The sequence below is a fragment of the Athene noctua genome, chromosome 1 (assembly GCF_965140245.1).
Source record: "Athene noctua chromosome 1, bAthNoc1.hap1.1, whole genome shotgun sequence".
In the NCBI taxonomy this organism is placed as follows: domain Eukaryota; kingdom Metazoa; phylum Chordata; class Aves; order Strigiformes; family Strigidae; genus Athene; species Athene noctua.
The window spans coordinates 134,192,258-134,440,592 of record NC_134037.1 but is presented as its reverse complement, the minus strand read 5'-3'; the positions used below and the strand labels follow the sequence as shown (position 1 = coordinate 134,440,592).

The following is a 248,335-nucleotide window of genomic DNA, read 5'->3' as shown; positions in this document are numbered from 1 at the left end:
AAGAAGAGAGGCTGGTTCTCGAGAAATGCTTTCCAGGCCCTGCAGCACAGCCTCCCCTGGCTCCAGGGAGCTCCAACCCGTGGGGCATTTCAGACCAAGGGGCACGAGGTAAAGCTCTGCACGGGCAGATGGTGGTGATGAGAAGGGATAAAGCTAGAGTAAACAAGGCACTAGGATCCAGCTTCATCTGTCACAAAGGGGAGACTATCCTGCCTAAAACTTTGGGAGTGCAACGCTTGGAAGGGTGCTGTGCAGGGAAATCCTAGTTCAGGGAGGATTCTCCCACCCCAATGGGCTCTGTTGGGAGGCGTCCTTGGGAAACGTCATCTCACATTTTTGCTTTTTTTATGGCTATTTGGAACCCCCCAGACCTTCATTTAGCATGCAGAGGAATGCAAACACTTTCCACTGGGGTAACCCAGGACACAGGCACGAGAGGGATCTGCCGAGTTCAGTCTTCCGCGGTCAGCTACCAAAAAGATGCATAAATGCAATTTCTTCCCTGCTTCTAGTAACACAGTGGCAGGATCTGCCCCGCTGCCAGGAAGCTGTTGCATTTCAGGCATTGACGCAACCTGCATGGTCGGATGAGAGTCTGAAGTCAGCCTGCCTGGGTCAGTGGAGTAGAGGTAGAGTTTCAAGAGTGCTCATGTTTCAGGCCGAGCTTGCAGCTGCCCTGCCTGACATGCCTTTCCCATTGGCACCATGCACTTAAAGATACAACTAGTTGCCTCTTGTATTAATAGTAGCTCTGGAGGAACACTGTCTACTGGGTGAGGCTGAGGCAATGCTTTATGGCAACCTGAAAAGATTCATCATGGTCTTGGACCACCTATCTCTACAACAATTAGTCCACATGCAGCGCAGAGCAGTGCGGCTCCTAAGGTAGGGGGAAATGAAGAACTTAATTTCTCTTAACCTTCTCTGCAAAGAGGGAAGGGTGATCTTACAGCCAAAACACTACAATAAGAATCTTAGGAGCCAAGTTCTGGTTTTAATACCATTGCCACAACTTGGCTAGATGATCCAACAACGTGTCTACCTTTAGGCCTCTGCAAAAAAATGAAAAAAAAATTTAAAAAAAAAAATCATTATAAGAGGCCCTTTTTCCAAGATAGGCTGACATTTGATATAATGGGGAGTTGGGATATCAAGACTGGGAATGCTTATCTACTTTATCTGATACTTTATGTCAGATCTGTGAGACAAAACTGAACTGCTATGAACAGCAATGTAGAACTACATTAGAGGAAGCATTCTGAGAAGGAACACTGCAATTTCTCCCACCTTTCCATACTACCCAAAAACTTTTGCAGCAACATCAAAGAAAGTGACAAAAAAAATGTTCTTAATTTCACTCCTTAGTTAGGTAAATTCCTGAGCTGGAAAGTACACTGGAGCACAATGTTAATGACTGATTAGGACAGGGAAGGTGCTTCTGCTGTCTCCTTCCAGAACAGGGAGAGTGGCGTTGCAGTAACCCCAGAGGCACGCGCTGGGGTCACAGAGCTGCCGGGGCCAGCGCCGAGGGCAAGGATGCCCATTGTGACTTCCCTGCGGAAGGCAGACAGGAAGCTTTAAACCCACAGCAGGAACAAAGCTCTCCTTAGAAACTCTACAACTTTTCTGCTGGGACCAAAGGTGACTTTGCAGAGAGAATTAAGCATTTTAAAAAGCAGATCTCTGAGCATACTCAGAGATTAGGTTTTTCGGGCCCAGATTTTTAAAAGGAAGATTTGTAAAGCGGTTGAACCACTGAGGCTCAAATCTTCCTCTCTCCCTTGAGAGTACTGTGGCCATACAGACCGTCTTCCCAGCGCTTTCAGTTTTCCACTCATCAAGAGTTCAAAAAGCTCTTAATTTTCCCAAGAGAAGTTTTATTTTCATGCCTTTCCTTGAATTAGAATACATGCCTTCCATCCAGGGATGCGGGGATTCATCCGAGATGAGTGTTTGAAAGCCAACACTGATTCAAGGGAAAAGCCACACAAGTATTAAAAGGGAGATACCAAGGCCCAAAACAACTTGGAATCAAGAGAGTAAGTGCATAGAAAACACCCGAGCAGCATTAAGACTCCTCCCTGGAAGGTGGCACACAGGCATTACAACAAAAGGAGACTGTGAAGAAGAAAAATAGACATGTCAAGCTTTTCAGCACTCAAACTGGCAGTGTGTAAACAGGTACTCTGCAGATTTTCCCACTTAATACTGAATTCAATCTGTGTAATATTTGTACTTAATATTACTTAATATTTAGCCCCACGTGATGATGTGAGCCAGGGCAGCCTGCACTACGTCTGACAAATAAATCCTCTGTCCTTGAGAGCGGCACCGCACTGAGAGATTATCTGTCCCAAATTTCACTGCAGCTAAACGACTATTTTGCCCATTCTCAGGAAGTCTACAGGTTCACTACTGATCCTGCAAGCTGAAAATCAGCCCAGTCAGCAGTGTTGAGGACACTAAGACCTTGCTGGCTTCAAGGCAGAAAGGGCATAATCAGATATTGCCTTTTCAATTTATTAGACAGTGCACTGGTGGTATCAGTCCGTGAAACAGTTACACAATAATAAACCCTGTAGCTCCAAAATATCCTGCTGGTGTTTCAAGTCACATTCGATTTACAACTGTTGGGAAAGGTCTAAACAAGCTTGTGGTGAGTTACGAAGGGACAAAGACAGTGTGTACTGTACTGAGTTGTACTCCTCTATAGTTCAGTCAGCTTTCCTGCTACCACCACGTGCCATGCCCTCACAGGTACACCCAACACCCTGACCAGGGCACTGGCTGTTACCAGCTCCATCACAGAGTAGGAACACAGTGCCAGCAACTCCCCCACACCTCATCAAACCCTGAATCCACTCCACAGGAATCCTGAAGTAACAAATGCAGCCGCTCAGCAAGAAGTATGATTTGACTACGAGGTTCTCCCAAATTGTCCAGTATTCTTTCTGTACCTGTTGCACACAGGTATTGCAGCATCCCACTCATTATCTTCCTGCCAAAAACCATCTGAAGTATCTGCCATGCTTTTACCTTCACACAGGCCTAGATGTGCCATTCCTTAAGCTTACTGAATTTGTGTCAAATTGCACAGGGACCTGTTTTTATTTTTCTTGACCCAATTTAAACAGCAGTTTGTTCTCACTTGACCACTGCCAACGTCTGCCCTGCTCTCTACTCTGTGGCACCATTTCCACAGTTGGCCCAGACTGGACACACTACCACAAAGCCGGTGCTCGTCCACCTTTTCACGTTCTCTTCAGTTCAAGGTCTGACATACATCAATGCAACAATAACTTACTCGATTTTCTACCTCAAGACAATAAATGCCAAGAGGAGCACCAGGTCCTGCTCGCCAGCCAGGTACAGCACCACAGACAGCTTTGAACACTTTTTGCCAGAGCCACACCTCCGGCCCTGCTCTTACGTTGGAAGCCCCCGCAGGCACAACTCTTACCTCAGCACAGGGGAACGGATGAGCAGTGTAAAGCTGACAGCCTGACTTGTCCCCTGCAAGCATTTGAGTGCATTTTTCTCAGACTCCAGGACCTCCATTCCTGGAAGCAGAGACTAAACTCTCCTCACACGACCTGTGAGTCTTGGCAGGGACAGTACCAAGCGTCACTTACTAAACTCCAACAGCCCATTCGTGGCTAGCTCAGAACGTGCTGGGCCCAGCTGGCAGTGCAGCAATCATGGCTGCACCCACCCCTTCCAACAGCACCAAAGCCAAGAGAAGAATCAAGGCAAAGCACAGATTTTATATCTTAAATTTCTGAGAATAACACTCAGCAGGAGGAGAGGAAGTAATCAGTGATGCCATCTCAATCAAAGTCAACTGACCAAAGGAAGAGCAACTTTAAGAGTTGCATGGCAACATAGTATGAAACCAAGAAAGTCCCACATGTGTAATAGACTAAGTGCACTTTTTTTGCTCGACTGTCATAAGGAAACAAAGGTCACAACCACCTTCCCACTGTCATGTCACATGGGTGAGAAAAAAAGCCAAAACCAAAAAGTCTGTGCACACCTAGCACAAGACCAACACAACAAAAACTGGGCATTAAAAAATAAAAGCTTTTCTTTCAGGCAAGTGACCTCTACATACACCTGCAGTCCTCTGCTCCCTTTCCCTTGAAGAACTACTGGCTCAAGAATTTGAGTTAGGTATGGAAAGTACTTAATTCTTCATTATAAAAAATGAAGCTTGAATTCTAGGGTAAAGCTATTCTAAAAAACATTGGAAGAATTGTAACAAGGGAAAGCTAATCCAGTTTTGACCCTAAGGGAAGTTCATTTTGTAACCCTGTGGTCGTCTTTATAGAAATACAGTCACACCTACATGACTTTGCTGGAAGCAGTAACAGGGCACTGTTAGCAGCATGATTTCTCAGTTTGCATCGGCGGGAAAACCCAGCGAAGGCCCATCTGTTGAACCACAACACCGGAGTACGGGATGTTGTCCTGTCAGTGAGTAAGCAGGCTCTTCGCATCCTCTCCACTTCCATCACGGGCTGTTTTCAATGAGGATGGCACTGTCATTTCTTCATGTAAAAAGAAACAGAAGTCAGGAACACTGGTCATTTTCAGACTTTTATTAAGAGGAAAAAAAATATTTTCTATAGCAGTGGTCAAGAGCTAACAGTGTAAAAGCCACAGACGTGATACACTAGAGATTCTTTATAAATAGATTCTTTGTTTATATTTGTTCTTTGAAGTCACTTGCAGAAATAATTTATTTTGCAGCTTTCCAGAATACAGTCACACCTCAGACATCACCTAGAAGAGAGAGGAAAGACAGCTTCACAAAACATGGATTTCCACTGGATACTGAGGGACAGTTCAACAAGCAACAAAAAAAACCCCCAGCAACAAATCCACAAAAACCGACTCCCACACTACCCTAGCACTAGAAATCTAAGCTGAAATTTCAGATCTGTTGGAAGACAAGAGGCAGAACCGTACCCCACTGCTGAAGAGCTACTCTTTGAGTAGCTGCATCCTGCTGGAAGGCTTGACCACCCTCCCAAGGACAACAGAACTTCCTCTAGTGTCAGTGAGGATTGCTTTGCCCTCCCTCTCATAAGGAAGACACCTTTGCAATCTCAAACAGCACCCTGAACCTTCCAGAGGCAGCAGCAGAGGTGCCAAGGCACTGCAGAGGCAGAGGTCCTGAAGGCTTTACTCACCACAACCACAGTCCTGCTCCTTGCGTTCATATCTTGAAGCCCAGAGCTCTCATACACTCTTTGTGAGCTTCAATTAGGTGCCCACAATTTTCTTCCCCCTTCTCAATGATGCTGCAAAACAAAGATTTCCAAGGTTCAACAACAAAACTATATGTTTGCTGTAAGTCAAAGTCACAGAACTGCCAAGTTGTTGGGGACAATCAAAAATCCCTATTAAGCTCCAGAGATCTTTTTGCATATCCTGTCCAGGGTAGCACTGTTCTGGAAAGTATACTACTGTCTATCTCAAAAAGGTGTTCAGGTCTGGAACTGTGCTCTGATGGTGTAACAGAATTTCCTATTAACAGGCTAGCGTCTATTCTGGGTGAGTCTAGACAAGGATTTGTTATACAACACAAGTCTGTTGCATTACTTCATCAAGCATGCTGATCTCATCAGCAACCAGTTTCAAATCATTCAGTATGGAAGCAACAAAATTCCTCCAGTAACAGACCAATACAGAATAGGTTGACCAGTAAATATTTTAGTCCAGCTTCAGCTGTCATTTAGGGAACCTGAAGCAAAAAAAAACCCTGTCCAGCTACTCTTAAACTTCTTTACCACATATAGTATAGTACTCTTAAACTTCTTTACCACATATAGTAACTTTTGACGTTAGTGTCTACTAGAGCCAACTGTCTACTACATATTCCAGTAGTGGTAAGAGCCTACTAGCATGTGTATACCATGTGTACTTCAGGCTCCCTCTCTGACTGACTGGCAGAGAGTTTCCTGACCCCCCCACTCTGCAGAGAGCAGGTCAGATCAATCCTCATTTGCCATGTTCTTGCTGCCAAAGGAAGAAACTACCAAATGGTGAAGAATTAAAATATTTTGTTAATAATATTAAGTTTTATTACAATACATATGGACAGGTCTGCTGGCCGCCCAAGGCAACTCCATCTGACTTGGGATTTGCATCCCACCACCCTTAGGGGCCCTGGACAAACCTTCACTCTACCCCTAGTGACAACCCCCTAATATTAGCAAAAATACAGCGTCCAGCATTATGTCACCTACTGAACAGCTGTACCACCTGTCAGGGAAAAAAGAAGACAATTTGGTCACCAGATTGAAGTTTTTTAAACTTTAAAGATTTACTGTCATAGACAAGGGGACTCTATTTGGGAGGAGCGTTTAATGCTGTCTGATAGGTCCTACGATTGTGACTAAGGCTATGACTACAAATGCAGCTCTATACACCATTGTCAAATTTTACACCTGTGAGAAATGTCATCCTCCGAGACCTAAAAAACAAAGTGTTTTATTTAAAAGAGAACAGCATTTATCATCCATTAAACAAAAAAAAAAAAAAAAAAAAAGTAACTACCTGCTGGTACTAGTTGCTTTATTCAGTCCACACTAGTGAAGATTTGTAAGCAGCATTAAAAGCTAATTTCTGAAACCCGTTTTAAACTAGCGCTATGACATATTAATCTCATTTCTATTTTTAAAATTTTCTCCTCTGCCTCCACACTCTCCCTCCCACCCTCCTGGATGCTCCAGCACCCTCCGTCCAGAGTGGAGGGGGCTCCTAAAATCGCCTCGGCACGTTGGCGAGGACAGAAACCACTAGAATGCGACGGGGAGAGAACCGCGCCGGGCCGGGCCAGGCCGCACCACAGGCCGGAAGCGGGCGAAGAAGGGCAAAACGCGCCAGCAGCTCGACGATGGGCCGAGCCTGCCAAGGGGAAGGCCCACCCCAGGGAACGCCGGGGCTCAGCTCCCCGGGACGGGAACCGCCGCCGGCGGAGGCCCTCACCAGGCGTCCCGCGCTTTCTTGGTCTCGGGGCAGGCGCAGCAGGGCTTCAGCGGCTTCTTCTCTTCCCGCGCCTCACCCGCGCCCTTGGCGTCGCAGCTGGCGGCGGCGACCGTCGACATGGCGGGCGGCTCCCCGATACCCCCAGCCTGAGGCGGGGAAAAACAGGGCGGGAGGGGCCGGGAGCGGAGAGACAACCGCCGCCAGGAACACCCGCGGCCCTGAGGGCTCCGCTGCTTCCGGGTGAGCTGCCCCGCGGCCCGCCGGGAGATGGAGTTCGGGAGGCGCCTGCCCGGCGCCGGCCGCCGCTTCCCGCGCAGAGTGCGGATGCGCGGCCGCCGCCCGCACTTCCGCCTTCCCGCAGGCGGTGGGAGCCGTGTCTGCCCTTACCTCCGTGCCGGGGCGGAGGGCGGGAGCACGAACGTTCCCCGTTCAGGAACAGCCGATCCATACGTCGGGAGAGATGGTCCCCACGAACCCTCGACACGTAACGAGCGATCGTTAGTTATAGTTACCCTGTGGGGACAATCACAAGGGTTTGAAGGTTGATCGAGTGAGACTTTGAAGCATGGTTAAGATGACCTTGATTAGCGATAAGAAACTCATCAAGGAATACACTTTGATCTCCAAACCCTAGAAAATTAGTAGAACCTCCTGGACCATAAAGAGAATAGTCTGGGATTGCGTTGAGGATGAGTTATTTGACCACCTGACAAAGTGACTAATCAATTAATTAACTTGGCAATGCAACTAACTTTTGAGTGCCTGGAGGTGAACTACCTTCATTATAATACTAAAAAACACACCCACAGGTCAAAAATACCCCAGCTCAGGTTAAGAGCATGCGTAATAGCAGAAGCATTATGTAAACTGTATTCTAATAATAGGTTAATCACTAACCAGTGTCTAATAAGCATGTTTGGAAAAGTAATAACCTCTGATTTTTGTGTCTAAAAGCAAGCACAAAAACGTGCTGTTTGTGTGATTTGTGGAAAAATCCACTGAACACCCAGGCCTGAATAAATACAGTATTTCTCCCGAGTGTGTTAAGATTGGCTTATTGCACACCAGGCACGCACCTGCTTTTTGGGTAACACCAGGAAGAAAAGGGAAGGAGGGAGCAGGCAGGAGGGTGAGAAGCGGTGTCGGCAGCCGAGAGGACCTGTCACCTGCTGCAGTCTGAGAAAGCAGCAACTGGCAGGATTTCAGTTCCACCAGAGCCAGGCTCTGCGATCAAAAAGTTGTAGCCTGCTACCTAAAGCTCTTTTTTTCCCCCCGTACTCAAGCAGTGGGGAAAACGGGGTCTCTGTTCCTTATGTTTCTGTGCACAGAATACTGGAGATCTGTGGGACCAAAGAACAGGTGGCTCTGCAGCTACTGCACGAACGAGCGCAGCCATCATCACCGCCAACATGAAATGTTGTTTCACGGTTGGGGGCCAGCCTGGCTGGTCCCTGGGAAAAGATACAGAGCTGCTTTTTTATAGTCTGCCCCAAACCAGGCATCACCAGCCACTCTTGCCCTCCAGGTCTCTGCCATATACAAAACAGCTTGGCTCTTTTGCCAGTTTTGTCAGCTCCCGAAGGCAACTGCGTGCTAGGCTTGTGCCTGCAGCCAGCCCTGATAACAACAGGGTTATACCTGCCTGTGGATAGACTGGCAGGCATGTGGGAGAGCAAAGGGCCACCCCACACAGGGAATGTGCAAAGGGCTGCACATCAGTGGATGTGACACTGCTCACAGCTTGGAAGGGGAAAAGGAGAATATGCCCACTGGGATGCAGCTGCTGTGCCTTTTAATGACGTCTAGCAAGAGTCAAAGAAGAAATGGCAGTTTATCAGGTACTAAGGGGATCCAAAATTGTAGGAACGCTGACAAGAACATTTGGAAGGACAGAAAACATGTATCTTAGGTATCTAATTGATTTCTAACTTTAAGGGTCAGGTTTTTTACACTTGGGGCAGATTATCACATACTAGTCAATCACAGAGGTATTTACTTTGGTCTGTGATGAAAAGTAAATAGCAGTAAGCTCCTATAAAACAGGTTACATGCTCTCAGTCTCAGCAAAACTTAGGAGCTCAGAGTATCTGCTAGGGATCTGAACACTCCAGTCAGGTAAAAGATTGAAAAGGGTCCTGCCCTATACAAGTCATGAAATATCAAGCAACCCTGTTGTTTTAAGAGCCCTGGGCAAGACAGAATTATTTCATTATTTTCAGCATTTACTCTTCCAATAAGCCAGGCCAGAAGTAAGATCAGTTCAGAGATTTTGTTCTTTTATTTCTCTCGATCACCAAGGTGAATGCTAACACTACTGACTCAAGTTACCTGAGCAAGTAAATGATAGGAGAGGATTCTTTTTTTTCTTTTTTATCCCCTCATTCTTACAAAGAGAGATGAGAAGTAGAACCTAGCTCTCTTCTGGAAGCCCAGAGCTCCACATTGCATCACACAGGTAGATGAGGCTCTCCTGTTTTCACCATCGAGGCAACTTTGTGGCACCCTGGCACTGCAGCTCCTTGAAATGCAGGCTTCTGAGGAGACTGCCAATGCATTGCCGTCCTACCCCTGAAACGGTGTCATGCAACACTCACTCACCTACTTAATTATCCATGAGTCTCTGTGCAGTAGCCTGTCCCCAGCTATCCCATTTGGTTGGGAGGGCTGTTCAGACTGACCTGTGCCCACGCAGCGTCCTGGTTCTGCACCTCCTTGTGAGGCCATGCAGCCTGGTCTGATGAACGGGAAGATGTACAGGTTGCATTTGTTGACCAGAATATGCTTGTCCCAAATCCACGCAAACATGTGGCAAGATGGACCTGAGATTGAAATGCCTATCAAAAGCATGCATCAGCTCTCCAAAAGATTGGTTGTTATTAGTTTTTTCAACATATTAAGCATGTTTTCCTTTAAAATTAACTAGCTTTGCCTTTTCTTCAAGCTTTATCTGCTGGCCACTATCCAAAGGCCTAGATAGAGCTGGTGATGGCAACACAAACTCTAAGGGAAAGCCTGTGATAAAAAACCTCAAAGGGGGTTTCCCGAGTCTGCCAGTGAACAGTATCTTTTATTTAACAACATATTTTATTTTTAAAGAAGAGTTTGAAATTGATTTGGCCTGTACAAACCAAGAAAAGACCAAACATAACACATTTTATACTCTTGCTGGAGTTACAGAATACCAAGGGCAGAGGGAGGTTAAAATTTAGTCATCTAAATGATGACCAAGAATACCAAGGGCAGAGGGAGAAGACTTCAGGGGTGTCTGCACAAAGGTGTGACCTGTGGAGACTACACATTTCTGCAAGCAGCACTCCATTTTAACTCTAGTAGCCTTCCAAATAGATTAAGGAGAAGCACTGCTATTTTGGCTGCTCTGCCTGCATGGTAATAGTTTGTAACCCTGGAAGAAGGAGTCACTTGGTGGGATGAAGGTGCAGGGGCTGGAAGGGAGGAAAAGGAAGGGAATTGCCATTAAAGCACAGTTCACACGTTTTCATACTGACTACACCAATTTGGAGTACAGTGCAGAGGGGAGATCACAGCCTCTTTTCTGACACTACATTGTGCATAAGGATTGTTAACTTGGTGCTTTTGTTTTCCATTTGTCCTCTCCCTGCTGACAGTGGCAGAAGAATTATATTAAAGAGTATGTGCTAGTATGAACAGATGTATCTACCAAAGAGTAATAGCTAAAGGCAGGCTACTGAGCTGAGACTGCTGGGAAACTGTCAGATCCAGTGCCCAGGAAGAGATTCAGTGAAAATCTCAGAGTCTCTGAAAGAGAAAATGAAGAAAAGACTCTCCCCCTGTCTATCATGTCACTTGGCAGCCTGATGCTACATGTGAGAGTACAAGGACTAGAGATAGCACTGGACATTTACAGCTCTGGGTTTAGAGGACTAATGGGTGAAACATAGGGAGACTGCCCAGTCATCATAGGGTTTCAAATTATTTTTCCTGTAGACCTTTTTATCAGAATTAAAGAACATACAGCAGTGACTCATGATGTGTAAACATGGTAGCACTGCAGTGATTGCTGCTGGCTTCTTGTATCTTCACTTTCAGCTCACTAAAACAATGGTTGTCCAAAAAAAGAAGTACTTGTCTGTTAGAGAGACTCAGATGTACAGACTTTTCAAGGAACCTCAAAAATATATTTACATTAATTGTTACTGTTAGGTAGGGTAAGCCCCTACCAATGTCAGTTGAAAGTAGCAGTCTGGGGTAGTCTGGGGTTTTCCAGATTTCTCACACTTCTGATATAGATGATAGAAGGTAAATTTAGCTGTGGAAAATCTGTGTGGTGAAACAGACAAAGATATTTTGATATTTTCCACATAGTGTCTGTTCTGAAAACCACCAACCCTTTACAATCTTGAAAAAAGAAAACTGTTTAACACTGGTCTAGAGAAACATTTTTGTCTTTGACTTAATATAAACACAAGACAGCTACTGCTCCAGCAGCCCAGTCAAACACACACTGTCTTTGATTGTCAAAGCAGCTGTCTGTATTTTTGGTCAATGCTTAGATACACATGGGGAAAAAAAGGACTTCAAACCTCTGAGCAAGATGTCAGGGCCCTGTTACCTATTATATCAACTGCCCAAGCACAGGACAGTTTCTCCTTTTGATCAGAGCTGCAGATCTATCGCTACCAAGTACGTATCAGCTGAGCAGTGTGACCTGAGAATGAATGCTGGGACAGAAAGACCTTTGCTCTGGTCTAGTACAATGGAAGAGACTCCAAGGTGAGGAACTACATCCCCTCTAAGCTTCAAACCCCATCTTTAGGTGAAGGCAAGTGGTTCATTGGGCTAAAATCACCTCAAGAAGTGATGCCTTCCCAAGCCAAAGAGGCAAATCCCCACATTTCAGGACTATGGTGTGAATTCTGTATGGAGGGATGCTGCACCACAGGACTGAACCATCCTCTCCTGGGAGATCACCATGCAAGTCTGTATGGAGAGAGTCTCCTTCCATACTGGCAAGCAAGTCCTTAAAGAAACAAGAGTAGAATTAAGATTACTTTTAAGGCATTTCTGTTTCTTTGAATGCCCTACGAGCTAGTATTGCAACAGATTATCTCTTGCCAGAAATTCGGTCATCAGAGAGCATCAGAGGCTGGAGGTGGAAGGTAGCTTGCAAGACTGCAACCATTTTTCACATTAGAAACAGAACTGCTGTCTCTGACATTGCAGGGCTCAGCCCACAGCATCCCAGAAACTCTACGGTCTCATGCTGGGACCAGGACTCTGTGGCCTAGCCCTCCACAGTAAAGAAGATAGCAACACTCCTACAACAGGCAGAGCAGAAACTCTTGTCCCAGTCAAAATTGGTAGCAAAACTAATTTCAAGAATTGCCACCACTGCTTGCTCTTGCTAAGAAACCGACGTTTTATAGTACAGGAAAAACACTGTTTCTAGCGATGAATGACTTCTCCAGTGAAATCTGGATGTTCATGCGGGAGGAGGTGGAGAAAAACACATCAGTGCTTGCTTTTGGTATAAACTTAAAGGATCTTCACGTCTTTCTCACATTTTTTTTTTCCCGCACATCTCTCCCCAGTTTGTGCTAAGATTATGACTATCATCACTTTCATGCTAGGCCTCTTCTCGCTGCCTGCTGAAAGCATCTCCAAACATATTAGTAAAGATTATGAATTTGCCCTGCAACACTGCAAAAAGCCAGGTCAGCAAAATCAGTATGTGATCTCCCTGGTAACATGGCAAAAGGAAGCTGGCATTTGGTAGCGTGCCACAAAGCAACCTGCCTGTTCCCCATGCACTGGAGGGAAGAACAACTGAGCCTCTGGATGTGGCAGCTTTCCATGTTGCAGATGTGCAGCAGCTGATGTTGGATGAGCAGTTCAAGCCTGGTCAGGCTTACTTCAGGGCTTGCTGGGATGACTAATCAGCTGCTCCCCTTTGTGGAGGGAATACCCATGAAAATCCAAGCATTCTGGAATAGGTCCCATTGCACAGACTGGTGGGAAGGAAAGGCCAGGTGTTTGCACTCAAATGACTGCATGTGCTACCAACACAACCAAAGGGCATGGCTGAAGAAGACAAGTGTGTATCATCTGACAGTCTCTATTCTTCAGTAACATAGAAAATCCTAACCTGTATTTGGAAAATAGCATCACTAATCCTACAAAAGACATGAATCTGCAAAGGTCTGTCCCTCTGCTGCAGTCAGACTCTGTTTTCAGTTAAAAATCAGAAAAAAATAGCCCGGGTTTAAAAGTGTTTAGGCATGAAGATGGTGATACACACTCGTCACCCAGGGGAAAGTTTTGCTCTCCTCAGGTATTTTTTTTTTTAACTCTACTGCAGTTAACCAAGACAGCTGCCTATACAGTTATTTCCAAACAAAACCCCTCTTTCATTCTCGCTTCTCATGACTTGAAAGAGTAGGACTTTCAATCTTCTGCACAACCCCTATATGAATTGTTGGAACTGATCAGAATGTGACCCCAAGCAATCAGGGATCTAAGCCACTGTTAATATGAAGCACCACATGCATGCATGGATGATCTCCGATTAGTCACCCCACAAAATTTTCAAATGCCGCCTAAGGCCTCTGCTTATGCATTACAGGAAATCTTGTTCAGAACCCAGGTCCACTTGCCTGTGTATTGAAGAAAAATGCCTCACTGTAGTTCCATAAAATACTTCATAATACAAACTTCTAAGCCTGGCCAATGCTGCTGCAAAGCAAGCAGTGTTTCTGCCCCTCCGATGAATGGTGTTAAGCTGTCAATCAACAGAGAAGCAGCAATACAGTAGCTCCACTTCTTTTCCACTGCACACATTCCAGTCGTCCTTTTTTTCCCTGTAAGTGTTGCTGCTGATTGATGGCGTGCCATTTTGATGTCTGTGTTGGTAGCAAATCTGACTGGTTTGAATCTGTTTGAGTCTTTCTTGATAACGTTTTACAAAATGTGAAGCTCCACTACATAAAACAGTTTAACATTCGCAACAAACTGCGGGAGCTAACTGGAAGCCTGGAAGGAATCGTTAGTATTTACAAATACATGAGCCATTCCATTTTTGAGATGTCAGTGATTGCAGCTGCATAATTCTATGTACTCACATCCCAGCGTCTCGCTCCTTTTAAATATTGCATAAAGACATAAGCTGTAGAGTGCTGCAAGCTGCTTGTAAAAAACCTGCAACGTTACATATCTTCTGAATCCAGTTAGAATCCCCACAGCTGTTACTTGCAAAATTACAAAATAATGTAGAAAATTCAGTCGTTCTTAAGCCATTTCTTTAATAATGGTGGTCAAGCTAGGTTTCAACTTCAAACACCTTTGAACACTTGTTTTCTTCTGCTTTTCTTCTTGTTGATCCAGAAGAATTTCTAAGTATGTCTAATGAACATTACTGGCATTTCTCAAGGTGAGAATCCTTATTTCCAGAAAAAAAAAAAAAAAGTTGGGCTTGACTATCAAGTGTTTAAGGGTCATATTTTAAGAAGCATTAAGGCATAATAGGCAGGTGGAGGCATTCTCATGAGAGCCTATTTACACTGACACCTTCCTAAATACATTATGTAGCTGGAGTATAATTATTTTTGGAAAAGAGACATGGGAACACAAGTCACCTACATGGCAGAAAATTGCATCTAAACCTTCAGCTCAAGCCCACGTCCTGACTATTTTGCCCTGGTTTCCAATATGCTGTACAGTATGCTGTGCAGTGTTTTCTCCAAGTATTGAGTGTCTTGGGTTGGTACTTTGTGTAACAAACACTAAATTTTACTCTGTGCATCCTGTCTGACTGGCACATCATTAACTTCATCTACTCCAGTCCCTTATTTAAAACGCAGAATGGATTCTTCCAGGTCTTGTTCTCCTAGGGGTCCAATCCAGAGCGGGGATATTTCCAAATCAACATGCTAGATGCTGAGTTCCTGTCACGCCCTCACAGTTGATATGTCAAGACACCAGTGACGTGCTCCAGATCCTGTACTGTGTTCTGTTCAGTCTCCACCATTTGAGACTGGAAAGTGATGTGGAAAGTGCTGTGTGGGTACAGGCAAAAACAGAAGTGAAAAATAGGGGAACTTTTAAGACTGAAGAGAGCACAGGCTTTGGTTTCTTACACAAGGGAAGTGATACTTATGCATCCTTCCCCCATCCTTGAAAGGGCTCTGTTCAGCCCCCATCTGATTCTAGCTTTTTTCTTCCCATGGCCCGAGTGTCCTGCTACTGCTGTCTCACCCTTTTATTTCTGGTAGGCCTCCCCCGGGCCCTTGGATGTGTGCTAGCTCTCAGCTGACCTTTGTCAAGTGGATTGCAATTAAATGATGATAAGTAAGGTTTTGGGGTTTTTTTGGAAAGGTTTATTAGACAGGATTAAGATCGTGTTGCACTAATTGTTTAAGAGGAAATAAGAGTTCAGTGCATGGTGGAGTTATACTGTATTATAATAAAAAGGTGAAATGGGTCTCCATAGCACTTCTGCCCAGTGATTTAATTTCCATGAAGAGAGTGGCTAAAATGGTCACAGAAAATCAATAGTCCCTGGTGCTCCCTTCAGATCAGGCAAGCACAAACACTTACTCCCCAGAAAGTTTTCCAACTAGTTGGAAGCCAGACTTGACCAGGCACTTTGGCAAACAATAGGAGAAAGAACAAGGAGAGCAGAAATACTGCAGAGGTCAGCAAGGTACTCCATTTCATAGTTTTTGACACAACAGATAAATCCACTCTCTGAAACATCTCCCATCCCTCCTCAAGCTCTTGCTAGTTACAGTTGCCTCTTGCTTTCTTTCCTTCCCTCTCTCCCTGCACTTGGACTCTTTTTCCCCGTCAGTGGGTTTTCTCTCTTCTCTCCAGCTCAACAGACAGCTACCAGCAAATACAGTTGTTAATTTATTTACATTTTAAATAGACAAACAGATGATAAGGCTGGAGCCAAACCCTCATGAAAAACAGATATGGAATCCAATCACAACCCAGCTATAAGAACATTTCTCATCCAGGTCTCCAGAAGCAAGAAGTGGTTGGATTGCTTTGAGGAACAAGCTCATCCCAACTTCTAAGCCAGAAATATATGACAAAATCCTGTGAAGTCCACGCAATATTCCCCTTCCATCAAGTTGCTCCTCTGATTGTTCTCTTACCTCTTGTGCTCTGACTAGGATGTAGCATCTCCTCTGTTGATTCAACCACTGATTGTTGTGACAAGGAACAGAGGAAATCTAAGGTTTAATTTTGAAGAGAAATGTCTTAATGCACTGGAATTTGAAAGCTTCAAGCTAACATGTTGGCATTGCCATTTATTCCTCTGAGTATTGCATGGGGGGAGTGAGAACAGTAGGAATTCGCTAGTTGCCTAAGGAATTCCATCCAAGATCCTTTCCCTGCTGAGATGAATCAACATTATTCCTGACTTCAGGCCAGCAAATCATCTAATTGTCATCCCTGTTCATAAGAATCTCATCCAAAGCTCCTACAAGCCAAGTGAACTTAAAGTATATGAATGTCCTTCAAAGGATGCCTGAAGTATTGGTAAATTTGGGGTTTTGTCACAAATGAGACTTCTCTGAACCATGGGCTGAAAATGTCAAAATGTCCTTAATTCCACCTTCCCTTCTTTTTCTTTTAAAGTGCTATTCAAAACCATTACAGAAATCTTTCAAAAGGCTTTGAAGAGAATCCTTTAACTGTGGTCACAAAGTGACTTCATTTTCTTTGAACTTTGACTTTTTAGGCTATCCACATCTGTAGATTGCTTTTAATACAGGAAATGTGCCAACAGTCAAACTAAGAAAAGAAAAGCAAGAGAGGTGTGCTATAAAGTTTCATCTATTTTTTTCCATTTCGGTAGTCATATCTTAAGATGCCTTTCTTAGCAGAGCTCTTAGTAAAAACTGCATAAAGAAACCAAAGACTTCACCTTGGCAAAGCTTCCTTTATCACAATCAGTACTCGAAGGCCATTTTTACAAAAAATGTCACAAGATAAAAGTGAGGTATTCCACAATGGATATAATAATGCTTTACTATAGCCAAAAGCCGGTACAGAGACAAGGCCTTGGGTCACAAAGCATTAGATTTCACAGCATGTGTCTTACATCTTTTTGAGACTTACCTTTGCTTCCTGCTGCGAATAGTGACCACATCTTCCTCCTTCTCCTATTTTTCTCACTCTCCTTCACCATCTCTTCTGACACGCTGGCAGGAAGGCCTTCTTCTGGATTAAAAACCTAGCAACCACATTGACCACAGCCTTGTGCTGCTGCTTTCCTGCTCCTTCTGAATCACACATCTGGAAAGAGGTGTTTATTATATACAGTTAGTAAACCAGGTGGAGATCGGACACGGAATGGAAATTAGGCCTTACTTTGGATGGGTCTAAGGGCCAAATTAATTTTATATCATTTCACATTCAATTGAAGTGCTGAACTGGCGACACCCAGGTTAGACTGTGATGGACCATATATGCAGAAATTGTGACATCCTGTGGCAAGGATGGGAAATGACATGCCACAATTACTAATTTTAAATTACTTTAATTTTGGCATTTCCTGCCATCAAAGCCTCGATAGTGCTTTTAATGCTATAACTTTTTTGCCTGTAACTTAGATGTCTTTAATAAGTAGGAAAAAAGCCACCACGAAGCATCACATATACCCAGCACGGCAATAGTGCTGTCATTTGACAACTGCTGACAGAGAGCAGAAGACAACCATCTCCATAATTAAGCTTAAAGCCAGATGGATGACATCTTGCCAGGGGTTTCACAAATCCTCGTGGACTGCAGGGGAAAATTCACATTCAAGAAACCCAGTTCCCTCTCAGGCTCTGGAGGACAGAAGGAAGACAGAGTAGAGAGACCCATCATATGTTTAGCTCAACTTCTTTGCCTTCTTCCCCCCAGTCCTGCCTTTCCACACTGTTTCAGCTCCTCATCTAGGTCTCCCATTTTCTCGTCCAGACCATTTCAGTTCTGTTCCACTGGCTGCTCTCCCTCCTCCCCCTGCACACCACCTCACTCTCCTACTAATTTTGCTTTGCTCAGTCAGCCTAGTTTCTCCTCTAAAAAACACATTTTCACATCTGATCCATCTTCTCTTTGTCCAGCTACTTGTTCTGCTCTCAACTACCCTCCTTGTCTAAATTTTCTACTTCCCTTTGTCTGATTTTTGCAGTTCAGACATATCAGCAAGTCTTCACAGTGTAATAAGTCCATCAACAGAGTAGCAGTAATTCATCTTGCAGCAAATTACACTACCTTATCTCAAGGTTAATGTGAGGTAAAATGCATTTGGCTCAGCCTCTTTCACGGGTAGCTAAACTCATGCACTTTACCACAATTTTGCAGCATGCTAAGCAGGGGCTCAGAGTTAGTCCACTCAGTCACTGCACAGTAACTCACAAAGGTGCAAACAGTAGACTCATACATCTGAGCATCTGGTGTCCCCTCAGAGCTAAGCGGCTATAAAAAAAATCATCAGATAGACAGCACCCCAGCTCAGCTACACAGTTTTGTTCTGGAAAAGCTGTTACTGAAAAAAAAATCCAAACCCCAACACAAAAAACCCAACCACACCAAAAAAACCCACCAAAAATCATGCTCCGGCCTGCAGCTCTGTAGAAAAAGCCCATCAGTCAAGTTCTTTGAAAACTGTAGCTAAGAAACAGGAGTCTTTTTTTAATTGCTTACAGTTTAGTTGCCTTCAGCTCACTTTCACCAGAAGGCCAGGATGTGTCCTTGACGTGGACAGACAGACCTGCCAGTTAAGCTCTGAATCCCTTTTCCAAAGTGGTGGTCAGAGACAAGGTTGCCAGAGTTTACTCTCTGGGATCAAACATTTACTCAGAGCCTCTCATGTTTTGGGATCTTTTTCTCTGGAAATGGCTGATCTGCATTTCAAAAAAACAAAAACAAAACCCAAAATAATTCAGACCAAACCTCACTGCTTCACCTCTGCAGCACACACCAGCATGCCAGGAGCCCTGGCCAGGTTTCACTCCAGCTGTGGGTCCACAGCAATATGAAGACTTCAGGTAAAGAACAACACTTGTAAGGCTGTTCACTGTCCACATCTGTAATTCACAGACATAGCTCAGAAATGTTAGTTAAAAATAATTCACCGCTCCCCTAATCTAATCTGAGTAGGCTCCATGAACCTGAACCTTGAGCTTTTTAGCTCAGCCACATATACCTGTCACCTCCCATCAGTACTACTCTTCAGGCAGCTATGCAGTGACCTGAAAACTTTTACGTTTTTTTTTCTGACAGGTTAGTTTTCAGCCACATCAGTCTCTTGAGATGGTTCCCCTCATAGCCTTTCAGCTGCCAAGACCAACAGATCAGAGGCAGTGGAGCCAGGCAGCTCATGGTGCATAAAGAAGGTGGCAACATCTTACATTTAGCCCAATTTAATGCAGTTAAAATTAATAGTGGAACTGCACCTTTTTGATCTTCCACAACTCCAGAGAGTACTCATCTGTTAGGCTATGCTCTGGCATTTTGTTGTAGTCTGTCAAGAACTCATATTAACTGTTCTGTTGTTCCTTCTCTACCTGGTTTCCATCTGGTTCTTTTCCTCATCAAAAAAACAGAAGTCCAGGACACCTGTATCCAGTCATCTCTGAAAACCTTGAAGTGGAAAAATGTGAGAGGGTGAAGCCAACAAAGAATCATTTTTTGGCCAAAGTACACACCTCGTTACCTCAAGGCAGATGTCCAGCATGGAAAAATTTCAGCATGGAAATTACGGAGTTCTAATGAAATGAGATACAAAAAGGGAAAACTGAACTTGATCATGAGAAAAGATGGGCAACTCTATTAAAAAGCAACTTTTGCTGTCCATATTTATAACATAATTATAATAATGTATCACATTGTAAAGCTCTTTATTAAAATGAGGGCCCTTACAGCCTGCTGGGTATCTTTAGAGAGTGGATCAATCTCACTGAAGAAAATAGTGTCTTACAGATGTCAGTCAGCAACAAAGCTGTAACAGCATTTCTTAGTTCAGACCCACACCTGAATCTTCAACTGACCCATTTTGATCAGCTAATTTAAGAAAGAAGTTGTTGCTTCAGACAAGTGACAGGCCTTTATGAACGTAAACCAGCAAAGTTGAATCAAATGTCTACGTGTAAAGTAGCAGAGCCAAGGAATTTGGAACCACAGTCCTAACGTTGCTCTCCTGTGACGATGCACTGAGGGGCCAAAATTTTATGTCAGACATGGCAAGTGGTGAATAATTCTTTGGTACAGAGCTTTATACATAAAATAACTAATCTGGGGGAACTGCTTCAAGATTATAGGCAGAGGAAAGGGTCTATTTGTAATTTGGCTGCATTTTACATCCTACTCTGAAAGTCTCAGCAGCGTTGCCTCCAAATCTTAGGCTGACAAGAGCATTCCCATGTAACAGCGTGAAGAAGCTTCTAACTTTGTTCCTCTTCGAAGATGATGGCTGCCTCCTTGCAAAAATGACGTTTTTCAAAGCATAACGTTTATTTGTGACACTTGTGCGGGTCTCTCCAGATGCTTTACAAATGCCAGAATACCTGCAGCCCCTCCGGGCTATAGACACCAAGCCTATTTTCACTGCTTTATGGCAGCGCAAGTCCTAAGCGGTAACAAGCAAAGCCAGGAATAAGAATATCCAGGCTTGAATCCAGTCCCCGGCTGTAATTGCTAAACCAGCTTTCTTAAGCACTAAGTGAGGGCCCAGGGGAACCGGAGAGCATCACATAAAACAACTTGAGGAAGAGCTGTCGAAAAGTAAAACTCCCCGGGCCCTGCCCCCCCCCATCCATCATTCCCTGCCCTCCTCGGACACCCTTGGGAGAGAGCCGCCACCAGCGGGGAAGGGAGCGACGCCAGTCCCGGGGCTGCCCCAGAGCCGGCGGTGGGGAGCGCTGCAAGGCCCGTGAGCCCGGAGGCTCTCCGCCCGCCCGCCCCGCCCGCGGCGGCACAAAATGGAGGCGGGCCGGACTCCCCGCCCCTCAGGGCCCTGCAGGAAGCTGGGCCTGCGGGGAGGGGCCGGCCCTGGCCACGGGGATTTGGAGGGAGCGTGGCGGCAAGGCCCGGCCTGTCCCCGGGGAAAGGCCCGAGAAGCCGCCGCCGCCCCGGGGGAAGGGGATGGGGGTGGCCGACCCCCCCGCGGTAGCGTCCCGCCGTAGGGGGTGTGGCGTTTCCCGCCCCGCCCCCGGTGGTCGCCATGGGAACGGCAGCCGGAGGCGGCGGGAGCCGCACGGTGACCGGCGCGGTGCGGGCCCCGCTGCTCGGGGGAGGCCGCGCGGCTCCTCGGCCGGACCTTCGACTGCCCCCACGGTACCGGGCCCGGCCGGGAGGGCAGCGTTCTCCCCGGCAGCCCCCGGGGCGGGGGGACCGGTGCGGCCAGGCCCGACACGCTCCGCGGCGGGGGGAGGCCGCGTCCTGCGGGGTCGGCAGGGCCCGGGGCGGGTGGGGGGGAGGAGCCGGGGGGGTGCGGGTTGTGAAGCGGTTGGGCTGCCCGAGCAGGCCTCCCGCCTCTCCCCGGGCCTCCGGTGCGGGCCGGCTGCCGTGCAGGGTCGGAGGTGGCCGAGGGGCACCAAGCGACCGGCAGCTGGCTAGGCAGGGGAAGCAGGTTTGGAGCCGGGAAGATGGGTGTCCCGAGCAGGGCAGAGCCACAGAGTGGTAAAGTGTTCGGGTTGGCACCACTAGCGAAGTTATCAGGAGGGAGGAGAGGCCGGCGACTACGAAGCATTTGCGAGCTGGGGGAAAGCCAGTACTAGCTCTATATCCCAGAGAGAAGCATCATGTACACTATGATATTTCCACTGATTACCATTGCACCATGCTTGCTTTTTCTGTTTCATGTCTTCATTTTCAGTTTAAGTTGGCAGTGTTTCCAAAAAAGTAGATTTTTCTTCAGTCGTGTGCATGTCCCACAGAAAGATAGTATTTCAGCTCGGAGGCTCGTTTCTGTGATGGTGGAATTTCTTTGATATGGAGACATGTATCTCAGTTTTCTTCTTTTCTAATTTGTTTTATACTCTCTTACAAACAGACTTTTAAGGAGGGAAGTGGAGCCTGATGATTCGTGCCGATTCCTCAAATACGTAACTTATCTTTCAGACCCTCTGTACACACTTATCAAGCGAGGAGGACCATTCAACGTCAAATGTCCACGTTCAACTTATTGGTGATAAAGTGGTAGGTGCTGGCCAAAGATAGCTCACATGTGCACCTTGTATTTCTGTGTGTATGCATACACAGAGGTAGAAACTCAGTTCTGAGCTGCTCCCTTAAAACAGCAAAATACAAAGTAAGGAAGTGGTTTTATCTAAAACAAGACTTAAGACAGGGAGTAACCATGATTGCTGGCCTAGGGTGACTGTAGCAGCAGCCTAGAAATGCCCAGTTTCATGTCCAAAGTAATTTCCTAAATTGTGTGTCAGTATTTTTAATAGAATATCTCCAAATGATGTTAACAATAGCTTGTATATGTTACTAAGATCTAATCAAAGATCTGGACAGCTGTTAGGCTGTTGTTCAAGCAGAGCTGTCAAAATGTGTTATTCCACGGCGCCTCCTCGCTTACCTTGGGATATACTTATGGTACAGCTTAAGGTAGCATACTTGGGCAGTTTAAAATGAACAAGGTAGCAACAGCTAAGCAGCCTGTAAAGACTGCAAAACCCATCCTGATTCTTCATACTAACTAGGTTAGCACAGTTTAACTTCCTAGCTAAGCCCATAGGTAGTTAGCCCATGCGTGACTTTATACTGCATTTGCTCCCCTGCTAACTGTATTCACCCTAGCTAGTTTAAAACCAGCTAGGGCACGTCTGTGGGAGTTGCAGTCACAGCAGTGATTGATGGCTAGACAGGCTGCGTATAGGTAGAATGCCAAAGGAAAGCAGACTTGGTACAACTGCACAATGAATTGGATTTTAAACAAAGAGTCCTCCTGAAGCCATGCACTTGACTGAGCCTGCGAGGCAGATATTCTGAAACTCCACTGCGGTACAGCAAGGAGAAAATCCCTGAGCAGCTTTCCAGCAATGGAATCAAGAAATATTTTTTTAATGTTTCTGGATGTCCCCTACTCCATCATTTCAGACTCTTTCTTCTATCTACATGAAATAAAAAAAAAAAAGTGTGTTTGTCTGCCTCTCTGTAGAGAGACGTGGAGCTGGAAGCATTGCCTGTCATCACCGAGATCCCTGCGACAATATGGCTGTGTTAACAGTTCAGGCCAGACAACGTAAGCAGGCGTGCTGTCACTAATGTCACATCACAGGTGTAATGGCACGGATGGGGATGGTGACAGACTCTGACTTGCATAAAACATGTTTTAAGCATATGAATCAGCAGGTGTGCAATTCATAACAATACAACTTTGAATTCTCAATCTGTAGCATCACAAAATGGGGTGGACAGGGGTTGTGATACTACTTTATAGGGTTTTCCAAACTCTCCAAAGTTTGATTCTCTTTGAAGAGAAATGAAACAAAAATGCAGTCTCATGCACAGCGAACAGCTACTCATAATAGGGTGCCTAGATCTTCATCATCTGACACTCTCTTACACTCTGGTGAGTTAGTGTACTTGAAATGTCACCACTACCCTATATGCATCTGAGTTAGCACCCGCTGAAATGAAAGGGGCCATTCACAACTCAAATCTGATTTCAGGCTTTACAGCAGCTCAAGCCAATATAGCTACATCACTTATACTTGAGTCACAATTGCAAAGATTTATTGGCAGCCATAAATTTAGAGATTTAAAGCATATCTACCCAGGGAAATTAGTGCTTAGAAGCAAGGGTGTGGATTTTTAATGTGATCATTTTTGTGTGCCAACTCCTGTGGAGATATTTTTAACACCTGCTAAAACTGTTACAGTATAAAATAATGTAACTTTACTCTGTAAGTGGAATATGTTACTTCATTTCTAGAGCACATGAAATAGGAGGGAGTTACATGGGGTAATGTGCTAGAAGTTCACATTACTGCACATTCACAGTTACTGCACACTAACCCCTTTATGTAACGAACTGTTAGACCCTTCAATTTTAAGTATAAGTTTAGACACTGGAAAACAGCCAGAAGACATATCTGTGCATCTGCTGCTAGTCTGGTATGCTCCACATCTTGAGAAGTACCATCTAACCAGCTGACATCATTAGCATACGTATGCTGCCTTCTTTCCCCATCTCAAATATGCAGTCCTGTACATCGCAGCAAGCAGAAATTCTGAACTCTTCAGTGCTGTTTGAAATCGCTAAATTTCTCATATAAATTTCTCCTCCTCTAAATTTCACCTCTTTTCCTTGTGTCCACACAAACATTAGGTAAAGGCACCAACGTTCTGAAGTATGTTTAGTAGCTTGATCCATTTCCCTGGCTACAGTCTCTGCTTGGAAGGCAAAGATCCAGTGCCTCCATTTATTGACCAGAGATGGAGAGGGAGGGCTCAGCAGCGCCTGGAGGCTCTTCAGCAGCTTGCTTCGTAAGTGTTCTATGGTTGCATAATTTAAAACAAACATACAAACAAAACCAACAGAAATCCATGCACACTAGAAGGGGAGATGACTGCAATTTGCTCCTACTTATATTTCCCTTGAAATTAAGAGATTGCAGCTGTTGTGGAGTATGGTTGCCCATCTGTTTCTGACAGGGTGGATGTTGCACATTCCTTCATCTTTGTGCTATCTGCTTTGCAGCGGTTGCTGGGAAAGAGATGAGAGTTTTTTCAGTCTCTTATAGATCAGATAAGTGATGAAGACTTCAGTGACTTGTGTGTTACTTCTGCAGGAGCTGTTTCCCTTTAGTCCCGTGCAGTTGCAGCTGGTTAGATTGCTTTTCCTGCTCATTCAGGGGCGTATGGGGCCTGAACTAGGGCACTGCATTTTTAACCCAGGGGTTTCTTCGTTGAATTTTCTCCTGGCATTAAAATTGGGGCTTCTGATTCAGCAAATATTTAAAAAACCGTTTCTGTGTTTTGCCACACCATGCATTATTTGGAGTCCTCTTGTAGCTGTATTCAAGACTGCAGGCATCAGCCTAGGTAGTTTTCAGAGGTTTTTGCTGCATTAACAAGCTAACTTTAGACCATGGGCTTTTCAGGTGATGCTTGCTCTGGGGTTGCTGGTAACAGTTGTACCACATGTCAAACAACAATCAAAGATGTTTAAGGGTGATACAGCTGGTTTTGTTCAGATTCAAAAGCATATTCTCCTCATTTCCATAATAAAGTAAGAATTTTGGAGCCTTTCTTTTTTCTTACTGTTATTTTTAGCAATTCAACTGTCCCCAGCACATGAAGTGGCTTCTTCTATTTTGCCTGTTATTTTGTAACAAGAACTTAGTTGACACCTGCACTGCTTTAAAATTGATTTACATTTCAACAACATGTATTTGCAAAATGTCTTGCAATTAACAAAAAATGAGAAATACATCCCCTCTGTTTCAACCTGCACTGATTGACAGTGTTGCTGATACCAAAGATATATCATTTCCCAGCTGTATTCTCAGTAGTTGCATTGCCTCTGCAAGGTTACCAGGAATAAATGCTCATTTATTTCAGCAAAGTCAGCAAATAGAAGTCAAGGACATGCAAAAGGCAGGATCTGTGGAATAAAAGGGGCTATTTTACTGGGTTCCCATTGTGCCTATAACTATACCATAATAGGATGAACAGCTTATGCTAATAAAGTTAGATCATAAGAATAAGTGCCCACCTGTGCTGAATGAAACACAAATCCATCTGGATGGAGCAACAGTCTGATATGTAAAGAGTCAGCTAGTGGAACTAGCCATCAGCTCAGTTAACTCATTTGAATTACAAACACAACTTCACAATAATAGGTTCATTAGTGCTGAGCAAGTATCTCAGGTTACCGCACTGCATCTCAAAACATTCCCCTCTCTTTTGTTATGTGATACGACTGAAAGCACTGGGAAGAGATGACTTTAAACTTACCTTGGCAGTAAATTGTATGTCACAGGAGGTTAATGAAGCATCTCTGTATAGGCCTTGCTGTAGTGGGTAGCCATAGCGTGGTTCCCCGAGTTCCACAGCGCAGCTCGCAGGGCTTAGATGAGGTCTTTGAAGACAACTGATCTCAGCATGCAATCCTCTCTTTTGATCCTAGCTGTCGAGCAATGTTATGTATTGTTAATTGTATGTCTGTATTTAAAATTGGGCAGCAGCAACCAACTCCAGCACCCACAAAGTCCCATACATCTGAGGTCAAGATTCTTACAAGTTGCCAAAAACAGTCTTATGAAAAATATGACCTTCAGGACTTGCCATATATGTAGCTCAAGGAAACCTTAATGGCATGAGATGGGCTTTTTTTTTTTTTTTTAAAGAAAAAGAACTTCTGTTTCTTGTCTTTAACCACCTTGCAGGTTGAAAAGGCTGGAGTATAAAGTGACTGTGAAATGAAATAGCAATCCTGATGCGTAGCTTTCAAAGGACTCAATTCTGTCTGTTCTCTCACTGATTGCCTTAATGAGGTCTACCTCATGGTCTTCCAAAGCTTTAAAATAAAGAAAACCCTCCAAGATGTTATAGTGAAAAAAAATTAACCAGTCTGCCTACTTTAAATTCAACAGGGGGAAAAAAATTAAGAAAGATTGTTCTTGCAAAAGATATGCTTGTTCCAGCATAGTATTTGAAACATTCACATGGTCACCCTGATTTTTCTCCTTTATTAGAGAATTCAAACTGAAATTGCTGATTCTAACATTTTTCACATTTGCTCAAAGTCTCTTCAGCTATTTCTGAAGTGGTAGTCTTCCCCTTTGTTCATTTCTACTCCTTTACACATATTTTCTGTTACAGAAATTTTTTCACTCTTAAGGAAGTAAGCTTGCTCCCCCCACTCCCAATAAAAGAAGCTCAGTTTATAAGATCAAGCATTTACAAGTGGCCAATCCTTTTCACGACAAGCACATAAGGAAGTTTTATTAAAGGCAGCAAATGACCATTTCTTGCTCACACATAGTGGGAAATATACATGAAGTGTCAAACTGTTTTGCTATATATATATGAAGCATGAAAAAACAAGATATAATTGCTTGTATAAGTATGGGGATTTTGTGGAATTTATATTGTGCATGTTTGATTATGCAACCAGAGAAGTAGAGAGAGAGAGATTAAAAAAAAAAGGGACATAAGGCAGAACTGTTCTGAATGTACTTCTTAAATGATATCCTGTATTTTGGTTTTAGAACTCAATCTTCTCTTCAGATACCTCAAATTGTGTATGAAGATCCTGAAGTTAGTGGAAGGAATCGCTACAAATATTTTGCACGGTAAGGAATGAACTGATTTGAAACAGAGTTCAGAAGCTTGCTTTTGTGCAGTTTAAAGAGCACCTAAATAAATGCCAGAGCCTTATGTTTTCTGTCTTTTCTGTCAGTTCATTGATCACTGCTATGGAGAAACTAAATAGTAACCAAATCTTAAATCACAGGGTCTTTTTAAATTCACGCTATGCCAGAATGTTCAGGTAATGAGTTGCCATGTAAGCATATGTACCAGGCATTCTGTAATTAATAATTATTTGTAAAAAGCATTGAACTGTAGGTCCTCCTACACAAAGGAGAAGGATGCTCACAAAGCCATTGTGGATCTCCAGACTCCTGGAAAGGTGCCTTCTTAAGAAGGAACCTTTTAACTCCCAGTTTCTGCCAGGAGCAGAAAGGGAGCAAAGGGAATTCTTGATTAACTTCTCATCAATGTCCTCTACTGCAGGACTGCTCTGCTCCTTCCAGAATGACACTGCAGGTCAGCAGCAATGGACTCAAGATCTCAACTTGAGGCCACAACAACCCCCAGCAGCACTACAGGCTTGGGGAGGAGTGGCTGGAGAGCTGCCAGTCAGAGAGGGACCTGGGGGAGGGGTGATTGACAGCCGGCTGAACATGAGCCAGCAGTATGCCCAGGTGGCCAAGAAGGCCAATGGCATCCTGGCTTGTGTCAGCAATAGTGTGGCCAGCAGGGACAGGGAAGGGATCTTGCCCCTGTACTCGGCACTGGTGAGGCCTCCCCTCGAATACTGTGTTCATTTTTGGGCCCCTCACCCCAAAAAGGCCATTGAATGACTCGAGCGTGTCCAGAGAAGGGCAACGGAGCTGGTGCAGGGTCTGGAGCACAGGTCTGATGGGGAGCGGCTGAGGGAACTGGGGGGGTTTAGTCTGGAGAAGAGGAGGCTGAGGGGAGACCTCATGGCCCTCTACAGCTCCCTGAAAGGAGGGTGCAGAGAGGGGGCGATAAGTCTCTTGAACCTAGTAGTAAGCGACAGTACAAGAGGGAATGGCCTCAAGCTGCTTCAGGCCAAGGTTTAGACTAGATGTCAGGAATTATTTCTTTGCAGAAGGGGTTGTTGGGCATTGGAATGGGCTGCCCAGGGCAGTGGTGGAGTCCCCATCCCTGGAGGTGTTTAAGAGTAGGATTGACTTGGCGCTTAAGGATCTGGTGTAGTTGGGAACTGTCAGTGCTAGGTTAACAGTTGGACTAGATGATCTTCAAGGTCCTTTCCAACCTAGTTGATTCTGTGATTCAACCAACAGCTAGTGTACAAATGTTCTCAACTTAGTCACGTATACTTTGAATTACATTCACTATTATAGTCAGCAGCTGTTGGCCCATATTTCCACTTTAAATATTTAAAAAATGCCAAGTTTAATAAATTGAAGTTCTTTATGGCTCCTTTAGCAACAAAAAAAGAACAAAGACGATATCTTCCGCAATTTGAAATTAAGCTTTGAAGTCTCTCAAACACGAAGGGAAATTGATAGTGAACTGAAATACACAAACCATAAGAATGCCTAAGGAGGAATTGAGCCCATGTCACTTTCAAGATACTTCATAAAATACTGCAAAAAAGGAAACAATCAAATTAGGTAGGTCCAAAGCACCTTACCTTACCAGCTGATTGTAGGAATTCATTTCAGGATTTCAAAAAGTTATTAAAAAAAACCTCTCAAAAGCTCAAAGTGAAAAAAGTAAACTACTGAAACGTACACCAAATGTTGTGAGCACATTCAAAATTTACTTCTTTTAATTGTTGTCTTGTTTTGCAATTCCGCGTTCTGCTTTGACAGAAGAATAACAGTCCTACTGGTGAAACTTCCTCTGTTACTCCTTAGCTATGAAAGAATTAGTTAATATTCAGGCACAATTCTTAAATGTTCAACTACAGAACCTGAGTTGTGGGAAATCAGTGTAACTCCACCAAAATTAGTTTTTGTAAACCATAACTATCTTTTACACTCATGGTTGTTGTCTTACATCTGCATTCTCTCTTTTCAGACCTCTCATCCCTTCTAATAAGCTGCTTCCGCTAAATACTGCTTACACAATGGAAAAGTAAGTAGTGAGTTCTGGAACGTTACTGTTGTAATTGGTCACATCTCAGAAAAAAATGGGAAACGGTTTAGCTGGTTGTCAATATTTTTCATAATGCACCAACAGGAAAAACTTCTTGGGTAAGGTAAGGGTTTGTTCACCACCGAGAATTCCTGAGAAAACAGGTGACTGACTGTTTCTGACTTTGCTTGCAGTGTATTAATAGTGCTTTGTGGGTAAAGGACATGTGCCTCAAGTGTGTTATGATAATGAGACCTGAAACAGAAAGCCAAGTATCTCTGAATCCTAGAAGAGTTACTGATGCAAAGAAGATTCTCCAATACAGCAGTATTTTTGGAAGATCTTCTGATATTTTAGTTCAGTCTCTGTCATAGTTGCAATACTGTTCAGTAGTTTAAGGCATCCTTGAAGTAGTCTACTGTGGTTTTCAGTGGGGATCAAATTTCAAGGGGACATAAGATTTATTTCCTAGTAGAGTCAATGGAAGTTGCACATGCTTACATCAGAATTTAATTTTTCTTCTGCAGTTGCTGGAAAGACAAACCTGTAAGCTAAATTGAAGCAGTCCTCCATTTTACTCTAAACCATTAGCTACTTTTTGTGCCCATTGACAGCAATGCTTTAGAATGGATACATAGGGAAGATTTGCATGTAATAACTTGAGAGCTGAAACCAGAAGTTTTCTGGATTGTCTACCTAAAGAGGCAGGTTTCAGAGGACTCAGTGTAGCCTCAGTCTGCTTTTATTAAAGATAACAAAGTTAATATCAGTGGGAGCAATGTTAAGATAAACCACATTTGGATAGCCTACCTTTGACTTAGTGGTGTGTTTCTGGTTTTTGGTTATTTTTAATAAATGTGACAAATGTTCTTCCATCTTGCATCTCTTTTCAGGACAGAGGCCTGTGTCCATTCAGCTGCGAGAGACAGCAATGTCTTTGGTCCCAAGTTACGAAATTTGGGCACACAGACAGATTACAGGGATGGAGAAGCCCAGACAGATCCCTATTCCCCTGAATATGTAGTTCCCAGTGGCTCAGTCCCTGAACTTCTGACACTTGCTACACTCACTTGGGGTGAGTTGTGAAATCAAGATAAATGATAATAATTGTCGCCTCTTTAGCAGGAGGTTCTTTCTTTTTTTCAATGTCAGGTCTCAAGTCTGTTGCCAGCTTTGACAGCCCTTGGTTGTCTTCCTTTGGGGCACATTATTTTATCTATTTCTAAAATAGGTAAGATACTTTCCTCCTTAATGGTCCTGTTCTGGGGGATTTCATGAAGTGTTTTGAGATCATTCAATATAAAAAGGTCATATGTTTTACAAATACAAACTAGGAGCAGTTGTTCTATTTACTTACTGTTCTTCAGCTGTTCTGAGTTAGACATCAGTAAAAAACCTGTATGAACACTGCTGCCCCAGGATGTACCTGTGATCCTCATCTCCCATTGTTGCACCTGCAATAGTGATAGACACTGGACGTGCCAAAGAAAGTGCACATTCTCAGAAAGTGTCTTCTTGGAAAAGTTTTTCCTCCTTTTGCAGCCTGCAGAAGAAGTACTGGTCTCAACTTTATCTCAACTAATCTATAGCAACTGCAGGTCCTACCATTCCTCAAACTGCAGAATTTCACTGGTCCTAGAAGTATTTACTTCTGGCTATTGACAACTCTGCTTGTGTTTAACACATGGGCTTGTGGCCATCCAGCCCTCTAATACTTTATTGGTGATGGTTAATTGCTGAATTCTCCATTCTCCTAAAGAACTACTTCTTCTTGTCCCTGGAAGGTCGGGGGTTACCAGCGGGACTAGTCGAGGTGGAGATGATTGAATGCGCCCGGGAAAAACGTGCATGGGAAGCAACTCTTCCAGCAATGGACAATGCCTCACAAATCACAAAGAGGAGAAAAATGATGGAAGATATGGAGAGGAAGGAGTGGGCCTTTAGAGAACAGGAAATAGAAAAGTAGGAGTTCAATTACACTCTTTATTTATTTTAATGATTGGCTGAATAGAGAAGGAACAGAAGGGGTACAAGCCTTTTATTGCCGTGAAAATCCCCTGAGTTTGGGAAGGGATATTTTTGCTAAATTTAATATAAGAGACTGCTACCACAATACTTTTCACCAGTGGTAAACTCACTTTTTAAAATGAAAGTTTAAATATGAGACATGCAGTATGAACTATGTGTAAAGTAGACAGTTGGTGTGTAGGATTTGATGATGACAGCATTGCACAGAAAACTGCAGAGTACAGTAGGACATACCTGGGCTTTTCTTTCCTTTCAGGTTGCAGGAGGTTCGATTGGAAGTCTTAAAGAAACTGCTGCGAAGGCGAGAGGAGAATCAGAATGAGCTGGATGCCAAGCGCTTAGATGACCACTGGCGAAATCATCAGAAGGTTAAAGAAGAGAAAATTAAAAAGATTAAGCATGACTGTGCACTAAGTAAGTTTGAAAACCAGGGAGAGAGTAGTATGAGACTTAGTTTTCATACAATCCATTTCTGTTTTCACAAGGTTGAAAGTTTTATTCAAGATGAAACAGATTGTATCCACAATATAGATATGTATGGCCAGCATTTGTTCTGATCAAACAGGTCATGTTTTATATTAACCAGCAAGCTTTCCTAAATTTCCAAAGATGGAGCTTTTGTTAGAACTATTTGTATGAAGAACCTTCTTGCATTTGTATTTCCTTTTCAGTGCTCAGGAAACTGATAGCTAAGGGGAATAATGTGATGGGGAAGCTGGAGAGACGAGATATCATCAAAGAGTATATGGACTTTGCATCACAAACATATGCTCCTTTGTCTAGAATTGGTTATTTTCCAGACAACCGTTCTGAACGCTATGTGGTAAAAAACTTGTGTCTTAACACCTTTGCAGGTAAGGCATTTTGGGAGACTTAGTTTGTAGGAGATACTTAAAATATTAACAAAACTCAGATTTGTCTCCGCACCACTCCATTATTTAATCACTGTTCGTATTTCTTAGGACTGTGTGAACTGGAAGCATCTCTCCCAGATTCTGTCACCCAGGTCAAGATTGAAGCTCCAAAACCTAAGTACACTACCACTAAGACTGGATTTATTAAAAGGTCAGCAAAGCTAGAGGTGGAGCTGGCACAAGTTCACCAGGTATGGAGCAGCATCCAGCAGCATGTCAGTTCCTCTTAGATTTGAACTGCTCAGAAATGCAACTGGGAAGATGCGTGTGTAAGCTTTCTCTCAGTTTCTTGTGATAAACTTGTATTTTTTGCAAGACAACTTCAAGGACAGAATGGATCAAACATTCAGACTGTTGTAGGCATGTCCAGTGGTGCTCTGGAACTCAGTCTGTCAGTACTCTCTCTCCCTAATATCTGTGCTTCTGCTCCAACCGTATAGAAAACAAGCACAGCTGCTTCTGTCTTCCTACAGATCAGGTATTTGGATTGGAACATATTAAGTCAGTTAGAAATTCCCTCCTGCCATTTGCTCATTCTCATTTTTCTCTTGCTTTTATAATGCACAAGAGGCAAGCGTACTGGTTACACTGTCAAACTACTAATAATTAATCTGGATTCATATTATAAAAATGCTGTACGTTTTAAAAAAATGTACGTTTTAAGTACATATTGTAAAAACACTTGCAGCAAAGCATGATTAGAATGACCTCGCTCATAAAATTGGATCAGAACAGTGGATGCACATCACTGTTGCTCCCTAACAACAGCATCTGATTTGCAAATGTGCTAATAGTGTTTTGCATATCTTAATTTATCACAACTGTTCATGCAGATGAGGTGTCCATATATGCAATTAACCACTGAGGAAAGAAGTGCCTCATTTGCATCTACAATCACAATATTTGTAAATTACATGTACTTTTCATGCTTCTTGTAATGCTGTTGAGGGTTACCTCTTTTTAAAATCAGGCGTATTCTTGGCTGGCTGTTGTATCACTGAAAAATACTGAATTCATTTGTAAAGCTTGGCAACGTTCACCTATGCTTTATTTAGTGAAGAAATATTTCATAACTGACAATTTGTATATAGCCTTCTTGTCTTAGTGTAATTTAATAATACTCTCAAAGACAGTAACTTTCTACTAATGAATTTTAAATTGAAATCTTGTTCTGAAAAGTCAGTCATATTATCTCAAATTTAAATTCCACTGGATTTTGTAAAAGATGAAACGTTGCATCTGTTTATTATCCAGAAGGAAAATTTTCAAAGAAAATTCAAAGAACATTTGTTAGTGCTACAGGAAGCGTTCATGAACTAAGGACATTCCAAACAGGAAAATTATGATGTTGTTGCTATTACAGAAACATGGTGGGATGTCTCCCATGACGAGTGTGCTAAGGATGGGTACAAGCTCTTTAGGAGGGAAAGACAGGGAAGGAGAGGTGGTGGGATGGCTCTGTATGTTAAGGACTGTTATGATTGCTTCGAGCACAGGTGTAGTGAAGACAGGGTTGAGTTTCTTTGCATTAGAATCAGGGGGAAGGCCAACAGGGCAGATGTTATAGTAGGAGTCTACTATAGGCCACCCAACCAGGACAGAGATGGATGAGATATTTTATAGGCACTTAGGTGAAATCTCACAATCGCTTGCCCTTGTTCTTGTGGGCGACTTTAACTTCGCAGACATCTGCTGGAAATACAACATGGCAGAACGAGACCAGTCCCAGATATTCCTAGAATGTGTGGGAGACAACTTCCTGACGCAGCTGGTGAGAGAACTGACCAGAGAAGGTGCCCTGCTGGATCTCCTCTTCGTGAACAGAGAAGGGCTGGTGGACAACGTGGAGGTTGGAGGCCGACTAGGGCACAGCGATCATGAAATAATAGAGTTCTCTATTCTTAGAGAGGTCAGGAGAGAGCTAAGCAGGACTGACATCCTGGACTTCAGAAGGGCTGACTTTGTCTTGTTTAGGCACCTGCTTGAAAGGATCCCCTGGGAGACTGTCCTGAAGGGTACAGGGGCCCAGGAAGGCTGGGCACTCTTTAAGAAGGAAGTGTTAATGGCTCAGGAGCAGGCGGTCCTCAGGTGCTCTAAGAGAAGCCGACGCCAGAGAAGACCACCCTGGCTGAACAGGGAGCTTTGGCTGCAACTCAGGGAGAAAAGGAGAGTTTACAGCCTTTGGAAGAAGGGGCTAGCCACACACAGTGATTACAGAGAGGCTGTGAGGCTATGCAGGGTGGAAATCAGAAGGGCTAAAGCCCAGCTAGAAATTAATTTGGCCTCTGCAATCAAGGATAACAAGAAAAGTTTCTATAAGTATGTCAGTAGCAAAAGAAAGTCCAAGGAGAGACTCTATCCCCTGCTAGATGCAGGAGGAAACATGGTAACAAGTGATAAGGAGAAGGCAGAGGTGCTTAATGCCTTCTTTGCCTCAGTCTTTAATAGCAAGGTTAGTTGTATTGATGAAATCCAGCCTCCACAGCCAGAATACAGAGACTGGGAGAACGACCCCCCTGCAATCCAGGAGACAGTCAGTGACCTGCTGCATCACATAGACATACACAAGTCTATGGGACCAGATGGGATACACCCGAGAGTGCTGAAGGAGCTGGCTGGGTGCTCGCCAGGCCATTTTCTATCATTTACCAGGAGTCCTGGCTGACCGGGGAGGTCCCGACTGATTGGAAATTGGCCAGTGTGATGCCCATCTATAAGAAGGGTCAGAAGGATGATCCGGGAAATTACAGACCTGTCAGCTTGACTTCGGTGCCTGGGAAGCTGATGGAGCAGCTCATCCTAAACACCATCATGCAACACATGAGGGACAACCAGATGCTCAGGCCCAGTCAGCACGGGTTTATGAAAGGCAGGTCCTGCTTGACAAACCTGATCTCCTCCTATGACAGAGCGACCTGCTTATTGGATGAGGGAAAGGCTGTGGATGTAATTTACCTTGACTTTAGCCAGGCTTTTGACACCGTTTCCCACAGCATTCTCCTGGCAAAAATGACTGCTCAAGGTTTGGACAATCGCACACTTCGCTGGGTTAAAAACTGGCTGGACAACCGGGCCCAGAGAGTTGTGGTAAATGGAGTTAAATCCAGCTGGTGGCCGGTCATGAGTGGTGTCCCCCAGAGCTCGGTTTTGGGGCCACTCCTGTTTAACATCTTTACTGATGATCTAGACGAGGGGATTGAGTGCACCCTCAGTAAGTTTGCAGACGACACCAAGTTGGGTGGGAGTGTTGATCTGCTCGAGGGTAGGGAGGCTCTGCAGAGAGACCTGGACAGGCTGGAGCCATGGGCTGAGGCCAGCTGGGGGAGTTTCACTAAGGGCAAATGCTGGGGGCTGCCCTTGGGCCACAACAACCCCCAGCAGCGCTACAGGCTTGGGGAGGAGTGGCTGGAGAGCTGCCAGTCAGAGAGGGACCTGGGGGTATTGATTGAGAGCCGGCTGAACAGGAGCCATCAGTGTGCCCAGGTGGCCAAGAAGGCCAACGGCATCCTGGCTTGTATCAGGATTAGTGTGGCCAGCAGGGACAGGGAAGGGATCTTGCCCCTGTACTTGGTGCTGGTGAGGCCGCACCTTGATTACTGTGTTCAGTTTTGGGCCCCTCGCTACAAAAAGGACACAGAGTTACTCGAACATGTCCAGAGAAGGGCTACAAAGCTGGTCAAGGGTCTGGAACGCATGTCCTATGAGGAGCGGCGGAGGGAACTGGGATTGTTTAGTCTGGAGAAGAGGAGGCTGAGGGGAGACCTCATGGCCCTCTACAACTACGTGAAAGGAAGCTGCAGAGAGCTGGGTTTGAGCCTCTTTAGCCTAGTAGAAAGCGACAGGACAAGAGGGAATGGCTTCAAGCTGTACCAGGGAAGGTTTAGACTAGATATTAGGAAGCATTTCTTTGCAGAAGGGGTTGTTGGGCGTTGGAATGGGCTGCCCAGGGAGGTGGTGGAGTCCCCATCCCTGGAGGTGTTCAAGAGCAGGGTCGATTTAGAGCTTAAGGATATGCTGTAGGTGGGAACTGTGCCAGGCGAATGGTTGAACTAGATGATCTCCAGGTTCCTTTCCAACCTAGATGATTCTGTGATTCTGTGACATTGATCCACTACAGTTTTAGAGAAGAAGACACAGTATTATTGAAGGGGTTTGAGTTTGGGTGCTTTTTGCATAAAATTGAAGTAGTGACTATGTATAATCCAGATCATAACACAGTTCTCATAGGGACCAGAATGTTAGCCCAAGCTTTCAGAGCTGAATTCCAATTACAACAATTGTATTCCGCTTGTTCAAAATACTTCTCATGGTTTGAAAGACTACAGTGGCATGTCTAAAGTGTAGTCATGGAGAAGTATGCCCCAGTGCTGGTTAGTGACACAATAATGTCTCTCCAAAGAAAAACTGGTGGCTGAAAGGAGATGGAAAGCAGACAATTGTTCATATTTTCTTTCTTAAATCAATATAGATCACTTGGTCTAAGTTTATACCAACCGAAGGGCTAACATAACTAATACTAATTTCCCCATCACAAGAAGGCAAAATGTATTTTCTTTTAAAATTACAAAGCGTTTCATTTGCAGGCAAAGATGATAAATCCACTGTGCAAAATTTAACTGCTGTTTTTAGATATACAGAAGTAGACACCAACCTGGTTGGTCCAGACAAGCAGAAGGTACTGACACTGTGAAGCACCCAGACTGCCTCAACCACCATTTGATTTAAACAAACTTCCTGTTCAGAGCAAGAAGAAATTACTGCCCTAATTAGCACTTGAGCTCTGTGGTGCTGTTAGTGGTCACTTCTCCTATCAGAGGCTTTTGCTTCTTAAGTTTGGTGGCTATAGCATGTTCTGGCATAGCAGGGTCTCTCCAGCAGGTCCACCTCAGAAGCTACTGAAGCTGTCAAGATGAGTAAAGGGTGTAGAGTACTTAACAGTATTTAGCACTTGAGAGGACAGCTCTCTGACCACTTGGCATAAGCAATCTTGGTCCTGCCAACAACCTCTATCACCAACAGTATGAAAGAGGTTTAAAGCAGGCAATTAGAGATCATCTCAGAAGGGCAGTGCATTGCTTTGTGTTATTTCCATAACTGAGCAGCTAGAGCAGTTTTCTCTTCAAAAGTCTCTTCTTAGTGCTGTCCTAGCACAATCAATCCGAGAAATAAAGCAGAACTCTAGAAAATTCAGAGTACTCACAGTGATCTAGCTCTAGAATGATTTTCTTTCATGTTTCCTGGATAATCTTTGACAGGAGGTGGCAAATAGAAGAGGAATGCCAGATTCTAGCCTCAGAAGTAATTAATTTTGATAAAGGAAGTTTCCAAGGCTTGCTTCTCTAGCCAAACAAGTGGCAAGATGGACTAGTCCTTCTTATTATGTTCCTCTTGGTTTGCCATATTGAGGGTTTTCCTAAGCTTAAAGCTTGTAAGAAGGGAGAAGCAACTATCCAAGGAACTACAAAAAGGATCTTCTTGAGAAAAAGAACAGCTTCTCCCATACTTGAAACTAAGCCAAAAAGAAGTGATTTTAGAAGCAGACTTTTTGAGGAACATCCTGAAACCTTTTGCAGGAGTATTATGTACACTCAGCATCCTTTGAATAATTCTCTAAAACAAGAGAACATGGCAGAAACAGGAGTCATCCAAGTCTTACAGTAAAAACAGTGATCTGTATCTTACACGAGACCTGTAAAAGGACAAGGAAAGCTAATTCCCAGCCAGTGCAGATGACAGTGCTTTAAGAAATGTAAATGAGCCATTATATAGACAGTCTTCTGTGAAAATCCAAGGCATTAAAGAGATAGCATACCGATACATCTAATTACTGTAGGAAAGAAATGCAACTAGGTAACCAAATACACCAAGGAACAGAGGAGCTGCTAGAAGAAATCCCAGTGCAGAACAATGCATGACTTTAGGCTGCCACCCTATGCTCTGGTGACTCAAGAGGGGTGAAGTGTCAGGTAGTTTCAAAGTGTTGAATCAAGATGATGTCGGAATAAAGAACCTCTCACCTCAGCATTAAGTGCAACTCTCATCATGTCTGTTTTCCTTTATCCAATTGCTGGAAGGAGGTGGAGAAGCAGAGGGGCAGCAATGTCTCTGGAAAAAATCTTTGCCAAGTTCGAAGCATAGGAAAACCTGTTCCAGCAGTTATTTCATCAAGAACAGATCTCCAACAGTGTGAATTGGCTCATGCTCAGACAAGCTCTAAGAGCTATTATGTTGGTCTTAATCAGCCAAGATGCAGCGGCCATGCTGCATTACAAAGTAGATAGTCAGCCCATCCTTGATGACCAAACCTTCCTCATTTGTGGGCTAAAAGGGAGAGAAACATGACTATATACTCTCTGCTGTGTATGAAAATAAAATATACCTAGTGTCTTGTGAAAAGGAGAGAATCACAGAGGAGATAAGGAACCTGAAGAATTATTTATTTGAACAAAGAGTTGTTTCTCAAGCCACTGTCCTGTCAAGAGTTCTGCTTCTATCAGAAGCCCGCAGAGAAGCTAAGGTGTATGGCCAAAAGCATGGCTACAATTTGCTGCATTTGCCAGGAAAATGAAAAGGAGGTGAATTGGGTGGTACTTCACCGCCAAATCCAAGCAGATTATACCATGACTCTGAATCTCCTACCTGTAAAAAGTAATGTAGTCTACCTCAGAAAAATTAGAGTGTGATATGTAGGCACTAACATTTGAAGCATATTGTTCGGAAATTTAGCACTTTTTAAAGAAAGTATTTTTTACAGTGATTCTTGGGGCCTGGTCTCTCTATTTCAAAAAATGGTAACTTGTTAAGTTAGCCAGAACCAGTTAATGCAAACACCAATATTTTCTTTTTCTTGTCTTACATTGAAGTCTTAAAATAACTTAAAACCTTGGATTAGAGAAAGCAAATGGTAAACATTTTTGACTTAGTAAAGATAGCAAAGCTGGCACTAGACTATGCTGACATGAAAACATAAAACCACTTCTGAGAACTGCAGTATTTCTCAAATCTACATTAATAAGAATTCCCTCTTGTCAGAAGTGCTCATAGACTTTTCTGTCTTTAGAAGTTATTATTCTGGTTGTATTTTGTTATTCCGGTTAGCAAGAAATATTCTTGGAGGCTATGGTTTTGTCAGAAAAAAATCTTATGAATGCAACATTGTACTAATCAACATTGGAGACATTGTTTTAAAAAGTATCACAATTACAGCAGCTTTTTTCTTTCACTTTCTCCCCCTGTCATGCAAAACACCTTATAAATCATAGCAAGCACTGTTATAATCTTCATGCCAGAGAGCTCTAAGGTCATCAAATACATGAAACAGTTCAGAAAATCTCTCAATATTTTGGAGCTATAACCATTTCACATGGCTTATAAGCAGTTTATAGGCTCTGAGTCTTGTGTTAACATGGTCCATTTCAGAAGTTTTCAGTAATAAAGCATTTTATGCCCTCCACCTAGAAAACTCTCTCCTTTTCTGGAGCAATTAATCATCCTGTCCTGAAAGGTCAGATCCAATGTGCAAGAAAAGTTTTGTACAATGATGACATGAGTTTCAAAACTTTACAATTAAATTCTGTGCAAGTGCCATCAATTTCCTGTTACTGGAGAGAGAAATTCAACATGGCATTCTTTTCTTAAGTTTTAATCTGTTTTCCCCTCCCTAATGAAATACTGTACATGAACATTTGAAAGACAGAGAGTGAGGGAAAAAAAAAAAAAAAAAAAAAGGCACACTTTTCCTTGCTGGAATATGTCCGTTCTTTCAGTAATAAAGATTACAGATCCAACCCATACAGTAGTAGGGCTATAATTTTGAAGGAGCTTGAATGCACATACTCTCTTCCCTTTCCTTTTTTGAGCCAAAGTGTGATGTCCTACAGCAGGCAAGCATTGCTGTGCAGTTGGAAGTGATTATCTGAATATCTTGTTCTAAGTAGCTGTGATGGGAAGTTGGCAGGGCTCTGGCTCTCTTAAACAGTTTGAAAGTGTCTTGAAAAAGTTGAGGCCGTGGTGGCATTTCCACTCCTAGCCTGCTTTGGCTGACAAGGTTTGACATCTGCCAGCTGCAAGCAAGTTAAACCCGCTCTTAATGGGCTTGTGGATTTTCTTGGTAGAAGGACATTCTCAGGCAAGTTAGTTTCCTTTTGGCCCTTAGTCCACTTGTACAGTTGCTACAGGTGCCACTGGGCAGTTGCAGATGGGCAGAGAAGAGTTTCAAAACATATTTTGCAAGGAAGGGGTCCTGGGTCATTTGGTTCGACCCTGCGCAGTAACAGTGCAGCATACAAAGATGTTTCAGTGAGGAAGAGCCACAGAACAGTGACAATAGTTTGTCAAGTGACCCCTTCATAAAATCTCCTGACCACATAACATTTCTAACCCGCAGTAAAAGCATTATACCTATAGTTAGGCAAAGAATTATAACCATTCTGTATTGATATGTAAACTTTAAATCAATTGTGATATTCCTACCCAGTTTTCATGTTTTGAAAGAATCCTACCTCTGCCTTACAGGAAAATACTGTTTCTGTCATTGCATAAGGAAAGTAGTACACACAACTGCCTCTGCTTGCATATGGGTTTGACTGGTTCAATGAGATTCCTATTTTAAAGTGAAAAAATAAATCTGAAATATGCTTTTATTTAAGAATGTATTATATTAGAGATTAAGTTCATACCCATTTTAGATTCATTTTAGGTGACTCACCCTATGCAATTGCTGATGACTTACTTGTAAATATAGTAAAAATAACTCTCACTTCCTTCTTACATATGATTTTGAAGTTCACATCAGTATCTTCTGACCAAACAATCACCTCATCTACTGACCATATTCAGTTTTTTAGTTGATGTGCAGCAAGAAATAGAAGCCATAAGCCTGCAAAGTGCAAAACACTTTCAGCTCCGAGTAATCAGTGTGATCAGCAATAGTCATCATCTAGAGGACTGGCCTTGTTGCGTTGTTCTATCTAGCCCAGTTCTGATTAAATTGTGTGTCTGTTCCAGGCAGTACTGGAGAAGAAGAATAAAGTCAAGGAACCAAAGAAGCCCCTCCATTTCCTTGAAAAAGTAGAAAAGCCCATTCCTCGGCCACCCACTCCAATCCTGGAAAAGCCATCAATTGTAAGTGGGCTGGTTTTAGCATATTTTTTCTGTGGATCCCTGATTGTTTCCTACACGGCTGTGAAAGGGATGGCCAGAGAAGGAAAGAAACTTTATCTTTTTGTTGTGTACTCATGTTAGAAATAGCCATCACTATTTCTTAAGACTCTCTTAGTCTCTCTTTATTCTATAAAGATACTAGCAGCTGAAGAATTGAAAATGTTTTACAATATTTGTTGGCCAAATCCTTCACTAAACTTTATTTAATAAATAAATCAGTAGATTCCCTTGTTCTTGGGGAACAAAAAGTCAGATGATGATGATGATGATGATTATTATTATTATTATTATTGTTGTTGTTGTTGTTGTTGTTATTATTATTCAGTGTCTTCCAACCTTCTGATCTGACAACACTATTGTAATCCAGTGGAGCAATTAAGTTGAGTCCTATTGAAGTCAGTGAGACTTTGAGTGTTTAGCACTGAGCATCCACTTCATTAATTTGCTGGAGTGAAGCTCTTGTCATCATGCAGGATGCAGCCTTTGATGAGCATGCCCCAGTTCACAGATGATTCTTCTGCAGAGATTGAAATAGCAGTAATGATGTGTCATAGGGGATGTGATAAGCTGTAGGAAAAAAACTTTTTAGAGGAGCTGCAACTTCTTTTCCTTTCTTAAAGTAACATACTTAAGAGGTCGTTGCCCCAGTGGATTGGATTGCTTTGTCTGCTTATTAACACCATTTTCATGATGTAGTAAGAATCAGTCACAATTGCCATTTAAACTTGTGAATTTAAGAGAATCACACAACCGTGAAAGTGAGAGAGAGAAAGCCTTATTAGATCATCCATGCTGTCTTCTTTTGTGCAGTATGATGTGCTATGTATGTTTTATACAGTCTATTTTAAGACGACTAAACAAGAATGTCTCCTTGGGAAGAGCTTTCCACAGCTTTACTAATTCCTAGGTATTAGATACCGTATTGCAGTGGTAGATTTACCAGTTTAGCAGATTTTTAAGTACTCCCAGGTAACATGGAAAGAAATCAGAAAGATTGATGACCCAGTTGTTGTCATTCTTGACAGCAGTGTTTACAGATTCTGGGGTTTGTTTTTTTTTTTTAAGAGTTCCCATACAATATAATTCCACCTAAATGAATTCTGTCAACATTTGGTTTATTTTCAGGTATCTTTATGTGCGAACACATAAAAGAGTAGAGCTCTCTAGTGAAGCTCCATCTGTAAAATCAGGCCACTTCAGGCACTGAAGAGCAGCACTAACATCTCCTGCCTTGCAGAATCCAAGTGAGGTTTCTCCTACCAGCTGGCTGTGAGGAGCACTGAAAGCAAGGCTCTCCTCTGTTGTTAATGCTTCTCTTCCTGCCATACACACATACGAGTACCAACTGCTAAATGCACCAGCTTCTTCCTACTGGAGTTGAGGATCTCAAAAGGAAAGTGTGCCAGAGTGACAGGCAGGTGACATGGACCACAAGAGATATAAAAGAAAGTGGAGAGAATGGAGGCACTACTGCAGGCCTCCCCCAGTCATTTCTTATGCACTTACTAGCCACAACAAGCTCATAGAGCGCCTCTGAATTCCTTCACTGGTTTATCACTTTCTTCCAACCCCCTCTAGTTTTCAGCCTGCTCCTAGATCCTTCCATATCCTTTATTCCATTTTTTTTCTTTTCCTGCAGGGCACACTAGGCTTTCCATCTCCTCTCATTCTTTCCTGCTGATCTGTAGCAGGCAGATGGAGAAGCTAATGATTACCCTTGCTAAGGCATCATTTGCAGCACTGAACAACAGAAGTACAGAAAAATGCATCTCACAAAAATTTAAACCAAATCTTAGTTTAAATCAAACTAAGCAGTTTGGCTTACCTGTCCAGTATAAGTGCCATCTCCATTTCCAAAATTCTGGCCTGAAGGGCTTTCACACTATAGCCAGGTGATGTAGTACAGTTTAGCTCTCTAACTGGGCTGGAAATTCATCCCTTCTTTCCAGAAAAAAAGAACATTCCCAATTATAAGGCAGTCCTTTGGCTTGTTCTGCTTTGCTCCTCCTGGGTGGTGGTGTGGAAAGGCAAAAATGCTTCCTTTTGCATTTGGAAAACTCAATCTTCAACACCTAAGAAAAAACAGATACTAAGATTTAAGCCCACACCACTTCTCTCATCCCACACTCTTCCCTGTTTTTCCGGCACTTCTAAAATACCACATTTCAACGCAGACCTCATAGGCTCTTTATTGAAAAAAATTCCTTGCAATTTTTAGACTTCTTTTTATTTTTCCCAGGCACCCAATGGGATTTTTCCTTCTGCTACTGTCAAATCCCGGCTAGAATACCCCACAGCAAGAAAAAATGCTGCCAGCTGTGCTTCCTCTATTTAAAATAAGCCCTTTTTTTTTTTCCCTCCTATGGTCATATTCCCTTTTCCCACTATGCTCCATCATTCTTCCAGATTGGTATCAGTCACACAATGCTAGGCCAGTAAAGTTCTCAAAGAGACAAATCATAATGTAATGTAATTAATTTGACTTCCAAACTATCACCTTCTGAGTCTTAAATTTACTGAGTTACTCTGATAAAGGTCACCACTGGGATAAATATCAAAAGAAAAATTGTATGTGTTCCCTTTTAATTTAATCCTTTTATTTCTGGTTAACAGCTCTCTTACACCTCCTTCAATAATAATTCCATCCCCTTAGTGCCTTGACCTGTTAAATTAATGTAGCTGATGCTCATTTTGCAAACTCAAATTCAGTCAAGCTACAAATAGTACTTCTAATGCATACAGTAATTTTCTCCATCAACATCTCCTTATCATTAGGTACTCATCTCTAAAGACCCTCTAAAATCTCAAATAGAATCTAATTATACAGCCTTTCTCCCCCATCTCTTGTAAAACATGGAAATACGTCTTATTATGACTCACCTTTCCCTAGAAATTAGAAGAAGGGTATTCAGAAATAACTGAGAAAAAGCTGGATATGAGTTAGACTTTCTGATAATTAGGTGGATAATCTATAGAAATCTCAGCCTCCAAGGAAATAATTAATTATTGTGGGGATATTTGTTGTGTTTCGGCAGGAGGAAGAGGAAACAGAACTGGCAGTGATCTGTCTGCAGAAGTTACTCCGAGGCAGGGCTATTCAGAACACGGTGTGTCTCTTCGTTTACATCTCTCCTCAGAATGATGGTGGGAATGATTGAAAGTGTGTTTGCAATCTTTCTTCCACAGCAGTAATCAAGGGTAATGAGGCTTCTATAGCATATCCTCTTGTATGTTATCTGGAGTCCTTCAAGGCTTTGCTCTCCAGTCCAGATTTCATACAGGAAATTCTAGGTTCCCACACGTCTGTGAGTGTCTCCCTGTTCCTGCCATTCCCTACACTCAGCTGTTTAATTAGATGCTTCATAGCGGAACTACTCAAATGGCAAATTCTAGGCTAGATCTGGACCATGAGTACATTTTACCTTGATTATGCCAAGATCCCAGGCACAAGAAACCTCCCACATCCCAGCAGGGCAGCCTGTATTTCATACCATCTTTCCAGTTTCCTTTGATGGTGAGCTGAACCTGAGATGAGAAGCAACTGAAGCATACCACCATGATTTCCAGCAAGTGCAGGACCCATCATTCTGCTTTCAGTGGAGCAGAAGCAGGTCTAGGTAAAAATTGAGTAGCCATGCCTCATGGGCTTTATATTGAGCAAGTCTATTACTTTTGATCAGAGCAGTCCAGAAGGTTTGTTTTCATGCTGGCTGAGAGTATAACTGATATTCTCTCTTGCACTATTTATTTAACATTTGTGAAGTGTTCCCACGTGGGGATATGACCTGAGCTTTGGCAAACAATGCAATACTGTGGAAGTGGCTTGAGGGGGAATATAGACTTCCCAAGTCTTCTCCCATTCTGTGGTGACCTGCGAGAAGGATGTTTGATGCCTTTGCAGGAATGTTGACTTCCACATCCTGAAATGTCCCATCATTTTAGGAAGCTCCTTCCAGCTACTACTGGATCAGAAATACATGACTCAGTTGGAGAATGATGTGATCTTTTCTTGCTGTTAGAAGTCCTGCTGGAAGAGAGGGGGAATGAAAATAAGACAGTGTCAGGAAAGAGCTGGGCCACATAACCCCATAACAGGGACAGCAGCAGTTTCAACAACTTCCCCATTAATTTATTGCTTTGAGCTGTTGCTGGACCCCCTCAAAACAAAGGTCAGAGAACCGTAGATGTTGAAACAGGAGACATCTAACCCTGGACTGAGGGAAAGGAGCAATGCTCACACTGGGAAGCTTTGACATTGAGGCTGATATAACAGGATATGCAGAAGGCTACTGCCCTTTTCACTTGACATTGGTGTTGCTGTTCTGCATTCCAGTAGTTAGAGTTCTGGGCAAAGCCAAGCAGAATAAAAAACAAAAATTATTTTATAATAAAGTAGCAAGGGATTATCTATACTCCACAGCAGAAGTCTCAACTTTCATCTTCTATGCAGGAGGGTTTAGACAAGATTTACCTGACAGCTGTGGTGTTTGCCTAAATGCGGGCACAAATTCCTTACAGAGAACTAGGTCTTGGAAACAGCTGACCTTGCAACTCAGAGAAAAAGGCTGTGCTCTGCTGGCAAAACATGTTGATCTATATTCTCCATTTAACATGCTTGGTTGTTTAACTTTATTTTAAAGATGTTTGAAGGGAAGGAGAAGCGGCTGGAACTGATCCAGGAGCTGCGCACCACTCATGCACTCCAAGAGGATGGACAGCTGCTTTTGAAAGCGAAGGAGCAAATGACACAGGCTCTACAGCAACAGCATGACTTGCAAATGCACAAGGTTTGCCCGTATAGATGGGAATGCTGATTCATGACACTGTCCTCACCGGGTGCTCTGTGCTTGCAGTGCCACCAACACACTCGTATTTAATTTATGTTTTCTGTTATCCACAGCACAGAAGGCACCCCAAGTAACAAAAATGGTCTCCTAGCACAGGCCAAGCATTGAATGCTTGAGGGGCTAAAATTGCACTCTCACTGCTGTGGGGGCTCTAGGGAATCTCAGAAGCAGACTGAGGCGCCCTGACCACAGCTGCTACCCAGGCTGCACTTGCTTTGTTTGCAGACAAAGTGCTTACTTATATACAGGGCTTTGAACAAACTGCACTGTCAGATGAACCTCAGTTTTCCCACATTTCAATCCATTTGACTGGTGCTGTGACCTGGCATTACAATACGTGATTGTCACTTGCATCTGTCAGATGTTTTATTGAATGTTTCCCTGTTCCTTTTCTAGCTTGGCACCCTCTCAGGCTCCTCCTGAGGCATAAAACATCACAAAAGAAGCCAAAGCTGACTTACTTTATAAGCCTTGCTGGGCTCAAGACTCCCAGGACCTTAGCAATGGTGTCACATGGTAGTACTTGCCACTGTTACGCAGAGCAGAGCAATTTTGGGCCCCATCCTCTGCCAAGGATCTAGTGAGAGCTGAGGATGCAAATTCCCATCCTGTTTCCTTGCAGGGCCACAACCTTCCAGAGCAAAGTGAATCAAACGGTAGATGCTGGTCTGAAATGGATCATAAAGAAATTTTGTCCAGACTTCACTGCATCTCAGCTATACAGTATCTCCTACATTCCTGCAGGTTTTCCTATAGTTTTTACTACCCTCCTGTTTTTTCAATGACCAGCTGTGAGACAATTATGCAAGTTCCAGATTATGATGACAGCATCCACTGGCCAGCTGGCCTGGTGGAGATGAAATCAGACCACTGCTTCCTGCTGGGTGGGCGGCCACAAAATTTACCCTCAGATCTCAGTAAAAATTGAACTGAGTGGCTGTGTTACTTTTATCATTTCCAGATGCTCCCTCACACACAGGGAGCCCAGGTGTGGAATGCAGGAATATGGAATTTTTCTACTGAGGAATTAAGAGAAAAATAAAAGTCTTAGGCATTACAAACTTGAAATGCTCTTTCTCCTCTGGAAGCCCAGGTGATAATGAAGGAGAGAGAAGCTCAGACACCATAATGGAATTCGTAGAGAAGGAAAGAGAACAAATGGTAAAGATGCTGACCTCTGAACTCAGCATTTCCTTTTGGGAGAGCCACTATCCCCCTCTGCTGGTATCTACCTCCTCTACTCTTGCATTTTTTTTTACTGTGTCTCTGAAAGCACACAGTCCAAGGCTCAGGTCTTCAAGCATTTTGAACTTTTAAAACTCTCTGGAATGCGTGTGCAGGAGTTTTCTATGTGCGTGGCTATTTTAGAAAGTCACTGATGACTTCACAATTCTATAGTTTTTGGTGGTCAGAGGTTTTTTCAGGTTTCTGACCTTTCCAGTATAAGAGGTAGCAATTTTCAAGAAATACTTCGTGCAGAAAGAGGACAGAAACTTCAGATAAAATGGTCAGAGATGAGGGGTTGAAAATTTCCAACCTCATATCTAACAAAAGTCTAAGACAAGAGTGTTCCTGGGTTGTTTTCCTCCATTTCACATCAGTTTTAGACACAGCACCTGAAGCACTAAGGAGGAAGCAGCACGGTAGTTGAATGTTATCCCCCCCTGTGGGGTTACTGCATTGCCATCCTCCATCGTAAACACGCATGGGTGAAGCACTGTCACTTCCAGATGTGTGCAGCACTTTCTTTGAAACACTGAATGAGCAAATGGCACAGCAATATAAGAAGGCTGATATATTACTACTTGTCTGGGGTATTTCAGCTCCAGTTTGAGTTTTACGTTTGGGTCTACTCTGTTATTGCCTGTTTATTCCAACAGAAACACCACATCCCAGCCAGTTCCAGACATTCCCTCCTGCCAAGGACTGGGACTTTGTAGTACATACTGGAGATAATGAACTTACCATAGATCTTGTCCCTTTCCGAAGTGCAGTCCCACGTACCCAACCCATAAAAGATGATATGTTTGGAACGAGGAGTGAATGGCACAGGAACGCTGAACGCCTGGAATCTAGTGTCAGCTCTGTCACAGACTTTCTGATTTTCCATTACCCAGAACTTTGAGGTCTTGTCTGCACTTCTACAAACTCAATAGAATTCCTATTGATTTGAATTTGTTAGCAGTTAGTAACTTGTACAGGTTTAGGTAGCAACTCAATACCTAAAACTTTAGGGACTCATGGTTGCTGCATTATCTCAGCATGTTGAATCACTTCGGTCACATCATGAATATCCAGCCAAAGAAGGACATACCATTTCACTGAGGTGGCTTGGAACTGTAACAAACATTTTGTATCTTTAGAAGAGGATAGAAATGTGGATGTACTCACAGTTAGAGTTTCCTAAAGCTTCCTGCTTGTAAAGATTGAGGGTTTAATTTCCAAATGCTAGAAAGAAGCTTTATTTGCAACTTTTGATCCTGTTTCTCTGTTCTGGTCTAGCTAAGCTTAGCAGAGAAAGATGGAGGGTGTGCAGCTGAAGTCATTTCACTGTCACTTTTATACCTCCCCTTTTATGGTCTGGGCAGCAGAGAGTTCCCCAGTAACAAGCAGATGGCCTCAGCAACTATTCTGATCAGAGTCACAGCCACAAAAGCAGTTCATAATAACCTGGAACGCAGTGTCTAGTGCTTTATCTCGTCCCACCCACTCAAGCACAGGGGCTGCTTGTCCTAGTGTGACAGCATTAGGACTATTCCCACCCTAACTACTTTTGGCATCTTTGAGTCTCTTTATGCCATCAGAGCCTATATACAGGAACGTTACATTATGCAGAATCCAGGCCAGCACATGTAAAACAAGAAGAATGCAAAATTCCTACAGGGTTGTCCCATGGCTGGTCTGAGTGGATGCTACAGAGCTGTTTCACATATGGTAGTCCTGGGACTTTGAAAAACATTCCTGGGGTTTGTAACACAATTTTTTGCTTTTTTTTTTTTTTTTAAGTTGTCATCAATGGAAAGCCACTTGGCTCGGGAAGAAGGAAGGGCACTGGCAAACATATTTGATTTCCTGTCCAAAGAGCTGGTGAGGCTACAAGAAGAACGGAAGATCCACGCTTTTGTCATGCTGGCTGAGAGGCAGAGGCGGATGCGGGAAGCGGAGGAGAGCGGACGTCGTCAGGTGGAAGAGAGGCGGCGGCAGGAGGAAGATGAGATTTTCAGACAGGCAAGAGAGGGAGGCTGGTGGGACTGTGGATGGTTTGTAGGAACCACTTCCTTGTGGGAAAGTCCAGATGGAAGGGAGGTGCTTCAGCTCTGATTTCAGTGATGGCAAGTTTTAAAATTGAGGCTTAGCAAAGAGAGGGTGATTCCTTCCTAAAGGAGTCACGTCCATTAAATTAAGGATGATCTGAATACCCCTACAGACAGTCCTGTCAGGCACATCATGGATGAATGTAGGTTTCTAAATTTCCACAACAAACACCTATGGAGAACAGATGTACCTAGATCATCTTTAGGAATATTATTTTGACAGCACTTCGTCTCGCAGAACTATTAGGTGTTCTCCCAGGAAGGATGCCTTTAAGCAAGGTTTTTGAATTATTTTGCCCCCAAAAGTGGACTGCTAATAATGAGAGGTACAAAAATTATTTTGAAGTAACGATAACGGATAACATAACCTTGAAATCTAGAAACAAAAGTCCTGAACTACCACAGTCCACAACTATTCTATAGTCCTATTCCCTAGCTCCTGACTGCATGAAGCATATTTCTCCCAGTTGAAAGGAATGAGTGGGAGCCTAATTGACTAAACCAATAATTTTCAAACTTTGGGGGAGGAGGTGAATACCAAGAGTCTGGCATCATGTTTATTTTTGTTTTAATTTTAGCTTCTCCTCCTTTCTGCATCTCTGAGTGGGAAGCAGGGAGGGTCAAAGTGCCACAAGCTTATGCCCTTCAGACTAGCAGAAGGAAAAAACCCGTTTCTAGAATCTCTGCTCTACAACCATTATAGGGAAACCAATAATTTTATCTTGGTTTTATTCATATTACTTTGACTGGCTTGTTGGAACCTTTTCCTTCAGGATTTGCTTGAATGCTGATTAATCTACTGAAGTCAATACTGATGTTCATTATTTGCAGTTGTCACTCAGGGGACCATGAGAACTGACAAAGCAACTGCCACTGCATTCACAGAACTAACCTGCTGCAATAGAACTGGATCTGCGAATAAGTTTTTCTTCTACCACTGGTTCTTTCCTGCACTGGTTTCTGTTCAATTAGTTCTCAGAAAGAATGATTAGAAAATAAATTTTTACACAAGTTATTCTTCCCAGAAAGCACCTCTCAAATCAAATCTCAGGCTGGCCTGCCTGAAATTAAAGAGTCTGGTGAAAATCTGTTGGTTTTGCTGCTTTAGAGCTCTGTTTGCACCACACTCCTGGCCCAGCAATAGGCAGAGGAACAATATCTTGGTGTTTTGTTCCAGGTGGTGAAAGTGCACCAGAGCACTATTGACTCCTACTTGGAAGACATTATCCTGAGTAGCATGGAGAACACAGCCGAAGAACAAGCCAGGGAAGAGGTTCAGAGAATGGCTGTAGAAATCAACAACATTGCTTACGAAATGGAAAGTCGGTACGTTATTAAACAGCACATTAGAGGCTGTTTACAGCAGTTTAGGACCTGCCTGCCTATCTGCATCTGTGCTTACGTGTATAATCTAAGACATAGGAAGGGCAGAGCAGTACTGTTCACGATCACTTCATTAGCGTGACTGCTGTATGGGAACCACACTGTTACTATACACATATAAATCCATCAGAGCTTTATTTCTATACAGCATGTGCCAGATTCCCTTTGCAAATCACTCGTGGGATCTGTGAATCACCCTTTTTAGACTTCTCCATGCCAATGCGATGCTGTGACTGAGATTTAAGTGAATCTGGGAACTGCCTAAAGCAATACCCATTCACACTGGTCTTTTCATTTATTTACACTACTACAGAAAATCCGTTTGAAAGAGATGCTAAAAGATACAGCTATACAGCAGGCTTTCATTCTGGGTTGGCTGTTCTTTAAGAAACTGCCAATTTCCATGGGGGTCAGTCATATTGATGGCTGCCTGACAAGGCACTTTGAGTAGAGTAAGTTGTTGAGAACACCACAGTCTTGTGTTTGGCTGGGGCATCAGCAGAGAATACTTTTTAGGACCTGCCAAACCTCCAGTTCAGTTTCTATGCTCTTTTTCTGGAATTGAGCCATAAAAATCCCAATGACACAGTGACTCTCCTATGGTACAGCAGCTGTGTATTTTGTAACTAGATGAATACAACCAGAATGTTGAAATCCTTGGGGAGAATGAAGCATAAATAATGCATGCAGCCTCTGGGCCAATTGGGAACCCACCAAACACTGGCATGGAAAAGAGCACGGGGACCAGCCAAATGCAGAGTCACAAAAGGGAAGAATTTAGCAAACTCAGCAATGGGCCAAAGACTAAACTGACAAAGACTCAAATCCTCAGAGGTATCTGCGTGTCTAACTCAGTTTGTCATCAGTGAGAACTGGGCTTCTAAATACCTTCGAGGCTAAGGAGTCTAGGGTGATCTTCTCTCTGGAAGTACTGCTTTCCAATGCAGTATTGAACACATTGGCAGTGCAGTGCAAGGGGAATAGTCACACTGTCACCTATTTGTAGGACAAAGAGAGACCCACTATCCCCAATAGTAAGGATATTTATAAAGGAGTCATGTTTGCAGAGGTGATCTGGAAAGAAAATTAAAATACTAATACCACTCTGCATCTGTTCAATAGTCGAACTCACCTACAGTCAGAAGAGATTATAGCAGAGCTGGTTTATGATTTCCTGATTCCGGAAGCTGAGAAAATGTCTATCAGAGAAAAAGGTAAGGAGTCCAGTGACTTTATTCTGTTCGTGAACTGGTTCACCCATCCTCACTCTGACTGACTGAAAGATGCAGTGCCAAGAGTTGTCTCAGTTCTCTGAGATTCTTCTTTTGCCCTCTGCAGGTGGAAAGTTAAGCCCTCTGATCCTTTTTCACCAATTTCTCATGAAATTTAAAACAGTGATCTGAATTCAGACTTGATGTACGTTTGGTGTGTCTGCAACAATAGAACTACATGAAAAAAGCAGCCAATAGCACCTTCAGAAACAAACTGGGAGAAGTCTTTAAGTAGCATGGCTGTGAATTGTCTGTTATATGGCAATTTCTAAAAACTGTAGAAGTCTTTAACTTCAACCTTATGTGGAGGGAAGATTATATGCTTTCCTCTTCATTCCCCCTCCCCCCAATTGATTGAGAGCTAGAAGCAAATATAAGGTTTTAGGGTTGGCTGTAGTGGCATCATGTTTTAAGTAGATAATCTTGCAGTTGTAAAGGATGCTTCTGTTTAGCCAAACCGGAATAGTATCTGTCAAAATACAGACAGGAAGGCCCTGAAAACTTCTCTGTTACATTAAGTATCACGACCAAATGGCTGTTCTTAACTGGGATGTTTCCACTGACCAGCACACTCAGAAGACCGTGACTAAACCTGTCACCCACAGAAAAGCAATTGTGTCACAATAGAGTCTGAAGTGGTCCTTGCCGCAGTGTACTTCTCTGACTTGAGAACAAAAGCACTTACTTCACTTGCTTCTTTTGTTGCTTGTGAATGAAAACACAAACCCTGCAAACAGAGTTTGTGGTCTCTGAATTGTCCAAACTTTCTTCCTCCTAGTTTGTGTATTTGTTACAACAGTACCTCTTCAGCAGCTGGCAATTCTGCCTAAGCTGAAATCAGCTCCCCTCTTCTTAGCCCTGTTTCTGCAAGCCTGCCAAAGCAGGTGATGTAATTTTAGTCAATGAAGCCTGCAGCTCAGGCACTAACACACACAGGTTAGTCTGTCTCAGAAATGAGAACAGAAAGAAAAGACCTGGAGATGGCCTAGGATTCTGAAGACGTAGAGGTATCATCAAGGAAGAAAATAGGTGTAACAGCAGCACAATAAATGCAACAGCAGGTAACAAACAAAGCACCTGAGAAGCACTCTCAAGCAACAGAAGAAAAAAAAAATAAAATCTTAAAATCTGTGATAGCTACAGTGGGTTTGCCTGGAAAGCAGAGCTAGACCCAGACAAAAATTAAAATGGATGCTGGTGGAAGGGCTGGAGCAATAGGTGATAAGGGACAAGAGCTCCTTCAAACGTGAGCAAGTGAAATTTGCCGTGATATATTCTTATGACAGCAGACATCAAATGTCAGGAAGAAACCTGGCTCATACTCTCTTCTGTTATTACTGCATGGGGTGGAGGGGACTCCGTACACTTCAGAAAGAGCTGGATTCTACCAGACGCACGCTCCGATGAACACACCCTGCCCTAAACCTCCTGCACAGGGATACCTTCAGGGAAGCAGAATCAGTAAATATTCCATGTAAATCCAAGGGAAATAGTATCAAAGAATGGCAGTAGCTCTCATGAGCACATCAGTGCATTGTGTTCCTGTGGCAGCTTTTAAAGCTTTCCCTATAGCGAGCCAGATGATTCATGATGAAGCTGTGTTTTAGCAACCTGGCACATGCTTGAGCATACACCTGCCTTGAAACTAGCAGGGAGTGATCTGAGAGCACGGTTGTCTGGCCTGCCAGAGGAACAAATCCATCTGTAGAACAAAGATTTGAGGGCCTGCACTTTGCCTATGCTTTACCTTCCTCTTAAACACCTCTATTTTGCCATTACCTAGTCTTCTCTTATTTTTTTTTCTCTTCTTTTTGTCACATTGCTATGCATAAAAGCAACGATTATTCAATACTGGCTCAGGCTGAAACTCCTCTGCACCTCACTTCTGAACCCTCCCTCATTGGAAGTAGAAGTCAATGTGCTGATATGAAAAAACTTGCTTTTAAAAGGACAATCACTCAACAGTTTGAGCCTGCTTTTTTTTTTTTAGATGGAATTCCCTGTGGTTGGAGGAAGGGACTGCAGCAATACCAGGAGAGTACTCCTAGTATAGCTGATACAGTTCATGCACACATGATTGAAGCCAAAATGCCTTGAGTAGAGAAAGCTCTCCTGGGAATTGAGAGCTGGCTGGTGAAGGTCAACTTTTCAAATGCAAGAGAGATCCAGTTGCATTCACTGCTGACAAAACAGACCTGGGAGATGGATTAAACAAAAGCAGGACGGGTTATTAACGTTGAGCGACCGAGTCAGTGACGGGACGCAGAACTGTGTGACACCATGCAAGACAACACTGGGTCAGATTCACAGTGAAAGTGCAGCTTAGCCTTACAACGGCAACAGCCCAAAGCAACAAGGAAGTCTTGGGCTTTTCCAGAGAAGTGACACAATGAGAGCTACAGCTCGTTCCTGCAACATTCCCCACACCCTCCTTACAAGCCCCCATGAATGTTTACCAGCATCTTAAGTCTAGCGAGAGAACAAGGGAACAAAGAAGAGTGAAGAGCAGCAAGAGGATTGTAGGGTGAATGCTTTGCCTTGGGTAATTATTTCCCAAGAGGTAGGCTGGAAAGATGTACGAGTGAGATTGGATGAAAACAGTAAAACAGAGTAAAGAACAAGCCTGCAGTAGCAGAAGGGAGACGATAAGGTCCGTGATTTACTGTGTCTATGATATCTCCCTTGCTTTGAACTCAGCAAGTTTCTCAGTGCAGGCAAAATCATAACACGGGAGAGGGCAGATTTCAGCTCCAGTCTTCCAGAGGCCTGCTGCAATGAACAGACACTGAAGGAGAAGTTATTTTAAAGCCTGATAACCTATCCTGGGCAGTTATGCCCTAAGCTGGAAAGGAAACCAATTTGGCTGTGCTTCCCACTGTGGGGGTTAGTCTGCAAAGTGAAATGCAAAGTTGGTTGCTGCTATTAGGTGGCAGTAGAACGCTTTCAGCCAAAGTTAGAAGGGCGTGATTTTTTTTTTTTTTTTTTCTCCTTGAGATAGGCTTTTCCACAGCTGCAGGAAGGCTAAAAGCTATCCCTCCCTTCTCCTCTACTGAGAATGCTTTGCTGTACATTTCCAAGTTAAAGTCTTCCCTCTTTTTTTTTACATGCAGTGAGGCAGTCCCAAAGAAAACACATCTATGCTGCTCATCAGATCATCCACGGGGGCACAGAGAGGGTAGTGGCTGATCTGGCACTACAGTGGGAGACATCTGCCAGCGAGACAAAGGGGGATCCTCCCACTGGGACAGTGAGTGCTGCTCAGAGCGGGACAGCTGCTGGGCCAAGAACAGCTGACAGCAATTGCTCTGCCCCAGTTGTACGTAAACCAGCTGAACTTCTGTGTGAAGAAAGCCCAGGAGAGAGGGCAGTGAACCCTTCTGATGGATAAGACAAGGCTCCCACAGCCTCCTAGGGACAGAAGATGAACCAGGTGAGTTCCCCTTCCCCTCTGTCATTTGAGCTTGGAGCATGGTGGAGAGAGAAGCACGTCATATTTACTTTTTTCAGGGCAATCAGAATGGAAAATCCTCTCTCTTCCTGGGGCTCTCCCTCTTGCTGCCTGCCAGCAATGTTGTCCTGGAACCACTCTGTATACATTCTGGTGTGGTAGTCCTAGTCCAGCCCCCTCCACCTCCTCCCCAATGAACCTCATTACCTAATTTTTCTCTTCTAATTGTTAAAAGAAGCTTGAGTGAGAAAGGAGTGTTAGCATTCCTTGTTTGTTTTCCTGACACAGACCAATAAAGATCTGCACCTGGACTTTTGGTGGTATTTCCTTGCATTAATAACATTAAATGAAAAAATATTCCAGCAATGGGAAATTTTGAGTTGGGACCATAAACAGAATCTTTTCTCAAGCATGTCCCACTGATTTCCTCAGTGGAGTAAAGCACAGTGGCCTCCTGCATTAGCACTGCTATTAATAAAGCATCGAACAAAAACGGTCAGATCCTGCATCATCTTTTCACATAATTAGTCCTTGCATAAAGAAAAGGCGCCCTTGACCTCGGCAGAGTGGTTCCTGCCAACCAGGCAGTGTCTGGCACTAATCACTATGCAAGGTGATCGCAGAATGTCACGGAGGGGGCTGATGGAGGTCGTGCAAAGAACCCATTAGTCCCTGCTTATGGCTTTTTCCAGAAATGTTACTCTTTGAACTGACCTCTTCTTGCTTTTCACCATCCCAAAGGAGAACAATTCTGGAAAGAATCTTATTTTTCTTGGAACAGCGTTAGTCACTCTCCAGCTCCAGGGGACTAGGCAGAAAGGCTGCTGGCTTTGCCTTGTTTGCAAGCACGGGGGTGCTCCAGCTCAGGATGTCAGGAGCCGGCAGGCTGCAGACAGCACAGTGCCTCTGATCAGAGAGCTGTCAGGCACTTGCTCAGCTCCCCAGCACCCACCTGTCAAAATTCCCGAGGTCTGTGGGTTGAGCATCTGAAAGGCACGTTTACACCGATAGCAACATCAAACGAGGCAGCTTTTGGAGGAGCAGGCACAGCCACAACACCGCACCCAAACTGCTTACTCACTGATGGCTGCAACTTCTGCAACAAATCGGAGTATTGGCTCTCAGCCCTAACGTGATAATGGGCTGATCTCTGTGTGGGTCCCTCATTTCTCTGTCACTGATGGCAGCCCGTTCTTTGAGCTGGGTCTGTAACGCCTCAGGTGTGCTCCAGCGAACTAATCCTGCTCCTTCAAAACACAAACCAGCAGCTGGTCAAAAATTCAGGCTCATTAGTGCATTCCTGGAAAAAAAAATTTGTGTCAGATTTCTGTTTTGTGGATTGGGCTGGGAGGGGAGGGGGAGCGGCGGGGAGTTGAGAGCGTGAGAGGAGGAAAAAAGTCTGAATACCCCCGTATTCCACTGAGCTGTGAATAAGAACTGGAGAGAAGAAACTGAGCTGCACCAAGAAGCCACTGCTGATCTCCAGGTCGCTGAACCAGGGGCCTGGTGACTGGAGAGGTCAGGCAGCCTCCAAGGACTGCAAAATCAGGCAGGAGTCAGAGGCGAGTGATGAGTTTTGGTCAGGACTCTGAGGATGATCCCACGAGGGTCTGGGGATTTGGGAAAATTCTCATGGCATACATAGCTGGTCAGTAAAAGGGAAGGTAGCAAATGCAAAAACATGGAAAGAAACACTCTCCACAGTGTGGGAGGAGAAGCTGTGCAGGGTTCAGCTCTTTTGCCTCAGGGCCACCTTGGACAAATTTAGCCTGGCTGAAAGAGGGGGGTTAACGTGAATCACAAGATCCAATGTAATAAGAGAGACATGGAAAACCTGATACAGCAGAACAGTAGAACAGGAAGACCAATCCACTGAGGCATTTACTGTATTTCAGAGATGGTGTGTTGAAATAAACGTTGTCCCCGTGGCTCGTTGTACAATTTGAGGTTTTAAAGAGATAAGTATTCCAACAGGTGTGGGAATGGATGTAGGTTGCAGCACTCTGCTCTTCGGCAGGGACACAGCCCTCGGCACGAGAACGAGGGGGCAGGGGACTCCAGATTCTATGCGCAGGCTGAGCTATAAATGTCTTGGCGTCTATTATGATTTAAGGGACACCGTCAGGGTAAAGCCATCTTTTCCACATGACACCGCCGAGCCTGTAAACTGAAGGCCAGGGCAGGATTCCTGCAGGAAACTCTGCTCTAGAAACTGCTTTCGGCTGTCACGTGCGGCAGGTTTTTTTTTCAAGCTTCGCAGAATGTGCTTTGAGAAAGAAAACGAACCCAGTGAGAGGGGATTGGCATCATAAATCAACAGCACAAGAATGCACCATTCCTGCTGTCCTAGCAGGAGCCAGACAACCCCGGGGAGGAGCCCGTACCCGAAACAAACACAGCAGATTGCCTCCGGGGCTGTGCCAATACAGTGGGAACACTGGGGAAATTCTGCTTGTCCCGCTTTTCTTTCAGCAGCTGCCCACTGGGGGGGAGCCCGGCTGTGCCGCTCTGCCGGCTCCTGCATCCCGGCAGGTGGGGGAGACGGGCTGAACCAAACGAGCCTCTGGGGTCACTGCGCCGCAAGAATGGTGAAAAATTGGTCTCTTTGCAGCAAATGAATGAATGCAAATTGTCTTGGGTCTTCCCTGCCAATAGGGCTCTTGCAGTGCGGAAGGAGGAAATCCTATCGCAGTAACTACAGCTCAGGCCAGCAAAAAAGACTTTTGGTAGGTCAGCTGGAAGCCAATGCACCTTGTTTTCTTTTTGGACACTTACTATATCTTCGTTTTTGTCAACATAAAACCACAGTAAACCCGTAGTCTCCCATCTCTCCTGCCTCCCTTAAAAGCTAACATGACCATCACAAAAGTTGCGGCTGTAGAGCTGGCTGTGGAGCAGCTAAAAGAGAAAAGAGTTCCTGCCGCTTTCTGAGCGCTGCTGTTTTCTCTGCTCCTGGTCTCGCAAGCGCACGGGATCTGCCCGCTAATTCGTTGGGTTCAATTCAGTCCTCGCACAATTCTGGAGAGGGAGAACCCTACAAGTATGGTCCTCATATGCTTCTAACAGGGTCCAATTGCACTAATTTCTCCTCCACCCCGTCCTGTCTCCCTGCAGCCACTGAATCCTGTTCAAGCAGCTTTTTCCAGCTGGTGAGTCTGTATCTTCTCAGCATCCAGCAGCCTCCTCACCTCAGTGCCCTCCAGAGTCAGGCCTGGGCTTGGAGGAGGAGCTCTTGTTTCCTATACCAGCCCTCCACACCACCGGAGAGCTGGGAATTGTTTTGAGCATCTGCCCGAACTGCCAAGTCCCCCAGACATAACGTGTACACCTGGACTAGTAAATTCAATTTGCCTGGAACCACTCTGGAGCAAGGCCCCCACCTCACCGCCACCACTGGGAGCAGAGCTGGCAGGGGAAGCATCTCAACGGGCACCGTTTGCATGAGAGACACAATCCTGGCAGGCCAGTGGGAAGGGTGTACGTTGAAACCCCATGGGGAGAGGCAGCTCTGGCTCCCTGCTCTGATTGTATCGCTCATTCCTTCTCATTCTTTTCTCCCACACGCTGGTCAACCCCACACACCTCTTACTCCACCTTCCCAGGCTCCACTTGGCCTGTTCCCACGTGCCAAAGCCCAATCCTTCACGATATCCTGCTCCATTTCCCTTCCTGGCCTGCTCACCTGTATCACTTGTTACTGGGGGGCCCGCCCGGCTCAGCACACCGTCCCCAACAGACCTGAGAGCTGTGGCCACCCCTGCAAACACCCACCACGGCTGTTGACCACTCGGCTACAGGGTGTTGGACCTGTTGCACAGTCCGGCCCGTGCCCAGCTGCTTGAGATTCTCTACCTCTAGTTCCCCCAGCGGGGAGCTTTCACAGTAACCTGTGCTCCTTGCCCATCCTGGAGCTCCTGGGTCAGTGCCAGGCGTGGGGATGTTCATCCTCTTCCCTGGGGCAGCGGCTGGAAGCAGGCGGCGCTACCTGCAATGCAAATTGCAGTGAGCTAATTGCAGCTGCGCAGCGAGGACCCGATGCTGTTGCTCTTGGTGACAACGTCAGCGCTGAGCGTGAACAACACCAGTGCTCTGAATACAGATGCAGCAAGAAACCTGAAATATGTAACCAGGGTTATTACGTAGCCCCTAAACTGAGAGCGCACTAAATCTTCTCCTAAATACCCTTCTCGGCCAGCATCTTCTCACCGTTTTATGTTGCTAACATTTGGAAAGCAGCTGCTCCCACCGGCGTTATGGAGACTGGAAAGCTGCATTCACTCCTCTCTCCTTAACTGCTGCAGGATTGAGGCTAAGAATGAATCTCCCTTTTCTTTATTCCTGAGCCAGTACTATCCAGCCCTTCCCTTTGAAGCCCCTTGCAGCCACCATGTTGGTTCCTTACCTATTGAAGCTTTTCTCCACCTGCCCACATAATTTTTTTCACCTCCAGACAAAAGCAAACCATTTTTCATTGCTGTGCAGGCCCCAAATCTGTTGTCTCTAGCAGAAACAGCTTCCATTAATCAACCCATTCCTCAGCCTGGTGCCATTAAAGAAAAATCTTGAAGGAGGAATGAGATGTAACTGAGATGGTCCAAAGACACCCCAGCTGGGTAGTCCCCTTCATTTCCCAAGACTGCTAACAAATGTCAGCATCCCAAACATCCTTGATCTCCCTGAGCAAAACCACCTCAGACAACCTGGGTTTTGCCAGCAATTACCATCTGCCTCCCGAGTGCTCTTGCCTGGCAAAGGGTTTGGTTACAGGAACAAGCTGCAGAAGGGAGGAGAAGGGCACACCATTTCTTATGCCGTAACACAGAATCATTTAGGCTGGAAAAAACCTTTAAGATCATTGAGTCCAACTGTGAACCTAACACTGCCAAGTCCACCACTAAACCATGTCCCTAAGTGCCATGTCTACACGTCTACACCCCCTTCCCGGGGCAACCTCTTCCAGTGCTGGATAACCCTTTCAGTGGAGAAATTTTCCCTAACACCCAATCTAAACCTCCCCTGGCACAACCTGAGGCCATTTCCTCTTGTCCTACTGCTTTTTACTTGGGAAAACAGACCGACCCTCACCTGGCTACAACCTCCTGTCAGGTCTCTGTGGAGAGTGTAGTGGGGTAGGTGAGAGGAGGATTCCTCTCAAGCTCACTTGCTTCCTCTCAAGCTCATGTGCCATCCCCCACCACGTGCCTGCCCCTGCCTTGCTCCCTGCAGCCCCTGCCGCCTCCCTCTGACAAGACCTGCCTCACGTTCCTGTGTCAGAGGCTGCATCCGGACCCCACGGGTGCTCCGCACATGGAGATGTAAAGCACGGGCCGTTCAAGCAGCGAGTTAAGGTGAACAGTCCTGTTCTAACTCCCGGATTCCAACAGTTTTTAAAAACTTTGCCTAGGAAAAAAACCCCAACAAACTCAAACAAAAAACCACCCCAACCCCCTCCATTTCTCTACTTCACAATCCACTAGATCCCCAGGCCCCACGGCTCTGCCACTGTACACACAGGGCCCGTGCCTCCTCTGCTGGGAAGGGGCTGTGCTTTGCCAGGCAGTTCTGCCTGGAGAAGAGGCTTCATTTGTCTGCAGCAACATTTTCTCACTCTATGGCAAGCGAGGGGGCTCTGCAGCCTGCCCTGGGCTTGGGCAGGCAGCCCTGCTGCGCCTCTCCCAGCAGAGCACCCCACTCACAAATGCTCTGCTGCCGCCACTCACAAGCTGCCTCACGGGAAGAGGCTGTTCATTCCCCGCTTACCTTGTCCTGGAGAGTGCGAGCGGAGATGGGTGATGCAGAGAGCGGGGAATCCCTGAAAGAGAAGTCTTTAACGCTGCTGGCTGCACGGGAGACCCACCTGACTGCATGCTGACTCTCAGGGGGCAATAGGATATACCAAGAAGAAAACATCTGTGCCAGGACATCAGGAGTAAGCTGGGCGTGCAACAAGGTCCAGGACTGCTTTCCTGCACTGACCAAAGGCAGGTGTTTGCTGTCAGATTCCATCTCTCCCTTACAGCCCTGACTGCTGTCACCTGCGCCGTCTCCTATGACAAGCACCATAAAGAGTTTGTCTGGGGGACTGATGTCTGCTCCAAAGCCTCGGCAGTTTGATGACCTTCACACCAAGCTGTGAGCCTGGGTTTCTGCTGCACCCCGTGTGGTGTGGCTACCTCCATGCCTTCCTCTCCCTCCACAGCTCAGATTTGGCAGCAGGTCGTGTCTGCCCCTGCAGCCTTTGGGCATGACTGGTTTAGCAAAACCAGCAGAGATGGAGCAGCCCTGCCCTCGCCAAGGTTTGTGCGGGGAGAGAGGGCGATGATCCAGCCAAGCCCTTCCCGGAGCCCAGAGAGGGGAGCAAGGTTGAAGACTGGCTAGCGAGGCTGTGTACCATCTGCCAGGCTCACCGTCTCCCAGCAACTGGACTCGGTGCTTCAGGCACAAATGGTGGTGCTCCCGCTCTCCCCTCCACGTTTCGCAGCTCGCTTCCCTCCTTTGGGCTCTTGTTCTCCTCCCACAGAAAGCAACTCAGACCTTACCACCAGCGGCCTGAAAGCTGTCACCTTCCAGATAACAAACAGTGTCAGTGGCCTTGACGCTGCCTTGAAGTTCCATCAATAAAGACAAAGCACGTCAGCAGCGCAGACTGTTGTACCGCGTTCAGCTCAGTACTGCTTTGCCTTTGGATTAGCATTTTAAATCATTCAAAGGTGCCGGTGACTGACAACTGAGTGGATTTGAATTTGGTTTACAGACAGGTCTCAAAAGGTATTTTCATGTGGGGAATGGTGACAGCACGGCTGTTCCCTAGAAGGTTGTGCGGGGACTGGCTCTTAGTGTTAAGGTGTTTCATTTTATCTTTTAGAAAGGTGATTGGGATGGAACTATAAAAGTCCCACTGATAACGTCTGCAGGAACGGGAGTGAGTGATGGCTAAACTGGACAATTGCAGCCTCCACACAGAAGGGCAAACACAATCCTCAGGTAAGGAGACACAGGCACCAGCTGCGAGATGCTCTCCAGTGCCTTTATTTGACACGAAGGAGACTCTTGTAGGAAACCTCTGGCTAGTTTTGGCACCCACTGCTTAAGGAGGGTGTTAAAGAGTTGTAGAGGAGATACAATTGGAGAAGAGCGGAAGATCCCCTTCCAGTCAGCTTAGCCAGAAGTTATGAGGTGACTGGGTCCCAGTCACAGGGCTCTGACATTCAGAAAAAAAGACCTGAGACTGGAGCAGAGAGTTCCTGTGCAAAAACATCGCAAAAGGAGAGCCCACATCTTGCATTCCTGGTGAGGGAAGACACAGGAAGCCCCAGGGCGTGTGTGTCTAGAAAAGCGCTCAAGGATAATTAACCACCACCCCAGATTACTGAGGATTGTGATGTGAAACTTTAAATGAATAAACTCACCTAGCGAGGTGCTGTAGTTCAGGCAGTGATGCCTCTGCAGATGTAACTGGTCGCTCTCAATGCCAGGGGCCAGCGCGGTTGAGCAGAGCAGCCCTGGTCTCAGCACCCGAGTTAGATGCAGCCTGAACCCCAGTGATGTTGTGGGACCGATGTTAAGCAAAGGGACAGAATCACAGAATCACCAAGGTTTTAAAAGACCTTGAAGCTCCTCCAGCCCAAGCGTGAACCTCACGCTGACTGTTCCTAACTCCACCAGATCCCTCAGCACTGGGTCAACCCGACTCTTCAGCCCCCCCAGGGATGGGGACTCCCCCCCTGCCCTGGGCAGCCCATTCCAACGCCCAACAACCCCTTCTGCAAGGAAATACTTCTTAAGAGCCAGTCTGACCCTGCCCTGGTGCAGCTTGAGGCCAGTCCCTCTTGTATTGTCGCTTACTACTAGGTTCAAGAGACTCATCCCCCGTCTCTGCACTCTCCTTTCAGGGAGCTGTAGAGGGCCATGAGGTCTCCCCTCAGCCTCCTCTTCTCCAGACTAAACCCCCCCAGTTCCCTCAGCCGCTCCCCATCAGACCTGTGCTCCAGAGCCTCTGCTCCCCTCCAGCTGAATTTAGGCACGGGCGGCCTTTCTGAACTCAGGCCTCCAGAGGCAGCTGTCCCTGTGCCCCAGCACGCACTCGCTCCCAGGCATGACCAGGACCCCCTTCCCGCCCCACTCCCACCTCTCCTGGAGCAGGTCCAGAGCAGAGGGTCCATCCCAGATCCCAGCAGAGGTTTCATGACGATGACCGCGGCTCACAGCACACGAACAAACCACAGAGGAGCCTCTTTGCAATATAAATTTGTTTTTATTGAAGCAGCAGTCACATGACCTCGCATCTAGCCTTTAGGATAGCGACAGAATGGATTTGGCCAGGTCAGCCAGCCCAAAAAAAGGATTTTTTTTTTCTTTTTTCTTTTGCGCTAATAGACATGTCATGTTTAATACATACATTATCCAGTACCAGAAACCCAACTCAGAGATAGCTATGTGCTGATTTGCTGGAGGAACGGTCCACTGGACGTGGTCTCGACAAACTTTACAGATCACCACCAAATAACATTACTAATGGGATCAAACGATAAAAAAAAAAAAACCACAAAAAAACAACCCCAAACAACCATGAGTGCAGGATTCAAAGCCAGCAGTTTACACAAGTTCTTAAGTTCATATCTATAGGTGGACGGTAAAGGAAGATTGGTTGGTTTTAATTTGAAATATTTATGTCCCAGGGTTCCTCTCTCCATCAAATCAAACTGTATCATAGACAAGCTGGCATCTCTTGAAAAATAGCATGGAATAACACAGCTCATTTAAGAAAACATGCTTATTTCTTGTGTTTTTTTCTTTTCATTATTATTACAAAGATTCACGTCCACCTATTCTTGCAGAGTGGAAAGGCATGAGGGCAAGGAACAGGGGGTGGAGAAGGGAGAGAGGAGGAGGAGGAGGAGGAAAGAAAGGGGCAAGTTTTTGAAATAAAGACCACACACTTGGTATTTTTTTAAATTTCATTTCCAGGCTAACCTACTTTTTATTTAATGCAAATTACAGTACCAGTTAACTATTTCCGAACCGAGTCACACAGAACAAAACGTATTTACAAGGGGAATGGGGCGGGGGAAATAATAAAACATTAAGCATACTTTCCACAAAAAAAGTTTATATTTAAAATGAAAAAAAAAAAAATCAGTCACAGAGGCATTCAAGTAGTAATAATGTTATACAGGTTTTGCTTTTCCTTTAAATCAAGACAGATTTGCACAAGTGTATGCAAGTTTGTATACAACCCACAGTCCTTAATATATATATATATTTTTAGATTTCTGTTTTTAAGATGGAAGTGGTCACGCTAATTGGTGTGTACAGGCCCAAGTGATCCATCAGCAACACATTAATGAACGCAAATTTTACAGGCAAGCAAATTATATATATATAAATATATTTTATATATATATATATTAAAAATAAATTGAGAAAGACCAACACAAGGAAGCTACTTTTCTCGAGCTAACCCCTTAGGTACTGCTTTCCTTTCCTGTCGTTTTGCCGTTATTGCAGTGTTGCAAAACGAAGCCAACTACGACCAGAACCGGCTGAGAGCCCCGTGGAAATCAGCTGCCACCCCAGGGGTACCCGCTGGCAGTCTCCAAAAGGCAGAGCCCGGACCGAATACCCTACTGTGCTTTTTTCCTCATCGGCTTTTCCTTTTTCTCCGCGGTGGCTGAGGTTCCTAGTACAGGAGTACGAGTCTGACAGGCTGCTTGACTTCTATTTTTCCAAGTACTGAAAACCAGGGGGAAATTTTTAAGTTGCAAGTTGCAGGCACCTGCCATTATTTTAGGTAAAGCTTGGCTTCGAGACAAGGGGACAAAGTGGTCGGGGATCTTCTACCAGCCAATTTTCTTTTGCAGGTCTTTTTTTTTTTTTAAATTTTTTTTTTTTATTTCCCTCACAAGGTAGGTAAGTTTAACATTAAAGAACACCAGCGGCCTGATAGGATGTCCATCAGGGGAGACAGACTACAATCGAGTCCGGCTCAGAGACCCATGCCAAGGCAGGGCTGACATAAAGGACAGATCAAGACCAGACTGGGTTAATAAATGAGCCTGAAAGAGTAAAAGAAGAGAGGGACAGCTCTGAGCAGACTGTTGCCAACAGCTTGGCATCACTGACCTTCGTGTCACCAGAAAGAAAGTGCAGCCTCTGCTTCACTGGAATGAACACGAGATGCTTCGAAATAAAACAGCAACCTTTGGTTTGGTAAAGTTAAGTGTTTTCCCATTCAAGACAATCTTATGTGGAGTACTAACAAGGTAGTAAAACACAAGCAAACTAGTTTTAGAAACAAGGCCTTCGTGCTGGGCACAAGAAATCAAGAGTCATGTTAAACTTATCTCAAGAAAACAAAAGTGATTTTGGGGAGGGGTTTGGGGGGGGAAAAATTAGGGAGAAAAAAGGGAACAGAAAATCCCCCCGGCAGAAAAAAAACCTCACCGCAGTCTCCTACAGTGATGCCCCTGCTCCTACTGCAGCCCAATGGCTCTGAGCGAGGGCAGCATCCCTGCGGGGCGCAGGGGGTTTCCCTCCCTCCCTCCCTCCCTCCCTCCCGGGGGTCCTTTCTGCTCACTGGGCCAGCTGCTGCCCCTGGCACAGCTGCAGGGAGGGGGGAAAGGCCGAGCCTCCTGGAAGCTGCTGCCACCCAGAAGTTGGGTGTAGGACTTGTTGGGGGAGGGGGGGGGTGGCGGGTGGGTGTCGGGAAGAGACGAGCAAAGTCTAAGTGAGCTGCTAGGGCAAGTGTCCGAATGAAACCGGTCGCTGCTAGTGGGAGGAGGAGAGGGTAGGGTGGGCAACTTGGAGACATCCAGAACAAAGCCACACGGCTCCAATGAAATGGATGATGATGGTAGAGACGGTTTCCTTTTGTTCTGCTACTGAGGGTTATCACCGAAACCTTACAGCACTCAGAGTTAGAAAGCGGGCGGGGGGGGATGGAGAGGGGGGGTGAGGGAGCAAAGATGCGGTTTGGCAGGGGGTCAGGGGAAACATCGTTAATAAAGAAAGGGGAAAAAAAAAAGAAAAGGGAAATAAAATTCAAAAAATCATGGAAGCGAAGGCACTCCAAACTATATAGATACACTATACATCGCTAGAGTTATTGTTACAATAATACAGGCCGGTACCTACTGTACAGAGTTAAAACTATATGGCTTTAAAAAGCTCGTCTACATTTTGTCTGATTATTAAACAGAATCACTGCCCTGAACGGTAACTTTTTGCTCATTAATAACAGTTCCTGGGTCCACATATTTACATACAAAACAATAAAACTCAAAATTCAAAAACAACCAAAAATAATAATGTACAAGCTTGAATTTGGTGAGGAGCTTTGTGGTTTTTGTTGGATTTTTTTGTGTTTTTTTTTTTTTTTTCTTTTTTTCTTATTATTTACAAAAAAGGTTATTCAAAGACCTGGATCTAACTTGTATAAAAGAGTGTGTGATCCTGCCATGATCCTTGAAAAAAGAAATAAAACCAGAGGGGCAATCCCGACCCTCCCCCCAGCCTAACACACACACAAGACACACACAGACGCTGGCACAGTCACAAAACCAGAGAGATAAGCTCTTAACTCCCCTCCAGCAGTCTTAAACTAAAAGATAAAGCAAAAAAGAAGAAAAGCCATATTTCCTGGCACAAGCAGCAATTTTTCATCATTACTTTTATTACTTTTTTTTTTTTGTTTTGTTAAAGACTCAGTAATTCACTGCCTCCAAATAACAGCGTCTGTAGACAATGCTTCAGCAGTCTCACCTATACAGCAGCTCCATACCCTGCCACTGCCCTATTTTTTGAGTCCCCTGCATTTATTTGGATCACTGGGTCAGCCAAGCCCCTTCACTTACCTTTCGGGACACTGACTAGCCGAGCTCTGGCATCAAGACGCTCTTCAGCCCTTTCTACGAAGTTGCATGTACACGGATTTGGAAAGCCTTCAGTTTATAAATGTGGGTGTGCTTTCCTTTGCAGCCAACCAGACTTTAATGACAGCTAAAAGCTTTAAAACCTGTTTTGTTTTGTTGTGTGCCAACAGCAAATCGCTGAGGGGTATAACAAGGGTTATCGGTTTCATGGTAGGTGGTCGCTCACCTCTCAAAGCAGCTCCTTGCCTCCCCAAAACCCCCCGTGTGTCAGGAAGGAGGAAGAGGGCAGGGCTTTTAATCAGCTCCAGGGCTGCTAAGAGAGACTTTCCAAAAAAATCCCACGTCAACAGGATAAAAGGTACAAGAAACGCACCGAGCTCGCAAGCACAACCCGCTACTGCCGGCCACCCCCAGGGCCACACCAAGGTCCGCGCATTCCCGAAAAGCAACCGCTTGCCTTAGAGATCCACAGGTCGAGTAACAGCTCGATAAGCACCAAAGGCGACTACAGTTTCGCTGAAGGAGGGTAAGGCCGGAGTGGGCACCAAACTGCAAGCCTACAACAAGATCAGGTCTCCAAAAGTCTCGTTCCTACGCCGCGGCTGCGTCCGGCCGCTCACCTGACCCTTTCCCGAGGAGTATTGCTTTGACTTCAGGAAGAGAGACGTGGATGCTCAACACCACGTGCTGTCGCAGGGAGGAAACCCGGACCCTGAACAGATGGACTAGAACAAGCATTCACCTCACGCTTCAGTCAGACTGTTTCAAGATCGTAGACAAAATAAAAAAGCAGTATTGTATCTATGTATACATGTATATATTTATATAATATATATACACACACACACTCATATATAGCCAGCTTTCCTACAAGTCAGCAGGTACAAATTACTGTCGAGAGCACTCGGATGTGTATTTTATTAATATTCTACCAATGTAAAAACATAATGGCAACGTGGCAACACGCATCAATAAATAGAGATCAAAAAAAGCAAGAGGTTAAAAAAGATGAAATTAAATACAGATTCTGGCTGTGGTTTTAAAATCAAGACTATCGGAGAATGTGGCATCCTGCAAGTTAAAACTGCAGTTTTGAAAAAAAAAAAAAAAATTACAAAATAAACCAGTAGACTGTTACAGTTCACATTATAAACCCTGGTGTCCTTTTTTCTGTATGCACCTTGGGAAAGGGAAGCCTGTTCCAATCAAGAGGCAGGGAGGGGTGTAGGAGTGGGGAGAGAAGAAAAATACAACCAAATAAACCCAAGTTTCCATAGTGGCCACTTTTCAAAAAGAAGTCCTTTAACATCTCTGGCTGGGCCCCCACCCCCTCGGAGGATTTTGTTCGTCCGCTCTTCTCTGCTGAAGATGGGAGCTGAACCGCGGGGCAAAGGAGCTGCTTCTGTAAAGCCAACTGCTTCTGTTCGTGCATGTGTGTGTGTATTATATTATATATCACCCGCTCGGGTAAGACTTTTCCCATAATGAAGCTGCAGGTTTTTTCACCGCTAGCACTGATTTTTAAAAATAAAAAGGCTTCCACTAGCGGTTCAAAGCTTTAGACACACGGCAAACCCTCTCTCCCGCTTCACGGCAAGCTATTTTCCTACCACGTTGCCTGCTCCCCGGACCGAGCCGGGGCAGTTCTTCAGACAACCTGGGGTATGGATTTGCTGACAAGAAACGCTGAGCTGTTGAATGACCCCTGCTAAGCTCCCGACCAAATTCAAGCTGTGCACTACATCAAAGTCCGAAACTTCACTTAAAAAGAAAATAAAAAAAGAGGTTAAAAAAAAAGAACTTCAGCAGAGAATGAGGTTTGGGGGTTTGTTTTGTTTTTTGTTTTTTGTTTTTTTTTTTCTTCTTTCTCTCGTGGGAGGGGGCATGAGGCAAGAGTCCTGGTTCTGAAGTACACAACAGCAAACTTCCAACATGAAGAGATTGTCGAGGGGAGAGACATTGGTGTGTTGTATTGCTCCGCTTTCCCTCCTCCCCCCACCTAGTCCCCTGCCCCGGACACCCTGCAGAGTGAGAATACAATGAAACTGGTTTGTATTTATAGATATTTTACAAGGTTAAATAAGAACAACAATAATAATAATAAAAAATTGAACACTAAAATGAACAGGTTGGTTGGTTTGTTGTGTTGGTTTTTTTTTTTGTTGTGTTTTTTTTTTTTTTTTTCCCTCTTTTTAATTTTCTTTCCAAATGTGACCAGTGTTGCTGAGCAAGACTCAAATTACTGGTGATTTTTCCTGTGCAGCTGGCTGCTTGGTACCGGTTCAGGTGGAGTTGGAGGCTGATGCTGTAGCTACACTATTGGTCTGAACTCGTTCTCCTGCATTAACATCTGCAAACGACAGGCGAGAGGAAGGGAAGAGAGAAAAAACAACCAGTATTACCTCCAAAATACAGACACATTTGGAACTACAGCTATGACATTCTTCACACAGGGGAACCCACAACTCCCACCAAGATGCTGTTTGGACAGGATGCTCTCCTGACTTGAGGGGGTGCAGATGGAACACTTTAGTTTGGGGACAGGGTGGCAAGATGGTCTTTAAGCAGAACAAAGGCAACCTTAAGGGCAGAAGGGTTGCAGGCCAGCATGGGAACACCCAGCTGGGCTCTAGCATATTTTGCGGGATGTAACATTGCCAACGTTGCGGTTAAGTTGCCCACATTACATTCCGGTTAAGTCCAACTGCAAGACAAGGCACCAAAGCTAATGCATCAAGTATCCATGGCCACTATGAGGTTTCACGCTGGTGCTCAAGTTTCATATTTTTAGGCCTTCTTGTAACAAAGCTGCCTGTTAATTGTGTGAATGAACGCAGACGATGAACGTGACAAGCCCACTTCCTTGGCACAAACAGCTTGTGTGTTAATGTGTAATTCATGCACTTGTTGCCTCAGAAAATGTCTTTCAAGTCTACTACTTTATTGTGTGTTGCTCAACAAAAGGTGGATTTGCCACCCTCTGAACTGCTGAAGCAGATTAGTATCAATGCCTGAAGCTAGTAACAAGGTTTATGCAAGCAGACACACTGTTAGAGGATCGGGTGTCCAACAACTTCTCTTCTCCAGTAGGGACAGTGCTCCACAGAGAGACAAGTCACAGGACTGTGGGCATGTGTTAAAGAGCATTCCAAGAAAACACAGGGTTTGCAAATAAATACCAAAAGGAAATCCACTGTAACTGTGTTTTCACAGGCCACATGCATCAGGCATTTTCTCTAAAGAAACTGTTCTTAGTATTAGAAGAGTTAGGAGGGGAAAAAAAATGCACTGACTTCATCTGGAACCATCCTAGGTAGGGTCTTATTAGCATGGTCACAAGATGACAAGTGGATGAATGGTTAAACACATAAAATACTCAACACAATAAATACAGGATGAGAAAAAGTTATTAAGCGAGATTTTCTACAAGAGACTGGCATTTCTCCCACTTAAATAAGGTTAACTGCAAAGCTATCAATACTGCAACAGAAAAAAACCCAAACCAGACTTATTATCTCAGTACAGAAGAGGGCAGCCTGGGCAAACAGTGCATTCGAGAAGACACGGGGAAAACAGCTCATAAAAAAAGGTTTACTGACCTCAGACTGAAGGACAGTATGACTAGCATAAATAATAGACACCACAAAATACAAGTGGTGGGCGGTGGGGGTGCAGTAATACTTCTCCAGCACCAAAGAGCTTGCAAGGCAATGCAGCCGGGCAATGCTCTTACAGTCACCTCTTAAGAAAACCCCTCTCCTCTCCCACCCCACTGCCCTGACCATTGTTGGAAGTGCAGCCATGAGCAAAGGCAATGAAGTGAATGAGAGTTCAGAGATGGGCAACACTTGCTGAGCAACACATGAAGTAACATACAAAGACAATGGCAACAAAAATAGGAAATCAGACAAACAGCAGCATCCAGGAATACAAGGGACAAGTGGGAAGAGAAGATGATGCCTATCTGAAAAGGAAATGCTGTGAGGAGTGTGTGGGAAGAAAGGGAAATCCTCCTGTGGGCACAGGATGCCAGATGACTGCTCTGGGAGCTTCCCATTCCTTTTCCTCTCATCCCGAATCAACTGCAAACCCTCCATCATGAAGAAATGACCACCATGAATAAAAAAAAAGCTTATGCAGTTAAAGGCCCAAGGCAACATGACAACAGTACCGATGCTATTTTGGAAAGATAGCCCTGCATACAAGAGATGCCCTCCTATGTGGAGAATTCCCCTGAAGGAGCAATTCCAAATCCCATGTGCACGCAGACCAACGATGACCACGGAAATCAAAAGTGACCCAGCTGGACAGCTAATAGTTTCCATGTTTTTAAACTCTCACTGTGCCTGTTCTAGATTAATTTTCAGGTATGGATAAACTCCAGTTAATGCAACATCTGCCATGCCTGATGTGAACAGTCCAGCTGGAGTCTGTACTGCTGGCAGAGGATTTCTCTGTATGTGTACAAAAAAGTGCTTGTATTTCATTTGTTGAAGTGAAATGTGCCTTTTGTTCTCCTATTCCTGAAGACAGCAAAGGCTGAAATCGTTATCATTACATTGCTACTGAACAGAGATAAAGAAGAAAGAGAAAGGGATGGAGCTACTTCATGTAACATATGCTCCTTTTCTATCATCACTCTAATGGGGCAGTTCCTGAGAAATATATATGCCACATGTTAAAAAGGAAATAAAACAGTGACACAGCCCATGTAAATGATGGAGCTTTTCACAACAAGTAGTCCACCCAGGCTGGGACAGACTTCTCAAGGCTGTACGGGCTCCAAACCTTTAAGAAAATGAAGTATCTTGAATTCCAGCTTGTTCTTTTGACTCTGTATCGGCAGGACATTTGGGGAACAAAGAGGGGCTTGTTCTAGCATCTCTTTGCTGAAGTGTCAGAAAAAGAGCACAAGTGCAGTATGAGGGTCTCTGGACATTCACTTACTCCTCACCACGAGAAAATCAGTTTTTGGGCATATGAGAAGAAAATCTAGGCCTCCAGCAATGCTACTTAAAACATCTGCTTTGCAAAGCCATGGCCTGTGCCACCATGGAAGCCCCGCTGGGGAGCCAAGCTAGGAGCTGACATGCAGCTTTCTGGTATGGGACAGATGACTGACTACACAGCAGACTGTGGCTTGAGGTCAGGGCAGCCTCTTTGTCCTAAACTACCCGTCTGACAGCTCTGCCTCTGTGGGCAAAGAAACCACATTAGGGCTTAAGCGTCAGCCGCTGCCAGAAGTTCTTCCAAACAGAGGACAAAAGTATCTCTTATCAAGTGTAGAGCACCTCTTCCAATTCAGCTTTTCCCTCAGCTTTCTTGGAGGGTGTGTGACACTCCTTAGAAACCTCCAGAAAAGGAAAGATGGGGCTACATTTCAGAGAAGGAGACACCAACTCAGTCTGAGAAAGCCCATTAGCACTAATGACAGCATTAGCTGGTTGGATTTGTAATGCTGACAGACTGTGCTGCTCATCTGCAAAGATACAGAAACAAAACTACCACCAGCCTGGGAGTCCTCACAGGACAGCTGAGGAGACAAGTGGAAGGAGGAGAAAAAAACCTCTGGTTTTCCTATCGGTCCTCCCTATGGATGTAGAAATCCAGGGCTTAGAGCAAAACTCGTGAGCTTGAAACATGCAACTTTACTCCTCTAACTATCATGGACTCACCCCTGTGCTGAGCACACAGAAGCCCAAGCAAATGCTTGCCCCTCTCCTCCTAGTTAAGGAATTGAAGTTTTCCAAAACTCCCGCAATGGGAATACCATAAATGCACTAGATCATCTTTTATGGAGCACTGTGGTCTTTTTCAACTGCCACACGCTGGCAGGTAAGACCAGCTCTAATCTGTTTTGTTGCTGAAAGTTCAGGCACGCCATCACGTTTGGGATTACATGGGATCAACACAGCAGGATGCCTCAGACGATGACCCCAGCATCCCTCCTGGCACAATTCCCCTACAGATGGCAATTACGCTCTTCCCATCCTAACGCTGACTAACAGAGAGGTAACTACGGCTGCTGGCTGATTTGGGAAGAAAAACAGGCAGTCACACAAGCTGGCATTTGGCCTGGTGTGCATGCTCCCCGCTCTCAGATGCTGTGGCTGCACAGCTGTGAAACCATCCTCTCCCTCCTCCTCCAGCTAGATCAAGGCAGCATCCACGTGAATAAAGGTGCATGGGCATTTTTAATCAATGGCCAGGATAATTTACAGAAAGCCAGCACACCATTTCAAGCAGGGGCCAATAACTCCCATATTCGTTCTTCTCCACTTTGCTTTAGACAGGCCACTAACATCACATAATTTCTCATACACATTTAGGTGAATTTGCTAACACTGACGCACCAAGGATTCATACTCCCACTGCAAAGGCAGGTTCGATTAGTACAGTGAATCCAGCTTTATGCCTCAAGAGAAGAGGAAATTTACAACAAATACATTTTTTTAATACTCAAAATTTACCTACAATATTTCCCCTGCGTTTAAGATCATGATCCCAAGAGTACTGTTGTATCGGGCTGTTGAAATCACTACTGTGAATCTGTCAGTTAACAAAAATTACTCATTCTGGGTAACTTTTAAAAATTCAGATGTGTGTCATAGCAGTTAGCACAAGGGTGCTGGCTTGAAACCTGCACTGTTAGCGGGGTTAAATTGAAAAGTAAATCTTTCCACTTAACACCACACCACTGCTAAGTCTCCTGGGAAAAACTACTTTGCTAGACTTTGGACAAATAGATCTCACTTTTCTAGTTATTCTCTAACTATGACCTTGCCTTGGTGCATGATAAAAAGCAGTGCTTTTACACCTTACCAAAAAAGCTGAGATTCTGACACGGCTGCACACTAACATGACAGCTATGAAAATGGAGTGATCATCTGCAGGCAGGTAACCACCACCCACCTGGATTATCTCCAGTGATGAAATAGTATACTGTACTTCAATGTACCTGTGCCACAGGCTTTTGGAATAGGCAACAATGCTGGACATAACAGTGGATACTTGAACCTCAATATCAGTTCTGCTTTGCTAGAGGGAGGCCCAAGTTACATGCTAATGATGTCAATTACCGTTAGATGTAACTTGCTTTGCCCTTTGAATTGCCTTGAGAGCTACATTTTGTTGCACCATCACCCCTCAAAAAAGTAGTTTCTGAATTTTTACCGCTTAGTCACACAAGCAAATGTTTTGCAGAAAATTGTCCTGCTTATCAGGATGCCCAGGGTTAGGTGGGATAGTTGCTCCCATGCTGCTTTAGCCATTACTGAACAACTAGAAATTTACTGCTCTGGGATGTGCAGGGGGTGTAGGGAAAGAACAGACCCCTTCTACCAAAATCTCTGGCTAAGTGTAGCAGCAGTGTGCAAAGCACAACAGATTAACATAACCTCATACAGAACCTAATCCTAAAATTCACAACTCTGATGAAATTCCTATCACCTGCTGCAAGAACCTCACGTAAGAAACCACCAACCAGCTGTGCTGCAGAGACCCAAAGCTGCAAGTTGCCCAATACTGAACTTAATTTCATAATTTCTTTCCAAGCTGCAAGGATATTTTTTTTGGTTTTGAACTCTGAGTAAGAGGTCCTATCCCAATTCAGTGAGGTGCTTGCAAACAGAAGGTTTAAAAATATTGATATCAATAAGGTGGGGTTGTTTTTTTTTATTTTCATCTTTTTTTCTTTTTTTTTTTTTTTTTTTTCCTGTATACTTTACATTTAGGACTGGGCCTAATGAATTTTTCTCCCACACGAACTCTTGGAAATTGCTGGGTGAAAACAGATTTCTTTAGCCCCATCAATTCCTCAAGACCCGTATCTTGGCAAAGAGAACTCCTTAAAAGACATGAAAGGGACATATTAAGTGAAACAGTATTTTTCAGAAGGGCTTAAAATAAATTTTCATGTTTGTATTTTGCAGTTTTCCAATCATTTTTACTACTTTATCTGTTGGGTTTTTCTTCTCACTCGTTATTGAGCAACAGAAGCACATAAAAGGAAAACAGAGAACGTGACTATTTGCAAAATACTGCCAAGTGTATGAAACAAACACACTAAATTTGCAAATAGCAATTTTGCTTTCTTCCAAATTCAGAGCACATAAATTGTACGGGCATATCTACTGCATTTTCAGAGAAGCCTCATCTTTCAAACCTGGGTGTATCTGTATGTCCTGGAGTATGAAAATGTTTTCTATACAGCACTGGCTGGGCCAAGTGCATCTGGTATCAGGTAACTGTCCGGCACATCAACCTGCAAATGCTTTCCTGCACGTTTTGAGAGTACCTTTTTTAATTAAGGCTTCTCCTTATCAGCTATCTTACACTGAGTAAGCGTCCGGCACCTCAAAAGGGGGTCACAGCCCTTGTCAAATGGGACTGACACGCATGCAGGATGCATATTGAAGCACACCCATTTTGCAGCCTGCCTTTGGCTGCCCCAGCCCTGAGACAGCCGGCTGGCGAGTGCTGACTCAGGCCTGACTCAGAGCAAGAGTGCCACGTACCAAATCACCTCTGCCACATCCTGCAGCACCTGGGATTTTCTTCGGGAGTCTCCCAACTGATATTACCCAGCTTTTAAGCTTTCACTGGAAACAGCATACAATATGGAGTGGCTACAGGCCAACAGTGAGCTTTTAAAAGGTTTCTGACAGAAACTTGAGAGCGAGCGGGAGAGGCAAAAAAAGAAATTCACTTAGTGCTGGCCAAAACCCAATAGCATCTGCCTCGTGCCCAAGGATGACACAAGCAAACTCATTAAGAAGCAACTGCAACTACTTAGATGAGGCAGCGAGCATGCTGACTGAACTCCTTAACAAGACTTCTAAGTGCTAATGCCTTTGGGGAAAAAATCCTATCCATCCACGCTCCATGGAGGCCACGTGTATGGAGCTAGCTGTTTCTTCTCTTCCTAGGCATCACAAACTCATGCTCCAAGTCAGTATTAAATTTAGACTGGCTAAGAGCTCAGAAATTAGGAGCAAACCAATCTATGAGGATTGCTAAAAACCAGGTGAGATAATGATTTTGACTTAGTGGAAGTCTGAGGGAGGACCAACAAACTAAACAGTCAAACACAGAGTTTAAGTGTCCTGGGTTAGGATTTGGGTTGGTGACCACGGCTAGCACCCAAATGACCACCTACCAAGACTGAGTTTTGGTGATGCTGGAACAAACCCTTCCTCCTCCCCGTTCACCCCGAGGGTCGAGGTGACTTGCGGGCCCCAGCAGAGGGAAGATGGCTGGGCAGGTGGAGTGAGGGTGGAGAGGCAGGCAGTTGCACATTCTCACCTGAGGCCGCTGTAGCATTTGTAGGGGTTGAAGCAGCTGCTTGGTTCCGGGCATGAGCAGGGATGAGGATCGAAGCCAGAGATGGGTTACTTGACAGTTCTGGAGGGGAGGTGGAACAGAGAGAGTTAGCTCATCATTCGCAAAGAGCCCCGCATGCAGGCTCAGCTCCTTGGGTTTCCCCCTGTAACAGCAACCTCCGGCCACACGCATGCCCTTACAGCCAAAGGTCACGTTACATTTTCTTTGCTGACCAGTGAGAGGAAACCACAGTGATATTCGGCAAGGTGGTCTCCAGAGCAAGACTGTCAAAACTACAAGTAGTGGTGCAAGGGAATTATTTCCTAGAGAAAGACAGCAGCTTGGGAGTTAGCAATGAACCAGCCAAGCCTGTTCCTTACCAATGGCCTGATAATGCTGTTTCATTCTGAGCACTGGAAAGATTCCCTTCATGAACCCACTTGGAATCAGTCTCAAGGAGAAGGCTGATAACAGTGGTGCTGCTTTAGGCACTGGTTCAGCAAGCAAGCAGCTGCAACAGTTCCTCCAAGAGCTTCAGAGATTTAGTTCTTTGGCTCACTCAAGCATCACTTTCTCAAGAACTCAGGAACCCAAGACCAATCTCACACAGCAGTCTCCTAGAGCAAGGCCAAGGAGAAACGACATCTTTAAAAGCACAGGGAAAGGCAAAGGGAATTGGTCTGCTGCACAATTTAAATGGGCAACAGAATGATGCAACCATTCTTTCTGAAGACATTAACCAAGGGAAAAAATAGTCATGTCTTTTAGGCTCCAAACCTAATATAGCTTCAATGTGTATCGGAATGAGAAATAGGCATCTTAAAGCCACAACTGTGGGAGGATTAAGGGCAACATATTGCCAACAAATGACAATCTTCTGGCACCCTTTCAAGAGAAGCTAGTGCCTCACAGAAGGTGGGACTGAGCTGAGACAAGACAGGTCTTGTTTGTTTCAGAAACAGGAGTGACTGGCTGTCTCTTGAGAAAGCAACATCCGGTGAAAAGGATGTGAACAGTCACCTCCCAGAAGGAGACTGATGACTTTTGGAGCTCCAGGAGGTCATCTGGAGGAGAAATGAGAATAGACAGCTTTTTACATAAGACCTCCAGAAGCAAGGGCTGTACAGAAACCCATCCAAATCACACCATGGGTTCAGTAAGGGGGTTTTGTACACAGTCTTATATTATTTTGGCTCATTTTTAAGAGCCTATTGCTTTTCTTTAATACAAGCTTTAAACTTAGGGCCTAAAGGGATCAGTAGTCTACTTGGCAATTTTTTTTCCTCCGTTAAGTTGCATTAAGTTTCTTTACAGTCTTAAATTATTTGGGTTCACTTTTAAGAGCCTATTGCTTTTCTTTAACGCAAGCTTTAAACTTGGGGCCTAAAGGGATCAGTAGTCTACTTGGCAATTTTTTTTTTTTTCTCCATTAAGTTACATTAAGTTTCTTTACTGCTGGGAGGGAAAGATGCAGAAGACTCTCACCTGCTTACAACATTACTTATTACTACATATTTTGAGACAGTGTTTCAGCACTTAAGAACACAAGCTCCAGTCTGGAACCAAACAGAAGTGGCTACATTAACTGCAACCCTTCCAACCTATCATGTAATACTCCACTCAGGTCTAATCAGACCTAGCTAGTCCTTTTGGAAAACCTCGATACTTACAGCATTTGTACAAATACTAATCCTCAAAATCATGTGGAAATAATTCAGAATTCATAAACCTCCATTTAAATGGAAAAATAAACAGAAGGAACATGAATCCTCAAGTGTCAAATCTGAACACCAGTGATAAACCTACACTTTAGTGCTATCTTGGGTATTAGCTGCTCCATGCTAGAAAATGTATTTTTTAGTATTTTTTCACAAAGCTATTTCTCAAATCTGTTATTACTGGGAATCTGCTGCTCACCCCGCTCTTTTGAAAGATTCTATCATTCCTTCATTGTCTTCTGCTCACCACTGGCAGAAATATGAGGCTGTGACCCAAACAAAAGCAGAGCTAAAACGTCAAGGAAATTTTCTGCCTTCTGGTGCTAAGCATTGTCTCAAGGATGCAGCTATAGACTGACTGCATTATGGAAGCCAAGGAGCCAGCTGATCCAACAGAACACCACCCTTGTCGGAATGAAAGTCCCTTCTCATTCCTCCCATATGTTCATCTAATGCCATCCGAACACCTCGTTTCACAGCACCCATTATGACAAATACACCAGGCTTTGTTGTTTTCAAAGCAAGTACAACCATTTCTCTGTAGCTACCGTAAAGAACCTGCGTAGATACTAGAACACTGATCCTATTCCCTTCCTCTCAAACCCCATGTTATCTGTCTTGGTATGAAGTTTTTAAAATTCAGCATGCTCTGAATGTCTTGACCCTTCACTTAGAGGAGCAGGTCATTTCAGAGAAGAAATAACCAAAAGAAATGGAACTCTTTTGGCTGTACTTTAATAGCAGCTTTGCTTGAGAACTTGCTTGAAATTTTCGTTCTACTGTATTTTTGCAGCTATCCTGTCTGTCAGGATGAGACATGTCAATACTGAGGAAAAAGCTTGACCTGGGTATCTGCAGTTTACACAGTACTGAGAACCTCTGTTCTCAGTGATTTCCAACGCAGTATTTGTACAAGTTGTTGAACTGCAGTTGTTGCCCGCTTACCTAAATTAGACTTGCAATTCAAGGTTGCGTTAATTACAGCCAATACTGTTCCAAGAAGGTATTGTGATCAAGGCAAGCCAAAGTTTTCAATACCATGATGTGAACAGACTAGCTATCCCAATTCATGAGATCTCACTCCCATTCACATCAGCTGGGAAAACATCTTTGGCTTTCTCCTGATCAAATCATGCCATTTTCAGCCAGTTGCAGCAGTCCAATGAAGTGCAGAAATGAAAATGTCCAGTTTTACTAGAACACTGGATCACCTTCATTCCCTAAACACAAGAAAATGCTTGGTGTTGGGAAACAACACAGTGTTCTTTTTCAGTGTTGTTACATTTGATACATGAACATTCCCAGAATCCCCTGGAAAAATCAGTCTTGTATCATGTTTGCTTTGTCACAGTAACAAACTTTCCATGTATTATAACTCAGGTTATTCCAGCAGTTTCTCCTCAACCTAGAAGAGTGCTGGGAGGCACACAAGTTTCATTGTTCTCCTTTCCTCCACCCTCCACGTGCCCTGAGCAGAAATACTCTGTCTAAAAAAAACCCTAGATGGCACTCAAATGGTCACACTAAGGATTTCAGTGTGACCAGAAACACTTTGTTTAGAAATGAAGGGGCTTATTTCTATATATCACTATATAAAATAAATAAATATGGAAGAAATGTTTTTTTGAAGGTCACAAGCCAGGCTCATTAAAAAAAAAATTAAACAAAACCAACCACAACACCCCCGCACTTTAGCAAAAAAAATAATTTGCCATTGAGAAGCATGATAACCATTTGTAAGTGCTGAATCACAGAAAAATTTTACAGTCTTTAATGGCCAACATGGAGTGACAGTAACATTTGCGACCCAGCACAATCACCAACTTATTACAGAAGTTTTGGAAATGATAGTCATTTCACAGATTGTTTGAAAAATCAGCTAAGAGAAAAATTGTTTTCTGTCTCGCAGGTCTAACAGCCATTGAACTGCAGCTCTGTGGCTGGTGGAGAAACCTCCTTGGCCAAAATATTTTTTTTAAAACCCCAATTAGCATATAACATTTGTTTAAATATTAAGAGAAACTTACAGACAAGACATTAAGAATGACCAGAAAAAGCTCTCTTTCACAGATCTCATCTCTACAATAAAGTAAGCACCTACATGCCCCCCAACTACTGCTGGTGGCCAAAGACCATGATCTTTATCTTCCATACACTCTCACTGCTTTTCTTCTAGGCTATCTGAGAAACATCAGTGCACAGATCAACAGATCTGGTATGACGCTTAGGTTATTTCTGAAAATCAATCCAATGCATTAATGGTCAGATTTATGTTCTTATTTCCAACAGTCTTGCCTTCAAGCCTTTTGCAGTCACCTCCTACTTACTTCATGGGTTTCAGGCAACTGTATACAGCCAAATAAAACTTAATATTGTCTGTTGAAAACAAATGCTGCTTAAAACAAAAGGATGTCTTTCATTACTTTTTAAATTACCACAGATGACTCAGCATGAGTCATCATCTGATTTCCAATGACCTGATCTATTTCCCAGTTGAGATTTCTGCTCTGGACTAGCCAATTTAACGGGACCTTGCACAGCCTGGCTAAAAAGCCAGGACTGCACAGTGGTCACTGGAGGAGCAAAAGCTTCTTGTGTATCTTGAGGCCGTAATCAGGATTGCTTCTACATGAGACTCACTGCTGCATATTTATTAATTACAAAGCTCTTGAAAACCCTGTGCTAAGCAATGTATTTATTTTAAAAAAACAGTCCTGGTTGGGTTTTTTTTGAGTTTGGCTAGTCACCTACAACAGAGCTTCTTAGGGAAGGTGTTAATGACGACCCCATCCTGCCTTCCCTTCTCAGATGGTAAAACTGACACCTGCCAATGACAGAAGCCTGCTTTTTTGAATCTTAAGGAAACTGCTCCACTGGAACCAATTTCTCTTGCCATTCCCATGAGTCACTGTGCAGGGGCAGAGCACATCAGCTCCTTAAGACAGCAAAAGAGGTAGGCTTAAATTTGCTTGAGCATTAGGGTAGCTTACCCAGCACTTTCTACACTGCCTGGGGGAAACCAGGGACACATTCCCAATACACACATTTATTTTTCCCCTTAGGATTTTTAAGAAGACTCACTATAGAGCTTTCCAACTCCTTTTAAAATCCTTGTTTTCATGTAGCGAATAGGCCCAATCTTAACATCATTAAGAAACACTAAGAAATACTTCCAAAAAAGAACAGGGGTGAAGATGTATTAAGATACTGGAATTGAAACTATCTTATGATTACAAAATATGGCCTTAAGAGTGAGAAGAAAAGGCAATTCATGAGTACTGTAACAAGGAAGGACCTGAACATAACTACTAAATTCCTAACAACAGATGCAGAAATCACCACAGACGACAGTGACCTGGAAACACAAGCTATTTTCTTCAGCGTTTTAAGGTCTTCATACTTTGGAAAAGTTTTAGTATATTCAATATATTTACCTTCTGCAAGTTAAAAGTTTATTTCCAGTCAGCTTAAAATACCACATACAGACACAAAGCTTTCTGGCCCTCTCTCCCTGTGTCGTCCTCGTCCCCCCCGTCCCCCCCCCCCTTTTTTTTTTTTTTTAAATAAAAAGCCTCCACATGTTGAAGGAGAGGGTTCTGGTTTCACATTTTGGCAGATGGGCACTGCATGCAGTAAAGAGTTTGAAAAATTACACCAACGATAACTGAGCCAAAAGGTGTTTTAGACTTTCAACAGAAAATGCACTCAGATCTATTCTTGCTCAAAGGGTGAGAATTGGCAGCTAATCACTTTTAAAAAGCGCGCTCCAAAATTAATTACTAGCATATTTGTATGCCATACTTCTCACATTTTCTGTCTTGGCAGGCAAAACTGTTCTAGGGGGGATATCAGTTTTACATTTCTGACTTCTGTGGAAAAAAATACATGAATGGTTTTAAATTTGATACCAGTCTGGCTTCAAATAAAAAAGTTACCTGTCCGTCATTTTTACAGTTTCTAAATGACTGAGTCAATGTAATGCCAGACAAACTGTACAGCACATAAAATCTGGACACTACAGCCTCTGTATTTATCTCACATCCAGAACCAAATAGGCAGCAATGCTACAAACCTCTCTGCCAAACCTAATATGCATTACTCCTTGCTATAGCCTTTCAGGTATGAAGGAGCAGGATCATCTCCAAAATGATAATCTAATCTCCACGTCCACTGACTGTGGTATTTCACACAAAACCATCAGCTAGGTTGCAGACACTGAACTGCAAATATAAGCCTTCGTGATGCAATAGAACAGTAACAACCCTCGGTACCCTGCATGAAATTTGAATTGAAAGCACCAGGCACCTGAAAATTCCAGAAGCCATTTCTCCAAGTCTCTTTCCTCTCTTTTTGAAATGGACAGCCAGTTATGCAACTGCTTAACAACCTCAGTCCTGCCCAAGATTTTTAATTTTGAGGGAGTGGTATCTGCATTAAAACAAACATTTATCCCAGTGCTTCTTCCTTAAGAAGGGATCTTTCAACGCTCACAGGCTACCTTGAGTGGTGAAATTGAAGAGTGCAGGTTTCTCTCGCCCATTTGGTAACTTGACATTTGGGTCCCGTAGTTCATCGAAGAAAGAGTGCGCACAGGCCTCCAGGGGAGTCAGGCGGGCAGTGGGGGTGTACTCCAACAGACGGCTACATAGCGCAATTGCTTCTGGTGGAGTGCGGGGCCGGAAGACCTGAAAAAAAACCAACCAACAAGCAAGGAGAACAGGTTGTCTGGGTATGTTTCTTTTCTTTGCTGACCAGAAGCAAGTCAGAGCAATTAAACCTCTCATTGCCCAACAAGCTGGAACAAACTTGTGGTTTGTGCTAATCAAAGTCCTCCAGTAAGTATGGGAAAATCCAGTTCCTGGGGTTGAGAAAGGGTTAATTGCAACATCTTGCACTAGAGTGAAGGTGCAATGCCAGCAAGAGACTTCATGAGAGCGCACTCAGAAAAACAACTTTAAGAATGAAGAGGAAACTCATTCAAAAATCATGATAAACACACACAGGTGCTGCCAGCCATGCATATGGGGTGGAGTGAAGGTGGGGAGGAGGGTTCAAATGAGCAGGATTCACTGAACATAAAAATTGAATAAGGCCCCCACTATGGTTTTGGGTTGGGTTTTTTTCTTGGCTAGTGAATGAAGTCTTAACTAACATGGACTTTTGCAAGCAGGCAGGTCAGATTGTTGCTATGGAGGCTGCTGTTCAACTTTGGAGAACAACAAGGAAAGCTTGGGTGGGGTGCAGGAAACGTCTAGTTCTAATTTGCAAGTTACTCCTTCTGTGACCTTATTCTGGCAAGTCATACCCTTAAGTTTACTGGGATAATTCCTGCACATTTGGTGTTTGTAAGGACAGCTGAAAATTGCATCAAGAGAACCAAATATTTTACTCTAACAGATTTTTACCTTGAGTGATTACAAAAAGGGAGGTCTTCACTGCAGCTTTGTTTTAAACCTTTAAGAACGGTTCTACCCACCGCTAATCACACTCCCATCCTCCTTTCTCATTATGTCAAAACCAAAATATGAGTTAATCATGTACATGACCTGGATGGCCTCCTCGAGCACCTGTCTCTTGCTATGTTGCAGGCAGTATGCAGACTGGGGAAAAGGGAGTGGGGTTGGTGCAAGTGTTAAGTTCTGATGCCAGCATTTTTGGTAACAACTGAGCTAATCCAAAATGCTTTTGCACCAGTGCAGGTGAACCCAAGCCACACAGCACCAAGGAGCAAAAAAATTCAGTGCACGACATGCTGATTAATTGCAGATGAGGAACTTGCACAGGCATTCCTTAAGTTTTAAACCAAAGACACATAAGCTCTCTTGAATGAGAATCAAACACAAAGGCTAAGTTCTCCAGGGACTGATATTTTATCCCCTTGGCGCCCAGCTGGCTCAGGAGCACCAGGTTTGCTGCAATGTGTGCTGTACTAACTTATGTGGCAGGGAACCCTGACTAGGGGAGTCAAAGAGCCAGGTACTGAAAGAGCAGAATTTATTTCTACTACTAGGTTATTGCAAAACAAACAAAAAAATTTTTCCCACGAGGCCTATAATGACAAAAAGAAAGGCTTTAGCTTAACACTGCTGGCAGAGAACTTCTGCTGACCACTGTGCTGTGACCGTATGGTCTCACAGAGGGGCAGCAGAAGCTGCTTTGCAACCACTGCCGGCAGAGCTCAGACTGCTGATCACAGTGCACACTGGATGCAAGTATCACTCCCAAGTCACAGCATGACCAGAACAAAACCTAAGCCTGTCTCCAATTAAAAAAACCAACCAATCAACCAAACAAACAAAAAAAAGAAACAAAAAAAACCCGCTTGTTTGTTTTTTTTTTTACTCCATGGGAAGTAACACAAATGAGTATGTCTTGAGGTAAATCTACAGAAGTGAAGTCACTTGGTATTTAACATGAGGTAAAACTACTGAGGTCTCCCTCATGCACCTTCACACTGATGTCGTAACAAGCTTGATTTACCACAGGCTTGAAACTGAAGTACTTCACTCTTAGCTGTGTTTTTTCCTCAGGACAGCTCACCTATCAGCTACTACACAGATTTTAAAAAGAAAAAAAAAAATCTTTTTTTTTCCTTAAGACAAAGACAACAAGCCTTTATCTTGACCAAATCAGGAGGCAGACAGTCACAAATCTGCCCTCTGTAAAAGGAGTACTCGTGTCCAACTCAAACTCCTCATTTTTAAGTCAGTGAAACCCTAACATCTGTCTCTTACACCCTGTTGAGAACGGCTCAGCCTGTCTTTGGATCTGTAATTGGACACTCAGGGTAGGCAGTTCCCCAAGTCTGCCCTAACTGCTTCAAACCAGGGAGGAGGGGGGTGTGGGGGGGTGGAATTAAATAAATAAATTAGAAGGCCTCACATGGCCCCCCCCTGCAACAAGTGCTGACTAACACATGAAGTCAGTTACAGGTCTGTGCCCGTATCATCTCTATCACCTTGTGTTACATTTGCCTGGCTGCTGCCTCAAGGACATGGTTTGAACTCAAACATTCCACTTCTAGCATTTATCTTTTTTTTCTTTTTTCCCCCAAGGCTAGGCCTAGTAATTTGAAAAAATGTTTTAAGTACATACCCGTACTCCTGAGGTGAAATGTCCTGTTCCTGACGAGTCCTAAAGATGATAATGCAGTGAAATAATCCAAACAGGGGGAGTCAATCCAAAAGAGAATAGTCCAGCAAGGAAAAATATAGCCAATATTATAAGAAATCCATGGTGTGGGGGACATAGAAAATGTTTATACAATTAGAAACTTTAAACATCAGTCTCCATAGCAGCAAGTCCAACTTCACCACAGTGTATGCCAAAAAAATTCGATTGTGCAATGGTGAGGCATAGTATAGAACCATTTCTATATTAAATTTATGTTCCAATGCCAGTGCATTTACTAAAAAAATAAAAAAAATTGAAATCAAAACTCTAACTTGAACTAAAAGGGTAATTGAAATTCCCATCATAAAGAATTTTCAGTCCTTGGTCCTGGATATAAACGTCCACAGACAATGGGGCCAAATTAGTTTGTCCCCAAAGGCGCATCCCACTTGTAAATCTGTCCCAAAGACACAATGTAAAGGTGGTTTTGGTTTTTTCCCCCAAAACCAACCCCCTAGCAATTTATAATTTGTGCTGAAGAGAAAGTAAAAATCCGAGATCTGTACTTTGAATTTGGATGCTTTTAATTTGTGTGAACTATGAGTGCCTCAGGCCGCCGCGGATTATTCTCCATTTTGGATTGACTTCCCCCTCCACTGGATTTTGTTTGCTGGCGTTATCTCTTTAGGATTCTTCAGGAACTGGACGTACCACCTCAGGAGTGCGGGTATGGACTGAATTTCTCTCTATTACGGGTTTATTCCCCCTCATACCCGTCACACCCATTACTTAAGAAATTTTTTTCCCCTCAATTTGTCCCCTCCCACCTCCCTTTTGAATAACGCCCTAAGAAATAAAAGCAAAACCCCCTGCAGTCTTTTAGCTCTTCCCATTCAACACAGTTTCACCGGGAAAGCTGCCCAATTCGCCCACCGAGAACTACATGAGCGGCTGCCACCCACGGCGGCAACGGGTACGCCAGCACTTCCGTGCCACGGGGCGCCAAGGCAATGCCAGGCCGGAGCTCCATGGCGGGAAGGGCTGGGAGGATGGACAGACGGTGGGACCTGTGAGCCGTGAAGCCCCTCGCGTGTACAGCTCAGCAGGAGTTTAAGGTCTCTGTAGTTCTCAGTGAGGGAATCAATCTAGTAAATAATCCGCGGATTATTTTTAGTCTGCGGACTAAAATTTAGTGCACGGACTAAAATCCGGCCCATCGGAGCAAAGTCTGTCTCGGTCTAAAATACATTTGGGTGAAAGCAAAAGGAAAAAAAAAAAAAAAAAGAAAGAAAAAAGGAGAAAAGAAAAAAAAGGAAAAAAGCTAAGTGCACAAAGTAAAGTGTTTGGGCGGACTAACATTTAGTATGCAGACTAAATATGGCCGGGCAAAAGGCACAGCAAGTCCACAAACGAAAAACAAAAATAAAACACTGACAGGAACTTTTAAAGCAATCAAATACTACCCCACCGGCGCAGCAATTCATTTTTCTAAAATGAAACAAGACCTTGTGTAAGGCTATTTGTCCACAGGAGGGACCGAAGGCTCAAGTTTTCATTTTAAAAAATGAACCTGTTTTGGAGATAAACAAATGCAAAAAAAGGCTTTACATACAATATTCTTCAAGGAAAATTTGCACTTGCATAACTCAAAACCTCTTGTTTCTGCAAAGCAAATGAATTTCAGGCTGAGACCCAGGTTGCTGTTTTTTTGGTTGTTGGGTTTTGTTGGTTTTTTTTTTTGGATGAGTTACAAAAATCTCTGAATGATCATGTCAAATGGAAATGCCGACTCATCCAAAGCCACAGCTTTTGGTGCCTTTGTTTCCCCCTGCCCTCCCAGATACCAATAAATTTATACCTCACCAAAAAGCTGAGGGACCAGCGCAAGTTCTTTCTTTGTTCAGGCATGCTGGTGATGCTCAAATACTGGCAGAGCGTAAGAGCTAGACAGCAAGGCCAGACACACTCCTCTCTCCTGTCTAAGTCACACTGCTGTCAATGTGAATTTTTTTATGTTACTCCCCCTTCATTTTTTTGGAACTATCACCTTCCCCAACATTTAAAAAACGACTGCTAGGCTTAAATGCCCCTCGTGCACTATGAGGCTCTTGTCCCCAGGTGACTTCAAGTTAGATGAAGTCTTTATACACTAGCAGAGCCATCACATTTTATCTTACTAATTTGAAATAGTTCCTACCAGTGTAGCAGAGCTCACGCCCCTTCTGAATTTTATTTTTTTGCATGTATGGAAAGACAGAAGAAAAAAGGATAGAAAGCATAGGATTCTCCTATTTCACTTCACTTGCATCAGCATTCAGCTCTCAAATACAACCACATGGGGCAAGAGCTAAGTATTGTTTTAACAGAATGGTTGCTCTGACTTTCAGTTCATCGACATTCTTCAAAACAGATTTTCCATGCACAACACGGAGCTCCGTCGTCTTGGTCTAATTAAGCCCCAAAGCCAAAGCTTCACAATGTTACACCAAGGTGCTCTTCTAGCCAGTGTGTATTAAAAGACATGACTTCATGCCATCAACCACTGTGCGTTTTGCATGCAGATTGTGAATACCGCTTGCATGCTGTGCTCCCAAAGAGAGCAGAGGCTTATGAAGATGACATCTGTTGCTAACGCATCAAGTTTGTGACACCACGGTTAAAAATTTCCTCACCAGTTTCAGAGACTCATGTGCTTTGCCAAGAGCCACCCACACCACCAATTCAGGCTGACAGTCTGTGCACATCTCCTTTTGGTTTGTAAGCACATTTTTGATGGCACATTAGGTAAGACAGAAAGCTCCTCCCTTCAACCAAAAGCCTGTACACTTGTTTACAGGCAAAGTCATAGTACACAACCCTCAAATCAACTTTTTAAAAACGCAATCACACAATATGATTACCACAACTTTATGACATGAAGCGGTATTTCAGTCATGCAAGTTTAACATAGTAAGGCTTATGATAAACATGACATGTTAATAAACACAAAAGGAGAGGGAAGAGACACATGCAAGACAGCAATAGATGCACTGAGCTCTACCTGACAGAAATAAACCCAAAGCTGCAGCTGAAGCTCTGCCCTTGGGACTAGTCTTGTTCCAAGGGCCTAAGAGTTTGAGAACGGGATTTCTGAAATGCGCCATTTGGCTATTCTGAAGTGCATAAAACTCACGTGATATAAATGAAGGTTTAAAAAAGCCCATGAAAGAGCCACTGGTGTTGGGAGTTGTTTCAAAATGTATATAAGCCCCTCAACTTCCTTCTCTGATTAAATTCCCCTATGTTTTTTCTAAAAAACAACTCAGAAATAGTGAATGCCTTATTAGTCAAGAATCCCTGTCAGATGGCACTTACACAGATAGGGAAAATGAAATAAAGGCAGGAGGGTTAAGTGGCTTACAAATGAGCCAACACAGAACTGGGAACAGGACCAGGAACCTGTCTCCAAAGCTACTTCTTGTTGAGACCACACACTTGTTACTGGGCTCCTTCCATTGAGGACCCAGCGGAGACAGAACAAGCTAGCGTTTATTACCCAGTGCATGTGCTCTGCTTCTATCAAGCTCTAAAGGAAAGCAACAAAGCTAAGCAGAACAAAACAGCTCCCCTTCTTCTCAGAGAGGACCCCCAAAAATATACCTCTGTAAGCACTCTCAGCCTCGATGGGACAGCCGCTATGAACAGCCTAGATAGATTTGTTGCAACGGGATGGCTAAACAGATGGTACGTTGCAGAAGACATGTTAAACTTAACATTTGATTTCCATAGTTGCACTAATGCAAATCATCTCAATGTTACATTAGTGCTTGCTCACTTATTGTTAAGCAGCATTTTCTTTACTGCATACAAATCGGGCAGAAGCAGGGTAATTTACCACCCAACACACCTGGCTTCTTTTCTCATGCTTTAGATGGAGAGAAGAGATTTACACTGTCAAAAAAACATTGTTCCTACAGAAGGAGCAAGAAAAACTTGGTTGTTTTTTTCTTTTTCTTTTAAGATAGTCTCCAGCAGAGCTGTTTTCACTCATTGCTTGGAAAGTCATTACACACCAAGTGAAAAACAGAACTGTACTCTTCAAAAAGAGGTCAGGGCACAGTTTCACAACAGGCACAAATTGCCTCCAGTTCACACTGAGAAAGACAGTTCTGTCCTCCTCCTGGCCACGCAGGTCTGCCCTGTTCCCTTGTCCCAACACTTGCAGTCGGGGCTGAATGGTCAGCCAGGTAAGAAAGGTAATCCAAATCCTGAACTTTCGTCTTATTCAAGAGGATTTTGTTACTATACAAACAATAATGCAGAAGGGAGGCATCAGGAACATGCAGGTGGGAGGTAGAGAACTGACCCCGCTCCATGATGAATTTATGCCAATTATGAAACTGCACTCAAAGCACCATCTCATCTCCACTGCAACTTTGTGGCTCTACAAAAGACCAGACCCCAATCTCAGAAAGAAAAGTTTGCATTTTCAGCTTTAATTCAAATGCAAGTCCACTTACAAGATTTCTGACAAAAGAATTTTCACTTTCTTTTGTCATCAGTTATAATTAGAAGTGACAAAACAAGCTGTCTATCCATTTTACTGTTTGGTATTCTTCCTCTAATCTACAGTATGAGCAGTCATTTTGGAAACATTACAAGCAAAACAATCTGCTTAAAAAACAGACAAGAACCAGGAAAGCAGGAGTAGGACAGGATGAAGACATGAAACCAATTCAGGAGGGTGGAAAAATATACTCATGAGAGAGACCGGACTCTCTACGTCCCAGTCTCGGAGTGGGGAAGATGACATGACTGTCTGCTACAAGCACAGAAAAATTCAACATTCAAGGTAAAGTGATTAGTATGGTAAAACATATACAAAGAATATACACAGACAGAGGGGATACTCAGACGAAAGTATTTCCCAAGTATTTTATAATATTAGGAGAAATTATTACATAAAATAGAAATATGGATGCTAAAGTCAATATCCAAAGCTACTCTGTAATACAACCACTGTGGTTCTGCACAGCTTCAGCTGCAGCCACGAGTGGCCAATTGCTTTGGAGAAGTGCCAGAAGGGTTGAGCTACAGCCTGAAGTTTCATCTTAGTCACTGTTTTCCTCTGCTATAATAATCTGGCTGAAAGACACAGACAGAAGAGAACTCTGAACAGTATAAATAACGAAAAAAGAAAAAAAAAAGGACACGCTTATGAAGTTGGGAGGGACTTTGCTGCAATTTTATTGTGATGGCAAAGTGCTGCAGAGACATGTCCTCGTGTAGTCACCCACAAGAGTGCACTGCAGAAGGGCAGAGATACTCAAAACCAATCTAGACACGACAGTTTTTCTCTCTCTCTCACTGATAGACAAATGACTCCTGTCTTTTTCCATCTCAACACTGACTTGGAAATGATGATTCAGACACCAGCTAGCTACAAATGTGGGGATGGTGAACAAAGCCATTCTTTTGAGTACACTCAAACTTATCAACTGCATACTGAGAAAGTGCTTGCACATGTAAACAATCTTGCACATATCTTCAGAACAGGAGAGACAAAGGCCACTAAACCACAGATCACTGAAGAGACACACTGTCTATTTTAAAAAGCTGCCTGCAGTGGAAACTGCTCCAACATCTATACAATGGAGACAAGGCAGAGGTTATGATTTGACTAAAGAAAACAGCCTTTGCTGCTATAAGCTGTTGTGTGTTATGCCATCATGAACCATGGGCACACTTGTAGCTCAACAGATAAGTCAGTTCATTATACTGCCATTACCAGCAAACACGGGGAAGGTCTCCTTGAGTGGGGAAAAAAATCCAAATAAGTCATCTCCCCCATGCAGAAGAGGCCTAAAGTACATAATTATATTAAATTTACCACAGTTTCACTCAAATGAGATCCTTTACTAGCTGGATGCAAGGGGAAAGGCACGTCATCACAGACAGACATTTTTCATATTTCTGGAAATAATCACAGCACTGTCTTTGTTTTTCATAACCCCAAGGATTTAAGATCTGAAGGTAGCATCTGAGTAATGCTAGGATAAAGGCCAGCTGTAATGGAGCCACGGTAAGCAACGCCTAACGCAAGCTTATGAAGCACGTGTTTAGACCTTTCCTCAGTTACCGCACTGTCCCTGCCCCCGTCCCAAAGGGTTGAAAGCTTCAGAGAAAGCCAATTGCCAAAGCTGAACTTCAACAGCTCTGTGATGTACAGCCTTGCACTTGATCTCTCATTTTCTTCTTGGCTTTCTAGTCACACAGCTATACAGTATAGATGAAACTTAGTTAGAAGAAAACAAGTATAAAGATTAGACTGCACTTCCAAGAAGAAAGAAGGCTCAAGGAATTGAGGTGGTTGAAAGACACAGAAGGGAAGTTTTGACCTAGGGAAAACAACAGCAACAAAGCCTCCAGAAAGGGTAATAACTTTTATTCGATGAGCTGATACAGTTGGAAAAAATCTAGAGGTTTTCAGACCTAAGATAAACCTGGAGACATGACTGTCTGTCTAAAAGCCTACCCATTTTTTTCCAACTGTATCAGTCAGTAAAAAGATATTCCCACCCCTGCAAAACCTTCCTTCTCTTGTAACTTAATACTACTCACTCACAGACCAAGGCAGACAAAGCAGTAGGATGCACCTCCATGAATACAGTATATTCTATGCTAAGCGAAAACAAAGGGAGGTCTGGATGAAAAGAACAGCTGCCTTACTAAATTAAACACTCCAGTATTACGAAGACGACCCCCTTGCAAAAGAACCAAAATGTCCCAGATTCCTCATTTTGGGGCTGGGGTTGTGGGAGTGGGGTACCAGAGAAGAAATGATAAGTCCTGTTTTGGAAGAACTGTTTGAAAGATTCCTGGAAAATTCAGATTCTCTTTTCTTTTGCTGGCCAGGGACACACTGAACTCCCATCATCATCTGCATCATGCACCTAACTGGTATAAAAACACGCACGTGCTTGGGCAACACAGAACTATATTGGAGAGAAGAAAGAGACGCCTCCGTACGTTTTATAATGTGAGACTCCAGCTCTTAAATTACAAAAGTAATTCAATCTCAAACAGATTGAAAAACCAGTCACAGTTTGCACTATAAACTTGCATTATTGCTGCAGCACAGAAAAGTATTTTTTAGAGTGTTAACTCTCCTAATCTATGAAGAAATACCCTTGTTAAATAGAGTTCTTTCTTCATATCACTACATCACATTGAGTATCAGTACTGTACTCGGATAACACCAATCCATTTCTACTGAAAAGTCTAACATACACCTATGAAGGTTGACTTCAAAATGCCGTAAGACTTCTACTCAAAATTCCAATCTAAGCCTGAAACTGCATGAATCTGAAAAATAATATCCCTTCATGGACTCATCCTTATTCAGTCTCAAACAGTTTCTCCAGTTCTTTAAAAAAACCCAGAACCTATTCCATTCTGCTACAGCACCAGCCACTATTCTCCACCTAGTAAGTAACAGCAAATGTAGATTACACCATCACAGTGATACTGAGCAGGAAAATAACATATCTATGACTGCCAGAAATACCCAGAGAGCAGAGCAGAAACGAGGACAATCTGACAGAAGTCCACACCACTGAATTTCAGTTGCAACCTCTCAGTACTACAGTTTCCAAAGAGAACTCTTAACTGCCATCTACAAAGACCTGCAGATCAAGTACCTTGAAAACAAAAGCGAACCATGGACCTTAGATTTGTACAGATTATTAGTCTGGATGCAGCCAGTTCCAGACTACATAGAAGAGGTTAAACATCTAGACAGTAACTAAACGTGCACCTTCACTGGGCATCTCCACTCCATGAAATTAACTCCAAGTAGGACCTTAAAAACCCTCAACTTTGAAAAATATCCATGTTGTATTAAACACCACAAAGCAATAAGGAGAACGCCCTTGTGTCAAAGAGCTTATAGCAGGCAGTGACTATATTCTCAGTAAATGTCTCTCAAATACGCTGAAAACTAGCTGTCCTTCCACACAAAACCCCCTTAACTTCTGTCTGCTTGCCACAACTAGTCTACAAAAATAACAACGGTCTAACTATTGTAATCTTCAGTAATCTTTAGCTTAGATGGCAAAGGTTTGTGCTTTTGAGGCTAAAACTTGAAGTTCAAGTCCTTCTGGCAACTACCTGTAGCACTCTAGTTACATACATAGTCATTACAAAAACACATTTGCACTTTCATATCTTCAGTCATTCCTTTTCTGCTCGTTAGACAGACAGAGTTTAGAAGGGTTTTTTTTCCCCACACTTTTCAATTCCATTATACGGATGCTCCAAGAGGATGCACATGCCCCCTGCCGTGCCATCAGATGTGTGCGACCAGATGTTACACCAATTCTACATAATACTACCATTTAAACCTTTCATGGCTCAACATCCTCAAAATGTTGGGAGAAAAGGATCTTTAGAAGTAATACATTGAGAGGATGAACATTATTACCAACACCATGCTGGATAATCCATTTTGGTAATTCAGCATTTGTATAAGAAGAAGAGTACAGATCTCATGAATGAAGTACCATGTAACCCAATTTTAATAAACCGGTTTACATGCTATTCTACACCCAGCCAATATCAGGAAGAGTTGTGTGCAGAATGATTTGAGAATGCGAAGCTATGTTGCAAACACAGCTCTCCAAAAACTAATTGTGCCCTAATGGAGAATGCAGATTGGATCTTCTGACAAGTTCCCCTCAGTTCTTTGTATGACTTAGTTTCACTTGTGATCCTTTCGAAAGACCAAAAACACATTCATACAAATAGAAGGAAGTCTCAGTTTTTTCTTGAAGCTTCCATTTGCCAAAAGATCTTTGTTGTGGTCTAACAGACTATCAAGTGCATACAGATGATTCCCAGGCAGAAGATGAGTTGCATTGCTAGCTTAGATGCTTCACTGTGTCCTACAGTACATCTCTGCACTCCTACTTCACTGCATATTAATTTAACCCCCCCTAATCCAAACACCTTCACTGCAGGAATTCAGATATAGCCCTAATATTGAATGCTATAAGGCTTTTGGACTTACTCTTGTGACTTTTACCATGATGCAATGCAAAATTGAAGAGACCACTCCCAGGGATTTCATTTACCCTATTTTTTTCCCCTCTTAACATAAGGTATTAAAAAGCCTTGCTGTATTTACTGACCTTTCATACTATTAAACATCACTTAACTAACACAGAGAAAGAAACTCTGATATGAAAATGCAAACCAGGGATTAGTGGGGAAAAGGAGAATTAAAGTGGTGTATAACTCATTGGAGAATCTATCATGAAAATAGTGACTCACAGTGTCTGGCCTAGCATGTACCTATCAGGTACATGGCCTGCTATCAATTAGCTCTAATTAGTTTATCCAGAGTTTCTACCACCACAGAACATTTGGTCCAAAAAAGTCAGACCTGGACATGTGCTCAGCTAGGAATGCAACCCTTCCACACAAACTACTTTCTTAGCAGAAGGAAGCCTAAACCATTAAGATATGATGAGAATATGCTGCAACTGCAGCAGACATTTCTCAAGCAGCAAAAAGTGTTAAACACCTAGGCTTCAATTGCTTAAGACTCAATATTTAACTTATTTCACACCCAAGAGGCTAATTAACTGATTGATACCCTGTCCCAAATCAAATATTCATCATTCCTTGTTATGTGGAAAACAGCTTAACTGTGTGGCAATGTATTTGTTTCAATGCTAGCAGCTTCCTCTTTGAAGTTACAGTATTGTCTGCATGTAAAAGCTAGGTAACAGTAAGTCTTAAGAAGTAACTCCAAGAAAAAACAACCCCCCTCAACAGCACATCTATAGGAGTACAAACATAATAGCCTCTATGAGAGAGCCAGTTAAGAAAGTGACTGTCAGCCCTCATCACATTATGTAACAGCATTACAAAAGTGTCATATGTATCACTGGAACACTTTCTCATTTGTAGGTAACTTTTATGCATATCAATTTATAGCATGACAGGATTTACATATATTGCAGTCTTCTAAACACACACACACCATTGTTAAAAAAAAAACAAGCCCAGCTGTAGACAGCCTCAAAAAACCCCAGACCAATAGATACTGCAGTGTATATTACAGTATACCTTCTTCTCCTTATCTACATCAAAAGTTACCAGGTCCCAGCTCAGTTAAAGGCACCCAGTTTAGACTGAAAGACACCAAGGCACTGAACAAACTGAACTCCTTGAATTTTTACTTTCAGCTCACATGTCTTTATTATTCAGTTCATATAGACTCACCTTAGTCCATGGATGTGCCTTAATCTGAGGGAATTTGAATTCAGTATAGTTTGGATTCATTTCTCTAATTTGCTCCCTTGTAGGCGTCCCCAGAACCTAGAAATGAGGTAAAAAAAAAAAAAAAAAAAAGACAAATTGCTTAGATATGCTTTGTATTCATATGGTTTCACAATCATATCACATATTGATACAACTCAAGTCAATCTGTGTAACTAGCAAGTTAATACAGTGTTGAGAACAAATCTACAAAACTTTTGCAGAACCATTTCAGTTGAAAGGGACCTCCCTTTCCTGGGAGCTTCTGATCCAACCTCCCTGCTCAAGGAGGGTCAGCTGGAGGCAGGTTGCCCAATACTAGATTTTTAGCATTTCCACAGAAGGAGACTTTACAACCTCTCTGGGCAACCTGCTCCAGCTTTTATGCACCCTCACAGTAAAAAGAGCATTTTCTTGCATTCAAATGAAGTATCATGTGTTTTACTTTATACCGCTGCCTTCTTACCCAGTCAGCAGGCACCACCGAGAAGAGCCTGGCTGCTGCTCCCTCATTCCCTCCCACTGAGTATTTATGCTCATTGATGAGACCCCCCTGAGCCTTCTCTGCCTCAGGCTGAACAAGACCCAGCTCTTGCAGCCACCCCTCATGTGACAGATGCTCCAGTCCCTCCATCATCTTTGATGCCCTTGCTCCAACCTCAGTAGTCTCTTGCTGGCAATTCAGTTCATGCTTCAAGCCCAGTGTCCAAAATTTAATTATCTTCTATAGTTTTTCACAAAATACAAGCATCTTTCTCAAAGTTAGCGTTATTTCAAAGGGAAAGAGAGTCAAGACTGTTATAAACTAGTACTGCTGAACACATCTGGGGATTGCAGCTCACTGCATATGGCTGATCAAGGATCAAACCAGTAGCACAGACTGTGTTTTACAAGTCATTAACAGCATCCCCCTGAGGAGCTTAAAACATCAGCCAGTAACTGCTGAGGGGAGCCAGACAGGCTCCGCACCTCCACGTCAAAATGTGTGGGTTTTGGTGGTGGTTCCTCACCCCAGTATTTCCACATGGAAGATAAACTTAATTTAAACCTAACCTGGAAGCACCTAAAATACATACCACCCCTGTCTGGTTCACTTTTACAAATTTATATTCCTCATTCCCAGAATCTGCACAATGTTATTTATACATGCAAATAAGTAGTTGTACAGGAAGTAACACACAATCGCACATCTTTTTGTAGGGGTGGAGAGATTTTGAAAGGATTCTGGAAATCCTTTCAGGGAATAAGACAGACAATATGATATTAGTGCTCTGTGTTCAGTTAGCACCAAGCATAAGGGAGCCATTGCCTTCTACCTATATATAAAAACCGCAAAGCGTGTTCAAGGAATCCTGTTGTTTTCTCGGTGTGCTTTTGTTCTGCAGAGAGAAGAGGGCAGAGGAGTTGCTCCTCTATGCTGAGCTCAGGTTCACCTTCCTATAGGAACTCTGTAGCCACACTATTCTTGCCCTGTGACAAATCTCTTGTCATGCAGATTAGCATGTTATCACCTCATCTCAGACTGTACTGTCACCATCACGAAACAAATAATCTACAACATGACGTTGGCAATCTACCTTACTGCTTGGTAAAGAAGTATTTGGTTACATATTCTGCTATCTGTGAACATTTTCATTCTGTTAGAAGAGTGGAAATTACACAAATGCACACTACAGAGTCAGGTAAAGGGGTAAAAGAGCAAGTTAACTGCTGTTTAATTATTTGTGCAACAGAGAAACTATTATTGGGTACTATGAAAGGAACTTGGTATCTCTTTATTATTTAAAATATGAGCTGTGTGCAACACAAACTAAAATAGCTACCCACAAAGCAACCTTTTAAATAAACAGCAGCAGCAGAGGAAATAAACTCTGCAACTTGTTCAGACAGTTGCTTCTTAGGTAACAGATTTAACTGACAAGTTGTACAAAATGAATGATCACATAACTCCTACCTTCCCATCGCTAACCAGGATTTAAATCCCACCTACTCTAAAAGCCAAGGGTTACCTTCAGAGCTGGCAGAAGATTTTCCTGTGCGTGTCTGAAAACGCTGGTTTTGCTCAGGTGATAGAAAACCGGGTGTTTGCAGGATTTCATACATTTTGCTCAACTTTCAAAGGAAAAAAAAAATTGACAGGAAAACGTGACCTTTCCCTGTGGGTTTTCTGTCTGGTTTCTCCCAGAAACCCAGCTGTCTGCCCCACCAGGATGGTGCAGCTCTCAAAGCTTTCCAGTTCTGAAAGATGAGGGGATTTCATACCTGCAAATACTATTTTCATCCCAATTCAGGATAAAAGCCATTTTCAAAACCTTGGAAGTTTTGTTGATTAGTTTAACTTCCTGAAAATTTATGTATAACATGTATTGCTCTCCCACCATTTCTAAAGGCTAAGTTTTCAGGCCTCCCTAGTATAAACAGGTCTTTTTTAAAAGCATGTTTACATTCTTTACCCTCCTCCTCCTCAAAAATTCCTTTAATAGCCTTACTAAGAAGAGGCAAAGAGGAGATTTTTTTTTAAATATATATAGCCAAAATTCAGCAAATTGGCTCAGTTGCCAAGGCTGCTCAGAACAGGAGCCTACACAGTGCAAGTATCTTTATTTAAAGACTGCCTATAGCATCAGAGAGAATTCAGATTAGATAAGCAAGGACAATCTCACAGAAGGGCCCACGGACAATGTCTATTCATACATTTCACTAAAAACACAGCTGTAACTCCAGATGATAGGGGGGGAGCAACTCAAGCAACAGGCATCTAAGCAACAGCGCTTAAGGTCTCATGAATGCTTGGAAAATAAGGTACTGAAGAGGGATCATGCTAGCTGAAAGAAAGGATTGCCTGACCTTTCAGTTACATAGCAGCCTTTGACACACAAAATAACTGTACAAAAGGAAAAGTGACTTATATTAGCCAGTCATGTATTTACTTTGTTCTCTCTAGATTGTAAAGTCAGATTGTGCTTTCAATTTGTAGTGAAGCCAGATCAAAGCAAAAAACCAAAACAAACCAAATTCAACAAAAAACAAAGAGGAAAGGAAAGTAGACAGGAATAAGAATGGAAGTTTTAAAGACTGTATATCAAATTCAAATCACAATCCAGAGTGTGGAATGAATAAAGGGATAAACTGTAAAATTGTACCAGTACCTGACATATCTGGAAGAGGTCCTGTAGTGGACCTCTCCCCACCCCCCAATGCAGTTTGCTATGTGATTTTGAAATTGTACTTCACTGATTCACACGGAGTTTTCAGTATATTAGGAATACACTCAAGTAACCTTGGTGAGTAACAGCAATCATTTAAGCTATTGCAAAACTTGGGCAAACCTCTTCTTTTAAAGAAAGTCATGTATGTGACTGCTCTTTCCGGTTGAAATGCAAAGGAGAAGCATAAATTACTTCGCACATGTTTGGCAGAATTACTCCATGAAACAGCTGCTCTTGCTATACCAACTGAAAGTACTATGGAGCAGATGTTCCTTGGGGAGAGATTTCACAGAATGGTTGAGGTTGGGAGGGACCTCTGGAGGTCATCTGGTCCAACCCCACTGCACAAGCAGTGCCAGCAAGAGGCAGTTGCCCAAGACCATGTCCAGATGGCTTCCCTGTATCTCCAAGGATGGACACTCCACAACCTCTCTGGGCAACAGGTTCCAGTGTTTGACCATCATCACAGTAAAAGCCATTTACTTGTCTTCAGATTGAATTTCACATCTTTTAGTTTGTGCCCATTGCCTCTTGTTCTGTTATGGGATGCCAGAGTCTGGCTCCTCTTTTCTGCACATTCCCCTCAGAATTTCTGTACACTTATAAGACCTCCCCTGATCTTGCAAAGGTCAGAGACTTTTAAAGAAATACAAGGTCCAATTCTAAATTATCCAGGTCCATGCACAGTAGCACATACTATTCTACTTCTTGGGAACACTCTTATGAAAAGTGAGATTGTCAAGGAAAAAGTTGGGTGTTTTTTAAACAAAAACAAAGGAAAAAAAAGAGAACCAGATCAGAGTAAGTGCTAGAATAATAAAAATATAGTTGTCTGATGGAATCAACTCTGTCTAGAATGAAGACTAAACTTTTGAATGAAAGGGGTCTACATGTGACTACAAGGGATCTTCTTGATAGTGAAGACAACAGGTCAACTAGTCTTGCTCTTCATTCTCAACTGTCATCACCACTTAAAAATAAAGAAACATTATCTACTAAGATTAACTAAAGAATGAGAAGATAGACATTGCTCCTATTCTCTTAAGACAAAAATTGAACACAACAGGTTTCACAAGTATTTTCTGGAAAGTTTTTCCTTGACATTTATCTGTAATAGATGAAGCTCCCAAAAAAATTTTTATTTGAGCAATAGGGTTCATGAAGGCAGGGTAATGGTATGTATCTCAAGCAATTAAAAGAAGAGCTACAGGCTCCCAATAATGTTAACCTCACCAAACAAGAAGGGGAGATTTATGAACCTGAAATAAACCCTGAATTTACTTACAAACAGCACAAAGATCTTTTTATGTTTTTGCAATGAAGTTTTCATAGAAGAAAAAGATGAATGATACTCAGCTCCAAAAGACACCTTAGTTATACCCCAGTACAGTAGACAGCTGCCGCCCACACCTGGCTTCACCATGCAAAACTGCACTGATTTGTTTATGACCAAACCTGCAATGTGGCAACACCAGAGGAAGAGGAAACTGCAAAGGTCTCAACAAACCCCAGTGGAATAAAGGCCCTTTCGGACAACCATTGTTACTGCTAAACCTTCACCAAAATACAAAAATCAGGTAAAAGCATAGGGACACTGAGGGTTCAGAAGCTCCGACTGGTAATGACTGAACCAGAGAGGGGAGAAGGTGGTTATTTAAATGAGAAACCTCTAGAAAGCTGTGGTTACAGCAGTATAGTGATCCTCCTTAGGAAAACGCACACAAGTGTACATGGAAATATGCTCTAGAAAGTCTGGTGTGTACGGCTTACCAGATATCATAATTAATACTTCTGCAAACATGTCTACACCTCTTCAGAAAGTTGAGAGGTGTGCCAAATAGTTATTTAAAAAATTCACAGTGCAGGCATCTCAAGCAGTAAACACAGGTCAGCTTTGAAATAATATTTCAAGAGGTCTGTGGTAGAAAATAAAGTAACTTACCCATTTCATACACATTTTCTTTCAAAAACACTCTTTTGTCAAACAAAAGCCAACTAAATATAGAGATTTCTTCTATTCGCAAACACAAGAACAGCTATACGTCAGGAATAGGAAGAAACCCATTGTCACCACTGACATGAATATAATTGTTCATCAACTTTTTTTTTTTTTTTTTTTTTTTTTTTCCACTGTTTGCCTGCAAGCACTGGAAGTGCCGAATTACGTGAGGCACGGGAACAGCCAAGTTACAATGCAGGGGGACACGGGGTGAGGAGAGAGGACCCATGTGAAAGCCTGGGTCAGATGCAGGCAGGTCCTCAGCACAAGACCACATCCAATAAAATACAACTCGCTCTCCTACTGCTTATTCTCCTGGAAGGGATGGCTCCTCTCTCCCCATTAACTACTGCAACTGAATTTATTTCAAAAACTGAGCCCAAAATAGTATCTTGACATTTGAGCATGAGACATATATTATAATTGCAGTCTATACTTAGCATTTGGCTCAGTAAAACTGTCAGAGACCGAAAAGTTACACATGGATAGGATTCCTGATACTATTGAGCTCATCTTTTAATGCATTTTCTTGTCCTCTTGCCCCCTCTAACCTGGAAAACTACAGGAAGACAATTTTATTATTTCTCCTAAATGACCATAAAATGACAATTTTGGTGCAAAAAATAATCACGCAGTCCAGTAGGAACCAAAACACCCAAAACAAACAGGAAAAAAAACCCACAACCCTTTTTTGCAGTTTTCACAAGTTAGTTGATGCATCTCATACTCTAGATCATAGCATATGGAAAAAGTATTTCTGGTAAAGACAACACAAGGCAGATTGGCAGATGCTGTCTTCCCTGTGTCCCAGGGCTGCTCAGATAATTATTGCTGCTTCATTCTTCTGACAGAGATGATTATTTTTTTCCAATTTTGAGGAAATAGAGGGAAGGTACTAAAGAGAACCTTTCAGAAGATATAATTATCTTAGAAACAAAATCATTACACTTCTGAGATTCCTTTTTGCAAGGGGAATAAAGAGTATCTACTGTCTGCAGGAACTGTGGTTGAAGATGTTTTAGTTTGGGGAGGGATGCCCAGCCAATTCTCCCTTAATGGTTTTGGGGTGCTGTAGAGCTGGGAAAGCAGGAATGTTCCCAACCTCCCAAACTTTCTCAGAGGGCACAGCAGTCCTGCAGACACCACTGCTGCACTGCAAACTGCGTGCACAGGGCCGGAGACTTAACGGAGTCTGCCCTGACCACATCTCAAAAAAAAAATAATAAAAAAAAAATAAAAATAATAAAAAAAAAAATGGGTCTTGTGGTCTAAGAGCTCCTTTTGAGCTGCAGTCAGCGGTCTCCCACTTGCATGGTGCATTTTAAATAGAGAAATGGCAACTGCAACCCTTCTGGGCTGCTGAAAGGAGGAGTTTTCACCCTGCCATTAGGGACAGGACTATATGACTGCTCCGAGGTGTAGCGTTTACTCATACGTAATTTCTTTACGCAATCACTGATGAAATCCACACTGCCACCATTCCTGCTTCAGAAACTAAGCACATTTCTGAAGGAGATGTCACTCGAAAGCCAGTAGGGGCATGAATTTTAATGAACATATCAGGTTACCAACTTGAGATATTCCCAGCGATGCGATAACCTAACATTTGGAATAGCTAGCAAGAGCTAAAAATAAGGAGGAAGAGTCACCAAACTTTGGAAAAAGCACAGCACATGATTTCTCTCCTGTAATAGTGTAAGTATTCAAGAACGTACTTGGGTTAAATAATTTCTTCAGCTGAAGCTCCAAGACAGTATTTCCCCATATCAAATATCATTTTGTCAGGGGTAAGTGGTCAAAGATGTCTCATTCCCCGCCAGCTTGAGAACATCTGGAAAGACTGTCTTTAAAGAAACAGGAACAAGCGAAAAAGAACCTAAAAAGAAGGGGACTGTGTTTTAATTCTCACAAACGTGATGCTGTGGTTCTAGAGGAGCACAGTTTTTTGAAGCAGTTTGCTATAGGCCTGGAGAAACTCGAGGTGCAACTGTATGAAGAAGATCTTCCAAGACTGCTTTAAATGAAACTATGTGAAGGCTGCTGAAAGTGAATCAAAATGTGCCAAAAGCCAAAAATGCTTCAGATGCAGCAAGGGACTGAGGATGTTGGGCACAGAGCATGTAGGAAGGACAAGCCGTGCCAAATGACATGTCACAGAAGTTCTATCTTATGAACACAGCTACTGAGGGGATGTCATTAAGAACTGCACGAGAAGGGAGACCTAGTTTAATGTGATGCCATTTTTAAGTCATTCTCCAGCCTAATGCAAAATCTTCATACCCAGATGTAGCATCCAATTGCTGTGTTGCAAAAGGAACTCTGAATAATCAAAACTGAGTAAGCAACTAAAGAGACAACTGAAAAATTTATTTCAGTTAAAATGCTACAAGAGTGACTGTGACTCGGCCATCCTGAATTGATGTGAACCAGCTGAAAAGTTTCCAAACTGCCTTCTCTTGCAGTGAAGCCAAGTAAATGTAAAGAATGAAAATCATATGCATTTCCAAATGTGTGGATAAATTTCTTTTACCATAGCCCTTTTTGGGAGTTTAAAATACTCCATTTTCTCTGCCCGTAAGTTTCAGACATGCAGTTCCAAAGAAGCTATTTGAAAAGCATGACTCTGAGCTAATCAAACAGCAGCTCACAGGTCCCAACCCTCAGCCTTCTACAAAGTTCAATGCTGTTCTGAAACCAGCAGATCCCACAGCTCTGCTTCTCATTGGAGCTAGCATTAAAGTAAGTCTGTTATGATGAAAGCTTTAAACAGCAGTATTATATGGCAACAAATGGAAGAGGTGGACACCATCTATAAAAGTATTTTCAAAAATGAATCCTATTCTAAATGAAATCTTGTATAATCTAATGTTTTACATGTTGTGCCCAAGACTTTTAAACATTTCTGCCAATTTGTTTGCTGCAGAACTGCTTATATATCTTCAACTGCATTGAAGCTGCAGAAGCCAACTCGCTCAATAAACACAGGTTGCAGTTTTTATGCTAAACTTTCAAATTTAAGTTGAATTTAAGCATCATGCTGGGAGTGGAGAAGAGCTGACTGTTTCATGACTTCTTTGCAGAACTGAAAATCAGATCTAATCAATTTGACTGTTGGTCACTTTTAAGGGATGTGTAGTAGATGGGACAGATCCCTGCCAACAGCAGGCAGAATGGAAAATTGAGGACTTCCCACTTTTTCCTCGTTCTCAAAAGGTGAGGAAAAATTACTTGGAATCTGAGGTAAACATGCTGTTCATCCTCTACTCCCACTATGAGAAATACTTGTCAGGGAGCATGGCATTACAAGGGAAGCGCCTTATTGCCCAGTTCATGCACCTTCCTAGACAATTTCTCACTGCTGTTGATTCTGAATGCAATTTTCTCAATTATAACTCTGTATTCTCAACCTTAGACTTTTGTCAAGGCTTTTCTTAGTAGTTTATATAAAACTTCACAACATGAGATTTGGTAGACAAGGGCTTCAAAAAACAGTTCTCTTCTGCAGTTTGCACTCACTCTCTCTTCCAGTGTGCCTTGAGAATATATGCTGCCTCAGTAACAAATATAGAGGCAGAAAAATATTCATGGCACCCACCCATTCGGGCTCACATTTTCCATCATACTCCCTTAACGATTCAATGAACATCCTTTTTTGTGATTACTACTGCAAGATTTACAGCGTTTATTCTCTCAGACTTTCCCAAAACATACTGTTTCAGCACTGTAACTTTTTAATTAAAGAGACCAGGCTTACTATAAAATGGAATTATCTCTATATTTGTTTCACTTAATTTCTATACATAGGGGGCTACACATCTAACAGAAAATGAGAAAAGCCCAACACAACACAGGTGGTGTTGATCATTCAATATTCCCCCTTTCCACATTTAAAGAAATGACTTAAATTTGTTTCTGCAGAGGTGAAAATAATTATCTCAGGATATAATTTACTGAATTTCAAGCCTTTATACTGGATACTCCTTTGGCTGTCATGAGAAGTAACATTAATTTGCTAGTACTATGTATTAAGCTATGAACTGGTCAATAAAAGTTACTGTACCACTCATGGTAGTGCCATTTAAAGAAACCACAGATGGTACATAGGCTATCAGCAATTTTATTAAATTAATCCTCTGCTTCAATACAACTTAAGTGTAAATAAAGCAGAATCATCACAATCGAAGCACATAAGTGCTATAAAATTATCAGTTCACAGTTACTTCCATCATGTCTAACTGATAACAGCTTCTAGCAAACTTTGAACCAGACCACAATCTTGGCAAGCATGTCAATAATGAGAGGACATCTATTTCCTGATTATTTTATTTCCACACTGTGCAAATCAAAGCAATGGTAGAGCAGAGCACTATGGTTTTGCTGATAAGGCCTCTCTACTCTCAAATTTCTAACTGAGCCACGGAAGGACTGTCATTGTGACATAAACAGCCGTATTTATGAAAAACTTGTTTGATATAGTTTCTCAGGATTGTAGACACTGATCAAGAAACAAACAGGACTTTTTGAAAGCACCTGAAGGCAAATGCCACAGGTTACTGCACAAACTCCTCAGGAACTCTGGCCATCTGAAGCGTTCACAGGGACCGCTTCACATCTCACAAAAGCAGTGTAGCAGAAAGCAGCACACCGCTCCAAGACACTTCTCAAAAGGAAAAAGCTGTCACTTGTGCCACCATAAGATCTATTTCTGACAGCAACTCTAATTTTCCACTAGTGCTTCCTATGTAAACTGACCCAATTTGGATATGCTGAGCTTGAAATACACTGGGCAGAAAGGCAATCAATATAAGAAAGTCACAGGAGAAGTAGGTGTGAGACACGAAGCCTCCAGAGGAAAGTTGCTGACTGGAGGATTTCCAGCAGGACAGACAGAAACCCACTGTAACAGCAGCTAGGTTTACATGGTCAAAGGCTGGAGGAGTCGTGGCGAGAGCCTAGAAAGGCCAGAGCACACTCCATCGAGACCACAGAGAAGGCCACGGAAACAATGAGCCTCACCAGCCCACCACACATGAGGATAACCACTTGGTTGGTGTCACATACTGCGTTAGGACGGGGACAAAGACACCACCAGCTCTTCCAGCAAAGAGCACAGATGCAAGTAGGAAGTTCTACTCTTCCACGCCCACGTAGTTGGGTTTGAGGGGGTTTTCACATGCACGCCACAAAAATATACATGCATCAAGGCAGCAGTTAAGTGGCAAAACCAAGGAGGAGATTCTCTTAATGAAGTCCTCTTGGGGTGATGAAATCAGCAAAGCCAAACGGTGTGTGCACGCACTGAGCCCCTGTAATACTCCCATCTTAAGTGCATAGTATAGATTCAGAGGAGGAATATACTGCTTTCTCCAGAAATCTCGTTTCCTTCATTGCAGAAGTTGGAGGAGGCGGGGGAGACTAGGGTGCTGGGAAGTCAGACACCAATCCTTTAATCTATGAATTATTCTATCATGCCTCTAATTTGAGAATCACAGAGCATTCACAGCTTACCAAATGAAATCAATCAAGATGTGTTTGGACATAAGTGATATAAAAATGTTATGTATTCTGCAACATTAGGTCTTTTTCACCTGAAAAACAAGACTCTTCAGGTGGAAGATACCTTTGCCCTACATTTCCTGATTCTCCATCTGCAAAAAGGAGTGCCCTTTCTCACTTTTCACCTCAAAGAGGTGGAAGGAAGCAAGAAGAGAAGGTGGCTACATATGCAAAGAATCTGGCAAAAGGAAATTTAATAGCACTGTTTTCAAAGCCAAGTACTAATTGCATGCAACAAAGGAAAAAGAGCCAGATTCTTAAAGAATGAAAATCACACATTAATAAATACTGGCTCAGTATGTAAGTGCTATTTCCAAGCACACTGAAACTGCAATTCTTTAAGAGAGAAAAGACCTATACAATTGAAAGATGGTATCTCATTATGCATGACTGCAAGAGGGGCAAATAAAGATTATCAAGTTCTCCAAAAAACATGAGAAGTGTTTTCAAACACAGTTTACATGCAACACCCTGTACAATGGTGACAGAATATGTACATTGACAAGTTTCTAACAATTATGTTTTCACACTGATTCCCAAGGAATAAAGCAGTCAAAACAACACTTAAATTCCATACCTTGATTATTTCCACCAACTGATCCACGCCACTGTCACCTGGAAAGATTGGTTGTCCTAGTAACAGTTCAGCCAATACACAGCCTGCTGACCACACATCTAAAAAGGGGAAAGTAAAAGGTATGAGTAAAAGGTACGTATTAGACCATTTATATAAAACCCAGCAATTTTAAGCTACTTTATTCTTTGTCATGTTTAATTGTGTATGTATCACAGCTAAAAATAAAACCCCCCACATTCCTCTCCTAAACATTAATCTAGAAAACACAGATACCTGACATAAAGCAATGGTGGACAGTCTTAGAAGACAAACCATGAGACAACAGGAACTGGAAAATAATGTTAAACGCCATAATATATTGACATTAGAACTTACATATGTAGGGAAGAGACCTGAGAACATTTGCCATCTGAAAATTAAGGATTTCCCAAAACCCTGTGTGGTTTTTAAACATCAATCATGAACTATGCATAAGTACCACAATGCCTGATGTTTTTACTGTGTCTGAATGTTCGACAGACTCAATTTTTTATCCATATATTGAAAGCATATATACACTAGCAGATAAACCAGCACTGCAAGTATTACTTGTATCCTGCAGCACATGATGATTAAGGGATCTGGGAGACAGCTTCTCTTAACTCAGTCACATCAAGACCAAATCTTTATTCCAATTTCATTTGCAAACATGGCTGGATAACAGAACTGCAAATCATAGATCAGGTCAGATCTATCATCCACAGAAGCAGTCATCAACTAGTTTTCATACATATACCAAATGCTACAAGTAGTCACTAGCAGCTGCTACTCTACATGAAGAAAATTTTCATCATCTATTACAGGTGTATCTCTTACATATAAGACAATTAAATACTACAACAGCAACCTAAGAATGTATCTAAGCGTACTACAGAACATAGCATTTTCTTCATGAAGCACAGTTAATTCAAACGAAAAATCAAATGAAGCAAAGGCAGAGGTTTGTGGGAATCTGCCATAACTGCATACCAAATACAGAAGTTTAAGCTGCTCACCGCGGAAGTATTGCGCCTAGATGCAGAGATAACTGCTTCTTCAAAAAACCTATATTGACTATAAGGTTTTCTAGAAAGTCATCATTTGTTCAATGTGTATCTGAAACCCTACAATAGAATCTAACTTAAAATAAGCAATAATGGAAGACTTATAAAACTTACAATACTGTAATGTCCCAAAAGGGAAAAGAACAAACCCAATCCCCCTCCACCCATCTTTCTTTGAACTCTCGCCTACCTCTACAAGGTAACCTTCCCCTCCCTCTGCCCCAAACAGCCCCCACCCGCCCTCCACAGTAGCATCACCACAACTCAAAACCCAGAGAATTTACCTCCCCAGGCCTGTTCCAACCTAAGATGACCCATGCTATGACAGAGATCCTTATTCCCCAAGTGTATCTGAACGATGCTATTGGGAAGCAGGACATACACAACACTGTCAGTTATGGCTAAAGGTCTGTATGAGGAAAACATCTCTGACAGTTCTCTAAACAGTCCATTATCGCTTTGTCACAATCGCTAGAGACTGATGCAAAAAATAATTAAAAAAACTTTCAGGAATTCAAGACTGATAACAAAATAATCTGCGAGTTAGAACAGACTTTTCCTTTCCCCATTTCTAAGTGAAAGAGAGAGGGGCTATGCAAAAATACTTCCTCTTCTCAAGAAAGGCATAGTTCAATTGGAACATATGGTAGATAAAAAGCACTGCTCATTTACTGTAGCTTTCAAAATCATTCACCTCTAAGTCAAATGGATGCATTTTTACGTCATGCCTTAGTACAACATCACCATCAAGGTTTATCCTAAAAAGTAACTACTTACAATACAAACAGCAACCAGAAATAAAAGGAAGTTTGAGCCTTGAATTTCAACAAAGCAAACATACCAGATTATGCTTTTTGATTTTTTTAGTTGTATCTAATAAAATTCGATATGGCCACCAAGGTGCCAAGATATCTTTTGGACAACAAATGAAGGAGGCATCATGTAAAGAACATTTAATTACATCCGGCTGCTAAATGTCTGACTCTGACAGCTCCTGCTGTTGGACCAACACATCCCACAAAAAGATGATGAAAAGAATCACTTTTTATGTCATCCCATGCAATCTGGGTTTATAGGAAATTACACAACAGTACAAGAGATAGCATAGATTTCTTCAGAAGTACTGAAGAAACAGATTAAATGTACTAAGCAGTGTACTGTAACTTAGAAATCTATTTAAAGACACCTTAGAAGATTTTGAAAAAGCTGTCCTTTACACTGAGTATACAGTACAAGTGGTACCCCAAAACTATATTATTTAGCACTTCAATCCTTATTTGGCACTAAAAAAGAAATTATATATGGAAGGAAAAGTATTTGACAGAATATACACAAACCCAAAGCTGACATGACAGTAAGACAGCATTTACAATTCACTTCCTTTTAAAGTTCTGAAACTACACTACCATGATTTTTTTCAAATTAGACTAACTTTTTAAAACTGTTTTAAATAATCTTCTGGTCTGGCTGCTCCATGAAGTTGGCTTTCTGCAGTTTTATCCTTTCCCAGTTTCTCTTAATGCCTTCGCTCTCTACCAGCCAATTTCAGACAAGGCTGAAAGGCACAAGTCTCAAATCCATTACAGAAGTTTTGTAGAAACAGTGGGGAAAGCAAGACTGCTGAGGAGAGGAGGGCTGAGTTCCTGTGGGACATGCTGGGCTTGTCCCCACCCTGCCAAACTGCAGCTGCAAACAAGCTGAAGGATGTGCAGGTCCTTCCACAACTAAGAAGGCCGAGCAGAAGCAGCAGAGGGTATATGAGAAAGTTGAGGGCATTGCAGGGGGAGAGAGAAGAAAAAGAAAGATTGTAGGTCATGAGGAAATAGCTGGAGAAGTCTGAGAAATACCAGCTGTATTCGTGATGGGTTTAATCCATCAAACATAAAACAAATCCATCAGAAACAGTAAAATCTTCCAAATCGGGTGATTTAATGCCTTGTTAAAAGTCTATTTAATTTTCCTTGATTTTTATTGCTAACACTTTAAATGCACACAGAAATAAGCTATAGGCATTCCAAAATCACCAACTTTTTTTCCCAGGAGTGTAATTTCACCAAGTTTCAAATTAGGACTTGGGCAATGTTCCCTGGGCAAGGAAGTGAACAAACCCTTGAAGCATCCTCGATGAAAGCCAGAGAGCAGAGGCTTAATTTCACCAGCTCCAAGCAGAGATGGCAACAAAACACCATTTACATAGATGTTTATACAAGTCTGGTGAGCAACTTACAATAAGGCAGAAACTGGGAAATTTCAGCTCTGCTGAAACTTAAGGTTGATGGCATAAATTTCATCAACAGGACTAAACTCTGGCTCTGGGACCACTGGCCTTATTTTTTCCCCCTTTGAATCTGTAATTTTAAAATTTACCTTCGAAATTTGGATGGTAACATTTCTCAAGTCTGAAGTAAACAATGTACTAGGATCCTATATTTAAAGACATGTTACTTGAGAAGCGACAAGGTAGTTAATACTAGTTTTTGATTGCTCCTTCCCAGACCCTTTTCTGCCTTAGCATAGTCACAGCTAACTATTACAGGTTAATAATCTTTCAGAGCAAGCTTGCGGTATAACCACCCACGCCCATGAGAGGAGAAGCATTTTCTGAACTATTTCTTTTTAATATGTGCAATTTAATTAAGCTAAAATATCACTATCATTCACATGCTTTAAACTAGTTAATAAACAAATAAGAGAACCTTAACAGAAAACAGGTCAACAAATCATCTTCATGCCAAACTAGTTGGGACAATGTGAAATGTTAAGAGAAAATACTGAAAGCTATTAATTTTAAGTAGAGGAAAGTAGGCAAGCCTACTTTCTTCACAGCTTTGCTGAAATATAGTCTAAACAACATGGACAGTAAATGCAACTGCCAGCCAAAAGCAACCTTCAAATAATCTTATTTCAGACAGCTTTCACACATTATAATAACAGCTAATGCCATAACTTTTGTAGACTGAGGAACACTTAGACAAATACAAATATCACATGAACTACCTGCACTAATTTAAGCACACAAATTCATATAACCTTTTATACTACAAAACTTTTCTTAAATTTTTTATTACTTTTTTCATCTTCACAGCTGTTAAGTGGATATTAACTTGTCTAATATAATCTGTATAATTCCTTTGCTTTTGAATGCTATTCCAGCATTAGAGAAGGTTAAGAAAGGGAAAATTTCTCTTTTGTTCAGGAAGAGGCATCCAGCAGGACAACCCCCAAAATATACTCCTTTGCTTTAATTTGACAAGTGAGCAATGGCCATTTCCAATTGTCTGTGACAGAATACCCTGTCCACAAATTTCATTTTTGTGATCTCAAGCTCTGCCTTTGAAAGCTGAAAAGCTCACCCTCTTCTTCATGACATGAGCACTGTTCATTGTATTATGCTCTAGCTCTTCTAAACTCGTTATTTAAAGGACATGAAGGGGGGAGGAAAAGACCAGAAGTTGAACCTGCTCTCATCCATTTAGTACAAATGAAGAACTTTCCTTTACTTGACACTTTACGGGATACATTTACCCTTCTAGGTGTGTGTCGTCCCCCCTCCCCCATCTATTAATCTCTGCCTCACTATCCCTTGATCTTGATGGACTTCCTCCATCTTGGAGGTGACTCAAAGTTGTTGCTCTGGAAACTGTAGAAATAACAAGCAGGGAAGAAATCAGGAGTCAGAAAAGCAGCCCTAGGAAGCCATAAAATCAGCAGCTTGTAGTTTGCCAAATGCCAGGCCCCAAAGTGCTTTTCATTATTGCTTGTTTTTCAACAATTCTGGGGATGTCAGAACAAGAGCAAAGTTTTAGCATCTGTGTTACGTTGGTGCAAGTTTTGCAAATCAAGCCACCACAGATCCACAGATTATGGAGACAGAATAAGGTTGAAACCTAAAAACACTTGGAAAGCCATGCTTGTTCCAGTATTTGGAACAAAAGCTATAAACAGGTATCTATACTTCTGCAATCAAGAGATGAAACTACAATGACTGGTGATAGAATAGTTCAGTAAATTAATGCCCATGCTTATTTTCAGCATTGGAAGTTGTCACCTGAGACACAGAGGCAAATACTTTTCATCACTTGGCAACAGGTTTGGGACACACCTTGTGATGGTTCTTTCGCAAGAAACTCTGAGACAGCCCAACTACACACACCTCCAGAGGAGCTTCTGCTCCAGACTGCTGAGGTGAAATACTCTCTCCCTTCATCTTAGCACTCACTAGGCAAGCGAATGAATAACTTGATGATACTTATTTTTGGACACCCCAAGAGAAGCCAGCAATACAGACACACAGATCAATCTTTCCTTGCCAGTGGCTATAAATGTTCCCTATGGAATGCTCTCAACTCCAACCAGTGCAGTGACAGAGAAAATGTGCTAAGACCAGCAGAACCTTGTTATCCAGAATAACAACCACATTCTGGTGAGCCCTCCATTTGCTCATCACCTAACCTAGTAGAAAAAAAATGTAAGTTATGGAGATAAAGCTTAACTGCACAGCTTCTATTTATGAAAGAAGATCACGTGGCAACAGAAACATCTGCACCCATCCCTGTTCCAGTGCCTGTGTTCGTCCCCCCACCTGTGTAGGGGAACATGGGCCACCACAGCAGCACCCCCATGACCAGCACAGCAAGCAGCAGGCCAGCAACACACTCTGGGATGGTGTAACACACACAGACCTGCAAGGAAGAAGCTTCAGCCAAAACACCATCAAGGCATAGCTGAAGGGCTTGGCTTGCAAAAAAATACTCTGGAAAATCAGCTGTAGGAACAAAACCACATGCCATCCTAGCAAGCCTCAGGGATGTGCACACACTTGCAGAATTCATGGTCAAAGGTGCACAAAGGCCTAGACATGCTATGAAGGCACCCAAGTGACTTGAATGCTGGTACTTGACCACTGAAAAACACCTTAGAAGTTGTAAGGAGCAGAGCTATTATGGGCCTGGATTTATAGCTATTTGGCAACAAGGACTATTTAAAAACCTGAATTTCCCAGGTCGTTATTTTAACAATAGTCCCAGGTCTGCTGAATGACACACAGAGGCATTAACTGCAGTAAATGTGTTTTGATGTTACTCTTACTATCATATATATTTAAATACAGAACTAATGCAGTACTTCACAAAAGTGTAACAAACACTAGTCCTGGCTATGATTTACTTTTAAAGGGATCTTTTGGGTTAGAATTTAAGTCATGTACTTTGATGAAATAATCAAGGTCCTAGAAGTTAAAAGCCAGTTTACAGTTCTGTTGTGACATCCAGGATGAAGACACATCCTGGAACCAACTTAAGTTTTTGCTGCACTGAAGAGCAAGTAACATTGCAAGAACAAATTCATGTGTTAAAAGACAACGTAAATGAAGCCACACAGCCTAACGTGACTCCCAGTTAGTGTTAAAGAAGATGACTAACTATTGAAACCGTCATGATGCAGGCTGGCTGTACTGTCAGCCTTGGGCCACCAGTGTCATTGCCTCGGCTTAAAAAAGCATGTCTTGCTCAGAAATACTTCCAATATTTACTATATTGCAGCATATTACAATCGTAGGCCCTGCAGTAATGCTGGCAAATCACAAAAACCTTAGGAAAACAACTGGATGTCTCACAGATAATGTACAAAAAAGTTCTACTTAAAACACTTTCCAGCTTCATATACTTCACTGATTTTATTTTTAATGTAGTTTTAAGATAGTATATTTAAACAAAAGAGTAAAGGTCCCTACTTCACATGTAAGCTCAGTTTTTCTTACCACATGCACAAGTGGATTCTTATATAGAGAAAAAGACTTTACAGCAAGTAAAGGCTGTTGTGCTAACAATTCAGAAGAAATTCAAGAACTAAAGAAAAAAACAAAAAACACAAGCATAGCCACTTTTTTTTTTTTTAAATGTTTACAATATTGAAGCATTTCACAGTTCCCTGTACTTAGAGCTATGGATAAAACACTCTTAATTAAATGTTTCTTCCTCATTCTTTCTCAGGAAACCTATCTGTCCTTGTTTGGTTGGTGTACAAATAATGCTGGTTGAGTTTGGATGAGCAACACTATGTGAAATGGGGAAGAGTTCTCATTAAGTGCTGTTGCTGCCGATTTATCAAAAACTAAGAAATATCCTGGCATTTACCACCACTAGAAACAGCAGCATCACAAAACTAATTCCCTAGAATTTCTAATATATTGCAGAACACTGGGAAAGTGAAAAATATGTTTGGGAAAGCATTTTATTACTTTTCAGCTCCCAAATGCAAAGATTCTGTGAGAAGGAAGTGTAGGGAGGGAAGCATAGGAATGAAGAAGTATTTGTTGAACTTCATTTTCAAGCTATTACATGCAAGTTTCAGAGAAGGAGCTTGGAGGGGGGGGGGGGGGCATGAGAAAATCTAAACAATGACTGAAATTCATGATGGGTTTGGCAAGTGGAAAAATGGACTTGTCACTTTAGAATGCTATTTTCATTAGAACTATTTGAGAGACCAGCAGGTAAGAAAACAAAAATAGAAAGAGCAACTTCAAAAAGGGTCTGTAAAGAAGTGAAAGAGCAGTTATACAGTCGGAGCAAGAGACATTTCACAGGGTTATCTATAAAGCAGCCTCTGGTGACACCTAAAATACTTGTTTTATGCAGTTATCCTCTAAAACAAGTTGTCCCAGTGCACTCTGATAACACAGCTGAGCGAATCTATTAGCTCTCAGCTGGCAAAAAGATGTCAGCCGGGATCAGCCTCCTCCTCACCAGCTCCCGCCACTTTGCTTTTACCTGGGCTCTGCTGATTATTAGACTACACTGCAGTGATGATTCAACTCACTAATGTAGCAGGGAGTTTACCTAACCAAAAGTCTCTTGTCAGTTGAAGCTGAATGGGCGTATTAAACAGTAAACTGTGAAAGCTAACGTATGCAGGGGCAGGAAAAAGTAGGGCTGAGGCAGCCACTTTTGGCAGCAGCCAACCATTAAATAAGATCTGCCCTTTTTCTTATGGTCCTGCCTCTTTTTTTTTTTTTTTTTTTTCCTCCTGGGGAGATACCCAAGTGTTGCTACAGTACATACTGAAGAATAACTAATGGAAAAAAAAATTAGCAAGATCATGTAAGTCTTCAGGAACGTTTCTTTTTCAGGGAACTGCAGAGCTGGAACAAGTCAGCCAGCCATTGAGTTTAACACCAGTTAGAACATACTAACTGTAAACATACTTTAACTGGTTATAAACATATTTTGCCAAGACATGATCATGATCTCCAAATCCTTTTGAACACATTAAACCTTGCTTAAGAGACTCAAGTCCATAAGCAAGGTAAAAGCTTAGACACAATACTGGGGAACCCGAGAGCCAAATTTAATCTCTTTAGCCCTAACACTCAGAAGAAGCCCAGAGAATATCTTGACTAAAAAACTGAAGAAATTATCCACCACCAGCCGACACACTGCTGTTCATTTTTATGATTTTTCATTTTGCTGTTCATTGTTAGGACTCCACTGTAAGAAAACGCGGCTGTTCCCTGTCTTCTGACAAACCCTCCAGCTTTCCTAACTTTTCCATGACACAGCTATGTGCCAGGTATTAGAAAGAAGTCATCTTCGTGTTCAAAATTAATGACTAAAGGACAGCAAAACTTAACAGAATAAGCTGAATCAGAAAGACTGCTGTACACAATATATTAGAACTGTCAAGAGCTTAAAGCCAATCATTAGACCATTTTCCCTCCCACTAAAAAATCTTTACTAAAGCCAAGTAAACAAGTTAAGGAATTATTTGTGCCTAAATCACAGCACATCAGAAGCAGTAGTTGGTATTTGTACAATCAACCTTTACAGGTTCATCAAAATGCTTTTCTGACTTGAGATCTCACACCTACTTTTAAACTAAATGGCAAAATTACCTGTTTTTTTTTTTTTCTTGAAATCAGATCTCTCTCCATACATTAAAGAAGCCCCTTTCCTAATATAATTTACACTGAAATATCAAAAGCTGCTGTCGAAATCACAGCAGCTGTCTACAAAATGTGTGTATTTTGTTAAGAATTGGTACCTGACCATTTACAATAAAATTCTGCCTTTGGGCATTATATCTGAGATCTCTGGAAACCTTTACACTTAATTACAGAATAAACATTCATGCAGTTGGTATAGATTTTTAACAAATACACATACATACCTATACTGGAGGTATAATCGGTGGCTCCAAAGATCAACTCTGGTGCCCTGTAGTACCGAGAGCAGATGTATGAGACATTAGGTTCTCCACGAACCAGCTGTTTTGCACTGAAAAGGAAACAAAACAATAATCTTTCTAATACTTTTACAATATTGCAGTGCAGACCCACCATCAAGCTTTGGCACTCTTCACCCACCCCCAATTTCTAAATGCTAAAGTACCATGTTCTTCTAAGCTGATGCAAGCCACAGACTCAGTGATTTACTATGAGATCAGTCCAATCCATCAAGCAGCTACCTTATACTGGACCTACCAAAGGAAATTCTGACTACAATCTAGGTGATAAATAGGCTCAGATTTTTGGATGGCAGTTATCTTTTACCAGGTACAAAGGTTTGTTTACAAAGAAAAAGAGAACAGAATACAGTTAAGTCAAACACAGTTACCTTTTAAGGTTCAAAAGCTCTGGATACTCACCAGAACTGAGAGTATTTATTTTTTTTAATTGCCATCTGAATATTCTGGCTCTTTGCTGTTTAAGGGAGTGTGGTATGAGGCAAAAGAGGTATGAAGAGACAAACAAAAAAACCCTTTGACATTGTAGTCAAATGTTAATGGTTCATGATTAACATGAAGGCTTTATTCATACTACCACAAGAGATCAGCCACAAAGGATGTAACCTACAGCATTACCCCAACCACCACTTTTGGAAGAATTTAAGAAAACAAAAGTCTCAAGTTTTTTGTTTTCTATATAGAAGTTACAATTAACAAATTCCCACTGTTAACGCAGAGGAACTACCACCTTTTAATGCATTGTTACTTTGGAGTTTCAATGTGATTCCTATTTTGCTCCAACACCGGTGAGGTAGAGCTGAGGAGATTTCGAGCCACCAGGCATGACCATGCACTGCTTGAATAACCACCATCTGACATTCCCAATCGCTACGGGCAAGCAAATTTAGCAACAGCAGCTTCCATGACCTCTCACACATATGCCTTAACTATTTTAGTCTGCAAAGTTATAGCACAATCTAAAGACTGAATTTTCCCAGGGAGAAATCTCTCTCCTGTCTCAGTGTGGATTCCCAAAATTGCTGTATCAGTTCTAAGATGGGGGATGGACTCTAAGGGTGATTCACTTAAATGGATACTGGAAATAAATGTGCTATCAGAAACTAGGATACAACTGTCCACTATTTAAGAGCTTCAATTAGAACTGCTGCTTCTGATTCTTGAGCCTCTAATGGTATTTAAAATATTAAGTGAATTAGTGTATATACAAGTAGACTAATAAAGTGTAACGTTAGCCTTTTTAAGTTACTATGCCACTGTGCCCGTTTTCTCTTCCCCAAACACATCTCATCCTAATATCTGGTTGCGTTTTTCCATGGCACAGTGTTTTCCCTATGTGACAGTGCATTTATTTTATTTTTCTGATATCTGCATAAATAACAGGCAGATTCCCTCCCTCTTGATATCCTTTCCCAGCTCTTTTTCCCCTCCTCTCTCACATGAACTCATTTTAAGATGAAAATAGAATATCAGTAATTTCTCTTTCAAAACTACAAATTAAGCCCTTCTGAGGAACACAAAGGATTTCTTTGCAAAGTTGCACCCACGTTCACTTTGAAGGAAGCTCTTTTCACCAGGTTTGAGGCCACAGATGCGCTTACCTTCCGAAGTCGCAGAGTTTTAGAACAGCTGTATCAGGGTCCAGCAAGAGGTTCTGTGGTTTTATATCCCGGTGGCAGATCCCAAAGGAATGGATATAGGCTAAACTCCGGAACAGCTGATACATGTACAACTGGAACACAGAAACACTGCATAAGGCATGCTTTCCCAGTCAAAACAGGGTAAAGAATTAATTTAGCACAAATTCTTATTAGAAGAAAACCAAAATAATTCAAAGACTCTGCTGAATGTATATTAGTGCTATGAAGATGGGCAAGGTATATGCATACCTCCCCTCACCCACCTTTGCCACATACCCACACATGCAGTTCAAATTTGTTCATTTTTCCTTTCAAAAATGAGCACAATTCAAAAAAAAAAATTGTGCCAGCTTTTCAACATTTATAAATAACAGTAGTCATAAAAAACATAAACAAAATAAAGGTGTTTCAGTTTGCTTTTTTAATCAGCCTCTACACAGAAATTAAGTATTCCAGGTTATTAAAAAAAAAAAAATGCCCCCCAAAACCCCAAAGAAAATCCTTTAGCAGATGAAGTTATTAACAACATATTACACATTGCCCAAGGACTATGGTAGTGTCTCAGCCTGTCACTTGAGTGAATCTCCCAGTTTCTCTTGGTGAAGGGACAGACTCATTTTAATTTAAAATCTCTGGGCAAAAAGAGAAGGCAGACAAAAACAACTGTTCAGAATAATTTTATGCAAGGCACAGCAAACAAGTATGCTGAGAGAGAGTTTTCTCTGCCCCCTTTCCAAGGCTGGCTAACCCCTTAGCAAGGATGAATACATCAAGGGGAGATTTTACAAAGCCAAGGGCTTCACAAGGCAAGATTGTAGGGCATGGGGAGGATGTCCAGCTGCTGGAGTTACATACTTTTGGCTATGAAGAATAAAGAGGTGCTGGATACAATCAGGGTTGTATAGCATATACACTTACAAAGGCATAAGCAGCCCTGTTTCAAGGTTGACAACAGGCTGTCAGGTTATTTGCTATCTTTCTTGTGTCCCCTACAAGTTTCTATTTAAAATCAAGCTACAGGCAGAACACTGTACCGGAGGTGCACCTCCACGCTTTCATTTTCTTAAGCACGTTGTCTACAGTTCACCTTTAACAGTCTGTAAAACCGAGTGCAATTGCTAGATATTGATATCAGGTCATGTTTACATCACTTTCACCACTATCTTTGTCTTTACACTTTCTCTCTCCCTTTTTTGTTGTTTGTTTGGCAGGGAAGATAGGAGCAGGGGGAGAATCACTTGAAATTTGGCTCTAGGTCTTCAGCTTTCATATTTGTTTCTGAAAACCACAACTCTGCACAAAGAAAAGCAAACAAACATGTTTTCTGAATTGCCTGTCCTAGCCACATTAACTATGTATTGTGCAAGTGTATTGCAAAATAATGCAAAAGACTGCTCTTACTTGAGGAGTCAAGTCAACGCATGCAGGATTTAGAAGGTATGCCTTTCATCTCCACACAGCAAACCCAAAACTTCCAATAATTTCTTACAGCATGTTAGAAGTTACAAATAAAAATTAACAAAAACATTACTAGAAAAGCTTCCCTGCAGTTCTTTAACAGCCTCTTTGTTACCCTGGGAAGAGTAGCTCTCTGTCTGCCTATGTATCAATAAGAAGTGAACATATCTGGACTTTGCGTAGCCAAGATGTCTGGAAAAATTGCAAAAGCTTTAATGACATCAAGGTAACACGATCTTTTTAAATACAGGATTATGAGAAAGACTTGCCTTGCCAGAAAAATAACAGCCTTGCAGGCTACCTGGAACGGAAAGTCCCAAGCATCCAGCAAGATCAAAGTGTTGAAACAGAATTTTCTCTCAAAGTGTAACTAAGGACAATATTTCCCAAGTTCCCATAATGAAGAGCAATTAGGACAAGAGTACTGACAAAAGATATATAAACAATTTATCAAAAGCTAAGCTAACATATTTTGAGGAACATCTAACCTGAAGACATGCTGTTCCACCCAACAGACGAAACAAAGTGACCGTGCAGTACAAATTGTTACTGCCAGATGATAAAATTCTGTGATTTCTTGAAAACAGGTATCAGTGCTGGCTATTGCAGAGACATGCCATTTACAACTTATGCATATACAGTTATGCCACAACATTTCATTATTGGGATAATTACTATTTGTAGCTTTCACCTCCATAACTTTCATCTTCTTTCAATTAAATGGAAGTTTTTATAAGACCACCCTCATGTTAAGCATTACAGTTTTAAAGAGGAACCTGGAGAAATCAATACAAATCAGAATTTTTGCTGCTAGTTTCCATTGACTGTTACCTGGATGCCATGTTAACAAGTTCATGCCATGGGAAAACGCGATCATTCACTATTGTGTGGACTGTGGTCACCACACTGTGTGAAATGGAACTATGAGACCCTGATGGGTCCCATGTTTGACAAAAAAAAAAAAAAAAATTATTCATTTTAACCACTTTGTAAAAGATGCAGACAACTTAAAGTGAGGTTTTGAGGCTACAATGTGCACACAAGCATCTTACCTTATGTGGCTTTTCAAGACAAGAGACAATGCGTTCTAAGTGAGGACAAAAACACGCCCACAACAGAAGCACGTGAACTCATATGCCACAAAAAGGCGAAGATAACATAAGAGAACATTATTCTTCCTGACAACCTCTTTCAGTTCCTGACCTTTGTACTATTGTGTCTCCATCATCTCAGGAAACCAAAGCTACTAATGTGGCTGGTGACAGTCTCTATCTAAGCTGCTTCAAAGCCAAAACACTCCCCCCACAGTCTCCCCCACCCATTCCAAGATTTTTATAAAGTGAGAAATAGGGAATGCTTGCTTTAAACCTCCAGCATTCTATCATCATTTTTTTCCCCCTCTTGCCTCAAGATGTATGTGCTCCTAAAAATTTCAGAAAACTAATTATGTCAGAAAAGAGGCATTCACGGAGTCTATTCTTATAATAACCTTGTTCATCTAACCACATCGATCATACCTACCTTGACATAAATCATAGGGAGTGTCTGTTTAGCCCGACTATAATGTCTGGCAACTCTGTATACTGTTTCAGGAACATAGTCCAGCACCAAGTTGAGGTACACCTCATCTTTCTGAAAGAGAACAGAGAAGAAGGAAAAAAAAAAAAAATATCAGCAACAGATTTGAAGCATAAAGTACAATTAAAGTATTCAGAGAAGTCAACAGGATGAGAAAGCTTGTGGACATTTTAAGCACACATCTTTAGTGGGAGTGTGAACTGCCACCGAGCTGCTTTTCCTTTAGGCTTTGCATTAAGTATTAGTACACAAGTCAAACTTACGTTTAAAGTCACGTTAATTAATATGGTCTCCAACATGAGGCATTTTCTGGTTATAAATGAGGACAAGGATATAATCGTTTTGCCCAGTTAATATTTTCATTAGGAGATATTTCAAGGTGACATCTGCATCATTATTTAAAGCAGTCTATTAACTCATTAGTCCCTTACCCCGCCAAAACCGAGAAAAAGCAAATTTAAAAGTCCCAAACTCACCCCTCAACAACTACACATCAAAAAAAATTTTAAGATCCTGCATCTTTTAGAAATGTTACTTTGATTTTACTGAATTCCTAACCCTTCAGGGATTAATAATACATAATAACCATTCATAGATAGTAAGCCAGTGTTAACATTTGTAACCATTCTGTTTATATGTATTTTAATGTTCCAGTTATCTCCAACTTAAAACATATGAACTTACTCATGGCAAAACAGAAGCAGCCAAAAACAAAGACTCGAGTATCGCTTTTAATATCTAGGATCAGGTTAGAGGTCCGTATGAATGTAACAAGAGAAAAAACAAAAGCAGCTTTATAATAAGGTACTTTGTTACAGAATATATTACCAAAGGAAAGAAAGAACAAAGAGGAATTAAATGACAAAGTACTATAATCACATAGTGCCTAATTGTGGAACTGAGAATTTTCAGCCGTAAAACAGGTCTTAAAAAAAGACTTCTGATATTTTAATGCAGTCTTCTGTGCGAATCCTATCAGGACTGTGAACACATTTAATGGTGGGGGGCGGGTTATAATTAACTATATCAACCTGAAAAATTATTTTTGAAAGCTAGGTGAATTAACCAGAAGCAACCTCTCCTGCACTTGCTGTATAGCAGCTAGATCTTTCTACAGAGAAAGACAATACATAGAACACTCTGAGGTCTTCAACTGGAGTCCCCTGTCAGCAGGTCCACTGGCTATGTATCTTAATACCCAAATCCAAATCTCATCCCTGTATCAATATTCCTGTGACTTAACAAGTCACTTCAAGCACTGAGTGTGGTGTGTTTCTCTCACAGTGCTCTGTTTTCCTTACCTGTCTCTGTCCTGCCTCAAAGAGTAGCAGTCTCCAATGAGTAAAGAAATGGTATGTGGTAACACACACAGAAATACACATCTTGACTAGAAAATATGCAAAGAACTGCTGGTTTTGTGTGCTGTTGAAGCCTCGGAATTCAAGAGCTCTGCTCACCATTTTTTGAAAATAAATGCTTGTATTTTCAGGACATTTTAATAGCTCTCACCAGTATCTCCTAATATGCCAAGTCACCTTTCAAGGCCCTGCCTACATCACTCTTCCCTACAAAAAGGTGCTCTTTTAAAAATCATTGCTTAAGTGACAGTAGCAATAGTATCAGCACTAAGCAAACGGCAACGGCCCACTAACTTGTATCTGCTCTTATGGTACTTCTGCAACACAGACAGGGAGCAGCGGCCTCCAGAACGCTGCCTATGCTGGTGTCTTTCACAGTGCCATCCCAGAAATGAGGTAACAACATGAAGGAATCCAGAGACCAGGCTGGAGAACAAACTTTTTGACATGGATAAGGAGGGACAACTACCAGCAACGCAGAGGAAATACCAGACAGCTCCTTCCCTTTCGCAACAAGGGAAGTTGTTCTTTCCCTGACTTGCACTTCAAGCCAATAAAAATCCACCACCATCTCTTCCTAGGTCATAGCTTTCAAGGTATTAATTATAAAATACAGAAAATAAATGTCTTGAAAAATCAAAGTTAATGTATGCCTGGTAAAGCAACCTGTACATCAAGAAAGAAAACAGTCTCATGAATATGAATTCTATTTGAGTCAGTGTAGTTACAACCTGATGAATATATAATGCTTGCCTCTCAGAGGATGGGAAAGTTTTACTGGTAACAAGTCACTGCAGAGAGTACTCTGTTACTGAGGTTGGTTACTGTCATTCAAGGATTCATGTTCCGTGTATCAAAATGATTTACACAAGTGATTAGAGACACAGAAAAAAAATGAGTAGAAATGGGAGTACAGTGATTTCATTATCCTTTCATAGTACAAAAGGAGACATGTAAAGCAGTAATATATATGGTAATTAAACGCTGTCTATACTACTTCACAACTGTGTGTTTCAAGAACTACAGAACTCTAGTTTGTACCACCTTTGCTTTCTTCTCCTCCATTTTTATTTTTATTTTGTGTTCTGTTGGAAATGGGACTAAATCAATGGCATGACATGACACAAGCACAAAATATCCCCTCATGTCACCTGAATAGAAAAGATTGAGGTTTTGCGCTGACCATCAATGCTTGTAAGTTCTGATGCTATCCACAGTACTTGAACAAACAACATGGGTTTTGCATGGTATTGCTGCTGTATAAATGCGTATCACACATTATCAGCTAAAACATGAAGGCACATGAACACCTCTCCCCCAGCCAACAAACAAGTTTTGATGTACCCAGAACTTTAATACGCGACTATAAAGGCAAGGCTTATGGTGTTGGCTATGTAAGTAGCTGCACATTCCACTCTTACCACAGGCAACTGACACTTCAGAAGTGCTCTAAATGACTACTTTCATGAATTAAAGATGATTCAAGTGTTCTGACCTACCTCCTCTTGATGTCACCTGGCGCAAATCTGACAAACACTCAAAATTTTCAAGAGCCCTCATCCTTCTCTGTGAGCATGATCAGGATGAAAATAACATCCAAGTTACCTGGATTCCCCTGAACAAGATTCAGGACAAGCTAGAAAGCAGTCATGGCCTGACAAGCTCCGAGGATGATGTAACCTGGTTTGCCTACCTCATGCATTCCTCCTAAACACATATTTTTCCAGTGACCCAGATGTACTGCAATAGGAAACAGGGTTAGCTCAAAGAGCTTGCCAAATGAGGACAACTGCTTGAGGATCAAGCAGGAAGATCGAGGCTTATCTTTCCATTACAGGAAACCTTTTTCAAACCTGACCACATATTCCACACATGACTTGTTTCCACACTGCTGTTTCAAAATTGCTAGGCTGGGAACAAACCAAGGTAACCTAACCATCAGGAGCACCTCTGAAATCCCTCTACAGAGAACAGAAAAGTCCAGAGGAGATTGCTTTATATAAACGATGGAAAGCGAACAAAAGATGTCATTAAAGAACTCGCTTCTCCTTGCAGATCTTGGGATTGAATAGATTATTAGCTCAGCAGGTCAAATGTTTATGTGCATCCATGTTCTTATGTGCTTGCTGCTAAGGTTATGACCATGTAGTCTTTAAATTAAAAAAAAGGGAAGGGCAGGAAGCCAGATCCTGAAATACAGGATCAATGTATTTCATTAGGATTTTGATTTTAGCAATGCGGCTCAGGTACCTGCAATTGCCTCAAGTGTAGAAGCTGCTTTTTGTCACTTGGCAGACAAATCTTCAGCTGACAAACACTGCTCCAAAACAAGCCACAGAAAAATAACCACTGCCTTGCCACTGAACCACTCTGACTCTGCACCTCCCAACAACCAACAATTCAGGCACTACTTCACTTTGGCTGGAAACACTTCATGTAAGTAAATACTAATACAGACTAAGCTGTAATAAAAAGCACGAGCAAGACTGGGACACAAGAGCCAAAACATTCTAGCAACTTATTTTTTATTTTGTATCAGAAATTGGAGATAAAAGAGGCTGCAAGTACAACTACTTTAGCACATGAGCATTACATATTATGTGGCTGATGACTGAACGAAACTGAAAACATTGCCCTACTGACACAAGAAAGGCTTCATGAAGGTCTCAAACTCCACTTTTAAAACTCTTCTCTCCTTCAACCCACACAAGTAAACTGTTTTAAGCACCATTCAGTTGAACTTAACTGTAGCCAATAAAAAGTAACCGCTACTGAATTCAAAGATTCGCTCTTCCAGATTGCTTCTTGTAGGGAAAGTAAATATTCCTTCTCTGTGATCCTTCCCCACTTCAACAAACTACCAGCTTTTGCTATTTTTTTTTCATATATCACACACACTACATTTACAAGGTGCATTTACAAAACTGCAATCAACATTCGTCAGTCACAATCCAACTACCTCTCCTATTTACCACCAACACAGTGTTAGAAGCCCGCGGGGTCACAGCTGTTAAAAACCAGACTGAAGGCAAAACAAAAAAACAATCACAAGGCGTACTCTGAAGTATATGTCATATTGAAGAGTACCTGGAATCTGGAATAACGGAAAATACCTGGGATCTAAAGGAGAATTTCTCTGAGTGTCAAGTAATAGGATAAAAAGGTTAAGAAACTATCGCGGACACTCCTCCCTGTGTGTGACTAAATTTACTGAACAGCATTTGGAAAAAGTGATGAACATGCTCATTTCTGTTCTCATCTCCTGGCAGATCAGTAACAGTGTGGTGGTGATGGTTCTGGTGTGGTTTGTGAATAGGTTCTCGCTCCTATACCTTTTTTTTTTTAAATCCCAGATCATTTAAATTAAGCTATTTTTCAGATCAAGTCCATGTGATCATGTGTATGAGTGCAACAAGATGAACAACATGGTAGTTTCTTAAACTAACTTTGCATTTGGAGAAATAAATGTGTAACTGAACGCTGAAGAAACTTATTTTACCTGCCTATTCAAGCTAAAAGCACACAGATAAACGATAAACCTAAAATTAAGGAATATGCAGAATGCACTTCTTATTTAAATTATCCCAAGGCATCAGTGTTGGGGCTATATGAGATAAATAAGCCAGTCAGTTTACTCAAGGTGGTCATATTTTCTTTGCCATATGACAGCACCCTGCTGATGATGTTTCAGAGGTACGTGCTACACAAGGAACTGCTACCATCAGGATGGCAGCTACTCAAGGGTTCTGTCAAAAAGCGCTGAAGGATTTAACTTGGAGCTGGAAAGCAAGACGACAGATTTTAGCATGACACGTGGATTATGCCTTCTTTCAGAGTGCATTATTTAAACACCAGAGTGTCAGCATGAGGTAAAATGTGCCCTTCACCCTGACTTAGCCACCCAGATTTAGACAACATACAAGGTTCAAAGTCACACAGTTTTTGCCCTAGATTCAAAAAAGGTGATTTTACTTTTTCTTAAAGCTACAACCAGCACACACTTCACACATCCTTATCAAGCACCCTGAAAGAACCACCTTCCTTGTCTTACCTTGAAGGCTGACATAGTACATGAAAGATACAAAGACTCTGGGCAGGCTTGCAAAGATGAAGTGAGAATTTACAGCCTTCTTAATCTAACTACTGAGTAGTCACGATACACTAGAAAATTTTGAAAATGCAAAAAAATCTTGTAGTTGACCTTATTTGTATGAAGGAATGGTGACATCCAGTGGCCACATGTGCCTGTTTTTACTTGCAGTTTACAACCACAGGTATTTCAAAACAGAGTTGTGGCTGCCACCAAAGTAAAGGAACCACAAGCCCAGAGGTATAGCTGCAGTTCCACACAGATTAACTCCAAGGGGGTAAGAGCAGTTGAAGACTCAACTTCAGCATTTAGAAAGATATCAGTTACTTCCTATTAGTACTGCAAGTGTTGGGCAAAACATCTCCTTTCCTCACTGTTCATAACTGAGTTTGGGAACTGAGATCTGTCCCAAGACCTGCGTTCCTATACGTACTTGTCAAAACCTACCAAACTGTTCTGTAATGCTCATTACTCTTCAACATAACACAGTCTGACGTAGGTAGGAACTGCCAGCTGGGTCAGCTGTGATGGTAGCATAAGGGCAGAAGTCAAGCATCTCAATAGAATTCAGATTTAAGAACTTTCCTGGGTCTTGTTCTAAGGCAGTTGGTTTGCATTGTCTACGTTTGATTACTGAAAGAATCTGCATTCTTAGGTGATGCACTAAGCCTTCCCCCTTCATTAAAAAAAAAAAAAAAAAAATAGATGGCATTTTCTGTCCCCTTTAAAGAGACTGTAGTAAAGAGAAAAGTCACTCATGGAGAGAACTGGGGAATCCCTGCCGATTCTTATTTTATGCCCTGTAAAGTCTTTAAGCTTTTAGCTGTACTTCCAAAGACAAGTATTTTTATGAAGTTAGAAAAAACTACCCAACATCTAAAAGGTGGGATTGATTTGTGATCTTTGACACAGGTGATGTGTGGATATTTGAACCTCAGCTCCCAAGCAGGGACCCTGCCATAAACTGGCAATAATTCTGTTGGGAGGTGAAAATTAACTGATAACGTTGGGATCACTGGCCTGTCCTGCATACCCTACCATGAAAACAAAACCCAGTCTTTGGGGATCCACTGTTTTCTTGACTGTACACTACGGTTCAGACTGCATAGAAATTTCTGAATTGGCATATATCCATGACAGCAAACTAGGCAAAATAATACACTATGATGGTTCAAACTATATGCCTGCCCCAGGACAAGCAATACAAACTACTTTCCTAATAGCCATCCAACACAGGAAGATGAGAGTAGTGGCTAGAGCTGGTAGAAAAATAACTTGAGAACAGAAGAGTGACTAACCAGATGCACTGGATGGTTCACTGGTTTAGAGAGAAATCACGGGAGCTTCTCATTTCCAATGCATGCATCTACCACCTTGAGGATCTAGCCAGTGCTGCCTACTCTGCTCTTTCAAAGCCCTACAGCAGACAGACAAAACTGCTATTTCTATTAACACAACCTACTCAAAACCAGAGACTGCTCATAACTACAACTAAGGAAATTCCCAGCATGTTGCGAGCCCTAACAGCAGTAACTGATAATGATTATCTGATGACTGGTGCCCTTTTTGAAATGAGCTTGGCAGGCCTCAGGCAAGGACTACAGAGATACCAACATCACAAAACTCCTCATAATTGGCATTAATTGCTCCTTTGTTGACAGCACAGCAGATCTGCCAAGGATTAAATGGATTGTAGTGACTAAATTCATCTCTAGTGATGGCCCTTCAGCACATTACTAGGCTGGTGCAAAACATTCACACAGGCTCTGTGAATTTGAAATTGGGCTTAAGGCTCTGTTAACTGAACTTTTTGCGCAAGAACTTTTTTTTTTTTAAAAAAAAGAAGTTAATTTAAGTTCGACTACAAGTACTCCATTTTAACAGGGAACAGAATGCATGGTCATTATGCAAGGACTCATCTGAACACTCTCACAAGAAAGGATGGTGATGTTTGTGTCTCTTTTAAGGTGGAGGATCTCTCTCTTCCTAACAGGGATATGAACCCGGAGAAACACCAACTGTTCAGCAAAACCCAAACCTGCAATTCAGCCAGTTGCTCCCTTCTCCCAAATTTCTTCATTGCAGTTTAATCCACTGCTGCCAAAGCGCATGTGAGATAGTGCACAGCAGCTTATAGATGCAGCTCAACATGTATCTCCTGTATGGTTATTCTAAACCTCGGTCTAAGTCTATGAGAGTAAATTTCCATCCTGAGTCTGCACAGACTTTTGGCTGCACGCCCTTAAAACTAAGGCTATGTAAGACTAGAAATCAATTAGAGCATGCAGAAGGGCCAGCTCAGCCTCCAAAAAAGAGCCAACATATTGCCTCTCTGTGATCTCTGTGCTTCCATATGTGCTTTGACTCCTCTGAACACCAAGCCACCTTAAAGACAGGGGGGGAAAAAAAAGTTACATAACCAGAAATGCAATTAATCAACAAAAACTGCATTTACTTTACTTTCATATGATTTGATGCAGGAACAAATCTCTCCACTGACTTCTCTTCCTCTCTTGGGCACAGATATGAATCGATCAGACTATTAAACACTCAAAAACATCCACACAAGAAAACCTGAAATATCACAAAGAAAGATCTAAACCAGAAATAGAGGTGGGGGGGGGGGGGGAAAAAAAAGGGAAGGGGGGGGGCATTAGGAAGTAATTTCAGGTTTTACACAGCTGAATAATTTTCCTCAGCAGCTGCTGATTTAAGAAGTTAGGTCATGTTCTAAAACGTTGGGGAATACTCTCAGCAAAGGAGCCAGGGGGACTATTTGGTATGTCCATGTCCGCCCTCTCTTGGAGCACAGCTCAAAAGGTTTTCAGCAGATTTAGGCTAAAAAGGACAGGCAGCAAGACCATCTCACTCAGCTCCAGTAAATCAACACTTACATTAATATATCATGCTAAATGCAAGGCAGTCCCTGAAATTCAGGAAAAGTAGCAAATATCAAACCAGAAATGTATGCCTTCCTACTGTGGTCTGATCTCCCAGTGGCAAGCTGACAGGCAAAGCAGGCACCCTGTTCAAGACCTTCTCCTAAGGTAGAATACCAAATTATTCAACATAGTAGAGTTGACCAGCCCTATAATACCACACATTTTATCGGTAGTCCAAGGATTACCTAGAAAACCACAAATCACAGAAATACAGCATGGAGAAGACACGACTACTTCCACCAAAAGAGTCTTCCATATACAACTCAGGTCATTATTTGTTCTTCCTTCCACTATAATTCATTCCACTAGTTATAATTACATGTTTTGGAGTACTGAAAAGCACATTACAACTATGAAGGTCAGTGCCCTGATATCAAATATCTCATACAGTCTCAGAAGAAAAAAACCCAACCAGAATCTACTCTGGCAAATTCTTTAACAAAGAGTCTTTCTAAAGAACTGGGTTATCCAACAGGTCTGACAAACGTCTATAAACTTAAAAAAAGAAAGAACCGAGGAGAAATAGTTTATAGAAGCAACCTGAATGCCAAGCCTGCCAACTGTTATATTAACATATATTACATGCTCTCTCTGAGCTCACAAACTAGAAATCATTAGTCAAACATGATTAATATGTAGTCAGTACTCAGAACAACTTTTATATATGTACACACACACAGAGGTATAAATATACGTGTGCACATGCACATACACATATATACACACGCCCCCAATACAGGATATACCTATATAAAGACAATACAAATTCAAACATGCTCAGTCAAGAGGGAGTCACCCAATCACAGAAAACAAGGGAGAAGAAACCAGTCAAAGCCATGTTTGATACAAATTTTCCATGCTGCTAAGGCTGGATTGCTGTTGGCAAAAGCACAAAGGAAGTTTAAGTAAATGGGAGACATAAAAGGAGAGTTCATCACAAGGAGAAAGAAAAGCTAGGGAGCTCAAACACTTCAACCAGTTCCACGGGTAGCCCCTAGAAAAAGCTACCAGATTGCTCCAAATCTCTACAAACTAGCTACAACTTCGATGCAGCTAAGGAATAGTCTTACTAGTGTTATTTAGAATTGGTTTTCTATTTGACACACTTTTCTGTTGTTTCCAGCTTTCTAATCAAGAATTAACTCTCATTTTGCTAGAATAAAGCCAGTTTTAAGGTTTCCCAGTGCCTTAAAATGCCTAATGATTAAAATGAACTAAAGTGGGTATTAGGCACATTGCTTTCAAAGAGTGCCAGTCTGACTGGATTTGGAGAAATCCTTTGAGGTACCTCTAAACTGAGACAGACTTAAGCTTCTCAGATACTGGCCAAAAAAAAAAAACCAAAAACAAAACCAAAAACCAACAACAAAGAAAGAAGAGTCTCTGGGCTTAGAGACACTGGTGTCAAGCACCAGGGAAGAAGGGAGAAGTCCAAGGAACAGTCCAGCTGGAAGAAACAGGTGGAGTGATCACAGTGGCATGAAAACCTTTATGCAAGATATTGCTTGATATATAGGTATAAAAATTAAGTTCATTAGTGAACTATTTCATTAAAGGGATCAGCAGTATCACTGTTACCTCTGAAGTTTTCCCATCACTGTTAGACTTGAATTAACTAGCATAAACACAGATTAATGGCAATGGACTGCTAAATTCTTCATGAAGACAGACAACAACTGCAAGCCCCACCTGTCACTGTGCTACTGCATTTTCTGCTATATGTTCCTTAGATTTTTATATTACTCTTCTCATTGGGCTTGGCTTCAAGAATCACTTTATATAAGGCTCTGGGTACCTAACATCTAAATCTGCAATTGCTCCTACACATCCTTCCTGGTTACCTCATGGGACCTTACACTTTTCTCCCTTTTTCTCCAATCCCTGAAGAATGAGCTTGATTATGAGGGTAATATGAAGGAAAAGATGTTATTGCTTCCCAAAATGACAAAAACATGACAAGAAACATTATTCTTCCTTCCCAGATGAGCTTCAGAACACCAACTTGCTGCTTTCTAGAGCTTTTCCCAAACAGCAGCCAACAAACTCATACACAGTTATCTTCACATGCTGCCACCAACATGGAAATCTTTGCAAGCCAATTATGTATCATTCCATATTGAACTGCAAAGAGACCTTGAAACCTGACCTGCAATATTATGCTGCTTATGTTCTGCTCAGTGCATCTTTGCTCTAGGGACTGGTTCCCATCTGCCCCCATTTTGCAACAGGGTAGCAGTGGCAACCCCAAAGACACAGAGCAGAGGCATGAAGAGAAGAGTAAAAAAGTAATGTGAAAGAAATCTTAATGCTTCAGTGAGAAGTTTCGCTGGACATGGATAGAGACCGCATTTTTAAAAACGAAACTAGCATTGCCAAGAATCAGTCACGTCGGAGTTGAAACAGCAAAGTGGAAAATCCAGTCTCAAGCTCAACATCAAGTTAAAGATTTCCAGAGAAGTTTTACTCAAGTTACTGTTACACAAAGGCTCTTGGAACAGTGTTCTGAGAAGTTTTAACACTTCCACTATTTGCAGGAGGTTTCTGAAAGCCATTACATAAGGTGTCTTCTGTTTGTCTCATTAAATTCTACTTCACTCTAGCAGTTACAAGCTGGTTAAAAAAGCAAACAAAAAACCCCCAAACCAAGCCCTTCTTCACAGCATTTCCCTTCTTGTACTCATGCTGCTCAAGGAATATTTCATTATATGCTAAGTGAGCACAATATAGTTAAAAAACCTACACTGTACTACCAACAAAACAGCAACAGCCACGTAACACTGGAAATGCTTGCTATCGTCTGGCAAGGGGAAAGAAGTGCTGATCAAAAAAAAAAAAATTTTTTTTAAAAAATCACATTTCTCCTTGTTTCCTGCAAAGCGGTTTTGCAAAATTTCCAATGGTACAGGTGAGGCACAGAAGCACAGGACCAGGTACCCCCTGTGCACCTCTCAGAGAGGTAACAACAGAACTCCTCCAATTATCCATATGTGTATTGCACAAGGCTGCAGTGAGCTGCCAACAACAACTTATCCTGGAGATGTCAGCTCCCTCTCTAGCTCCAAAGACCATGAAGTGGGTGGCTTGCCTCTCCCATTCTGCTGGCCCACTTCTTGGCAACAATAGTTAATAGCTTTCCGGCAGCTATCAGCTCTCAGTCCTTTACAGCACTGTGGACGTGTGTACCAGCATCTGAAGACAACTAAGGATGTAATCTGCTTTAAAAAATGAAAAAAAATTTTAAGCAGTATCCTGCCTTTAAAAATTAGGAAAAAAGGTATTATAAATTGTATTTATATGTAATTTATATAAATATTTATAACTAGATATAAAAAGATCAGAGGAAGTTCATAATGTCATCTAGCCCATTTCCCCACCTCACAGCTTACATTAACTCATTAACTCCCACATGGTCCAGAAAGACTGAAAGACTTTTTTTTGGTTTTGTTTTTGAACTTCATGGAATACCCTGCTTTAAGCACGACGTTGGACCAGCTGCCATCTTGGGGTGCATTTCATCGGAATTCTCCCGTGCTTCACAAAATTCTGATACATACATAGACAAGAAAGTTGTTAAGACTTCACATTAAAACAAAACCTTATAGCTGTTTTTTAAAAAAATCCAAGGAACCTTTATACCTGGACAGAAAGAAAACATAAATGATAGTGTCTGCTTCTTGAGATTTATTAAATCCAGCTATTTGCTTCATCTTCTGGACCATAAGCATTCTCACAAATGCTACAATCACGCAATCATACGTTATTCTTTCCTCTGGGCTTTGAAACAGCCTGCATACGGAACAGACGTGCAAGGAATGGTGACAGAAGCATACAGAGACAAGGTCTGAGAAAAGTCACCTAAGTGCTTTAAATCTAAAGTGCTTAATGCTCAATCCTAGAAAACATATTTGAACATATGGAAAGGTAGCACCAGAACATGCAAATGGAGCCCAGCTGTGCTCCATTAAATTAAAAACCAGAGACAGTGCGTATCCAAATCGGTGACGCTATTTTGCTATACTAATAACACTACCCCTCATGGACCACGCTCCTCCATACCAAAAAAGATCTGCTCCAACATGATCTGCTAGGCACCACTACGGCATTTCCTCAACATTATCAGGTCTACTACCTTCACACTCCTGCCTCTAGAAATTCAAACAGTTCAGTTATACCCCACATGGTTACCAGGAGGCATTGCCTTGTTCTTCATTCTTACCTTCTCTCCACTAGAGTAGAAGAAATAACGCAATCGGACAATGTTACAATGATCCAACTTTCTCATAATCTGGAGCTCTCGGTTCTGAAACAAGAGAAAAGCAAACAATTAGAAAAATTCTCACAGAGAGTACTGCAATGAACACCTTAATATACAGATACAGCTGACAAAACTAAGAAACCAAAGAACAACTAAAGTTGGAACGAGGCAACAGCCTCCACATGTTTATTAGTCTTTCTTCCAATTACTTCATCACCAAGAACATCGACATCTTTGAGTACATTTTCCCTCTAAAATAAAGGTCCACAGACTCACCACAAAATCCAAGAATTACCTACTTTACTAAAGTTTCAGTGGCAAAAAGCAAGATGACATTAACTTTCCATTTGTATTTTTTGATCCTACAATAATACAATATATCAGGCAAAAATGGTTGGATAGGCAAAAAGCCTATCCCCCTTGAATACTGTAAAAATAATGTAAACTATGTAAAAGCAAACATAACATTTCCACCTACAGACCTGCCCTTCTCCACACTGCAAAATAGGTTTGCGATGGAAGGTAATTTCCTGTACCATTTACTTTGCAGTACCAACAAAAAGCACCTGAAATTGAGTAGGAAACTCAGTTCCCACTTTTGTTCAACCAAAGTTTAATCAGATTTAGGCAGACAGAATAATTGTAATTTTCCCATTTTATATCAACCTGAAAAAGCTGTTTAAATACAATCTGTTCATTACTTATATGATAAAAATGGGGACTTTACTGCAATATCCATTGTAAATGAGTCCTAAACAAAAGATGGATTTCATCCCTAACAGAAAAAATGAGTAAAAATTTAAATTCCAGGTATGAATAAAAACAAGCAAGAGAAATTAGTACAGCTATATTTATTATACTTCATTCTACAGCTGCTGCTACAATACTCCTTTCTCCTGTGGTCACATTTACACATCACTGTTTCTCCTTCCTCAATTACTTTACAATCTGCAGCTTCAAAAATAGAAGGAATTCCAGTTTTTATTTGGATCACAGTGTTGCTAATCATGCATCCTAACCAGCTAGGACTGATGCACCAGACTAATACACTGGTCCTATGAGCATCATGAACTCTGGCCAACTTCAGGAATATTTGCAAAGAAAATTCTTTAGCCAGCACACATCCTCACATTTAAATCACAAAGCTAACACCTACTTTGTGTGGTGCTGCTGTCGAAATAAGGATTTCACATTCTGTGTATCAGAGTCTATCACTATGATTAAAGCTTAAGGAACTCTGCAAGAACCACTTGGAGCTTCTAATGTGAACATGGCTACAAACTCTGCTTTTAATTCCTCTAAGCCATGTAGCCTTAAAAAAAAAAAAAGAAGTGTTAGATAGGATGTAGTATCATTAATCCCACCATCCCTGCCACCCGCTGACTGAAAACATACTTCAGTATTAGCCAGCTCTTTACAAACACGAGTGACATCTCACACAATTATCAGTTGGCAATTATCCAGCTAGTAGTTAAGGAGAAAGCAAGTCCTTCCCTGAGCCTGCCCAGCTTCTGAACAGATTAAAGTCTAAATCAGTTTGGTGCACACTAAAACAGGCCTAGTCTATCCTGAATGATGAAGAGAGAAAATAGGAGAAAGCAGGGAGGAGACCTTTGAGGCTTTCATGCATCTCCTGGAATCCCATGGAGTGAATTTGTGGAAGAGGAATACAGTCTTCATCACATAACCTTGTCAATATGCCTCGCATTTCAGAGAAGAACGTTCTCCTGGTAGGAACAGGAGCTCAAATGTTCTCCACTTATTAATTCTTTATTAAATGCTACCAAAAAAAGTCAATCTTTGAGAGTCATGGCTAGGGTTCCTGTGACTTACGGCACAGTTCAGACTCCAGACCAACAGAAAGATCTTATCATCTCCTCTCGTCCAAACAGCATGGCGTTGCTGGCTCTGTGATGTCTCCCTGGACCTTACAACCTGGGGCAGATTTCAACTAGCAAGCCAAAGTAGGGATGGCTTTAGGTCACATCGGTCACTGAAACACCAATTATGACAAGAAATTAATTTCTCCAGTTGGCTTTTACAGCGCTTAACAGTGTTACTACAGGACTAAACCTAACACTGCAAGTTCCAGCACCTCAACCAAATTCTATCTGCAATTCATAGCATGATGCAAGGCAAGTAATTTTTTCCTCCCCTTCTCCCAGTGGTTGGGAAATGGGAATAATCCCTATATTATGGGAATAGTATCTCATGGAATTACTGGAAGAAACATGAATAAGCATTAATGTGCACATATTATTTTGGCAATATCTCTACTAGCTCCTTAAAATAACCTTATATACACTAAGTCAGCTTATTGCTTCATGTGCTTTAGATAGTATGTATATGCTGATTGGATACACTGGGAAAAAAAATTCAGCAGAAGTTATTCAACACTAGGCTGAAGTTATATTTATACTCCGGTATCTCATCCTAGCACAAGCACAGTCTGTGCTCACTTTGAAGCCTTCCATTCTGATCCATCTCCTTGGGCTCTCATCCTGACCATCTGCTGCAGCTGCACAAACAGTGCTTCAAGAGGTGCTAATATCAGGGATAACTCACAAACCAGTTACACAGTAACCTACATCTCACATTCCCTGACTAGACAGAAGGAAACAAATTTCAACAGTCATCTTCGGCAAATAGTCACCTCGGCCATCTTAAAAACCAAGCTGACTTCTAATCACTGCTCCCTGGCAAAGTTAAAACTGGAAATACTCAAACAGTTACAAAGCTCAAATTGGATGTAGGGGGGGAACAGCTACTGAAGTTCCTGTAACAGACTGACTGATGCTTTAAAGAATTCATTTTTTCTCAGATGAACAGTTCAAGTAGTCTCGCTTTACCATGTATTCCCCTGTATACATCTTCAATAAATAACAGACTTTTCATGTTATAATGTGGACTATTAATTACCAGTGTAGAAATGCACTGGGTGGGGGTGGGGGGGAATCATCAGATTATAAGCAGGGAACCTTTAGTGCATAGAACAGTGACAGACATCCTACACTGAGTACAAGAGAAAATGCATGTCTAAATATAATGCAAACTAAAACCATTTCAAAAGATGCTGATGAGAAAGGCTGACAGTGCATGATCAAAATACAGGGTGGATGAAAATGTAAAGCTCGTGCTTCTCCTTAACTCTTTTTTGTCTTCCAAGAAACATGGATGTAAAGTCAAAGACTCAAAGAGAAACTTACTCTTCTTTCCTGTTCTCCCACCCTTTTACATGAAGAGGAGGGTTTACTTTTCTTACCGAATGAGAGAACCAGGCCTAGTAAGCACCAAAGAAAGCAACACCTTTCAGCAGCAGCCTCACCACAAGCAAGGACCCAGCAGACCTCTGTTCACACCAAAACACAGAGCTCCTGCAGCACACATTCCTTAGAGAAGCCACAAACCAAGGGGACTATGAGCAGATTACTCAGCAAGTTTCTGCTGCAGTTTGATTTCTTTCCTAAAATAGACTTTATCCAGAAGACAAGAGGCTGCTGACACACAACTCCAGAAGACTGCTTTTATGATGAGTGCATTTGAGGCCTTAACTACCTACTGAAGCAAAACCAATGTGACAAAACCCTGTTAATCACTTCTGAAGACAACTCTCCTAGCCCAGACTGCCTGTATCTGTTCATTATATTGAAGAAATCTGGTCACTCATCAAGGTTAAAGATTTGGTTCAGGATTGCCAAGACAATATCAGGTTTATAACTTCAAAGCATAGCCAATAAAGCTCATGCATGAAGACTCCTGTCTTCCCTCCAACCTTACAACCCCAATTCCTCATAACTGTGCTAATGCTGCAGTTGATACAAAACCACCAAAGCAAGATCATTTCTGCCTCACTACTGTAATCTGCTCTAACAGACTAGAATAACCATCACCCCCATGCATACACTTCCCTCCCCATACAGAGATTTCTAGAGCTATGCCAGTTTACATTCATCAACCCTTTGCCTTTTTTTCCTCCCCCCTTTTTTCCAATAGGGGATAAAATGACTGGATCATCAGAGATGATGCCTTATAGACTTGCAACTTCCTGAACTGGACCAGAGCAAACGAAGGTAGGTTTTGTACAGCTCATGTTGGCACAAAATTATCAATATACACCCAGTGAAGTGTAGAAATATCACCTGGATCCAGTTCAGAAGAGAATTCCTCCGTTTCCCTATCTAAAGGGCACATTGGGTTTTGCTTTTTTTTTTTTTCCTTCCAGAATGCCTGTTTAAAGTCTCAACAAAGTTCTCTGAGGATTACACTCAAAGCAGATGAAATGGGAGAAATTAGAAATTTGTTGTTTTCCCTTGTGTCACACCAAGGACACGACCTGGTTCTTATGAACAGATAATATTGTGTATGCCTTGTCCTTTTAAGAGAGGGTATCTTTTTGATGGAAAGGTAGGATAAGCTACCAATCTATTTCAACAAGCAGCTTCAGCATCAATATTCTTGTTTAAATCAAGCAAGGCCAGCAACTTAAGTTTATTCTCATTTCTGAATTAATTTTTATTCTTCTTGTGGCAATATCTTCAAATGCTGAAGGTCAGTATCTTGTGTTCTTCTATCAGGTTGGAAAAACAGAAAATGAAGGGTAACCATCACATGGACTCTGGCATTATAGATGGGTGGAAGCAGCACAAGTAGATCCAAATTTCTCAGTATACACAATCCTCCTGCTCTTGTACATGTCACGTTTACAATTTCCTCCTTTCTCCTGTTTACATCATAATTTCTCCATTCTACCACATTTCTTACTCTTCAGCAAAGGTTCTCCCACCGTGAAGAGCCGGAGCAGAGAGCCACAGGCAAAACTGGGGAAGAAACTAGTTTCCAGCAGGAGGCATGAAGGCAGTGATGAAGCAGCAGTGTTTAGTTTTTTTTTTCCCTCCGATTCCTTCCACTTGAACAGCCTGAATGACTAGTCACCTCCACTCACCTTCACCTACTGCACTACTGAGCCTTCCCAGAGAGCAGACTCAGGCTGAGACCTTGAGAGATATAAAGCATTTTCACAGAGCAGGAAGAAGCCTCTATACCCTGACCATCTCCCACTACAAGAAAAAGTCTGGACTCCAAGCACAGGGCAGCAGGCTCATGCTGACAAAGATCTTTCAATGTGATCCTAGACAGCTATGCTCGATGCCTTGCAGAGACAGTGCTTGCACATTTGAGCCAGACTTCCTAAACTCAGCTCTGTAAAACATACAGAGACAAAACACTCAAGAGCCCAGAGGAAGCCATCATACTCACCCACCATAAACTGGCTGTGGTACAGAAAGAGCACCTGACAGGTTACCAAGGGGTAGTGGGATCACCAAGATCAGCATACTTTCACTAATATTGTTACTAAAGCTCCAGTCATAGTATCTCTGGTTTATCCTAAGCTTAGTAGGACAGACCACAAATTAAAAGCTCTACCACATCTTCTCTAAAAATTCCTGAAGCTGCCTGACCCATTCCTCCCAAAGGTGGATTTCAAACACCATCAATCACAAGGCTACTTTCAACACAACACTGTCTTGCTGTCAGCAAAAGTAAATATTACAGAAATTATTCTATGGCTCACAGAACTAACAGCCTTTCACAGATATATCACTCAGGCGTTTTACAGAATAAAAGCTAATTCCTACATCCTTCTGTATTTGCCCCAAGCTATCACTGAAATCAGTGCTTGGAGGAAAAAGTGCAAAATGGGCTTTACTACAGAGGCCTGGGCTGGGAATCTGCTCATACCAGCCATCAATAGCTAGCCACCCATGACAAGTCAGTTTTGTAGGCAAGCAATTTCAAGCAGAGCTAAATGTCAACAGGGATCACAGTTTTCCTCATTTACATTTGAAACACGTATTAAGACAAAGCCCCAGTCTCCCTCTCCTGCCAGTCGTGGCATATTTCCAACACCAGCAGATCTAAGTTGGGACAGTCTCCGGTTTTAGCACACCTGTTAGTCTCAAACTCATACAACCTTTTTTTTTTTTTCCCCATCTAGGTTGGAAAAGACCTTGAAGATCATCCAGTCCAACCATTAACCTCATACTGACTGTTCCCAACTCCACCAGATCCCTCAGCACTGGGTCAACCCGACTCTTCAACCACTCCAGGGATGGGGACTCCCCCCCTGCCCTGGGCAGCCCATTCCAACGCCCAACAACCCCTTCTGCAAAGAAATACTTCCTCAGAGCCAGTCTGACCCTGCCCTGGCGCAGCTTGAGGCCAGTCCCTCTTGTCCTATCGCTTGTTCCTTGGCTCAAGAGACTCATCCCCCCTCTCTGCACCCTCCTTTCAGGGAGCTGTAGAGGGCCATGAGGTCTCCCCTCAGCCTCCTCTTCCCCAGACTAAACCCCCCCAGTTCCCTCAGCTGCTCCCCATCAGACCTGTGCTCCAGACCCTGCACCAGCTCCGTTGCCCTTCTGTGGACAGGCCTGAGTCACTCAATGGCCTTTTTGGGGTGAGGGGCCCAAAACTGAACACAGGAATCGAGGTGTGGCCTCACCAGTGCAGAGTAATGGGGTAAGATCCCTTCCCTGTCCCTGTTGGCCAAGCTATTGCTGAATAATGACCTTTAATCAAGAAATACAGAACAATTCCAACAAACAAACGCTATTTATTAAAATAAATATTTATCTATGACACACCAAAAGCTGTAATGCCAAAAGCACCACCACCCAAGTTAGTGCTGGTCCATTGTCGATTGTTAAATACTTGCAGCCCAGCAGGCCTAATGCATGGGTCAGAAAGTCCAGATATCATGTCCTGCTCCAACATCTACCAATGTGTAACGGATGCATGTGCACAGAAGCAGCTTTGAGGGTTAGCATTTGTAAAAGCACTTTGACTTCCATCATTCAAAAAGTCCTAGTGACATAAATACTAATGAACATATTGTTAATGCTCAGGGAGCTTCTCTAAGGGAAATAAAAATTAAAAAAATAAATCTGTGATAGCCATCAGCAGTTTACACTACAAATATAAAATTGCTGCTTTAAATACTCGCATCCCCCCACCCCTTCCTTGCACCTTTTCTGCCTGCCATTCATAGGAATCCCAACCCTCATACAAGGGAAAACCCAAATGCTAAGTGCCTATACAACATGAGAATAATGAGTTCATGTGCACTGTGCCATACAAGCAGGATGAGCAGAGGAAGCTGACAGGGGGTCCAAGATACAGAATGCTTGTGCATGCATTTCTGTGCAAGCTGGGGAATTGCAGTTACATCATGCTCTGTTTTACTGCACAACTAAAAGCGATCCAAAGGTTCCAAACGCAGCTTCATTTCACTACCAAGTTCGGTAACGCTGCCAAACTTTCCACTATTTGCCCACATGTAAAAATCTGATAATTAAGATCCTGAAGCAACACAGCAGGGCTGCACCACAAAGTGTTTCGGAAACACTGGCCTGTGAACATCCAAAAAGAGTCAGAGGCGCAAAACCTGTGCGTCAGCTGTATTCTAGCCAAAATTTATTACTGAGCACAGCGACCTTCAGCCCTGGCATAGGTACAGATCAGGGCAAAAAGTGTCTGCTCTGAATGCAGCAGCTGGCAGGGCCTGCCTGAAGAGGCCAGTGGGCAGAGTGTTCTGGGCTGGAGCTGGGGCCAGGCCAGGGCAAGCCAAAGGTGCAGGGTTCAGGCAAGCGTGGATGGGGCTGCCAGCACACTCCCAACCTGCAAACCCATGATTTATTACAGCTCGTCTGAAATTAAAGAGCAGACAGGGGCAGCAAGAGGCAAAAACATGCTTGAAGCTAAAGCTCTAGAATAACGAGTGAAGCACAAAGTCACAGCCACCACAAATGTGGGCTAGACTTCAATAACCCCTTAAGAACTAGACAGCTTTGAACCCCAACCATGCAGTAATGAGTGAGCTGACAGAAAGGCGTACTGGATGAAAATCACAGTTGGAAGTGACCTTCAAGATCATCCAGTTCCATCCCCCTGCCATGGGCAGGGACACCTTCCACTAGACCAGGTTGCTCAAAGCCCCGTCCAACCTGGCTTTGGAGGGGACAGCCACAGCATCTCTGGGCAACCCATGCCAGGGCCTCACCACCCTCACAGGAAAGAATTTCTTCCTTAGATCTAATCTAAATCTACCCTCTTTCAGTTTAAAACCGTTACTCCTCATCCTATCCCTACACTCCCTGACAGAGTCCCTCCCCACCTTTCCTGTAGCCCCTTTAAGGACTGGGAGGCCACTAGAAGGTCTCCCTGGAGCTTTCGCCAGGCAGAACACCCCCAACTCTCTCAGCCTGTCCTCACAGGAGAGGTGCTCCCAGCCCCCGATCATCTTCGTGGCCTCCTCTGGACCCATTCAAGCAGGTCTGTGTCCTTCTTATGCTGGAGGCCCCAGAGCTGGACACAGTACCCTAGAGAGTGGAGTAGAGGGGGAGAATCCCCTCCCTTGCCCTGCTGACCACACTTCTCTTGAAGCAGCCCAGGACACGGTTGGCTTTCTGGGCTGCAAATGCACATTGTTGGCTCACAGTCAATTTTCCATCCACTAATACCCCCAAGTCCTTCTCCACAGGGCTGCTCTCAATCTGCTCATCACCCAGCATGTATTTGTGCTTGGGATTGGCCTGACCCATGTGCAGGAGCCTGCACTTGGCCTTATTCCACACCACAAGGTTTGCACAGTCCTGCCTGTCCGGGTCCCTCTGGATGGCACATCTCTTCCCTCCAGTGTGTCAACTGCACCACACATCTTGGTGTCATCAGCAAACTCGCTGACGGTGCCTCGATCCCACTGTCCATGTCTCCAACAAACATGTTAGACAGCACCATCCCAATACTGACCCAAGGAATGCCACTGATCACTGCTCTCCACTTGGACATCGAGCCGTTGATCACAACTCTGAGTGTGACCATTGAGCCAATTCCTTATCCATTAAGTGGTCCATCCGTCAAATCCATGTGTCTCCAGTTTAGAGACAAGGATGTCATGCAGAACAGTGTCAAATGCTTTGCACAAGTCCAGGCAGATGACATCTCTTATCCACCAGCTATGTGAGATACTATCACTCACCCTGTTCCCATCCTGTTCATTCTTTTTATTGTATTACTTCCCCCAATAAAGTCAGGTATTACATCCCTTCTCACAAAGGGACCACGTGCTTTGGACTTCCTAACTCTTCCCCTAGGCAGTCAGCAATGGCAAGTGCCATATTATGTCATCTCCAGCCTGCTCTTGCCAATACAGGATACACTCCCAAAGCAGAGAACTTGAGCATCACACAGCTATTACACATAGTTTCCTATAACTGGAAACAGCAATGGTTTGTGTTCTTAGGATAACATACAACAAGCCTCAATCTCTTGGAAGATCAGAAGAAAAATTCTGATTCTTCTTTAATTTCCTCCTTGCATCTCAGCAGTTAATTGAAAGGTGGTAGCCAAATTCTTCATTAGCTTGTCCCTGCCTCTTTGAATGGAACTGGAGCTTGAGAACCTCTCAGAGACTTAATACCATCTCTAAATTCCTGCCAGCTCAGGAAGCTCAGGACTAAACTTGGAACACAAATTGATTTCCAGCATGTCACTTCTAGACCACAACCTGAAATTCACTTAATCATTTTCAAATGGTTGTTTCAAATACTGTGACCTGATGAACAGCCCAGTTCTACATTTCAGTTCTACCGCATCTACTGCACATCTACAGTGAGTCCAGATGCAGCAGGAATTACAGTGCACCCAAGATAAATGTCAGAAAAATAGAACTAGGTCTGAAACCTGAGAGATAGTTCAAGTCCATTATAACACTGAAATAAAGTGCAGGAAGGAGAATAATTGAAAGGAAAAGTATTTTCTAAAAGGCAGCCCTATGCTTTCAGAGATAATAGCCATTCTTTTTCAGTGGTAGCACAGAGGATCTCTGTTGAAAAACTCTTACAGGAAAAGTCTTTTTCCTTTCACAGAAACAGCAGACAGATTTTTCCTCATGTTTTGATTTTTAACTCTTCAACTGGGAATAAAGTGTAAGAATGCCTATAACATCACTCCTCAGGGAGTGTGCAACATCCATGGAAACTTATACCTGCAATCACAACCGGAACAGGTTGCAATTAATCTATTAATCAAGTAAGTTCCAATCTCCCACGGGCATAAGACATTTGCTGGGTTGCTAATCACTATGTTATTAAACATTAATGAAGTGCTTTATTACTCTTGGCCTTCTCTTCTTACATACGATGCAGCAGATGTTTCACGCAGACAGATTCCAAAGGATTTGCAAAACAAAAATAATTTCTCCTCACCCTCCAAAAAATTTATCTATAGAACTGGTAAATTCTGCCTTCAATGTTTATTTTTCATTTGTCTCAGGACTATTGCTACATGACTCGAAAATGTCTAATGCTAGAAGCCATTAGGGGCTTTAATTCCAATCCAAATGAAAAATTCCTGACTCCCTAAGACCTTAGAGGGAACATCCAAATTAGAAGGACATAAGCAAGGGAAATGCCAGGTGAAGATGGTACAGGAAGCAAAGGGGGAGTGGAACTCGCAAGTGTTACTAACAGCCTGCAGATGATTATTTGCCAAGCAGAATGAAATCTTCCAGAAGTATGAGTCTTAATAATGAGCTCCCAGATGACCAAGTTTTTAAAAGGTTAAGCATTCCCCACTGAATTCAGAGGGAGACCGGGCAGCTCCACCTTGGGGGGGTGGGGGGGGTGGGTGCGGAATGGGTGAGAAAATTGGCTCAACTCCAGCAGTGAAGGTAGAAAAGGCACTTAAGACTCCTTACCTTATGCACATACACAATAAGTCCTTCCCCCCTGATTCCTGGAGGGTTCCCTACCTGCTGGTTTGGTAAGTCTGTCCTGAGCAAATATCAGCATTTATTAGTTATGGCTATAATTTAAAACCACCACATGCAAGTATAAGATCTAAGATAAGCCTAAAATAGTAAATATCCTACCAAATTTCAGATGAGTTACACATGTATAAGAACGTTTCAACACTCATTCTTCACAGTTTTAGGTATAAAAACAATTTAAGCTTCCCCAAAATACATTTCTTCATATTAAAAGGCAGCAGCACATTCTTCCAGTAACTGCAAAATAAGTTTCCCAGTTGACCTTTGCTAGATACAAGAAATCCATCATACGCTTGAAAGGGAAAGCCAGCTATGTCAAAGTACAAATCCACTATAAGCTACTAGAAGAGTTAGTGTTTGAGTTTGATAAAACAGGTTATCAGACCTCTTGCTCAAGGTTTTTTTTCCTCGGTGCTAGCGCTTTTCAAACACTGTCCCATTTTTCAAGAAATCATTTCCTTAGGCTAAAGGGTGTCACAGCACTGAAAAGATTAGGAAATCTTCACATTCACTTCTAGACTAATTTGACCCCAAAAGAAAGAGTACCGAGAAAAAGCATAAGTTTTATTAACTATCTGCATAGCAAAGCATGTTTTTTTATGACAAATTATAAAAGTAGAGAGATAGCACTACGGTTAGATTCACCACTTAGTCACACTAAAAAGGGGTTCTTCAAAAGAGGGATCTCCAAAAGAAAGAAAGGAGCAGAGAGAAATAATTTCCTGTGTCAGATGAGCACCAGGAATTTAAAGTGGCACACATTAAATACATTTCAAAAGGCTACACTACCACCTCAAAGGCTTCCAATCTCAGAATTTCCCCAAGAACAGGTCCAGCTGGACCAAGACAGGGCAGGGATGACCTAACTCCCATGAAGCCAAATCCTTCTTCCCCCAGTATCTGCAAAAATCTAGGAACATTATCAATGCAGTTGCTCCCTTTTCTGACTGGGATAAGACAGCTCTGAATTTAAGCCTACCCCAGGGCAAGTGTCACAACCAACGTCTTAGGAGTGTGTTGCAATGAGAGTCAGCCTCCAGGCTTTGATTCATAAACAGCAGCTTAACTTTGCAGGACAGAGGCAGCCCCCCAAGCCCAGCAGCTCACCCGAACCTTTTCCTCCCAGGTGCTACTGTCCCTACAGCTAGGACACCTAGGTGACTCCACACATCACCTGGGTGGCTCCAGATGCCACCTGATTCACCAGTTTGTCACCCAAAGCACAGAGCTCACCAGGAACTGAGTTCAACACATACCTTCAGTTGCAAACTGTGTTGGTTAAAGAGCTGATCCACAGCTGCTTTGAAGTTTTTGCTGCAGGGGCAGCAAGTATAATAGTCATCCCATCTGCCACCGCCTGCAAGTCCTCTCTCTTTGACTCTATGAGCATCTACTCACTGGCCTCACTGGCAGATATCTGGGCACAACTACTAGACAAGTAAGTTTTCATGAAAGGAGAAAGAAAAAGTTGAATTATGGCTGGGAATTTGGGCAGTAGTGACACTGCCACTGTGTAAAGGAGGGGTAGCTTTGGGAGCATCTGGCTTCTACTTTGCTTCCAGAATAAAAAGAGAACTTGCACATAACCCTGTAGCAAGTAAACAGAAGAACTGGTGAAACAAAGGGACCGAGGGAACAAAGACAACCCGGTCAGATCAATCATCTTGGCACTACATCACCCAACAGTTCACCAGCAGCTTCCAAGGAAGGCTTAGTTCCTAGTCATCTGTGACCCTAAACCCGAAAGACATGGGCATTTAAACTCTCTTACTGAACTTGGAAACAATTTTCAAAATTGCATTTATAAAATGTAAGAGAGTCAATGACTTTGTGACACTGCATGCAAGTCAGTCACATAAATTACATCGAAAAGTATTTCCTACGTCACTTACCATCTTTTCAATAAACTACATATTATTTTGTGTTTACCATACAGTACTAGAGAAGGTTCTCATAAGGTAACTTCATAAAAAATCCACTGTTACTAGTAGTGCAAGTTTCAAAACCTTTCACTGAAGTTGCCACATACTTTCCACTACAAGATCTTATTTTCCATAGTTTAGGGAGGTCTCCCACTGCATATATCATGCAGAACAGACATGCTGTGGGGATGACCTGCAGTTGGGTAATGAAAAGAGATCTGGTTTGGGGACCCTTGACTCATTTGTTAAAAAAGGGAAAAGCTCTGCAGTGGATAAAATGAGGAACTGCAAAACCAGCAGGAACAGTCTTCTCTCACTCATAGCATTTTGTAATGTTGTACTGTGAAAAACATGACTTGAATCTACCACTAGTACATAGAATAATCCACATTAACAGGTTTATCCAGGAAGCCGCTACATCTGTTTCACTCTGCCCAGCTCAGTTTTCTGAAACATTGAGTGATCAAATATACATGAGATCAAAAGAACCACTGATGTTCACACCTGTCAAAGGGAAAATTGACCTCTTCTGTCCTATATCCACTACATAAAAAAATGGAACAAATTCCCAATGTCTGCACTTTAAAAGTCACATCAGGAGACAGAATGTGAGATAACCAAGACAGACAGGGCACCTGGCCTGGCCTAAGGTATCTCGCAAACATCACCAGCAGCGAGATGAGACTGGCTTGTCCAGGCAAGCCAAGAGTCCCCAGCATGCTAGCCTATTTCTCACCAGTTGCCCTGCTTGTCCTCTCTGATGAAATTTTATTTGCACCAAATACAAACTATGCACAATCAGGTAGAAAATGTGAAGTTCTGACTAGATGGAAGAAGTATTTCCACTCTGTGTTCAAAACCTAGATCTATTCAGAGGTACAAGAAACATGAAAATTGGTGACATCCAGCTGCCAAACAAGCTAGGCCCATTGTTACCCCCAGATTAAGTTTCTGAAGGACCCTGACTAAGCCCATGAAAAAATTATCAAGTCTCTCGAACACTTGGTAGCTTCCAGTGAAATCACAAGCATTTAAGGTCTATTATACCACCTCCAAGATCACAAGGGAGGAACAGGGATTCACTCCACAGGGAAGCCCTCACTGTCATAGCAATGTTCAAGTATATCTTTTGACAAAATTTATTCACAAAAAGGAGGATTTGAAAGACTAAACACAAAGGTTTTAAACCACTGCTACCTAATGCAATCAAGATAATCACAAATAACAGTTACCAGACACAAATACAATAGCATATCTCTATGCTAAAGCTTTTTTCCTCAAGACTTTAATTCTCTCCTTGATATGTTCTCTTTCCTGCCCTGAAGAGTTACTCCTGAAGAGTATGAAAACCAGCAAATCCTATCTCTTCCCACCATTTGCTTGGTTTTTGAGAAACATACATCAGAACAACCAAGGCATTAACATTTAGGACAGTAACAGTAAAGTTTAGTTTATGACCTCTTGTATCAAACAAGACCTAACTCTCACTTTTATCAAACATAGCACCCTTCACTGGATTGGAAGTTAGGGCGTACCTTGTTCTGCAGCACCTCTTAAAACTAGGGATTGAGTGTTATTTAATACTTTCATGAGAAATCACAGCAAAGGCACTGAATTCTATTTGAACCAGCACCTTCCATGAGTTATCCATCTATGGCAAGTCTTTGCTGGATATAGAAAACACTGTGCAGCTTTCCTAAGCAGTACAGCACCAAAGAGAATGCTTCCAAGCTTCAACGTTTTCCTAAAAAAACTCTGCCTTTAAAAGCAGCCTAAAACACCTATCCAGGTGAAGTGATGGAACCTGTACAAGACCATCTCTCATTATATCCTCCTCTTCCTCAGGTCAGGAATATTACAGCTTTATTCCACAGCCAAAGATAACCGAGTAGGGCTGCTGCACAGGAAAACAAACCCAGAGGGTCAAAGTACATGTGAATCAAGATGGGTTCTAGGCTGTTTCTGAGAAGCTGAAACTTCTCCTGTGCTAAAAAAAAAAAAAAAAAAGAAAAGGTTTAAAGACAATGAAATATTCGACCCATATCTGTACAGAATGCTTGCTATTGCCAGTTTTTGGGAGCTTGAAAAACTCAACTTTCTCCATAATGGTTTATGTGTATTCCTCCCAAACATTTTAAAACACAATTCTGAACTTTTTCTCTTTGCATTGAAAAAAATTACACTTTGACTCCCTCAAAAATGGCTACAAGCCAATGGAAATATAACTGGCTTCAATATCCCTTCAAGGTTTTGTTTTATTATATTTCATGGACTATTTATAATTGTGTATTTTAGAAGTGGGGAAGCAAGATATAAAATCTGTTATCCCAATAAGCAATAATTTAATCCAGTTTTAAGCAACTGAAGGTATCTCGTACTTCACAGTACCTTATGTCATAGGAACTGCAGTTTCTCTTTAAAGTTGGTGCTCAGGAGAGAACAGGCTAAAAATGTCTCTGGTATAAAAAGTGAAGTGATCAAGGATCGAATGCCAGCAGCTTCATCACTCCAACTACCCAGTTAGTCTCTGCAGATCAAGATCAACAGTCAAAGGAGCAAGGTTTGCAACATTGCTCTTTGTAGTCGAAGAGGACGTAGTTTTTAGCAGGAAAGTTCTCAAGATAGCCCCTACTGACAGGAGCACTAAGCAGCAACATACTTACTGAAAATACAAATAAATACTATCAGCTGCCTAATATTTCCACAGGATTGTGACTTCTGAGTTAAATTAATCTCCTTGCCCCGCCCCTGACCAGTGAACAATGCTTTTCCACATTTTGTTGAAATCAAATTTAACGCAAAGGGTGCTGAGACCCTTTTGCATTCAAAATCCCAACAGCATGAAATAATGAAGACTTACTTCCCATATACCTCCCTACACATTCTAGCGTTTACTGCACACAAGCTTAGGTTAAGACAGAGCCACTGTATCTTCAGTTATATTTACATTCAGGAAAAAATAATTCAAATAAATTTTAAAGGAACTTCCAGCAGTGTTTAGCTGGATGGCTGAATTCAGAAGGGTCTCAGCCAAATTCAACTCCCTTTGAAAACCCATTATCTACTCCAGAAGTTACCTACAGACTCGTTAACCACAAGTAGATCAATGCAGACAAGCCAGTAGGACAGGATGCCACAAGCTCAGTGCTCCACCAGGAAGGGACTTTCTACTACCACCTGCACATTTGCGCTGGGTACAGCCTGTTCCCACTAGCAAGGCGGACTCTTTCCAAGAGATACTCATCAGGTTAGCTCCAAACAAGAGTCCTCGTGCTGTTTATCCATCCCGCTAATTGATGGCCTTCGTGCTGCCACAAGAATTGCTCAATGAGTACACCGCCTCTCTTATGTCTCCAACACTCCAGGCAACCCGCAACATGCTCTAGTTTTCCTACGTCTTATACTACTTTCTTGTCCTACTAGATCTGTTAGCCCTATGTGAAAGTAGATAATATAATAGATTTCAGGCATAAAGGTTATTTGCAAACCATGTTCTTTTTTGCCCTTTCCCCAGTTATGTTGACTTTTCAGGGAAGGAAAAAAAAAAGTACGCATTGTACCAAGTTCTTGACTATTTGCTCTGGCTCTTCAAATGCTGACTTCAATCACCTACTGTGGTTTGCAGCACACTGGGGAAAGAGCATTTTTATTTCATGTGCTCTCATGCTGCTGCTTTTGCACATATCTAAATGACAAGTGAATAGTGTTAATAACCCCAGTGTAATAAAGGAAGTCCCAGGTCTCACAGACAATTCTAGTACAGGTTACTGTGATGCTGCACTAACAGAAGAATCTAACCTAGAAGGAATATATCACTACTTTTTTGAAAACTACAGAGCTTCCAATATCATTGCCTCAACTAAAAATTATCAGCTCTTACCATCTTCTAATTTTATAACTCAGAATTGCTCACTATTTATAAAGTGGTGTTCAGCAGAGCACCACAAAGAAAAAAAAGTATTTATCCTTATTTTTAGGAATTCTTCAGAAATCTGTTCTCACCTCAGATCTCCTGCTCTACATCCTGTTACTCCCTGTCAGACTTCATCTGAAATGTGCTCACACAGTTGCTCAACATCAGAAAGCAAAGCAAGTGCATCCGTGTAAGACACTGAACTGAATCTTCCTCATGTTCCCCAGTTCATGCACTACATTTTGGAGCAGTCAATTCCAATATGCTCACTTCCACACTTACTACTAATTCCCACGTTCATCAGCAACACATCTTTTTAAAGTTTCCTCCACTATTTACAAATAAACTCTAACTTTTCCACTAAGGTCCCTTATTAGGTTCACACAGGCAACGTGAACATCCACTATGAACTTTCGCTTTAAAAAAAAAAAAAAAAAAAGGAAAGAAAAAACCCATCTTGTATACACTTGCAGCAAGAGCAGTGCTATGGGTGGATATCACTGCTGGGAGCTTAGGCAGAAGTACGTGTGTCCCACCACAACACCCAAATAAGTTATGCTGTCCCATTTCAGGTACTAAGTAGCCTGCAACAAATTATTTCATCTATAATCAATCAACATGCTTGCACTGTTACACTCATCTGGTATAAATGACATGCCTGGTTTCAAGCCCCCAAAACTTGGTACAACCTTTATGACTCATGTGTCAGTTGACATTAAACCAAAATGGACAAGGGCCTGCAAACTCAGTCTGATAAGCTGATCCTTGGGCAAATCTTCAAATGAAGAAACAGAAGCAGATGAATCTTTAAAAGACATTAAGTCAGATATTTTGCCTTCATCCTCATTTGGTAAGATTTAGGGGGGAAAACAAGGAGGGAAATAAACTCTGAGCTCTCCTTGACAGAGTGACTTTTGAATTTAAAAAAATGAACCAAAATTAGATCCAGCTGTTCTTTTACATATGCATTGTTATGCTTCAGTGATTCAGACTGGATGTTTGTATTTTGACTAGTTAGTTCAGGACTAAGCAGTCTAATCATCATGGCTGGGCTTTCAAAGGAACATTACAGATGAAGAGGTGAAATAAGCACCTTTGTTGAGCCTGCAACAATTAGACCTGGCATCAAATTTTAGAAGAACTACAGAATATATAGTCTGGGTATTTGCATCATGACACATACAGGAGCCTCAATTACTCATCCCAGTTCACAGTAACAGGCACTACATAAAAAAAACCCACCCTGAAGAAAGCAGACTCCATTCTACTTGGGTAAACGTCTGCAACATATATTTAAAAATACTATAAACACCACACCTCACATTTCACCCTAAAGAAGAGTGGGTCCCTTCCTTGCTCCCATCCAAAAAATACTCAATGACCTCTTTATTGACATTACTCCTTATATTTTAAAGCAAGTATCAACACAGTACCAAAGCATCAAGCACCGTAATTAGAATTTTCCTTAATGGAATAAGTTTCTCATTGCTTTTCCACAAATATTTCTTATTTTGGGTTATTACACGATGCAACTCTTACAAAGCCACTCAAAAAAAAACCAGATGCAGTTTTAATTCTTGCAGTAGATTATACAGGAGTCTAGGTCACCCAACAAAACCACACTGTCTCCATCATCCTTTACATTTAATCTTGGGCACCATATGCCAAATTTCACTGCAGAACACAGACAGAAATGTGAGGAAAAAACCCCCAAAGTGGGACATAAAGCCAAAATAAGCTTTTCTCCAAAAAGTGCACCGTAAAATAGCAGAAAAGTAATTCCTTGTATTGTGTAGGCTAAAAATAATTGCATTGGTCACTCACATCTCACCTTGCTAGTTGTCCCAGGGACCAGGAAGTACCCAAGCCACAGGAAAAAACGGCAGTGTTGCTATTTCTAGCATAAGCCTGCCTGTCTGAAGTGCCTCTGCACTGTAGATGCTTGACAAAACATTTTAAATAGCTTCCTTTTATTATTTTTCCATGTCTTCATACTACTTTTCAAAGCAGCAATGGGCAATGCATATTGCCTTTAGCAGCAAAGAAAACAATCATCAATTTTATGGTTCTCAAAACTTTGAAAACTTCCCAGAAGGAACATGCCAGTTTGTTCTAAAATGTCATGTCTACTCAAGAAAACAAAAAGTGGCAATCAAAAATTACTCCCGTTCCCACATTTCCTTAAACCTTCTGCATTTTGTTTGCTCAATTTGGAGGTACACCTCTTCAGGGAGGAATACAGAAAGCAGCTCATTTACAAAGTTTTAAACAAAGCTGAAAGGGCTGAACTACAAGACAGTGCCAGAGGGCACAGCACAGCTGTCTGGGTGACACATGAACGAAAAGATCTGCCTCCTCTTTGCTTCACGAAGCCTCTACTGAGCAGCAGGTGGATCCTTTCTGTCCTCCCTATGTCTCAGGTTTCATCAGTTATGGCTTCTTTCCCCTCAAGTGTATAGTTACCACAGCAGAATATTTAAATAAATAACAAATAATGAGTTCAAAAAGGTTACAGTTTGCCACCGTCTGATTTAGCAGCCAAGTATGTTAAAGAAAAATCTGTGTTCACGGGCAAAAACTGAAGCCAAATTATTTCACAATATATTCCAGTCATGCTCTAAGAAGGATGCGTTGCACGAAAGATAATGTAACTAAGTAATAATAAAGTAAGCAAGTGAGATCCACAGGTATGTAGTATTGCTAGATGTAGAAAGTGTTTATGCTAAATCTTCCATAGTCAGGCAATCTCATGCTGTGGGAGTTCTAAGAGAGAATACACAATGGTACAACAAAAAGCCTTAAAGCAACTGCACGCACCAAACATTCTAGTAGTCTCAAAAGCATCATTTTTATCTCAACAAGCATCAGCTAATCTTCTATTTATACTCTACACAATACTCTTCTCTCTCCCTAACTGGGAGACAGGTGTAGAAGGTTCCCACTAGGACATCATTTCCACCCAACATCCGCTTTAATACCCAAGCTCTATACAGCAGCAGCCTTACCTAGCTCTCAGGAGCATTAGACATGCCTAATCTCCGCCTGTTCATCTTAGCTAGAACTGCAAGATGAAAAGAACTAAATCTAGCTTAGAATTTGTGTACAACCTCACGCAGCAGTGTATCACTAAATCCTTGAGCTTCAGAAAGACTTAAGGAATTATACTGTGACTTTCTTCTGCCTTCACAAAACAAAAAGCAGCCCTCCACTTCCAACTGGTTGCACACTTAGAAAGGCTACTCCATTGCCACTTTATTTGTAAATGAGAATGAGAAAAGCAAAATCTGCTCCATCAGCTTGTAATCCACAGAGATGCATAACCAATGTGAGGACATATTCTCAGGCAAGCAAAGACATACAGTCTCCTTGGCAATGCTACTGAAAGGCTGCCACAGATCTTTCCATAAAACACCATGTCCACACTTTTCACAGCTGCTTTCAAACACCAGCATGGCACCCCAAAAATGAAGAATGTTCAAGTCAGCTTTCACCTCAGTTACACAGACCTATAAATATGTGCCATATGAAGTCATGCAAAGACTCCCTCTAAGCAGAAGGTGTGACCAAAAAGTAAAACTTTGATTTATAAATGTGAACAGTAAAGATGTTATCCCTATTGCATACAGAATTACTGCTTCTCTGTGCCAGTCCTTTTCAACTTTGCTAAGTGCCTGGGAAGTCAAAGGAAAGTGTCCTTTTAAAGTAGAACTTAATTTGACCAGGATCAGGAATTCTTCAACTATATTCAACTATACTCACACAGCTCCATTATGCTGTCGGTATGTGGCAGAGCTACAGCTATTTATGTGCTTTAAACTACACATTTCCATACCTTAATGGGTTTGGAATTCTTTTAAACTGTAATCTTCACTTTGGTTGTCAACATTTTAGAACAGCATCCCTACGATGTTATTCTTTTTTAACCTCTGTGTCTCAAAGCAGTCTCCAGTTTAATTTAGGAATATATATGAAAAAGATATATATTTTATGGAACATATATACGTATTTCATGAACATCAGACATATGAACTGACTTCCTTTAGTAGATGTGAGACACAACAGGAAATAAACCAAAGCATTATTACAGCAGCTATATTAATTATCTGGACCAGTGGGGCACTTTTTATCAAATTCTAAATATATCTTAAGGTTCTTTTTGTCGTTCAGTAGATTCACATAGGACAGAAAGGTTTCATTTTAGTCTCAAGTTATGCACCAGAAGTGGACAAGATGAGAGAAAATTGACTACAAGGAGCTACCTTGTTTAAAATTCCTTGGTCCTAGTTGAGGGAGTACCACAGAAAAACTTGTGGAAATGGAAAAACTCAAAATCCAAAGTACATTCACCACTTCAACTGCAGCACGTACCTACACAAATGCCTCATCCACCAGGTAGGGGACAAAAAAGCCCTCTCGGGCTCTTATGATTCCTCCCTTTTCAAAGAACACATTCTTATGGCAGGTATTTCCCTACTAACATGTAGGTTTCCACATGACAACACGTGGAAATGCATTTCTACACGCACACAGAGTCACATCTGCAGATGAAGAGCACTTCTTCCTCTTCCCTAGGCCAACTGTAGCTGGATGCTGCTGCATTCCCTAGGCAGCAATTTTCAGTCCAACTCCCCAGAAAAAAAGAAAATGAAAATCAATACCCTTAATACAAACTCCAATTCATCTCCATATGCCAAATTGAAGACCTATTTTGCATTAACACCTACTATGCATCCAATTCATTTGTTAGATTAGAAAATATCTGTAGAAACAGTCAACACAACTACAAATAATTTTATCATATAGACTTTAACATAATACAAAGTGAAGAAGATGCTTCTTAGCCCTTTTAGAGCTCTTCTAGGCCACAGAAGTATGTCCAGGGAGGTTTCAGCTGATACAATGAACTGTACTCTGCTTACTTCAGACTGCCAAAAGCAAAGGTACAAACAGATTTTTGGTTTGCTAGCAAAACGCAGTGTTTGTGAAAATTGGAAAATGGAATGAAATACAAAGTTGTGAGTGAGAGTTCAGGTATCTGTAGCCAGCCTCTTCAGTGTGCGGTGAACAGACAGGCACTGCAACTTCAGTTACAGTCAAATAACAGAACTGGCTCTGATAAGCTACCTGTCAGGAGACAGACAGATCAAGTACTGCTGTAAGGAATGCTATTATCTTTGTAAACATCTCTGACAACCTGGCTAAATTAAGCTGGACCAGAGTTACAAACGTGGCCTCCGTACAAGAGTTAAAGAAACTCTCTGGAACCGAACACAGCCCTCCAGCTCTTTAGAAGATGGAAAAATACCCTGAACACACGCCCAGGCATTTCCCATTCTGCAAATCGTATCTGATAGCCCCAGTCCTTAAGAGGGACTGCACCTCCTCAGATGAGGATAGGTAGGACTAGAGGAATAGTTTTGAAAAGGCTCTGAGTTAGGCTCAGTTGTCTTCCTTCTGCTAGTTTTACAAAGTTCATAATATTTTCTAGTGTCACTGGAAAATATTTTCAGCGTTCCTTCCCCACTTGTGAACACAAGTCATCACATTAAAGTACTCAGAAGAAATCTGTTGTTCTGGGTGCTCTTTCTAGCTATTCAACAACAAAATTAAGGCATCCTTTTAAGAGTGCCACCTCCATAATGGTCTTATGAACAGTGATTCACTGTTCCTCAGATCTTCAAAGTATCTAAGATGTGCAAGTCCTCAAAGACTTAAAAGAAAGGTGCTTAAATGTTATTATTTCTCACCATCATGTCTTTCCTTTGTGACTTTTTATCCCATGAGTGCTTCCAACTCAACTGAGATAGGGTAAATAAATAAGACATTCTTCTGAGAGAAGGCCTTACAGATTAATGTTGGAATATTCAACAATCCTTAGATGGAGATATGAAAGCGCTCAACTAGCTCACACACAGAAATTAAATTAACAAAGAAAGTGCAGCGCTTAGTGCAGTGGAAACCTGTGCCAATGACAAAAGGTCACAGAGAAAGATGATCATGAATACACCAGAGCAGGTCAAACCTCTACATTGTATACAAGTCTTAGAGCTGACTTAAGATGAAGACAGTGTTCATTCTAAACCTCTGTGATAACTTCCAAGTCCTTCTCCAGAAAGGGGTAAAGTACCCCACTTGGACACTGTGTGCTTGAAACAGTCTACAGCTCAGGCACACGCAGATAAAGGAAGTCAGAGTTCTATGCGGTATCTCAATTTGCAGTGGTAACGACGGCTTCTCTTCAACTATACACTTAACATTCTCATGGCAAAGCTACAACACATAAGAATAGGAGGCTGGAAGATGGATTTGCTAAAACATGAAAACATGAAAAGACAAGATGCTTCTTACATCCTGTCTGAATCTGGTTAAGGGAGATGAAAGCTGTACTGAAAACAGCAATACCTTATCCCTTAAAGCCTTCAAACTGGGTTCCCCAACATGTATCAAGAGGTCGGGTATCAAACTCCTGTTTGTCACTCTATAGACATGACTACCTATAGGCCAATCTTACAGACTGCAAAAGAGACTTGTTTTAACTCTTATTTTTACCAGGTTACTAAGTACATCCCTCTTCAAAACAGATCAGCTATACTAACAGTAACCTTAGTAGACTGCAGCCTTTTTTCAATATAAAGCTACTATCTGCTGTATCTTAAACGGCCAAGGATAACAGAGAGCCAAGAAATAAGCCAGGGAGGGTCAGCCAAGAGTGGAATTAATTAAACTCGATTTGAAGCTGGACTCTCACAGTGGTCTGTTAACCACTGAAATTCTGAGAGCAAAAGATATATATCTCATTAGTCACAGATCACGCTTTTTCTACATTCGTGTTTACAGAATGACACCTTCAACCACAAGCAGAGATGCACAACCTATTAAGAAAACTGGGTCAAAATTAGATTGTGAATGCTTTAAACAGAGAAATTCTCTTGAAAAGTTAACAGAACTTAAGAACCTAAACACCTAGTCATTTTTCAATGGGAATTCTTCCTTGGGGCTTTACACTTTTCATGTGAACTGCTACGATCAAAGTTGTTGTAATTAAGTTAACACAAACAGCAGATATGGGCTACTTTGAAAAAGGATCTTTTTATACTTAGCAGCTTGACGTATTTAAGGCATTAAGGCTGCTCTTTCAGAAGCATTTCAAACAGCTCACAAAAGTACACATACCCAACAGAGAGAGAGAAATCAGAACCTCAATGTAGACTTATTTTTCCATCCTGCTGCTTTATTGGGTTTTAAGGCTCAGATTAACACTGAGATTTTACATATTAAAAAAAAAAAAAAAGATTGTAGAAATAGTCACAATATATATTCTTCCCATAGCTAAAAATAGAAAAGAATTCTGCCTACTATTCAGTGGCCTCAGCTTCATCAATGCAGGGCTTCACATTTATGGACCGTCAGGGCCCTAGTCTGACATCATCTCACACTCCAGAAGATCTGCCTATTTAAATAATTCAGGCAACTAAACCATGGTCACACACAATTGGATTGCTAAGCCTAGCCAGTCCCTGAATGATCTGAGAGACTGGATGGCATGAATGGTTCTCGTTACAGAATTTGGCTTTCTCTTCTACACACTTCAGGTCTCTGTGAGGCCATTACCAAGAAATGTCTAAATTCTCTGAAAAGGTGCAGGATTATTAAGAACTCTCTTCATCATTTAAATGGTGACAGCCTAGCGTTAAAGCAGAAACATTAAGTACTGCAATTCAGATATGAAGCATTTAAGTATTCTCAGTCAGTTGAGAAATATTTCTAGCAATCCATGCATTCATTCCAACAGGATTTCTTAAGAATGGGCATGGAATGACAGAAATAACAAAAACTAGACTAAGAATTTCCTATTTGTGCTAATGTACCTGCTTGCTTATGTTATTGTTTTTTTCTCAGAATCAGACAGCAACGTGACTGCCTCTTCATCTGAAAAATATTCCAATGAACATGCCAACAAAAGCAGTGCAAGAAAATGGATACTACCAGTATTTTCTTTTCAAGCATCACAATTAGGCTGTGTCAGTTAAGGGCCTGCACTGACACATGGATGAAAATAATTGAAAATTTTATTAAATAATTTAACTGCACCTATTTTTATCAGTGCTTTGGATGAGGATCTACTCTTATGCATCTGTGGGATAGAAGCAGCAACACAGTACAGATCTGTGAAAGCTGAGGCATAGCCTTTAGAAAATTCTGCCATTGAAATGGATTTTGGCCCCAAAAAACTTGTGACTAGCTGTCTTACACCGTTTTTTGAAGAGAAACGTCTCTCCTACCCTTGTTAAACTTTTAACTGAAAAAACCCCAAAGAAAATATCACCCTCCATACTGACTAGAGACAAATTCAGTGCTCCCATCGATGAACAATATGTAGTTTGTGAACTACTTACCTAAGTCTCATGTAATTGTCCAAAACTACATTACTTAAATTCCTTACTTTATACGGACATCTAGCTTAATGAAGGCAGAAGAACTGCAAACCAAAATTAAGCATAAATCTCTGTATTTTTTATTTATTCCCCTCAGCCATTTGTCTCTATCCCTAGCGTACCAATGCTATTGCTCTAGGTTATGCTGAACTCTAGAGTAACTCATTTTAAAACCCACAGCACTTCAGGAACTGCACTGCCAAGCTGAAGAAACTGCGACAAGGGAATAAAAAGAAGTAGGAGAATTGCAAACTATCTTTACCATCACAGAAACTGTAATATTCAACTCTTTAGCAAAGATTTTATACTCGCTTAGTTCTGGCATAGACCAATGCGGCTTCCACTTCAGTGGTGGCTGACGAGGAACTTGTCATAGCAATGGAAAAGGAAAAAAGAAAAAAGACAACCCCCCTCTGGTAATTCCAGCTTTCAAGATAGCTTTAAACCTGGATAAAAGTATCTCAACTTCCTAACAGACATCTAAAAATTGGCAACTGTGGTGCATTTTCCAGATCTTCACAATAAACCCTCTCCACATTCACAAAATGCAGAAGGAGGCTAGAAGTTACACTCTCTCGGGACTTCCTGAAGTTTCTGAATCATGCCCTTTAAGTTTCAAGACTTCCTGCTGTTTTTTCTAAAAGCGTTTTTTTTAGAAGAGCTAAATCACAGCATAAGAAATTATACTGCATGTACTGAGATAAATCTGTCAGGATACAGAGATAAGCAGGCACCAGCTTGAAGCGCACAACTTAAAATTTCATTGATGATCTAGACTTCAGGAAGCATCTTTCATGTATTACTCTCCTCTTGTTCCTTCAGCACTCCTGGGATCAGTGCAGACAGGTATGTCTTAAGTGCTCCCTCTCTTCCCTTAGCAGTTGATAAAGTTGATTTAAATCAAACAAGCTACTGCCACCTTTGGCTACCTACAATAGGGTTTTCCTCATTGTTGCCAAAGCAGGGGTGTACTTTAATGAGAGGGAAGAAGTGGCAGATTTCTTAAGGCACTCCATTCACCAGGGCTTGGATCTGGACTTGGGCAGCAGTGTGAGGGTGGCAGCAGCCCAGCTGAGCTGCACACCACAGCTCAGCACTCTCAACAGAAGAGCTGGTCCTCTCCTACGCTGCTATCAAACTGTACAGCCAACAGACATTCAAAGTTCCCTGTTTAACTGGTAAAGTATCTGATCCAGCATTTACAACCTACATTAGATATTCCCAAAGAGTAGCATACCCTGAAGTAATTGTGTGCTATTCTTGATATAAGATACAAGTCTCTAGCTTCCAAATCTGTCCAGGCAGAGGCTTTCATCCAGCCTGGAGGAATTTACACCTCCTGCCAACAGAACATACACTTCCAGATCAGAATGTGAAAAGAAAGTGAGGAATAAACTGAGGAATGACAGTAAAAACTAGGGAGCTGAGAGCAAAGGTAGATGATGCTGTGCAACTGGGATACAAGTTTGGGATAAGAACATGAAAAAATGCATAACTTGGGTACTACTGCAGATGCAGATTATGAAGTTTAAAAAAGTATTTTTAAATTAATGATATCTATCTGTAAATCTACACATGCACTTAACATTAATTCCACCTAGTTTAGGGGTATTAAAGCCTCCAGGTACTGGATGTTCTCAGCTTATGTCATCATAGATAGGCAATTAGTTCAGAGTCCAAACTGAAAACACCCTACTAAGCCTTTTAGTTTAGCTTTTTTTGTTAAACAAGAGGGCTAATATTCAAATGATGTCACTCCAAATAAATATATAGTCAGATAAAAAAATTCCACTGATTCAACTCCTGAAACAAAAACAATCAAAGAACTACATTTTATTCTAGATGCCCTATACAGATTTATTAGAAAAAAATAAAGACATCACTTAAGCTATTAGTATTTGATGGGCAGGAAATAAAATGCTCAGCCAAGTTTTTGACACTCTACACAACCTCAAAGTCATAAGACTAAAGAAATCAAAGGTTTTGGTCCAAAGCACTAGCTGATATCCACCAAGCATGACATGGTAAGGGGAACATCTCAGCCTTCCACCTAAAACTGGCAATAGGAAGAGATCAAAAAGCTCTTCTAAGCATGACTAGGTTTAGAGTTTCTGTTATTCTACCTCTTCCATTCTTCTAAAATAATCCACTCTTACATCCTATTGCATGTTTCCCCAGTGCTAGCTGACTTCAACACATAATACAGTCCAGAAATAACTCAGATGTAAGAATAATGTAGGAAATTTACACTCCTTTCTCAATTAGAAGTTAAACAATGCTGCATGATTACATTAATTTAAACATATCTTTCCTTTTCCACTCTTCAGCTAATGCATCTGTGATATCCCGATGCCTGCGGTGATGACAGCATCAATTTCAAGACTCAAGGAAGAGGCACACACCAGTTCCTTCAAAACACTTCAGAAGAATGATTTTGCTACCAAAACAGGACGCAAATTACAAACATTACCAGTGAAGCTAGCTGTGCATGAAGTTTTACTGAAAAAAAATGAGAAAACTGAGATAAAAACATCATCCAATAGCCTTTAAAATATTTCTAAAACCAACTGTAAATATCAAGTTGTAAAAATGAAGTTTCAGATCGCTGATTTTTCTTAAATATATATGCTTCAACTTTCTATTTTTAAGCTCAGATGTTTTTGTATCTAGACCATGTAATAAGATTATCCATGGCATGTTATATATTGTCCTTATGCTTCTATAGTCATGAAAGCTGTGGCCTTCAAATGCTAAAACCCACACCACTGACTTCAGATGCTAAAACCAGTACCTTTGCTATCATCTTGCATAAGTTTAGCTGCAGGCTGTAAAGGAAAGTCACAGTCAAGCACACCAAGCACCAAGCAGAGGACTAACAGCTCTGATTAAGTTGCTGATGGTCCTTAACTTTTATTTGGTTTAAATATCACCAGATAAAAATACAGCTTTTTGGAAAGCTACTTGTTTAGAATAAAGAACCACTGGTCTATTAAAACCACCAGAACAGATCACATTTATAAATTGGATAATGAAGGGAAATAACTCGCCTTCAGTTCAAACTGCCCTGGGCTCAGTATTTATCTTTTTGCTCGACATGGGGACTTTCCAATTTACTCAAATACAGCCTTCCATTTTGTCGGCGCAACAACCAAGAACAAAGCCCAAAGGCTTCTATTCCTTCTGGCAGATTAATTACTAATGACTGGAGAAGAGTCTATGCTAGAAAAAAGTAAGCATAAGAAGCTTTCCCTTGTTTTCACAGCTCATTGTATGAAAAATCTAGCCTGCAACCTGGAAACACCACCACAATATCAAATCGGCATTTTTAGCTTCCTGTTTTGCACTAATCCAAATATTTGTAACAACAGTGACTCACTGATTTTCAAGTTAAACTACATCCCTTTATCATTAACCATCTGTTTAATCTTTAGTCCTGGAAATTTTTACGTGCATTTCTGTGCTCCAATGAAAATAAATTTAAAAAAAATAAATCAAAAGCATTTCCATCAAAGACATGGAAAATGAGATAACATTCATGAAAATATATAGGCATAGGCTCACCTTAAATCTTTTATCCTGCAGGACTTTCTTAATGGCCACAAGCTCTCCTGAATCACAGAGTTTGGCTTGATACACAACACCAAAAGATCCATTTCCAATCACCTTGGTGTCTGTGTAGCTAACTTCTTGTGGTCGGTCCGGACCTTGTCCAGGAGTTGCCACTACTGTAGTCACTTTGCTGCCATCTTTGTCTCCTGGGAAGCAAGAGATACATAAATAATCAAAATACATGCGTAAACAAGATGACCAACAAGACCAAAACAGAAGAGGATAAGGCAAAGATTTAAATCAGCATGTGTATTTCAGTATTATAGAGCAAATTAAAAAACCCTGCCAAAATACAAAGAAAACACCAAGCATATTTTTTACCGACATTTTTTGACTGAAGTGGTTATAAATTTTCATCTAAATTATTGCTAACAAAAATATTTCCTTTCCAGAAGCAGATAGCTCAGCTACAAAATGTGATGCATGATGAAGGCAAGTACTTATTTCTACACCTGATTAACATAAATGGTATTAAACAGTGTTGTTTATATTACCAAAATGAAGCATTTCCCCATATTTTCCTGTAGCTGAAGAAACCAAGCTATCAGTATAGCCTGCAGAGCAGCACTCTGTCCTTTATAGGCATGTATCCAGCAATAAAAAAACAGAAGCACTGACAAAGTTTGTTATAAACCCACCTACATGTGAAACTTGCACACACTAGGAAGCAAAACCTCTGTCAAAGCTGACTGTGTGCACCTGAAGCAAAACCTAGGAAACCTTTTCCAGCCATATTACCACCAAAAGACAGAGCTGCTATTACCTATTCTTAGCACCACTGTTGTCACTAGCAGTGCTTCCCCTTGTTCAAAGTCTGATTTTGTTTGCAATAGGACCAAAGTTTTAGGTATTTTGCAAGCACACGCTAGGCATTTATTGCCCTTCGGTTACAATGGCTCAGGTTACAGAATCGAATAAGGCTGCAAGAAAAAACAGAATCTGCTGATCCACCGCAGTCACTCTGCAAGTCTACAGAAACTGCTTATCATATCTGCTTATTAAGAAACCTTCCTTCCACAGCTTCCCCAGAGAGTCTCTTCCCATCCTTCCCTACTCATGCACTTAGAAAGATTTTTCTAACATGTAGCTAAGATCACCTTTAGTACACTTTAGGCAAATCATTCCTTGTTCCACCCCCAGAAGGCATAGGAAAATGGCACAGCTCCCCCCTGCCCTCTTTCTCCCTCACTACCCTTTTCAAACATCTGAGGGGTTCTTGCAAAAGAAGTTACCACGATGGAGAAATTATTTCTCTTTCAGGGAGCTCCCCCCTCACTGCTAAAAATCTTGCAGGTACAGTACCCAAAACCAGACCCTGCAGAGGAAGCTCCACCCAGCGTGCTGGTGACTTCTCATGCCTGACTTACACCACACTTGTTTGTACAGCCCAGCACAATGTTTGCAGCTTGTGCAATGCTGCAACCTGGTTGACTCATGATCAGTTTGTGTACCAAACTCTCCTCTGCAGAGGTGCCGCCTGTCCAATCCTTGTTCACTTTCCACTTACACACCTGATTACTCTTATCAAAGCCTAATAAGTCTGCATTATGCCCTGACTGAACTACATCCAAGGTTACCTAAGGCTCTTTTGCCTGCCTGACACATCCTTCAAGCACAGAATCACCACCAGAAGGAAATCCCTTTCATGATGCTACATGAAGTTTATCTAACAAATTGGTGAAAACCAGTGATCCTGTGAGATTGCTTAAAAACTCTGCCAACACCCATTAAATATGTCATCCTAATTTTACCCTGAACCTTTTGTTATGCTCAAGCAAAATAACCAAACCATTTTGGAGCATTTCCAGCAGTCCATTGTTTTCCTAGGCTTCTTATAAGAAAATTCATTTGAAAACTTCAGTCAAGATACACTCATCTACTACTACTTCTTTTGTACCTGCAAGATCCAGAAGAAAAGTAGGTTGGCTTGGCATGATTTGCTCCTGAAAAATCCACATTAACTGTTAGTCATCTCTTATGTTGCCTTTTAGGTTCTTACAAATTGTTTGCTTTTATGCATCCAACTGCTCCATGAAACAAATGAACCAATTAAAAATAAATAAAGCACATTAGTGCTAAGAGTGCCAATTACTTGCCAAACAATACACAGTAGGTATAGCCCTTCCACAAAATATTTACAAGAAGGTGAGGTGCAGATTTACACATTTGAAGAGAAAATGGGGGAGGGGGAGAGGAAAAATTAAAAGAGAGGAATATCTACTCAGAGGTAGAGAGAGATAAGTATAAATGGAAGACAACTAAAGATGCATGGAAAATTCACCCTCCTCTAATAACTGTAAGAAATAAATGGAAAGAAGCCAGAAAAAAGAAAGAAACCTTTTTTAAGTAAATAAGTTGAAAGTGTATTTCTGATAGCAGCTCTGCATTTTATTTGCCTGATTATTCTATGATTGGCATTCTAACTCAACACACAAACAGATGACATCTGCTTTACTGCAACAAGCCTCATTTAAAAAGTAATGCCCTACTTCCTCAATTTTCTGGGGTTTTTCTGTTCTTTTTTTGTTTGTTTGTTTGTTTTTTGTTTTTTTTTTTTCCCCCCCTTGGTCACAAGGCCATTGTATTAAGATTACTGTTAATGAAGTTTATTCCCCGCTTTCCCAAAAATCAAGACTACTGAAGTCTTCAGTTGGGGGGGGGGGTCTGGGGGGGAAGTCCCTGGCAATACTGGTTCAGATTTGAAGTACTTGGTGCAGAGATCCGCTGTAAGGACACTCTTCAGAGCTTCAATTCGCTTAAAGGTCTCCTCAACCGCAAAAGCAAACCTTGAATTTCAGGCCATGTCAGGTGGTTCTTCCCAACGTGGCACTGCAATGACCTGGCCAACTTCTCCAGAGTTCTGATGAGAAGCCAGTCAGCTTTACATGCTTTCCTTTAAGTCCATGGAGAAACAGTTCCTAATTGAACTTATTTATGAAAATACTCAGTACCAAAAAATGTAAGCACTGACACTTTAATTAGCTACACCAAGAAGTACTTTCTTTACCAGAACCTTAAAGAACATTAAGCTTCCTAGATATTTCTCCATTTCCTTCTTCCAATAAATAACAGCTTTCACAAAACCACCCACAAGACACTGTAAGGACTCCGACCTTTTTTTTTAAAAAAAAAAAAAAAAAGCAAGCCTGTTAAGAGTTTCAGTTATATTCAATTACTGAATAGTTGAACCTGAGAGACTGCAGGGGTAAAATTCACCCTGCACCTTTGACAGCTTTGATCTCAAAGAGCAAAACATCTCACTGCTTTTCAAAGTATACAAATGTGTATTGTATCACAGCAGCATCCAGGGGCCACAAGCCTGTTTTGCCCTTCACTGCACTACACAGATATTCAAAATACCATACACAGTTCAGAACAGTTATCCCAGTTTTTATTGTCTGGACAGCAAGAGTTGTCTTGCCAGCCAAACAGCATGTAAAGGAGTTCACTGAACAGCTCTGGGAAATACTGGTTTTAGCCGCCTCAGCATGACGAAAGATAGCGGAGAGGAAACACCCTTTTCCAGCAATCTTCAGTACCTCCAAACTGAAACTCCCAACAGTGAACACCAAGAAGCACTATACCACAGCAAGTCTTAATGAGAAGCCTAGACATTTTTCATCTCATCCCTTTCACCTCTTATTTTGTTTCAGACTGTCAGACTTAGTGGCCCCAGTGGATAAGCAGGCATTGTCAAACACATAATACCCTGGCACCTTTGATTGTAGGTCTACAATAGAACTAGAACATTAAACTGAAAAACTAAGGAAGGAAGGACGGATCAAACACCAAAACACTGTGCTCTTACAGCACAGCTCTCATCAGGAGAGTCACTAGTCTTTGTCCAGATGAGGCAGCTTTCTGGGACCGACAGCAACATGACCTACCTTTACTGTAACAAAAAGGAAGATTCATGTGACGGTACAACCATCACCCACATTTTAAGCCACCTTTATAACAACCAGGACAGAAGCACAAGAAAAAAATTAATAGCTATAGTCTGTAATACACTTTTATTTGCACTTGGTATGTTCCCTGCAAACCCTTAAAGCATTTCCTCATACTATTTTGATGTTTAACATTCATGACATGGTATTTAAGGGTGTTTGAGGGAAAGATTATTCCAGAAGTCTGATGTGCAACTGAAGACAAAATCCAGACATTTTAATTCCCAAATGCTCTGATCTTTCTAGCTCACTTTCCACCTTTAGCACATGATGACCGTAAGGGACAAATCTCAAGCATTAGGTAAAGTCAGTGGTTTGAAAGCAGAGCATACTCAACAATCCGGTAAGAAAAGAACATACTCCATTTGTAAGAGTTTATTACAGCATCAGTGAAAGCACTATTTTCTAGTATTTTGGTGTAATTTTAGGATGGCTCATGTAATAATTCTACCTAATGCAAATGACCACTTACCCTTTCAAGCTAAGTATTAATTCAATTTTGTACACAAAAAGAAGTTGACTATATTCAATTCCATCTTCTGTTTATACAACTCATCTATTAAACCAAAATTAACATGGATCAGTATTATTTTAATGAAATACATATATGGTTTGGGAATAAAAGGCATGCATCTCAAAAAAAAAAAGTGGCAGATGTTTACCCAGGTGAGACAAGGGATTCTGCTACTGGACAAGAATTTCATCACATAACTCACCAGCTACAGATTCCTACCACTAGCTCAAAGCTGACTATCCTACAAGTGTACCGCACACATACTTTTTGCCAGTGCCTAAACACAGCTGTCAGTCAATAAAACTCACTGCAGCCCTCAGAGACCATGAAATACGTCCTTCGCTATTGATCAGAACTCCCCCTATGCCTTCTATTGACTGGGCCTGGAGAAAGTCCAAAATTTTGTCTGCCCTACATCCCTTCAGCTGTTTAGCTTCCCACTGAGCACTACAAACACACGTTAATGCACACAGTCTGAGATCTGTGATTCTTTCTTCTTTCAACTACATATACACCCTCTTCCTCCTCTGTTTTAAAGTTGAAGGGAAGAAACAAGGAATTAGTAGGATGTTTACAGCTGCTTTCTTCCTACTTCAAATGCAATCTCAATCCTTGGTGCTGTCTACAAAGTCTTCCCCTTTTCCTCTTTCTTTTGACTTTGTCTATCACCTCTTGCTTCCCTCCTCCAATTGCTACACTACTCCTCACTGGCATGCACACAGGTCCTCCCTTTAGGTGTTACTTATGTTACTTTTAAGTCCTTAAAAAAAACCCCAACAACTCACAGACCCACAAACACTCTCTACAAAATCTGGTCATGCAGCTGTCTGTCTCCACATAATACAAGTATCTTCACTCATCTGATTTAATTCTCAGTGTCACCGCCTATGGACTACTCCCCTTCCCAAGTGTAAGGCTTCTGCACCCTCTTTCATCTTAATTTGCTCAATGTTCAATAAGTCAACAAGTCACTTCCGCAGAAACCCTATACTGCTGGGTGTAGCCCTTGCCAATTTCAATAGGTTACAAGCAGCAGCTGACATGACTATCTATAGAGAAACGAGTGATCAGGAGGGGATGGAAATCAATCAGAACTGCATTGGCTTTTTTCAGTCATTGCAAAGGTCAAAAGATTGGAATACTTTGTGAAACAAATGTCTTAATAGAAAGCACAAGAAAAGTTATCTGCTAGGATCTGATGCCAACCATCAAATCAGGCTATGAAATAAAACACCTGGCTTCTTAGATATCTGTTAATGGCATGTGAAGGAAGGAGGTCGTCAGCTGCTCTGAGAGTCTTCAGTGTGAGCAACATATGCTTGAGGCAATATGCTGTCAGCAGTAGAAATCAGTGCTAGATGACATTTTTCTAATTATTTTCCCTACTACACTTTTAAAAGGTTTATTTCACAAAATGCTAATAATTATGAGCCAGTACAGGGGAGAAAGCATAAAAACGGTATTGATGAACTGTTTTACTGCACAGCTTCCTTTCTTCATCAGTGAACTGCATGAGTATTACCTAGTGGGAGACAGTAGAAGATCGAAGTGAACGTTCTAGGAGCAAATCAGAAAAAAAATCAGGGAATCGAAGAAGGAAGTCTAACAAAACACAATGCATTCTGTTTGTTAAATTTACCCCAAACAAAAAGATTCCTTGAAATTTCAAAAATAGCTCAGGTCAAGCACTGAACAAAAGCCTTTAAGTGTGCCAATCATCACCCAGAGAAGGCAGAAACATTCACTAAATATATACATATACACACACTTGTTTTAGAACAGGAAATGTCATCTGACTTCTTGACTGTAACTGAATACTGCAATAAAAGAGTGGCCATCAGACATTACTTAAGATGAAAAGAATCTCATGATTTGTATCCAAAGATTTTGGACGTGCTAGCTAAGAAGTCTGAGAAGTGATGTGGGGTTTTGAAAGGAATCAGAACGCTCCAAGAATTTAAAAGGTGGATGGGATGATCCATATGATCCTGTAATTTTAACAACAATGTCAGATTAAGTACCATAGCAGCTACTGTGATAACGTATAAAGAAGCAATAAAGTGGTTTAATAACTGGACTGTTAGACTCCATATTGTTAAAGAGATTATAGGTTCATTTGGAAAAAGAGAGGGAAAATAAACATTGATGCAGCAAAAACACTGACTTATGTAGGGTTTCTCACTTGTTACCACATAGTAAATTAATGAAGAAACACATATACAGAAAGAAATGTGATTATTAATCAAATTATAATACAGTAGCCCAGAAGCTTCAATGTAACTATGATCTAATAAAATATAGTAGAAGGCCCCACCAGCATTAATTTTGGCCTCACACTTACTACTTTTATCAACAACCTGAAAGAAAAGCTATGAAGTTCTCAGTCACAAGATTTAGAGAGTTATGTGCAGGGTAGAGATCAGTGAAAAAGCAGCTGGCCTCTCTTCGTAACCCAGGCACAAACTGGGTGGAGGGATCCAGGAGCCAAGGCGATAGGCCATACAGCCAAACCAAGTTAAGCCATCCAAAAAGTGGAGTCATCAACTCTGACTTGCAAAGCATCCTGGCAGACGCAGAAGTGCCTAAGCACAACATTGCTACTGAGACCTAAAGCACTCCTGAGATGGGAAACATCAGCCAGGAAACAAAAAACCAAACCCACACCAACTTTCCTATTTGGCATCCATGCAACAGCTACTGGAAGAGTGTACCCACTCCTGATAGCTAAAATTCAGGAGTGATGACTCAAAACACTAGAGATTCAGAAAGAAACCACAGACATTGTAAGGTTAGAAAAAAAATACATTGAGAGACTTTAAGAGCTCAAACAATTTAAGTGAAAGAGAAAAAGCTGAAGGATTGAATCTAAAAGCTACCCGTTTAAGGAACAGACATTTCAGAGAGGGCTCTGATCCGCAGGTGGCTAAGATACTGCACATAATGACTAGAAATAGAAATTGCAGAAGTTTGGGACAGAACTGTGGGTGGACAAAATTAGTAAGGAAATTATTTTTTCTAAAAAACTCAAGGTTATTTTTGCAACACAGATTTTTATTTTTGATTGGAATATTTTCTAAAGCATACAGTATAGTTGAACTGCAACTACTAGACTTGAAATAAGAAAGCCTGCACAGGATGAATGTAATGACTGGCTGGATCTTATGAAGGTCAGGAAAGTTCCACTATCTACATAAACCATTTTTTTCTACTCAGCACTAATACAAAGGTGTCCTAGCTCAACACCAAGTATGTTGCATTCAGTTGAAACAACAACATAGTAAAGTGATAAATGATGCAAAGGTGAAGCAGCCATTTTTTGTCTTTATTGTTAATGATCAAATAATAGTCACAGTTAACTACATGTCAATTCACTTGTTAGGTTCAATGCAGAAACAAATAATCAGGCCAAATTTAAGCAACAACTGCCAAGCCAAAGACCACTAAGGTAAAAGGCTTTTAAAAACACTCCACCTTAAAATCAAAGTTACCATTGCCTCTAGGTGGACACAAAGGAAGAAAAAAAAAAAAAATATTCATTCCATTTGCACCAACTTTAGATATCAATCAATTTCAAAATCTTCCAGGAGGCAAAACCTGTAACCCAAGAAAACTGCTGGTACCTCTGCATTTTGCTCAACAGCTTTTAAAATGGCAATACAAATTCAAAGCACTAAGTGCTATGCAGGAAACAAGTAGAAAAAGGAGTAAAAAGTAATCACAATTGCAGTGACTGACTTGTCTGGTAAAAAAACCCCTATACCATTACTAGGAAATAAGAGTAACAGTTCAGAAAGGCAATATAATTTTATTATAAAAATGAAATAGTGTGTAACTCAACTGACCTCTGTCTTCATGACTTTTTGAGGTCAGTATGTCACAAAGAAAAAAGAAACTAAATATATTTCCAGGAAAGTGTGACAAGTAATGACATGACTCATATGTCTATATTTGATATAATAAACACAGATTACATCAAGATGCAGAGACTTTATTTTTTCCTATTGTTTATCTGTTAGAAAAAAAAAATCCTAAAATTCGACTGAAGAAACAGCATCTGGATTTATTGCATCTCAGTTCATTCATTCCAATGCCACCAGAGCTTTAAGTCTCCCTCCTTTAGAGGTAATCATAGTTTTTTGGAGGGGGCATTCAGTTCTCTCTTTTTGAAAGCTTAATGCTGAAGACTGTAAGTAAGCCTTTAAAAAATGAACAGGGTACCTAGCAGGTCCCAAAACCTCAACATGTTTGTTAAAATGTCCACTACAAGGTCACATGAAGCTCTAAGGCACTGACTTTCTACAGGCTTTTAGATCTTAACTAAGGAAGCCAAAGCAAGCACAGCACATTGACCACACAGTTGTGCTAGGTGACCCCAGCTTAAGCTTGACTCTGAACAATTTAAAACACAAAACAAAAACACATGAGGAAAAAGGATGGGAAGAGCCCTGTTGATCTAGCCCAGATGCCTATCACACTGTCCATCAGATGACCTCCTGGAGCCAACTATGGCAGATGGGATTCCAACAGCCAGCTACTTAAACAGCCACCACAAAATCCCAGCAGGTTACCATCCCACTGATTTATAAACTAAGCAGCTGAACCCAAAAGGGATGTTTACTTGCAGTATCTGAAGAAAGGATCCATCTTACTAACACCTTGACTGCATAAGGTGGTGCCCACACCTTTCTGAGGCACATCTAAGGCTTGTATTAACCATCTCTCTCAGCTTGCTTTGAGTACTCTTTCTGCCATGGCAAACAGAGAGCAACACAGTGAACTTCTAAGCAAGAAAGCTTTTTCAAGCTGCAGTTAACACTAAGGTGGGGGAAAAAAAATCCTGCCCTATTACCCTAGGGAGCACCATTAAAAGAAATCTTTTTCTGGGACTAAACAAAATATTCACCAGAACACTTAAACCTGAATTTCTGCTTTGGAAAAAAAAAAAAAACACAAAAAACACCAAACAAACATACAATTAAGGTAATTTAAACACTGGCTGCCGGTGGGGTTTCATAAGCAGTCTCATGCTTATTAACAAGTTATTTTTAGTAGGCACTCTTTCTGTTCTCCTCTCTCCCCACCCACATGCAGACAAACCCACCCCACAAAGGTTATTTAGCTATATAAATCAACTTTAAATTTAGATAAGGCAATTCCACAGATTAGGAAGCAAGTACTGAAACAATCATAACAGCATTTGTTTTTATAATCTCAGGTCAGGTCATTCTTGCCTCAAAGACCTTACAGATTAAACGCAGCACAACAGACAAGGACAGAGACAGGGAATGAGCAGAAACAGCATGACAACATCATTTTAGCACGAGGCTGTGGCTTCAACAGTATCTCCTTTTCTATATAGCTCCAAGTTAATTGCTAGCTGAGAAATTCAGCCTATACAGTACTATGATTTCTTATTTGAAGTTTCCTTTAGTTGTCCTTCCCTCTTACATCATCAGGGAACATGATTTAGCAAACATGTGCCAAAGACAACTATAGCAGTTCAGCTGACAGGTAATAACTTATAAAACCCCTGCAACTGAGCCCTGACAGGGCACTGGAGAACCCCAAGTTACAAACAGATCGTATTTACCCACTTGTTTGTGCCATTCAACAGTTGACCCTCAACGAGTCTATCAGCATCTTCTTGCAAGGCTGATATAAATCCATCACTGGGCACCTACGGACGCGAATACTTTAAAAGCACTGTTGGACACTCCAAGCCTTCCTCCCCTTTAAGACTAACAAATGATAAGCAGCACATTTGGGGAATTCCTAGAAAGCCTACAATCTTCTCATCAAAATACCTGGTATGATCTATAAATCCTTCACTAAAGTAGTTTCTCATAAACCACTTCAGTAGGCTGTCTACTTGCTGGAGACCTCCCTGCCTCAGTTTTAACTGCATTTGTTAGTTTTTGAATCCAGTTACATGTACACAATGTCACCTGGCCAAAAGTACATCTCTGAGAACAGGGATCATCGCTGGTTTTTTTTCCCTTTTCATTCTCTCTCAGTATCCACTAAAAGGTTTCTAATGCACAAGACTGTACCATTAAGCAAAACCCACAGAACAGCCACCTGCAGTAGCTGCAAGTTGCCAAGACCTCTCCACCACGCACAAATTAAGAACATCTTTAGACATCTTAGAGGGAGTCTCCATTCTTCTACTCTAGTTTAAATAAGAAATCTTTCAATTGTGTTTATTACAGCAGTGCTTAAGCATCAAGTGTGAATAGGGACCCACTGCGCTAGGCACAGCATTGGGAATAAGAGCCAGCTCCTGCCCCGGCACGCCTGCAGCCCAGCCTAAAGAGCAGACAGACAGACCTAGGCTGAGACAGTACAGCCCACAGAGGAAACAGTATAATGGCCAGTTGTTTCAGGAAAGTGCCACAGTTATTTGAGGAGAAAGGAAGAAATGAAGAAAGAAAAGACCTAAAAGTAAATAGACAAAGAAAAAAAGTGAAGGAAAGGAACAACAAAGAGATGGAAGGGGGGGAATAAAAATACCCCAGCGCCAAAAAACCCCTAGAATATCATAACCATACTAAAAAGAGAAAAAGCAGAAGCAAGAACAGATTCAAACAGAGAAGATAATCTGGAGCAGTACTACTATCAGATTAACACTGGACAGAGAGAGCCCCCAAACGAGCTTTCCAAACGCATGAAGCACTTGTCACCATCACCTCAAGCAGCCCAGGCTGGCAGAGCCTCTGGGTAGTTCTCTGTGGCCTCTGCAACCCCAACCAGGCCATAGAGCTAGGGAGGAAGGAGCAGGGCAGAAGTGTGTAGTACCACATCTGCTGAAGTCTCCTTGGCAGGGTCCCTTCTCTTGCACTGCTGCAATTACCCGTCACAGCATCTCATCCTTGTCACGATGCTGCACTCTCAAACCTCAACATTTTTGTCTAAAAGAGAGCAATTTCTGCATTTATCAGTAACATAGGTGGCCTTGAAAACCCAGGTGCAATGAACAGTAACAGCCACTTGAACCTGTAGAGTTTTCCTGGGAGGGCATAGGACCAAGTTCTCCCCCCAGGCAGAGTCCTGGGTTCTGATACATTTTTCTATTCTCCAGGACACAGGAGGACTCTCCATTTTGCTTTGCAATTTCTCCCTTCTGCCAAGTACCCCACAAACAGTTTCTGCCCTACTAGGACTTGGTATGTTTTCTCACTCTCCAACTTCAAAGAACACAGGACAGAAATATAGTGTGTAACTGTCATGCTACTCCCTGTAAGACCAAGAAACAGCATCACAGACCTACAGTCCAACCTAGAGTGAATTAGACTGAGAGCTAAATCACAGTGAGAAAGAGATTGTCTGGATTCTGATACAGCAGCCAAAATCCAACAAGACAGACAGATGAAGCTAGTTATAAACGGACATTTATTTGATGCCTATCTTTTAACGTTGGAGGAGTAAGAAAATTGCCAGCTGTTCTGAACCAACATCCCCCTCGGGTGGAAAATACAGTGGGGGGGAAAAAAAAAAAAGTCAGAAAGTGAGTAGTAGCTCTGAATCCCTATGATAAACCATGACCTGTGATTGAACACCATTCTGAGAGTGAAAGGGGCATTGCAGCCATTTCTACATAGAGCAAAATCAAGTTGTGTTACACTGTTCAATTCATAATGCAGAACACAGACCAGCTCTAAGAGACTACACAGCCTCCATGTCTGTCCCAAGTTACTGCTTTAGATTACACCACAGAATTGCACAGAAATAGAACAAGACAGTTTAGGTTAAAGATGGTTTTGAATTCAAGGAGAGCATTATTTCAGTTAACATTAAGAAATGGCAGGCATGCCATCAGTGCCACGCAGCTATTCTCCACGGCAGGAATAGCTATCTTGGTGAAGGAGCTCTTATTACAGATGAGACAGCATTTTAGAAGCTAGGTGTGTAAGCTTTTCATCGTTGGCAAGTGTTGCTTTTTATTTATTTATTTTTAAAGTAATAATAGTAGTAGGGCAAGAAGAGCAAGACAACTGAGCGTTGGACATGTCTAAAGCTATTTAAGGTAACCAGAGAAACTACAGCTCATTTTCACATTATATATAATCTGATCAGGGTGGGGGCTACTGCCAAAAAGGATGGTCTTCCCACCTTCATGCTCCTGCTGTGGCAGATCTGGCAATCCTGTAGCCTGTGGATGAGTCAGTTTAGCTTACTGATCTGACAAACTAATCCATCTCCGAAATAAAACAAGCCTCACATCAGCAAGCTGAACCAACTCATCTTGAAGACAGGCAGTTGTTAGGTCTGACAAGGGGAAGAACAGCGAACGAGACTGTTCCTTACTGCCCATGCTCCCAGGTAAACCATGCTTTGTGTAACCTAAAGCCACACCCTTTGACTCAAGGCCATGGCAGAGCTGCAGCCCTGCCAAGGAGGCTGCCTTCAGAAGGGCGGTGCTGATCCTCCCATCCCTCCTTGTGCCCTGACACAGCTTTGCACTGGTACCAGGTATCAAACAGCTGCTATCAGAGGCTGAGTGGGATCAGAACTGCATCTGGAGGAACAGAACTCCCTGCCCTGATTCACTCCACTGCAATGCAAGCGCTCAGGCTGGCAGAGGAAGGAGATGGAAGCAGGCAGTTAAAGCCAGAGCCTTAAAATGCATACTTTAGCTAATAAAATATTATTTTCTCCTAAGACTTCTTAAACCCATTAATAAATTTATTTTTCCTCTCTCAGAAACAATACACCTACTTCAATAAGACTTTTTTTTCCCCAGTGAAAAGGACAATAATGTAATTCAAAGTACAGAATATGTTTCCAAATATTTTATTGCAATATACAGATTTTACTGAAACAAAATCCTACACAATGGGAATTGGTTTTCTCCACAAAGAAAAACATGAACAAAAGGAATATTTCTCCTCGTAAGAATGAGCCCAGACATCTGGGGATTCAATTCCTTTCTGCCAGCACATGGGCAGGCCAAGGCTTTCGGGGACAATCTCTACACATGTAGCTGAAATTCTCAAAACTGTTCCTGTAACGGTTTAAGGAAGACTGCTGGAGCTTGAAATCCTAAGAGAGACACAGGTATCTGGAAACAGGGAGAGGAAAGCAGCACTGTTTTAGCACAGCCTCCTCTCAATTATGCAGGAAAAATAAACAAACCCAAACAAAAAAACCTGTCAAAAACAGACTTCTCCAAATTCTGCCAGTTTCCATGCCACACAAAGAGTATCATTTTTGAAGATATGATTAAGAAGAAACTAAGTGATACTAAGTAGAAAATAAGCCTAAAAACATTAGAGCAAATCTTGAGAAATTAAACATTTATCTATGCCTACAAAAGTTGCATACCTATCCAGAAGTGGAGGTTTTTTCAAGGGCTGCTGTTCCAAATCTATGCAGGTTTTGAAAGCACCCAAGACTTTCTCGCCAGCAGTGCAGCAAGTTTTCTTAATTAGAAGCCTGACTGTCTTTGAGGGAAAACAGACTGAGGTCTGAACACTGCTAGCTCTTCCTTCTCTTCTTACATATACCCTCATCCTAGGAATCTCAAGCAAGATAAACCAGGCATTATGAAGCCAAGACTGTGGGTACATGCAAAAGATTCTCATTTCTAGAAGGTGGTAATAGAGCCTATTATTTCTCTACTGCTGATAATACTGGAAAATAATGGCAACACTTTATATTGGTCCAGGTAAGGAGGCTACTTTCAATGCAAAAATACAGACATCCATCTCAGAAGAAAGTAAAGACAGAGCAGCAGTCTAATGTTCTTCTGCAGACAAGGGTTTATTTACCTGGCTCAGAAGACAGTAACTAACAAAGCACTTTGAGGAATACAATTCCTTTATTAGAAAGGCTCAGATAGACAAAAGATACTCAAATATGGTATCTATGAAGATAAAGGAAGCACATAAGAGAGAAGGCACAGGTTCATCTATCCCATTTTCCCATCTCTTAGAGCAGCAATTCAAGGAAGAATATAAAACAGGACAAGCTTGCAGGGACAGCTATCCCAGCACACTCTCCCACCCCCCAGCTACAGGTGGCTTGGGAACTTCCCAAGCCAGAGGCAGTATCTCTGGATTTTTCTTTCTGACTTTGCAAACCCAGCCCAAGATTTGAAGATACTACACGCAGTAAGCCAACCAACCATTCCCGAAGAGGCATAAGTAGTGACATCTCTAAAGCATATCAGTATCAAGGCAATCTAGTAGAAAGCTGAAATTTTATCTCAACATCAACAGTAGCAAGTAGCAACAATTCTGTTCCAAGTCCAGGATGGTTAAGGTATCTGCATACTAGGCAGCATGCAGGCACCACACAGGCTTAGTCTTCACTTTGTTCAGAAATTCATCTTTCATCTTGGGACTGGACAGAAACAGTATTACTTAAAATTGACATCTTTAAACAGACTAAATAAAAAAAGATCAGAAACACTTAGCATGAGCTTTGGAACAGCAGTAGATCACAGTGACATAAGATAAAAATCAAGTAGTGTTGATTTAGAGTTGAGAATAAAGTAATTCTTGGGAAGAATTCAAGCATATAGGAAATGCTTGAATGCTTGCATTTTGGTGGAGACAGGAAGTAAAGTCTTGAATAGAAGATATTTTCCACAGTAGCAGCCATTCACCCAAAAATCCACAATGAAATTATATTAAGAAATTACAGCCTGGCACTGTAGCAGAGATAATGAATGCATAAATCAAACTTATCACAGAAGGATTTTGGCAAAGGCAAGATGGGGCTCATCATCTTAAAAAGCTATGGCAAAAATCAACAAAAAAAATCAGAAAAATTTGCTTATGTTTCAGTTTAAATAGTTATTACAAAATACTCTTCTTTCTTCCTTTAGTAAAAACAGTCTTCTGAATAAACATGTTTTTCTAAGGACCAAAACAGTAATTGCCCTTTATCTGCCAAGAAATGAACCTGGGATCCTGTTTTCCTTTACACTTGCATATAAGAAAATATTAACATTTCACTTTAGATCCTTGATAAATCAAACAGCACCAAAATTCAGTGTGTAATTAAGGAGAAAACAATTCCTTTCCCAGTATTTTCTTTGAAAAAAATGACATGTAATTAGCTGGCACACAATTTTGGAATTAGTGATAATTTTTTCAAAATACTTATTTCCTCTGTAAGATGACCTGAAAAATACAATCTACTTTTCAAACCAATTATTGTTCCTTTTAGTTTGTCACATCTGAAGAGTATGACAGCTGATATGGCAGATATGAACTACTGAAAGTTATGCGTGCTGCTTGCATCACAAATGAAGAAACAAAGAAAAGCCTTTAGGCATTTTTTTTTTTTTATACTGCACATCATCAGAAGGGGAGTTAATGTGTGGGTTCATCAAAATTAGATGGTTGGGAAATATTCAGAATCAGACTCATCCCCTTCCCAACACCAAAGATTATGGCAATACTCACATTACTCAAAGACAGATCTCCTAGTTTAATGATTGACTGCCATCTATCCCAATAATGGGTCTTCATCTACACCTTTACTCTTGGCTCATTTGCCAAGGCAGTAGAAGTATTCTGCAGAAAGTTAGAATTAGTTAAGAAATAGATGGGAGGCATCACACTTGTACAGGATGAATTCAGATTGGTTTCCTCCACAATTCCAAGTACTTCAAAAGGTCTCTTCATCGCTGAAGAACCTAGACACAAAATTATGCCTCAAGAGTGGGAAGCCAAGGCATTTTATTACAGTAGTAGAAATAGTATCCCGAGGAGATAAACGCTGTTGGTCCTTACAGGGACCAGTGGCCTTTAAGGCTTGGAAGCCAGAAGTTGCTTATGCAACAAGAGAGCACTGTCAAATTACCTATCCTGTCATTTCTTAAAATCGAGAATTATTTCCTCAATATATTAAAAAGATCTACAGTCAAAGTAAGAACATGTGCCCCTCATATAGGCTCTGCAAACTGACTGAACAAAAACATTTAGCATCTTAGGTTTTTGCACTAATCTAAGAAACACCACTAGGTAAAACATCAGTCACCAGAACAAAGAGGATTAGCATTCATAGCTTTTCACACAATTAAAAACAGACATCCTGAGAATACCACTTCAGTGGTTTTAAACGCAAGAAATAAATTATGTATGCACTGGTTTTTAATAGTTTTAAGTTACTCCTTCCAATTTCAAAATCCATCTGCCTCCATTTGCCCCATCAGATATAGAAGTCCCCCACAAAGAGACACAGGACAGACTAATGCAAGTCTGAATCTAAACACTTACTGTTTGCAGTCATCATGTGCAAAACACTCTCAGGTTAAGAGGAAAACCTGTAGCCGTGTTCAACACAAAGATTAACTCAGACAATCCATCTTTTAAAAAAAACATCTTAATCCAGTCCGATTAGGAGAAACAAACATTTAACAGGATTTTTCATTTATGACAAGAACTGTTTAATATAGGGATGCTTGTAAGCTTCCAATAGCCAAGGTGAGCTCTAGGGTTTTACAGCCATCATTCCCATCTCCAACATGATGGCTCTGCTTCAGCACTTGAACATCCCTTGCAAGTATGTAGTCACACTGGTTCGAAGTACTTCAGTTTTACAAATACACGTTCTTTTAGTTTCTATTACTTCAGTTTTAGCATCAAGAGGAACAATCCAAATATAACATAAAGGTTATTTCAAGCAGAAAAGGATTTTGGCATCTTCCATATTTCCTATCAGGATTCAATAATAACTTATTGTCCCCAACACAAGTCTTCCTAGATAAAAGCAATGCTACAGGAGATCTATACTATACCCTATGGACACAAGCCAGCGTTTACAGGGTATTACATAGCTGCACTTAAACAATGACACTGTACCAAAAAAAAAAAAAAAAAAAAAAAAATCGCAATAAGCTTCATGCAAGTAACCCGCCAGTTATCACAGCAGCCACCACTGCTAAGTATTTTTGTATGGAAAAGACTCTTAACTTACTGGTTTTCCGTACAGTTGACACTGTAGTTGCATGTTGCTTTTGTCTGGTAGCTAAGTCAGATTAAGAAGACTCCCACACACCACGGCAGCTTATTCCTCTCCCTACTACCATAATTCATCACACACTAAATCATGCTGATGAAACTGTGTGGCTATGCCATAAACATCAATGAAGTAATCTGGGAAGAAAACCAAGCTGTGTTTTTTATTAAAAAAACATACACTTGCAAGTCTGGATCATCTCACTGATTGGGTTCACAGTACAGCTGTGGAAACGAGTATGGGGCACTGAACAGGCCAGGGTCAAGCAGGAAAATTAAACCAGCCTTCTCACTAGGAAAACTTACGTAAACCGGTACTCAAAAAAGCAGCAGCAAGGGATAAGAGGTTTGTCAACCTTAACACAGGTAACTGCCACTATCAGAACAGACCTACCTTTAACCCAAGTGCTAGGAGCAGACCAGCATTGGCTTTTTTTTTAAAAAAAAAAAAAAATAAAAAAATAAATGCAGTATTAGCTTAACAGAACTGCAAGTCATATACCATATACATATTTACATGAAGTCATGTTCCTTACTTAGGTCTAATATGCCATGTAAGGTAGTACAGTTAAAAGTCTGCAGGACTGCTCTAGTTATAATTGAGTTTTCACTTCGCACTATCTAACTAAATCTTGTGGCTTTTGGGCATACTGGATCAGGAGAGGGAACTTCTCATTATTTGTAGGTTTCCTTCAAGTCCTTGAATAAATGGCCTGGTGGGCTCTCCAAACAACGACTTCAGTTGGAAACTTAAAAGCTACATCCATGGCAAGATTGCACATATAATGGCATAGGAAACAACCTGCTGGGTTAAGTTGAATATGGCTTTGACAAAGAGAAACTCTGCTGGCACTCCAAGCAAACAGGTAAAAGAGATCCAAGGAAAATACATACTTGGACTTTCAAAAAGCCCAGACTGCTTCCTTAGCAGTCTATGGCAAGAAGTCAAGTTGCCTGGTTATAGAGGAAAGGTCCATTTATGGGCAGAAAGTTGGCTAAAATCTAGGAAGCAGAGGTAAGACTTAAGAGTCAGCTTTCCGCTATGGAGAAGAGTAAACAGTGGAGCTGTCCTGGCAGCACTGCTAGGACTCATTCCACTCAACATCTTCAGTGACCTGGATAGAAGCACACAGTGAAATTCTCCAAGTCTGCAGATAAAGCTAAGCTTTTTCAGGTCAGCCAGCTGCAATGACTATGAACTCTGGAAGGACTTCACTAAACTGAATAAGCAATCTGTGGTAGATGAGCTTCAGTGCACACAGATCTAAAAGAATACATATGAGGGGGGAAAAATAATCTAAGTTGTGCTTTCATGCTGAATTTATAGCTGGAGTTTACAATTTAAAAAAGTGATTTTGGGAGTCATCATTGGCAGTCCTCTGAAATTACTGGCTCAGTGTGCAACATTCACTCAAAACGTCATCTAGATATTGGACATCAACAGGAAGGAACTGAACAAGGCAGAAAGTAATTTTGCTGTTATGTAAAAACTTACTGCACTTCAATCTTAAGAACCAAGATGTGAAGACAAGAACAGTATACAAGAAGGGCAGAGAAGAATTCCAAAAGAAATAGAAAAGGACAATTAAAGGATTGAAGAGACAGAGCAGCTGCCTTGAGAAAAGCCTGAAGAGGCTGAGGCTCTTCAGGTTGGATGTAAGCTGAGGAGGGGTGAGAGGGTATAACATATTCAAAAGCTTACAAAAACCTGATGACAGTAGAGAAGATCAACATTTCTGGCAATGAACTTTGGGAATCTGTTACCTCAGGATTGTGAGCAGGTACTGAAGGGAATGGACAAGTATGTAACCTCTAATGTTGCCAGTCTGATGCTAGAACAGTAGGAGGACAGTGAGTCACAGTGTGGCCATGCTCACATGTTCTCCTTAAACAGCAATGTGACCGCCACTGTTGAAGATCACATACTTGGCTACAGGAACTACTAACCTGATCCAGTATGCTATGCCCTACCTTCTAAATCAAGACTGAGAAGGAAAACATTAACGTGAAATATTTCAAACCGCCTTAATATGAGGAATACTTCTTAAGATACAATTTAACAATCTAATTTCCATTATATTCTTACAAGGAGACCCATTTCGGAGAAGAAAAGTACAGATGTAAGTTAGATGTGAGGAGGAGCTTGGCTTTAGGGATTGAGGAGAAAGAACAGGAAGAAGGTAAGCTTAGCTATCTCCATTATACATTACTCCGGGTACTGAGACTCAAGAAGAGCTTGCTTCAGCAGCTACACCCCTCTGTGCCACAGGCTCCATCTCTCAAAGCTTTGATGCCAGCAAAGGCAGCCCAGGTTAGAAGTGGGCTGCCTGCACCCAGCTATGTGACCAGTCGCAGTTATGATTCCCTGATGTCATCAAGGGAATTCCACCTGGAGTAAAACACACCTTTAAAAGGCAACATTATTTCTCCACGAAGGCTCATGCTTGCCGTGCAAATCTTAAAATTAGGAGGGACAGAAAAACAAGCTTAAAACAACTGAGTCACTACCCAGTATCTCAGCCACAGAAGTTTCTTTAATAGAGACAAGACCACATTAAGTATTTGTACATGGCTGGTTTAAAATACTAGCAAATACAGCAGTCGCACTGGTATGGGAATCTCTGGTATCTCTCTGCCTTGGAAAAACCATGAAAGCAGGGAAGTACTCAGGAGCTCATCCTAACTTCTGCTCCTGAACAGCTCTACAGCCTGCTCTCCTGACCCAGACCTCTTAAGTATTGGGCTGTTCAGAAATTAATTGCCGATTTCAACCTGTATGTTTGAAGTGGCATATCTCAGCTCAGAATAAAATTTATTAATCGGAATAAAAACCATTAGAATCAACACATTTTCGCCAATGAGAAACAAGCATATTTATTCAGGTTGCATAAAATTCTGGACTTCTGGAGGTGATGAAGTCATCGAAGGCAGTTTCGGCCTCCCGTTAGCTTCTGAAGTGTCTCCCGCTCAGGAAGCTGTTGAGATGCTTGAAGCAGTGATAGTCGGTGGGCAAGAGGTCTGGTGAGTACGGTGGATGAGGCAGAGTTTCGAGCCCAGCTCTTTCAACTGTTGCGGCGTCAAAAGTGCAATGTGTGGCCACGTGTTATCGTGGAGAAGGACTGGACCCTTTCTGTTGACCAGTGCTGGGCGCAGCCATTGAAGTTTCTGGTGCATTTCATTGATTTGCTGGACGTACTTCGCCACCGTGATCATTTCACCTGGATTCAGGAAGCTGTGATGGATTAAACCAGCAGCAGACCACCAGACAGTCAGCATGACCTTCTTTTGGTGCAGATTCGGCTTTGGGAAGTGCTGCGGAGCTTCACTGCAGTCCAACCGCTGAGCCGATCATCGCTGGTTATCGTAGAGCATCCATTTCTCATTGCACATCACAATACGGTCCAGAAACAGGTCGTTCTGGTTGCAAAAAATAAGCGCTGATGACACTTCAAAACGGCGGTTTCTGTGATTCTCATTCAATTCGTGCGGCACCCATCTGTCAAACTTCTTCGACTTTCCAATCTTCTTCAGATGCTCAGAAACAGTTTATATGCTTACCCTGAGTTCTTTTGCAAGTTCTCGAACAGCTGTGCGTATCTGCTTCCACCAAAGCCTTCAATTCATCGTTGACAATAGCAGAAGGATGTCCGTGACCTTCTTGATCTTCAAGGTCGAAATCGTCACGTCAACATTTTTGGAACCAAAGTTGCACTGTCCGTTCGTTAACGCTTCCCTGGCCATATACCTCATCAATGTTTCGAGCAGCTTGCGCTGCATTACGTCCAAGTTTGAACTCATAGAAGTAGATCCATCGAAATTGCTGTTTTGATATCTGAACTTCAAACCTCAAAAATTTGTCAAACACGCAGTTTATATTATAATTTAATTATACAGCGTGAAAGTTCATAACATGAGCTTTTCAAAAATATATAACAGTACACCAATCGAGAAGGTACTACTCCTGAAACATATACAATGAAAATCACATTACAAAACGGAAATTAATTTCCCAACAGCCTAATACTTAAAACACAGGTAGCTTATTTCTTTCCCATGTTTTCCTCAAGGCATTCACCTGCTCTGCTTCACTGCCTCCTGCTCCTACCACAGGGAATGGCAGAAGAGAAGCAGGCAGAGACAGGCTCTGAAAGCACTGGGACTGACACAATCCCTGGAGAAGTATTTCAAAGTGATGAGAGATGTGCTGTATTACTGGGTCCTCCACAGCTGCACAGAGCTGTCTCTTCCTTGGGCTGAGCTTTGGGGCAGTGGGGACGCGTGTGTCTGTACTGGGCTGGTACTCCTGGGAAATACACCTTAATATTGCTTTGGTCTCTTGTACTTTACAAGATAGTCTGGAAACAGCTTTCAATACCGAGATTGTGATGGGCAACTTGTAAGACAGGCTTACAGCACACAATCTCTTCTTACCTTGAGACAGGAGCTGGACGGAATAAAACTCTTATATCCAGTGCTCACAATCTGAGAATCACAGCTGAGGCAAAACAGTTCCCAAGCGCTGGACTGAGCTGAGACCTGGCCACACAGACCCTGAACTTCAGGCTACTCCCATTTGCCACACTAGACGTGAAAACAGTGGCACACATAGAACCAAGGGATCCAGTGCAATTTTTGCCTTGGGTCGGCACCCCAAGCCTTGCTGCAGATGAGGCTCAGTGACACCTTTCAAGGTCCTGAGAGACTGTGGGGAGACCAAACCAGCCACCAGCACAACCTGCTGCAAGACCATGCCCCTCTCTCCCTCCATTTGCAGGCTGTGATGAACCAGCATCCATGGTAACAATAGAGGAACTGTAAAAATTATTTGGGGCTTTTCCATGTCTTCAGATGCTGGTGAAAGAAAATAACCTACTAAAGTGGCAACAAAGAGAAGAACCCAGCCTGAAGCACTATAACCACAAAGAACCACCTGAAGCATACTTATACACAAGACACTTGATCAACCATGTATACAGCAGCATGAATACCCTAAGCACTACAAAAGCACTACAAAGACCAATGGTTTCATTGCCAGTTAAACATTCCAGTTATCATTTTAAGCCGTTAAGAACACATCCACACAGCTTGCAACAAGCAGGTATAAAAGCAGTAAGTTTTGCTTTACTAACAAATGAAGAGAGTATTTTTTAAAATTAGTCAGATTCTGCCCATGTATTTAAACTAAGGTATCTTAAAAGTCAACACTCCTCAAATATTACACATCATATAACTAAACCAAATACACTTTTAAATGTCTTTTCTCACCTTGTACTTGGGTTGGACAAAACTAAAACCAAACATCAAACCAAAAATAAGAAAAAGTCAAGCTGACCCTATAGAAGAATATCATGACACTCTACTAAAATTAAGATACACTAAGCGGTATCACTTTCATTTTTTAATCTCCCAACACTCAGCTGCAAAAATTGAATTTTTAACTTTTTGGAAGAGTATTTCAAATTCAAGCATAAAAAGAATTTCAGCCATGTTAAGAGTTTTGCAGAGCAGGACACAGCCTCCCCAAGGATACGGATGGAATCACCATGTTGCAGAAGACAACAAGTTGTCGTTAAATGCATACAATTTAAATCTGTATCACCAATCACAATAAAAGCATCATTAAAAAATTACACATTTTTGTTTGCTCAGCAAGTTACACAGTTCTTCAGATTCACAGGATGTTAAAACCTCAGTGTGTTGCTGGATGAGTGTTGAGGACAGTGTGAAGACCATGGTTTTTGCAGTATATCCTTGTCATTTTAAGTATATAACTCAGGATTACATTAGCACAGAATTTTCCATATACTAACACTAAATGCTGACTTGTTAATGCTTTGCTACACCTGCTGCACATTTTTGTTCTTAAAATATAAGCGGTTTCCTGAAAATAGTGTTTATCACAATACTAAAGTCACTGAACCATTTCCCAGAGGCCACCTATATCTTACACTTGCATGACTTCAGCTCTTACTTTGTCTTACTTATGCCTGATCACATACCGTTTAACAGCACAACTCTTCTGATTATATCCACCACTTAAATGAATCATTTTTTCTAATAAATCAAGATGAGAGTATCAAAAATATTACAACTCCAAATGAAACATGAGGCACCTCCTGTGACATGAGGCACCAACAGTCTTCTTCCAGCAAACATAAAGCTGTAAGATCATCTATTTCTGACATATTTTTATCTTCACATATTCAACCAGAGGAACTCGAAAGGAATGGTTTCCATGGTGGTTTTAGTTTATGGCAGTCTATCAACAGAGTCCTTATTTTAGTGAAGTTTACCATATTGTTCGGAGAACTTTGGGAACTGGCGATTTGGGGGCTTTTCCGAACAGGAATCAAAGCAACAAGAACAGAAAGGAAAACACTAAGAATTATTTATCATTGTATTGGGCAGACAACAGAACAGCAGAGAAGCCCAGGAAGTAACACAGACACTGAGCTTCTGTCAATTAACACGGCTAAGATAAAAAAAGTGATAAAATTCCTCACAGTTAAAAATGCTACAAGCCATATGTTTATTACTACTACCTTGAATAGTCTTTTTATAGTCTAGAGTCACTTGATCATACAATAAACTCAGATCTCCTTAAAAGCAACCCACATTTCTTATCTTCTGGTTAAGGAGGAACGCTGGGGAATACAAATAGGCATAACCCTAAAGACAAAAACTTCTTTCTCCCATCTCATGCTGGGCAGCACTGTTTGTGAACAGTTGACAATTACAAAATTAGGTACAACAGGCAGTTTTTGTTTGTTTTAATGCAAAACATAGCCAACTAGAGCTCAGCACATTTTGGTTTACTTAGAGGGCAAGCTTAAGTTCAAATTCCTATAAAACTGCACTACATTTGCTTCATAAATGTGGTGGTTACGGACCTTAAAGTAAAATTAAGTTTTCAAAACATCCGTGCACAATGTTCCAGACCAGTTACTTCTATCTGCTAGAACCTTATTCTACGTAGTTTCATTATATCTCTTCCCTAATTTGTATTCCCATATTCTCTGTTTATTCCAATTGCCTCTTCAGATCTATTTTGCTCCTTTCAGCTCTTCTTCTGTCCTGTTTCTTTCTTGTCCGTGACTCAATTATGGCAGCAACCTCTAGTTTGCCCCCTTCAGTTCCCTCAAATAGAAGGGGTATCTCCACATATCCAACCATCTATTTTAACCTTGCTCAAGAGGCGAGGGATGAAGTCACTGGCATTACTGCAGCCTTCCTTGAAGCTATACAGCCTCCCTGTCATTAAAAGCAAAGCTGAATTTGTGTACAAATCACTGTCCAGACATATGCACAACCAAATGATGGTCTACATAGTGTTTATCCAGTGGCCTGGAAATCACCCATCATAACTCATACTCCTGTAATTCCGCATGCAGGTGTGCAAACAGCACGATCCTTTTCTTGGAAGAGTTACCGAACATCTACCCCTGCTTTACTGAAAAGTCATCAAGCAATAACACATAGCCTGTGGGACACCAATTATACTCATTTTAGGCTTTAAGTTCCCCCAGAATTTAAATTAATCCCACCTAAAGGCTGGGGTGTGGAAAAACAGTTCCTAAACTGCGGAGCACTAGAGGAAAAATGAAAGGGTGGCTGAAGAGGCTCCAAGCACTGTCAATCTCAGGTGGCTGAACAACCAGATAAGAAGTGCCTCACACCCCATCCTGACAACAGCTCAGCGTTGAACACGTGTGCACACACACACACAAACACCAAAAGGTGTGTGCCCTCTCACCTGGTGTGGCACTCAAACACAGGAGACAGCCACAAGAGACCATACCCACAGTAACCAGTCTGATGCTAGGACTGGATAGAGGGCCACCATCTAGCAAGCTGAAACTGGTTTCACAGAGCTCATTATTAGCCTGCCATTACATCTGAGTCCGAGGCAACTCACTTAAAAGAGCTGGACTCAATTTTAGCCTCTGGCTCCCTTTTAAAAGGTGTTTCCAAGCCCCGAAGGCAGACAACCTGACAGCCAACAACCCATTCTTACTGGTGAGATTGGTGTCCTCTCCAAATGGTGGTATCTTCAGGTACAACACCCACTTTGCCACTTTAGTATCTGTACTGTTTACTGCTCAAGAGACCTACCCCCCCCCCTTTTTTTTTTTTTTCCAATGTATTCTTCTTCCAGAGGTTGAGCAAGTGCTTGTAAAGTTTCCAGAACCCACAGGGCACTTAAAAGCTCCTAATCCAAGTTTATGGAAGCAATTATAGCAGCTTTCAAATGTCATTTTGATTGCTTTCAGCATATATGCTTTTTGAAAGGAAGAACTAGAAAGCACTGAGTAAACCATATTTCTCTAGATAAGAAGCAGACTGAAAGCAACTCAAATTTTTTTTTTCTTGTATAGCAAGATGTTATCCTCTCTCAAAAGGGATACTAAATTCTAGAGCCATTTACCTAAAGTACCTCTGTACTCATTCATACACACTTTTCACTTTGTCCTGTAATTCACATGCCTGTTTAAAATGTCTTTATAATACAGATGAGTTTTTAGAAAAAGGCTCAAACACCACGCTGTCATATCACAACTGCAGATCTCCTTTCTGCTCATCACAGCATTCAACTTTATATAAAATATAGAAATGTGCATTTTACACACCTAAGAATAACAGGATAAAATATTTAAATGGCTTTTTTAAACTGTTTGTGTGGAAGTAGAAACTAGCACGGTGCGAGGGGAGAGCTCAGACCTGTGCCCAAGCAGTGCAGAGACCTCAGTCAAATCAACTGATTTCATGCTAGAAGTTTTATGTAGGCAGCATCAAGAAAATGTTAAAAAACAGTATTACCCTGCATTGACAAACTCTGCAATCTAGCTACTCACTCAGAACAAATGCTACTACTTACAGAAAAACACTTAACTTTCATGCTTGCCTCTGAACTAAGACAGCTTCGCACTTTTAATTGGATTCCCACATCTCCAAATGCCAATTTGGAACAGAGAAGCTGTTTACTTTGATGATGGCAAACAGCAGAACTGATTATGCATAATTTCTGGAACTGCTTGTTTAATTTCAGAAATTAGCTTCTTTCAACTTATTTTTCCAAGCTGAGTTACATAGTTATAAGAAACACCAGAACGCTACTAGCACAAGCTGAAGAATATGAGCTTTAAGAAAGGTAGGCTTTCCAATTCCTCCTTTGAAGTACAAGTTTCAGCAGATGAGGTGAACCCCTCATGTGCAGGCAATTACTCTAAATATTAACTTAAAACTGATCTCCACTAGGCTACATGTCCACTTTGCAAAGGAAAACACTTAAAATCTGAAATGCCTTTAAACACCAAGTCCACTTACTCCATAAAAAAAAAAAAAAAAAAAAAATCACTCCCAAGAACTATTTGCATTGTTATAAAAAGAATTAATATTGCTGTGCCAAAAGTCTATCAGACTTTAAAATGCTGTTAATATCACCTTTAAACTAGCCATGAGTATACACAAAATATGAACCACATTTTTCTCATGTCATATATACAGACAGCAGTATCTGACTAGACATCATGTCTGTATTTAAGACAATCCCTAAATACAAAACTTGAGAAGCTTCTATACTCAGCAAATCAACTGGTATACCAGAATAGTTGCTCTTCCAAGAAAACTCCAGGTAAAAGTAACCAGCTGCCAAGAACAGCTCCCTACATACCAGGGCTTGTCTGAAGCTTGTTTACCTGTTCCATTATCTTAAAAAACAATAGTGAGGCCAACAAAGATCTGTAGGTACTGCCAGTATTTCTTTACCAAGTACATCCATCCCCCAGTGCCATCCTTTCCTTATAATTGACACAATTTGGAATCCAAGTGCAGGCTTCATAGGTACCCGAGACAAGCACCTCATCCTTTACAGATTTTTGTTTGTTGGTAGAAGACAGAGGGAAGGTAAGAGAATATTAAAAAAAAAAAAAGGTGGTGTTAACTGAATGAAGCTGAAACCTTGCTGTTTTCAAGTCATAACTTTACTTTCACTTGCAAAAAACCCCAGTCTTGGCTGTCTTCAGGTTTTTTCAATTACTTATCAGTAGGAATAGTGAAAACCTGTTTCAGTAGTGTTTCCAGCCACTGTTACAATAAACCTTAGTACAGAGAAGTTCAACCTACTCTCTCCACCTCATGAGGCAAGTCATCTGCATACAGACCTGCATCTGAAAATCTGACTGTAGGTTTCCATCTAAGGAAGGAAACTGCTACTCAGGGAAGGATGTCTGCCAGCCATCCAGGACAAACATGCAAGTGCCTTTAGACTTTTAACTATGTTGTTACGGGTGTGGTTAGACAAGGCTGCTAAGGTGACCTAATACTTAATATTTTGCTGTCATCAAAAAGGACACTCCTTTCTGCCCTGCCTCTCCCCCCAGCCATACAGTCCGTCCCATCCCTTGTCATCATAACTACAAAAATAAGCCAATTCAACTTGCTACCCTGTCAGAAAACTGTTTACTCTCATGTTAACTTTCTGATGAATAAGCAACCAGCTCTCTCTGTGGTCATGGAAGCTCCAATGAGACCACATATAGGAAGTAGGAGGAATATGGCCAGTAGTGGAACACCATTTTGACAGCCACAGGAAAATTCTGCTTAACACCTAAATGCACTCCAAAGTTATGTTAAAAGAAATTATATGAAAGAGAAGCATCAAATTAGATTACAACCTGGGACTTTCAAGCAAAGACCAAGGCCTTGCCAAATACATTTATATGTATGTATGCACAGACACTATACAAGGGTGCAAATACAAATACGTCATATACATAAATATATATAATCTACTTTGAGGGGTTCAAAAACATGTAAGGGCAATTCTTGACCTCACATACAAGTTACTGCTAGGATTTGTTGATCGTGAAAAACCATTAAACAGAAACAGAGAAGGTGATTCAATAGCTGTTAGAAAATTTCATTGATTTAGAAGACTTAATTTTAGGGGCAAACTCAAATAAGCCCTCACCTGAGTACTTCCGTTAGAAAAGTAATTTCTAGCCTAAAATACAGTGGAGGTGTGAACTCCGTGAGTAGAAAAACATTAAGGCAATAGTCTTCTAATTCAAATGCCCTTTTGAGGGCATCCACTTACTTGGTCAACACTTCTCAAAACCAATAAAGGCTGAGAACAACCACCTGCTGGCTCTCTCCTGTCTTCTAAGCAAGGTGCTGTCAGAGAAAAGTAGCTAATTATTTTGTTGTTGTAACTTATTTCGTTACAATTCACTGATTCCTGGGGAATCTGGCTCATCAAAACTGACTTAATCAGAAGTTTCACATCAGGTGTTTTGTTACAGATATTATGATCAAAAGTCATTAGTTCAAGTGATGAAAAACTGTCTTTATGTTAGGTGTCAGTATGACTCATCCTCAAATCAGGATAGCCACCATTTCTCATAATCTTTACTTGCAGTGGTAAACAAGTAGCAACAAAAACAGAAATTACAGCCAACCTATCACATAACAGACTGCCCTGAAAGAATGGCATCCCACACACTTTACAAATAGAAACAAGATACAAACTTCGTTAGTATCAACATAACCCTATGTGCAAGATGACAAGCCAACAAGGGAAAGCTAAGTAGCCACAGAAGCAGATTATACCTGAAGAGTGATACTGAATAAAGGGAAGTTATCCGCCCAGAGAGGGAAAGAAGAACGTGCTTGGTGAAAGGCAGGCAGAGAACAATGAAGGAAAAGAGGAACTGTGCCAAAAAGGAAAATCAAAGGATGCTTACAAAAGGCAAAAGAGAAAAACAGAATGCCAGATCTTTGCTAGAGTTTTAGAAGTACATCAATGAAATTCCTTCCAAACTGGTAAGGAAGGGTCATTTAGACAAGGAAGTGGGGGTCTCATGAAAATAGGTTCTAAACTCTCATCTTCTGGGGAGCATTTTGTTGATGGTTTCTGCATGCTTCAGTCCACAGCAATAACAATCCCCAAAACCACCTCCTGCCTCAAAAAAAAAAAAAAAAAATCACCACATTTGACAAGACTGAAAAACACAGAACAGATGAAAGGGACTAAGCAGTTGGACTTTGAGTTCAGAAGCTTTCTATTGGCAAATCTGAGTAGGCAGGACCTCTCACTTGAAAGGAAATCACCCCAACTTCTCAGAAGTACACTCAAAAGATTTATTCTCTTCCATAAATGGATTAAAACTAACAAATGTGGGAGAGAGGAGGGGAGGAGACCACAGACACAGAATATGAAGTAATTGTACTCAGCAGGGATTCAGAAGGAGGGGGAGGAAGAGGATGTTTAGTCAGTACCTTCCAGAAGTACTAAGATGAAGCTGCCCTACCTCTTCCTACCTAAATTACTTCAAGCTTGTAAAAAACAATGCATATGGGATTACAGTGCCTCAGTACTTAATTAAAAAGAGCAAAGCAAAAAATTTTGTTACCACATTCATATTATTTATAAACTATTTGCCAACTACACAGTGACCTTTACAAAAAGTAGATGTGTACATATTTGAAGCAACCCTTGGTGGCCTCCCCTTGGCTGTACAGAGAAGTCCTATACAGCTATGCACGCTGCAAACAATACATCTGCACTCAAGGGGAATCAGAGCACAGCCCCAGAAAGGGGTATAGCTTGGGAGAATCCTCCTGTCTAGGTAAAAGAGACCCCTTCTTCCCCCACCATGTGTTACCACTGAAAAGAGGTCCTTTTGTATAAAACACTTTTAATGTACTGCTATGCTTCCCCTTCCCAAAGCCTTACAAAGGAACAATCTCAGGTGGACTGTGATTCTCTCTCTCAGAAGAGAGACAAGCAAACAAGTGAGCCACTGCGTGGAAAATACTATGATTGAACTTACAATGGCATAATTAGTGTGTTACAGCTTTCCATCTGCACAGTCACCCTGAGGTAGTTTCACTGTAGTCTGTTTTCCTCGTATAGGCTCTGAGTGAACACACACACAGCTATCAGAAAGTGGAGTTTCACTCAGGTGACCTGCAATGATTGTCCAGTACATACCCTTGGGTCTATTACTGTAATACACAAACGGCTTCACAATCTGTAACTGCCCTCAGAATATCTGATAACATAGGAAAAGGCCATTAATCACATTTTGAGCTGAGGCAGTATTTGCCTACATCAGACAGCAGTATTGACTGATCAGTAAAAACCCTACCACGGACACAATCACAAGATTTTAAAGGCATTTTTACATTGGTATAGCCATTTCCATACAGAATAAAAATTGCATGCGATGATAGGAAGTTTCTCTGTACTAGCACAACCCAACCACACCAGAGCTTTCAACAGCATAAGCACTACTTCTTGAAAATTCGGAGCTAGCAGGATGACAGCCAGGCAATACACAGCTTGCTCAGGGTCTCGGGACAGCAGAAGCAGGAGGTGGCAACTCAATCCAGAGCTCCCAGCTCCCACATTTCCTTCACCTCTAAGATAGTGCTGATGCTCTCGATCCTCTTCCCCCCTAGTACTGACAGAATCAAAGCTTGCAGGAGCCCTTCAATCAAACGCTTGTTTAGAGTTTGTTTCACATGAGGCATTGTAATACAGGAATACTAAGACAAGCCAACTCTTGGGTCTTCACCATTAATGAAAAACTCTTCTGTGCCCAAAGAAGTACACCAAGACTAAAAACTGGGATAGATCTGGGGACTGAACTGAAAGCCTCACATAGTGGGCAAGCCTTTCCGGCTGACAGTTTCTTTAAGAGGTAATGCTCCATGACAGCTGCATTAGGCAGCCCTTGCAAGACACTCATGTAATGATAGGGATTAGAATATGACTTGCAAATTGGTATGTTGGGTAAAAAAATTAAACTTTTGCCTGAAGGGACAAATTATAAGCAAAGTTCTCTACATTGTTTTGTATTCTACACTTGTTTCCTCTGTACATTCTCTATCTTGGCTACCACTGCTTTTAGGCTTGTTCCCTGAGCTAATTAAGCTTACGTTGTCACTATTTTGCCCACCTGTTTTTCCTCCCCACCACCAAAAGACCTGGACCTGATTGGCCATTATCAGCCTATTCTGAAAGAGCAGAAATCCGAGAGACATTTTGGACTCCCTGTCAAACCAGCAAACCAGGTAAGGCTCCCCCAGCTCTTTTAAACTGATTGGCAGCAGGATACACATCCTGCATATACATACCAGGCACCAAGAGAAAAAAACACAAAACCCACACATGGTCTGCTTAAGACAAATCAAAATCCATTCCATCTCTGCCTGTGAGAGGAAGAAGTCAAGGTCACTGGGTTACATCATATAAATAAAATTGGACATATCCGCATGGAAGAAGGCATCAGTAGTTCCACCGCTCAGACGTCTATGCTGTACACATCCATAAACTTCTCTACCTTTGCTTTAAAGCATTGAGAGCTCTGCTTCCACCTACATTTTACTTCCTTTCTTTACTCACCCTGTCTCACCCAATCTGCTTTAAAATCTTGACAACACACCCTTAGGAAACTTTTAATAGCAAGAGCTACACCTTTCAGAGTATGGTCACTCTGTGTATACGTCTATCTATTTGTGTTTGAGGTATATACTTTATTTGTACTATAGGTATGCAGACTGCAAACTGAAATAAAACCACAACCCACATGTGCTTTTGTTACACCAGTGGGCATCTCTGCCATCAATTATTACTTACACAGAATCTATGCGTGACAAGCCATAACAGTAGTGATAGATAAAAATACTACAAAACCTTTAAAGCTGTAAATAAGACCCAGAAATCTTATTAACAGGCAGAATATTGGCCCTGGAGGCCAAAGGTGCAAGGTAACCATAATTCTAACATGAGTATTTATTTCCAAACCATAAGACTGTAACATGGCATAGAAATCTTTGCTTTTGAAAAAAATTTTGCCAACAACCTAACAGGTTAAAGCAGACCCATCTACCTCAATTCTATACCCTACGAAGAATTCAAAACTCAGCTGCTGAGGGCTGACTACTTTCATTTTCTTAATGCTACTGCCATCTAACAAGCTTCAACAGCAAAGCCACTAACCCACCAATGCTCATGCTTTTCTGGGAGAAGTACTTCAGAGATAGGCAGGGACCAACCCACACACAGCCTGGGAAATTAGCATTCATATACCACACAGCTGAACACCACTAGATGGGAAATAACTCTACATAAGAGAAGGAAATCTTTAGCAACAAATATTAAAAAAAAAGAAGTTGATTTCTCCTAATCAAGAGGACAGCAAGCAGAACAAGTAATTTCCTAACCTTTACATTTAGAACAGACTGCTGCTTTAAACACACAAAAGCTAAGCCAACATGTTTTAAAGTGTTCAGGATCTACAGAACTGACAATTTGGGTTTCTATTTCTGTCTGCTTACCCTGCTGCTCCTGCCTGTAAACATTTTGTAGGAGGATGTGAAATTCAACAGAGAGGACTCTGAACTATGAATGACTCCACAGTGGTGCATTCTTAGAAGTGCGTGGTGGTGCCTATGAGCTCAGTCACACATGCTAACGTCACCAGTCAGGGTCAGTTCAAGGCAACTACAGCTCTACTTGGTTACAGCTGAATGTCAGTTCATTAATGTGAAAGTGCCTTTCCCCACCTTCAGTGGTAATTTGAAGACAGAAGGAAGAAACAAACAAAAAAAAATTGTCAGTGTTTTAGGGAAATCAGGTTAATAGGACACCTGGTAATACCTTCAATTCTTTGCTGGTCTTTAGCTTCTAGTAAAATCATGCACTGAACACTGACTTCTTATCTCATTAGGCCTCATCATTTCATTTACCGCATTCATTTGGTCCAACTTGATGCCTTGAAAACCTCCTTATATGTTGCATAATTTACTCTGAGTACTTTCATTCTGGAGTCCTCAACCTGCGAGGCTCCTATGCGGTAGGTATGACAGACTGTCCCATTTACTCCCTGGTCTGTATTAACACCACAACCAGTTACCTGAGCTAGTAAAACATAATACAAAAATCATCCTAAGGTCTTATCTACACAGGGCTGAGGAAAGAGTAAATTACAGAAGATTAAAGTGAGACACGTTACACAGAAGTATTCTTACTACAAATTAGGTATGCACAACTCACCTTTAATATACCTTGACCTAATCAACCAAGGTTAATGCTACTACTTTATGTTCACAACAAGGAAAAGGTAGACTTTACAATCATAGTTAAGAGACAGAACTTATCTTAATAGTTTGCCTAAACAGATCAGAACTACTTATTTCATAAACACATTGTCAAAGAACTTCCTCATTTCTTCTTCAAATCAATGTCTTAGATATGATTTAGCTGAATGACCAAATCTACCCAGATTTCTATCAGAACCACCTTCTACTTATGGCATACCATATCATCAAATGCCTCAGAAAAAGGATAAATGTAGGTTTCTCCACCACCATCGTTTTCCATCAGCTGAAGACAACATACACAGTTGCCTGTCGCAGAACGCAAACTATACTAACAAGGGACGTGGAACCTCAACTTCCAAAAGGTGGTAAAATTGCATTTTCTGTTTTATAGAAGCACATGTGAACAGATGGAGAAAAAAAAAAATATTCTAAAACAAAAAAGGAGCCAACACCTGCTTTTAAATAAAGATGCAGTTTTACCCAACATGTTGCAGGTTTAAGTCAATTAAAGCAGGAAAGAAAGACCATCACCTAATCTTTTAAATTCTAAATATGACCACTGTAACAACTTCAGTATGCCTGGAGATTGGGATAAAATACACATCCCACATCTTTGTTACACCATTTATATAAAACCAATAGAAAAATGTACACCACCTGGCAGGAAAAGACAAAACGCAGTACAAACCAGCATCTCAGAAAACCTTGCTGTCTTTCAACTCAGCAGAAACGTACATGCTCAGGCAGAGAAGCTGAAAACTCGAGTGTTCCCCATCTATAAAAATGAAACCAGGCTACAATACACAAGAAACTGTCACATCACCACAAGGTGATTTTACCACAAACCTGAACAAAACACTGGATAGTGGTTCCCACCATCACCACAATGCAAAAAATTATTAGCCATGAAGAGGTTTACTGAAGCTGAAACCTTCCCAGTGTACAGTGCTCTGCCAACCAGAGATCAATCCATCTAGCAACACAAATTCAGGAACAACTAGTTTAGAGTAAACATCTCTAAGTCCAACCACTTCTCCCTTGCCTTTAGCAGGTCTCGACCAAAATGAAATAGCATTGTCACTGCTGAAGTAAAGCATATAAGTGTATGAAAAAAAAATTCAGGAGACCAGAGCCTCTTCAAAAGAGAGTACTTTCCACTACTTATAAGGTGTTTGCCGTCTACACAGCTTCCAACTCTTACAAACTCTTTCAGTCTCAAAATACATACTACCACAGTGCAGTAACACTAACTTCTGCCAAAAGAGAGCGCATTCCCACCAGCTCCATGTCAGTGAGCAACACATTCGACTCAAGTGTCATCCAAAGGCTTGCAGCTACTGCACAGCAACCCTAGAGTTGAAAATTAAGGTTTGCAATAAAAACTCATCATGCTACAGGACAACTCTTTGAATAAAAGTTTGTGGTTTACCTTCTTTTGACCTCAGTCTTCCACATACAGAGAACTAAATCATGTGATGGCAAGTCAACAAGGCAGAAACTTGCATGGAGCTCAAGATTTTATCAACCATTAAATCTGGTAGGTAGGCTGCAGTACAAAGAAAATTGTGCAATACTCTGACAACTCCAGGGGCAACATCTTCAGAGCTGTTACCACAATGCAAGAAACAACTCTTAAAAAAGCAATACATACTTTCACAACTCTTTCCATAGTAGAAAATTAAGTGCGTCATTATTCCAATATGAAACTCAACATGTTTATTGCTGGAATAAAGCTTCCTGAGGATAAGTTAAGATATTTTTAAAGTTTAGAGAAACAACATTTGTTATTTCACACGTTTAAGTTAAGTATATAGCCAAATTTTTACCATTAAAGCAAGGATTGAACCACTCTGCTGTGTAAATAAACTAGCATTGCCTCAACAAATTAACAGTGTCTTTCTCTAAGCACACTGCGTGTTTTGAGAATTTGTAAGTGGATATATTATACATATGAAAGCAAGGCAGTCCTCTGCAAGCCCTCAAAAAGCCTAATACCCCACATCAGCCAGAGATCCCAACTATCTTGGCTTTTATGACAGCTTATAGAGTTCAATTATACTTGTGTTCTTTGCCAATTACACTGAAAGACCTGAAACCCTTCACACCCTCAGAGTAGTAATTATGGCCATCATTTTAGACATCAACATTTCAAACAAGAATTTCTTTATAGGGGACTCCATAGACCATTCTTGACTTCCAAAATTACTCTCTTTCCCAGTAAAATCTACAATGAAGAACGTCAAGGACCAACACGTAGCATCTGATGGCAATCCTACTGTAGTTTCTCTGGGAGGAGAGGAAAACAACACATTTTGAAAGCAGGCATTTTTATTTAAGTACAGTATCAGCTTCACATTCAGAACAATGGATGGCAGCTGCATTATATTTCAAGGAATTCTGTTTAGAAAAACATTATTTTTCTGTGAAACAATAAATTCTGAGCCCTGGATCCCTACCAAAAATAACAACTGTAATTTGGGTGTGTACTGGAGGAAGTATGGAGGCAAAACAGAAAAGTCTGAACACACACGGAGATATGAAAGCTAAGATATGGAGGTAGAGGGACATACAGTCCATGTGCTCAATATGGTTTCCAAGCAAGATAAAGCACCTAGCTCTTACTGCAAATCAAAAAATAAAATGCTTATGGAAGATTTTATATTTTCAAATATCAACCGATTATTATTATTAAGAGTATTTCTTTAACTATGTGGGTTTTTTTACATAAAAGTCAGATCGAGCCCAGTTTGTCAGCAAATAAAGAGCAAAGCATATTTACAAAAATTAGGCCGAAATAACTATTTCCATTCCTAGAGTGCAGATGAGCATTTAATTTGAATTCACAGGTTCAAGACAGATACAGGTAAAGCGACCTCAATTCTTCTTTCTGGACCCACCAGCAGGAAACATGTTAGCGGTTAGAGAAAACCAAGGAGAGCCATGGCTGGCCGCACACAAAATTCACATGCAACGTTTTACACCTTTGTTATAACTGTGGTTATTTTATGGCCTCATTACAAGGTGGAACATTACCGTTGGACATACCTAGCAACTTACATGTCTCAGCACCTCAGATTCCACCTGCCAGTCTGGTGAAATAACTCATACTCAGGTTCAAAACCAAATGGTTTTACATCAAAAAGACTAAATATTTTGGTTTCACCAAAAAAAAAAAAAAAAAAAAAAAAAAAGAAACCACAACAAACAAGTAAATCTTTAAAACAGGGTTTAGAAGTTCAAGCCTGTTTACATCAGGTTATAAACTATAGGTATGTGACAGCGCTGGAAGAGGCTGACACCTCATAGCCAGAAAACATGACTTGTCAGACTTTCAAGAAGTTGTTGCAGGGTTGTGTCAAGACTTGAGCACGCTTCTTCTAAACCCTGAAGTGATCAAGTTACCAAGGAGTGAGGAAGCTACTCCAAATGACCAAGTGGTTACTTTGTAAATAGAATTTTAATTTCACTGCCTGCTCTATTAAAGCTGCACAATAACCAAGAGCAGCAGAAACACCCTCAAAGAGCATATTAAACTGGTACTTCATTTTTATGTATTGCAGTTTCTTTTTATCTACTACAAACAAAGTGCACCCTCACTGTGGACTACTTGATAGGAACAAGAAAGCACGTTATTTTCACAGAACAGACACAAATCTTCAGCAAGAGTTCAGTGTGCTGATGGTAGGTCTTCCCAGTGCTGTTTATCCTGTAGCACCCTGTAGGATCAGAGGCATGCCTCTGTTTCAGAAACAAGCACCACTGTCACCAGACCGGTTAACCCATGAAGCTCAACTGTCCAAGAACAATATTCTCCATGTTAGTGATGGAACATAACAGCAACTAGAAGAAAACTGCCTGTAATCATTCCTTTAAAGTTCTGCTTATCCATTTAAGAAATGTCACTTGGAAAAAAACAAACAAACAAACACAAAAACAACATGACAAAAAACCCATAAACCACCCACCAGAAACCCAGAGGAGTTTAGCCAAAATGTTCAATGCAGAACCACTGTGGCAGAGTCAACATGGAGAATCAACAGGGAGAAGAAAACTTTTTAAATAACTGGCACACCTCAATAGTACATCAAAAATAAACCAACCATGATAAACAGACACTTGAATGTACTTTATCAAAGTCCAACAGAACTTGAAACAAAAACTTTAGAAAGTCACGATCCAAATGAAAGCTCATCACAGCTACCTATGCTTGGAAACATAGCACAAACTGTACTGATGTTTTACTACTTGATTGAATTTAACTCTCTCCCCAAAATAAAGGTTTTTTGATTTTCTTCGGGCATATATGATGCTGACCCTCCTGACTTGCAGAAAAATTAGAAAATAAATTCTCACAATCAAACTACATTCAACACTAACAATCTTAACTTGTCCAAGACTTTTGCCTACTATCTTGAAATAAAAAGCTCTTAAGGAAAAAAGCTTTGCTCTTAGTAGGTCAGAGACTTGAGAACAGTAAGTGGAAATAGGTGTGGCATTCTGACCAGTAACAGTTTTGTTTTCAATTTTTTTCTTCATAAAATCCTTTGAGAAAAGAGGTCAAGAAGATCAGAGAAAGAACTCTTCTATCCACACCTAAAATACAGCGGTTTTGCTAAAAGCAAGAAAAGGCACTTCAAAAATCTATTATTAAAACAAAACAAACTAATGGAAAACTGGATGGAGAGGTAAAATTGCACTTAAAACTCAGATGAGTTTATCAAGCTGCCCTCATTATAAGGCCTACAATTCTGTTAAGGACCTTCTGCACAAAAGCTGAAATGTACTTTCTCCCTATAAAAAAAAAAAACCTCCAAAACCTAAACATGACTTTTAAGTAGTTCTCCCACATTTTTCTCCAATATATTGAATTTATACATAAATACCATAAACAGTGAATTTAAATATTCAAGTTCTCATGCTGATGGCTTACAGAAGCCTGTGCTAACAGTATAACCCCGTTCCTCTTAAGAACTCCACAGAAATTTAGCTGTACTTTAAGCATTTTCAGATCAACTTGGTTTGCACTACATTTTAACACGCAGTGCTTGCTAAGACATTCTCTCATGTCAGATACTACATGTAACTTCCCCCCTAAATGTCAAATAATCCAACTTCAAACCAGGCTGCACAAATAGTGACAGCTAAAAGCAATTTAAACTTCAAGTGAGACATAGTTCATTGCATAACACTCATTCAGTCCCTGAATGTGGATTACAACCAGAACGTTGGTAGTTATGGACTTGAAAATGAGAAGGAGATTCCCCTAAATAGTCTGTAAGCATTCCTAATATGCCTCAGCAAGGCAACAACAAAAAATATTAATGCCTTTTAAAGAATGGTAGAAAACTTAGACAAACTGGACAAAATCAATACAGGCTGGTTTCTTTCACTTCTTTTCTCCTCATAGAAAATATTAGGTAAGAAGTTGGTATTATCATACAGACAAAATGCTTTTTTGTACCAGTATCAAATCTTAAACAGGAGAGAAAGTGGAAAACAAGTCTGCTGGTATAGGAATCTCCTAAACCCAATGCAAGTCAAGACAACTCAGTATCTGATAGCGCCTGTTCTCATTACAACTAGCCACAAAGAAACACAAATGTTCCATACAGGTTCATGAAAAACTAGATTAGTGTGTTTCTATATATTAATTTTAGCTTTATTCCAGGCACTTTTGTGGTCTGGATAAAGACACACAACTGCTCTTTAACAAGAGCAGCCAAAGCTTTCTCTTCAAGCCACAACAAAGGACATCTCCATGTATGTCAGAACATCCCCTCAGCATGGCTGAAGTTGGTTTTTTGGGTTCTTTTGGTAGTGTTTTAAAATCATGAAAGCTTCTTAGCTTTAAATTCTCATATATATCTTATTATAAGCAGAAAAATTAAAAGTATCTCTTAGGTTCCCAAGTCCAACTTCTTCCTACTGAAGGAAACTCTACTGTATAGCCCTGAGTGTGTACTCAATCAAGGCAAGTCTTTAAGGTGCTTATCTTTGCTTGAGGAAAGATATTCTAGAAATCTCTTTTTCTTTGGGTGGGGAGAACAGAAATTAGATTAAGACAGAAAATAGATCCTTTTTTAACTTCTGTGTCCTTGTTTTTACACAAGCATTGTAATTGAAGGAAGTAAAAGCAATAATTAAACTAATGTTTGCTCGCTCTGCCCTCAAAATATTTACAGATGAAAAAAAAAAAAAAAACAATCAACATCCTGTATGACTATTTTGCTGAAGTTAAAACAAGTATCATCAGTTTCACTTCCTGGTTCACCTTTCCTCTAATAATCCCGGCTTATGCTTCAGAATGAATTCCCGTTTTGTGAAGCCCAAGTGATGAGATGGTCACCCTGTACTCCACATATAGCAACATCAACTATGTCTTCATGTATTTCCCTGTCTCCACTGGTGTACACTACCCAGAATCACTTACCATGTTTAGAGCTCTATTGTTCAGATGTCCCAGTCATACCACCATGCTTGTGCAAAACCCTGTCTGTGCATGTTTCCAAATGACAGACTCCACATACAAGCTCTCCATGTTACAGCATGCTATTTCTAAGGCACCTGTATTCACAGTCACTGAAGCATTCCTCTACATTACTGTACTCTCACATTAGTGAAAGAAATTGTTCTACATTAAAGTGTTTAAGAATAGAAAAGACAAGATGCACTGAAATAAGAAGAGTAAAAATTTTACTGCTGTCACTCAGATTTTCTTGAATGACTTTAGACTTCATATTCTGTTCCTACTGGCAAGAGTTTGGAGGGTGGTACAGTGACATATTTAGTCTTCACCCCCAGCCAAGGCAACTGTTCTTCTCCACTATAACCAAGCAGTGCTTTTAGACACACCGCATGACTTAATTAGCATATTTTTATTAAAAACTTCCCAGCTGGACCCATAGATCTACACATCAATTTTGGTCCAAATCTAGAAACTTAGTCCATTTGTATATGCTTCTACCACCACCTCTAAAAGAACTCCAAAAGCCAGTATCATAAAAGTTCTGAAACATTTAAAAAACCCTATTTAAAACATTAGTAGGATCTGAAACTTCAAAGTATCATTACTTTCTTTTTTAATCCAAAGGTGGATCACTGCGTTCTAAACCAGACCCATTTTCAAGTTTGACATTCCACTTACTCTTTTCCCTCAAAAAAATTTTTGTATTTGTAAAACTTATTTGCATAAAACCAAAAACCACAAAAATAAACCCTGTGACCGTAACATCAGCTAAGCTCCAGCATTACAAACAATAAACACAACATTTCTCAGGGATAACTCAAGTGCTGTGGTTCCATGCACTTTCAAGCACAAGTAACGACTACAACAGAGGTAAAGGAGTGAGAACACAAGACCAGAACTTTAACTTTAAACCAGAAGAGTCTATATACGGGAAGAGAAGTTACTAATATTTTGATAAATACGAAAGAGAAGGAACAAGTGCTTCTTTCCAATTTTTCTTCTCCATGAGAATATAACTTCAATAATAAGAACTGTAATAGCTTACAATTTCAGAGTACCAGCTCTGTCAGAGTACCAACTCTAGAGTACCATACTCATCTAATGCATCCTGAAATCAAAAACAAGCTCAGGGAAGAGTGGATTTTTGTTTTGTATTTTTTTTTAAATTATTTTAAAGCATTATCCATTTTCAGAAAAGTCACTCTGAATTATTCCAATATGTCAAAAAGACCACTCGGTTACACGCTACCTTACTTCTTTCCTAGCAGCCATTTCTGATGCTGGGTTATTCTGTTGACTTCTTGTCACTGTCACAGCGTTGAAGCTGAAGAATGTCAACAGAAGCACCCCGGTCTCTCACAGCTATCAACAGGGAAGAGGAACAAGTTTTCAACAATATCCAAGTTGCAAACTCTTCCATCATTCAGATGATGACAGCTGCAGACAAAAAAAGAACTGTACGCCCTGACAGTCTAAGCCATCCAAGAGATGGACTATTTTGCGCATGTCAAAGAGCAAACACGGAGCACAGCCTTGAGCAAAGCGCTGCCTCGAAAGTAAGTATGACAGTCTCCAGCACGAGCCTCTCTCACAGCTAACAGTCTAATCCTTTCATCACCCAAAGATTAAAAAGGGAAAAAATAAAAAGCATTCTGGACTATTAGTATACCTTAGGAGAATTTTGGCATAAATCTTCAGGGTTATAATTTCTTCTCTCATTTGAGCAGATTAGAAGGAAAACAATTTAATTTGACATCTATTTTTGCATATTCCAAACAACTTGGAATATGGAAGCAAGGCATCACCAGAATTTTACAAACCCAAATTATTCATTTTAAAAGCTACATTAACAGTAGTTCAGGACTCCAGCCTTCCACAGTAACCTCACATGTACACTAAGACCGTAGTTTTGAGAGGCACAGAAAAAGCAGTATTTAATTCTAGTCAAAGTTTCCACACCAAATGGGAAACCACATACCAGTAACAGATGATCATTTTTGCTCTGAAGTATCTTTATAGTTTCTCATGTGAGAACTCTAGACTTAACAGTTTCACACATCCCTCTTACTTGTATGTCAAAAAACTAGGTATATGTCAATTAAAATCTCTTAAAAAATTAGAGAATAAAGAAGTGACAAAAGGCAATGCTTTGATTTTCAAGGTTCACACCAAATCTTTTGACCTTTGAACCAGAGCACTAATGAAACTGAATGTATCTATATACACTCCATGGATGTACAAGACCAAGAATTTATTTTCTTGTCTCGTAGTCTATGCAACACCTGGTTTCTATACACACTCTTCAGACGCTTGCTTATTTATGAAATAAAAACTAAAGTGACTACTGTGAATAGACACTTATGTATTAATAAATTAATATTCTCTGTGCACTGGCACTATACACGAAAAAAATGTACTTACGCTGTAAGTTCTTTTGGGCAGACCCCCTATGACAAGCTTGTTACTTACACAGCTACTGCAATATGGTCCTAGTCTATGCTTGAAGTTCTGAGCAGTTCTACACTTACGCTAAATTCTTTTGTGTTGAAATAAGAACCACATCATCAGAAATTGAAGAAAAGCATTGTTCTCAGGACCCACATTAAGCAAACTCTAGAGATCCCCCCCCAGAAAGTCTGTGGTTCTCAACTGCAGTACAGGACCACCAAACTAGAGCAAGCTTTCATTTGAATAGCATAGGTCAAAAGACAGAATTCAGAACCAAATTAACCTCTAACTAAAAATACAGACTCCCCAACCATATCAAGCTTTTTTCAATACAGTACATGTACCTAAACTCCAAGGCTAAAGAAGTTCTTTCAGACTAGATATAAGGAAGAAATTTTTTATGACGAGGGTGGTGAAACACTGGAACAGGTTGCCCTGAGAGGTGGTAGATGCTCCAACTCTGGAAACATTCAAGCTCAGATTGGATGGGGCTCTAAGGAACCTGATCTAGTTGGTGCTCATTGCAGGGGGTTGGGTTAGATGACCTTTCAACATCTCTTCCAACCCAAACCATTCTATGATTCTTTCAAAATTAGACCTACGTGCCAAGGCTAGGACAAGCCATTACATATGATAAATTCCCAGACTGAAGCTAACCTAAAATAGCCTATCTAACCTTTAAGTGTTAAAGCTGTAGCTGGTTTCACAAATCTCCATCTTCACATCCAGTAACTGCCAGCAGCACGAGGCTACTTCATCCCAAGGGAAGAAGGAACAGGATCAGTGCACTGTAACTGAAATTCATCCCAAGACCATGCAGAAATAACCAGAATGACAGAATACCTTAAGGGACCACAGGCTGTCTTAATTAAAACCTCTCCAAACTTCTATATATAAACTACCTGGCAAACCTCTTCATTTTTAAAACAGCCACTACTGACAGCCTTCCTAACCTATTACAGTTCTTAAATGCTGACTCAACTAAGTTAAAGCATGTTTGCTGCAGTTTAAGGCCACAAATTGTTCACCTCCAGTGAGGACAACAGTTTAGTCTGTTCTTTCCAAATGACTTTAATGTGTTCATAGAAACATTATCAGAAATCTCCCTTCAGCCTCCTCTAAAAGAAATCATCCAAAATGCTTGCAGCTTTCCCTTACAGCACATTTTCTAGATCTCTAACCATTCCCCTTTGCCTTCAATTATTCTTCTCCCAATAGAATAGAAAAACCAGGTGGTGCACTTTAACTTAGACTTACTAGCATGCCAAGAAGGCTAACTTCATATATTTTACAGGACATTCTTGGTAATACGTCCAGTATTTGCTAGTTCTGCAACATCAGCTGATTCACGGTCACTATGCAAACATCTAATCCAGATTATTCTCTACAGACCTGCCTTGCCAGTGATCACCCATTCTGTTATCTGCACAGCCAAGTCTCACTGAAGATTAATAGACTACATCAGCCCCTGCTAAATTTCATCCTACTTAGCTACCACTGCTCTGTCAAGATCATTTTGACCACATGCTCTTTAGTCCTTGGAGCACCTCTGAAGGGAATGCAATCCACAAGTCTAGAAAGTGTACTCAGATCAGCTGCAAAAAACCCTTGCTACTATACTTAAGAAAAGTCTGCAGAGGACCCTTGACCCATCCCTCTAGTCCCACCATGAGTCCTGACTAACTTCAAAGGAACATTTACTTTGTAAGGACTGCAGACCCTTCTCAGACAAACAAAAGCCTGGGTTTCTGCCAGGATATATAAAATAGTTAACAGTGTGAAAGTGAGCACAGACAGTATAAAGACATTTCATTTTAAGAACAGACATACTGGGTCAGATCAAGGCGTTGCCTAATGCACTTTCCTGTCTTCGAGAGCAGCCATAAGCAAACACCCAAAGAATAACACCACAGCAATTAACAGGAGGTATGCATACAGATACACACCTTAAATTATATACACACATGTCATATTTTAAGCACATTCCATAGCTTTACCTAATAATAAATTACATCGTTCTCCAGCACTGCATCTTGTTGCCCATGTCAAACATCACTTTATGGGAACAAAGAGCTCTCAGCTGTATAAAGCCAAAAAATGAAAAACGATGCTGTGACAATTACTGGAGGAAAAAATTAACAGTATTCCATAAAAGTACACATTTGAAATTTTTCGTGGATGATGTTTTTAAAGAAGTGCTGTCGTGCCACACAGTTGACTCCATTTACCATCATGTTCCATGGCTGATCTCCTTTTGAGGTTTCAGTTAATGTGGTCTACATATCTTTTTCTTCAAAGAATAACCATGGGGTGGGTCACTTTGTAAGAATCTGAAGAGTACTGTATTTTTAAAAAAGGGCAGTTTTGAATAACTTCTAGAGGATTTCAGCCATGTCTTTTAGCAGTACAAAGGATTATTTTTTTCTTAATACTATGCCAAGATGAAGCAGAAGTGATTCATAACTGCACCAGCCTACCTTCCTGCATTCTACAGAAGAAAATACACTCTTGAACTTTCAGTAGCAGCACGGAATCTCAAGTCAGATCATCCAATTTACAATATGTCACTATAGCTCAGTTTCATTTTTCACAGCATTTGAAGAGTTACACATTACATAGTTTATCTCAGGACATCCAAAGAAATACATTTTACAAAGGAGAACATTTCATATATAATTTACAAATCTGATAGAACATTAATATTACTGCTATAGCTCTTTGTGTTTTTATTTAAAACCGGGGGAAGGGTACTATGAGGCAGTTGTGTATTTAATGTTTAATGACTGACTTTCTATGTAAGCACAAAAATTAGTAATAAATATGGCAGAAATGATTGCACACACAGAATAATTCCATACAGCAGGGTTGAAAAATATGGTAAGAAACAATAATGGTCAAATAATCACTACCTGACTCACTGCATGGTTTTTAAGTATGAGTGGGTTTCACATCAATACAGAAAGAATGAGAAATCAAAGTAAAACAGCATAAGAGATGCCCAGAGCAATTAAAGATTTCAACAAACAAACTTCCAGGAGTTCAGCAACACCAGCTCTCTTGGGTGTCAGATGAAAGCTCATTATTCCTCTTCATCTGCAGACAAATTCTCCACCCCTTTATTAACTATTTTTCCTGACAAAATCCTGGACATTACCTGAATATTTAGAACTAGTTACCTTTGTTCTCTAATATACTTAGAAATAACAGGTCATTCAAATATACTACAGTCATAAAAAACCTGCATCTGTAGTCTCAAAGCAAAACTGTAATACCCTATGTACAGCAGTCTAGTCCTCAGCACAGACACTTTGTTCTTCTTACTGCATAAACACCCTGCATCAGTTCTACTATTTAATGAACTACTAATATATTTTTCATATGCTTCTTTCTTGTATTTCCCAGAAAAATATTTGGTATACTAGCACACCAGAGACGCCACTCCTATCAGCCTTTTTTGTTTACCCCTGCCAGAATTGCTTACTCCATTCACACAGACTCGAGGCACACCTGCAAACTATTAGGTGAGGGCTGATCACCTCTGCAAATGAATCCACACACCAAAGACCAGTGCACCACAACTTTGGGACTTCACTGGAAGCACAGCAGTACACAAGAACGCTGGGAGAGGTGAAAGCGCCACAGTAGAGAAGACATCGGGCTGCACAGTAAGTTTGAACAGCCAAAATAAGCAAGTTAAAGCCTACACGTTACCAGTCTTCCCAGATACTCAAACAAGAATACCATGAGCAGTTTTAAAATATAAGCTTTTGTACTCATACGTTAAGGTTTAAAATCAACCTAACTAAAATTCAGAACAAGAAAAGGCCACAGGTTTGCAGCATTTCTGTGACAGTATAGGCTACATTAGCAGCAACCTAGCTTGAAATATCAACAGCATTGTCAAATTCCCATGCTTTTTCCATATATTAGTCACAGCACAGTAAGAATCGTTCAATGTAATGCTCGAATCACCTAGTCAGCGACACAGACACTATCATTTCTGTTAAAGAGGATAGATGTACACTTACTATAGGTGTAGGGTTATAACTGGTTTAGGGGTTTTGGTGTTTGACTTTGCTTTTGCAATAATATCTTGAAGAATCCCAGCAATCCGTACAGATTGTTACAGGTTCACTAAACAGTGCTGCAAATACTTGCAAAACTTTTCAGTGTGTCTCAAGCCTCCCACTACACCAAAAATTTTTAAACACACCAAATGAAAATAAAGTCTTTGTCTTATTTTAAAGTCACAAAGCAACTATGTCCTTACCTGAAAACTAACCTCTTAAGAGTTTTTAAAATACTCTATTTTTATAGCCACATACATGCAAAAATCTTGACAATTTATTAAAGTCAGAAATCCCCTTTCTTACCTTACCAATATGTTCTTTAGTGGTTGGCTCACTGACAACCTAAACACTAAAGCTGCAACCAGGAGAGAAGTCTCCCATAGTCACAACTCTCAAAGGGATAAATGCATTTAGTGATAGAAGATGGCACATTAGGTTGCAACACAGCTTCTTTCAAAGCTCCCCTAGCAGCATCAAAATTAAATGTTAATGCTAGTGGGATAGAACATTACCAAGTCACAGAACATATCATGTGAAGTCAAATGAGAAACAGGTTCCGTATTTCTGACAAAAAATTATTGTTGAAGTATTAAAACATTACTCCCAAGTTGGGTCTGCAGAAATGTAATTAGTCAACCCAGATTAGGTGGATCATTTTGAAGCAGTCTGTAAAGGCTTTAAAGCAGAAGCTCTAAAGCAAAGCCTTCACACATGGTCTAGGTTTAAATTCAGATCTCAGAAACCTAGATCATCTCCTCCCCTCTTTATCATACTTTTGACAATGCACCTGTGTGTGTCTCTCTCTATACTCTCAAATACATGGAAAAAGTAATAGAGTAAAAACCACTGCTAGAGGTCAATTTATCATGATTTGTTATCTGGAATCTACTGATTTTGACCCAGCCTGCCAGGAATCCCTTCCTGATTCCAGTTGCTCTTTTAAAAAAAAAACACCAAAAAACCACCACACCAAACCACCACCACCAAAAAAAACAGAACACCCAAAAGACATAATAATCAAAAAACAAACCCACACAAAGTAATGCCCCCATAATGTCTGAATAAACTACAAGGCATGTGTAGCCACTACATGTTCTAAAATAAATCTAGAAGAAATGTACATTTTGTAATTATGCTACCAGATAAGAATGAAAATTGGTCTTTCACCACATATTTTAAAATGTAGGCAGTGTCACTGTCTCAATACAAATATTTCTGCAGTATCATAATTATGAAAAGTTATGGTCACAGCATAAACATGTCTGTACTACTCCCTTTTAGAGTTGGACCACTATAAAAAAATTTAGATTCAATCATGATCTGCTCAAACGTTACCAGTGAAAAAATTAATCTAGTGCATTATAAAAAAAAAAAAAACCAAACAACCACAGGCTACTGCAGAAAGTCAAAGCACTGACAGCACAGAGAAAATGTTTGTTGCCTCATGAATATCTATACCTGTCTGCAAAATCCCATAGGCTTTTCAAACGTGCCACCTGGGAAAACAACTGCCATTCTCTTGCTGTCACCGATTCTAGCAATGCCCTTGTCAGCTTCCACAGACACTGAAAGACAGTAAATAACTCCAGCTGAAGAGAAGCTTCAGTCCATTGAAGTTGAGTCTATCATGAAATGGAAGAGACTCACCAATTTGGTAGTATTTATTACCCTACAAAGATCTTCTATTAAGCCAACTACATTTTTAAAAGACACTCAAATAACATTGAGAGAATTTGCTGCTGAACTTTATTACTCAGACATGTGGAGTCCCACAAACAAACTCAACGTCATGTCACTTGCATAATAAAAATCTATATACAACCCCAAACTAACTCATGCCTACTGCACTGATCAAGGAAAAGCAAGCTCAAAGATGAGCTCAACCTAAAAACACCAGTAACTTCCCTTCTAGGAGCTGCCATCAAAGCTCTTCCTGCCCTCCCTCTGATGCATATCATCTGAAGTTCAGGCCCAAAATCTCTGGAATAGTAAAGTTCTCCCACTCTGCACAAACCTCATGCTTCTGTCTCTAGTACAGTCACTAGTTGATCCACTAGAAAACAAAACCAAACAGAAAAAAACCACCTGGCTTTCCATGGGCCTTTAAAGCATTTCCCCAAGACTCAAATCAACTCAGCAGTCCGTTCTGGTTACTAAAACATGTAATCCAAAAATTAACTATTTTTGTAAACCTGTTTCAAAGTATCTAAAACTGAAATTTGATTAGTAAGTTTTCTCTATTCTCTGAGGAACACAGAAAAAAATGTTACCTTGCAACTACTACGCTGCATTACACTATACATACCCATGGCTCCCAAGCCAGTACATACAACCACGAGTAAAATCGCAAGATTAGAAGTGAAATGATCAACAGATACAATCTTTCCAAGGACATTATTTTCCACTTCTTTAGGTTTCAGTTGGGCAACTGTATATATAAAGAAAAACCTTACATCTAACTCACCTGCAAAAAGTACCCCTCGCCAGGAAGCTTTTATTCTCTCAGCAAGGCACAAAACATTCTTTCTGATGCTGATACTCCAACCTCCCACAAATGTGGGGAAACTCATTTCAGACTATGGACTTCATTCACAGGAATACAGATATGTGCCAAATGATTCATATTTCCTTGGCCAACAACCAAATATTCCGTTTATTTAGGCTGATGAATTTGTGTCCCCTTCCTCCCAAGGAAACCCACTCATACAGGTCAATTTTTTTTGTGTCCCTTTTTTTTTTTTTTAATAGATACTTAAAACAAATGAAGCACATGAGAGATGGGATACAAATAATAATCTAAGTTCTATGTAACTGCAGCAGGGTATGAATCAAGAAAATCAAGCAGACTGGTGCTATCAACTGCAACTAAACAGTTTTTTCCTCTTTCTACACTGCAAGAAAAGTCAAATTCTTCTTTACAGCAACAGTCACATTTTAGTTTATCTTTCTGCAAAACATTCTTGGCTTGTCTGAAAATTAAACAACTGCCTGCATTCCTGGCAAAAGATGCTTCTTTGAACTACAAGGCTTGTAGTTGACAAAAATTATACTCCTACTAAAAAAGTCAAAACAGACAACGTTCTACAGTTGTGGCTGTAAGAAGTCTGCCTTGGTTGGAAAAATTCAGCTGCTGCTTCCCTTCTGGTCATAACTTCAGAGCCAACACCCAACGTCTCTCCTTCTAAGTGCTCTGATCCAAAAGCCTGTGGCAACTTTTGCCACTACACTCAAACCACTTACCTTCATGCACGCATGCACAGCAGCACAGTATTCCCAAGTACCATACACCTCCTACAACATTACTTATGCAGTGGTATCAATCAGGAACACCTTCCCTTTCTCTTCTGATCAGCAGGTTTCTTACTATGACCATCTACTGTCAGGCACTTAGACTACTAACAGGTTTCTTCAAATCCACCCAACTGCCTGAAGAGACACGTTGAACAATGTAACTGTATCATTATACCTTCCTGTGATACATTATGATTAAGAGACACCTTCCAAACTAAAAAATATAATCAACAGAAGCTATCTACACAAAGGAAAAACACTCGCAGCTACCTCCAAACTAATTCAACTCAACCATATCGTAATACCAGTGTAAAAGTCATTCACTACTTTCAACATAACTACAATGGTCATTACAATCTACAAAGCAAGAGACGCTCAGCCCTATTCAGACCTATTACAAAGTTAAGAAACTGTGTTTTTTCTTAGCTCTAAGCTCTTACAAGCAAGCTAAAATTAATTTCCTATGGCAGGCACCAAGGCCCTCTGTAACCTCACAGCGTTAGTCCTTCAGCTAAATTGACTCCACGTTACTGATGCAGAAACCTTGCAAATCGACAAGAAATTAACCACGTGGAAGATACTTGGCAACTCAGTTTAGCCCAGTTAATATTAACTTACTAGTGAAATGCATATGCAGGAAGCACTGGTACTGATACTAAGTTAACAGCCTCGCAGCTGATGAGAGATAAGTCAGAAAATTCTGGGTCTGCTGCTAAGGAGAAGTGGCAATACTCTTGGTGAGGACTGGTACCATCCCTTCAGAAGGAGCCGTTGCTGTACAGCTTTAGTTTAAAAGACAGCCCCTGGTTCTTCCCATTGACAAGCTATCTTACCACTTTTCCTTTCTTCCATTATAAGACAGACTAGGTGAGAACACGAATTGCCTTAAATGATTAAACCTACTTCCTGTCTGCAAGAGATAAAAGTACAGAATGAACTGCTTTGCTTTATTTTCTTTCCTGAACAACAGACAAGTCATCTGTGGCAAGAGCACCTAATAAAAAGATTCTTTGATAGCACCGATCATACAAGAAAAATCACTGTCCACTTCTTATGACTTCTGGGCATGCACATTTCTGACAGTCTCAGAGGGTGATATCAAAATGCTTTCAGTAAGGTCTCCAACATGGATTTCTGTTGAAATCAGCTCATCTCCTACTGCGCAGACGGAACATCACACAGCAGCACTGCTAGAGGATATAAGATCGAGTCGCACATATGCTGTCTCATGGACTACACAGAGATAACTGAGCCTCTCTCTATAGCACGGTAAACCAGTACCAACGGGAGCAGGAAGGATTCTCAAGATTTGATGAAGGCAGTTCTTCTACCGATAGCGGTTATCCAAATCTAGTTCGCAAAAGCTTCAGGTAGAGCTTCATGTTAGACTTCTGTTTAATGAGACAGAGCAGCGCTCATCACACTCATCTGAGCATGAGTATGATGTTGTAGCCATTTCTCAGAAAGGTGTGCCTTGCTACCACATCTCACACCCTTCCCACCTTAAGACCAGATTGCTGCAACGCACTCAATAGGTGGCTACACTCGAAATCAATTCAACAATATAAAGTGGCATAGGCCATCATGACTCCAAACTTACATCTTGCCCACTGGCAGTATGAAGCACTTCAGCAACAAACTCCCATCACAGGAGAAGTGCCAAGGGGGTTCCTGGTTTTGCACCTAAAGAGAGGGGGTTTGACCTGTACAGCACTCTGAGTTTGAGCCTTTATGTGTGAGGGAGTATCTTTTCCTGTCACATTGTAAAAGCTGTAATTAGCATTTATTTTCAACATACATAAATAGAAGAGCATCTATCTGCGTGGCTTACTGAAGGAAGTGCTGACAAGACAAAACTTGGGATTTTTATATGAACATGGGTCAAAGAAAAATGTTTTGCAAGGTATTTAAACTTTCAATAAGTTCCTTTTCATAGCTGCCTGACTTTAAAAGTTTTGTTCATCTTTCAAGGCTGCACTGGGCTGATGCTCATTAAATTCAGAAAGCAGCCAAGTAACGCCACCAGCCATAGAGCTTCTGCAGGAGACAGCCACTTTAGCACTTCCCACACTAGCTATGGGTGACTAAAAGTCCTCAGAGTAAAGTTAATTTTTTTTTAACAAAAACAAAAGGGAGAGAACTCCAGAAAGATGTTCAAGACTTAAGTCTATGGAAATTTCTGGAAACCTCAAAGGTAACAGATCTACCAATTTAAAATGGGACTTAGCAAGTCATTCAAGACAAGAATACTCCAACAGCTTGAACAAAGAGGCTGCAAGTGTTCTGCAGCCACCTTGCATATTATTAGCTAATGTGTTCAAATAACTAATGGGTTTAACATTAATTCATTTCAGAAAATGATAGAACGGGTCATAACACCAAGCTTTAACTGCAAGCTTTTTGCAGACACAGATACCCTACAGGCTTTCAGAATATTCTTCACATCCCTCATCCATCCAGCATGGGGTGAGGGAACAGCAATAGCCAATATCCCGCAAATTTGTATCATTATGAAGATCTGTGATGAGTGAACTGGACATCAGTACTGGAAAAACCCTTTTTGTTCTACCTAAAATAGCACTTAAAGATGTAATACATCAAAATTAAAGAACTCTTGGGGTAGTAGAGGGAAACCCTTCAACCTGTGGGGTGGTCTTCAGTCATATAAGCCACAAAACTACTTTATTGGGAAATAAGAAGATAAAAGATCAGAAAACATATGCCACAACTGCCTTGTGATACCTACAAGGCCCTATGAAGTTAATGGATGAAGTAGTACAACTTCCAGAGCCAGGATGCATACAGGCAAGGAACATACTCCATAAGCCATATGGGTTTCCACTTTTGTGTAAGTAGGGGAACAAGAAGGTTAAAATATTGCTAAGAAATACAAAAGGAGAATCAAGTGATAATACAATAGGGCATCACCTCCAGGAAGCGGCATAGGGAAGAAGAAACGTGCAGAACAGTGATGGAATGAGAAATAAAGGTTCAGGATAAACTCCCAACACATCTTGCAACACAAAAAACAACCAAATCACCCACCCACGGAAATAAGACGTGGAGGACACAGAAGAATAATTAGTCAAATTATCATTTGACAGGTTCCACTGGCAGGCCTCACTTTTTTATTAGTTCTTTTTCTGCTCAACTACCTCTAATGACATGAATAAAGAGCAAATAGTTTGGCAGCATTAGAATTAAGTACAGCAGACAGCTGTTTTATTCCTTTTCAGACTGCAAGGCATGACTTCAGGGCACTACAGCATGAGACACCTTTCAATGAAGCGTATACGGTCATTAGCTGACCCCGTTAGTGCAATTTTTTTTAAGTTTAGGCACGAGGAAAGCTGTTCACCTAGCAGCAGTCAGAAAGCTGGACAGGGCTAGATCAGCGAGGGCCAGACACATAACACTCAGCAGGCTTCTGGAAGGGAGTGATCTTCCTCTCTCCAGCAAGGAGAGCAGGATGGGCGGCTTCCAGTTTCAGGAACCAATTAGGCAGAAACTGCTATCAAAGCAATAGAGAGGGCCCTACCCTAACTGGGTTGAGAAACAGAAGATGGCATTATCTCAATCGTTTTCCCAGTTTCAACAGCCCCGCTCATTCCTTCTTGCTGTAGGTGACCAGGGTGCTCTTTTCCAAGGCATTTCCTACACATCTACCTGGACATCTCAAAATATTAAGTTAAACTGTCACCTAGAAGCCACGTGCTCCCTGAAAAGCAGTCTCTTATGTCCTGCCTTGTGAAGTGGCTACTAAAAGAGCAACAAACTCCCAGATTTTATTCCTTCATGAATCACTTTTTAAAGAGGCATCATGCTCAAACACCAGCAGTAGTACCATGTGTGAAGAGTACACACCAATACAGGTTTACCAAGCTACTGTGCTTTCAGATTATGCAGCACAAAAGCAACAGTGAACCTAAAAGAAAAACTTCAACAAAACCCAAGTTTGCCATCACTGTAACATTCTTCCAGAGTATCCAAAATAAATTATTACAAGATTGTCCTTTAGATTTTGCAACTAAGAGTATGCATACGACATCAGAATCAGCTAAAGCAAATAGAATTGCCTTCCTCACCCTCCACATCAACAAACTCTGCTTAACCAATTACAGAGCCATGACAGTCAAACACAGAGAAAAAAAAATTCATGGGAAGCATTAGCCATGACATTACTTACTAAAGAACAACAAGATAATTGGCTACAGTTACAGTAAGTACCTCTGTCTATAAGGACTTGGTGTTACTCGAAACACTTATTTTCCAGAAGCTCAGGGAAGAGGAGGGGGGAGGAAAAAAAAAAAAAAAAAAAAATCAATTCCACAGTCATTAGATGAAAATTCTCAAACTGCAAACTTTGAGACTTCTATTTTTATACAGATATTTTTGGTCATGTGTTGCATGACTACCCTTTATATTTCAGAATTATTTTTGTCCCATTTGGGAAACAATCTACATCTGGAAGCAATGCAAGAACAACTAGGTGAAGAACAAAAGAAAGCTGCAAGCTCATGCCTCTTATGCTATAACCAGCAGGTTGATAGTATCAGCAAGTGGAAAACTGGAAGCTCAGCTCCCTCCTGTTGAGGGACAGGCTTAACACAAGGAGAGCACACGCACTTTTTTTTTTTTTTTTGGTGCAGGGAAAGCCTACAAACCCAGCAGTACAGACCTGCACAAAGAATGACCTACTTTACAATTACTTCAATGTAGAAATACGTATGGTGGGGTTGAAAGAATGGTGGAGTGATTTCTAAAACACCAAAATATAAATAGAGAAAAAAAACGAGTCAGATTTCAGAAGGTAATCTTGATGCTGGTATGGCTTGACAGAGATGCAAGAAGGCCACTGGGTTCCTACTCTGCAGAGATGTTAAAACCCTTGTAATGGCTATTACAGAGCAATGAGGGCAGCATGCAAGTCATCTTTCCCAACAGCCAGAGGAGAAGCAGCTGGTGGTGATCTCCCATCCTTTCATTCAAGGCTCAGGCTTTCTTACCAACTTCTGAAATCAAACTCTCATAAATTAAGTCTAATAACTTATGCAGAGAAGAGAAGAAAAATCCTTGCTCACTCTTTCTCCCCCATATATCTTGGGGAGAAGAGTAGTCACTGTACAGTTCTAGTACAGCTCTTCCCAGGTAGCACAAGGATTAGCGAGCCCTCCTCCACTACTTTACCAACCCCTTCCTCATCACTTGGATCCGTCCTTCCTCGATAACTGTTGCAGTCTCAGCTAGGAGCAGCAATAGCTGCAGAGACACCAGAGCAAGAGTGACTTCATCATTTAATTGCACCGCTACTCCAGATTTACAAATAAAAGCAAAAAGGTTGACAGCAAACAAGTCAGGTTTTGCGCCATCGTAACTCGGAAAAGATCCGCACCAAGACAGAAGTCCCAGAGACTCAGTAGACATCAATCAATCAATTTTCACCCACTTCACAAGGACTCTTTTGTCCCAGATTTCACTCAAAAGGGCTCAGAACATAACTAATTATCAATCTGTAAATATACAGCAAAAAGCAAACTCTTTACCACACAAGTGATTCCCCCCCCCCCCCAATCATTCAACACTGGTAACAGATAACTTGCTACAATCATGCCATAAGATGCTACCAAAACTAATGAGAACGAAAAAAATATAACCCTTTTTGACACCCAGAAATTTTTTTTTTACAAATCAAAAAAAAAAGTTAACTCTCTGAACTGTCTCACATGGATGAGTGAACTGAAAAATATAAACTGTATTTCCCACAGAGTCCTTGTATGTGGTTCTCTTGCTTTGTTCTGACATTTTTTTTCCAGACAGCAGAAGGACCAGGAGCACATGACTAGAGCGACTGTGGGGGTTACCACAAGTGCGTGTGCTTTATGCTACGGCCTTTGTTTCTCCGTCAGTGTTACACACTTGGGATTGAATCATATTTGCAAACTTGTTAGTCTGCATCAGTTAGCACCCTCTTCACAGGCAAGCATCTGTCTAGTCTTTGACCTCAAATAAACAGGAAAGCAGCATCAATGACCTTTCAAGAATCAAGCTGTAGAGTTGGAATAAGAAATTTTGTTGCTGAGCATGACAGGTCTAGGTCTCACTTGGTTTAGACAGCCACCTGCAGAAATACTGATCAACAAGACCTGCTTCCTAGTCCATAAAGTAAATCAATAAATTAAAATGGAGTCACCCACAGTTTTTCTCCAGACAAACCAAGAATCCTTAGTAAATGCTAATGCTGGACCTGATCAAACATATGCTCTTACACTGCTAATATGGGTTAACTGCACCCATGTTTTCCACAGTGCTGCAGGCACGCTGATCATGCAGATACAAGGTAAAACTACAGACCGCGAGCCAAATGCTCTTTTCAAGGCTTCAACCGCAGTGGAAGACATTTCGGTGCAGAAAAACGTCAGAATTTCTGATCTGTCAAAAAGCTCACAATTTTAAGAGCGCTTCGGCATGAAATGCATAAAACGATGCGATATATATGCACGCATGGCGCGATGTCAGGTGTGGCTGGATGCAAGTATCAAATAGATCAATTGAATGGTAATGCATATCAAGCATTCCCGGTCCCATAAAAGATGCCACCCGCATTTCCATCAGAAAAAGGAATAAATATCGCTGAAAACTATGCTATTAATATGCATCTGGAAGATCAATTTAGTTGCTAATATGAACACATTCAAATCAGGAGTTAAGAAATTCCCTATTATAAACATAGAGCCAATCTTTAGCGACTCGGCACAGGGCCTTTTTCCATTCGCGTTGTACATTTGTTCAGACTTAAGACATATTTTTAATTCACGTAAACCAGCTAATCCCACAAGCTAGAATACGAAGAATGGAAGACAATTTCCGACGTGCCTCTGCAGAATAAAGCACAGGCCTCATTCTTAAGAATATTCTTCTGAACAGAAAACTGGAAAAGGCATGCCAAGCTTGAAATAACTACTCCACAGGCTCACATGCCAAAATAACCATTTTCTTATCCCCTCTACTGAGCATTTTACCAGAGCCTGGAGGATATTAGAGAGACACCTTTTGTAAGCTCCCCTCCCCCTCTTTTTTTTTTTTTTTATTTTAATGGGCTGGACTAGAAGGTGTTCACACCCGATCTACGGGTGCACGCAAAAATCTTCCAAGCTCTCCCCCTCAGAGCCAGGAGTGCTTAAAAACACATAATGAACGTGAATGTCACGGCCATACCTGCGTGCCCGCAATTCGCTTGCACCTTTCGAGGGAGGAATTAAAAAGGACATGAAAAGGGAAATACAGGCAGCGGAGCTCCCAATCCGTTTCACAAAGGGGGGGAAAAAAAAAAAAAAAAAAAAAAAAAAGGCTTTTTAATTAGCCAGAGGCCGCTTCCAGCGCTGGCAGCGACCAGAGGCTAAGGAAGAGGACAAACCAACCGGCGTTTTTTTGTCCGACAGGCCCCAACCGAAGCGGCGGCGTGCGCCTATTCAAGGTTAATGAGGGGGGAAGGGGAGAGAAAGGAAAGGAGCTGCCTCAGCCGGGGCTGGGGCCGCTCGGCCCCCGGCCGGGCTCCCGCCCGCCGCCGCAGCGCCCGGCCGAAGGGCGGGGGAACAGCCCCGGCAAGGGCCGAACAGGCACCCCCCCACCCCCCCGCGCAGGGCGGCAGGATACTCACGGCTAACTTTCATGCTGCCGAAGGCCGAGGGCTGCTGCACCGGCTTGCAGCTCTCCGCGAAGGAGGTGGTCCTGGGCCGCCCGGACATGGTCTCCCGCTCCCGCTCTGCCCCCGATCACCTCGCTCTCTTCCTGCCTTCCCCCTCCGCCTCGCCCCGGCGGCTCGGCGGGCCCGCCTGCCGCTCCCTCGCTCGCTCAGCCGGAGGAGACGGGCGGGACGCGCCACATGAAACGCCGGGCCCCCCCCTTCCCCCCCCCCCCACGGGGAAGCCCCCTCCCCTCTCGGTCTCTGTCGGCGCTCTTCGCCCGCCGGCTGCTGCTGCTGCTGCTTCGTCTTCCTCCTTCTCCTCCTCACGCCGCCCGTTTCTCACAAAACCATCCTTCCCGGCCGCGCCGGTGGGTCCGCGAGCCGCCTCCGCCCAGTCCGCAGCCCCCCCGGCGCCGCTCCCGATCCCGGCCGCGAGCGAGGGGGGTTTGCTAGGCCTCGCTGCCCCCACCCCGGGCGCCAGTCACATGGGGCGGAGGCTCACGGCCCGGCTCCTCTGATCCCGTCGCTGCCTTTCTCCTTTTTTTTCCTCTTCCCCCCCTCTTTTTTTTTTTCCTCTTCTTTTTCTTCCTCCTCTTTCTTTCCCCTCCCCTCTCCTCCCCTTCCCCCTCGCCTCTGAGGGAGGCGGCAGGGAGCGGGACTATTTTTTCCCCGGCGGAGGGATCTCGGGGCTCCCGGATCCGCCGACAAGAGGTGAGGCGGTCGTTCGCAAGGGGATCCGGCAGGGGCGGTGGGATCCGCGGCGGGCGGAGTAGGGGTGAGGCGGCCCGGGCGGCCTCGCTCGCTCGCTCGCTGAGGCTTCTCAGTGCAGCGCTGAGGCGGCGGCTCCGGCGCGGCCCCTCATTGCGCCCGCAGGGGCAGCTGGCGGCGGTTCAGGCTGGGAACGCTGCACTGCGGACGGCGGCTGGTGGCGACGGCGTAGGCCATGACGGCGGCGGCAGCTCCTCCTCAGCCGGCTTCAGAGCGCTGGCGGCGGTGGTTGTTGCTGTGGATGGCGCTTCCCCGGGCGCCCAAGGCACATGGGACTCGCCCGCCCGGCTGAAGCCTCCTGCCGCTCCCTCCCGGCGCCGGCTGCTTCCCGCCGGGCCCCCCTCCCCGTTTCTGCCGATCAGTCCCTTTGTCCCCGCTGCTGCCTCCGCTGCGTGCCGGGCTCCCGCTGCTGCGCTGTGCGTGTGCGCCAAAGCCGCGCAACCGCCTATACCCGCCGCCGCCCTACGTTGCGGAACGGCCCTAAGCAGCTTCTGTGAATACCCAGCCGAAGAGCCCAACGCACTCGCTAACCCCCAGCCCGAGGCCGTTACGGAAACATCCGAGCGTGCTCGGAACCAATCCCGAGGCCGTTACGGAAATGCCCGTAACGTCTCGTGGCCAATCACGGGGCCACCTCGGGCGCAGCCGAGTGTCCCCTAAGCGAGACGGAGAGCCAATGGGAGAGCGCTGCCGCCGCCCTAGCAGCGCCGTCGGGGAGCCAATAGGAAGGAGGCTTCTCTTCCGGCTATCGCCGAGCCAACCCGAAGAGAGCCGAAGCGGGAGAAGCCAATCATGGGCCGCGCTGCCTCAGTCACACAGTCCTGGGGCCGCTTTCAAGCCGCAGCCCCAGGCGGAGATTGGCTTCCCCCGGCGAAGCGCTCCGATTGGCTGGCGGAGATGAGGCGGCCCGAAGACGCCATCCAGCTCTTCGCCAGCGGACCAATCGCTGAGCGCGGGGCCGGCGGGGCCCGGCCGCTCACCTTTATGACCTCACCGGGCGCGCGTGGGGGAGGGGAGCGCGCATGCTCAGTGCGGCGCGAAGGGCGGGCCCGAGGGCACAGGGCGGCGGCCGCCCTGTGCCCTCGGGCTCGCCCTTCGCGCCTGAGGGGAGGCGGTCACCGTCCCTCCGGCCCTGCCTGCTCTCCGGAGGCGGCTGCGAGGCCTATGTCACCGGGATCGCGCTGCCTGCCCCTTGCCCGTGAGGCAAGGCCGCTTAGGCGGCACAGAGCTGAGGGAGTGGTGCCAAAGAAAGCCCAAAATAACGGGCTTTGTGGTGGAAACCGTCGGGGACTGAGATCATCTGAGCCTGCCCTCGATTAGACAGGCTCTTAGGAAGTATTTCTTTGCAGAAGGGGTTGTTGGGCGTTGGAATGGGCTGCCCAGGGCAGGGGGGGAGTCCCCATCCCTGGAGGGGTTGAAGAGTCGGGTTGACCCAGCGCTGGGGGATCTGGTGGGGTTGGGAACGGTCAGTGTGAGGTTAATGGTTGGGCTGGATGATCTTCAAGGTCTCTTCCAACCTTGATGATTGCATGATTCTGTGATCCCTCATCCAGCCATCAAAGACAGTGACATTGAACCAACACTTGCTATCACATGCAGTGTTGTCACCTGTAGGCCTCTGATGTGGCTGGTGGGAAAACTCGGCAGCTGTGGGAAAGAAGTAACAGTGTGGTGAGCTGACTTGTTAAAAAGTAGTATGCTGGAAGTCACAAAACTGGCACGTGAAGTGACGGTAAACTTAGTTTGCAGAAGCCGGGCTGAGCTGTGGGGGAAGAAGATCCAGACTTCCAGAAAAAGTTTTCCTGATTCAGCTGTTACGAGCAAGACCTGCTTATAGGAAACACAGTTTGTATTAGAGGCACTAAACTGGCTCTTATAGCCAGGTCTTGGTGCCACCATGAGTGGATTGAGCTTGGTCCTGGCCAGAGTCCCAAGCACTGTTCTGGAAGAGCCTGTACTTCTTCAGGGCTCTGAAGTATCCCCAGAGGCATTGGTTCCCAGCCCTGGCAAAGCAGGCGCTGGAGTGCTGCTCCCTGCTGTGACCTCAGTAAAATTACTCGGCAGACCTCAGCAAAAATTGAGCACTTCTTGCTTATGCCATAAAAAAAAGTGTTCTTGCCAGAATAGTTTATACCACAAACAAAGTAACTTGGACTAGGAGAAGCACTTTTTGTCAGTGTTAAGAGTCTAAGAGCCACTGTTTTCAAGGCATCAAAATATTGCCAGATTTACTTTTTTCTAATTTTTTTTTCCAGTCCTGTTATGAACAACATTGCTATGTGAGCAAACAAAGACCTGGCCAAAGGCAGCTAAAATTTATCCTTTACAAGAGCTGTTTTCCAAAGCAGAAAGCAAACCCAGTCTCTCAAAATGGTCCTGTTCAGCAGTTTGCTCGCCCTGGGGTGCTCAGTTTGCTGGAAATCTTTTTTCTATCTGATACATGATGAATGGTTTCACCTGCTACAAAGGACCTGGGATTGTTCAAGGTTTGATTCTTCATGAGCTACCTGTGCAGCTCTGAACAGCTGGAGACTTGACAGTTGTTAGTGGTGTGCCCTAACAAGGACCAGAAGAGACAGTCTGAAATCAGTATTGGAGTGGTACTGCAGCCACCCCAAACCGTATACATAATTCCAGCCCCCCTCTGAGACACCACTGCATCGGATGTTGCTGAGACACAGTCTCAATAAACTGCCAACCATGAAAATAACATTTTCCCTCCTGTTTCGGTAGAGCTGTTGACCCCAGCCACAACTATTTGTCACAAACTAGGTCTACAGATTGGATTAGGTCTCTAAAGAGTGACCTTACATAAAAAGACAAAGTAAATATGCAACTAGGCAGTGTCCAGCTCTCCTCTACCTGTAATGCACCACCAGACATTCCAGTCATGAGCCTGAAATTATTTTTTTTGGCCTTGAGCACCAAAATGCCAACGCAAATTACATTTTCTTATTTTCTGACTGTTCTTTCGAAAGACTACACAAACAGGAGAGACAGCTGAGCTTTGTTACTTGAAAAAGTTGGCAGTCTGAAAAACAGGAGGTGGGGGAGGGTGAGCTCTTTGCTTTAGCATTTGTTGTTACTCATAATAGTAGTAAATAAAAATCAGACAATGCATAATTCATACTGACGGTGTCCATTTGAAAAATGTCTCTTAAAGCTTTGCAACAAGTCTACAGCCTGATAACAAAAATGGGAAATCAACTTCATTCACTTACAGAGAACAAGGCTACCTCAGGAAAACAACTTCATGCTTGTCCTCCTGTACATGGTATAGCCCTTCCCTAAAATCACCCAATTTCCTCTTCAGTACCTCAACAATCTGTATCGAGCCCAAACCTCTTGGTTACTGCTGATCTTGCTTTTCTGAATACCGAGCCCATCCATCCACTTGGGGAATGCATGTTACAAAAAATCTCAGCTGTGTTATTTCCTATTAGGCAATCCTGCCATTTCCAAGTAATAATTAACCAACCAACTCTCTAAAGCCTGTCCATTCAAGTCGTAGCGTCTTCTCACCTACCAGGAAACCACACAAGTGTGCTTAAAGGAGGATTATCATGTATTTGAAGGGATGGGAAACTGTAAAGCACTTCCAATTTCTGTTAGTCTTTTCATGGATTCTTTCCTTAGCTAAGACTACTCTCAGAAAAACCCAAAACACACAATAAGGGCATCTATTAAGCTTTCATCCTAAATTTCAAAAATGGACTGCCAATTAAAATAATTCCAGAGAGTCATGTGTGAGCTAGTTGCTTTTTTACACTGAAAGATTCTCTTTTGACAGCATTGCTAAGTTCACATTTATTTTTGTTCCCTTGGCTGATGAAATCACCTCCCTTTAGAATCTGCAAATATAAATAGAATTGGCACTTCGATGATCAGTTTTCACAAGCAAGTATAATCCAGCGTCTGAAGCATTAATATTGTTCCAAATCTGGATGCAGGGGGCAGTTTTAGAGCTGCTGTGTTTCAGTAACATCCACGTTCCCAGGAAGGCTGCCTGAAAATATGAAGCATCTGATAGAAATTACTGAAGTGTTATCTCTCTGAAATGCCATAAGGTGGCAGTGAATTGGAAAATTGTACTATTTCTGGGTAGAACAAAGCTTTAAGGAGCTCAGTAGAAGAGGAGAGGAGGCTTTTTTGTTTGTTTACGGGTTTTCATTTGTCTGTTTACATTCCATATATCACCATAAACTTCAATCATCTTAATCAGACGCTGAACAGGTCTGCTCCAACATGCACCAGTAGACAAGTTCCTGCACAGGGAACTCCTGCTTTTTCTTTCTCCGTTGCTTCTTTTTCGGGTGATCAGCAGGAATCCGTTTGCTTACCTTGCAGCTTTTACTGGATCGTTCCACCAGAAGCCAGGGTGAGAGGGCCACCTCCGATAGCCTGATAAGGATACCATAATTTAAAGCTGTTTTGAACTTTGTTACACTAGTGAATCAAAACGATATTAATGGATCTACCAGTCTTGCATCTAATTCCTTAATATTGCCAAGGGAATTATCCACAAAACAATTTAGTGAGATATTGTAATGGCTTGCCTCTTGTTTGATTGGCATGGGCAAACTCAATGGCTATGGTTGAACTTTAACTTTTTTTTTTTTTTTTCCAGTGGAAAATCAGAGATTGTAACAGTTACAAATTTACTGACTGCCCAGGCGTTAATGATTAGACAATAAATCCTGAAAAGTGGTTTTGATTTTTGTCCCAGAACAAAATCCAAAGGAATCTATGTTTAGAACGTACCAGTTGCATTTATGTTTTCTGAGCAGGACAGAAGTTTTTAATCCTGAGAACCCATCACTTTGCAATGGTTTCCTGTCACAAAATATGTCATCATCAACAATTGCTTCAGAGAACAGCTGATGATCTGGATGTGCGTGGGTGCACCTAAGCCTCGCAAGACTCCAGGTAACTTTGCCAAAACTGATGGAGCCAAGTGGCCCGAACAGTTTAGTGTAACAGGAGCTATGGACAATTTCCATTTCCCAATTTTGCAACCCAGTCAAACAAGCAGAGGCAGCGAATACAGGTTCATGGCAACGTTGCAACACACGGAAAACATCAGTGACTCACTAAGCAGAGACATGCATCCTTCTCTGGAAGTCCTCCCTGCTGGTGTTCTGTGCAGCTTTAAAGTTGGTCCACTGGCTCTTGAAAGAGGCATTGGGTTTCCCGCTGTGCCAGGAGAACATCTTGTTCAGTTGGACAATTTCCCTTGCTCCAGCATTTGTCTGACCACACTTTCTTCATAAATAATCCTGGAAAAACCACAGTGTCCAGAGCCAGAGAAGCTGTGTCAGTCTAATGAGCCTTTGACAAGTCTTCCAGACATTTGTTTTCTGGAAAGCAAAAATCATGCCCGTTTCCTCAGGAGTTTGAGAAGGTTCAAATCTAGAAAATTCTTGGGCTCTTCTGTGTGCATCGTCTCCCTCACATTAGATTCAGTCAAGCCCAAGACTGACATCCATTTGCTTTCTATTTGTATTTTCCCATGCCATCAGCAGGTCTGTCTCCTTCTGTAAAGGGGATACCAAGGAGCAGGTGGGTCATCCCTGAAGCAGGAAACAAAAACGACCCTGTTCCCCAGAGTTTACTGAGGCTCTCTCTCTATAATCCAGTATTGGTGGAAAGGCCCCTGTATTTCCCATGCTCACGATTTCCCTGCCTCCCCAATCAACTTCCAAACTGGCTGTTGAGGAGACTTTCAAAATAGAGTTAAAGCCAGCCTTATCCCTGAGGCCTTTAGTCCATTCAGGAAGGTCTTGTAGGGCTAGGAAGCCTTAACTTGAGACAGAGGATTAGAACTACTCTGTAGCTGGGTCTTGGTAGACATACGGGAGAGGCATGGACAGGGAGAAGACCCATGCTGGGTTTCTGAGCCATCACAGCAATCTAGAAAGTTGTACAGGGAGCCAAGCACAACAGCCAAGAAAGGAGATTTTTCTCTGCTTCCTTCTTCAGACCTCTGGGGGATGTTGCACCAGCATGATGAGATTGACTGTGCCTTCTCACAAATGCAGGAAGAGGATTCTCTGGTTCCTTTTGAAATAGTTTTCGTAAAGAAAGCGTTGCATACGGTGCAAGGTGGTAGCAGAAGGAGAAAAGGCTGTTGGGAATAGACGTCTACATCACCAAAGACACAAAGAAAGCAGCAATGCTCCTGGTGGAGCCTGCCTGGGATGCTGTCCTTTCCACAAGGGCTCCCTGCAGGCCAAAATTACCATCCTTAGGTGCAATGAAATGCTCATCCAGCTCTTGCTGTCACAGCTGCTTTTACCCTGTCTGAAAATAACTGCATGGGTACAGGTCTCCCCAGGACAGCCGGCTCCCTGCGGGAGAAAGGGGATGATAGTGCTTGGTGGGTTAGAGCCATTCTTGATATCTGCAAGGTAAACTGTGGGGAGTGTTTATGTTATGTTTGCAGAGAGGAACGATTGCTCTGCAATATACAACGCATAGAAAAATGGTTGAATAGAGCTATGAAACCTTGGTCATTCTACATACGTCAGCCACAGTAGTGAACTTGCACTGTTGTTGTACATCTTACCTGTGAATTGGGGGTCTTTAGCCTGCAGCCTGGAATTAAAGGTGGTGATTCTCCTCAGAACCTGGGAGAAAATGGACAGTTAATTATGGAGTGGCTAAAAATGAAACAGTACTTTCATTTTGTTCATTTGAGATTTTGCCAAGCACTCTAATTGATTTAATGATCTCTGTCCCCGACTAATCACCATCGCACACTACTTCCTTCATCTTTGGCTTGCAAATGGTTACTAATTGTTGCTGCATCTTGCATTGTACATCTGGTGTTGACAGCTGTCATTGCCCTGAGATGGAGAGACAGCTGTTTTTAAAAGGAGAGCTCTCTCCCAAAGCTGTAAAACATCTGGGAAAATGCAGCATTGAACTGAATTATCAAAATAAAAATTTAGCAAATATGCGGACAGGCTAAAGGGTCTGCAAACACAAAGCTTAGAAGTAGATACAGGAATCAGAACAGAAAAGACTCACTGCTGTGTCTTTAAAACAACGTCTTGGGTGTTTCCCGTAAAAAAAAAAAAATGCCTATTTCCCCTAATTCCCTGTGGACTGCTTGACATGGCAAAATCTCTTACACTCTACACAACAGAGCACATCCCCTAATTTGATCAGACTAACAACCCATGTTGCTTTTGCTTCAGCCTATTAGATGTAATTCAAAAGCCTTTCTACAAGGCAGGATTCAGAATCAGGCAGCAAGATCTAACCCACTGGAGACAAGAAACCAGTAGCATGAAAGCACCAAAAAGCCTTCAAAATCAATGGAAACAATTGCATTCCTTAAAAAAAAAAAATAAAAATCTTTTCCAGAATCTCATTTCCTCCTGAACATTTTGTGACCATGATTGTTACAAGCAACCTACTTTTTTTCCCCTCCCTGTTTATTTTGTGTATTTAACAGCGCTGAGCGCACAGTCCATTGTTTTGCTAGCGGTCAGCAAAGCTTATCTCCCGATCTCACCCAGCCGCTATCGCTCACATGCTGTTCTGCAAGACTTGGATGAGCACTCCTCTCAGGCCCTGCGAGAGGCTGCAAGCCAGCAGCAAGAGCAAAGATGAACTCAACAGGCAGCAATGAGTAGGCATGTAAGGACACAGAAAGGAAGTGGGTGAGCTTAAACAAGGTTAGCGTGATTGGAGCAGCAGTCACTCCAAATGACCTCTAAGAAGAGAGCCTACCAGCAGAAAAAGCCTGGTAGATTTAACAATGCCTCTTTATAAAAGGAGTCATTTCGGGACATCTGTCTTAAGGGAAGTGCTACATTTATTTATTTTTAATTGGACTGGATTTTAAACCATATCAAGCTGATGATGCCGTTCTGAATTCAAAAGGATATTCTCTTTGCCTCATAGCACGGGAAGCAAGGGAACAATACAATTAACAGGGAAGGTAACACTTTCAAAAGCAGTAGAAGGAAGTATTTTTAAATTAAGCAGTTACTGCATATGTCATGTACTTAAACGAGGTTTTTTTCTAGTCACTGGAAGGTGAGGGATTTCTCCAAAAGATGATTCTAGTTGTCAAATGGGGTTGCTCTTAAACTTCACCTAGAGGAGCCTCTCTTTTCTCCACGCCCATGGAAGGACTAGGATTTGCCTAGTAAATGGGATCTGGGGTAAGAAGCCTCTCACCAGGTGACAGGAAGGCAGTTATATTTCTGACCAGATTCTGAAAGTCACTGGTGCAGGATATCGCTGATGGGCAAGTACCTGGATAATGCTGACCCCTGAAGTAGGCAGTACTAAAACTCCTTTTTTTGGTATGGGGTATGAAACATACTGTTTGAATTCAAATCGGTCTCTAAGTTTGGAAGTATGGGAAGGTTTGTAAAACACTCTGAAACAGCTTGACCTGACCATGAACAGGAACAAGATATTGGACTAGAAACCAGGACCTGAGCTCTTTGTTAATCAAGGATTGTCTCAAAGCACAAGAGTGGCTTATCCTGACAAGGAGGAAATCAAACAGAGGTGGCAGGAAGCGTGCATGGATGAACAAGGAGCTCCTGACTAAACTCTGACATAAAAAAGAAATGTACAAAAGGTGGAAACATGAGTAGGTGACCCAGGAGGGAGCCTTACTGGGGGGAGTGTCCTTCAGCAATCCCAGAACCCTGAGCGAGGGGCCCAAAAGTGTTGAGGGAGCTGGCTAATATTGCAAAGCCATTCTCTGAAAGATCATGGTGACCAGGAGAGGTTCCTGGGGCCTGGAAAAAGGCAAATGTCACTCTTATCTTCAAGAAGGGCAAGAAGGAGGATCTGAGAAACTACAGTCAGCCTCACCTCAATCCCTGAAAAGGCAACAGAGTAAGAAATCACAGAAACCCTTTCCAGACACATGGAGGTGGTTGAGTGTAGCCAGCAAAGATTTACAAAGGGGAAATCAGGCTTAACCAAACTGACAGCCTTCCACAGCAAGATGACTGGCTTGGTGAATAAGTAGAGAGCAGTAGATCTTGTTTGCCTTGACTTTACTAAGGCTTTGGACACTTTCTCCCGTAACATCCCCATAGACAGGCTGACAAAGTAAGGGTTACATAAGTGGACAGTGAGGTGGATCAAAAGATGTCTGAGCGCTGTGATCAGTGGCACAAAGCCCAGCTAGAGGCCAGTCGCTAGTGGTATATCCTGTTACCAGGTTTGACACCGTTTAACATCTTCTTTAATGATCTAGATGATGAGGCAGAGTACACCTTTGGCAAACTTACAGATGACAGAAAGCTGGAAGGAGTTGATATGCCAGATGGTGTGCTGCCATCCAGAGCAACCTGGACAGGCTGGGGAATTGGGCAAGAGAGGAATCGCATGAAGTTCAACAAAGAGAAATGCAAAGCCCTGCATCTGGGGACAAGTAACTTCACACACCAGTTCATGCTGGGGACTCTGCAGAGAAGGACCTGAGGGGTTCTGGTGGACATAAGCTAACAGAGTGCCCTCGTAGCAAAGACAGCCAGCAACATTCTGGGCTGCATTAGGAAAAGCTTTGCCAGCAGGTCAAGAGGAGTGATCTCTCCCCTCTACCCAGCAGTGGTGAGGCTACACCTGGAGTCCTGTGCCCTGTTCTGAGCTCTCCAGTACAAGAAAGACATGGACTTACTGGAGTGAATCCAGCAAAGGGCCAAGAAGTTGATTAAGGGACTGGAGCATCTCTCACTTGAGGGAAGATGCAGAGGCTGTTCAGCCTAGAGAATAAAAGGCTCAGGGGGAATCTCATCAATGTGTATAAATACCTGGCGGGAGGGAACGAAGGAGAGGGACACGGCTGCCCACTGACAGGCCAAGAAGCAGCAGACCCTATAAAACACATGAAACTCCACCTGAACACAAGAAAACACTTTTTACTGTGGGGGTGGTCAAAGACTGGAACAGGTCGGACAGAGAGGTTATGGAGTCTCCATCTCTCATAATATGTAAAACCTGACTGGACACAGTCCTGGGTAACCGGCTCTAGCTGACCCTCCTTGAACAAGGAGCTTTGGACTAAACGATCTCCAGAGTTCCCTTCCATCCTCCACAATCCTGTGATGGTCCTGCGATCCACTACAGCAGTGTCTGGTGTCCCGTATGCTGTTGGTTCTTACGCATTTCACTGATTTTTCCCTGAGGTAATTACAGACATTACTGGTATAATTAAATGTAGTGAATGCATATACCTCTGAGGATGAGGTGGCTATGGAGAAACATGAACTTAATAAAATAGTCAGAGGAATTGTCCACAAACAAAATAGAGGGACTGGGAATCATCATTCATGACTGTGAGATTCTGTGGACGTGCTTTCAGCAGAATAAGCAAGGTGTGGGGAGATGGAGGCTGACAGAGTGCACAGGGCAGGGTCAGACGAGAAGTGGGAGATGAGTGACTTACAACAGCCAGTGTTGAGCATGGTGCATAAGAATTCCAGTTTTACTTCCCAGACTGTGGCAACAAATGCGACATGGGCTGGGCTGTTTGTGTAGTGGTGGTAACATTAAAGCCCTAACGCTGTACCAAAACAGGGCACCAAGCATGGACTATTGAATCAGAGGCAGTATTTTCAAGCTGAGCACCCAGAAAATGGAGAAAACACAATTAATGACTGCTTGGGAGAAGACTGATTTAAATGACCACCCAGGACCTCTGAAACAGAAGCAGTTCTCCAGGGCACCAGTCTGCAAGCTGAACTGTGAGCCTGTCCTTTCTCTAGCTGTGTTCCCAGTCTCCTCCACAGCATCGTCCTGGTATATTTTATGCACTGAGGCAGGATCCCATTCAGAAGAAGTATGCAATCATATCATTCACATCTGCCTTGAAAGAGAAGATTAGAGAAACATTTATCAAGAATGGTCTAGGAATAATTGGTCCTGCCCTGGGGGAAGGAGATGGACTGGAGTCCCCAGATGGCTCCTTGAGGTCCCTTCTAGGCCTGCTTTCCACCAAGTCATACATGCCAAAATTAAGCCAAATTAAGTTTGCACAAATTATTTTAATTCCAGCCTTCCCTAACTTCTGAATGCTTGATTTCAGAGCCTGATTTTTGGCACAGATTACGGTGTGCTGCTTTTTAGGATCCTGGTTGGCTTGTTTTAAAGCCAACTCAACCTAGCAAGGATGCTGTGATATGCACATTCGTGAGGTTCATTAACAACCTTGTAACAGACCCACCACAGGGATCCTTTCCAGGGCCCAGCAGAGGCAACCCAGGTGACTGTACCCTCTCCAACTAATGAAGGCATGGGCGGCAGTAAGAGGAGATCACTGTGCTGCTGGCCAGCATCAGAGGCTTACCTTTCAAATCCACATGCTGGCAGCAGATGAGATGAGAATCTTAGGCCACCTGGGTTCCCTCCCAAACTCTGGAGGGCAACATATGCCACTGGGAGCTTTTTGCTTGTTTCCATCCATGTTCTCTCCAGTTCTATTTTTTCCAGACCCTTGAAAACAAACAGCTCCTTCACTACCTCCTCTGCTTCCTGTCCCACCATTGTCAAGTTGGGGGTCTCTCCTTTCCTCTCACCCCTCTTGCCTTCACTAATTGCATCCTACCTCAAGTCATGCCCACGCCCTACCTCTGCCCCCCCTCCCACTCCTAGTCATCTGCCTTGTCCTGCCATCAGACACTTTTTCACCTCTGCTCTTTCTCCTACTCCCTTGCCTTATTTTTTGCCCAACAGCTGCCCCCAGACCCTGAATCCTTGGTGGTTTAATCCTTCTCTATCCTCATTCCTGTTCCTTCTTGATTCTGCCCTGCTCACACCAGCTTTCCCTTTTCTACTGCCTCCTCCCCCAGTTATTCCAGCCCCAGTCACAACACGTTCTTCAACGAGATTTACTGTTTTCCTCCCACAACCAGCTTTCACAACCTTCTGCCATGCTGCTTCATCACCAACACAGTGGTCATCACCTTTATGAGACAATCCCCACTTTGCTCTCAGCTCAGCGCACCCTTCCACAACGTTGACTGCAATGACTCACAGGTGGGGTGGGCTTGGCCACCACCTGTGGACAGCCCACATGCAGGGTGCTCTAGCAGCTGCAAGGATGTGGAGCATACTCAGCTGAGGTGGAGTTTCCAGGGATGATCAGGGGATGGCATTTTGTCCACTGGATGCTAAGAAGCCTTCACAGATCCGTGTGGCCTGTGACTTTTCAAAGTCATAAAGTGTGGTCCGGTTTGGATGGGTTTTGTCAAGACCTACAGAAGCTAGATTTCCAGTTTGTATGGTGTGAGGGAGATGAAGTGTCTCAAACAAAAAAACTAACAGACATGCCTGAAATGGGGACAAATGCATTTTTGTTAGCCTTGTTCTTGGAAATATCCTGAATCACTTTCATTTTAACTTTCCAGCACACTCAGCACAAAAATTTTGGTGTAATGCTTAAGCTTTAAGAAAATTATAACTGAATCCAAGATATTTTCACAGCAAAGTCTGCACAGCCTTAATATGCAGGGGATATTATGCATCCCAACGCATAGGGATGTTAACTGTTAGATAATGCAATCATAAAGTATTTCACTTTATTTCACTTTTGTTTTTCTCATTTTCATTCTCACCAGTTATCAAAATCTGCTAATTGCTGCATACTCTGGGCCTCTAATATTTTATTCTTCATTGGAGACCTTTTTGCTGCAGGACAAACTCCTCGTTATCTGGAACAACCCCTGAATTAATTTATTCCATTGGTTACTGCAGAGTCATAAAAACAGTGGTATTAAACTGGGGACTTAAGTCATAGGCAGTGTTAAGGGAGCAATCTGCCTGAGCAGCTGCATTAGTCTGAGCAACGTCCTTCCCAGTACGGTGTCATGGACTCCTCTTACACTGATCACTCTGTTTTGCAAATATGATATTCAGGTTTATTAAATGAATTTATGTTATCCCTGGATTGGGCATGCTTGCTGAGTTGCTGAAAAATGCCACAAGGTTTATGTTAGAGGTAGAAGTCTTTCCAATGGACAGAGACATCAGTAGGACAGCTATTGCTGCCTAGATGGCATGAACAAATCAATGTCTTATATCTGTTTTGGTCAGACCAGCATTTCTTTTATACTCTACAGGTAGGTTGCAAACTTGCAAAAAACAGTGAGACAGTGGAAATTTCTCTGTAATGAAAGCATGTCTCTCAACACTTCCAGGCATGTTGCGGCAGAACAAAGCTGTGACCTGTTCTTTCATCTGCCACCCTAAGGGTAGGAAGATCTTTGAAAGTCAATGTCTCATTTATGACTGTGCATTAGAACAGCCTAAACTGGTCACGGAGGGAAATTATTTTATAATCTGTAAAAGGAGAGACAAAATCTCGGTTGCTCAGCTGTTAGCTACACAGAGCTTGGCACCAGTCTTGAAGCCCAGTGAATAATGTTTGAAACAGTGTCCCAGTGTTTCCTGAAACCAGGATAAATGATACTGTTCCCAGATTTCCAGCTGTACCAGAAGGTAGGTGGTCTTCACAAAACCTACCTTACCTCCCGCTGCTGCTGCAAGATTGATGCTGTCTGGATCAGGGTGGGGGATAGCCCAATTCTGCAAAATAAACAGGCCCCTGCTGCATCCAGCATAGAGGCACCGTCTCTCCTTGTAGGACTGTGACCCCCCTGCAGCCCAGGATCTGATTGCGTAGACAGGGCACTGATTTTTCCCAGGGGAAAGCAGCAAGAGGACTTTTTTATTTAAGCACTTTACCAGATGTATTTCACATGCTCGCGGGGTTGTTTCTAATGCTTATTATCTGGACAAATCTTCACTTAGTGGCAGAAATCTCATACTTGCTTCAGCAGATGCTTGGATTGCTAATGGGGAGCAGAGTTCTTGGCTCTTTCTAATCTGATTGTCAAATTCCAATTATTCTGGATGGTGGGGTGATCCTGAGAAACTGGGATGTTTCCCCTTTGTGTAAGGACACAAATAAATGCATGAGCACCCAGAGAAATATTATTCGATTCACTAAAACCAGCTGTCATGAACAAACCATCCACATAGAGCAACTACTGATTACTCAACAGCAAAAACATTGGTCTCCACTGTTGATGCCCCAGTTTGTTGCCTGAATTCCTTCCTCACCCTCCCTCATCTCCCAGTCAGTTTTTCCAGAGGATGTTTGGGATTCTCACTGAGGTCCATGACTTGCTGGCTGAAGAAGTTAACCAGGGCCCAGCTGAGAGCATCAGCTCTTGTTTTCCTGGGTTTTGATGAGTCAACCTGCCTCTCAGGCCTTCCTGGTGAAGGACCCAGAACCTTCTTTTGCAAACATATAGTGAAGAAGCCTTGATGCATCTCAGGGAGGTGGCCTTACATTCACTTGAATGACAGGTGCCAGTGAGAGAGAAAAGAGACTGTGTTTTTTCTCTCCGAGATGAGCACAATGGTCAGCAGAAGAGACAAGTTTCTTGACTCCCGAGTCTTCTCCTTGAGTAAATTAGACCCCACACCATCCTCAGGTACTCTGTTGTTGTTAGGTTTGTCTGCTTTAAAGGCTAAATTCAGATGCCCTCAAAGCAGCCGTTGCTGAAGGCAGCGGGGATCGAGAGCTTTTTTCCATCAGAGGGTAGAATTTAGCCCAAAGGTGTCATACTGTGGCACAGCAGGTACCCAGTAATGCCAGGCTTCCAGGAACTGGAGAGCCTGCCTCCCCCATTGATGCAGCATGCTGATATCAGGCATTAGGGGAACTAGGAAAAAGACCTCGCCATTGGAGAGCTGTGGAGAATGGATTGCAGAAGCAGGAGAGCCCTAAATGTGGTTTTGTTACTGGTATAAAAAGGCTGTAATAATGAGAAAATGAGCTGATTTTTGCAAAAGTGTAATCCACCATCAAATGAAAGATTTACCTGTCAGAGGAAGGGAAGTCTTTATCTAGCACCTGTATTTGGGGGACTGTTAAAAAAAAAATAACCAAAAAACAGCTGCTTTCAAACAAGGGCTTGAATTTGCTGTAATCATGTACAGAGTATCCCACTGTTCACGGATCTGCCTAGCACTGCTGTAAATTCAAGGTGTGATTGCATCAGCTAATATTATTCCTGCAGTTCTCTTTGGTTTGAAATATTGCCCGATACATTTGGGTTAGATAGGAGATTTAATTGCCTGGAAACCAGCACACAACTCCAGAAGTGTGTCCAATAAAATGTCCATGCCATTCCTGTGTTGGATCATGTCATCAGGACAGTGTGCAGGGTGTGCCCTCATTTTCCCTTCCTACGGGCCTTCTTTTGAAGGAACTCGGGTCCTTACAGATTTCCTAAGCCATGGGAATTTCCAATAAGCAAAATCTCTTTGTCCTGCCAGGCACGGATGCACTGCTCAGCACTTGCAGGAGGTGTGTTGGGAGGAAACATGGATGGGCAGGCCTTGGTCTGTGAGCATATTAAAATACCACTGGTAAACCTAGCACTGATGGGAACCCCGTGTCCATTACAGCCTTGTGGAGAAAATGTCAAGTTCCTGTTGACCCACGGGAAATTTGCCTGCTTCTGGCCTGCCTTTCTGATGTCCTAACTACCAATGAGTATTTCTTTTCACGCGCTTTTCGAAAGGTGAGCAGGATCCTGTTCTAGCATCTTGCCAAACTCTTGAGAGACTCCTCGGCAGCTGGAGGCAGGGAGTAGTGTGTACAGCTATCCTCACGTTGCTGCAGGGGGAAGAGTATGACCTGGCAGCAAAGAAACCAGGGCTCTCCCTCAATGCCTCCCTACAGACTGAAAGAGGGGCAGGTATGAGCTGCTAGAGGGAACTAAAAATAAACAGTGTCTTCTCCAAGTAGACCAGGGATCCTGGGAAGAAAAGGCCACATTCTTCATTGGCATGTAAGAGAGTAGGTTAGAGAACAAGGAGGAAGAACAGCTACTAACTAGAAGACAGCATTGGCATGAGAACAAGTAGGTAAAAATAGACTATGAAAAAATGTGGGCTGCAAATCACAAACAAGTTTCCTTCTGTCAGAGTGAGGTTCGGGAATAGCCTGCCAAGAAAATTCACGATGACTCTTAAGATGGACTGTGATAAATTAACAAGGGGGACTTTATGACTCAGTGATTGTCATAGCTGCAGAATATGATGATGACTAGGAGATCCCTTCTAGCCCTGCATTCCTGTTGGTATGATAACAGAGGAATCTGTGTAGGGCACAGTAAATGCTGAATCACTGACTGCTTTATATAGCTGCCTGGCAGGACAAAGTCCCTCGCACCCATCCTGTCTGCAAGAACCTCCAGGACAAAAAAAAAAAAAAAAAAAAAAAAAAATCCTTATATAAATGATTGCGGTCTGGCAGAACAAAGCATAAAGCTACAGATGCCTGAGTTAGAGGAAAACCAGATGAGCTACAGGTGCCTCTACACAGAGGAAAGGTGGGCATGAAAACAAGAAGCCTCACTGTGAACACTGAGAGGTACACGCTCTGAGGTGAACACACTGCAAGAGCCTTAATACTCAGTTTTAATGTGGGGAAAATACCTCAGTGCTTGGAACCATGTGGAGGTATCCCATGCACTTGATCAGCCAGGTGTGTGCAGGGATTGTTTCCACAGGGCATGATCATATAATGCAGCAGAAAGTTCCTGCAATTAACATCAACTGTTAAAACATCCACAATTCTTCCACCTAGGATCCACAACTCTTTTGATGGTGTTTTTTCCTGTCTCCTAGGAGTCCCCCAAGGATGAGATCACCTTCTGCAGCACAAGGCCAGCAATCAGAATGCCGCTTACACTGATGGATTTGATGCCTCACAACTGGGCATCTACAGCTTTGCTGCTCTGGCTCTAAGAGCAGACCTTGGGGTAACAGCAGAAGCTGCAGTTTCAGTAGTACATAGCTGGAAGTAGAAGCCAAGAAGGCGACACCCATGAAAAAACAGATATGGTAAGAGACAGGCCTGTTTTCTGGGCATAGGAGACTAACATTGCTCAGCAGGAGCACGCTTCTCCACAGCCCTCGTGGCTGTTGGACTTGAGGAAGACTTTTCTGGAGCTTCTTCTGGACCTGTAGAAGTCATGTGTATATGTGGATGCTCCCTTTACCTTCTCAAAACCTGCAGCAGACTACTTGGAGACCTAGGGCCCTGACTGCTGCTCCCCTCTGTGCCACAGGAATGTCCCTGCACAGATGTGGCACCACTGTGCAGCCACTGTCTCCATGGGTTGCACAGTCTGGTTACTCTGGGCCAAAAACACCTGTGGGTTTTCCCTCTTGCAGTACTTTTGAATACCCATTATTTCTAATAACTGCCCCTGGTATCAAAGCTCAGAGTGAGAGGTTCCCCACAGATCCCAGCTGCTAATGCCAACACAAGGCAGTGGGGAAACTTCCACGCCAACAGTCAGCACTCTTCTCCCAGAGAGCCTGGCTTAATCCCTCTCTGCCGTAGCTAACAAAGCTCTTTTTTTTTTTTCTTTTTTTTTCTTTTTTTTTCTTTTTTTTTTTTTTCTCCCTTTCCCCCCCCCCTTTTTTTTTTTTTTTTTTTTTTTAAACCAGGCAGCTGAATCACAATCGAGATCAATTTTGTTATTTCCTAAACAATGCCAAGCTGACAGGGTAACAGAGGCAGGCTGGGCGATGGCAGGTGGTTGTGGCACAAGAGCCTCGAGGCTTCTTGCCTTTCTGGCTCTTGCCAAAGCCCAGCATGTGGGCATACAGACATCTCATACCAGCTGTGACATGACCCTTCCTAAACTGCCATCAGCAAGGAAAGGGCATAGAGGTGTCGGTGCATCACTGGGAGCGGGGGGAGTTGGCAGGGAAAGGCAGTGCTTGGTGGAGCATCTCCCATGGCACTGCACATAGCAGGGCTGAGGGATGCTGGCCGAGGTGGACTCGTTACCTCTTCCTAGGGTTTGTGGACAGCAGCAGGAGTCACAGAGCTGGAGCCTGCAGAAGTGCACAGCTATCAGGGGGAGGATGGCGTGGAAACACAGCGTCGGAAGCCAGAAACATTCAAAGGACCTCATCAGCATCAGCTGCTGTGGCTGCCCTGTGTGTCACTGGAAGAGGCACCCTCTCTGGGGCAGATACTGCTTTGATGGGGACATGGTGCTGGGATAAAGTGTACAGGATTGCCAAGGGCTAGCATCTCACTCTGACAGAAGGAAACTTGTTTCTGATTTGCCAAGGGCTAGCAAGATAGCTGGGTAGCAAGTTTCTCACATGTCCTGTGAGCACATTTGTAAAGACAATGAATAAGTCCAGTACTCACCTGGGAGCAGGCAGGAGGCCTCCTTCCAGTCACTTACCTTTCATTTCCATTTCTGCGAGATGAAAGTTTCTGCCTTGAGCTGCCTTTCCTGAGGGGAACAGATTAGACAGCAGATACATTGGAGAAGGAATTGCTCACGTGGGATATGGATACTACAGGCCCCCTGGATGAGAGATGGCTCTCTTTAGGCTGTATACATCCTCAGTGGCAAGAGAGAGAGTCAGTTATAATCACGTATAAATCGGGGCACTCACGATCCTGCTGCCACAAGCCTTCTTCTCAACTCTCACAGTCTTCCTCTCCGCCTTCGCAGAACGTGTGCAGCTGCCCCTACAGCTGCTCAGAAACCTTCGATTCAGGGCAAAGCTATAATTAAGATGCTTTGAATGGCTTAATGGGAAGAGACAGGCTCCTGAACCAAATGCTGAATTCAGTGCCTAAGCCAGGTGCCCAAAGTTGAGCAGCATAAGGTGTGTGCTCTGTGTGCCTGTTCCCGATGCAAAGATCCCGTAATACCAGTGGCAATGAAAGGCAGCCCACCACCTCGCTCTGTCCTTTCTTCTCAAGTGCAGGCAGCCCGATCCATCACACAGTGCTCTGACTCTTCTCCACCTGAATCAAATGTGTGTTCCTTGCTAGATACGGGGGGAGGTCAGAGTTGGGAGTCATCAAAAGCATCAGTGAGGTTTTTATGTGTGTACACACACGTGCACATATGAACTGCATCAGTCTTCTGCTCGTGTGTAGAATCATTTACTTTAGAAAAGACCTTTAAGATCATTGAGTCCAACTGTGAACCTAACACTGCCAAGTCCACCACTAAACCATGTCCCTAAGCACCATGTCTACACATCTTTTAAATACCTCCAGGGATTGTGACTCTCAACCCCTTCCCTGGGCAGCCTGTTCCAGTGCTGGATAACCCTTTCAGTGAAGAATTTTTTTCTGAATATCCAGAGTCAACCTCCCCTGGTGCAACCTGAGGCCATTTCCTCTTGTCTTATCACTTGTTACTTAGGAAAAGAGACTGACCCCCACCTCGCTACAACCTCCTTTCAGGGAGTTGTAGAGGGCCATGAGGTCTCCCCTCAGCCTCCTCTTCTCCAGACTAAACCCCCCCAGTTCCCTCAGCCGCTCCCCATCAGACCTGTGCTCCAGACCCTGCACCAGCTCCGTTGCCCTTCTCTGGACACGCTCGAGTCACTCAATGTCCTGTTTGCAGTGAGGGGCCCAAAACTGAACCCAGGAATCAAGGTGTGGCCCCACCAGTGCTGAGTACAAGGGGACGATCACCTCCCTAGTCCTGCTGGCCACACTATTGCTGACATAAGCCAGGATGCCATTGGCCTTCTTAGCAGATGCGTCCACATGACACCCAGTTTTCAGTTCATGGCTGTTGGTCACCAGACAGAAAAGCAATTGTCCCAAATTCCAGCGATGAATTTCCAAACAAACCATAAGTTTAAAGTCCTCTGGAGGGTTTTTCTGCATTCACGAGTGGATTTGAAGTTAATTTTTGTATCAGCTGCTTTGTGGTGGCTTCATGGTTGATCATTTCCTATGACCGTGCTGCAGTATTTCCTAGCCCGAGAGCAAAGTGCTACTCTAAATATCCTTGGGGGGTGGGGAGAAGTCAGCCCCAATTTACCCAAGTGGCTTTGCCCCAGATTTAATAGTGTCCCAAGAGCGTCCCAGCCACCACCCCGTGCCACCCGTTGTCCCAGCGCGGGGATGCCCTGGGATGCGCTGCGTTGGGCATTTGAGATTTGCCAGCGCACCCGACGTGGCAGCAGCAGCCCCTGCTGCAGGCGTTGCAGAACTGCAGGCAAAAACTCTTCCCCAGCCCCGGGACCAGGAAGCCATGGGGAAAAGAGCCACTCGAGACCCACTGGCAGGACCTCCCCTGGGGGACTCCCCCGGCCTGGCCCTCCTCGGAGCTGCCCACCCTAGGGGTCTCCCCGCCAGCATCCCCGGCTCTGCACGCCGGGGACATGCGCTGGCCTGGTGAATAAATTATGGTTATAAATAAAATAACCAGCTGCTGTATGCTTGCAGGGTGCTCCTGCTCGCCTGAGGCCAGGCCGTACAGCACTTTCTGGCTCCATGCCAGCTCCCTGCAGCTTTGGTGTGGCACAGGGTGGATTCAGATGATAAAAACTGCTTTTTGGGGGTGCCTGGGAAAGCGGTATGGAGGGGCACGCAGTGGCATGCCCCTCTAGCCCCCCCATCGCTGCTCCTACCCACCTCTGGCTTGTTCAGCATCCCTCCCCGCCAGCAAGATCCCTTCCCCTCTGCTGGCACTGCAGGAGACCTTCCACACTCACACCCTCTCTGGGCTTCTCTGTCTCCAGCCCCCGTTGCAGATTTGCCCCCACAGTGCTAGAAGACACCCAAGTTAATGCATTTTCACACAGGCCAGAACCTAACAGACACCTCTGAGTCGTAAGTGTTCAGGCAGCTCGGGAAAAAAAAAACAAAAAAACCCCAAACTGGTTTCTGTTCGTTAAAGGTGGCAAAAAGAACACTGGGATCGCTCTCTGGGGTGTTTTCATTTTAGGAATGAACAGAGGCTATGGGGATATTGCTAGGACACAGCAGTGAGGGATTTCACCATCATAAAGGATAACAGAGAGGTTCAAAACCGGGTTTGGGATTCCTGTCACATGCCCTTGTAACAAAGCCTTTCTTCTACAGAGGGTTTTTTACGCCCTAGGGTCTCAGCATCACAAACTTCTCCTGTGGAGGCAATGATACACTGAAAGGCCTTCACAAACATCCCAACAAAAACAGACACGTTGGATTTACTGTTCTTGATATTTCTAAGATAAAAATTAACCAGACTGTATTAATTTAAGCAAACCTCATTCCAGACTACATCATCCATACAAAAGCATAAAGGAGGGCACAAGCCCCCAAAAAACAAGGGGGAAAAATAAACCAAACCCTTTTCATGTCCTCTTTTACAATTATTGCTGGCTTGTATTTCCTTTCAGCTCTGACCTGAGCCTCACCTACGACCACGCAACTGAACTACACAAACTGCAAAGACACCTCCAGGGATAGCACCTTCAGACTTTTCTCACTCAGACACTACCAAACCCCCCTTCCCCAAAAGTCTCCTGCCTGCACCCCACTCCGAGGGCCTTGCTTTGCCAGGGAGCAGTACCCCAGGTGAGTGGGAGCTCCTTGGGTCCGGCTGTCTCCAGTCTCCAGCTGGGTGCTGATGCAGGGCTTGGCATCCGCAGCCCTGGGGGAAAGAATCCTGTCTGTCTGCTGCGTGCAAGAAGCCATGCGTGTTTCTGAAACGCGGTGCTGCTCACCGGTGTGAATGACCCAGCATTCACAGGGGAACCTCCCTGAGGTGATGAAGTTTGGGCTCTCACAAGCCACTCAGCTCCAGTCCTTCCACTGCCGACACTGGGACGGACAGACGTGGTATCCACAGGGTACAGGCAGTTGCCTGCAACAACTGAGACAAACCACCACCACCCTCCCTGAGTGCTACCAACCACCTCTCAGCCAAACACAGTCACCGCTGACCAGGCTGGGGCTGAAACAGCAGCCCAAAGCAGGGCAAGGTTTATTCCCAAACCCCAGATGCCAGAGCAAGATGCATCCCTCGGAGGGACACATGGCTTTAGCACTACAGAAAACATGCGGTGTTTCGCAGCGGGGCGGGGGGGGGCACTTGCCTTTAGGGCAGGGGTGCTCCCAGTCACACAAAGGTGGGTTTCAGATCTTCTTTAAAATTCACCACAGGCTGAGGCCCACCGTGGTGCTCTGTCCGGTGACCCGCGCAGCCACTGGGCTCTGTGTCCGTGTCCGTGCTGCTGCTGCCCAGGGAGCCACGCGGGCTCTGGAAGCAGAGCTCGCAGCAGGGCCTGTGGCAGCCATGAAACATCTCCTCAGAGCTGCTGCTGCTAGAGTCGGAGTCCGGATAATAGTACAGTGAGCGCAGGGAGGGCTCGGCAGGTCCCCTTGGGCCACCCCGCTGCCGCCGCCGCGGCTCCCACGGGATGCATGGTGAAGCACCCTGGGACTCTGGCCATCCCTCTGGCTGGAGACAGACCTCCCCACGGACGGCTGGAGGGGATGGTGCTGGCGGGTGAAGGAGCCCTCCGCCAGCCATCTCCCCTTCCCTCCCCAGGGAGACAGGTGCCGAGTCCCCACGGCCCCAGCCACCTGCCTCCTTCACCCTGCGGCTGGCATGAGGAGACACGTGTCCAGGGAAGCCGGTGGACGCGGAGGGCAGCGGGATCCTCCGCCGCCGCCTCGCCAGGTAGGGGCTGAGGGGCGTGCGGATGCCCTGGTAGCCCTCCTGGGCCCCCCATGTTCCTCCCTGCTCACCTGGGGGGCCCTGGCTGCTACGCGGGGGTCCCCCAGATAAGGCCGGGCTGTAGGTTTTGCCATCCCGGCTCAGCTCTTGCAAGATTTCCCGCAGCTTCTCGCTGCTCACGTAGCTGACTTTGGGGGACGACTCCCAGGCCACGCCAGCTGAGACATCCTGGCCCAGCAGCTGCTCCGGAGGCTGCCCCCACCCCGCAGGTGTTCCACACTCCTGGATATCTTTCAAGCCACGTTCAATACTGTCCCCTGTGTCAAAAAGCAGCACTGGAGAGCAAACAGGCTCGTGGCTCACATGTTTCCGGAGGTCCTGAGCATCGCTGCAAAGAGGCGGCGTACCCAGCAAGCTGGGAGGCTGCCACCCATCCTGCTCCAGATCGGGGGGGCAGCGGACCCCCGGCGCATCCCCACACCGCCCTGAGCTCTGGGTACACGGAGCCCCTGGCAGCGCATGGGGGTCACAGCCGCTCTCCGCAGACATCAGCCTCATCAGCTTCTCCTTGGCGCTGCTCACTTGCTCCTGCAGGCTTTCGATCACGGCGTTTTTCTGCATCAAACAAATACACCTGTCAAGCGCAGGGTTGGGGGTGGGGTGTTAATGAAAACACCACCAATTTGGAAGCAGGTGCTGCCAGAAAACAAATTGTCCCTCTCTACACGGAGAGGCAGCACAGCAGCAGGTCTGCAAGAGCCACACCAGCAGCATGTGTGACGTTGTCCTCCCCTGGAGCCCCCCAGAGCTGCCCCAGATGTGGGTGAGGGAAGGGGGGCACCAGGGCAGGCAGCTCTCCAAGTCAGGGTGTAACACAGGTCAAGAAAAAGGAGGCTGGGGGGACTTTCCTGAGACGGAGCATCTCCCCTCTAAATTAACCATGCTCAACTGGGCTGTGGGAACCAGGCTTTCCTGCTCTTCCCCCTTCATGTTTTGGTTTTGGGTTGTTTTTTTTTAAATCCTCCAGATTATGCCTGAATTTTGGCACTTTAGGGTGCAGAGTGATATGACAAAACAAATCAGCTCTTCCCCTCAGGAGGGAGGAGGCTGGAGGGGGAGTGCCAGTGCAGAGTGGGGTGTAAGGAAGCGCTTCCCACCCCACAAAGCCTACGAAAGGGAAGGGGAGAAGTCGGTGCAGCTGAGGGGGGCCAGCAGAGCCCCAGTACCTCGGTGAGCAGCCGCTTCATGGAGTTTTTCTCCCCTATCAGCTGGTAGAGCTGCTCCTCGCTGTACACCGAGCGGCAGCTCCTGTTGGGGCTGGTGAAGTATTTTGCCATGTGGCTGACGGTTTGGCTTTCTTCTTCAAAGGCTTTCCACTGCTTGAGCTGGGGAGTAGAAAAGGGCGTTATCCGCGCGGCACGCACAGCCCCTGCCGACGTGGTGGGAGGCAGGCACAGCTCCAGCGTGAAGGAGACAAAGGGATGGGGAGAGGGGGGAGAACAAAGGCAGGGTGTGACGGGTGGCAAGAGACAGCCGGGCAAGGGGCTGCAGTGTCACTTGGAGCCTCCCACCCATCTGAGCCCTACCCTGGCCATGGCCCCAGCTTTTAATGCAGTTAGTGTCAGTGCCTGCCTGCACTGCAACCTCTAAGCGCTGTAAAATCCCCCTCCCTCTTCTCCCCCTTCCCTGACTCCTGACAGACAAAGACAGTGTCACGCACGCCTCCTTATCCCCGAATCACCGCTGACAAGCTGAAAACCAGCAATGCTTAGTATTCGTTTTCTCATCTAGTGTCTGCGTGGAAGCCTTGCGCAGCCCAGCTCCAGCTGCTTATCGATCTCAGATGAGCACTAGAAGAGCAAGCCCATTAGGAAAAACAAGTTGATGAATTAAAACATCCAAGTTAAATAAAATGTTCAAGGCCCCCAGGCTACAGCAGAAAAATGGTACAGCCAGAGCACAAGTGCAGCTCATCAGCTCCTCCGCCCTCGCTCCCAGAGCCCTCGCGCTTGGCAGAGCATCGCCAGCAGGCTTGGTGCTTGTCAGAGGAGGTTTGGATCCTGCTCCCAAGGGCTGCTTGTCTAGTGGGTTGGGATTCGGAAGTTACTCTGCATCAACTGAGGTAGGAGGGGACCTCTGGAAATCATCTAATCCAACCACCCTGCTTGAGCAGGGTCAGCTGGAGCAGGTTGCCCAGGACCGTGTCCAGCTGGGTCTTGAAGATCTCCAAGGATGGAGACTCCACCACTTATCTGAGCAACCTCAGATCCAGCGCTTTGCTACTTTCACAGAAAAAAAAAAAAAGCTTTTTCTGATTTTAAATAGAATTTCCTGTGTTTCAGTTTGTGCCCATTGTCCCCTGGACACCACTGAGAAGAGCCTGGCTGCCCCTTCCCTACTCCACCCCTGTCAGTATTTATACATATTGGTGAGATCCCCTGAGTCCTCTCTTGCACAGATGTGCTCTTTCTTCAGCTTCACCTCTTCCTCCTTTTCTCACCTCATTTCCTTGAGCACAAACATCCCTCCAAACATTAAACTGAGTAAACAACTGTTTCCTCTCCCTGTAACAATGGGAGCATTTTTCCCGCTAATGCCATGGCCAGGCACACCAGGCTGCTCCTGAAGGACGCGGGAAGCAGAAGAGCCTCGCCTCGCCACAAAAGGCTTCCTTCAAACATCTCCGTGCCCTCCTCCTCACTTGTGGCAAAGCCAGAAACGTGGAGGAGGACAGCCTCCCCTGGGGATCACTAGCAGCCACGAAGCCTCTGAGCCTGGCAAGGCCATCTGGATGGCCAGATCCCAGCTCCAACCCTGCCGTGGGCAGAAACCTTCGGTGGGAGTGGGCCTGTGGGGTATGAAGAGAGGAAACTGCATGAAGGACTGATTCCACCACCCATGTGGAGGAGGAGGAGGAGGAGGAGGGCAGCAGCCAACTCGTCTCCACATGTGCCCTCTGTGTGGCTTCCACCCATGGCACATTCTTGTGGGAGGGTTTCTGAGCAGGAGCTCTGCAACATGCCCGCAGTCCTTGGAGACTTGGGGGACTTGTGTGGGCAAGCAGAGCCACTGGGGACTTGGAGGATGAGCTGTGCAGGTGAGCCCAAACATTCAGGGAAAGAAGCAGGAAAATAAGTGCTTTGGTCCGTGTGGCTGCTGTTGGTAAACTTCAAAAAGGTGCCCTTTTCCAGCCTGGGGGCAGGACAGAGGTGGCAGCGTACCTGTGGGACAAAGATGAAGCAGTTGATCGTGGTTGTACACACAAAGATGCCTCCAGAGGTAAAACCAAACAGCAGGTTGTGCCAAGTGCGGAAGAAACGGTGAACTAAGCAGACAGTGCCGGCAGCCAGGAAGACGAGGTTGACCCCAACGATGAGCGTCAAGGACTGGTTGACTGGCGGGGAGCTGACGTTGTCAGTCAGACCAGCCAAGTAGGTGCCATACATCAGGAGGATACTCTGGAAGCAGAAAAAAGAGGTTTCGAGAGTGTGGAAAATTACAGCCTGATGGTGTCAACCCCCACCTCATACTGAGCCCGGTGAGCTCAGATACACTCAGCGCAATCCTAATTAATGCTCTTTGATCTATAATGCAGACCTTCAGCACGCAGTGGTGACGCCGCAGCAAACGCCCGGCATGCTTTTGCAGGTCAGAAGTGGGGCTGGGGAAGGAGGGCAGGAGCGAAGGCACCTGGGGGTCCTGACAGAAGGGTGCGAGGAGCAGAGGGTCCGGTTGGCAGGCAACGCCACAGCGCAGGGCACAGCCGGGAGAGGCAAGATGTGAAAAACCTCCCGCTAGGCAGCCTGGAGCAAGAGCAGCGAAGATGGACAGACAAGAGATGGAGGTCCCTGCGGGGATGCAGAGGTGGGGTGCCATCAAGGAGCAATGACATACCTCTGAAGGAGCAGGGAGGAGATTCAGAAGGACATTCAGAAGGAAAAAGCAAGGCAGAAGAAGTGGAAGTTTAGACTGTTGGGAAGAGGATGTACTTGGTGCCTCTTTAAATAGAAATCCAGGAAACTACTGGGTGCAATTCTTCTACCTTCCCTTCCCTTCTCCATTTCCTTCCTGACTCCAGCAGTGGTGAAAGGGGGTAGAGAAGTGCTCTGTACCTAGAGGCCGTCTCTCCCCAGGAGCAGGTTGGTTGTTTCAGAGCAGGTTTCCTCATTGTGCTGCCCCTCAAGTGTTCTTTCTTTCAAGTGTGCCCAGGATTAAACTACCCAGCAGGCTGAATCCCTCCTTCCCCATGGCACACTGGCAGCAAACACCAAGTATTTTTTGCCTGCCTCTGTAGCGCATGGCATGGTCTGCCTTCAGGATCACATCTAACAAAATCCCCGCTCCTGCAAGTACCCAGAATACAGGGAACATGACTCTACATTATTCCTGTTTCCAGTAAGTGCAAATGTCAGCCTGTTATTAAGAGACATTAAATCGTTATTTGGGCATCAAGAAGTGCTTTGTGACCTTTGTGGTGTGGATGTTCTGGAGACCCTTCTGGATCCCTCTGTGCTGTGGTTGCTTGATGACTGTGATGGCCACTGCCAGGGTTAGGGTCTGGAGGGACACTCTTACAGGCAAGAAGAGTTCTCAAGACAGGGTTGTAATGGTGAGACCTGCCTCATTTGGAACTAGGCTGATGCCCGACCCTGCTTTGTAGAATCTGCACTGGATCATAACCACGTTCACCCCAGGGCACCTCCAAATACATGGTCCAAAGGCAAGCCAACTCCTAATCCCTGAGCAAGACAAAAAACCTAGCACCAAAGTCCCATTTAAAATCCATATAGTCTATCTGGGACACAGACAACAGCACTGCCATCTAGTAATCTAAGACTTTCAGTAAGCACAGA

General features: G+C 42.4%; 4 protein-coding genes across 8 annotated transcripts in view; 1 reads left to right on the top strand and 3 right to left on the bottom strand.

The window, feature by feature from the left end:
* Positions 1-4,577: 4,577 nt before the first annotated feature.
* On the bottom strand, positions 4,578-7,253 carry COX17 (cytochrome c oxidase copper chaperone COX17). The gene is made up of 3 exons (XM_074927771.1): positions 6,994-7,253; positions 5,193-5,303; positions 4,578-4,782 (listed from the first exon to the last, which is right to left on the bottom strand). Exons 1-2 carry the CDS (start codon positions 7,110-7,112, stop codon positions 5,219-5,221), a joined length of 204 nt encoding a protein of 67 aa, XP_074783872.1. The 5' UTR covers positions 7,113-7,253; the 3' UTR covers positions 4,578-4,782; positions 5,193-5,218.
* Positions 7,254-21,053: 13,800 nt separating this feature from the next.
* CFAP91 (cilia and flagella associated protein 91) lies at positions 21,054-56,021 on the top strand. Of its 4 annotated transcripts, none has more exons than XM_074927746.1 (18): positions 21,054-21,303; positions 22,090-22,167; positions 24,311-24,468; positions 27,198-27,281; positions 29,284-29,340; positions 30,234-30,415; positions 31,125-31,302; positions 31,625-31,782; positions 32,040-32,222; positions 32,331-32,473; positions 41,289-41,405; positions 44,480-44,551; positions 46,085-46,231; positions 49,298-49,519; positions 50,783-50,931; positions 52,111-52,202; positions 55,370-55,689; positions 55,767-56,021. In XM_074927746.1, the coding sequence occupies exons 3-17, from the start codon at positions 24,335-24,337 to the stop codon at positions 55,645-55,647; spliced, it is 2,196 nt and encodes a 731-aa protein (XP_074783847.1). In that variant the 5' UTR covers positions 21,054-21,303; positions 22,090-22,167; positions 24,311-24,334; the 3' UTR covers positions 55,648-55,689; positions 55,767-56,021. The 4 variants fall into 4 exon arrangements, 3 of the variants coding, with proteins under 3 accessions (XP_074783847.1, XP_074783858.1, XP_074783836.1); XM_074927757.1 differs by having other exon boundaries at positions 22,022-22,167; XR_012635234.1 differs by lacking the exons at positions 21,054-21,303; positions 22,090-22,167; positions 55,767-56,021 and adding an exon at positions 54,250-54,801 and having other exon boundaries at positions 55,370-55,483.
* Positions 56,022-68,471: 12,450 nt separating this feature from the next.
* GSK3B (glycogen synthase kinase 3 beta) lies at positions 68,472-221,511 on the bottom strand. 2 transcript variants are annotated; one of them, XM_074897172.1, is made up of 12 exons: positions 220,186-221,511; positions 162,670-162,863; positions 133,975-134,058; positions 121,312-121,422; positions 118,294-118,424; positions 116,618-116,724; positions 107,373-107,470; positions 95,996-96,091; positions 85,712-85,750; positions 83,115-83,301; positions 76,881-76,979; positions 68,472-69,927 (listed from the first exon to the last, which is right to left on the bottom strand). In XM_074897172.1, exons 1-12 carry the CDS (start codon positions 220,271-220,273, stop codon positions 69,860-69,862), a joined length of 1,302 nt encoding a protein of 433 aa, XP_074753273.1. In that variant the 5' UTR covers positions 220,274-221,511; the 3' UTR covers positions 68,472-69,859. The 2 variants fall into 2 exon arrangements, with proteins under 2 accessions (XP_074753273.1, XP_074753282.1); XM_074897181.1 differs by lacking the exon at positions 85,712-85,750.
* A 20,545-nt stretch (positions 221,512-242,056) lies between these two features.
* The window catches only part of GPR156 (G protein-coupled receptor 156), a 15,889-nt gene continuing 9,610 nt past the window's right edge, over positions 242,057-248,335 (bottom strand). Inside the window, exons 8-10 of the mRNA XM_074897146.1 lie at positions 246,704-246,940; positions 244,709-244,867; positions 242,057-244,097 (exon numbers count right to left, since the gene is read on the bottom strand). Of these exons, the coding sequence (XP_074753247.1) occupies positions 242,922-244,097; positions 244,709-244,867; positions 246,704-246,940 (1,572 nt within the window). The 3' untranslated portion in view covers positions 242,057-242,921. The remainder of the gene's footprint in view (positions 244,098-244,708; positions 244,868-246,703; positions 246,941-248,335) is intronic.

Coding starts and splice junctions, on each gene's coding strand:
- COX17 (XM_074927771.1), bottom strand. CDS start 7,112: ATGTCGACGGTCGCCGCCGCCAGCTGCGACGCCAAGGGCGCGGGTGAG. Junction 5,304..6,993: donor AAGAAAGCGCGGGACGCCTG/GTGAGGGCCTCC, acceptor TTTGTTTTGCAG/CATCATTGAGAAGGGGGAAG.
- CFAP91 (XM_074927746.1), top strand. CDS start 24,335: ATGTTTAGTAGCTTGATCCATTTCCCTGGCTACAGTCTCTGCTTGGAA. Junction 27,282..29,283: donor CGCTACAAATATTTTGCACG/GTAAGGAATGAA, acceptor CTCTCTTTTCAG/ACCTCTCATCCCTTCTAATA. Junction 49,520..50,782: donor AAGATGAGATTTTCAGACAG/GCAAGAGAGGGA, acceptor GTTTTGTTCCAG/GTGGTGAAAGTGCACCAGAG.
- GSK3B (XM_074897172.1), bottom strand. CDS start 220,273: ATGTCCGGGCGGCCCAGGACCACCTCCTTCGCGGAGAGCTGCAAGCCG. Junction 121,423..133,974: donor TCTACTCTAGTGGAGAGAAG/GTAAGAATGAAG, acceptor GTTCTCTTTCAG/AAAGATGAGGTGTACCTCAA. Junction 107,471..116,617: donor CGATTATACCTCCAGTATAG/GTATGTATGTGT, acceptor TCCCCTTTTTAG/ATGTGTGGTCAGCAGGCTGT.